Below are 288,358 nucleotides of genomic sequence, written 5' to 3'. Positions count from 1 at the left end.
TCCCAGCTCTAAACACCAGGGGAGGAAGGTTGCTGCAGTCAGGGCTTTTTCTCGAATTAGTCATGAAGTTTCTTATTATGAATGCATTCTGCAAAGATGTTTGGCTGAGTATCTTCCATCTCTAGTCTGCTCATTTAAACAGCCGAGAGGCAAATAAGGAGCTGTGATGTTCCTTTAATACACCAGGGTGATTCGACACAAAAATATGTAACCCTTCCCTGGTGCAGAGCTGAAGGGATTGGATACTGTAGCCTACAGGATAATTCTCTGCCTTAAAAGGCAAAGGTTGCAGGTTCAAGTCCCAGTGGGTATGGCTAGCTGATGAGGCCAAAATAAGGCCAAAATAGATCTATCCTAGTCTCCCTTAATTTTCAAATTCAGCAAAAAAACATGTGACACATACAGATAGAATTGTCGGCTATCAATAAAATTAACTGCCTTGGAAATGGCCCTGGGTTGGGCCGAGAGGAGCTGTGATGTTCCTTCAATACACCAGGGTGATTCAACACAAAAATATGTAATCCTTCCCTGGTGCAGAGCTGAAGGGATTGGATACTGTAGCCTAGAGGATAATTATCTGTCTTACAAGGCAAAGGTTGCAGGTTCAAGTCCCAGTGGGTATGGCTAGCTGATGAGGCCAAAATAAGGCCGAAATAGACCTACCCTACTCTCCCTTAATTTTCAAATTCAGCAAAAAAAAACATGTGATACACACACACACACACACACACACACAGTATTTTATTTTTTATACATCTCATGTCCTGAATGGTTTGTTTTCTGAGTTTCATATATATCACTACAAATAATCATAACAATATTATTATTCTTAAGAATTACAATTCATTTTCATTTCTAATTTTAACACATAATATCTGCTATCATCTTCCAATTCTAACTCTTCTCATAATTCTGCCACACTTCCTGTCATTTTTATATCTATTTTTCCTCTTTCCTACCTCATATTTCTGTCTTTATTTTATCCCCCCTTTTTTCCCCAACAGCCTACATCATATGGACATTTGAATGCATCAGATTTGGAAATTGGAACATTTCAGTACTCCAGCCGCCATTGATACAAGTGTTCTGCTAGAAAGATGGAATAGAATAATGATAAGGATGTTAAATCCTGAGCATGGAGCCTCATTCAGATGGATGACTTTAGGTCTCCCACAATCTCTCCTTTAGCTTGAGCAGTTTTATAGTGTTGTGAGAAAAGGGGAGACTTTTAAGTATATTTTCTTCTGCTCTTAGTTAAAAAGTAGACAAAACTGTTGCTTCAAAATGAGATTGGCAGCAAATAAATTTAATAAATTAAATAAATGGTTATTTGGCTGTTTCACCAAGAAAATATTGAATTCACTAAAAAAGAGAACCCTTTATAATTTGGCCACTTACAGGAGTGAAGCTGTTCCATCAGCTCTGCTACCAAAGTCTATAACCCAACATTTCTCCAATTGAGTAGGATTTAATAATCATTACCCAGTGATTTATATTCTAGGATAGTAGGTAGTATGAACCCAGCCTAAGTAATTAGTTTAGAATTATGCAAATCCAGTCAGTTGAATATGTCTTAAGTTAATCATTGATAAGTATGTCACACAAACCCTATTTTTACTATCTTCCTGCTTAAATAAGTAAAGTCATCAGTAATGATTATATCTCAAGCATAATGAAATGTATTTCTTAATAGTAACTTGTAGTTGGTGTTAAAATAATTTCATCCTGATCCTTCTATGACTTCTTTGTCCACTCTTGTCCTTGCCTGATACATGTAATGGAAAGCAAATGAACCATCCCTGAGGCAAATTTTGACCAAAGATCACATGGGCAATTCTTTTTGGCCTCGCTTAGTTCTTTGAAGTAATATGCATATGTCACTCAGTTGCTAGATTGCAGTACTAAATATTAACAAAGTGTTTATAGTTTGAAATAGAACCATTAAAATTGTTTTTTTTTCCAGCTCTCCTTCTCCCCACTAATATAGATGAAAAGGGCAAGTTATCATCCTCTTGGGAGGCTAACAACTATGGCCCCTAGCAGCAACTTCCTCAAAGACTAGTCTGTTCAGAAGAGAATTGCTGACCTGAGGTGAATTGTACTCATTTGCCATTAACCCCCAGGAAGTTCTCTATGTCTTGGCCATTAAAGTTTAATTGCTAGGTTAAGCTTAACTATATCAACATAATTGTGTGCTACTAGAGCTTTTTAAGTGAGAGGTTAATGGTCTTGCTCCAGTAATTTAAGGGATTTTATTTTTCACATAAGTTGTAGATTAGCTGGCTACAGTTTTTGTAGCAGGAACAATATTATACTAATGAGGTTACTTGTGCCCCCTGATGACATTACACCTCTCTCTGTTGAAAATACTCAAACTAAGGTCAGCTGAAATGATGAGCAAGTAGGGTTGATGGATTTATGTTCCTTTGCCATCTAGTCTGCCCTTATACTATTTCCTGTGTTTTATCTTAGGAAGGATATATGTTTATCCCAGGCATGTTTAAATTCAGTTACTGTGGATTTACCAACCACGTCTGCTGGAAAATTGTTCCAAGCATCTACTACTCTTTCAGTAAAATAATATTTTATCACTTGCTTCTGATCTTTCCCCCAACTAACCTCCAGACTATGAAGATTGAGTCCCAGGCATGTTTAAATTCAGTTACTGTATTCAGTTAATTGTATCTTTGGTAGCTTTTCTTTTCCCAGTATTTTCTAAGCCTTATTTTTGCATTAGCAGCACCTGTGTGTAGCTACCTCCAGTGGGTAGCTACTGTTATAAACAGACAACATCAGAAAGCTTATTCATGCAATTGCTGTAATAAAACACAACACTAGTTACTTTATATCAAATAGGATAGAAGTATGGTACTCGCCTGGGACAGCTTTTAGAAACATAGAAACATGGAAGATTTACGGCAAAAAAAGACCTCATGGTCCATCTAGTCTGCCCTTATACTATTTCCTGTATCTAATCTTACAATGGATATATGTTTATCCCAGGCACTGTGGATTTACCAACCATATCTGCTGGAAGATTGTTCCAAGGGTCTACTACTCTTTGAGTAAAATAATATTTCCTCACTTGCTTCTGATCTTTCCCCCAGAGCGATGCATAGGCAACAACAACTGAGAGATTATTATCAAAGAAAATGAGGCCACGTGTGGTTGGGTGGGGCTGTGGTAATTAGTGAGGCTGCTATAAATAGAAGCCTGTGGGTTTGGCCATTGTGGAGGATTATCTGATCATTGTGTTTCGTGATTGCTTTAATGACTTTGACTTTTTGTGTGCTGATTTTGCCCCCGCTTTGAAACTAAACTAGAGCAAAATGTGTTTCACTTTGTGAAAGAAGGACTGTGAATTGCCTCACAGCTGCAAGCTAAGTATCACAGAAGTGATAAGGGACTTGTATAAATTACCAGTTTGTTTGGAGACCAGTGCTCTTTGCTATAGCAAAAGAGGGCTTAGTTGAACTGAATTTTCATTATAAAGAACATTGTTTTGAATTTTCAAATGTGTGTGTGTCTGAAATTTGTACCTGTAAATTTTTGGGAGGATTCTACCAGAGACCCCGACAGAACACTAGGAATGTACCAATATATTTTAAAGATGTCAGGTTTTAAAGAAACACTTTAGACTTTTCACTTAAGTAACTCTCTGTATTTAATATCTTCTCTTAAACAAGCAATATCTTAATTCAAACATATAATAATATTTTCTTGTACAAGATTCTTGAAACCACCATTCAAAGAGTCAGCGATTGACTGATTATGTGCCATCAAGTTGTCAACTTTAAGCAACCACATAGATTTTCTCCATGATGATCTGTTCCTAATTTGATCTTCTTACCACATAGTCCTCATTATTCTAAGTATGTCCACTTTAATACTGTTTGTCTTGTAAAAAATCTGTAAAAGTTGAATTAGCACCAATTATTTGATGTATTAAAGATGTTTTTTTCCAGTGGATTATTGCACTTTTTATTATGGCAGTGGTTAAGACATTAGGCTAGAAATCAAGAAACTGTGAGTTCCATTCTGCCTTAGGCACAAAGCCAGCTGGTTGATCTTAGACTACAATAGTCCTTGTCTTACAATCATCATCATCATCATCATCATCATCATCATCATCATCATAATTTATTAGATTTGTATGCCGCCCCTCTCCGTAGACTCGGGGTGGCTCACAGCAATGATAAAAAGAATATACAATGACAAATCTAATACAGTGATCCCCCGATCATTGCGAGGGTTCCGTTCCAGGACCCCCCGCAATGATCGGTTTTTAGCGAAGTAGCGCTGCGGAAGTAAAAACACCATCTGCGCATGCGCAGATGGTGTTTTTATTTCCGCAGCGCTAGCGAGGAGCCGAAGATTGGGGTTCCTGGGAAGGGGACTCAGCTGGGAAGCGGCGCTGGGGTTTCCCCACCGCCCACGCAAACTCCTCGCTGCCGCTCGCCCGCCCTTCGCCCGCCCACGCCGCTCGCTCGCGCCGCTTCCCAGCTGAGTCCTGAAGCCAATTCGCTTCAGGACTCAGCTGGGAAGCGGCGAGAATGAATGGCGTGGGCGGGCAAAGGGCGGGCGAGCGGCAGCGAGGAGTTTGCGTGGGCGGTGGGGAAACTCCTCGCTGTTGCCCGCTGCTCGCCCTCCCGCCAGCAAGAGGGGGAAGACCCAGGGAAGCCGCCCAGCAGCTGATCTGCCCGGCGCCATCTACGCATGCGTGCCCATAGAAAAAAGGGCGCGCATGCGCAGATGGTGTTTTTACTTCCGGGTTGAAAAATCGCCATATAGCCGTTTCGCAATGATCGGGATTGCAATACCCGGGGGATCACTGTAGTTAGAATCTAAAATAACAATAATACATTTAAAAAAGTCTAAAAAACAAGAAACCCCAATATATAGAAAACATACATACAGTCATATCATACACACACAAAAATTACATAGGCAGGGGGAGATGTTTCAGTTCCCCCATGCTTGATGACAGAGGTGGGTTTTAAGGAGTTTACGAAAGGCAAGGAGGGTGGGGGCAGTTCTAATCTCTGGAGGGAGCTGACTCCAGAAGGTCGGAGCCGCCACAGAGAAGGCTCTTCCTCTGGGTCCCGCCAAATGACATTGTTTACTTGACGGGACCCGGAGGAGACCAACTCTGTGGGACCTAACCGGCCGCTGGGATTCGTGCGGCAGAAGGCGGTCTCAATGTCAAATTTACAAAGGCATTGAAGAAAGTAATCTCCAAAGCATATTATAAACCTCCTAATGCAATTAAAGTTTGCTTAGATTTATCCCATTGGTCTAATCTACCTGTTGGTTAAGCAGGACTGTGTTACTCTACTAATTGACCTATATGGCCAAGAAACTTAGTGGCCTGAAAGAAACATGAGGTATATGAGATAGACAACCATAGCCTCTCTGTTTTCACAATTTTACTCGCCCATAGCTTGTTTCAGATTAGGGCTCTCCGTTTTATGAGATTCAATGCAGCAGCATTTACTCTTCAATTGATTCTTTGGGCTTGTCTCTGTGTATTATCCCTGTTTAATTTATGATGCTTGTACACATTCCTCTGATCAATAAAAACTTTGCACAATGCAGCAGGATGCTATAAGTGCCTCAATGAGGTAAATAGTGCTGCTCTTCAAATGAAGTCTTGCCCTGGCCTAATATTTCTCAAAAGTGATTGAAATGAAGAGAGGGAGAAGGTATAAGTAAGAACAACACTGTGAGCAAGAGATGTTGAATATGAGTAAATAAACATAACATAAATGATTAAATACACATTTTATGCTTATAGTTTCCTGCTACTTCACAGTCTCCCTTAGAACAGAAAATATGATGACCTTTCAGCTCCCAGGATTCTGTTCCTCTGGGTACAAATGAAAATAATCAGGAAGGAGATGGGTATCCCTAATCCATACTAAGCATTGGGCCAATTTGCCCACAATTACACTGTTTGTATTTTTAAAATGAAATAGAAACACACGCTTCTTCTTTCCCTCTCCAGATCCTCAGAAATAGACATCAATGATTGTCTTCATATCTACTGGCACATCTTCAGCTGTGGCGAGGGGGGCGTTTTCCCAGGTTCGCCTGGTGCACCAGTTGCGGCCCTATTTGGACCGGGAGTCACTGCTCACAGTCACTCATGCCCTCATCACCTCGAGGCTCGACTACTGTAATGCTCTCTACATGGGGCTACCTTTGAAAAGTGTTCGGAAACTTCAGATCGTGCAGAATGCAGCTGCGAGAGCTATCATGGGCTTTCCTAAATATGCCCATGTCACACCAACACTCCGCAGTCTGCATTGGTTGCCGATCAGTTTCTGGTCACAATTCAAAGTGTTGGTTATGACCTATAAAGCCCTTCATGGCACTAGACCGGAATATCTCCGGGACCGCCTTCTGCAGCACGAATCCCAGCGACCAGTTAGGTCCCACAGAGTTGACCTTCTCCGGGTCCCGTCAACTAAACAATGTCGTTTGGCAGGACCCAGGGGAAGAGCCTTCTCTGTGGCGGCCCCGGCCCTTTAGAACCAACTCCCCCCAGATATCAGAGTTGCCCCCACCCTCCTAGCCTTTCGTAAGCTCCTTAAAACCCACCTCTGTCGTCAGGCATGGGGGAATTGACATGTTCCCTCCCCCTAGGCTTATAAAATTTATACATGGTACGCTAGTATGTATGATTGGTTTTAATTTGTGGTGTTTTTTAAATTAACTTAAATATTAGATTTGTTTTACATTGTATTGTTATTGCTGTGAGCCGCCCCGAGTCTGCGGAGAGGGGCGGCATACAAATCTGATTAAACTTAAACTTAAACTTGAAATGTTGAATGCAATGAATGGAAATAACTTCCTCATATTTTACTGTCATAAAGCCTACAATAACAAGAAGCCCTTTATCTCTACTCAATCTAAAGAGGCAAGAAGGAAAAAAGGGAAAAAAAGTAAAGTTCAAATAGCATAGTAATTTGAAAAATACATGTAGCTAATAGTTGAACTGTATAGAGTAGACCTTGGTGCTTTCTGAGTTGTTTGTTTGTTTGCAGATATTTTGTTACCAAATTAGATTCTAGATCCTGATGATGTTACTTAGTTAGGTAATAAAATGTCTACAAGAAAACAGCTAAACTCAGGGACCATCAAGGATTCCACTGATAGAACTGTTCTCAATTTGAACCCTACTTCTATTCTCTGGGCTATTTAAGGGGAGGAACAAGAGGCCACTCAGCTTTCCTTTACATATTTAAGTTTAGGAAATGGAAAGAGATTTGAAGCAACAGTCTCCTGCGATGTGAAATAGAACAAATGCAAAAGAAGACAAAATTTAGCTTTGTAGAGATTTCAATTTCATACCTAAGCTGGAAAAACTTATTTCAGCTCTCCAACACTACTTAAAATTGTAGAAACACAGAGATTGAGAATTGCTTTCAAATTGACTCAAAATTATTATTATTATTATTATTATTATTATTATTATTATTATTATTATTATTATTAATTAGATTTGTATGCCATCCATCTCCGTAGACTCAGGGCGGCTCACAACAGTGATAAAAACAATACATAATGACAAATCTAATAATTAGAGTCTAAAATAACAGTATTACATTTAGAAAGTCTAAAAGCAAGAAACCCCAATATATAAAAAGCATACATACAGTCATATCATGCACAAAACTACATAGGCCTGGGGAAGATGTCTCAGTTCCCCCACGCTTGACGACAGAGGTGGGTTTTAAGGAGTTTACAAAAGGCAAGGAGGGTGGGGGAAGTCCTAATCTCTGGAGGGAGCTGATTCCGGAGGGTCGGAGCCACCACAGAGAAGGCTCTTCCCCTGGGTCCTGCCAGACGACATTGTTTAGTTGACGGGACCCGGAGAAGACCAACTCTGTGGGAGCTAACCGGCCGCTGGGATTCGTGCAGCAGAAGGCGGTCTTGCAGATGTCCTGGTCCCCATATAGAAATTGCCAGGACAGAATGAAGAAGGCAGACTTCTGCAATCTTGTCATATAATATTTCAGATATACAAACTATGTTTCTGGTGACAATATGTGGTAACTTGATAGCCTGAGGACAGAAAATGAGCTTTGGCAAACAAACAAATGGATAAGATTTCACACCCACACATATGAGGGGGAAATGTTGAAATGGGATAAAAAGCTGGCAGCAACTTTGTGGGATTGGTCTTAAATCAGAGTGGGATGTACTTTATTCAGGGTAATTCAAAAACACCAGAGAGATCAGAAGCATATACATTTTTATGTAAGTAGGCAAACAACATGGTATGGGATGTGTCTACCCGGTGAAAATGTTAGTGAAAGAAGAAGATTCAAAAGCAACAATCAGTTTACGATAGCACTAGTTACAAATGATTGCCAGAAAAGTTTTAACTGAAAAATTGTATTAATTCTCCCAGGAATTTAATAAAGCTGCATACCTGGGTCCAGCTTAGAGTAGACAAATGTCAATAGAAGAAGCAATACTACTCCAAGCAGAGAGATAGTTAACCTCAAAATGATACAGCAGTTATGCCTACTTGATAAAATAATTAATTACATCCGATTTCTTTTCAAAGGCAATGCCAGAAAGGGATCAGGGAACTGAAACTCTTTATGTGCTAGCTGAATGCAAATTACATACTTATTTGACTGATAGAGTGATTTTCTGTCTTCAGAAAGTTGTATCTTTCCAATCTTCCCAACCCTCCCATCCTACCACCTCTTACAATACAAGACAACACAGTATCAACAGTAGAGACCTTCAAATTTCTAGGTTCTATCATATCTTTGTGTTAGCAAAAACTTCAGAAGAGAAGGATTTAGGGGTAGTGATTTCTGACAGTCTCAAAATGGGTGAGCAGTGTGGTCGGGCGGTAGGAAAAGCAAGTAGGATGCTTGGCTGCATAACTAGAGGTATAACAAGCAGGAAGAGGGAGATTGTGATTCCCTTATATAGAGCGCTGGTGAGACCACATTTGGAATACTGTGTTCAGTTCTGGAGACCTAACCTACAAAAAGATATTGACAAAATTGAACGGGTCCAAAGACGGGCTACAAGAATGGTGGAAGGTCTTAAGCATAAAACGTATCAGGAAAGACTTAATGAACTCAATCTGTATAGTTTGGAGGACAGAAGGAAAAGGGGGGACATGATCGAAACATTTAAATATGTTAAAGGGTTAAATAAGGTTCAGGAGGGAAGTGTTTTTAATAGGAAAGTGAACACAAGAACAAGGGGACACAATCTGAAGTTAGTTGGGGGAATGATCAAAGGCAACATGAGAAAATATTATTTTACTAAAAGAGTAGTAGATCCTTGGAACAAACTTCCAGCAGACGTGGTTGGTAAATCCACAGTAACTGAATTTAAACATGCTTGGGATAAACATATATCCATTGTAAGATAAAATACAGGAAATAGTATAAGGGCAGACTAGATGGACCATGAGGTCTTTTTCTGCCATCAGACTTCTATGTTTCTATCTCAAGATCTAAAATGGTCACCTAACATCAAAAACATCATCAAAAAAGTACAAGAAAGAATGTTCTTTCTGTGCCAATTCAGGAACCTCTAACTTCGCAAGGAGTTGATACAGTTGTACAGAGAAATCATTGAATCTGCCATCTGCACCTCTATAACTGTTTGGTTTGGTTCTGCAACCCAACAAGACAGACACAGCCTTCAAGGGATAATTAGAACTGCAAAAAACCCAAAACCAATTACTGCCAACTTGCCTTCCATTCAGGACCTGTATACTGCATGAATCAAAAAGAGGGCTGTGAAATTATTTATGGAATCCTCGCATCCTTGTTTGTTTGAAACATGAATTGTTTCAACTCCTACCCTCAAAACATCAATATAGAGCAGTGCACCCCAAGACAACTAGACACAACAGTTTTTTCCCTAATGCCATCATTCTGCTAAACAAATAATTCCCTCACTACTGTCAAACTATCCACTAAGGCTGCATTACTATTACTACTAGTTTTTCTCATCATTTCTCTCACCCATCTCCTCCCACTTATGACTGTATGACTGTAACTTGTTGGTTTACTAATATTGTTTCCTGGTTGCTTATTTGTATCCTATCACAATCATTGAGTGTTGTACCTCATGATTCTTGACAAATGTATCTTTTCTTTTATGTACACTGAGAGCATATGCACCAAAGGCAAATTCCTTGTGTGTCCAATCACACTTGGTCAATCAAAAATTCTCTTCTCCTCTCCTCTCCCCTCCCCTCCCCTCCCTTTCCATCTTGATATGCCAATAATAATAATAATAATAATAATAATAATAATAATAATAATAATAATAATAGAAGGTCTTATTCAGGAGAAGGCTTTTGCGGGCTGTACTTTATCTGTTGAATCCCAAGAACCCATAAGACTTACAATCAGGGAACTTTTTCAATTTTGAAATTTTCAATTATTTTCTCATCTGAAAATTCATAAAAAATTATGTGAGCCTTTAAGCATCACTGAACTAAAATACATTTCTCAATATTCACCCTGCTACCTGTTTCTTTTTAATAAGGAGTTTTTAGTGACTTTTAATTATTAGATTTGTTATGTATTGTACTATTACTGTTATGAGCTGCCCCAAGTCTACGGAGAGGGGCGGCATACAAATAGAAACATAGAAACATAGAAGACTGATGGCAGAAAAAGACCTCATGGTCCATCTAGTCTGCCCTTATACTATTTCCTGTATTTTATCTTACAATGGATATATGTTTATCCCAAGCATGTTTAAATTCAGTTACTGTGGATTTACCAACCACGTCTGCTGGAAGTTTGTTCCAAGGATCTACTACTCTTTCAGTAAAATAATATTTTCTCATGTTGCCTTTGATCATTCCCCCAACTAACTTCAGATTGTGTCCCCTTGTTCTTGTGTTCACTTTCCTATTAAAAACACTTCCCTCCTGAACCTTATTTAACCCTTTAACATATTTAAATGTTTCAATCATGTCCCCCCTTTTCCTTCTGTCCTCCAGACTATACAGATTGAGTTCATTAAGTCTTTCCTGATACGTTTTATGCTTAAGACCTTCCACCATTCTTGTAGCCCGTCTTTGGACCCGTTCAATTTTGTCAATATCTTTTTGTAGGTGAGGTCTCCAGAACTGAACACAGTACTCCAAATGTGGTCTCACCAGCGCTCTCTATAAGGGGATCACAATCTCCCTCTTCCTGCTTGTTATACCTCTAGCTATGCAGCCAAGCATCCTACTTGCTTTTCCTACCGCCCGACCACACTGCTCACCCATTTTGAGACTATCAGAAATCACTACCCCTAAATCCTTCTCTTCTGAAGTTTTTGCTAACACAGAACTGCCAATACAATACTCAGATTGAGGATTCCTTTTCCCCAAGTGCATTATTTTACATTTGGAAACATTAAACTGCAGTTTCCATTGCTTTGACCATTTATCTAATAAATAATAATAATAATAATAATAATAATAATAATAATAATAATAATAATACCTTGGGTTACTAAGTATGATGTTTCAACATCTAGAATGACACTAATTAAAAATGAGGGGGAAAAGAAGTAAACAACTATAAAAAAGCTGTATTATTTCTTCTCTCACCATCCACCCGATTTATAAATGAAAGAATTCTTCCCATTTGTCAGTAGATGTCCTCAGTTCCATATGTTATCTTAATGTTTGCTCCCAATATTTTTTATCTTTAAATTACATTTTGCCTGGTTTGTAACATGTTCAGATTCTTTAGCAAATTATTTGTAATTAGCTGAAGTACTTACAAATTATAGTTTCTAGAGGTTATTTTTAGGTGCCATAAAGATAAATGGATTTAACCAAGTATCTGCTATAGAATATCTATTGAATATCATAAGCCAATGTGTGAATTAGCCTGGCTGGCCCAGATGAACAAAAGAGTAAGGCAAAACAGGACAAAGTGATAGTGTGCATGAGGTCAAGCAGGACTAAAATATTAATAAGAACCCTGTATTTACTGCCTTAAACTGCTATAGATGAATTTTAGAAAGTTTGGAGAAAGATAATTTTAAAAAAGAACTACTGTAATTTGAAATGTTGGAGGTGGGGGTGAGAGATTGAAAGAGATTGAGAGAATATTCATATGAAGGACCTTATTATCCAAATTAAAGTCCTTATCAAATATGAATAATTTAACATTCTCCTATAATAGCATTTGGGCCTGATAATCTCTCTTTTTAAAAATCTTCTGTCTTTTAATCAAAGTCATTTAAATGAAGAATAACTTTATATAGTTCTTAACTCCTTCCCCTCCCTTTTTATCTTTAACCTCTGTAAGGTTTAAATCTGGCATTCCCCCCCCCCCAAAGATAAAACTGCAGATATAACCTGGCATACTTTTATTGCTTTGACACAATTACGCTAAGCATATGAATGGCAGCTATTTGTTACAGCCAACTACTGAAGTTTTATTTATTTTTATTTTTTATTTATTTATTTTGTCCAATACACAATGAGGATTTTAGTGTGTGTGTGTGTGTGTATGTATGTGTACACATACACACACACACAGTAAAATACATGATGAAGGTTATAGAGGAGATACTCATAGTAAAATATATCTAAGAAAGAATAGAAAAGAAGATATAGTAATAGAACATATCAATGAAAGAATAGAAGAAGAGATATAGGAATAGAAGAAAGGTATAGGAGATATAGGAGAGCAATAGGACAGGGGACGGAAGGCACTCTAGTGCACTTGTACTCGCCCCTTACTGACCTCTTAGGAATCTGAATAGGTCAACCATAGATAATCTAAGGGTAAATTGTTGGGGGTTTGGGGATGACACTATGGAGTCCGGTAATGAGTTCCATGCTTCGACAACTCGGTCACTGAAGTCATATTTTTTACAGTCAAATTTGGAGCGGTTAATATTAAGTTTAAATCTGTTGTGTGCTCTTGTGTTGTTGTGGTTGAAGCTGAAGTAGTCACAATAATTCCCCCGTCCTCAGCCAATTTACAAATTACAAATTCTTCCAGACTACATTTTCCGCAAGTGGACTACATGTTGAAGCAGAACATATGCACAATCAGATATATTTAGCCATTATTCTGACAGTTTTAACCATTGGAAGGTCACAGTGGAAATGGCAAACAGCTTTAGAAAAACAAAGAAGACTGATTAATTTTTTTAAAAATAATTTTGACTTCATGAATAAACTGAGCTTTTACATTAATCACACTTAGCTATAGTATTATGAATTGATATAATCTCTAAATGTGCAGCTCTCTCTGTGTGTCTGTTTGTATCTGCATTTGTGTGTGTGTTCTATCTTGATGTATGTAGTTTCCCTCTCGAGGTCCGTTGATCCCCAAAAATGTGTGTAATTTTGCTTGGAGAGTGCAGGGATTTTTGTTTTGTTTTGTTTTTTTCATCTAGGAAATGGTTTCCCTTTGGAAATAGAATTAGGAGTTTGTTGTCATGGCAACAAAGATTTCAGCACTTCTGCCTCCTACAATCTCTCTCTCATGCTGCATTTCTAGTGCTTATCAGTGTTTGATCCACCGAGTGAACTTGGTGATACAGCTATGTAGAATAAAGTTCAAAGCAGCGACCTAGAATTTATCTCTGTGGATCAGAGCAGCTGTTAGCATATTCCGGTTGTGTATTAACACAATGTCCATTTGTTGAGCATCTATTACTAATCTATTTTTAAGGGCAAGGTTTTATGGTATATATGAATTAAAATTGGGGGAATTAAACACTGAAAAAACGTGTAGTTGCAGGAATATATTTTTTTGAAGAAATATAGTCTACGGAGAGGGGCGGCTTACAAATTTAATAAATAAAATAATAAATAAATAAAATTAAAGAAGCAGTAGTTAATCCAAAAGTGTGGAAGCACAGCACTGAACAATAGAACTTTTGATCATTACCATAACTTGTTCCATAACTTTTTGTTGCAACCTGATTTGGTCGTGACCCGAACTTAATACAGTGGCCACATGGGGTCTCTGTTGTTTTTAAATAAACAATAGGAATTTTGGCACTTAAAACTGCAGAGAAGGGAAATTGGCCATGGCCATGTTTGATTGCCACTCGAATATGTGTTCGTGAACAGATTCAAAAATATTCTGGGATTCTTTTGGCCAGAACCTGATTTTATTATGGCTACTGTAGAGAGAAACCAGGTATGTTTTGTATTAATTATTTATGACTAGTGAAGCTTGCAGCAAATTCTGATGATACAAGCAGGATGACATGCATACAATTATGTAATTTTATCATTGTTTGACCAAAGCACTAGCGGTGGGTTGTTCCTGGTTCAACCTGGTTCTAAGAACCAGTAGTGCCAGTGGCAGGAGGCTCCGCCCACCACCAAAGATGCTCTGCCCACTTGCCTAGAATGGGTTGCACGTGCAAACTGGTAGCAAAGAGTTTTAGAACCCACTACTGAAAAGCATGTAAGTTGTAGCATTCACTTGATTATGCCTGGTTGTAATTTGCCTCAAATTGTCTTGTGAATTCTCATGTTTATGACCATTCTCTCTAACAGGAGTATAAAATCTGTAACTTTCCTGATATTGCCAAACTTTGACTCTCAACAATTTCTGTGAAGTCAGCCATGGTAAGATATGCTGGGAACGATCATTTAGCAGCATTTCTTTCTCTCTGTCTCTATCTAGTATCAGTTTTGATTCTGAAAGTTTAAAAAATTCTTCTTTGGCAGCTGACAATTTATCCACAAATTATGAAAAGGAGATTTGTGATATTCAGAAAAGGAGATAGGTAGACCTGTTTGATTTAGTTTCTGTACTTGGGGAATGTTTTTAAGGACTAGTTTCTGCGGTTCAAACTTGGCTCTCCTGAAATATCTAGCATATAATATTATTGGGATATAATAAATTTTGTAGCTGCATATGCTAAAGAAATTCTGAATCAGGTGCTTGAAACCCTAACCCAGCATGCCAGATCTGCAATAGGAAGCTCAAGTTCTTTATTGACTTTAGTCAGAATCATCCTTAGAGTATCAAAACTCAATTCTACAGTTCCCAAATTATGGTTTTCAGAGTCATTTGGTAATAAGCTTCACTATTTACTTTGGATTATAGATTGTTGCTTCTTTGCTTGAAGTGGTTCTCAGTTGATTCCTTCTTATCATCAGGCTGACAATGATCCAGGTTTCTTCCTGGTTGTCCAATATTGTTGTCTTCTGCATTGATTGTTTGTATTGGAAAACATCAATGCCAGAGGTGGGTTCCTCCTGGTTCGCACTGGTTCAATAGAACCAATAGCAAACCACTGCGATGTCATAGAGCTGGTCCTGTTGGTGCCAATCCATGGACACCACCATCTTTTTTGGGGGGTGGGGGGCTGTTGGACATTAAAAAACAAACAAACTGATTTTTTCTTCTGTGCATGCGCAGAAGCCGAGTTCCCAGAACTGTGCCACCATCTGTTTTTCTTGAATAAATAGTGGAAAGAGAAAGCTTGAGATTAATGTCTACCAAATATACCTTCTGTGATGAAGAAACTGAAGTGCTAGTTTATGATGTATGCTGTCAGAAATGGAGCTACAGATGTAAACAAAACAACTGCAGTGTTTTTCCATCATAAGGATACCCTTTCCTAGCATACAAATCTAATAAATTATTATTATTATTATTATTATTATTATTATTATTATCATCATCATCATCATCATCATCATCATCATCATCATCATCATCGAAACATAGAAACATAGAAGACTGATGGCAGAAAAAGACCTCATGGTCCATCTAGTCTGCCCTTATACTATTTCCTGTATTTTATCTTACAATGGATATACAGTATGTTTATCCCAGGCATGTTTAAATTCAGTTACTGTGGATTTACCAACCACGTCTGCTGAAGGATCTACTACACTTTCAGTGAAATAATATTTTCTCATGTTGCTTTTGATCTTTCCCCCAACTAACTTCAGATTGTGTCCCCTTGTTCTTGTGTTCACTTTCCTATTAAAAACACTTCCCTCCTAAACCTTATTTAACCCTTTAACATATTTAAATGTTTCGATCATGTCCCCCCTTTTCCTTCTGTACTCCAGACTATACAGATTGAGTTCATTAAGTCTTTCCTGATACGTTTTATGCTTAAGACCTTCCACCATTCTTGTAGCCCGTCTTTGGACCATCATCATCATCTTCCCTCTTTGGATATTTCTGTTGGCTATTGACTATTACGAAAATCAGTTTCTGTATTGTGATTAGAAGAAAGCGGGTATGGCAAACCATACTGAATTTGTGAATGTATGGAAGCCCTACTGTCACTGCCAGTTATCAAACAATTAAACTGCCAGCCAGGTGGTTGTTTGGGAAGGAAATGCCTTTTTCCCTCTTGCATCTCACCCTTTCTGCATGCTGTGATTTCTTTACATGAAAAGCTGTTAAACACTAATTATACATGTACTATATAAGGTAAATGAATAAGTGACAGTAATTAAGACTGCAAATGTTTATTTGGGTGCTGAACATTTTCCAACTGAAGGGATTTTAAACTCCCTTCATGTCTTTTTTGATTGCCTTGTGCCACCTGTATTTCTCTTAATTGCAAGATCTATGCCGTGTGTTTACTAAAATGTAAGCCTCAGTCTTAATTTATTTTTAGAATTTATCCTAGTAAAAGTTATATGTTTCATCCTAGACCATATGATTTCAAAGCATCTTGAAGTTTCATTCAAAAGTACAGGTTTTAGTGAGGTTGCATCAATACAGTAGCCTTGGATAATTTTTCATTAGTGTTGGATTCTCTTGTAGAAGTATATTCTCTTACTTTGGGGACCGTTAAATTTCTGCTCTAACATATGTTTCCATATAACATGTAATTGTCCTTCCATATTTATACAGGAACCAGTTTGATCCAGTGATTTAGGCACCAGTGGGAGATCTTGAGTTCAAGTTCCACTTTGGCCATGAAAGCCAGTCATGGGTCACTTTAGGCCAGTTACTCTCTCTCCACCCAATCCACCTCACAGGATTGTTATTGTGGAGAAAATAGCAGAAGGAAAGTATGATGGACATGCTTACTGCCTTCAAATATTTATAAAAATAGTAAAGGTAGGATACAAATAAATAAAATAAATATTGTACATAAGAAGGGATGCATCAGAAATTTACTTATCTACTGAAACTCTCAATAATAAATAGAAACATAGAAACATAGAAGACTGACGGCAGAAAAAGACCCCATGGTCCATCTAGTCTGCCCTTTTACTATTTCCTGTATTTTATCTTACAATGGATATATGTTTATCCCAGGCATGTTTAAATTCGGTTACTGTGGATTTACCAACCACGTCTGCTGGAAGTTTGTTCCAAGGATCTACTACTCTTTCAGTAAAATAATACTTTCTCATGTTGCCTTTGATCTTTCCCCCAACTAACTTCAGATTGTGTCCCCTTGTTCTTGTGTTCACTTTCCTGTTAAAAACACTTCCCTCCTGAACCCTATTTAACCCTTTAACATATTTAAATGTTTCGATCATGTCCCCCCTTTTCCTTCTGTCTTCCAGACTATACAGATTGAGTTCATTAAGTCTTTCCTGATACGTTTTATACTTCAGACCTTCCACCATTCTTGTAGCCCGTCTTTGGACCCGTTCAATTTTGTCAATATCTTTTTGTAGGTGAGGTCTCCAGAACTGAACACAGTACTCCAAATGTGGTCTCACCAGCGCTCTATATAAGGGGATCACAATCTCCCTCTTCCTGCTTGTTATACCTCTAGCTATGCAGCCAAGCATCCTACTTTCCTTTCCTACCGCCCGACCACACTGCTCACCCATTTTGAGACTGTCAGAAATCACTACCCCTAAATCCTTCTCTTCTGAAGTTTTTGCTAACACAGAACTGCCAATGCAATACTCAGATTTAGGATTCCTTTTCCCCAAGTGCATTATTTTACATTTGGAAACATTAAACTGCAGTTTCCATTGCTTTGACCATTTATCTAGTAACGCTAAATCATTTACCATATTACAGACCCCTCCAGGAATATCAACCCTATTGCACACTTTAGAGTCATCGGCAAATAGGCAAACCTTCCCTACCAAACCTTCCCCTATGTCACTCACATGTTGTGAAAGGGATGCCTACTATTAAAATTTTCCATTTTATTCAAAGTAAGTTGTATTATTTTGCTTAATTCTGAATTATTATTCATTGTCAGTCAATTTATCAACTTGAATGCGTGATAGACCTATATCTGCTTGCTTGTGAAATGAAATTGACTGGTCCATTCCTTTGTTTATAACCTATAGCTGTGCATATAATTAATCTTTAGTCCTAAGTTTGGAGCATCATTGCCTCATTAATTCTGCAGTGAGTACTTCTTGTTCTTCTAATGGAGCATGAAAAACATTTTTCTCTGTGATTGAGGACAGACCATCTTAGTCTTATTAGGGCATGAAGTGGCTTTTACTTACTGATGGTCTTTCAGTTATAATTGTTTTCAGAGCAAGCTGCCATTTCGTATTTTGCTTCCCGAAGTAAAATGATTTTTTTAAATGAGAAGATTGTTAGGAATAAATGAATTCTAAGATCTTACCATGGTTTTCCTTTTTGATGTCTATATTTTCATTTGGCCATGGGGAGGAAATATAATTGTTCACTGTTTTCCTGGTTTCCTTTCGTTCTATGTTCAAATCAGAATATTCAAATAAAAAAAAGATTTATACGGTAGTTCTGCACAAATAAATATAAAGAAAGGAAAAAGTCCTATGTTCTGCTAGATATATAGAACTTTTTAAATTGTATAATAGATTAACTATAATCAGTAGTAATTGTTCTAATTATTTCGTAGAAATATACTCTTATTTTCTGGGGGGGGGGGGGTTCAGGCTTTAACAGAGAACCCAAGTATCCTTTGAGAAGCAAATACATTAAAAAACCTGTGAAATTCTACAGTTTTCCTTTTGCAGTGGTGGAAAACATTCTCTGTTTTGAAAAACCATTCAAAGTGACCATATTTGGCTACAATCTAGCTCTAAATTCACAATAGCCCATTTTATTTTCATATCAAAGCAAATATGTACTTTTCATACATAGAAACATAGAAACATAAAAGATTGATGGCAGAAAAAGACCTCTAGTCTGCCCTTATACTATTTCTTGTATTTTATCTTAGGATGGATATATGTTTATCCCAGGCATGTTTGAATTTAGTTACTGTGGATTTACCAACCACGTCTGCTGGAAGTTTGTTCCAAGTATCTACTACTCTTTCAGTAAAATAATATTTTCTCACGTTACTTATTTAACCAAAATTAAATGAAGCAATATTACTCAGATATCAAAGTGTTTATTTAAAACGTGCACACCCACACATATATGCACACACACACACATGCACACACACTCACTTCTGAAAAATCTGGAAGGCATCTATTGGTGATTTCTTACTAATTTTCAAATTGCTTTGAAATGTGTCTTTAAAGATTTTCTCTGAGTATACAAATACAATCTTCCGAGTCCTCAGAGAGGGGCGGCATACAAATCTAATGAATTATTATTATTATTATTATTATTATTATTATTATTATTATTATTATTATTATCATCATCATCAATGATACCAAATAAATAGATACATGTAATACCTTCTATCTGTTCACAACACTATCATATCCATATTTTTTTTTTGCAAAACTTTGAGTTTTTTGCAAAGCTTTGTGGCACCAGGGAAGTTAAATTATGCTCTCTTTTGTTGTTGTTGTTGTTTAGCAAAACAAGAAAATAAAGCAGAAGGTGATCCTCTTACATGCAGTCACATTTTCTGTTCATCAGGACTGGTTGAAGTGCCCACAAGGATAAAGATAATGTAATGTAACAAGCTATAAAGCATCATGCTTGTCTCCCAACAGCTGTTCCAGTCAAAAGCCCAATCCAATCCGTTCATCAGTTAGTTTCACCTTTTTATAAAATTGTAACATTTGTGTCCTGAAAAGAAAAAGAATAAATGCCATCAGTACCAATAATGTTTATCCTAGATAAAAGTAGCTTGTAAGATTATCTCCAATACAGTGATCCCTCGAGTATCGCGAGGGTTACGTTCCAAGACCCCTCGCGATACTCGATTTTTCGCAATATAGTGGTGCGGAAGTAAAAACACCATCTGCGCATGCGCGCCCTTTTTTCCATGGCCGCGCATGCACAGATGGTGTTTTTACTTCTGCACCTGGCCCAGGGAAGGTTCCTTCCGCCTCCCAGCAGCTGATCTGCTCGGCAGCGCCGCAGCAGCGAGGAGCCGAAGATCCAGGTTTCCCCGCCGCCCACGCAAAGGGGAAACCCCGATCTTTGGCTCCTCGCTGCTGCCGTGCCCGCCGCTTGTCCGGCCGCCGCTTGTCCGGCCGCCGCTTGTCCGGCCACCGCTTGTCCGGCCGCCGCTTGTCCGCCGCCTGCCTGCCCGCCGCTCGGTGCACGAGAGAGGGAAAGTGAGAAAAAGAGGGAGAGCAAGAGGGGGAGAGATAGAGAAAGAGAGAGAAGGAAAGAAAGAGATGAGAAAGGAAGGAAGAGAGTGAGAGAGAGGAAGAAAGAGAGAGAGAGAAGAGTGGAGTATTTTTTAATTAATATTTTCTGAAAAATCGCGATATAGCGTTTCGCGAAGATCGAGATTGCGAAAATCGAGGGATCACTGTATATGAAAGAATGGAGTGGACAGTTAAAGTTTAGTGATATTTTATTGCTTAGAAGGCAGAGAGGTCTTTGTGGGAGTATCTGGCCTAAGTGACCATGGCTTGAAAATTATCTATCTTGACTTGTGCAGTCAAGGATATAATTTCTTGCTGCATCTTGGATGGCAAAATGCCTTGGACGTTGTTTTCACTGCAGCTAATTTTAATGCACTATATTTATATGCACTGCTCAAAAAAAAAATAAAAGGAACACTTAAACAACACAATAAAACTCAAAGTAAATCAAACTTCTGTGAAATCAAACTATCCACTTAGGAAGCAACACTGATTGACAATCAATTTCACATGCTGTTGTGCATATTCAACTTTGTACAGAACAATGTATTCAATGAGAATATTTAATGATTTATTTATTTATTTATTTATTTTGTCCAATACACAATACATATAGAAGAGAATAGACATGAGGTAATATATATAAAGAAAAATATAAAATTGAGAAGATATATGAAAGGAAGAAAATATATATGATATATGAGATAAAGGAAAGACAATTGGACAAGGGACGGAAGCCACACTGGTGCACTTATGTACGCCCCTTACTGACCTCTTAGGAACCTGGAGAGGTCAATTGTGGCTAGTCTAAGGGAGAAATGTTGGGAGTTAGGGGTTGACACTATTGAGTCTGGTAATGAGTTCCTTGTTTCGACAACTCAATTGTTAAAGTCATATTTTTTACAGTCAAGTTTGTAGCGGTTAATATTAAGTTTGAATCTGTTGCGTGCTCTTGTGTTGTTGCGGTTGAAGCTGAAGTAGTCATTGACAGGTAGGACGTTGCAGCATATGATCTTGTGGGCAATACTTAAATCGTGTTTTAGGTGTCGTAGTTCATTCACTCACATCTAGGATGTGTTATTTGAGTGTTCCCTTTATGTTTTTGAGCACTATACATTTGTACCTCTCAAACATTTTGAATTTAGAGTTTGCAAAGCTGCTTAGGGATGTTTTTGTTGACAAAGCTTCAACTGATCGTATTATCAAGCACCTGCATGTGATGCTTCTGTGCATGTGCAGAAGCATCCCGGGTGGCTGGGCAGAGCCTCCTGCCACCAGTGCTACTGGTTCACAGAACCGGGCTGAACCAGGAGCAACCCACTGCTGAAGCATGTCTGTCTGTCTGTCTGTCCGTATCTCTATTTTGAAAATACAGTGATACCTCGTCTTACAAACCCCTCGTCATACAAACTTTTTGAGATACAAACCTGGGGTTTAAGATTTTTTTGCCTCTTCTTCCAAACTATTTTCACCTTATAAACCCAATCCACCGCCACTGGGATACCCACCTCCGGACTTCTGTTGCCAGTGAAGAGTCCATTTTTGCGCTGCTGGGATTTCCCTGGGGCTCCCCTCCATGGAAAACACCACCTCCGGACTTCCGTGTTTTTGCGATGCTGCAGGGGAATCCCAGCAGCGCAAAAACGGATGCTTCACTGGCAACGGAAGTCCGGAGATGGGGTTTCCCAGCGAGGGGAGCCTCAGCAAAATCGCAGCATCACAAACACATAGAAGTCTGGAGGTGGGGTTTTGAGGACTTCCGTGTTTTTGCAATACTGCAATTTCGCTGAGGCTCCCCTCGCTGGGAAACCCCACCTCCGGACTTCTGTTGCCAGCTAAGCACCCATTTTTGCGCTGCTGGGGTTCCCCTGCTGGGATCCCCCTTCAGCATCACAAAAACACAGATGTCCGGAAGTGGGGTTTCCTATGGAGGGGAGCCTCAGGGGAATCCCAGCAGCGCAAAAACAGGCACTTCGGCTGGCAAAAGGGGTGAGTTTTGGGGTTGCACGCATTAATCGTTTTTCCATTGATTCCTATGGGAAACATTGTTTCTTCTTACAAACTTTTCACCTTACAAACCTCGTCCTGGAACCAATTCAGTTTGTAAGACGAGGTATCACTGTACCTTTGAAAAATATGTAATTCCTACTTTCAGCTACAGCTGCAATATTTATTAACATCTTCATTTGGAGCATTGGCATTTTCAGGTTCCGTAATGCCTGCATAATTAAAAGTGATTGCTAAATCCTCTAAAATGTAATTCCTCACAATTCTTTAAAATCCCTGTTATCATTTTTATATGCAAATTTTAATTTTTAATATAAATAGAATAAAGGACTAGAGCGCCATGTTTAGTCTGAACTATGGAACACTCTTAACGTCAATATTGCAAACATCCCAGAGAGTCAACAAAAATAGCATTTGGGACATTTTGGACCTCATTGCATTTGTAAAAAAGAAATAAATAATATCTTTTGAGTAAATCATTTTGTTGAAGAGTCCTAATTACAGTACTTTTAAAAAAACATAATGCTGTATACTAATTTGAAACAAGATACAGTGGAACCCCGACATAAGAGCTGCTCTACTTAAGAGCAACTCGAGATAAGAGCTGGGAGGGGAGAGATATTTTTGTTCTACTTACAAGCCCAAATTCGAGATACAAGCGCCAAGGAGCTGTCTCCTGAAGCCAAACGCTAACTTCCGCGTTCGGCTTCAGGAGACAGCTGCGAAGCGGCGCGCATGTTTTAAAAGGTTGCAGCCGGCCTGGGGGGCTTGGGGGGTGCTTGCAGCTTTCTTTCTTGCTCTTTTTCTTTCTCTCTTTTACCTTCCCTTCCTCTATTTCTTCTTTTCTTTCTCCTTCCCACCTTCTTCCCTCCCTCCCTCCCTCCCTTCACTCATTCCTCTCTTACTCTCCCCTTTCATAAGTTTCCTTGCTTCCTTCCTCTGTTCCTGTCCCTTCCCCCTTTCTTTCTTTCTTTCTTTCTTTCTTTCTTTCTTGCTCTTTTTCTTTCTCTCTTTTACCTTCCCTTCCTCTATTTCTTCTTTTCTTTCTCCTTCCCACCTTCTTCCCTCCCTCCCTCCCTCCCTTCACTCATTCCTCTCTTACTCTCCCCTTTCATAAGTTTCCTTCCTTCCTTCCTCTGTTCCTGTCCCTTCCCTCTTTCCTTCCTTCCTTCCCACCCTCGTCCATTCATTCACCCATTCCTCTCTTGATCGCTTAAAGCCGGTCCCTGGTGCAAAAAGGGTTGGGGACCTCTGTCCTACAGGATTGGGTGGCAGAGAAGTTGAACATATGTAAATTTAAAAGTTTAAGAAAGTTTACAAGTTAAGTGAAAGAAACTTCATTATTCATTTATATGTACATGTACTTCTCCGTACTGAAGGAGTGGGTCCAGCAGTTACACGGGTTGCTCCTGTCCAATCCGTTGGAACTGAGCCTAGTATTAAAAAAGACTGCTGGATCCGCCCCTTCCCCAGAATTCGCTCAGTTCGCATATCCTGCGGTTGTATTGTGATAGCTCGTTCAACATTCTAACACCTTCCCTTCGATCTTTTCCTTCAAAAAGTAGTAAGATTTATTGTCTTTAATTATTTACTTGCACTAATTGCGCCAGCCGTTTAAAAGAAAAAAAGAAAAAAAGCGGCTAGGCTTTTTTCCTTGGGAGAAGTTGCGGTTTCGTTTTCCCCCGGCTGTTTTGCCGGTTACGATTCCTGCGGCCGCTTGTGGATTCTTCTAATCCTTTGGCCTGGAGGTCCTGGTGCAAGTATTTACCTATTGAATTATTGATTATTTATTGTATACAAATATTTAAGGGCTTAAGAAATACCTCCTGCGGAGTGAGACGCCCTCTAGTCTCCTGGACTTAGTCGATCGCTTCCCCTTTAAGAAATTTTACGCAGCGATCTTTTTCGGCGTGAAGGCCTTCGCGCCCTTTTTAAATCTAGGCCTCTCGTGTTGGCCCCCTGCCAGCCGTGTAGGCCTCAGTCCACCGCGTGGATCCCGGAGCGGGCCTTGGGGGTCCCAGGCTAAATTCTCCACCGGCTAAGCCTCCAACCAGAGTGCCTTGGTTTACTTAATTATAAAGTTTAGGGAGGCTGGCCCCGCTGGGTTTGGGGGCACGAACTCTGGGTTTGCCCAGATTGTCCTCAAGTTTCAGCAGCTTCGAGGCCTCGAAGCAGGATCCATTCCTCTTGGGAAGTCCTTGAAATTCTTCTCCTTATTATTCAGTTATTGGCTCAGCCTTGTCTTCTGTTAATTGTCAGACTATGGCTTCTTTTCCCAAGAGAGGCACTACCAAAGGTCCCAAAGAGGTTAGGCCTACTGGTAATTCTACTGAAGTTCCCCAGGCCTCTTCCTCCTCTTCCTCAGGCACCCATTCCTTAGCCAAGCCCTCCAGGGCTGAGAAGAGAAGGGACCCAGCCCTACAAAAAATACATGATAAACCAGCCAAACTTTTAAGGTGCAGGCCCAAGTGCATATCTATCCAACCCCCCCGGAGGCCTCTAACCTGCCTCTTTCTGGGGTTCCTGTGCTATCCCTGGATGAGCCAAACCTAAATCCACCCCAACCTAACCTATGGGGTTTAGGTCCAGAGGAGCCAGATTTTACCGAGGATTCCTCCCAGCCAGAACCTGCTCAGGCCCTCAGGGATCCTCCGGCTTTTCCGGCTGATATTTATTCCTTGCCACCGGAGTTTCAGTCTATCTTGACTATTCTGACTAACACCATTGACGCTAAACTCTCATCTTTCAATGTGCCTTCTCTGTCTCATCCCTCTCCACGCTCCTCCCGTCCCGTGAGTTCTTCTCCTTCCTACAGAGCCCCAGCCATGGAGGTCTCTGACTCCTCTCAGGAAGAGGATGAGGACGTGGATGCAGAAGAGGATGATGACCCATTTCAGCGTCTGTCGGAAGATGAGGAATCTCAGATTAAGATTCCAGCCCCAGCTGCTATCTTTCCTTCGCAGCCTTTCAAATCTCTCCTGCTTAAAGCTAGAGTATCCACGGGGCTAGCCGGGCAAGAAAAACAGGCTACTTCTTCCTCAGATCCTCCGGAGGATAATCTTCCTTATTTCATGAAAGAACAGGAAGTCAATGAGGTAATTCCTATGCCCAAGTTGTTAAGGATGCCTTGCTTAAACAGTGGGACCACCCAACTGCTGGCTTTACTCCCACTCCCAAGGACAAGAAGCTCTACAAGCTCTCCTCCGTCTATGAGGAACTCCTAACATGTCCCAAGCCAGATGAACCAGTGAAGACTCTCCACTCGACTGCCGCCATGTCTGGCGAAGCAGAGGAGGTCCTCCGGCCAGAGGACAAACGACTTGAGCAGTGCTCAAAAGGAGTCTTCTTGCAGACTCATGGGCCTTTAAGAGTGCTGCAGCGGCATCCTTCTTTTCCAGAGCTATGCTCTTGTGGCTTCGTCAGCTCCAACCACACCTGCCTCCAGATGACTTACCGGGCCAACAGGATTTCAACAAAATCTTCGCAGCTGCCCAATATGTAGCAGATGCTACCCTCCAATCTTCCAGATTTGCAGCCAGGTCAGTAGCAGCCTCCACAACGGCCAGAAGACTTCTATGGCTCCGCCCTTGGCAGGCGGGAGTAAGACAGAAGTGGCAGTTAGCCATGGGTCCGCTGAAACGTGACCTCCTCTTCGGAGACCTTCTGGACCCTCTCCTTACAGAGACCACAAACAAGAAAAAGGTCTTGGGACCTACCACCAAGAAGGCCCCTAAACCGTAGCCCTTTCGGCGCACAGGGCGTCTACAGGATCAGGGCTTCGCATTTCAAAGGAGTCCAGGTCAGTATTCCCCTCGGTTTCGATCCCAATCTAGAACCACCAGGGGCAGAGGTTCCCGTTATCAGAGAGGATCCTCTTCTACCAGGGCTTCCAAAAGAGCCAGATGGTAAGTTTTCCTCCTTTCCCATAGGCGGTCGCCTAGCCTGGTTCTCTTCCGCCTGGCACCGTTCTTGTAAGGACCCCTGGGTCATTGACTCTGTGGAAAGGAGCCTAAAGTTAGAGTTCATTTCTCCTCCCCCTAACCGTTTTTATTTCTTGTCCTTCTCCCAGTTCCCCTCCATCTCGTATCCGAATGGAGGAGGCTATTTCTCATTTGTTGACTATTAGAGCTATTCAACCGGTCCCCTCTCTCCAGAGAGGTTTAGGCTTCTCCCATCCTCTTCATGGTCCCTAAGACCTCTGGAGGCTGGAGAGCCATCTTAAATCTAAAAAAATTGAACCGGTTCATAAAATATAGGATTTTCAAAATGCATTCCTTATCTTCCATTTTTAGCAGCTCTACATCGGGGAGACTTTATGGTGTCTCTGGATCTCACGGAGGCCTTCCTCCATATCCCCATTGTCAAGGTCCATAGGAAATTTCTGCGCTTTGCCTTTCAAGGCAGGCATTTTCAGTGTAGGGCCATGCCATTTGGGCTCTACTCAGCTCCCAGAGTCTTCTCTAAACTCTTGGGATCCTTGGCGGCTCATATCCGAGCTTCTCCCATTCATATTTTATGTTATTTAGATGACATTTTAATTCATGGAAATTCCAGAACTGGGTGGCGGCAGACCTCTCTTTTACCATGTCGGTTCTACAGAATCATGGTTTCTCCATAAATCTTAAAGGGAGCCACCTTGATCCATCCACTTCCATTCTGCATCTGGGAACTATCATTAATTCTGAGTTATCCCAGGTTTTCCTCTCCACTGAGAGAAAACGCAGCTTTTTGGATCTCATTGCTCGCATCCTGCCCCAGCAATCTACCTCCATTGCCACCCTATCTTCCCTTTGGGTAAAATGGTGTTATCTATTGGTATTGTCCCCTGGGCCTGTCTTCACGCCAGGGAACTACAGTGGCTTCTATTACCTCCCAGAGATCGGGCCACAGCTACTCGAATCGTCGCCATTCCACCGACGGTTCGCAGATCCCTCAAGTGGTGGACTTCTCCAGCCCTAGACAAGGGATCTCCCTTCCAGTGCCCCGACCAGTTGTAGTCACCACAGATGCCAGCCTCTCGGGCTGGGGAGCCCACGCCCAGGGTCTTTTAGCTCAGGGCACATGGTCACTGGAGGAGGCTTCCAGGCCCGTCAATTGATTGGAATTAAGAGCCGTGTCTCTAGCTCTAAAACAATTCCAATCTCACACCTTCAACCAGCATGTGCTGATTTTCACCGACAATATAGCCACCAAAAGCCATATTTGCAGACGGGGAGGCACAAGAGCCTAGGCCTCAGGAGGGAGGCCCTGAAGTTAGGCCTTTGGGCAGAGAAGAATCTCCAGTCGCTTCTAGCCGACCACATCTCGGGGAGCCTCAACGTCCAAGCGGACTGGCTCTCGCGAGCGACCATAGATCCAGGCGAGTGGAATCTCCATCAGTCACTGTTCCACCAAATCTGCCTCAGGTTCGGCCATCCAGTGTTGGATCTATTGGCGACCAAAGCCAATGCCCAGCTCCCTCACTTCATCTCCAGGTTCCCGTCTCCGGGAGCAGAGGCAATCACTGCTCTCAGGAGTCCTTGGCCTCCAGGTCTATTGTATGCCTTCCCTCCAATTCCAATTCTGCCAGACGTGATCAACAAAATTCTCCTGGAGAAGGCCCGAGTAATTCTGATTGCCCCTCACTGGCCTCGCAGGCCCTGGTTCGCGGACCTCCAACAATGTCCGTCCAGGACCCCTGGCGACTCCCCGTTTCGGAGGATATGTTGCGACAGGGGGCCTCCTTCCATCCAGACCCAGAGTGGTTCCACCTCACCGCCTGGTTATTATCCGGAGGGACTTAGACCTGCGAGGGTATGACCCGGACACAGTGGAAATCATCCTGAAGTCTAGAAGAGGGTCTACCAACCGGATCTACGACCATTCTTGGTCCAAATTCCATCAGTGGTGCTTGCAGGAGGGCTTATCTCCCCTGTGTCTTCCCATCCACAGGATAATCACCTTCCTCATGAAAGGCTCCCACCAAGGCCTCTCTACCAGCACCATCCGCCGACACCTGGCCGCCATCTCTTCCGTCTTGGCGGGGCCTCGCAGGCAGCCCCTCCGCTCCCTTCCAGAAATCCAAGAATTTCTAAGAGGAGTGGCCAACCTCAGGCCTTCTAAAATCCACAGATATCTCACCTGGGACTTGCCACGGGTTCTCCACTCTCTTACTCAGGCACCTTACGAACCCCTGAACTCTGCGTCCCTCAGGTACCTATCCTTCAAGGTAGCATTCCTGGTGGCGATTACATCCGCCCGACGCATATCTGAGTTGGCAGCCCTTTCTATCAGTCAGGACCTCTGGCAGTTTCACCAGGACAAGGTGGTTCTGCGACTGGACCCCACCTTTCTACCAAAGGTCAGTTCCATGTCCCACAGATCTCAGGATATCATATTACCTTCCTTCTGCCTCCAACGAGAGCATCCCCTGGCAACTAGATGGCACACTCTGGATCTCACTAGAGCGCTAAAGGTTTATATCCAACGCACAAGATCCATCCGGAGGTCTGAAGCACTCTTCATAGCCTACCATCCCAGATCCTTGGGATCCAGAGTGTCTTCTACAGTAATAGGTCGTTGGATCAGAGGGACCATCTCTAAGGCCTACGAGACAGCTTCCCTTTCCATTCCAAGGAATATTACAGCGCATTCCACCAGAAGTGCTGCCACATCTGCCGCTTGGGCGACTCAGGCTCCGTTGGAAGAAGTCTGCAAAGCAGCCACTTGGGCCTCGCCAAATTCCTTCATCAACGATTCGTACGCATCAGCGGACGCTGCCTTCGGCAGAAGAGTACTCCAATCCGTTATCTCTCACGATAGCAAGGTACTCCCACCCTAGGGACCTATCTCTTGGGTATGTCCCATGTAACTGCTGGACCCACTCCTTCAGTACGGAGAATAGGCGTTGATTGCTTACCTGAACGCCTCTTCTCGTACGGTGAGTGGGTACAGCAGTCACTTCCCTCCCTTTGTGTGGTCTTCTTTACCTTCTATTCTATTTTCTTATAACACATGAGAGTTGAACATTAAAGAGCTTCACTACTGAGCCTAGTCTATGGATTCGCGAATTCTGGGGAAGGGGCGGATCCAGCAGTCTTTTTTAATACTAGGCTCAGTTCCAACGGATTGGACAGGAGCAACCCGTGTAACTGCTGTACCCACTCACCGTACGAGAAGAGGCGTTCAGGTAAGCAATCAACGCCTAATTTCTTCATTAAAAACATATCTTTCTGCATAATTTAGACTAACTTTGTGAGTTTTTTGAGGGCTGGAACCAATTAAAATTATTTACATTAATTCCTATGGGGAAAAGTCGTTCGAGATAAGAGCTGCTCGACTTAAGAGCCCAGGTCCGGAACGAATTAAACTCGTATCTCGAGGTACCACTGTATAATATTTTGAGATGAACTTATTCTTTGAAACTACAAATATTTTATTTATTTATTTATTTGTTTGTTTTGTCAAATACATATTGGAGGTATGTAAAGATATAATAATATTCACATACATCAGTGGTCCCCAAACTACGGCCCGGGGGCCAGATGCGGCCCGCTGAAGCAAATTATCCGGCCCGCGGCAGCCCAATAAGCTCCCGAATCTCCTGTCAACTCACCGCGGTCTGCTGCTGAGCGAGGAGGCGGTACAGAGGCAAGGGGCGGGGATGATAGGAGGGAGAGAGAGAGGGAGAGATACAAAGAGGGAGAAAGAGAATGAGTGAGAGAAAGAGAGAGAGGGACAGAGAAAGAAAGAGAGAGAAAGAGGGAGATATAGAGAGGAAGAGAGAAAGGGGGATAGATGGAAAGAGAGAGAGAGAGAAAGAGAAAAATGAGAAAATGATGGACAGAAAACGAGGGAGAGGAAAATGAAACAAATGAGAGAGAAGAAAAGAGGGAAGAGAGAAATGGAGAGGAAGGAGGAAGGGAGGGAAGGAAGGAAGGATAAATTGAGGGAGTTTGTTGATTTAAGTTTAAATTACTTTATTACTTTATTATTTAATTACTTCTTTATTTTAAATATTGTATTTGTTCCTCTTTTGTTTTACTTTAAATAAGATTTGTGCAGTGTGCATAGGGATTTGTTGATAGGTTTTTTTTATAGTCCGGCCCGGCCCTCCAACAGTCTGAGGGACAGTGAACTGGCCCCCTGTGTAAAAAGTTTGGGGACCCCTGACATACATGATACTAGTAAGAAAAAAAGAAAAAGAAAAAATAAGAAGAAACATTAAAATAATATTCATATGCATGGTACTAGTAAAATTAAAAGAAACATTAGGACAGGGTACGGAAGGCACGCTGGTGCACTTATGCACTACCCTTAATGACCTCTTAGGAATCGGGAGAGGTCAACAGTGGATAGTCTAAGGGTAAAGTTTTTGGGGTTAGGAGATGATACTACAGAATCAGGTAGTAAGTTCTATGCATCAACTTGATTACTAAAATTGTATTTCCTAAAGTCAAGTTTGGAGCAGTTTACATTAAGTTTGAATCCGTTATGTGCTCGTGTGTTGTTGTGGTTGAAGCTGAAGTAGTCAATGATAGGAAGGACATTGTAGCATATGATTTTGTGGACTATGCTTAGATCGTGTTTAAGGCGACATAATTCTAAGCTTTCTAAACCTAGGATTGTAAATCTAGTTTTGTAAGGTATTCTGTTGTGAATAGAGGAGAGAAGGGCTCTTCTGGTTCGTATCACGAGGTACCACTGTATATTACATAGAAATTGATACTAGACAACTGGTTCTCTCTGACATTCTTAATGCTAAGATATGAGTCCTTGAATACTGAAAAGATCAATTAATTATCCCAATCACTCAGTGGATTGAAGATTTGATGCTGATTGTAACTTATGAACAAGTGGTTTACACACTTAGATTAATTTTGTATAATTGTAAATGAATTTTTAATCCTATATTACCTGCCCAGAGTTGCTGTTGCAAGATAGGCTGCCAAATAACATTTGTATGTGTGTGTGAAATATATTTGCTTTTGTTTGCTTCTTATTTTTGATATTTTTTTCTTAAAAGGCAAGAAATAATACAATACCTCAGAAATAGGTAGATACCTCTACTTATGAACTTAATCCATTCCGTGACCAGGTTCTTAAATAGAAAAGTTTGTAAGAAGAAGCAATTTTTCCCATAGGGATCAATGTAAAAGCAAATAATGCTTGCAATTGGGGAAACCACAGGGAGGCTGTTTCCTCCCAGGAGATTCCTAGAGAGGCCTCATGGAGGCTTCTCCCCACCTATTCCAGCCCTGTTTCCTCCCAGGAGATTCCTAGAGAGGCCCCACGGAGGCTTTCCCCTGCATTTTCCGGCTCTGTTTCCTCCCAGGAGATTCCTAGAGAGGCCCCATGGAGGCTTTCCCCTGCATTTTCCGGCCCTGTTTCCTCCCAGGAGATTCCTAGAAAGGCCTCATGGAGGCTTCTCCCCGCATTTTCCGGCCCTGTTTCCTCCCAGGAGATTCCTAGAGAGGCCCCATGGAGGCTTCTTTCTGCCTTTTCCGGTTACAGTTTCAGAGGCTCGGGTTTGTAAGTGGAAAATGGTTCTTGAGAAGAGGCAAAAAAAATTTGAACACCCGGTTCTTAGCTACAAACATTCGTACGTAGAGGCGTTCTTAGGTAGAGGTACCACTGTATAGACTTGTTCACCTGCCTATTTTTAGATCAGTAAAGGTGCTGTGCGAATCAAAGCATACGCCACTTTTATTATTTTTATAAATAATTAATGATGGTAAACGTGCCTAGATTCTCTTTCCTCCTCATATTTTTTCCACAACAACAATCCTATGAGGTGAGTGTGTTGATTGACTTAAATTCATCCAGCCAGTTTTCATGCCTAAGGGAGGGGCTCTAATTCACCTCACTGCCACTTTGCTTCCTCCCACACTGCATGGGTGCCCACGTGATTTGGGCACATGTATGCACAGTGCCAAAAAATAAAATAAAATTTAAAAAGCCAAAAGCAAGATGGCAACCACATGCACAGTGCCAGAAACTCAGCTTTTGGGCATACACAGAAGAAGGGGAAAAAAAGATGGTGGCACCCATCTACCAGCACTGATTGAACTGGGTCAGTTACATCATTGTGATGTCACCAAATGGGTCACTACTGGTTTGGGCAAACTGGCCCGAACCGGGAGGAACCCACCCCTGGTAGCACTAGAACTCACACCGTCAAAAGAAGTGAAACTATTACACAACCAAAAATAAAATAAAACCAAATTTGCTCCAGAGTCTTTTATAGGGATTCAAAAATTTCAGAGACTCAGTGCTTCTATTTAATATACAGTAGTCCCTCACCTATCGCTGGTGTTACGTTCCAGACCCGGCCGCGATAGGTGAAATCCGCGATGGGGAATTTATCGACTCCGGATGCCTGGAGGCGAGCAACAGCCGGCTAACCTTTCCCCCCCACTACTACTTACTCTGCGCCTGAGGAAAAGAAGGGGAGGGGGGCAAAAGAATCACCGTCCCCGAGCATTCCCGACCCACTGCTATTCTTTGCAGCAGTTCGGCCAAACGTTGTCTTTTTTGCTTTGCCCCGGCTGGAAAGTCCCTGGTGAGCTGCCCCAGCTGGTTCTTTTTCTCTCTCTCTCTCTCTCTTTTCTTTTCTTTTTTTCCCCCTCCACCCGCCCAGCACTTCCTCTCCCGCCCTCGAGCCCAGTCTGGAAATCCCCGCCACGTCGCGTTCCTTTCTTTGCTCGCGCTTGCTCGTTCGCGCGCTGCCGGGAGCTCTTTCTACAACCCCAAGCACACCGCCGCCGCCAACCACTAAGAGCGCCTCCAAAGACTGCCGTCTCAGCACTGGTGAGGCGGGTTGAACGAGGGGACTAGCCTCCGCCGGAGCTCAGTCCCCGCCCCGCTCATCATTCGTCCCGCCGCGGGCTGGTTGTCTTGTCCTGCCCTTCCAAACTTCTAAGCGCCGTATCTGTGCCAACGCTGACTTCAAAACCCACGATGAAGTGAAGCCGTGGTGGGTGAAGCGCGATATAGCGAGGGACTACTGTATTAACAAGGTCAAATTGTATTATGGAAGGTGGCCATTGAGATTTATCATTTCATCAGCCTATCCAATCTCTTATTGGCTAGCAAGACTAATGTTAATTGGCTTTCATTCAGTGTTTTAGTGTTCGGATTTTTAAATGTGACTCAGTACAAACTGAATCTTTGGTCGCAGAAGATTACATAGCTGTGTTCATCCTGTCAACAAAATCTGGAGCTTAGTTTAGCTCTAAGTCTTCATAGTGTAAACCAAAAGGGTTTGTCAAAAACCCTGAGACTTTTATAGGCGCACCTGTAAATTTGTTGATTAATTTTCATGAAAAAATAATAATTTGTATGCAGTTACAGTAATCTCCTGTCACAGAAAGGAATGAGACAGTTGTGTGGTTTCTCCTTATATTCATCATCTTCTGTTATGACTGCCGTTCTGCAATATGTCACACCAGATGTCTGCTGACTTCAGTTTCATTTGTGTGTGCGCGCGTTGTTAGGCGCAAGATTGCAGTGAACGGTAATGTTTGCTTTAGCTTTAAATGGACTTTATTCATGATGATCACTAGAGATCGTTAAATGCCTCATCATAGCACTCAACCCTATCAGTCCAGGCACTTGCTGTTGTTGCTACTGCCTAGAAACAAATTACTCTCCATTTTATGTTATCCTCATGGAGTGGCCAATAAAGATAAAAATATTTTTAAAGGGGAGCCATAAATTAGCTTTGCTCTCCTTGAATTAAACAAAGGAAGTACAAGAAAGCTCTCAGCCCTCCATACACACTCCAAATAGCAAGTGGGAGTGGAGTGTCTAGTATAAACTGCCAAAAACGTACAAAGGTTTTCTTGTTGATGAAATGAACATCTGTTGAAGTGTCAGAATGTTAGAGGGTTTTATTAGGCTAGCGTTAGCTTAAAGTGCATCCTTAGATTGCAACCTATCAAGAGCATATATATTGCTTATCTCTAACCCAGTAATGACTTCTGATTGTTTGCAAGGGAGAACCTATTCTCAGAGGGTCTGCCTGTGAACAACCCAAGGAAAAGCTTTAGGGATAAGATGTATTAGGATGAGGGGATAGAGCAGAACGGTTTTTGAATGCTTCAGGAAGGAGAGGAAAAATGTATTTAATATTCAAATCTAAATTTTGCCATTATTCTTTGTCATTTATTAAGCACACCTAATGGAAAGACTGATATATGCAGGGGTGGGCAGCAGGCAGGACAAGGTGGAATGCAGTTCCACTGGCGGAAATGAAGATTGGCGGCTGTCACTTCCTGGTCTCGGCTAGGGTCTCCTTTTTTCCCCTGCTGCTGCTGCGTCTGTACTCCTTGTTTTTTTCCTCTTTCCTCCTTCCTGGCCTCAGACAAGCTTCCATCTATCCTGCCCAGCTCCCCTCCAGCCTTACGCAGCCACCTCCTGCCTGAGGTGCAAGCAGAAGGCGTGGTTGGAAACGGTGCTGGCAGCATTTATGCTTCTGGCAGCACCCATTCACCTAGCTACCCAGGCTGCAGCAGGGGGTGTGTGACCCAGGAAGGAGAGCAGGGGAAACGCGAAGCAAATTGTTACCCCAGCGAGCGACACTGGTAAGGTTGTAAGACGAGGACTTAACAGTTCACTTGAATGATGATGATCGTTTAAGCCACTCCCATCTGGTCACATGGCTGGCAAGCCACTCCTACCCAGTCACATGACTATTAAGCCACACTCACAAAATGAGCCACACCCACAGTGTGGCAGTAAAAATGTTGGCTGCCCATTACTGTATATATGTGACATAAGGATACTAAATCTCAGATGTAAAAATGCAGACAATTTTTAGAGTGGCAAAGAGAATGTTTTGTAACTCTTTACTTTCATGTAATGGACATCCAGGGTTTGGAATTCCATGTGCGCGGAAGTAAAAAAAATGCCGAAATCTTGTGCACATGTGCATCCCCTCATGAGATTTTGCTTTCTATGCATGTGCAGAAGCAAACTCTCACAGGGATGCACCTACACACAAGCTAGACATCTAAAGCTGCACACGCAGCTCCCATTTTACTACTGATGCGCAGTGTGGCCCATACTGGGTAGGAACCCGATACTGGTCCTAATATATTAGAAACATAGAAACATAGAAGTCTGACGGCAGAAAAAGACCTCATGGTCCATCTAGTCTGCCCTTATACTATTTTCTGTATTTTATCTTAGGATGGATATATGTTTATCCCAGGCATGTTTAAATTCAGTTACTGTGGATTTATCTACCACGTCTGCTGGAAGTTTGTTCCAAGGATCTACTACTCTTTCAGTAAAATAATATTTTCTCATGTTGCTTTTGATCTTTCCCCCAACTAACTTCAGATTGTGTCCCCTTGTCCTTGTGTTCACTTTCCTATTAAAAACACTTCCCTCCTGGACCTTATTTAACCCTTTAATATATTTAAATGTTTCGATCATGTCCCCTCTTTTCCTTCTGTCCTCCAGACTATACAGATTGAGTTCATTAAGTCTTTCCTGATACATTTTATGCTTAAGACCTTCCACCATTCTTGTAGCCCGTCTTTGGACCCGTTCAATTTTGTCAATATCTTTTTGTAGGTGAGGTCTCCAGAACTGAACACAGTATTCCAAATGTGGTCTCACCAGCATTCTATATAGCGGGATCATAATCTCCCTCTTCCTGCTTGTTATACCTCTAGCTATGCAGCCAAGCATCCTACTTGCTTTCCCTACCGCCTGACTGCACTGTTCACCCATTTTGAGACTGTCAGAAATCACTACCCCTAAATCCTTTTCCTTTGAAGTATTTGCTAACACAGAACTGCCAATACAATACTCAGATTGAGGATTCCTTTTCCCCAAGTGCATTATTTTACATTTGGAAACATTAAACTGCAGTTTCCATTTCTTTGACCATTTATCTAGTAAAGCTAAATCATTTACCATATTACAGACGCCTCCAGGAATATCAACCCTATTGCACACTTTAGAGTCTTCGGCAAATAGGCAAACCTTCCCTACCAAACCTTCCCCTATATCAATCACAAACATATTAAAAAGAATAGGACCCAGAACAGACCCTTGTGGCACACCGCTTGTAACCTGACTCTGCTCAGAATACTCGCCATTAACAATAACTCTCTGATGTCTACGCTTCAGCCAGCTGCAAATCCATTGAACTATCCAGGGATTAAGTCCAATCTTCACTAATTTATCTATCAGCTCTTTATGTGGAACAGTATCAAAGGCTTTGCTGAAGTCCAGGTAGGCAATATCCACGGCACCACCTTCATCCAACACGTTTGTGACATAGTCAAAGAAATCAATGAGATTAGTCTGACATGATTTGCCTTCAGTAAAGCCATGCTGATTTGGGTCCAATAAGTTATTGTTTTTTAGGTGCTGATTTATCCTCTTTTTGAGTAGAGTCTCCATCATTTTAACTACAACTGATGTCAAGCTAACTGGCCTGTAGTTACCAGCTTCTTCTCTATTGCCCTTCTTGTGAATAGGCACAACACTGGCCATTCTCCAATCCTCAGGAACTTCTCCTGTTAACAAGGATTGGTTAAACAAATCAGTCAGGGGGGTAGTAATGACAGATCTGAGTTCTTTAAGAACTCTGGGGTGGATGCCATCTGGACCCATTGCCTTATTTATCTTTAATCGTTCAAGTTCTTCTAAGACATCGGCTTCTAAGATCACTGGAGCTTAATCCGTACAGCTGGAAGCAATGCTATATCCCTCTATAGTATTATTTTTGTAAGGTGTCTTTTGAGAAAACTGAACAGAAGTAGCTATTGAAATGGTCAGCGATCTCCTTATTCCCATTAATGCATGTATTATTCCCGGTACTAAGCTTCGTGATGCCGCAGATTTTCTTCTTCTTATCACTAATATATCTGAAGAAGGTTTTATCCCCCTTCTTTACAGATTTGGCAATTTCTTCCTCTTTTGAGGCTTTAGCAGCATATATTATCTGTTTCGCCTCCTTCTGTCTCATTTTATACACCTCCCTATCAGCTATACTTCCAGACTCTTTATACCTCCTATAGGCAGCCTTTTTTTCATTGACTATAGCCCTTACATCATTGCTAAACCATAGCGGTTTCTTCCTTTTACCTTTAGTTATTTGTCTTACATACAGTCCAGTGGCTTTTAAGATGGCCTTTTTTAATACAGTCCACTGGTTGCTCGCTCCTGCCATTTTATCCCTCCCCTTTAATTCATTATCTAAATATTCCCCCATTGCATTAAAATTTGTTTTTCTGAAATCCAATACTTTGGTTGCATTATAGGATTGCTCACAATGAGTTTTTACATCAAACCACAAACATAGATGGTCATATTCTAAATCAGTGTTTCCCAACCTTGGCAACTTGATGATATTTGGACTTCAACTCCCAGAATTCCCCAGCCAGCGAATGTATTGAAAATAAAGGAGATTCAGATTGAATATAAGGAGACATTTCCTGATTATCAAAAGCTGGCGAACACACACAAAATGGTGGATCTCAAGTTCTATCTTATTTTTACCTACATTGGCCTACTTTGCTGTCTCTCAAATCTTTGGAGAGGTGGGGAGAATCTATGTTTGGTATTCTCTGTAAGGCAGACCATAGAAGCAAGAGTAGGAACAAAAAAAAATAAAATGAATTAATCTTTGCCATTGGTCTGCCCAGGTTCTTCACAAGATCAGAGGAAAACCTTATCTTCAAGAAGAATAATATATAAGACAAAATCGGATGCTGTTACACTCAACAGAGAAAAACTTTAGGCTGGGATTATTTTAGTTGGAGAGAATCTGGGTGAAGTGGTGAAGGTAGAAATCAGTTACAATGAAATTATTTTATCCAGTGTGAGAGTTTGATTGTCATGATTTCTTTCTCATTCTTTCCCTGCTAAAAAGCTGTCAGTTGTTGCCAGGTGATTGCAGGGATCTTTTGTGATTTAGTGTAAGCTGGAACATTTTGAAGAAAAATACCAGCTCCTGTCATCTTAGTGTCAGGGGAAAACCCAGCCAACCAGTTTTCTTGGTGCCACATATCTCTGGAGATTAATAGGTATGAATCCAAGTCATTCCTAAACCAACACAGTATTATTAGCAGCATAGTTTTTTGCATTTGGGGGTGATCCCTAGAGGTGTGTGTGTGTGTGTATGGTTCAGGGCTATGTATCCTTCAAAAATGTTTTAAAAGAATTGCCTTGAGTCTTTCAAAAGCATCAGCACAGCAATGCTCAGCTATTTATTAAAAAATTATTCACACAAAGTTGACAAAACACATTAAAGACATGGTGTTTTAATGACAACTCTCAAGCAGGGGCAAAACTATGCTGTGCTCCTGTAAGGTCCGAAGCCCTTTTTCTGAATTATTTCCAGAAATATGTTAGTGAGTGTCTGAGGGCATAAAAATAAAAGTGTAAACACTAGATTCTCCCATCCCTGTAAGTATAAATAATGCTTGAGGAGACAAAGGAATCTTTGTCAGTTTTAGTGTGAGGAAGCCTAATGTGCATAATCCCCTAATACACAACTCTATATCCCTTTTTTCCTGTTGTTCCCAAGTTTAAGTAATAAGCAGAGTTTAAAATTATCAGGTAAATCTATTTATTACTTTTAAATGGGAATGTTTTAGAAAAACACGATTCAGTTCAATTTGTGCCCCGACCCATTCAATTCTCCTTTATCCCCACAATTATAAACCCCCCATCCCAATGATTCTCTTAAGTGCCAAAAGCTTTTCTTATGTTTGTTTGAATTTTGAGAAGGCTTACATCTGCTAGAGGGGGGGTATTAGCTTGACATTTACCCCCGTCTTTTTATTTAACAGCATAGGCTTGGACTCAAGATTTATCTTGCCTTACTGTAGCTTCTGAAATAGAGGACATTTGGGCAATTTAAGCCACAGTTGGGAGCTTATGAAATGGATTTACAAAGTGCTGACATTCACCTTTGATTGAATTATGGAGCAGGAGTTCTTGGTGCTGTTTAGAATGTTAAAAGATCAAAGTCTATCTAATGCACAAACCAAAAGGATAAATACCTCCTTGTCCAGCTCTCACTGTGGAGAAGGGAAACTTGTCAAAATTTAGCCATGTGCATTACTGCTAAAGAAAATAAATTTAGGGAGACTTAGGCCAGCAAACAGTGCTGCAAATTTGAGGATCTATTGCATAGACACCGTGTATCAATTACTTTTGGATTGTATATTATAAACTACGTCTTATCTGGCAGCTTTAATTAATGCTTTAACTCTGTCTCTTATTGACTTAAGAATGAACAAAGACTCCTGCAGTTTCCATCTTAACTTTTTAAAACTTTGTAATAAAACCTTTCCCCCACAGAAGAAGGGAAAAAATAATTAGTTGTGCAGTCCTTGGTACTCTCTGAGCTTGATTGTTTCTTGCTAAGAGAGCATCAAAGATTCCATAGTTCAACCTTGAGCTACAAATATTATCCTATTGGTAACTAATTAATTTGGAGATGTTCTTTGGGAAAAAAATAGCATAAAGCCAATTAGCTATGTTTTAAAATTAAAAAAGAAAAGATGGAAGGTGAACATAATAGTACAAGTATAATTTTATCCAGAAAATAAAGCTAATCTTGTTCTCCCTTTCTCATTTAATTGTGAAATCATTCCTTTACAACACCATCTTTCCCACAAGTGTTCTTAGAAATGGCACTGGCAGACTGTTTGCAACAGAACCGTCTCTGTGACTTTACCACCGGTTTACAACCACTTCTATAGAACCAGTGTGAATCAGGAAAAACCTACCTCTGTATAGCTTTATATATTTTTCTTGACTAGTCAATTGGACAAGTCAGTAAGCCGTCTTTTTATATCTTTTGCTGTTATTCTAGCTGTCAATAAAAAACATTGTCAGGTATTATGAAATAGATTCCTGTTCCATTCTCTTTTTTTTTACAGCTTCCAAGAATTATTGCTCTACTTAATGAGATTTTATACCAAATTATTTGTCTCATCATATTTAAAACATGTTTTCAATGTATTATTAGTTTTATACAATGCTGCCCTATGTGAAACACATTGACATTCAATTTGAATGCCTCATGTTTTAAAAATTAATAGACTTGTTGCAGCAAAAAACTGACATCTTGAATCAGAATGATCTGTAGAAAAAACAGGATGGATAGATAGATAGATGGACAGCCAGACAGAAAATTTTACTACCATTTTATATTTCATCAGTGTCATCTTGTTTGTTTTTCCTTTCATGAAATCACTTGGGTCTAACATTATTAAGTATAAGCTCATGAGTCATGCGGCTATATTCATAGAATTCACTCAGCAATCTATCTAAGCAGAATATAGATGGTGATCTGGTATTTTCTCATTTGACAATTGGTTAAAGCTGATAGTTATAGTGACATATTCTTCTAATGCCAATTTGACATGGGATTAGTATCCAGTGTATTAATATTGGAGTACTTCTATACATGAAATCAGTGCTATTTTTTTAAGATGGATTGCCCATTTTTTCAAAGTTAAGGACATCAGATAGGTAAATTTTATCATTCACATATTTGATTACAGGTGTACAGTAAATTGTACCTATAAGATTCCTGGGAAGAAATTGTAAATATCGTATTTATGTAAAAAATTCTGCTCTTTGTTGCCCACAAATTTTGCTTTACTATTGCTTAAAATCAGAATGAAACCAGCTACTATTTTTTCCACAGTGTAAGTACATGAGTTAATGTAGATTCCCATTTTCCGTTCAGCTGGCCCAGGAGGGGATATCATCAGTAGAAGTCTTGATATGCTATCTCCTCTATTTACCCTTTGAATTACTAATTTTTACAAGGACAGTACCAGTTCTAATTGAAGTATTTTTATAAACTGAAGTGGGAATTTCCTCATTAGTGTCCTATTTTCAATAAAGCAAATGTGAGAAGAAATCCTAAGGCCCTAAAAGTATTGAAAAATATTTATTAATCTTTGGGTGTAAAATCATGCCATCAATTATTTGTGCTATGTTTCTGTCCTTTTCAAATTTGTACATATGAATTTATAGCTAAGAGAAAAGCAATACTTAAACTAAAGGAAGGAATTCTCTGTCCCCCCTCTATTAATGGTAATGTACCAATACTTAAACCATGCTTGCTTCAATTTATCTTTGCTAAAGATTTAATTTGTATAATTTTCACTTAGTTATTAGCAAATAACAGTTGACAAATTGTTAGAGATTTAATTTATGTAATTCTCATTGATTTATTAACAAATAACTTACATAGTACAAATTAGTTAATGCTTGTGATAAAATAATAGTGGCTGTCAACAAAGTAAAGTATTGCAATTGTTACAAAGGATGAGAAAGAATATTTTTTTGGGGGAAAATGATATTCTTTTAGAAATATTTATATTTTAGCTTGTCTGTCAAGGAGAATAAGTTGCATTGCTTAATGTCATAGGTATTGGTCTAATAAGAAAAGCCAACATATACTCTTGCAGCCTGTATTTTAAAAATAGAAACATATAGAACACTAGCATTCATTTTGAAATTCTCTGAAAAACAATTTCAGAAAATACATTTTATAATTTCCAGTCATCATTGTCTATCTATTTTATTTTTGCCATTTTATTACCTATAAGCAAAGAAGTACAGTATATTATCAAGCAATCAAACAATAAAATAATTTAAACTACTGCAAGCTAATGCCATTGTACTTTGGAAAATATATAACATCTATTGTAATTGCCAGAGTTTCACTCATAAAATTATCTAGCAAAGGCAGCATCGTTAAGGTTTAAGCGGCCATTTGCCTTTAGCAAAATTCAAGTAAGTAAGCCTATGAATAAATATGAGAGAAACAAAGAGCACCTTCCATTCTTTCACTTACTCTTGGGCTCACCAGAGGCAGAAGTCTGCCTTGAGCTTGCTTCCAGTTGTGCTCGTTTGTTGAATAAATTAAGAATCAGGGAAGAAAAAATGGCTAACAGCTGCAGCTGCAATTTTGAGATGCATCTCAAGCAAGATATTAACTCCAGTGTCTCTTATTGGAGCATCTATGCTTATGTTGGACCCGAGGAAGTCCAATCTAGCCAGTGAAGTTTAACTTTCCAGTGACACATGGAAAAAACATAAATAGAACACAGTGAACCTGAACCAGAAAGATATTTCCAAAGTTAATATTGCAATATATAAAGCAATTTATCAACATCATAGATAAATTGCCAGGTAAATAGTAATGAACCACGAATCATAGTTCTCTATCCATTGCTTAATACAATACAAGAGATTAAGGCATCTTTGACAGACAGTTGCCAGCCTCTGTTTGGTAAAAATAATAAAGACAGAATACAAATAAATAAAAATAAAATATCCAATGAAGGCCAGCTCACCACTCAGAATGAGTGTCTATGGAGATTCACAGTAATCCAGGTCATAGTTGTCCCAAAAGTGCTTTTTGCAAGAAATAATGAAAAATGAAATGGCTTCAAAGAAAAAAAGAAAAGAAAAGTCAAGTTGCCTCTTGAAAAAAAGCAACTTTGGAGCACTCAGAAAGCGCTATGTTAAAGTATGGTGACAAAATAATGGAAGACATTTTCCAAGCAACAAATTTTATTACAAGGAAAAAGCATTTATAAGCTGCACTTCATTAGATCATGATCACTCTGTTAGCCGCCTCTGTAAGGATATACTAGTCCTTCTATCAATTTTCTTAGCATTCCTTTTCACCCCTTCCTAACATGCAGTGCATACTTCCTAACAAGTAGCGCAGTGTGCAATTGCATGTACCATCTATACTATTCAATATGATTGTGCAAACATGATTTTCCACTGCATTATGTTGTGTGGACATAATAGCTGAGTTCCAATGTTTGTTTTCAAACTCTCTGTTTTCAGAGACACAAATGCTAACCTTTGCTATATTTTAATGTTGAGTGGAAGAAGGCAATATGCAGAATAGAGTAGAACAATGTCAGTTTCCAGAAGGGAAAGCCTATGCACTGATTACTATAATTTCAGACAAATTAATATCTAAAGAGCAGAAAATGATGTATATAAATTCTTTTTCTACCACTGGGCAAACAACTAACTGAAATAGTTTAATGCAGCTTAAATTTTCATATGGGTAACCTCATGTTGTTCTACTTGCTGTGTATTCTGCGGCTCTGGAAGCAATTATGAGTTTAATTTTACAAAGAACAGCATGGTATATCTTTCTAAATAAATAAATCACACACATATAAATATATACCCACACATGCACAGACACGCAGCCATACACACCTACACACAATACATACTGTTCTGTCGGGCTCTCTGGTAGAATCCTCCCAAAAATTCACAGGTACAAATTTCAGACACACACACGTTTGAAAATTCAAAACAATGTTCTTTATAATGAAAATTCACTTAAACTAAGCCCTCTTTTGGTATAGCAAAGAGCACTCGTCTCCAAACAAACTGGTAATTTATACAAGTCCCTTATCAGTCCTGTGATACTTAGCTTGCAGCTGTGAGGCAATTCAAAGTCCTTCTTTCACAAAGTGAAACACACTTTGCTCTGGTTTAGTTTCAAAGCAGGGAAAAATCAGCACACAAAAAGTCAAAGTCAGTAAAGCAGTCATGAAACACAACAAATGATCAGATAATCCTCCACAATGGCCAAACCCACAGGCTGCTATTTATAGCAGCCTCACTAATTACCACAGCCCCACCCAACCACAGGTGGCCTCATTTTCTTTGATAATAATCTCTCAGTTGTTGTTGCCTATGCATCGCTCTGGCATGTCTGGCTGTATCATTAACTCTTGTTCTGAATCCAAGGAGGGGCTAGATAATTGATCTCCTTCTGAGCTGTCTGCCACACTCTCCTCCTCCCTGTCACTCATGTCTTCTTGGTCAGAGGAGCCTTCATCAGCAGATTCCACCGGGGGGGGGGGGGCAAAACAGGCCTGCAGCATGTGGATGTCTCCCCCACATCCACAGTCCTTGGGGCAGGAGCTGGGCCAGAGCTAACCACAACACATACACACTTTGGTTACAGTAATGTGACAATGATTACCGTCAAAGCTTTGCAAGGATGAATTCAAAGCTCCTAAAAGTCCAACACAAGTAAGATGACATCCTGGCAGAGGTTTAGAGAATGGAAGCTCTGCCTTCTTGAGCAAGTGAAGGTACCAAGGATCTCTACTAGTAAAGTGAATACCAGTTTACATATATATATATATATGGTAGCAGCACCACACAAATATGTATAAAACTATAAAAAGGAAGATAAAAATCAATACAAACTAACATTAAGTGAGAAAAAGGAAAGAAAAATAAATCAAGAGAAATTCAAGAAAGAAAAGGAAACAAAAGAAAAATAGTAAAATGAAAAAAGATGCAATTTCCTTTATAGTAATTATAAATACAAGTATAAATTTACTTCTTTTTTCTGTGGATGCAATATAACTCTCTTCTTTCTATAATTAATCCTGTCTAATCATTAAAAGCATAATACATATTTTATTTGGTTTATTTTGCCCCAAAACACCACAAGATTTTCAAGTCAGTAATAAGCACAACTATTGCTGAGGTCAGTTTGGTCATCTCACCACCTTCCATTATTTTTACCAACCATTCTTCCATTATGGCTACTGCAAAAAATTTCCATCCTTGTGCATAATCTCATTGCAGTTACGATAGACAAAATTGATGTTGTTCTATGACTTTCCCTTCCTAACTTTGTCCATAGTTGCTAAGCGAATCTGGCTTCTCCATTGACTTTGCTTCTCAGACGTTTGCAATATATGTTCACATAACCCCAGGACACTGCAACCATCATGAATACATGCCACCTGCCAAGAATATGAATTTTGACGTGACTCTGGAGATCCTGCAATTATCGTAAGTGTGAAAAATGGTCATAACTCACTTACAAACAAACTGTTGTAAGTCAAGGACTATATGTAATTTCACCCTACCGCACAAATTTAGATATAACCCTCTGCCACTGTTTGAATGGTGCACAGTTGTTAAATAGATGTTGTCTGAAACAGAGATGGGTTCCAAATCTTTTTCACTGCCTCCCAAAAATACTTTCCTTCCAAATGACCCAGGTGGAGGGGGGGACGGCTTCTGCTCCCGGCCCAGAAGTTTTTGTGCAATGCAACACCCCCCCCCCGCATTTTTTTAAAAGATGAAAATAAAATGGCAATGCATGCACAATTTTGGAAACTCAGCTTCTGTACATGCACAGAAGAATTTTTTAAAAAATTGGAAAAAATGTAAAAAAAATTAAAGGACCACCCATCTAGTTCAGTAATGTCATTGTGACATCATCATCAGGTCGCTACCAGTTAGGATGAACTGGTCCGAACCAGGAGGCACCCACTCCTGCTCTAAAATAAAAACACAATTTGGGACATTTTTATTACAGAAATTCTCTCCAAGATTCACAACTGTAGTTTCTCCCATCTTAATCTGCTTTTTTCAACTTTACTCCATGTCTTAGTATTTTGAAATAACATTTGGCCTCATACTTGTCTTAATGATATCCAGGTATTTTACCTTTTTTCTCAATTCATCAATTTTCCCAGCTTTATTTATCATCCCAGAGTTGGCATCCTCAAAGGGACAGATGCCTTAAACTGGTTTAAGATTAGGCAATTCAACACCTGTATCCCAGCAGAGTTGATTGCAAAGTTTGCACAAACAGCAAAATATATTAAATGCCGTCACCTCCACCAGTGTTAAAGTAGCTGGATTTCTCCAGGGACCGGTAAAATAAAGAAGAGAGGGCAGGTGCTAAAACTATAGTCTACTAGTTTCATCCCTTTAGTCAGGCTGTACTTGGGCCTCTGATGAGGCTTCGGAAATCAGAAAAGGTCATACAATAGCTGGATAATTATCAACAGTGGAAACATGTTATGCTTGTGTAGTTTTCTGACATTCCAGAGAGAAGAGGGTAGCATTTTAACCAATTTCTGGTTTGATTGTTGGTGTTTTTTAAGAATTAGAAGTCTGATTCCAAAATGCTTTTGATAGCTGAAAGAAAGGAAAACAATTGGAAAAAAGAAACATGCGGGGCAGATAAAATACATTGTTGTCCAATTACAGATTTAATTATATTTCATTGATGCTACTTTTTTTCTCTGCTTTGCACAACAGTGCATCCTCTCCAAAACCCTAAAATGATGCATTACTAATTTTTACAAGGACTGTACCAGTTCTAATTAAAATATTTGCATAAACTAAAGAAGAAATTTGGTCACTAATGTCCTATTTTCAATAAAGCAAATGTGAGAAGAAACCCTAAGGCCCTATACCTATTGGAAAATAATTATTAATATTTCGGTGTAAAATCATGCTATTAACTATTTGTGCTACATTTTCTTTCATTTTCAGATTTGCATATATGAATTTATTTTGCACAACAGTGCATCCTTCCAAACCCCCCTAAAATAATGGATTTCTATATACTATCAGACAAAATAATACAAAAAAGGAACATAAAGAAAGGAGGTGAGAAATCTGATAACATTGAAGAGCAGATACCCACACAAGAAGAATAACATGTTGCTTCACATATGTTAAAGGGTTAAATAGGGTTCAGGAGGGAAGTGTTTTTAACAGGAAAGTGAACACAAGAACAAGGGGACACAATCTGAAGTTAGTTGGGGGAAAGATCAAAGGCAACATGAGAAAGTATTATTTTACTGAAAGAGTAGTAGATCCTTGGAACAAACTTCCAGCAGACGTGGTTGGTAAATCCACAGTAACCGAATTTAAACATGCCTGGGATAAACATATATCCATTGTAAGATAAAATACAGAAAATAGTAAAAGGGCAGACTAGATGGACCATGGGGTCTTTTTCTGCCGTCAGTCTTCTATGTTTCTATGTTTCTATGTAACATCTAGGTTAAATTCCAATTAGGTAGAGTGGTTGAACTCTACTTGGGTTAAGGTATCAAGATAGAAATTGGAGAGATCATGAATTCTAGCCCTACTTTGGCCTCCAAGACAGATGGGTGGCCTTGGGCCAGTCACTTTTTTTCAGACTGAGGAAGGAGGCAATGGCAAACTACTTCTGAAAAACTTTGCCAAGAAACCTGCAAGGACTTGTCTCTGAGAATTGGATATGATTGAATGGAAGAAAATATAAAGGGTGAGGATTAGCAAAGCAGATTAACAGTTTTTAGATTTGGATGTCTTTAGCAAGTTTGCAAGGAATCTGGAAGAATTTAAGACTAATACTTGAAATTTGAAAGAGAAACTGCATTTAAAATTCCTTATGTAGAATCGAATCGAATCAAATAGAATAGAATAGAATTCTTTATTTGCCAAGTGTGATTGGACACAAGGAATTTGTCTTTGGTGTATATGTTCTCAGTGTACATAAAAGAAAAAATAGGTTTGCCAAGAATCATGAGGTACAACACTTAATAATTATCATGGAGTACAAATAAGCAATCAAGAAACAATCTTAATATAAATCATAATGATACAAACAACATGTTACAGTCCTACAAGTGAAAGGAGATGGTTAAAAGAAACAATGAAAAGACTAATAGTAATAGTAATGCAGTCTTATTGAATAGTTTGACAGTGGTGAGGGAATTATTTGTTTAGCAGAGTGATGGTATTCAGGAAAAAACTGTTCTTTGTCTAGTTGTCTTGGTGTACAGTGCACTATAGCATCATTTTTAGGGAAGGAATTGGAACAATTTATGTCCAGTTTGGGAGAGGCCAATAAATACTTTCACAGCCCTCTTTTTGATTCCTGCAATATACAAGCCATCCTTATAAAGGTTAGCTCTGTTTATGACCACATTGGGATCATAATTTTCATTGCTAAGCAAGGTAATTGTTAATAATTATAATTAAATCATGCCCAGTTTTATGATCTTTTTAAATGAATCACTGCAGCTGCGAAGTGAATGTTTTGGTTGTTAGGGAAATCCAGCTTTCTTTCTTGACTTTTCTTGTCAGCAGCTGATAGGAAAGATTGCAAATGTTGATCACATGACTCCAGGAGCCTGCAACTGTTATAAATAGATGCTGGTTGTCCAACATCCAAATTCTGATTATGTGTCCCTGGGGATGCTTTGACAGTTGTAACGCAAGGACCAGTTGTAAATCACTTGTTTTGGTGTTGTTATAATTTCAAATGGTGGTTACTTATAATGGTTGTAAATCAAGGACTACCTGTAGTTCTAAGCAAATAACTACCCCTTACTCTCCCCATGAAAAATACCAAAAACGTGCTAAAACCTGCCAATATTTACAATTTAATAATTCTGCAGTTGAACAAGTTTGGTGTGATAGTTAAGGCATCAGTTTTAAGGCATCTGAGAGATTATGAGTTGCTACCATGGGAATGAACCCAGCTGAGTGACCTTGAGACAGTCACTTTCTCTTAGGCCTAAGAAAGAGACAATGGCTGGAAGAATTTCCTTCCTGAAGACTTTTTTGGCTTCAAGACTTACGGTACTTTCCTTCAGCTGTGGTTGTAAAGAAGTTTAGTTTCACTCTTACTCTGGTTTCTCATGCCCAAGCATTTCTTAGCTCTCTGTTTTTCATAGAAACTAACTGACCAAACCTTTATGGTGGTCTTCAGTTGCCAATTTCTCAAAATATTCCTTTTGCTTTCTTCCAGGTGTTCTTTTACATCCATCCTTTTCCAGGTGATCTGCATTCTTTCACACATCCCTCTCTTCTGAGTCAAGGAATAGATTTTTCCCAGCAAAAGCCATGTTATGGGCAAACTTATTTATCCTGTCTTCCCCTGACTCTTAAATCTTACAATACTTATGAACTATCCTGTCTATCTGCTCAGGTATTTGGAAATAACTGTTAGGAACACCTATAAATCATTTGCAACACCAGTTTGGTTGAATGTGGGAGAGGGGAACATTTTCTGTGATGTGACTGAGCAAATGAGGATTTGCACCAATAAACACTTTATCAAATAAAATATTAACAAAAACATAATCTGAGGAAGAACAGCTAAAACATCCAGGGTAATTTTATTTACCTATATGTCTTTCATATACTCATATTTATGCTCCTGTACACCTATCTAATGTTCCTACTCTTCCTTTTAATTAATTGTTTCTTGCTTTCTAGATATAAAATATGTATATTTTAATGCACATATATATTTGTACCTTCTAGCTTTTTACTCTGATATTTCTTCTAAGCTTTTTAATTGAGTATACTCCATCTTCCTTATGCTGATCTATGACCGAAATAAATATTTGACTGTGATTTGAAGTTTCTGTCAAATGGTAAATGCACCTAAATCAATACCACAGAGTATACTTAGTTTGGCTTTCCTGATTGCAATTTTTTATTTCCACTGGTGTGGAAAGGTCTCTGTGAGCTTCATTGATCAGCACTGTCAGTTTTGTTAGGGTGATCATGTCAAGTCCTTTAGGCATTTTTGTGGTGTTTGATTATTTCTAGTAGCTTGGTTTTGCAGTTTTCCAATTGTAGCCTCTATTAACTGACATCTCTATTGAAAAAGGTATGAAAGTTCCACTATTCTGCACGACCTTCATCAAAATCTGAAGTTGGGTAGGGTTAAACATGTCAGGGGCTCTTTTGAAAAAATTCAAGCACCTGTTTTTACTTTTATTTTTTACTCACAATAAGTGCTTGAAAACATTATTTTCTCCTTCGGATTGGGCCAAGGTCTTATCTGAAAAATTCTACTCACTTTTTGTCACATTGAAAATAGCTCTAGGTATTGCTCTGGGATAATGTCAATCAACCACTGTCAACTGCAGCTGGGAACCAAGACAAAGGAAAAAATTTATCATGCTAATGAATACATATTATTAAATAAAAATTCCCTGTGTTCACACTTAATATTGAATATTAATGAATGAAAACTTTATGAAGCTTTCAGACAATACTGTGCTGTCTTTTTGTAGTGAACAGGTCATGGTTTGTTTTTCTTACTTTCAATTTTTATCTAACTTATTTAACTTTTTAAGAAGACACAACTTCAGCTCTAAAGCTGAGGATAGTCTGTGTGATTAATTAGGTTTTTGTGTGGCTGCCTTTTATATAAAGATTATTTGCCATTTCCCCCCTTGGTTTCAACTCTATCAGCCCCCACCTTCTACCAAAAATTACATTTATAGGTATGCATATTCTTACTTTTCTGCTTTACAAAATTCCATTGTTCTGGAATCATGATTTAAAAACAATAAGTAATTTCTTATACAGATGAATCGATATACAAAGAATATAAACTAATGCTGCTGAAAAGATGCGAGTGACAGGGAGTGAAGTGGATAGGACAGAAATTTCATACAAACTTCTCATATATCCTGTAGGATAGATATAATAATAAGAAGAAAATTGATAGAGCTTGGATCCAGTTCAAACATCTGGTTAATCCAGTTTAAACATCTGGCTGAGTATGTGACAAACATATTTCTGTGAATAGTTAAAGGTCATAGCTGTGAACAGTATTACTGCAGTTATTAAGTGGATACAAGCTGAACTGGACAGTTTGGATTGAAAAACAAGAAAGGTAATGGGTAATCAGTATGCATTATGGTCTAATAGTAATACAGTAGTATCTCATGATATGAACCCCTCGTCTTACGAACTTTTTGAGATACGAACCCGGGGTTCGGGATTTTTGTGCCTCTCCTTACGAACTTTTTTCGCCTTACGAACCCGCCGCTGCATACGCCAAACCCAGAAGTTCGGCAAAAGTTCGGGAGGCCGCTGAGAAGTGCCGCCGCCCAGCTGTCACCTTTGCAGAAGAGCCGCAGAGCTGTTGGCTGGTCGGGAGGCTCAAATGGAGGTGGGGAATCCCAATAGGGAATTCCATGGGCAAAGCTTTGACGTCACGGAGACATCCTTCCTGGCTGGCCGAAACGTGGACTTCAGGAAGGACGTCTTTGTGACCGGCTGACAACTCCGCGGCTCTTCTGCGAAGGTGACAACTGGGTGGCGGCCCTTCTTGGCGGCCTCCCGAACCCAAACGGCGAACCCGAACTTTTGCTGAACTTCTGGGTTCGGCGTTTAGGAGAACACCGAGAAGCGCCTGGCTGTTTCAAAAGGTGCATGCATTAATCTATTTTACATTGTTTCCTATGGGAAACATTGTTTCATCTTACTAACTTTTCACCTTATGAACCTCCTCTCGGAACCAAATAAGTTTGTAAGACGAGGTATCACTGTATTGATAAATTATACCTGCCTCACAGAAATGGAGGCAAGTTTTACTTGAAGTCAAAGAGGAAAATCATGCATTGACTGATTACATAAGACAACTAAGAACATGCAGTGACATAAATTAAAACTGGAACTTACTGAATATTCAGGTAATAAAACATGAATATCAAAACAATGCAATAAAAACAAGAACAGGAGGCAGGCAAGAAAAAGCATTACATAGTCAATTTTTAGAAGTGATCAACAGGGAAATAGATACAGTTTATAATTGGAACATTAAACAAAAAAATTGGAAAGGACGATTTTGGCTAGTAAAAAGTAAGCCATTTAACCTAATAAATGGATGCCAGAATTGAAAAATCATCAAATGATTCAAAGTGCAGACTGTGCAAAGAAGCAGAAGAAACAGTAGATGGTATATGCACAAACTGATTAAATATAATGTCATAACACAAATGCAAAAATGATTCACTGGAACATCTGTAAAATTTGTCGTGTGCCAGTAATGAAAAATTGGTGGGAAAATAAGTTGAAAAAGTAGTTGAAAATGAGCTGGTTAAAATATTGTGGCATATCCAAATGTAAACTGTTGAAGTCATAACAAATCAGATTTAACTGTGGTTGAAAAGATGAAAATAACTGATGTGGCAATACCAGGGGTCAGTAGAATAGAAAAAAAAAGGGTAGGAGAACATCACAAAGCATCAAGATATGAAAATCAAAGCTGAAAGATTATGACATAAGCCAGTTTGATGATCCCAGTAGTTCTAGGACACTGGATACCAACCCCCCCCCCAAAAAAAATACCTTGGACAACAATTAGAAAATCTGCACATTCACAAAATTTCTATCAATTCCAAAAGGCCACAAACCTTGGATCTACACATATACTATGCCAATACATTGCTACATCTTATTTATTTATTTATTTATTTATTTATTTATTTATTTATTTATTTACTTACTTACTTACTTACTTACTTACTTGATTTGATTTGATTTGATTTGATTTGATTTGATTTGTATGTAGCCCCTCTCTGCAGACTCAGGGCGGCTAACAACAATAATAAAACAGCACATGACAAATCTAATATTTAAAATAACTAAAGTTCTTGGGAATAGCTTGATGTGCATGAAGGATAACATCAGCTAAAGTACTGGCAGGTGTGAATATATATATATATAACATATTTTGCTGATATGAAAAGGAAGGGAGACTATTATAGATCTATTTCGGGTTTATTTGTCTTCATCAGGTAGCCACAACCTTACTGGGATTTGAAGCTGGGGCTCTGCCTTGTAAGGCAGTGGCCTTAGCCACTAGGCTACAGGCTCATCTCCTGTATCAGCTTGTACCAGGGAAGGGTTATGTGTGATTTTTTGCCGAGTCACATTGAAGGAGCAAATTCCGATAAGGGTGTGGCTACCATATATATATATCGAATCACCCTGGTATACCCAAATATCGGAGGAGCTCAATGCTTCCTTTTGCCTCTCGGCCCAACCCAGGGCCATATCCAAGGCAGTTAATTATTTTTTTCATAGCCAACAAACTATATTCTGTGTGTAACATATTTTTGCTGAATTGAAAATGAAGGGAGTCTGCTGAAACAAAAGGCACCGGTCACTTGTGGCTCATCCAACTGGCTTTGTGCCCAAGGCAGGAGTAGAACTCATGGTCTTCCATTTTTACACTGAGGCTTTAACTACTAAACTAAACTGGCTTTCTCATAGGGGTTTTCTTCAACCAAAATAATTTAACTAAACTTTGAAATGCTATTTGCATTACTACTATAAACTCAATTAAAATGTTTAGGTTATGTATGTATAACCTAAAAAATGTATTGAAATGTCTCATTTTAAAAAGCAGCTTTTAAAAGACAAGACACAAGAACAGTTTTTTCCCAAATGTCATCACTCTGCTAAACAAATAATTCTCTCATCACTGTCAAACTATTCTCTAAGGCTGCATGTTACTATTACTAGTAGTTTTTCTCATCATACCTATCACCCTTCTCCTCCCACTTATGACTGTATGACTGTAACTTGTTGCTTCCATCCTTACGATTTATATTAATATTGATCGTTTGCTGGTTGCTTATTTGAATCCTATGACAATAATTAAGTATTGTACCTCATGATTCTTGGCAAATGTATATTTTCTTTTATGTATGCACCAAAGACATATACCTTGTGTGTCCAATCTCACCTGGCCAATAAAGAATTCTATTCTATTCTGTAAATATGGTATAAAATAACTTCTGCATTGATTGAACTGAGATGAATATACATTTCCAGTATCTCTACTGCAGAAGATAAACATATGTGTAACTAGGAACTGTATGTTCAGATATGCTTTCTGCAGAATTGATTGTATTGACAAAAAGCTAATTACTTTTGAACTTGTTCAGTTTAAAAAGGAGACAATCATAAGGCAATTCTACAAGTAAGAAACAGCACAGTTTTGGGGCAGTAAAGATCAAGCTATCTGTCTGGATTATAAAGAGTCTATAAATTTAAATTACAATTCTTAATTTAGTTATTGCAAACTGAGTTGACCTCCATGATCCCAAAATGTTGTCTGAGGACTCTGGATTTATTTTACAAATAGCTGTTTATTTATTCTTAATTTCTTCTAAAAATAATTATGAACTTACTATACCAATTACAGATAAGGTAATTCAATTAGTGTTGTGGCAAAAATATATACAGTAATAGCTTCTTCTCTGAAGCAATTCCTTGACATACATACATACATACATACATACATACATACATACATACATACATACATACATTCTGCCGCATGAATCCCAGCGTCCAGCCAGGTCCCACAGAGTTGGTCTCCTCAGGGTCTCATCAGCCAGACAATGTCGGTTGGCAAGACCTAGGGGAAGAGCCTTCTCTGTGGGGGCACCGGCCCTCTGGAATCAGCTTCCCCCCAGAGATTCACACTTCCCCCACCCTCTTGCCTTCCGAAAAAGTTTAAAGACTCATCTATGTTGCCAGGCCTGGGGTCATTAGATATTTTCCCCCTGACAAACGAGTGTTTTAGTGTGTTTTACGTATGGAGTGAATGGTAATGAATGTTTTTAATTACATTAGAACTTTTAGGGTTTTTAATTATATTAATTGGGTCTAGATGTACTGTTATGTTTTCTTTGATATGTTGTGAGCCGCCCTGAGTCCCCAGAGAGGGGCGGCATACAAATCAAATCAAATCAGATCAGATCAGAGCAAATCAAATCAAATCAAATCAAATCAAATCAAATCAAATCAAATCAATAAATACATAAATAAATAAAATACATACATACAAACATACATACATACATAAATACACACACACACACCATTTCACACCACAATCAACCACATATAAATTTTAGATGATATATAGTTTATTTACAACTAAATACAATATGTCAAGCTATATTCTTCAAAAAACTATTTATTATACAATATTATTGATCAAAGAAATTTCTGAAGTGTTTCAGCTGCTTTTTATTAAAAAAAACATGATTAAGGAACTAACAGGGAAAAATAGATAACCAAGATTATCTTTCCCAAGGTTCCTCATTGAAACAGATTTTAATTTCTTCAGCTTTCTTGTTTAGAAAGAAAGGAAAAATAAAACCGTTTTTATAGAAGCTGTTCTACAGAAAGAAAATAATTTACATAGCTCATAAAAGAAATGCATCATTTTCATACTTAATTTGTCAATGTGTTAAAAAAAGGCATATGGAACATATTTGACTATAACTTTCTAAATGTTGTATTTACTGTCACCAGACATATTCAATGGAAAAAAGTTGTTCAAATCATAAATATAGAAGACTATGTACATAAAATTTCAAGAATTGTTTGCCTAATTATTTATTATTTTTATTATTTATTGGATTTGTATGCCGCCCCTCTCCGCAGACTCGGGCGGCTAACAACAATGATAAAAAACAGCATGTAACAATCCAATTAATAAAACAACTAAGAACCCTTATAGTAAAACCAAACATACACACAAACATAGCATGCATAACTTGTAATGGTCTAGGGGGAAAGAATATCTTAACTCCCCCATGCTTGGCAATAAAGGTGGGTCTTGAATAATTTGCGAAAGACAAAGAGGGTAGGGGCCATTCTAATCTCTGGGGGGAGTTGATTCCAGAGGGCCGGGGCCACTACAGAGAAGGCTCTTCCCCTGGGGCCCGCCAAACGACATTGTTTGGTCGACAGGACCCGAAAAAAGCCAACTCTGTGGGACCTTATCGGCTGCTGGGATTCGTGCAGTAGAACTGGCCCAATGCCTTGTAGGGCTTTAAAGGTCATTACCAATACTTTGAATTTTGACCGGAAACTGATCGGCAGCCAGTGCAGGCCACAAAGTGTTGCAGAAACTTGAGCATCTAATTTTATAAAACTGGAACTGCACAAATCTATGTATTACCAAACAAAATTTATCATTGGCAAGGAATATGTTGTTTTATATTGTCACAGAAACTTCCAGATCCTAGGTCCCTCTCAGGATTCTTAATCTCTTTGGATTTCGAGCAAAAATATATTTCATTAGTCTTTGGCAGTACTGTATTACAACCAGAGAATAGTGTATGCCAATCAAGAGACGAGAGGTCAATGTTTATGACACCATAGCTGGCTTTTTTAAAGTTGTAATTGGTTATCCCATCATTGAGGTGGTTTCTATATGGATATATATTGAGACAAAAGTCAATAATGATATGGTCACTGTTGGAAAAGAGTTCTTTTATTTGTAGTCCGTAAATTGACTGTAAACTGTTGCAGAATATGAAATCAAGTCAGATGCTGAGTCTAGTATTGTCTGTTACTAGTTGATCTAGCCTTAGACGGGTAATAGCATTGTAAAGGGTTTCCCAGTATAGTATGCTGTTCAAATTTAATTCAATTAGATGCATTTATTTAATGATAGCTAATAAACATGATATAAGGCATGTCCATATCAAGGTTCTCATTAAAAAAAGAATAATGAAGAAAATATTATATCTGCTGCTTGACATTCATTAAATTATTTGTGTTCTATAAATTGCAGGGGATAACTTATTCTGCAAAAGCAGACAGCAAAGAACCTTTCAATGCATTGTCAACTGCATAAACATTCTATTCTATTTATGGTAGGTCTTCCAACGCCTGGTGCCCTTCAAATATGTTTAGTTCCCAAATTATTTAACTGACAGGCAAAGGGCATATTGTCTTGAAATTAAAGGAGTTGTGGCCCAATACTTCTGAAAAGAATAAGACCAGGAAAAGCTAACTTTGATAACACTGAATAAGATTCTTTCTAGCCCTAATCATGTGCCAACATTGTTCCTAGCTCTTATCTGCTTGCAAGCTCTTTCATTGTTAATCTCTGCCAAGAATGTATTCCAAACCCTGCCTTTTTTTTCATTCTCTATTTGTTCCAAATGTTTATTTCCAGCCCTAACCAGGTGCTAACAATGTTCCCAGCTTTTACAGGCTTGCAAGCTCTTTCATTGTTACTCTCTGTCAAGAATGTATTCCAAACCCTGTCTTTTTTTTCCATTGCTTTACTTGCTCCAGATTCCCCCCCCCCCAACCCTAATAGGTGCTACTAATGTACCTAAGCTGTTTCATTGTTACTCTCTGTGAAGAATGTTTTCTAAGCCCTAAGTCTTTGCAGGGTTTTTTTCATTACTCTAACTTGCTCTGAGTAAGTTTCTTTTAGTCTTAACCAGGTGCTAACAATATTCCCAGCTTTTACCAGCTTGCAAGCTCTTTCATTGTTACACTCTGCCAAAAATGTATTCCAAACCTTGTCTTTTTAGGGTTTTTTTTTAATTGTTTTACATGTTCCTGTTATTTCTTTCCACTCCTAACCAGGTGCTATTAATGTACCCAAGCTCTTTCATTGTTACTCTCTGCAAAGAATATATTCCAAACCCTGTCTTTGTAGGTTTTTTTTTAATTGTTTTACTTGCTCCGAATGTTTCTTTCCAGCCCTAACCAGGTGCTAACAATTTTCCCAGCTCTTACTCGCTTGCAAGCTCTTTCACTTTTACTCTCTGCAAAGAAGAATGTTTTCCAAGCCCTAAGCCTTTGCAGGGTTTTTTCCATTGCTCTACACACACACACACACACACACACACACACACACATATATATATTTTAAAAATAGAACATCTTTTGTAAGATGAAATATATATTCTAAAGTCCTGCCCAGAAGGTACTTTGCAACAAGATGTAAATAAGACATCAAAATAGGGCATCCCAGGACTCCACGGGTTATTCTGTCTTTCTAGGATATTACTTATGCCTTCAAGTCCATTTGCCACCTGTCTTGTACCCCATTGCAACATAGGTTTGAAGCAATGGTGCCATCTAGTTCTCCTAGACTGCGCCAGCATCCATTTGAAAACATCACCAGAAAATAACATTAGCCAGAGATAATTTTAAAGAGAACACATAGATTTGGAGACTAAAATAAAACTCAAGATTTGTTGCTTAGGAAATGGATTTGTTTTACTTTTTTCTTCCTTCCACCTTTCTCCCACACATATGTGATAAACTAAATCATGGTTTCAAAGCTACTCCTTTGCCGTTGCCAAAAGCAATGCCACGACAGTGATTTCAACAGAGATCTCCAGGATGGTGGACCTAATGACCTAGCTGGACATAATGATCCTTTCTCTCTAGCATGCTATTAGACTGCTAAATTGCTGTTTGGCAATCTGGGGATGGATACAATTTCTCTTTATTGGTTTATTCCAGCTTTCAAAGGCTGTTCTCTCTCTGTTAAGTTTGAGTGATTAGTCTTTCTTCTTTCTGTCAGAGAGAGCTTTGTGAATGAGAGAGAATTATACATAAGCCCTGATTCACTAAATAGTATCATATATATGGCTAAAAATTGCCTCCTCTAATTGAAGTTAAATCATTAGTCTGGAAATAAAATAAGGCTATACATCTCCAACATATACTGAAAGTGCCACGTTTACAGCTTCTGGAAGTTGGCCCCAAATGTCATTTTTGCTGACTTAGCATTTTGCAACCCTTTACTTGAGGTTGCCTAAAACTCCCAATTTCTAGTCTTTTGAACTAAAATTTTGCACAGCATAGTTTTATATCATAAAGAAACAATGTGCCAAATTTCATCAAAATCTGAGATGGTAAGGTGGGGACCACTGGTCCACTTGACACGGAATGACTCTTTTCCCGAATGCCATCACTCTGCTAAACAAATAGTTCCCTCAACACTGTGAAACTATTTACTACTATTAATCTTCTCAGTGTTGCTATCACCCATCTCCTCTCACAAATGACTGTATGACTGTAACTATGTTGCTTGTATCCTTCCAATATATATTGATTGGTTCCTAATATGATTTGATTTCTATACCCAGACTATCATTAACTGTTGTACCTTAAGATTCTTGATGAACTTTTCTTTTATGTACACTGAGAGCATATGTACCAAGACAAATTCCTTGTGTGTCCAATCATAGTTGGCCAATAAAATTCTATTTTATTCTATTCTCACAGGGTGACAGTTTTGATATTATGAGAAGTTTAGGGGGGGGGGAATCTGTCTGCATCTTTTAGGATCTGGTGTGTCTCCTGTGTTTAGACCACTATTGATTGCAACATATGAGGAAACGCTTTTTAGAGAGACTCTTAGAGCTATCATTTGTTCCATTTCATTATTTACACAGTAGCTGTATAACACTTTGTAAGCTGTTTTAGTTAGCTGAGTGGTTTAACAAATATTTTCTTTTGTCTAGTGAGTTAATCTCTTATACTGTTTCTTACTCTCAGCTGCTGAGAATCAGTAGATTTTTAATAACAGACTTGGAAAAAGAGATATTGTTTGCCAACTGGGAAAGCACACTTGTTCTTCTTAATGATGATGTGCGAACAGTCACAGTTAGCATGGTTTCTGTATAAAACATGGTTCTACATTTTAAGTTTTGTTTGGATCAGCGAGGTAATTAAATCTCTCTGTTATTACTGCAACCTCTCATTTTCAGTATCAAGACTGAAACAGCTGGAGAATACAGTCTGCAGAGAATTGCCATTCCACTCTAAAGTCCAATAAAGGTTCTTGGAAATAGTTGAGCCCACTCAGGGCTGTATTAGATAAAATCTGTATGGATCATTGCCCAAATCCAAAATGTTTTTTTAAAAAGAAAAACAGTCCTTGTTCAGCCATAATGAAAGGATGAATGCTGCTGTTTTGTATTGGATTGCACTTGAGTGGTGTCTCTGTGAAAATGGTTCCTATAATCATGCTGCAACGTCCTACCGGTCAATGACTACTTCAGCTTCAACCGCAACAACACAAGAGCATGCAACAGATTCAAACTTAATACGAACCGCTCCAAACTTGACTGTAAAAAATATGATTTCAACAATCGAGTTATCGAAGCGTGGAACTCATTACCGGACTCAATTGTGTCAACCCCTAACCCCCAACATTTCTCCCTTAGGCTCTCCACGATTGACCTCTCCAGGTTCCTAAGAGGCCAGTAAGGGGCGTACATAAGTGCACTGGTGTGTCTTCCGTCCCCTGTCCAATTGTCTTTCCTTTCTCTCACTTATCATATATATTTTCTTTCTTTCATATATTCTCTCCTCTAAGTTCACTTTACCCTTATATATATTATTACATGTCTATTTTTCTTCCTAAATATTTATGTATTGGACAAATGAATAAATAAATAAATAAAAACACAAGAGCTAAGGGAACTAAAGAAGGTGAAGAGATGCCTAGAACACCTCTGGAGAAAGATAAGATGACATGAGCAGAAAGAAAACAAGAGCTGCCATTAAGAGCCTGCCTTCTGGTGGTGAGGGCAGCAAAACTTAATTATTTCTCTGCCCTTATTGCATCCACAGTTGCCCAACAGCCCTGTTCCAGGTGAATTCTCCCTCTCTGTTGTGGGTAATATTGAGATTAACCTACAGCAGGGCTGTCAAATTCCCGACCCATGGACCGGATGCATCACATGCTGGCTACACCCATGCCTGGTTTAGTGAAGGGGAAAAAGTCCCTTTATGTCAAACGATGCTGCTGTGATGGTGTGAATTTGACACACCTGACCTACAGGGTTTCTGTGATGAATATGCTGCAGTGGATAAAATCACTTATATTTGTTTTCTGGCCTTAGAGAAGAAACAGTTGCAGGGTTATCTGGTATGTTTCCATTGAAACTCAGAAACAGGACAGGGTCTTGCAGCTACTACTTCAGCCATTTCAGTATTAGAGCCATGTCGTCCTGGTTGGTTAAGGCTCATAGGAGGAAATGAAGAATTTTAAGCAGAGTTCAGACCAGGTTATGGAACTAGTTATCTTACCCTTTGATGACCTCTAATGAGAATGAATTGGGATAGTGGAGTGATGGCAAACCTTTTTTACCTCAGCTGCCAAAAGAGCGTGCATGGGTGCTATTGTGCATGTGTGAGTTCCCACACTCATAATTCAATGCCTAGCGGGGGGAAACAGCTTCCCCCACCCTCTGGGGGCCCTATGGAGGCCGGAAACAACTAGTTTCCCAACTTCTGGTGGGCCCAGTAGGCTCATGTTTCACCCTCACCAGGCTCCAAAGGCTTCCCTGGAGCTGGGGGAGGGTAGAAATGTCCTCCCCGATCCCCCTTGGAGGCTCTCTGGAAGCCAAGAACGCCCTCCCAGAGCCTCTATGTGAGCCAAAAATTAGCAGGCTAGCACAGACATGCACGGTGGAACTGAATGGTTCGTGTGCCAACAGATATGGCTTAGTGTGTCACCTGTGGCACCTGTGACATAGGTTCACCATCACTGGCAAAGTGCATTCATTTTTGCTCACCTTGACCTTTCAGTGGCCTTTAATGCAATCAATCATAGTAGCCTTCTGCTCTGGATTTGAGAGTTGGGGGTGGGCAGTACTGTATTGTGCTGGTTCTTCTCCTTACTCCAGGGTCAGTATTGATACCTGTTAGTACAGGGTACATGTTTGTTAGGGTTTGCCATTGTAAACTTGTACTATCACTTTAAACTTGTACTATCACTGTAAAAGTGTACTGTCACTTTAACTGTTAAATATTCTAGGCTGGTACGTCATTAGAGGGCGCCAGTACTCCTTCCTTCAAATGACGCTGTGACGCACATTTCTGCTCAGTCATTCTCATTATTACTTTGCTATGGAGGGGGAGTGTATTAGCTTTGTGTATATTGTATTGTATTTGCTTAGTGCTTATTATGAATTGTTTCTATCTGTTGTCTATATGTAAATAGTACTTATTAAGCATAACTAAGTCTGTGTCTTTGTTTCTTTGGCTTTGTCACACACCCACGCTCTGTTAAAATTCTCTGCTCGGTGTATGTCGAAGGTCTCTTAGCCCGGCTATACCGAGATATACCAACAATACCTTTGTGGGGTTCCTCATGACATGGTTCTCACTCCTTGCCTATTTAATATCTACAAGAGATCACTGGGTGATGTTTGATAGATGCATACTGGATAGTGGGATGAGCAGCATATAAATTTAATTATCTGTTTAATTAATTAATGGAATAAATGAATATGCTATGATACCCAGATTTATATCTTTACCCCACACTATTTAAGGAATGCCATGGATGTCCTGTCTCCTTGCCTGGAATTGTGGAGGCCTGGATTGCTTTGATTGAACCCAAGCATTGGCTGAGTGGCTCTGAGTGGTTTTTCCATCTTTGATCCTGGATGATATGCCATTGACCAAGGCAGACATAAAGCACAAACAGTGGGTTCTTCTAGATTCATGGGTCTTCCTAGAACAGTAGTGATGGCAGTAATGCTGGGAGATAGTTTGCATATTTTAAGTCATATATGAGTTTTGCCCATTTGTCAGGTTGTCAGTGGTGTTAGATATTTGATATATGTATATTATGGGAACTACATTGGTTGCCTGTGTTGATGCAGTTCAAGATGCTGATCATCACCTTTATAGTCCTGCAATGCTTGGAACTTGGAACAGACAGACAGACGGACAGACAGACCTGGGAGGCTGTGGCGCCAAATGGTGGGGGTGCCTGGCATCGGAGGGACCGTTGGAGCCGTCGGAGTGAAGGATTATACTAGAGCTGTCATTACCAAGGGGACTGTCATTATCAAGGGAAAGGAGGTTACTGCAGAGAGAGAAGGAAGGCCGAGGCTGAGGAGAGGGCGAGGAGCTGTTCTGAGGCTGTTCGACATTACTGAGAGACTGTGCGGGATCGCGGTGAGAGGAGAGTGTGGAGAACTGGAGTTGTTGCCCAGTAAGAACAGTAACTATCACAGGGTGACCGGAGTGAACACCAAGAGCCGGAGGAGCTGTAGAGACGCAGGAGTCCGAGTTAATAATAATTTGAGACACAATTTACGAACTGGGAGTGCCAGGCGGTGGCAACGGACAGCACTAAAGAGATCTTTCTTTCCCCCAAGGACTCATTATTTAAAGACTTGGACATTTATGCTGGACTTTTTCCAGAACTTAATTGACTCAGAGTCTGGCGCCACCTAGCTTTTGATGATCTAAGAACTGCTAACAAATTGATTTTTAACTGATCCCCCCCCCCGTATTTTGGTCTTTAAAAATATTTAATAATTTGACATCCAGTACTAGTTTTAGAGTAATTGATAATTAATTAGTACATTTAGGCTATTTTTATATTTCTGGTATATGTATTATGTATTTTTAATTTTTAAACTATTTTTTAGGGATTAATGTATTTATGGTATGAATGAAATGGGATTATGTTAGTAATTATTGGAATGAATGGAATATTATGAATGGAAATGAATGGGAAGGGGGTGATAGATGGAACAGGGTGGGTGGGTGGGATTATAATATGTATGAAATGAATGAATATGATATGAATGAAATTTCAGGCACACCTGACACTGGAAGGGCAGGAGGTGGGGGAACACTTATCTCTGGGGTGGCGGAGGGTCAAAATATCCCGGTCTTGCTGGGGAGAGGCAGATATGGCGGAAGCCATGGAGCTAGCCATTCCAGGGGAAGGAGGGATCGCTGCTTAATAACGATCCCTTGTTCCGGCTCCATGAGCTTAACTAAGGCACTGGTGATGAGTGTAAGTCTGGCCCTGGGCTCAAGCTGTTGCTACTCAATGCCAGGTCGGTAGTAAATAAAGCTCTCCTCATCTGGGATTTGATCCTGGATGAGGAGGCCGACCTGGCTTGTGTGACCGAAACCTGGCTGGGCCCGGAGGGAGGAGTTCCTCTCTCTGAAATCTGCCCAGCTGGGTTTCGGATATGGCATCAGCTTTGACCCCAGGGAAGGGGGGGGAGGAGTGGCTAGTATAGCCAGGGAGAGCCTGTGCCTGCGTAGACTCATTGCTCCAGAGATTGCGGGTTGCGAGTCCCTCCTGGTGAAGTTGGACCTAGGTGTTCAGGTGGGCTTGTTACTCACGTACCTGCCTCCCAGCTGCATGTAAACAGCCCTGCCTGTGCTGCTGGAGGAGGTGGCCGGGCTGGCGGTGAGGTTCCCTAGGCTTATGGTCTTGGGGGACCTCAACCTGCCGTCGCTCGGCGGATCCTCTGGGCTGGCACAGGAGTTCATGGCCACCATGGCAGCCATGGACCTGACTCAAGTAGTGCAGGGTCCGACTCATAAGGGGGGGCACGCACCCGACATGGTATTCCTCTCTGAGCAACTGAGTAATGGTCTGAGATTAAGGGGCTTAGAAGTATTGCCTTTGTCATGGTCAGACCATTTTCTACTGCGGCTTGACTTCCTGGCTCCAATCCTCCCTCGCAGGGAGGCGGAACCAATTAAGTTGTTCCGCCCCAGGCGCCTGATGGATCCAGAAGGCTTTCAGAAGGCGCTTGGGGCTCTTCCAAATGCACTCGTCCACAGTTCGGCAGAGTCTCTGGCTGAGGCCTGGAACAAGGCTGCAGCGGAGGCCCTTGACCGAATTGCACCGCTGCGACCTCTACGCGGCACTAGAGCCCGTAGAGCTCCATGGTTCAACGAGGAGCTCCGGGAGTTGAAATGCCAGAAGAGGCGTCTAGAGAAGCGATGGAGGAAGAGTAAGTCCGAATCCGATCGAACACTTGTAAGAGCTCATATTATGACTTACAAAGTGGCACTCAAGGCGGCAAGATGCGTGTATTATGCCACCTTGATTGCATCAGCGGAATCCCACCCGGCCACTCTGTTCAGGGTAACCCGCTCCCTTCTTAACCAGGGGGGAGTTGGGGAGCCCTTGCAGAGTAGTGCCGAGGATTTTAACACGTTTTTCGCTGATAAAATTGCTCGGATTCGAGCGGACCTCGACTCCAATTGTAAAACAGAGTCAACTGACAACGAGTCAGTTGAGGTGACTGGGGCTAAACGTCTTTTTCCATCTGTCTGGGAGAGGTTTGACTTGGTGACACCTAAGGAAGTGGACAAAGCCATTGGAGCTGTGTGTTCCGCCACCTGTCTACTGGATCCGTGTCCCTCTTGGTTGGTTTCGGCCAGTCGAGAGGTGACGCGGAGCTGGGTCCGGGAGATTGTCAACGCCTCCTTGGGGAGTGGGTCCTTTCCGGCTCCTTATAAGGAGGCACTTGTGCGCCCCCTCCTCAAGAAGCCTTCCCTGGACCCAGCCATACTCAATAACTACCGTCCAGTCTCCAACCTTCCCTTTATGGGGAAGGTTGTTGAGAAGGTGGTGGCACTTCAGCTCCAGCGGTCCTTGGAAGAAGCCGATTATCTAGGTCCTCAGCAGTCTGGATTCAGGCCCGGCTACAGCACGGAATCTGCTTTGGTCGCGTTGATGGATGATCTCTGGCGAGCCCAGGACAGGGGCTTGTCCTCTGTCCTGGTGCTTCTTGACCTCTCAGTGGCTTTCGATACCATTGACCATGGTATCCTTCTGCACCGACTAGAGGGGTTGGGAGTGGGAGGCACTGTTCTTCAGTGGTTCTCCTCATACCTCTCTGGTCGGTCGCAGTCGGTGTTAGTAGGGGATCAGAGGTCGACCTCTAGGTCTCTCCCTTGTGGGGAGCCTCAGGGGTCGGCCATCTCCCCCCTGCTATTTAATATCTACATGAAACCGCTAGGTGAGATCATCCAAGGGCATGGGGTGAGGTATCATCAAAACACCGATGATACCCAGTTATACATCTCCACCCCATGTCCAGCCAACGAAGCAGTGGAAGTGATGGGCCGGTGCCTGGAGGATGTTAGGGCCTGGATGAGTGTCAACAAGCTCAAACTCAACCAAACAAGATGGAGTGGCTGTGGATCTTACCTCCCAAGGACAACTCCATCTGTCCGCCCATTACCCTGGGGGGAGAATCACTAGCCCCCTCAGAGAAGGTTCGCAACTTGGGCATCCTCCTCGATCCACAGCTCACATTAGAGAAACACCTTTCAGCTGTGGCGAGGGGGACGTTTGCCCAGGTTCGCCTTGTGCAACAGTTGCGACCCTACTTGGACCGGGAGTCACTGCTCACGGTCACTCATGCCCTCATCACCTCGAGGCTTGACTACTGTAGCGCTCTCTACATGGGGCTACCTTTGAAAAATGTTCGGAAACTTCAGATCGTGCAGAATGCAGCTGCGAGAGCAATCATGGGCTTTCCCAAATATGCCCATGTTACACCAACACTCCGCAGTTTGCATTGGTTTGCATCAGTTTCCAGTCACAATTCAAAGTGTTGGTTATGACCTATAAAGCCCTTCATGGCACCGGACCAGATTACCTCAGGGACCGCCTTCTGCTGCACGAATCCCAGCGACCAGTTAGGTCCCACAGAGTGGATCTTCTACGGGTCCCATCAACTAAGGAATGTCGCCTGGCGGGACCCAGGGGAAGAGCCTTCTCTGTGGCGGCCCCGGCCCTCTGGAACCAACTCCCCCCAGAAATTAGAACTGCCCCCACCCTCCTTGCCTTTCGTAAACAACTTAAAACCCACCTCTGCCACCAGGCATGGGGGAATTGAGATCTTCTTTCCCCCTAGGCCTTTACAATTCTATGCATGGTATGTATGTATATATGTTTGGTTTTTATATTAATTGATTTTTAATCATCAATACCAAATTACTATTGTACACTGTTTTATTGTCGCTGTTAGCCGCCCCGAGTCTCTGGAGAGGGGCGGCATACAAATCCAATCAATCAATCAATCAATCAATCAATCAATCAATCAATAAAATAAATAAACTGTGTTACTTAAGGAACTGTCATTTCTCAGTAGTTTCTACCCATCCAATTCAGTCTGGCAGGTTGGGCATGCTATCAATCCTATCAGTCAAGAAATGGCAGCTAGGAGATGTGCCTTCTCTGATATACTCCTGCATTGTGGAACATTATCTTGATTGAGGTTGAGGATGACCCTACTCTTGTTGGCCTTCATAGGATTTTCAGGAACAAAGTGTGTGAAGGACCCTATTTCCTGGCTACGTTGACATCTATGATGACATAATTTCTTGGCTACCTTCTATATTTAATCTGCATTAAATTATAAATGTTCTTAATTGTTTTATGATTCTTTCTTGATTAATTCCTTGAGGTGGGTTGTTATAGAAATCAAAATGAATGAATGAATGAATGAATGAATATGCAAATGACACACTGCTGTTCTTTTTTGTTTTTTAAGAGCTGAATAAACCTAGATCACAACCAACAGATGAATGGTGCCAAACCACGTTGCTGTAGTTTTTAAAGAAGCACTATTAAAATCTCTTCTTAAAATGCTCACCATAATTTTGATGGTGTTTTTGTGATGTGATGAAATATGCAGCAACAATAACTCACATGTGGATAAACATTAAGGCCAAATTTCAGACAGATAACCTGAGGGATTTGGTTTTAAGGAAAGTAGTACTGATAAGAAATTGTGAATATGATAGAGTTGATTTTCAGGGCTTGAGATAAAAATGTAATTAATGTGGGGGGGGTTTGCCCCTAAAATATTTGAAGATGTACGCAACTGTTTTGGATGAAAGGAAAAAAATGAGATGAATAGAGTGGAAAAACTAAGGGGTGTTTTGTTTTGCTAAGATATATTAGTTTCCAAAAAGCTGCTGTGATTGGGATAACCAACAGTATGCTGATCACAGTTTTTGATTTGAAGACCCGTCTGTCACAGTTCTGTGAAACTTGTCCCTATGCGCTATATGTTTGCAATGTTAACTTTTTTCTGCATTACTTAATCAATGCTAGTTAATACATAGATATCAATTCCATTCTATGGAGTTATAAATTATAATAATTTATCTGTGAAGTCAGTAATCATAAGAAAACAATAGTCAAGCCAATTGTCTTTAATTTGCTTTAATTTGCCAATGCTATTTATGATTGAAATAAAATGTTAAAATGCTTTCAAATACCCATCTAGTTCAGAATTTGTACAGTCAATATGTTTCAGGATACTGAATTAGATATAGGAGGAGATATGCCATGTCTTACATTCTCCTGGGAATACTTTATTGTAACCAGTTACACATCAGATTGAGAAAGCCTTTGCCTTAAGGCAAATAAGGAAAACTGAATTTTTAAAATCCTTAAGTTTCACTTACTCTGCTTATGCCTGAACTAGAAAACACTATTTTAAAAAAATTGTTAATGAGTTGCAACACTATTTGAAGCTGTCTACAATTTCATTTATATTTTTTAGCATCCATGTCTCATTGCTGAATCATATTTGTTTTTTGAACAATTCCCATTCAAATATATTTTTCATCTGTACTGTTATTAGAATTCTATATTCACCATTGTATACATGTATTTTTTATTTCTTTTTCAATGGAGCTCGGCAGTCCTTCAATGCAGACATCAAGAGACCTGTCAAATGACCAACTGAAAAGGATTAGAATTCAAGAATTATTGTTGATTCATCTGGTTTGGCTACTTACCAAATTGTAAATGAAACACGTGATAAACAGGGAATAATTCTTTATTACAATCTTTACCTACTTCACCACTAAATCAGTTCAAAAATCAGTATTTGAAAGCATATTGTCTCCAAAATCTACATATAATGCCAACATTTAGATATAAACTAATAAGTTTCTCATAATCCATGCTGTTAAGAAAAGATCATCACATTGAGATTTTATTAATTTTATTTTTTCAGTTTAAGTAATTTCATTTTTTCAGTTTTAATAATTAAATGAGCCTCAATAGACCACAATCAACTTCCAGTTTTTCTGCTAATGGGGTTGGGGATGGGAGGACATCCTAATTCATACTTAGGTGAGGTCCCTTTTTTTGAGGAAACATTACTTTATGCCTTTTCTTTATTGATAAACTTGCAAAAAATAATAATCTATGTTACATGCACAAAACCACTCTTTCTTTCCTTGTGACCAGAGGTATTAAGTATTTGAAAATTGGAAAGGCTGGCAAGAATAAAAGACAAAATAGCCCAAAATAAATAAGACTAGAGGAGAAAAACAATTCTAAAAATTGCTGACTTTTCTGCCCTGTGCTCTGGTGGTGATTACATGAGTCCACAGGGCAGCTAGCTTATGAAAGCAAAAATCTGTCAGGTCCATTAGGTTTTCCTGGGTTAAAGATAAAGAAAATGTTCCAAAGAAGCACACAAACTTTTCCAAAAGGAGTTTATTTTTGGAATGCTAGGTAATTTATTCTGTACCAATTAGAAGTGAGCATTCAAGGTGATGGCACAACAAAGAATTAGTTTGTGAGGTAACTGCCAAATTGATGTACCTAACATGACTTCCCTCAAAATTTTCATGCAGGATTTAAGATTTCATGCTATTGTGTTGGTTTAATATTGTTAAAGAAAACAATTACTGTTACATGCTTCTAATATCTTTTGCAGCCTTGAAAATCACTATAGTTATTGCACACTCAAATTATCACCCTTGCTTTATTTCTTCAAAAGAGTCCCCACTGCCAGTAGAAACTTTTTTGCTATTAAGGCGTTCTCCCTCCTATTCCATTTTCAAGATTCCTTGTTTAGCTATTTAAAAGTTTCTATTTCTTCAATATGACAGAATGACCGTTGCCATTTGCTTCTTAGCAAAACTAATATATTGTGTACTGATTTGGAACATGATAGAATTAACTCCAAACTTTTTCAGAACTCAAATTTGTATCAATCAATGTTTATTACAATCACAGATTAGCATTACAAATAAAAGCATTAAGAACAATAATAAAAAGTAAAAAGCCACTCCCAGTCCTTGGAGAGGGGTGGCGTACAAATCTAATAAATAAATTTAATTTTTTTAAAAAAACAATATAAAATATTATCATGGGTTATCAGATATTATCATATGGGTTATCAATGGGTACAAATATGTATACACATATACTACATAATTGTATGTAGAATATCCACATATGCATTTCAGTTTTAAATTGCTTTTGTATTCTTTGGAAGGTAAATAATAATAATAATATGCTTCACTAAGTAATTGCATTCAAGTTCAATTATTCATAGCAATATGATTTTCTAGATTTCACTCTTATTATCCATTTAAGTACTCTTCCAGCTTCTTTTAAAGAAAGGATTCTACTAGTTGCCAAGTTAAACTATTCATCAACCTTCACAAAAACAACTTATAAAAAAATATTTAGCTTAAATACAACCCTCGTTAAATTATATAAATGAAATGAAATCTAAATTTCACCCTTAACTTTTAAAATTGCAAACTGATAATTTACCCACTGAGTGCAAGTGAAATGATTATATGATCTCTGTTTATATTGCAAAGAAGCTAACACATTTGATTTACAAGAAGAACTTCATGCTGTTAACAATTCAACCCTCTACTTACAAGGCCATAGGTTTTCTACAAGATGGCTAGAACTTCTCAGTAGTCAAATGAATTTGAAAGTACAGTAGTCCCTCGCTATACCGCGCTTCACCTACTGCGGCTTCACTTCATCGCGGGTTTCTGAGGAAGCCGATCGGCAGATTTAAACAGCCCGCCAAACTCGATCGGCAGGTTTTTTTTAAAAAAAAAATATCTAAAATTGTAAATACTGTATTTAAATACTGTATCTAAAATAAATACTGTGTGGGAAGGGTTTATAAACACTTAAAACAATGAAAACTTACCAAACAATTACAATATAAATACTTAAATAAGTACTATCAGTCGATAAATTCCCCATCGCGGATTTCCCCTGGAACGTAACACCAGCGATAGGTGAGTGACTACTGTACATTGAAATTACAGTTACTGTACCTGTTTATGGAACTGAGGCATGGACAGGTTATGTGTATTATTTAGGAGAGCACTTTATCCCTCCCTTGCTTCGCAGACCTTATGAAGGAAGGGAAGTTTCAACAGGCCCTTTCTTGATGGTCACATAGAATGAGCAGATTCAATTCTGACAACATGCTGCCTGATGTATCCTGGTGCTGCAACATGGATTGTCAGGCATCCAAGAACCAAGAACAACACATGGAGTTACTGCTGAGTAATTTCATTTATTGTTCTTCATCTATGGACAGAATATTGCTAGACTAAAACAACTATTCACATAAGTATAGTTATACTCTGGGAATTTCTAGGGAGGAACTGTTTTAATCCTCTTCCTGCCACCCAAACTTTCTAAGTTTTATTGTCTCTTTGCCGTCTGGAATTCAACTCCCTCTGCTTCCTCCTAGAAATCAGACTACATTTCACCACATATTTATGATCCAACCACATCTAGCTTTCCTCTAGAACAGTGATGGTGAACCTTTTTCCCCTCGGGTGCCAAAAGAGCATGCATACGCACTATTCTGCATGCACAAGTGCCCACACCCATAATTCAATGCCTGGGGTGTGTGAAAACAGCTTCCCCTGCCCCCCAGGGGCCCTCTTGGGGGCAGAAATGGCCACTTTCCCAATTTCTGGTGGGCCCAGTAGTTTCATGTTTCATTCTTCCCAGGCTCATGTTTCATTCTCCCCAGGCTCCAAATACTTCCCTGGAGCTGGGGAAGGGTAAAAATGCCCTCCTCCATCCCCCGGAGGCTCTCTGAAAGCCAAAAGTGCCCTCCCAGAGCCTCTTTGTAAGCCACCCGCGCCATAGGTTTGCCATCACTGCTCTAGAAGAAACCAAATAATTAAGGCTTTCTGTATTTGCTTGCTTCCATTTCAAAGTCCTAAGACTGATCATAGGAAATCATTTCAGCACACATTATTTATTTGAATTACCGTATATATTCGAGTATAAGTCAACCCGATTATAAGCCGAGGCACCTACTTTTGCCACAAAAACTGGGAAAACTTATTGACTCGAATATAAGTCCAGGGTGGAAAATACAGTAGCTACTGGAAACTTATAAAAATGGAATATTCTTCTATTGTAGCTTCTTAAAATTGTTTTTGTAGGAGAATAAAAAGAAACATATGAAGAACGGTTGCAGGAACTGGGTATATCTAGTTTAATGAAAAAAAGGACCAGGGGAGACATGATAGCATTCTTCCAATATCTCAGGGTTTGCCACAAAAAGAGTCAACCTATTCTCCAAAGCACCTGAGGGCAGAACAAGAAGCAATGGGTGGAAACTAAACAAAGAGAGAAGCAACTTAGAACAATGCCGTTTGGTGGAACCCAGGGGAAGAGCCTTCTCTGTGGCAGCCCCGGCCCTCTGGAATCAACTCCCCCCGGAGATTCAAATTGCCCCCACTCTTCCCGCCTTCCTGACAGTTGGAACAATGAATCTGTAGAACAGCCTGCCACCAGAAGTTGTGAATACTCCAACACTGGAAGTTTTAAAGAAGATGTTGGATACCCATTTGTCTGAAGTAGTGTAGGGTTTCCTGCCTAGGCATGGGGTTGAACTAGAAGACCTCCAAGGTCCCTTCCAACCCTGTTGTTATTATTATATTATGCAACTTTTTTCCTTCCAAAATGTTTTTTATTTCTTGCATTTATCTTTCTCCCCTTCCAAAATCTTTCTTTTTTTAAAATTCCAAAAACCTCTTAATATATCTTTAGGAATGTTATCTTAATCTTAAAACCTGTTATCTTAATCTTCATTACAATATCATTATAATTTTCTTAATAATTGGGATTTCATATATTCTTTCAAAACAATTGCTTAAATCAAACTTCCATATGATAAATATTCAGATTTTCCATTTAAAACGTATTTCATAAGTTAAAATCAATACTATCTCAATATATCAGAAAATAACAATTGGGGGTTACTCAATCACTAATTGTAAAATCTTTCTTCTACATGATATTTATCTTGCGTAAAGAGAAACCATACTCTTAAAAAAAGGTAAATCTATTCATATTAGTTATGTAGAACAAATGATTAATGACAAAATTCATACTATTATATTATCCTAACCTTTGTATTGTTTTAAACAAGTCAACATTAACAATCCTCTTGGGTATGATAAGTATAGTTGGAAGAAAAAGTTTAATTACACACAGTTATCCCCACTTGAAGCAACATTTTCTTACAAAATAACTTATCCTGTTAATCAAATTTAAATGGGTAACTTACATTTCACTTGTACATTTTATTTACTTGGAAAATATTGCTGCAGGCTTGATCAGAAGAGAAAGCCATGGTTCCTTGTCCTGAAAGTCTCTTCATCCCTCCCACCCCTTCCCCCAGTGCTTCCTATAGAGGAGGAGCTGTGATTGGTACAGCCTGCTGCCAATCAGATAGCTCTCTCAGTGCCTCCTTTCTGTGTAGAGGAGGAGCTGTGATTGGTTCAGCCTGCTGCCAATCAGGCAGCTGAGGGTTAGCAAGAGCAGAAAGAAAGAAAAAAAAGTCTCGTGTGGCCAGCCGTGAGGTTTCTTTCCGGCCTGCCTTTCACATGGAACTGTGGAGCTTTGGAAAATGCTGCCTGGCAGTTTTCAGGTCAGTGAAAGTCAGTGACTCTAATATAAGTCGAGGTTGGATTTTTCAGTACATTTTTAGTGCTGAAAATCTCGACTTATACTTGAATATATACGGTATATAGAGAGTTGGTCATCTTATTCTATGCTCCAGGGTGAAGCTATAGCAAGCTGTAGTGAGTCCTTGGAGAGGGGTGGCGTATAAATCTCATTATTTTATTATTATTATTATTATTATTATTATTATTATTATTATTATTATTATTATTATTATTAAAATCTAACCAGGATGCTTTAAAAAATGGAAGAACTATAAGAAAAAAGGACATAATCTGCCATTTTGGTCAATTTCATGTTTTTTAAAACCAATGGTCCATTTAAGACAGTGATCAAACATTAGCCAGGGAAGAATAATAATGCCCTCTCCATCCCCCGGAGGCCCTCCCAGAGCCTCTATTGAAGCCAAAAATCAGCTGACTGGCACACACATGTATGTTGGAGTTGAGCTAGCTTAACGGCTAACATGCCAGCAGATATGGCTCCACGTGCCATAATTTTGCCATCACTGCTCTAGAAGAAATCAAAGAATTAAGGCTTTCTGTATTTCTTGCTTCCATTTCATAGTCCCCAGACTGTTCATAGGAAAGAAACATTTTTAGTTTAAAAAATATTGCTGGTAGAGAATACATAGTCTCTACCAGCTTTTCCTAAAAGTTCTCGAAGACTAATGATAATAGTTTACATATATTGGTTATAAAAGCCCGTACAACCACAAGATGGCAGGAAAGAGACACACAATTCTGTTTGCACTTTGTCAAAATTTGGTTTTTTGCAGCTCAGACATATTAATGCTAGGCAAGTTAGCAGTTAACCCCCCCCCCAAAAAAAGTACCATACCTAAACCATAAAATTATTGTTTGACACCACATTCTTTCTATAGTCAGCTATTTTTTGAGACAGTCCCAGGGCTTTTCATTTCAGTGTGAAAAATCTAAGCAGAAACTCTTATAGCTACCTTGGAAATTAGAGCTGGCATTCAGGCCATTAGTATGTATATGGACAAGGTCTTCACCTATCTTTGATCAGTCTGTTCTTTGACAGTCATAATCCTATGCTCTTTTTTTTTTTGCTCCTTCAAGTTTGCCTGGAGAAATATACAGAGTTCTTTTAGAATAAAGAATTAAGAAGCTAGGTTCTCAATTCTTTATTCTAAATGTGATGTCTTGCTCTAAAAAAAAAGGGGTATCTCTGAAATATCTACCTGATTTTAGTTCATTGTCTTTTTTAAAAAAATCAGATCACTTAATTCTTAAGGTGCCAGATTTTAGGAATGCTTATTTATCAACTTAGGAACTTTGCAAATGCCAAAAATCATGCCTCTATTGGGTGGGGCAGGAGATGGGAGAATGAAAAAGGCAAGATGACATTTGTGATTTTGCAATCAAAGCATCACTAAACTTGACCTCCCCCCCCTCATACAAAGACACCCCTGCATCGAACTTGCACATTTTGCTATACGTATTTAGAAATATTTTCTACATTGCAGGATTTAGGTCACTCAACTCTATGCTCCTTGTTTCTCAAAAGACGTTTGTAGTTCACTTCCAGATCTTATATGCCAATACATTCCCAGAATGCAAGAGAAAGAGTTCTGTGTTTTTGTGATTCTGGAGTAGCAATGGATCTCTTTCCCCCTTCAACTGAATGTGGGAGATTTTGAGTCTGGGAAGCCCATGTGAACATCATCACCTCCCTAAGATCAGCATTTAATAAGTTTCCCTGAACAGCAGCCTATAATATTACAATCTGAAACATCTGTGCAGTAGACGAAATGAACCATAATTTGATGGTATGTGTTAGATTTGTGTATAAATGAAGAGGTGAGTCACAGGAACAGTTCAACAACAATATTGTCTATTAGCTGGAGCTAATATGGACTGCTGGCAGGCTGCAGGGAAGCCACTTTTAAGGGCTTCCCTGAAACCTGCTAGCCACTGACAGGAGTTTATTTCTCCCACCACTATATTAGCAAATCAGTGGCAGCTAAGCAAATAATCACTAGGTCCATTTGTATGTAACAGCATATTGACATTGTTTCATGGAAGTCAATAGAGTTGTGCTGAATAGCTCAGAAGATGTCCCCAAAATGGATCCCCTCTAGGCAAAGAAAATGCTTGTGGCTATTTTGCCCAAAGAGATTTCTTGTAGCATAAAAATCTGAAAAAAATAGACAATGTAAGTCACATCCCTTAACTTATTAAAACCCATGTTCGTGTAAATGTAAAGCAAACTAACTTGCAGAGTACAAATTGGATTCCTGTCTCCTGTCAGTTCCAATGGCTGCACTTGCTTTATATGTTACATCTTTTCTTTGCGAGTAATGCTGGCATCACATGGGTTCATCTTGCTGTCATACTGAGCCATGCCTAATGGACCTAAGTCCCTGAGCACCTTCTCAAAAATGACTGGAATAGGAAAGTTGGCTGGGCACGAATCTTGTTTCTCCAGGTAATCTGCCCTACTATTAATTTTTAAAGAACAAGTTTGGACCACTAGATGTCTAGTATCTTCCAGACTTGGAGGGGGAAAAACATTGCAGAGAGATCTTATCATGCATATGCTCTAGGTCATACTGTCAATGCAACAATTTCTCTGCATTTTTAATGGACGCATTTCTGAATTCAGTATATCGAAGCAGAAAGAGGACAGATTGTGCCTGGGGTGGGTATAATACCTCCCCTTAAGGTAGGTTTGTGCTTACCTTTCTTTAGAAGAGATATATTAATTTCAGCACACATTGTTTATTTATTTATTTGAATTATATATAGAGTTGGTCATCTTATCATTCTACGCCCCAGGGTAAAGCTGTAGCAAGATTAAAATCTAACAAGGGTGCTTTTAAAAAATAGTAGAACTATAAGAAAAAATGACATGATCTGCCATTTTGGTCAATTTCATGTTTTTTTAAAATCAATGGTCCATTTCTGAAAGTGATCAAACATCACTTAGTTGTGAATGGGAATATTTCTTTGTTTAGAATTATACATTCTCCAATGCACTGCTGCGGAGAGTCCAACGTGGGTGATACTTCAGCCTGATTGGTTAGGGACTGAGTTAAATTAGAATATTAATTAGCTCCACCCTGTAGACCCTCCCTTGTAGCTCAGTTTAAAAAACTCAGTCGTAGTGATAGGGACTAGAGTTTATTTCTGTTAAGGTTTTTTCTAATTAATAAATATTGTCTGAAATAAAATAACTTGTACCTTTGTCTCTTCTCCCCTTTCTACAGGAACCAGAAGAGGAACAGATGGAATCAGGATTCTACCCTCCGTGGGTAAATCCTGCAACGAGATACCTCCCAGAGGCTTTTTGCCCTCTGTGGGCATAGCCCTGAGGTATGGCTCTCCCTAGGCAGGGTTCCTGTCCTCCGTGGACAGATCCCTTGCTAATGCCTAGTGGTCGAGGAAAGAGCCAGAAATGGACTCGGGGTCCCTAGCCTCCGTGGCCAAACCTCTAAAGAGCCTGGAGGGGCGACGGTACAGTGCCCCAGCGGCACCCTCCCCTCCTCTACTCCCCTGCATCAGCTCCAAAGAGACAGCGAACGCTGAGGAGTCAAGCGGCAGGGAGAGAAGCAAGCGCCGAGAAACCACCGTTTTCGGCGGCAAGGCGCTATTTATAGCCCCGCCGCACAGCTGATGAGCGCAAAAGCCGGAAAACCGCCGATTCGGCGGCGGCGCGCACAGCAGGAGCCCGACGCCCAGCTGAGAGCTGCAGAGGCGTCGGAGGCTAGAGAGGGCTAGCAAGGGGAGTGAGAGCCGGTAAGCCCCACAGAAGAGTTGAGGTTGTAACCCGCTCTCAGGGGAGCCCGGGAGGAGCGCGACGGTTGCGCCCGCCATTTTTGGGCAGGAACCGGAAGTCAAGGGTGAACACGCCCACGACGAACAGGGCAGCGCCATCTTGGGTGAGACTGCATTTTATCTCACCCAGAAACGGCAGAGAGTCCTCTCTACATCGATCCAAGTAGCAGCTTCTTTCAAATAACCTGTGAGTACCGGGATGGCTGAACAAGCATCCATTAACCCTACTGAAGCCCTGACCGGGAGTGAGGCACAAAAATCAAGTGCCAAATCACACCCCTAACCCTCACGTGGTGGCTCTCATCCGCCCTCATCCGGGGTTCCCCCTTCCTGAAGCAGGAGGAGGTGGTCATTACCACAGACGCAAGCCTCACGGGTTGGGGAGCCCACTCCGAGACCCAGGTCGCACAGGGACTGTGGACCCCAGCGGACCTGACAGACGTCAACATAAACCTGCTGGAGTTGAGGGCAGTTTTTCTGGCCCTATTGGCCTTCCGGACAGAGTGTCAGGACAACCATATCCTGATACTCATGGACAATGTGGCCACCCGTTCCCATATAAATCACCAAGGGGGAACGAGGTCAGGAAGGCTTATGCAACAGGCAGACATCCTGATGGCATGGGCAGAGACCAACCTGCTATCGATCAGGGCAGAACACATCTCGGGAGTCAGCAACACGCAAGCAGACTGGCTCAGCAGGACCACTCAACCCATCTGAGTGGAGTCTGGGACAGGAGGCATTCCAAGTGGTGACGGACAGATTCGGCACACCACTGGTGGACCTATTCGCCACACCGGACAATACCCACCTGAGTCGCTTCTTCTCCCGCTTTCCTGCGCCAGGGGCCGAGAGGGTCAACGCCCTCAGGAGCCCATGGCCGGACGGCCTGCTATACGCCTTCCCACCGATATGCCTGATCCACAAGACAATTGCCAAATTAATCAGAGAGGGGGCCGAGGTCCTGCTTATAGCACCATACTGGCCGCGCCGCCCGTGGTTCGCGGACCTAATGGACCTATCGATATCACCACCATGGCGGATTCCGCTCAACCTGGTCTCCCTCAGCCAGGGGTCAGTATACCATCCAGACCCCCACTGGTGGCAACTTGCTGCGTGGCACTTGAGGGGGACAGAATGAAGGCGGCGTCACTATCACAGGATGTAATTTCCACCATCCAAGCGGCCCGCAGACCGTCCACCACCAGGATCTACCAGGCCACCTGGGCAGCATTCCATTAATTCTGCGCAAACCAAGAGGTGGAACCACAATCTGCATCGATACAACACATTTTGTCATTCTTACAATTTGGACTGGACAAGGGGCTTGCCCCTAACACCCTATGAAGGCAAGTAGCAGCCATCTCCACACTAATTAAGCTAGACAACTGGAGATCCATCTCGCACCACCCATGGGTGAGAGACTTCCTGAGGGGAGCATCAAATCTCCGCCCTCAAGCGGTGCACAGATTCCACTCATGGGATCTCCCACTAGTACTAAACGCGTTAACCGCTCCACCGTTTGAGCCACTATGCACCATTTCCTTTCGGTTGCTGTCACTTAAAACAGCCTTTTTAGTGGCTATCACATCAGCTAGAAGGGTGTCTGAACTTGCGGCCCTATCGGTCAGATCAGACTTATGCATCTTTCACCAGAATCGGGTGGTCCTGCGGCTTGACCCGACATTCTTACCAAAGGCGAATACACTATTCCATAGGTCTAACGACATCGTCATTCCGGATTTCTGCGCGCAGGAGAGTCATCCACTCGAACTGCGCTGGCATAAACTGGACATACGCAGGGCCGTCAAAATCTACATTCGGCGGACGGCGCCGTTCCGCAAGACGGAGGCCTTGTTTGTATCCTTTGGACTTCCCACACAGGGGACCAGAGTATCCCCGACAACGCTTAGTCGCTGGATAACATCATGCATCGCTACAGCATACACTTCCCAAGGAAGGACTGTACCAGGCAACATTATGGCACACTCCACGAGGAGCGCTGCAACTTCAGCGGCGTGGGCCACCCAGGCACCTCTGGAAGACATCTGCCGAGCAGCAACGTGGGCCACTCCTGACACGTTCATTAGACATTACAAACTGGACTCATTTGCATCTGCAGAAGCGGCCTTTGGCCGTAGGGTATTACAGAGGGGGGGGGGTGTCGCATACGCCCCTGGTCCAGTCGTCTCCCACCCTGTTGTCTTAGTCTTGGGCATATCCCACGTTGGACTCTCCGCAGCAGTGCATTGGAGAAGGACCGTTGAACTTACCTGAATGGTCTTCTTGATGCACTGCGAGGAGAGTCCAAACCCAACCCAACCTTGGGGCCCAGGGGCTCAGTTACAGTTCTAGTTAAGTTAATAAAGTTCTGTTGATTTCACTACTCCTTCATTTTTATTGACTGAGCTACAAGGGAGGGTCTACAGGGTGGAGCTAATTAATATTCTAATTTAACTCAGTCCCTAACCAATCAGGCTGAAGTATCACCCACGTTGGACTCTCCTCGCAGTGCATCGAGAAGACCGTTCAGGTAAGTTCAACGGTCCACCTACGTCATAATCTTTTCTTTTATGAACACTGAGAGCATCTGCACCAATGACAAATTCCTTGTGCGTCCAATCACACATGGCCAATAAAGAATTCTATTCTATTCTATTCTATTCTATTCTAAGGTCATAGAAGAGCAAGTGCAATGTTTGCACATAGCAAATTAAGCATATCATACCATATTCAGAACCACATATAGTTACCACATTTTTTTATGTATAAGACACACCTTTTTCCTTATACTCTGAATGTAGCTCCCCCCCCCCCGCCCTGCCCCAGCCCTAACTAGCTGCTAAGGATCTTCCCAGCTCTTACCTTACAGGCTCTTTCATTGTTTCCTTCTGTGAATAATGTTTTCCAAGCACTAAGTCTTGCAGGGTTTTTTCCATTACTCTAACTTGATCAGAAGAAGTTTCTTTCCTGCCCTAACCAAGTGCTAACAATGTTCCCAGCTTTTACAGGCTTGCAAGCTTTTTCATTGTTACTCTCTGAGAAGAAGAATGTTTTTCAAACCCTGTCTTTGTAGGGTTGTTTTTTCATTGCTTTACTTGCTCCAGATGTTTCTTTCCAGCCCTAACCAGGTGCTAATGATGTTCCCAGTTCTTACTGGCTTGCAAGCTCTTTCATTGTTACTCTCGGCAAAGAAGAATGTTTTCCAAGCCCTAAGTCTTTGCAGGATTTTTTTTCCATTGCTCTACTTGCTCCGACTGTTTCTTTCCAGGTGATAATGATGTTCCCAGTTCTTATTGGATTGGAAGCTCTTTCATTGTTACTGTCTCAGAATAAAGTTTTTTTAAAGCCCTTAACCAGGGGATAAAACAATGTGCTGAAGCTGACCAGACTAAGGACGCTAGCCAGATGAATACCTGGTAAGCAGATTCTTTTCCCTATTTTTCTCCCCAAAAACTAGGGTGCGTCTTATACTCTGGTGCGTCTTATACTCCGAAAAATATGGTTATATTCTGAAACTTATAACAATTCATTATAGTCTTCATTTCATATTTTACCTGGCTGTCTTCAAGAGTTTTAAGAGAAGCATATTGACTTTATATACTCATTCAAGAGCAAGAGTAATGCACATGGTGGATTTTTTCCCCTTCACATATCCGATTAGGAAAGGTAAATTACACACCAGATTATATAAAATATTTTGACGAGCTACAATAAAGAATGTGGAGTAAATACATTCAAATAACAGAATGCAAAAACAGATTTTCGCCTTGGTTTTAAACAGTAAATGGTTCTGCCTTTGAACAGTTCAGCTGTATTTTGTTTGTTATTCAGTGCTGATATTTTACTCTATCTTGCTGTGATGATAAACAAGCCAACTAATAGGCGAAAAACCCACAAATTAGAAGCTTGCTTATCAGCAAAGAAGAACTTATTCCAAGAGATGTGAATATAATGAATATCAGTAAAAACTGCATTCTCATCATGGAAAACAGTACAACCTCCACCAGTTTGATTTGTAATTTTATTTGTTCTCCTCCTAAAAATAGCTCCTTTAATTCCAGAATCCATTCAAAACCTGCTGTGTGCACAATCACATTAGTGTCTCTATTTTTCCAAGCGTATTGAAATTTCCATACATAGCTGACATAAGTATAGTAGATAATGATGAATTAGTAGTCCTGGTAGCCCAAAGGCAGAGTTGATCTCTACTTTCCATACCTTATTATTCTCCCTGGTAGCTAGTGCATTGCAAAAGCAAATGTCAAGGAAGGAGGATGGAGAAAATAAAACACACCTAACTGCAGATAAGGGGTAATAATTCTCCAATTCAAAGATCAAGGAAGTGACCCAGTTTATATTATTGCTTGCTTCTTTCAAGATGAACCAATATTCAGTAAAGGAGAATACTTGTAGCTCAGGGTTGAAATGAGGGGTTCTTGGTGCTCTGAGCTTTGGTTTTTTTTGGCTGATGTTTCATTATCAACCTAATTAACAACATCAATGCTAGTAAGGAGTGGGACTTGCTCTCAGTTTATATTTTAGTGGCTTGCCCTGTCACAGTTGCTGCGGATGGTCTCATAGGCTCTTTGATGGGAGTGGTTTTAGAGGTTCTTAGAGGTTCATCATTCATATTTGCCCTTCATATAATTTCATCTCCATTCTTGTAACGACTAAGTGTTATGTGTGTTATTTTCAAACATTTATATCTATGTTTGTGGTATTACAGTGGTACCTCTATCTACAAACGCCTCTACTTACAAACTTTTCTAGATAAGAACCGGGTGCTCAAGATTTTTTGGCCTCTTCTCAAGAACCATTTTCCACTTATAAACCAGAGCCTCCAAAACTGTAACCGGAAAAGGCAGGGAAAAGTCTCCGGGGGGGCTCTCTAGAAATCTCCTGGGAGGAAATAGGGCCGGAAAAGGCAGGAAGAAGCCTCTGTGGGGCCTCTCTAGGAATCTCCTGGAAGGAAACAAGGCTTCCACCCTCCTTTTCCCCAATCGCACACATTATTTGCTTTTACATTGATTCCTATGGCAAAAATTGCTTCTTCTTACAAACTTTTCTACTTAAGAACCTGGTCACGGAATGAATTAAGTTCGTAAGTAGAGGTACCACTGTATATTGGATTATTTCTTTTTGCTACGGTCCTTGCCCTTATTTATAGGTGAATCTTGCCAGTGTTCTTTAAAACGTTTCCCTTTCTGTTAAACGTTATTGCTCAAATTACTGTATTTTCTCACAAAATGGTTCTATTAAGCTGAGCACTTGATCTATGCTCTCCCTTCTGAGTGAAGAAGGCTTGAGAGTCACATTCATATAAAAAATGACACAATGGCATTATCTTCCCTTCATTATACCCATATGCCTGAATCTCTTTACTCGGTTACTTTATTTGAGAAAACTGACCACCTTCATAAAAACAGTGTTCAACATTAACAGCAGCAAGAACATCAAAAACAGAAAATAACATTACTGTCAAAGTTGTAGTTGGGGTCTTTGGCCTGCCACACTTGATGCTATTCTCAGCTGTGGGAATTTGGGAAGGGTAGTTGCACGAGGGATGTCTGCATGTAGCCATAACAAATTTCTTCTGGATTGTCAAGGTCATCCTTTGTCTTTGCACTTCTGCACTGGCATAGAAGGAGATGGGAGTTGCTGCCAAGTTGGCAGATGAAGATTGATCAACATGATGGATTTGGGGTGGGTGGGGACAAGGGCCTGAACTTTCAACTGGGTGGAGAAACCATTGGGATATCAGATTTGGGTTTCACCCAGATGAGCCAACATGTCTCTGTTACTAAATTTGAACTTTGAGGAAGCAATTGCCTCGAACTCTGATTTGATTATAGATGCTAATTGGAACCCTGACAATTGCAAGTCCCAGAAGAAAAACATCGAACTAACATATAAAGAATCTTGTAAGGGGCTTTCCATGGCCACCTTCTACCTTAGAGCTGTCAAGCTCCCAGCCTGCAGGCCAGATGGTCACTCAATGGCCACATTCATCCCTGGCTTAGAAAAGGGGGAAATGGCCCTGATACATCATGTGACATCACCATGATGACATGAGTTTCACACCTCTTCTCAGCAGTGAAATCTACTTACCTTTCCTACCAGTTTGGAAATGCATGCTTCGCCTACTCGCTTTACTCGCATGTGCTTTTTCATCCCTGCTCTGCCACAGGTGGATTCTGCTGATTTGCCTCCTCCAGGGCCATGTGGGCATATTTTATGGGCCCATGCATTTCCAATGCTAAAAAATCCATTTTTTTGGAAGCTGAAAACAAAACAGCGACTGCATGCACAATGCTGGAAACTCAGCTTCTGCACATGCTCAGAGGAAAAAAATTTCAAAAAAATCCCTCCCCCAAAAGAGATGGTGATGCATAGATTGGAACCAACCAAACCGGGTGCGTGACATCATTGTGATGTTACTAACGGGTTACTACCAGTTCAGGTGAACTGGTTTGAATTGGGAGAAAGCCACCTCTGCGCTCTCCTAACGTGTTTCCTTTTTCGCCCTCTGCGCATGCACAGAATGCTTTGCACATACGCAAAGGGTTAAAAAAAAGAGAATGGTGGTGTCTGTGTGGGTGGGCAGAGCCAAGCACTGCCACCACTACTGGTTCTCCAAACTACCTGTGGCCGTCGCTACCGGTACGCCCAAAGCGGGCAGAACAAGTAGCATTTAACCGTTGCCCCTGCTCTAACCCATCCTAACACGTAAGGAAAACATCATAGAGAAGTCCTTTACCCACCACCTTCCTGTATGACTGTAGTGGCACAATCCTACACAAGAATGTAAGTTTTAAATCTCAGGTTTCAGAAGCCTACTGACTCTACCATCCTTGCCCTTGCACCCTTGTCCTTCCTCTGGATAGGCACTTGGTAATTCTTGCTGATACCACCTGTCTTCTATAAGCTGCCTGCACTGGCTTCTTCCCTATAACCCCACTGTTTCCCAAAACTGCAACCTTTTTTGACTAAGAGAATAAATGGGACAGCATTGGGGAATAAGAAATGTTTATAATGAAGCCCCTAGCTTTGTAGCATAAAGATATGTTACAAATGGTCTTAGTTATTCATTCAATTTGGCAGATTAAACCAAACTTTATTATTTGAAATAGCCCTTCAAAATATATGGTATGGTTTTTCATAAACCATACCATATTCCAGAAATACATGCCATCCTCTCACCAGGCACTATCATTAATGATCTCAGCAAAAGATGTGGCTTTCAAATTATTTTTGAAGAAATTAATGGCAAGAAAAGTAAAACTTTAACAATCGAGGGGGATGTTTGCCCAGGTTCGCCTGGTGCACCAGTTGCGGCCCTATTTGGACCAGGACTCATTGCTCACAGTCACTCATGCCCTCATCACCTCGAGGCTCGACTACTGTAACGCTCCCTACATGCGGCTACCTTTGAAAAGTGTTCGGAAACTTCAGATCGTGCAGAATGCAGCTGCGAGAGCAGTCATGGGCTTTCCCCAAAATGCCCATGTTACACCAACACTCCGCAGTCTGTATTGGTTGCCGATCAATTTCCGGTCACAATTCAAAGTGTTGGTTATGACCTATAAAGCCCTTCATGGCATCTGACCAGAATATCTCCGAGACCACCTTCTGCTGCCCGAATCCCAGCGACCGATTAGGTCCCACAGAGTCGGCCTTCTCCGGGTCCCGTCAACTAAACAATGTCGGTTGGCGGGCCCCAGGGGAAGAGCCTTCTCTGTGGCGGCCCCGACTCTCTGGAACCAGCTCCCCCCAAAGATTAGAACTGCCCCCACCCTCCTTGCCTTTCGTAAACTCCTAAAAACCCACCTTTGTTGTCAGGCATGGGGGAATTGAGACTTCTCCCCCAGGCCTATATAGTTTCTGCATGGTATGTTTGTAGGTATGTCTGCTTAAAAATGGGGTTTTCTTAACTACTTTAAATTTTAAAATGTAAATTATTAGATTTGTTATAAATTGTTTTATTATGTTGTGAGCCGCCCCGAGTCTACGGAAAGGGGCGGCATACAAATCTAATAAATAAATAAATAAATAAATATAGAATGCCCTTCTTATACAGAGAAGTAGGAATAAAAATAAGATTTCTAACAGATACAGATGATGTAAAATCTTAAAGCAACATCAAAATAAAGCAGTTAGCTATTCCTTAAAGATAACTTGAATTCCATAGCAAAGTCATCTGCTTCTTTATACCTCCTTTATACCTTCTTTATACCGTTATACCTCCATAGGATTCTTGGGTTCATTCCAATCAAAAGCAAGGTGTAATCTACTTGCTTTCCTAATTCGGGCACAGAAATGTTTCGCTCTACCCTGTTTCCCCGATAGTAAGACACCCCCGATTGTAAGACGTTTCAGTTTTTTTAGCTGTCAGTGCCCCTTTAACAATATAAGACATACCCCGAAAGTAAGACATAGTGGGGCTTTTGGGGATAAAAAGAAAGTAAGACACTGTCTTACTTTCGGGGAAACACGGTATATTCTTCCTTTGCCTTTTAAAATATTTTTAAAAGTATGCACATTTTATCTATCAAGGATGGGAGAAATTGAGGAAATCTGAGTATACATATGCTTTAAAAATGATGTATATTCAACTCAGAATAGCTGGCATTTAGACAAACAGGAAAAGTTAAATACTGTGAATGCTGGGTTAGCTTTCTACCCACTTTTCCCCATTTTCTTGTTGGAGAGTAGGAGTGTATACCAGGATGGCTTCTATTTTGCCTCTGAATGATTTGGAACCTTATTTTAGCAAGATTCTACAAGCTTTGGAGCTGTAGATCATAATCTCTATGATTCATTATGCTAATTGCAGCAGTTGTTCTATAGCAGCACTTCTCAACCTTACTAATTATCAGATGGATAGACTTTAACCACAGAATTCTGAGAAACAAAGACCACAAATTTGAGAATTGCAAAATGTGGAGAAAGATTGATCTATAATAAAAATAGTAAAAGCAGCAGTAAAAATAAAATGATTATAATGCAGCAAACTGATTTAACACATGCTCTGTAAAGGTCCCTATGTTAATAATTAGGTTTTGACTCTTGGTCAAATTTTGGTGTACACGTCAATCAAGTATGGCTATTCCCTAGTTCTCTTTCCCAGAACCTTTTCCTACTTATAAAAATTATGGAGGATTCCAAATGAACTATATAGGATTTACTTACTTATTTATTTAAAAAATGAAAATAGATGCTTTCACTGCTATAACCTCTTATAATTGTCTGATGGGAATTTACTATTTCATTGTATTTCAACATAAAATGGCAAATTATTTCAATTTGACAGACTCCAAGAAGGTCTTGGAGGACTACTACCCAAGGGACCTGGAATAAACACTGCCCTACTTTAATAAACACTACCCTACCTTTTATGCAATTCCATTGAATCAGAGCATGATACCTATTGTACTTTTCCCCAAGTAACTCCCATCGATATAACTATACCTGGGTATAAAAATGTTAACGATATTTTAGTTTAATGTTTCAGATTCTTCATTCAGTGTTATTATTGCTCTGTGTCTTCCGCTATTTATGTTTTCCTAATTATTTGTTATTCTGCTATCACCAGATATTCTTCTGTAATCAGGTAATTGCTTCTCACGGGGCCTTTTCTAATTAAATCACAGCAAAAATGCACAATCAATATAATTTGTTATCTTTTTGGTTTCCCTCACCATCCCTCCTCCTCTCAGCCAGGTGTCTTTTTTGCTAGAGTAATGCATTTTGCGATTTCCAGCCACTAGTGGCTGAAAGCAATAAAAACAAAAGGCTCTCTCTCTCCCCCCCCCCTCTCTCTCTCTCTCTGTGTGTGTGTGTGTGTGTGTTGGGGGGAGTGGAGAGAATTGAAGGTTGTTGAAGTCTTGCAAGACAAGTTTTAGGGATCAGCTTTACAGGTCTGGGATGCCAAACAAGATGGTGGCATATCGACTTGACCTCAGTAACTTGATGTTTGTTAGAAGTAAGCTGGAAGAGAAGAAACAGTAAATGATCCTAATCTTCTGCTCCTTCTCTCTCACGTTTTTTTTAAATAAGAAAAAAAATTATGTCCCTCAACTATTTAAAATAATATTTCTTTTTTTAATCAGTGGATTTGTTGTCATTTGTTCTAAATAAAGCTAGAAAAGACACACACACACTCTAAACCAGGGGTGGGCAATTAATTTTGCCATGGGGCAGCATGAGAAATTGGGATGATTTTAGAGGGCCGGACTAATATAATTAACTCAGTTCTACCCAATACTGTATATACGGCAACACGGTGCACCACAGTCACTGCGCTGGAGTGTTTGCGTGGTTTCTGTGCTCGGCCACTCTCGGTAGGAGGTCGGGGTCTGCTCAAGTGCGAGGATGAAAGAGCTTGCCGCGTCTGCCGGAACTCCTTGGGTTCCTGCTTTCCTCATGATTCATCAGGAAAGCAGGAACCAGAGGAGTCCCGGCAGACGCAGTCAGCTCTTTCATCCTTGCACTGGAGTGGACCCTAACCTCAGCGGATTTGTCACAGATAGCGGGCGGGCCGGTCACAGACAGCAGGCGAGCCGGATGTGGCCCGTGGGCTGCCCCTTGCCCAGGTCTTCTCTAAACACTGGTTTTCAGCACTCCCTCTAAACACATTTTCAGCAATAGCTATACAGATAAGCTTTGACTTACAATCAGCAAGCCAGTTGTTAAATGAGCCTTGTCCCATTTTACAACCTTTCTTGCCACAGTTGCTAAGTGAATCACTGCAGCTTGTTAAGTTAGCAACATGGTAGTTAAATGAATCTGGCTTCCCCCATTGTTTTCTTTTTTGTTAGAAAGGCGCAAAAGGTGATCACGTAAACCGGGGACAGTGCAACTTTCATAAATACATGCCAGTGGCCAAGTGTCCAAATTTTGATCATGGGAACGTGGAGAAGATGAGATGGCGGTAAGTGTGAAAAATGATCATAAGTCACTGTTTTCAATGCCTTTGTAATTTTGCATGGACACTAAACAAATGGTACTGATTAGGAATTCTGAAAGATTAAGTTTTATTTTATCCATTTATTTAAGTTTATATATGTAAGGGAAGTGATATTAGGGACTTCACATTGAAATGGCAAATTCTGTACTGTATCATACTATATAACCCCCAGAGGGTCATTGGTTTATGGAATTCACTTCCAGAAGAGGTCATGACAGCTGTCAGCCTTGATAGTGTCAAGGCAGGATTAGACAGATTCATGGATGCCAAGTGTATCGGTTGTTATTGAAATGGATGTCCATGTGCTGCCTCTATGTTGGTTGAGGCAGGCAGGATTCCCTTGAGTACCAATGTTTTCCTTGTTGGGGGTCAGGGGAAAGGGAGGGTCTTGCCTTCTCTTTCTGATCAAGATCCCCATGGACAATTGGTGGGCTACTGTGTGACACAGAATGCTGGACTTGATGGGCTTTGGCCTGATTCAGCATGGCTCTTCTTATGTTCTTATATATTATATCCAAAATGTGAAATGCTTTACTATAAATGTAAAATGTGAAAAATCTTGTTTAGTAATTGTTTCAAAAGATGCCTGTCATTTTCATGCCCGTGCATCAAAGTGGATAAAAATAAAAACTCATAATTTTTCTGACTTAATTTATCATTTAATATCAATCAAACTACTATTGTTATTCATTATTTCAGTACCCAGATGCAAAGAAGGGTACCAACCTGTCTCCACATAAACAAAACTAATTACTGCATTCAAATCCCATGTATTCCAAGCTGCACCTGCATGAGGTTTGAACAATTGTTGATTAAGAAGATGTTAATTCAGTTTCAATGTAATTAGTACAGATTTGCACATTGCAGTAGGAAAACAATACCATAAAGTCTGGATTGGCAGTAATGGCACAGAGTTTAATGTTTTGAAATGAAGGATGGATACCCAACTTGTTGTTTTTTTTTTTAAATGTACGCAATTACTAAAAACCTACCTCGGGCCTGAAAAGATCTATGTAATTGTTAATCAGTGTATAGACCACTTTATCTGCAAAACCACAATTTACAAACCTCTGAAATTTTGTCACAAAATTGAAGCTCTGTCAACCACCTATTTATCTTCGTTATCAGAGAGAGTAGATATTAGCAGATTCTACATTAGCACAGAATGTTATTTTCCTTATACCCTACTTGTGCATTTCTAATAAATACCTTTTGGGCTATTCCAGAAGCAAAAAAATAAAGCCCAAGATGGCCTGATCCAGCAGGTTTTGCCCAATTCTTATGCAGCTATATTTGGTTTACATTCCCATTATACCACCAGCCTATTTCAGCTTCACCAAAAGTTTAATAACATGGCCCTTAATATTTCTGAAGTGAATAGTTTGACTTAGGCCTGAACATGAACTCAGTACCACTGCATTTGTTTTAAGAATAGATAGATTCATCATTATCTTTATCACCAATACCACTGCCAACGTCACTATCATTGCTGCATTTGTATCAAATCGTTTTCATATTGTTGTGTATCTGATATCTTTGCATACCTTCTACTGTGCATAAGGTTCTTAACAGCTTCAACATCTGATTTACCTGAGAAGAAGTTGGAAATGAGTTGCCCTCTAATAAGGTATAGTGTTGGTTATACCTATAAAGCCCTTCATGGCATCGGACCAGAATATCTTTGGGACCGTCTTCTGCCGCACGAATCCCAGTGACCAGTTAGGTCCCACAGAGTTGGCCTTCTCTTGGTCCCATCGACTAAACAATGTCATTTGGCGGGACCCAGGGGAAGAGCCTTCTCTGGCGGCCCCGACCCTCTGGAACCAACTCCCCCCAGATATCAGAGTTGCCCCCACCCTCCTCGCCTTTTGTCAGGCATGGGGGAACGGAGATATTCTCTTCCCCCTAGGCTTATAAAATTTATGCATGATATGTCTGTATGTATGATTGGTTTCTTAAATTGGGGTTTTTTACATTTTAATATTAGATTTGTTCATATTGTCTTTTTACTGTTGTTAGCTGCCCCGAGTCTACGGAGAGGGGCGGCATACAAATCAAATCAAATCAAATCCATAGATAGATAGATAGATAGATAGATAGATAGATAGATAGATAGATAAATAGTCATTTTGGCCAGGACAGAATATTCCAGGAGTAATGAAGTCTTTTGTTTACTATTAGTCTACTGGATATTTGTTGATTGAAAGATCGGTAGTTGAGCAGTTCCAATCCCTAGTGCCACAGGGTGAGTTCCCATTACTTGTCCCAGCTTCTGCTAACCTAGTAGTTTGAAAGCACATAAAAAATGCAAATAAAAAAAAAATAGGGACCATCCTTGGTAGGAAGGTAACAACGTTCCATGTGCCTTTGGTGTTTAGTCATGCCGACCATAATACCACAGAGACGTCTTTGGACAGTGCTGGCTCTTTGGCTTTGAAATGGAGATAAGCCCTGCCCCCGAGAGTAAGGAATGATTACATATATGTGCGAAGGGAACCTTTATCTTCACCCAATCTTTAATGAATTAAATTAACATTAATTTAATTTAATCAATTATATATAGCTAATGGTGTAAGGGTTAAAATGCTGGCCCAGAAACCAAGAGACTATGAGCTCTAAGCTTCCCTTAGCCATGAAAGTCACTTTCAATCTCTCTCAGTCCTACACATCTCATAGGGGTGTGTGTGTGTGTGTGTGTGTGAGAGAGAGAGAGAGAGAGAAGGGGATGGGGAGGGAAGGGGAGGGAGGTGTCAGGATCAGGCCTACCTTAGAGAATATTCCAAATTGCAGAGAGAAGAATTGTATAACTTTAAAAATGTAAAACTGTCTAGTCATGATATATAGTGATCCCTCGAGTATCGCGAGGGTTCCGTTCCAAGACCCCTCGCGATACTCAATTTTTCGCGATGTAGGGTTGCGGAAGTAAAAACACCATCTGCGCATGCGCGCCCCTTTTTTCATGGCCACGCACGCGCAGATGGTGGAGTTTGCGTGGGCGGGGGGGCGGCACCCAGGGAAGGTTCCTTCGGCCGCCGGGCAGCTGATCTGCTCCGCAGCGTGGCAGCAGCGTGGAGGCAAAGATGGGGTTTCCCCGTTGCCCACGCAAAGGAGAAACCCCATCTTCGCCTCCTTGCTGCTGCCGCGCTGTGGAGCAGATCAGCTGCCCAGCGGCCGAAGGAACCTTCCCTGGGTGCCGCCCGCCGCCCACGCAAAGGGGAAACCCCAAGATCGGGCGAGCGGCGGGCATCAGCGAGGAGCCGGGGTTTCCCCTTTGCGTGGGCGGCCGGGAAGACCCAGGTTGGGGGTTCGGGGGGGGTGCTGGGAAGCCCCCCATGCCGGCGGCGACCTTTTAAAACAGCCGTGCGGCTTCCCAACTGAGTCCTGAAGCCAAACGCCAAAGGCGAACTTCCGTGTTTGGCTTCGGGAGTCAGCTGGGGTTTGGGGGGCTGCTGGGAAGCCCCCCATGCCGGCGGCGACCTTTTAAAACAGCCGCGCCGCTTCCCAGCTGACTCCCGAAGCCAAACGCGGAAGTGGTTTTTTTTAATTAATATTTTTTTAAAAATCGCGATATAGCCGTTTCACGAAGATTGAGATCGCGAAACTCGAGGGATCACTGTATATGCAAATTGTAATGTAACCTGATTGGCTGACAAAAGTACATAATGTACCTTTACATAGGTGTGGCTTGTGGCCTGGCTTGAAGGTATTGTGACTTAGTATCAGCAGTGGGCTATGAGACGGAATGCTAAATTGTGCTCACCGCCGCAGCTTGTAACTTCTTGCGGGACCAGTGCGATTTTGCTGCTGCACCTGTGGAGGAAGCAAAATCGCGCACGGAACCACAGGTATGCCAGTGTTTCGGTGAGGGTTTTTTGCTTCCGCACATGCTGAAACACAGGCATACCTGCATCTCCGTGCGTGATTTTGCTTCCTCCACAGGTGCAGCAGCAAAATCGTGCAAGAAGTTACGAGCTGCGGCAGCGAGCGCAATTTAGCATTCTGGCTCGTAGCCCACCACTGCTTAGTATGTTTTAGAGTGGCTTGTAAATTAGGTGGGTTGTGGTGGATAAAGAATTGTAGCTAAATATTGTAATTGATAATAGTAGGTAGATAATTGTGAATAATTGCTTGAGAGCTATAGTGTAAATAGTTAGTGTAGGTTTGCTACTAAAGAAGCAAATATTTTCCTAACAAACTGCAGTAAGTGTCTTCAAGATAAAGGTTCCTGATATCCTGGTCTGAGGCAGGCTGGTTAGCTGCTGTGGCTATCTGGGTGGGCTAGCTTCTGCAAAACATTACTCCAACAAGAGAGACAGTCTAAAAAGAGAAGTACCCTAAGAGGAAAATAATTTAATGTCGAAAACATTTAAGATGTTGGGAGATTGATTTAGGCATTGTATTAGTTGTATATATCAGAATAAATAGACTTATCATAAATCTTGTATGTGACATAGCCATACATGTATAAACACACACACATCATACCACAGCCTAAAATATAGTGTATCACACCATTTCCTTAGTCATAGATAATCCTTGTAGATTGGAACACAGTTATATATATATATTGAGATAGGAAGGTGGTCATAAGCACCCATATTATTTTCTGTTATTGCAACATAATTTCCTCATAACTTCATGATATACCCAATAAGCAGAAACCTGTGAAACAAAAGTGAATAAAGGCGTAGATAATGTGGAACTGCAATCTCTCTGCCGCTGATTACTATCAGTTCTGAGCACAAACCGCAGAAAATTATGCCCTTTTAGTGGGCCATAATTTGGTTACTATAGAAAGAGACTGTGAAATAGCCTGAGCATTGGCTTGATACAACAGAGTGCTTCTGACAGTCTCTTAGGAAGAGCATCTGGCCTGAAAATAGTGTTTTCAGATTTCCAATTCTCCTACGGTTCTGCGGTTTTTCCTGCCATGTCAATACTGCAATATGTTATAGTAAGGCAGAGATATATTGCTTTTAAATCTCAGAGAACAGCCTAGTCGATAAACTGAAGCACTGACCTTGTCTACCTTGATAATTAGACTGCCCTATGAGAAACTAAAAGGTCATTAAATACTAAAACCTTTCAGTGCCCATTTCAGTTGCATTAGATTTCAATACAAAAAAAGCCTTTGGGGGTTATTCATAGACAGAGATGAACTATCTACCCAGTTTGTTGTTAAATCCTGGACCATATCAATTTTAAGGACAGATGGCAATCTAGACTCAGTATGATTTAATGCTTTGATTATGCCAACTGTAGCCAAACGTATGCTAAAAATTTCATGGTGAACTACACAATATTCTGAAAAAGCTTTCACAATTTTTGTTGACAAACTATAATTACATAATCTTGCTGTCAGGAGAAAGCAGATTACCAGGTTGATTTCTTAAAGGTCAAGTAGAAAACACATCCCTTTGCAATCCAAATGAATGAAGTCTTTGAATCATAATGAATTATCTCAGTAGGAAATTCAAATGTATAAGGAAATTGGAAGAGGACTCTTTGCACTCTGCCATAAGGAATAATCTAAATGTTATTTCAAGTTCATGGCAGAGTATGATTTATTTATACAACGTCTTTGATGCTGATATGGAATTTTCTTAACTCCAATTCTAATTTTTGGAAATTTGGGTCTAAATTTTGATCTATTGATTCTAATCTCAGATATATGAGTATCAGTTGGGAAATTCCTATGACTGAGATTATTAATTGTTTTTCATAACATTAAAGGAATATTTACAGCCTAGATTTGGTGAAGTCTGAATCCAAATTAATTGGATATTCAGTCTTTAATAGGCACTTTAAAAAAAATAATTAAAAATATATAAGATTGTTGGAAATACAGTCATACCTCGTCTTACGAACCTAATTGGTTCCAGGGGGAGGTTCGTAAGACGAAAGGTTCGTAAGACGAAACATTGTTTCCCATAGGAAACAATGTAAAGTCAATTAATCCGTGCAACCAAAAAAAACCCCCCGCAAAAAAACCGCTGCCGCCCGGCTGTCACCTTTTAAAACAGCCTGGGGGCTTCCCAGCACCCCCCCGAACCCGGAAGTTCGGCAAAAGTTCGGGGTTCGGGGTGGTGCTGGGAAGCGCCCCAGCCCGGCGGTCACCTTTTAAAACAGCCGCATGGCTTCCCAGCTGTCTCCGAACGCCGAACGCGGAAGTTCGGGTTTGGCGTTCGGCTTCGGGAGACAGCTGGGAAACTGCACGGCTGTTTTAAAAGGTCACAGCCGGGCTGGGGGGCTTCCCAGCACCCCCCCGAACCCTGAACTTTTGCCGAACTTCCGGGTTTGGGGTTCGGGGGGGTGCTGGGAAGCCCCCCAGCCCGGCGGTGACCTTTTAAAACAGCCACGCAGCTTCCCAGCTGTCTCCGAACGCCGAACACCAACCAAAGATTTACAGCAAATTAACACTTCAATACTTTCAGAAAGTAACAGAGTTTCACGCAGAGCTTTCTATCAGGCACAATCAATCATGAATGAATAAGCATTCCCAACCACATCACCCTCCAACGATGATCTCTAGGTCCCTCTTATGGCAAACTTAGAACAGCATAGCCAATCATAATACAGCAGTACATTTAAAGTTAAATTACTCAAATATATACAAACATAGATTGAGGGCTTGTTTATATTTTATTTACCGGTATTCGTTTGTTTGATTTATATGCTGCCCTTCTCCAAGGACTCAGGGCATCTTACAACATATAGAAGAAAACAATATAAATATCCTAAATCCAATTAATTTAAACTAATTAATCTAAAAACTCCAGTAACATTAAAAGTCAATCATTCCCCTTCAAACAACATACATACATTACATTAATGATTGGATTAACCCAATCATTTGGACTTAGTCCTAACAGTGTTGACCTTACAAAAGTATAGTGTGTTTCTCACTAAGAGCTGCTGGTTAAATGCAATTTTTTTAAAAATCATGTACATCGTACATTATTGATAAGGTGAAACAATAACAGAGAACTAAGTTTATATGAATCAATCAAACTTCACAGCCAGGTGGTTTGCATTCTGGTAAAATGAAGGATCTAGAAGAGGTTATTACAAAACCACTCCTGGTAATATTTGCAAACTTTTGAAGGTCTGTCAAGGTCTCCAATGTGTAAAGAAAGCAACTGTTGTTCACATCTTTAAAAACAAGGAGGACCCAGAAAACTAGAGACCGGTTAGTATCAATACTAGACAAAGTTCTCAAATTAGAAAGCATGTTTGTGAGTAGTTATATAAGTATTCTAAAATTAATAGAAGCAAACTATGCTAGACTAGTATTATCTCTTTCTTTGATAGAATTAATAATTTTCTACATTAGGAAAAGGTCACAGAATGCACTGGATCATAACTCTCAAAGGAGTTAAAATGTATGAATATGAATATTAGAAATTGTAGAAAATATATTCAAATTTTTCTTATTTTTCTATTTAGGTGTACTATTCTTATTTCCCCTTTTTCTTTTTAGTCGTTCTTTTTAAATTAGATATAATTTGGTTGTTGGATTTATAATTAGCTATACAATATATTTTTATGTATACACACCATTAGATATTAAGTATGAGTGTAACTACAGATATGATTGATTATGGTGATATATGTGTTTTTACTTATGTATGTTTTAAGGTGCAGAAAAATAAAAAAACTTACACTAAAAAAAAGAAAGCACTGGATCTCAGCAAAGCTTTTAAAAAGTCTCTCATTATATTCTTCTGAATAAAATGGTAAAATATAATCCAGATCAGGGTTATTAAATTTGATTTCATTAAGGGCCACATTGTGATTGTGTTTTACCTCAGGGGCTGGGGTGGGCATGGCCAGGGTGGGTGTGGCTAGCTAAACATCATCAATGTTGGGGGCACCTGTGGTGGCCTGAGCACTCTGCCAGTGAAAAAGGGTTCCCAAGCTCCGTTTTTGGCTGCAAAGGCCTCTTGCAACCCTCTGCCAGTAAAAACAGAGCTTGGAAGGGCTGTAGGCACCCAGTGGGCCAGATCTGGCTCCCAAGCCTTGAGTTTGACATCCCTGATCTAGATGATGCTATTCTTAGATGGACCCATAATTGATTGAATGACCATAGCTAAAGATCCATTTTGAATGGCCCCACTTCAGCTTGGAGAAAATTTATCAATTAGTGTGGTATTCTGTTTCTAGCCCTGTGCTATTCAATGTTTTTAAAAATGGCTCAGATGAAAAAGTTCAGGTGCTGTTCTCCAAGTCTGACATGTACCTGGGAAGGGTGACTAAAAGATTCAGCAAAGTTCAGCATTGAGCAGTGAGTTAAAAAGGAAGCAGTGAGTTAAAAAGGAAGTTTTTTCTTCTTTTCTTAATGCGTTCTTATGTTCTGCAATACGTGTATTTACTCTTTTGGACAAACTAATAGGAGAGTAAATGTATACATGTATACACACACACAAACACACACACACACACACACACACACACACACACACATTCAAGTCCCAATGAGGGTATGGCAAGCTGATGAGACCAGAACAAGGCCAAAATAGATCTATCTTAGTCTCCCTTAATTTTCAAATTCAGAAAAAACATGTGACACACACACACACATATATATACTGCTCAAAAAAATAAAGGGAATACTCGAATAACACACCCTAGATCTGAATGAATCAAATATTCTCATTGAATATTTCATTTGCACAACAGCATCTGTCACTCAGTGTTGCTTCTTAAGAGGATAGTTTGATTTCCCAGAAGTTTGATTTACTTGAAGTTATATTCCGTTTTTTTAAGTGTTCTCTTTATTTTTTTTAATCACATGTTTTTGCTGAAATTTTAAAATTAAGGGAGACTAGGATGGCACCATTTCAGCCTTGTTCTGGCCTCATCAGCTAGCCACGCCCTTACTGGGATTTGATCCGGCAGCTTCTGCATTGTAAGGCAGAGAATTAACCTCTAGGCCACCAGACCTGATCCCTTCAGCTCTGTACCAGGGAGGGGCTATATGTTTTTTATGTCGGATCATAAAAAACAAAACAAAACACACACACACACACGTATGTATGTATGTATGTATGTATGTATGTATGTATGTATGTATATGTATACATATACACATATGCATACACATATGTACATGTGCATGTGTATGTACATATACGTATGTATGTATCCTGCTTGACTATACATTAAATATGATCCAGCAATGTGATGCAACCAGTGAAAATACAGTGGAACCCCGACATAAGAGCTGCTCTACTTAAGAGCAACTCGAGATAAGAGCTGGGAGGGGAGAGATATTTTTGTTCTACTTACAAGCCCAAATTCGAGATACAAGCGCCAAGGAGCTGTCTCCTGAAGCCAAATGCTAACTTCCGCGTTCGGCTTCAGGAGACAGCTGCGAAGCGGCGTGCGTGTTTTAAAAGGTTGCAGCCGGCCTGGGGGGCTCGGGGGGGTGCTTGCAGCTTTCTTTCTTGCTCTTTTTCTTTCTCTCTTTTACCTTCCCTTCCTCTATTTCTTCTTTTCTTTCTCCTTCCCACCTTCTTCCCTCCCTCCCTCCCTTCACTCATTCCTCTCTTACTCTCCCCTTTCATAAGTTTCCTTGCTTCCTTCCTCTGTTCCTGTCCCTTCCCCCTTTCTTTCTTTCTTTCTTTCTTTCTTTCTTGCTTTCTTTCTTGCTCTTTTTCTTTCTCTCTTTTACCTTCCCTTCCTCTATTTCTTCTTTTCTTTCTCCTTCCCACCTTCTTCCCTCCCTCCCTCCCTTCACTCATTCCTCTCTTACTCTCCCCTTTCATAAGTTTCCTTGCTTCCTTCCTCTGTTCCTGTCCCTTCCCTCTTTCCTTCCTTCCTTCCCACCCTCCGTCCATTCATTCACCCATTCCTCTCTTGATCGCTTAAAGCCGGTCCCTGGTGCAAAAAGGGTTGGGGACCTCTGTCCTACAGGATTGGGTGGCAGAGAAGCTGAACATATGTAAATTTAAAAGTTTAAGAAAGTTTACAAGTTAAGTGAAAGAAACTTCATTATTCATTTATATGTATTTACATTTCTTCATTAAAAACATGTCTTTCTGCATAATTTAGACTAACTTTGTGAGTTTTTTGAGGGCTGGAACCAATTAAAATTATTTACATTAATTCCTATGGGGAAAAGTCGTTCGAGATAAGAGCTGCTCGACTTAAGAGCCCAGGTCCGGAACGAATTAAACTCGTATCTCGAGGTACCACTGTATCTGGGCATACATTAATGGGAATAGAGAGTCCAGACCACAAGAAATAATTGTTCTACCATACTGTGACTTACTCATACTGCACATAGAATATTCTGCTCAGTTCAAAAAGGATAGTAATAAATGAGAATGATTTGGCAGGAAGGAAAAACAGATGGAAGGTCTGGAAATCAAGCTGTATAAGGAAGAATTAAATAAACTAGATATGTTGGCCTGCAGAAGAGAGAAGTAGAGGCAGATGATAGAAATTTTCAAATATCAGAATTGTTGTCACACATAAAAGAAAATCAATAAGAATAAAGCTAGAAAAAGAATAAAAGTCTATTGGAACCAATGGATTTTGACTTTTTGCTACATAAATTAGAATGAGAACCCATAAATTAAAACCACAAAGAGGTTAGTTAGGCCTCTTTGCCCTCTTTCATTGCAGGTCTTCAAATAGAAGCTGGATGATCAGGTAAAAATAGTGTAGCAGAGCCTTGCACTGACAAAATTGAACTAAAGGATCTCTAAAATTCCTTCAATTCTATGATGACATAGTGTTATAGTGGTTAGAGTGTAGTACTACAGGCTTCTTCTGCTGACTCCCGGCTTCCTGCAATTTGGCAGTTCAAATTTCACCAGGCTCAAGGTTGACTGGGCCTTCCATCCTTCTGAGGTGGGTGCAAGGACCCAAATTGTTGGGGGCAACATGCTGGTTCTATAAACCACTTAGTGAATGGTTTAGTAAAGCACCGTAAAGTGGCATATAAGTCTAAGTGCTATTGCTATGATACTATGAGGATCAGTGTTTGCTCAATCACAGTGCAATAATTATGATCATATAACCATTATATCACCTTGGCTTGTGAGATGATATTTTTGAACAGAAGTGCCAGGGCTTAGTTGGATCCTCCCTGGATAATTTGTTATATGATGTCAGTGGCTGAAATATATGAACAACTAAGTCTGGGCCTAACCCCTGTAAATAATCCTACATAGACTAGATAAACAAATACAGTGCAACTGCAGCAGCAAAACAAATTCAGGTGACATATATGTTCATATTTTACAACTTGGTTATAAGTTATAAAGCATTACACATATATTATCTCTACACTCTTTATCCAAATTCTAGTTTGCTGATTAGTATTAATAGTCTCAGTCTACCATAGAAAAGGAGGCGGCAGAGGGATGAAGGGATGAAGAAAACAACAGAATATCTCTCCACATTTTGTAACAATAGAGAAGCAATCTCTTCAGTGGATCATCTGCAAGACCAAGGGTCATAAAAGTCAAGAGAATATCTACAACCATACAATTAATTTTTAACATGAATCAATTAAAGAAATGTAGCAGGGCTCCAATTGCATTATTACTCTCCATTTTTTAAACTTTTTAGATTCCTGTCCCTGCAGATATTTTGGACAAAATAAATCTTGACTTTTTAAAATTCGCCCACAAAGAAAGAACATCAAGAATAAAGTAGACATCTAGAAGTCCTTTTCCCTTCCCCAGGGACATAAAGAGTTTGCAGAAAGGACATAAATAGGAAGAACTACTACTTTGCTATCTTGCATCTCTGTAATTTCTGAGTAATGCTGCATCTATCCTTTTCACAGAGATTTCCCCCCCCAGATAATAGCCACCTTACAATGCTAAAGTTAATTTATACACTCCATTTGTAGAGCGTAATACATTTAATAGATTTGCAGTAGGTTGTCTTCCTTTCACCACAAAAAGCACAAGCTAATGAAGTCAGTGCCCCAAAGAAAATAAATCTGTGTATTTGTATTTATTATTTGTATTTATTAGATTTGTATGCCACCCCTCTCCGTAGACTCGGACGTGTAGCAAAAATAGACAATAGAAAGAATCTGACTTGATAAAGAATGTGATGAAATTGGTTCAGGTCTTGCCCTAGGCTTGTCTACATTGGCCAAAAAAATTAAGAATGGGCAGAACTTCAATTGTATTGTTACATCTGTCATACTGGCTTCTTCAGCCATTCCCGGCAGATACCTCTGCCTTGGACCATGTAAATCAAAATGTGTGTCCTTGCCTCAGAGGACAGATAAAGCATGTCATACCAAGGCTGAAAAAACATGAACAATCATCAAATGACAGCAACAAATCTAGGGTTTTGATATTTCTTTGCAGCTGTGTGTAAATATAGTGATATATAAATACAAGGATGTCAAACTCAAGGCCCAAGGGCCAGATCTGGAGAGTGGGATGTTTAGATCCGGCCCCTGGAAATAATGAAGGACCAGACCACGGTGCCTGTTTCCACCAAAAATGTGGCCCTCTCGGGTTGCATTTCTGTTGGCAGAGGGTTGCAGGAGGGCATCCCAGGTGAAAATGGAGCTCATGAGTCCATTTTCTCTGGCAAAGCACTAAGGCCACCACAGGTGCCCCCAACATGAGTGATGTCAAGCTGTCCTTGACCACACTGGTCACACCTATCCCAGTCCTCCAAAGTCAAATACAACCCTGATGCAGCCCTCAATGAAATTGAGTTTGACACCCCTCTATAAATAGATAGATGGATAGTAGATAGATAGATAGATAGATAGATAGATAGATAGATAGAATAGATATATAGATAGATATAATAGATAGATAGAAAGATAGATAGATAGATAGATAGATAGATAGATAGATAGATACAGTAGATGGATGGATGGATGGATAGATAGATAGATAGATACAGTAGATGGATGGATGGATGGATGGATGGATGGATGGATGGATAGATAGATAGATAGATAGATAGATAGATAGATAGATAGATAGAGTTGTTGTCTAAATTTTTGCAAATCAAGAATGGTAAGTTGATTCAATTCCAGGTATGGAAATGGTTCAGAGAGTGCTTTGGCACATTCACTGTATAACACTATAATATAATTTGCTTCATTTGTCTTAGTGAACTAAAAGTAGTCCTTGACTTAACAACTGGTCTCTTAACAAATGTTTGACGTTCTGAAAGGCCTCCTTATGACCCAAAGTTCTGTGTCATCAATGATAACACCAACATAAGCTTATTACAATTCAAAGTAGCAATTACTGACAGACAAGCCTGATGAAATGTTGCCATCAGGTCACAAAGAATCAGAAACAACTGAAAAACTAAACAAGTCAGAAAAGCTTTAATCCATTACTGTGCAATTTCCAGTCTGTTAACTAGTTTTCCACTGTTCATTAAACACACCAATTATGCATCCATCTGCCTATCCAACAAACCAAGAAAGACATTTCCTGATACTTTGTCCCTTGCTGGCCTAGAGATAAATAATTCAGGTGGGTTATGAAAAGATCAGTTCTTAATGGGATTAAGATAAGTGTACAAATCTTTATTCTCAGCTAAGAAAAAATGGCCAATACACAAGGACCCACTGACCCGGGTATAAGTGATCTGGATTTTCCTGGTAGAAATCTCACCTCAGGAACTATGTCTCTTAGTATTGAGATATTCTGAAAATACATTATATTCTTTTCCTGCTGCTTGTATGAAGCATCCTATACAAGCTCTGCATTGTTTCATCCCAGCCATACCTGTATAAAAGATGCAGTATAAAAATTGGAAAAATAAATAATAAGACAAGTATCACAATGTAAAGCTTATCCTTCTTGTACATATGACAATACTATTTGGACTTGCAAATGGATGGGAATGAACATCTATCCTCCTAAAGATTTTGTTCCAAACTCCTATTGGATTCTGCTGATTTATGAGTGTCAAATTTGCCAACTTTCAATTTTCAAACATTAGGGGCACTCAAAAGTTCTGACACACCTTGGAGAGTGTAAATATATTTTGGTTACTTTAATATAATTTTGACCTACTTGGAAAGTAACTGCATAAATATAATATTTTTTCACTTTTTGTTTGTTTCATAACTGCAATCAAATTGCAAGTATAGTATGTATGCAAGTATGTAATATATAGCAATAATACTTCAAACATGTTCCATTCTTTAACAGGATTAAAGTTATTGTTATTGTTGTTGTTATTGTTCCTTTTACAAGTATGGCCAATACAATTTAATTTAATATTTCTGGACTTTGTGTGACAGCAAGAAACTTAGTATAAAGACGATTAAATTAGCTGATGAATGGAACGTGAAAAGAAAACAACTTTATCATTATTTGACAATGGAGAATAGGATTTGGACCTGGGCAATGTTGAGGTCATTCACTGATGCATGGAACTGGGAAGCAATTTATCAAGATCTGATTAGACAAAGACCAGAGGACAACAGCCAGAGATAAGAAACTGTACAGTTACTGCTTGCAGTAAATCACATTTGACTTACCAACCTAAGAGGTCAACAAAGGCTGAGGTTAGGTGGAAAGGAATGTGTAGTAAACACTGCTGTCAAAGAATAAATGAACAAATTTCACAGGTCTCCTTTGGAAGACTCCATTGTCTGGATTTTGGAGCTGTGGTCTATTGTTGTGTTTCTCAATCCAGGCTAAGCACATCCAACTCAGTTCTGGGCAGATATGTAAGTGGTATAAGTGAATGGATTATGTTTGAAATTGTGAAAGGTTTATCATAGTTGATTCTCAAGATCTTGCATTGCCCATTGCATAAAATTAGGTTGCCTCTCCTCTCAGAAGACTGGCAGGTGCTTTTCTCCCCTATCAGCAGGGTGAAATCCATGGATCTTCCCAGAGTTATTGGAAATCAGATGGCATATACATTATAATAATAGCATAGTAGTAGAAAACACAGCAGGCAGCAAATCTGCAAAGCCTCTGCCAAAAAAGCTGAAGAAACATTGGACCACCTGGTTAGCAGTCTGAAAATATATCGCACAGACTGATTGCAAACAATGCTATGAATGTATTGGAATACATTCAAAAAATACCAGTCGCCTGCAAGCAAGAACTGGTGGTACCACAAAATAGAGAAAATGATCGAAAACAAAGAGGCTAAAGTGCTCTGAGACTTTAGAATTCAAACAGAAGAGCATCTGTCACACACAATTCTAATTTAACTGGGATTTAAAAAAAAGTCTGGATAGTGGATGTTGCAATACCAGGAGACAACAGAAAGAAAATCACAAAATAGAAAGATCAGCAAATAGAAGAAAGTAAAGAGGGTATCAATAGTAATGGGCAACTTGGGTGCAATTGAAAAACATCTGGAGCACCACTTGAACACCATTTGCATTGACAAAATCACCATCAGTCAATTGCAAAAGGCCCCTTGAAATAGCTTAGAACAGTGCTGGCAAAACTATTTTTGCTTGGGTGCCAAAAGGGTGCGTGCATGCATGATAGCATGTACACATGTGCCAACACCCATAATACAATGCCCTGCCCCCACACATGTGCACACAATTCCCCCTGCACTGCTCCCCCCGTGTATGCACATAGGCCTCACTGAAGCCTCTGGACTTCCAATATGCCAGTTGGGCCATTTTTCACCCTCCCCAGACTTCAGGAAAGCTTCCGGACCCTGTGGATGGTGAAAAACGGCCTACTGAAAGTTCGGAAACGAATTTCCGGTAGGCCTATTGGGCCTGTTTTTTGCCATCCAGAGGCTCCTGAAGCCTGAGGACGGAAAACAACCTCCCCCACACCCTCTGGAAGGCAGAACATCAGCTGGCCATCACTGACATAGGGCAATGCCTCATGTGCCCTCAGATATGGGTCCAGGTGCCACCTGTGGCACATGTGCGATAGGTTCACCACCACAGGCTTAGAACCTGAAATATACCTTCAAACAAACAACATCTGTCTTTGCTAGAAGGGACCTGATAGTTGGATAATACCTAGTCTAAACTTGGCTATGCAACCAACCATAATAATAGAGACAAATGACTATTTTTTGAAGCTAAAAACCTGTGTAATATATATTTTATATACTGTATATTGAGAAGTAAAACTATCTTCTGTTAGCGAATGGCTACAAAGTTAGGAAATCTGAATCTTTGCTGTAACAAATATAGCTACAGTAGCATTACTTACCTCATGTGAAAAAGCTATGTTGCTATCTCTCTAGTCATACTTTTTTTTTGCCTTTAAGACTAAAAACTGGAAGTAGAAGGTGAAGTGCCTGGGGCAAGTAAAGATATTCCTGTAGCACCTGATAAAACATCTGCATTTCACTTTATTGCTAGAAGAACCGTCCTATGAATTGGGCATTCCTTTGACATCAGAAGTGACATCAGGAATCATGGTTCTATTACATGTGAAAACCCCATTGAAGGTCTAGGACTTTTTAATTGGAGGTTATGGGCAAGATCTTGAGTGGAATCATTATAGAAAAGGGATGAGTTCACAAATGGGGAAAAGATCTAGATTTCCTGGAACTTGGGGTGCAGGTGGAGCTTAATGTAAAGCATTTTCTGAGGGATTCCTTCTCCAAAGCAGATAAAGCAGACAATAATTGGTCCTGAATGTGTCTGCTGATCTGTATTGTACTGTGGATGAGAAGTCAATGTTTTGGAAAATAGAATGGCTGTGGTGATTGCTAAACTCTATCCTTGTTCATAAGGAAAGAAAATTCCTTATAAAGTGTAGGTCAGAGATGAAATGTCCATTTAAACTGGGTTTTGCATGATTGAAGATTCTCTTGTGGTAAATTCTAACAGCTATGTCAGCATGGGGTAAATGAATATAGATGGGTTCCAGTTAACAAAGCTCCAAACAATTAATTTTCTTGGTCCTGGTTTTTTATTTTTAGCTCAGCCTATTTTTAACAACCTCTTTAAACTGAATATCAAAAGTAGTTGCATTTTTCTGCTTAGACTTTTCTGGATATTGTTTGAATGAATCCAATATTTGATGGGTGTCAAACTGACCATGTCACATTGCTATCACATCATGTTTTGCCAAGTTTTCCCCCTTTGTGGAGCTGGGGTGGACATGGTCTGTATACAGTGAAGGGCTGCAAAAAAATTTACTACCACATTGTGGGCGTGGCTTATTTGTGGATGTGGCTTGCCAGCCGTGTGACCATGTGGGAATGGCCTGATGACCATGTGATTGGGGGATGACTTAAAGTCATGTGGCTGGCTTAAAGATGGCCAACTTGAGCTCACTCACGTCAAAGGTTTCGTTAGGGTTAGGGTGCCTGGCCTCTCCTTGCATCAAAGAGATACAATTTCCCTATCTATTTATGTTGTGGTTGGCTCTGGCCCAGCTCCTGCCCCAAGGAACGTGGAGGTGGAGGTGGAGAAAACATCCACATGCCACAGGCCTGTTTTGCTCCCGATAGAATCTCCCGACGAAGGCTCCACTGACGAAGGAAGCATGAGTAGCAGGGAAGGGGGAAGTTTGGCAGACAGCCCAGGAAGAGATCAATCATCCTTATCATCCCTGGATTCTGAACAAGAACGTATGACAGATCCATGCATGCGTAGAGTGATGCATAGGAGAGAACAACTGAAGGAATATTACAGGAGATAAGTGAGGCCACCTGTGGTTGGGTGGGGCTGCTGTTATTACTGCTACAGATAAAAAGAACAGCGTGCTGGTTTAGCCTTGTGGAAGTTTATCTGATTCATAGTTTCGTCAAGATCGTGGTTTTTGCTGTTTCCCTGTTCAAGGCTGTGTGTGGACTTTCTGGACTTTGGAATTGGACTCAATTTGCCCAGTTATTGGGTGAGAAATTGGATTGCATTTAACCTGTGCCTTGTGTGTACCAGAAAATCCCTTTGACATTTAAAAAGGGAGTTTTTTCTGCTTTTCTGTTGATAAAGACTTTTGGTTTTCTTTCTATCATGTAGTGGGTGTCTTTCTGGACTAATTACCCTGTAATTACAGGTGGTTGGGACATGCCGGCAGAACAATTTACTATTACTGAACATCCAAAATATACTATTTAATTCTATGTACAGTATATACATACATATTACACAAGGCACACAAAAATATACATTATCTACTATATAAAGTGTATGTGTACGTTCACACACATGCACAGCTCTTCTAAAATTATACACATTCAACCTTGTTTACTGATATAGGAAAAACATACCCAGAGCCCAGAAGAGAAAAAAAGAAAAGAAATTCAAAAATTTTCTATCGGTTCTGCGTACCTGACCAATTTTTTTCTGTTGGTTCTGCGTACCTGACTGAACCCATAGGAGCCCAATACAGCTTGCACATGACAAATCTGGCCCATGCCTGCCAGTTTGATGCCCTTTTTTCCCTAATCCATAGGTTTGCTGAACTGGGTTTTCTCAGCTTCTCAATCTGAAAGCAGTTCCCTTCTGTTAGTAAGACCCTGAATGTTCTTACGTCTTAGCTAAACAGTTCCGTGCAAGTGCTTAATGCAATGGCCTGCATTGGCTGCCGATCAGTTTCCGGTCATAATTCAAAGTATTGGTTATGACCTTTAAAGCCCTGCATGGCATTGAACCAGAGTACCTCCTGAACCACCTGCTACCACACGAATCCCAGCGACTGATAAGGTCCCACAGAGTTGGCCTTCTCCGGGTCCCGTCGACCAAACAATGTCGTTTGGCGGGCCGGGGGAAGAGCCTTCTCTGTGGCAGCCCTGGCCTTCTGGAATCAACTTCCCCCCGGAGATTAGAACTGCCCCCACACTCCTTGTCTTTCGTAAATTACTCAAGACCCATCTATACCGCCAGGCATGGGGGAGTTGAGACAGCTTTCCCCCAGGCTTTTAAAAAAATATTTATGTTTGGGTATGTATATGTTGTTTGCTTTTTTAAATATGATAGGGTTTTATGTGCTTTTTAATATTAGATTTGTTTTCGCTGGAATATTGTTTTTATTATTGTTGTGAGCCGCCCCGAGTCTTCGGAGAGCGGCGGCATACAAATCTAATAAATTGAATTGAATTGAATTGAATTAATTGCAAGTGCTAGGAAACAGGGTTCACTCCTGCCCACATCTTTAGAGTTTTGAAAGTGTGGTTTGAACACTGTCACAAGACCTGGAATACATGGACAGTCCCAAAACATTTCAGCACCCTTGCTTCTCACTAGATCACTGTTTGCTGAACCTTCTTCAATAGGGAAAGGAATCATTTGTAAACAAACTGCATGGTTACTTTCCATGTTAACCCCCTACATATCCTTTCAAAAAATATTAGTACATATTGACACTAGTATAATTCTTTATGTTTCAAGTCATTTATTTTTTTAAAAATCCAAAAATACAATTAATATCTGAAAGGAATTCGCTTTTCTACAGCAATGATACGCCTTTCTGAAAATAGTTTTTGAAAGAGTCGCAGCTGTTTTGCAAATGACTTGCTTTTCAAAATTTAATGATGAACTTTTTGGTATCTTATTCACATTGTTTGCAATGATGCAACCAATTTATCTGAATATTGGAAAGAATAATAACCTGTCAGTTTGAAAGGATAATATGCTTGTTACTGACGGCGTAGCTTTGTGTATACTTTTACTTGTTGTTTTTGTGCTAGAAGAGCAATATTCCTTTAAAATGCAAATGAAATTGGCTTGTTAGGTAGTGAATTATTTATTTCTCTCAAATATACAAGAAAAATATTTTATCTTTGTAGTATGTTCCATGAGCCAAATCAATCCTCTGACGAAATATACTGTATGTTGGCATTACCCTTTTACTTTTAATACTTTTATGCAGACAAACAGGTTATTTTAAAGCAGGAAAAAAAGAGTAAATATTTTAATTCAGGGGAAAGATGTTTGTGAAGATTCTGCTGGGAATGAACTAGCAGGTATTTTACCTTTATTGTTCCATGAATATGTGCTGAAAATACACAACATATATATTAAAATGTATATGTATAGCAAGAGAGAAAAATACAAATTAGTGGAATAAGTAATGCACCATGCATAGCATATTGGATCAAAACAATTATTCTAACAGTGATTTTTCCACTGTTTTCTCCCTATGTAGCCACTTGAAAAGGTCATTCCTTAGGGACTGTCTGAGATAGAGCTGAGCTAATGCAGGAGTGAGGAGATTGGGAGAAATCAGGCTGGGGATGCAGGTGGGAGGATAGTTTATAATAAAGAGCTGTGCCTTCCAAACCAGTGTTTTTAAAAAATCTGCATTCACGTAGATACTTCCCACATCAATTCGATAGATCTTTTCTGAAAGGATTTTTCTATCCCAACCTTTGACAGCTCATAGTTAGCCAAAGTAACACATAGCAAAGATGTGGGCTGACAACAGATTGAGGCATTACTTTTTTTAAAAAAATCAGCCTGACTGAGTTTCTGTGCTAGGCACAAAATAAGTTTTCTGCAATTTATAGCAAGGGTTTCAAATAGGTGGCCTGTGGGCCAGATCTGTCACAGGCAGGCCACACCCACTCCAGCTGTGCGAAGGAGGAAAAACAGCATGAAACTTCACGTGATGACAATGTGACCCCATGAATTTGACACCTATGATTCACGGGAGGGTTCCAGTTGTATGTCACTACCGGTGCGCATCTGTCCATGTGCATGCATCCCACTGCATGATTTCACTTCCATGCATGCTCAAGATGATATTACAAGCCGAAACATAGTGGAGGAGCTTTTCAGTTGTGCTTCGGATGACGTATAGAGGCCAGCATTAACGCGAGGGCAGGTGGGAGGGCTTTTTCCCCACATCGAGATGCCATCTAGACCCGGGGGGAAAATCACCAAAAATTACATCATCACCGGGCTCTTACCAGTGTGCAGCTTCAGACCGCACTGGTAGGAACCCATTGTTGCTGTGATCTAAAGGTAACATAGAAATGCAGCTGACTGTTGTGGTAGGAGCCTTTGTGGGGTTTAGTTACAAAGATCAATCATATCAAAATAGAGCATAACAGACATTAATACAATTGAAGGAGTACAGAAATGCTTCACAAGAAGAGTCCTCCATTCACGCAACATTCACACAACAAATTACCTTACTCCTCCAGACTTCAGTTACTATGTTTGGAAAATTTACAGCTACGCCGCCTCTGAAATGATTTAACTGTTGTTCATAAAATCATACATCACAATGCCCTGTTAGCGACTTCTTCACCTTTAACAACAACACAAGAGCATGCAATAGATACAAACTAAATGTAAATCGCTCCAAACTAGACTGCAGAAAATACGATTTCAGCAATAGAGTGGTCAACGCCTGGAATTCACTACCGGACTCTGTTGTTTCTTCCCCCAATCCCAAAATCTTCAACCTTACATTATCTATAATAGACCTCTCCCCTTTTCTAAGAGGTCTGTAAGGGGCATGCATAAGTGCACCATTGTGCCTACCGTTCCTGTCCTAATGTCTTTTTTATCCTTTCTATCTCTACTTTATATTTATATTATGTTAAACATACAACAATGCAATATTTATTTATTTATTTGTATGTATGACAAATAAATAAATTAATAAATAATAAATAAAATAAAATAGAGTTGGAAGTCTTCTAATATAACCCCCTGCTCAAGTAAGAAACCCTACACAATTTTAGACAAGTGACTGCCCAGTCTCTTCTTAAAAACCTCCAGTGTTGAAGCACCAGTGGTGGACTACAAACCAGAACGCTGAATTGCGTTCGCCGCCGCAGCTGGTAAGTTCTTGCGGGACCAGCACGATTTTGCTGCTGCACCTGTGGAGATAGAAAAATCGCTCATGGAGCCGCAGGTAAAACCTCGCTGAAACACAGGCACAATTTTGCTACCTCCTAGGTGCAGCAGCAAAATTGTGCTGGTCCTGCAAGAACTTACGAGCCACGGCAGCGAGTGCAATTTAGTGTTCCGGCTCATAGCCCATCGCTGTGAAGCACCCACAACTTCTCCACTGGTTAATTGTCCTCATTGTTAGGAAGTTTCTCTTTAGTTCAAGGTTGTTTGTTTGTTTGTTTGTTTGCTTAATTGGACTTGTATGCCGCCCCTCTCCGTGGACTCGGGGTGACTCACAACATATACCAAAATACATAACAATAGTTTGTCAATTAATATGCTAAAAAAAGAATTCTTAAAATTCTAATTTTAAAACATTCATTGCTTCTACTTAAGAACTTTTCTACTTAAGAACCTAGTCACGGAATGAATTAAGTTCTTAAGTAGAGGTACCATTGTAGGGGATTTCACAAAGTATATAGCACAGAGCATTTAAAAAAATATTTTCATGATAGCTGCTAACAAACACAGATATTGGAACAAGGCTTACTAACCAAACTTCTTAAGCATGCTTAAAGCAGATAGTTCCATTTGCAATGCCCTCCAGGAAGGATATTTTCTTTCTGCTTTAATAAGATTCCTCACTTCATTATTACCTATATGAACAATACAAAGTCAAATCAATAGCAATTCTATAAAAATTCATCATGTAAAGAAATAATTTGTAAAGGCTTTCTGCAAACCTGGACATGGTGGCAAAACTATGTACAGGTAATGCTTGACTTATGACAACAATTGAGCACCACATTTCTGTTGTTAAGTAAGACATTTGTTAAGTGAGTTTTACCCCATTTTTATGACATTTCTTGCCATAGTTGTTAAGTGAATCATTGCAATTGATAATTCAGTAAACTGGTTGTCAAGTGAATCTGGCTTCTCTATTGATTTTGCTTGTCAGAAGGTTGCAAAAGGTGATCACACGAACTTGGGACACAGCAAAGGTCATAAGTATGAATCAATTGCTAAGCATCTAAATTTTGATCACACGATCATAGGGATGCTACAAAGGTGGTAAGTGTAAAAAAATGGCCATAAAAGTCACTTTTTTGCAGTACCGTTGTAATTTTTGAAAGGCCATTAAGTGAACTGTTTTAAGTTGACGATCACCTGCATTGTTCTTTGTTGGGAGTGCAAATTCATTTAGAAAAGGTAGGCTTCCAGTTCCCATATTTGGATATCACCCTCCTTCCAAACTTCTACCTTGTAAGGATTCACAGTTAATTTTTCTTGCCATTATATACCCCATCAAGACAGCCAATGGTTAAGTCATCAGGTTAGAAATCAGTACACCATGATGGTTGGAAGTTTTGAGGATGATGCCCCCCCCCCCCCCCCATACATATTGAAACATTAATTCAGATACTTGGTAGTTTCACATCTGATCTATTCTTTATATAACTGAAATTCAATAATGTAAATAATCGTTTGCTTTTCACTGAGTTTATTTCCTTCGGTATAGGCATAAGCTTTTTCTTTTTCAACTTCATGGCTGTTAATATTACTTGTTTTGTATCAAGCATTGAAAATATCCCTCTTGACCTTTTCCTCCATTTGCTAATTCTTTGTGTATCATACACTATTATCTTATCTTTTTTTCGTCTTTCCTCTCAGTCATTTTCCCCAAGGCTGTTAAAATTCAGTTCCTTTAACCTCTTGATGTAGGTCATACTTTATAAAATCATTTATATTCAAACTCTTTTTTGTTTTTGTTCTGATTTTTCTAGCTGCACAGAATGTTAAAAATTGGAGACAGAAGACTGTCTTTCATTTGTGAGATACTTAATGCTTAGATAAAGAAGCAATTCTTTATTTCATTTTATATTGACTTTACTTGCTAAGGAACCCAGTGTTTATTCTCCTAATAATAGGATCTGTTCTATTTATTTTATCTATTTATCTTCTATCAGCTTTCTTCAAAGACTGCATCAGTATGTACATCTATTCTATTCTGTTCTGTTCTATTCTAAATATGTAACATAAATGAACACACACATTCATATTTTTCAACAAATAAACAATGGGATGCAAAGTGGCCTCCATTTTCAAAATTGTATTCATCTGGGTTGAATACAAGCTACTTTAAGCCATCATCATAATAAATCACTGTAATATGTTAAAATTCCTTAGTAGACTTTGGAACACTGCCTTTCATTATTTTAACCTTTGAAAATTAAAATATATATTAATGCTTTCACTCATTCTATTCCACAGATATTATCACTGCCTTTCCCCCCTTAATGTATCGCTGGTTCACAGAACAAACATTCATATTCTGTGATGGCTCATCTCCCTTGAGAGAACAGCATGAATACATGGATGAAGTTTGCATCATAAATGTCAATTTTATTTAAGAAAGAATCTATTTTATATAAGAAAGAAAGATTAGTTGTTCATTCAGAGAGCAGGCCAAAACTTGTGGGATAAATTATACAGAAGCATACTTTGTCTAAACTTTAGGAGCATTTTATAATGATAATTGATGCTTAACTATGGACAAAATTGCCTTGGAAAGTGAAGTGTTCTTGTCTGCCAGAGAGAATTATGCAGAGGATGGACAGCTATCAATCAGTGATTCCACTAAGCTGTATCCTGATTACAAGCCTGGTTTGGTAATTTCAGTTTAATGACCTTTTGAAGTATAATTGATTCCCTTCAAAACCATTCCTCGGAGTAGAACTGGGGGTTCCATCGTCTTCCAAGTATTGCTGAAACCAATTGGCAGCATCTCTCACTATTAGCTATTCTAGATACAGCTGCTAAGAAGTGGGGTTAAATCATTCAGTATACTTCTATACCTTATCTACGTTTTTTAAGAATGTCTAAAACTGAATTTAAGACCTAAGATTAGCACTTATAAAGGTGCACCCCATATAAATATACCATCTCAATACAGTATTAAACAAAAGTGGATTAGTGCAACAATAAATTAGGCAGTAGTTTTTCATATACTGTACTAGTTCTTATGAGTGTCCATACTGCTATGGAGAAGAATATGTGGGAATAAATTAATTTATTGAAAACAAAGGAGATTACTCAGAATCTTCTTTTTTTTAAATTCTAAGCCTCCATGAAACTCTTGATTCTCATTTGTATATCTATACTTTTGATGTGCTGTAAAGGGAAAATCATTGTACCTATGCTAAAAACTGGGAGTAAAAATTGTCTTTTAGTAATTTACTTAGTTTAGGAGAGAAAGAGAATGTGGAATTTAATAATAAGGACTTCTGCAGACATTTCAATTAGATTACAATTGGTCACCCAAATCAAAGGATAAATCTAAGGGTTTAAGAGAACACTCAGAATCCATAACTTCTGGAGGCAACTTGTTCTACTGATTAATTGATTTAACTTTCAGGAAATTTCTCCTTAGTTCTAGGTTGAATCTTTGCTTGATTAGTTTTAATCCATGACTTCTTGCCCTGCCTTCATGTGCTTTGGAGAATAGGTTGACCCCCTCTTAAAAGGTAGCCCTTAGCTTTTGGAATATTGCTATAATATAACTCCAATTCTTCTTTTAATTAAACATTCGTTTTCTTAAATATTCCTTAGAGGATTTTTTTTAATTTGTTCCATTTCATGGTTGTCCAGTCTTTCATCTTGAGCAATAGGATGGTAATGTTTAGTGAGATGAAGTTAGGTATTTTACAATGCCTCATTGTTTAATTCATTTGATTCATTTTATGGAAAGGGCCAGAGAGATAACTCCATAGCTCTTCTTCTCAGATGTTGATGATCAGCTCCAGCAGAATAAGGAAAGAGTAAAAAAGAGAATCAACATTTTTTTTTCTTTTGTGAAAATTTCCTTCAATCTTTCAAAAATTTGGCCTGAATGTTTGTATTCTAGAGACTAATATAGAACTGGGGGTGGACACAACCAAACCTTTACAATTTTAAAACAAACACACTTGATGCAACTTTGTCACATTCTATCTTAGCTTTTTCTTTTAAAATCAATTTTAATATTTAAAATTGCCTATCCTATTTCCTGCTAAATGTACATGTCATCTTCTGCCAACCTTAAGCTTTCTGATAAATTTCAACTCATTTTGGTGAAGCAGTTCATATTAGAGAATAGTGTTCCATTTTCTTAAACTTACTCCTGAGTTAGAATTCAAATTGGATTGGACTGACTCAAAAGTGATCATTACTGGGGTTTTCAGAAAGTTCAAATTATCTCTAGACATGTCTAATATCTACAAATGATGCGCATGTCTTTTTATAGCTTTCAGAACAGCATCATAGCTGGTTTTAGTAATTTGTAATTTGAACTAAAATATAGGAATTCTTTTGGCCTCTTGATCATCTGTTGTCAGCAATATTTATTTGGATTGTGCTCCAAGACAGATCCATTTTCATCTGATGCCTGGTTTAAAATCTAAATTGTAAAATATCAGGAATGGAATATGAGGTCTTACTGAAGACTGCACATGAAATGTGCTAATGACATTAGTGATATGAAAACATAAATGCAAAACAAAGAAGAAAAACTAGGAAGAAGTGGAAGGCATTATACACTTGCCCTGTAGTGGCTGTCTCAAAACAACGTTGGATCCACAAATAAGCTATTTTATCTATTATCTACTGTATAGTTCTATTTGTCTTCACAAAGTATTCTGTGGAACTTAGTTTTGATAGAGAATGTTTTTCTTTTGTATTCCTATCTAGGATGTTTAAATTAAGTTCTGTCTACACTCCTCCCGTCCCCCAGAAAACACTTTATTTCCCACTGTTGTTCTGGCAGGCCATTGAGCTTGATATATCAAGCCCATTTGAAGTCTTTATTTTTCTGTAAACATAGCTGGAGGAGTTCTTTGGAGGCGGCAGAGTTGATTGATGCCTTGCCCAGTTGCATGTGGCTAGCCTTCAAGAACAGAGAGAGCTTTATGGTGCATGGGATTTATTTATTTATTTATTCGATTTCAAGCATGTGGTTTGTTTCTCACCTTCAAGTGTTGTCCTTCCTATCTATCCCACGTAAGATTATACTAAAAAGATTGCTGCCTTTTTTGGGTCACTAACTGAAAAGGAGCAAACTATGTCATAGGGTTTCCTGAAAGAATCACACAGCAGTACACCACTTGCCATTCATTTGATCATAATTGTTTTGTGATCCGTAAATCTTTCATCTCTCACTTGAAGCATGTGTCAGCATTTTCTTTCTCCAGTGAGAGGCAATCTGTTCTGATCATGTTGTGCAGTCATTCAGATATGATAAATACCATTCTGTTTTTCTTCTTTGCTTTGTACTGCTGCTCTCTCATTGTGCTATTCTTCTGTCAATATAATACCCATTTTTGGTCATCATAATTTTTCTTCTTCAGGTTTTTATTGACATTTTTCTACATAATATACATAAATATATATGTAACATATTTCTGCTGATGACAGAAAACAACAACAACCACATATACAGTGTTCCCTTGATTTTCGCGGGGGATGCGTTCCGAGACCGCCCGCGAAAGTCGAATTTCCGTGAAGTAGAGATGCAGAAGTAAATACACTATTTTTGGCTATGAACAGTATCACAAGCCATCCCTTAACACTTTAAACCCCCAAATTGCAATTTCCCATTCCCTTAGCAACCATTTAGATTCTTTACTCACCAGGGTTATTTATTAAAGTTTATTTAAAAAAATATTTATTAAAGGCAGACAAAAGTTTGGTGATGACATATGACGTCATTGGGCGGGAAAAACTGGTATAGGGAAAAAAACGTGAAGTATTTTTTAATTAATATTTTTGAAAAACCATGGTATAGACTTTTCGCGAAGTTTGAACCCGCGAAAATCGAGGGAACACTGTTCAAAAAAATAAAGGGAACACTTAAACAACACAATATAATTCCAAGTAAATCAAACTTCTGTGAAATCAAACTGTCCACTTAGGAAGCAACACTGATTGACAATCAATTTCACATGTTGTCAGCACATTCAACTTTGTACAGAACAAAGTATTCAATGAGAATATTTCATTCATTCAGATCTAGGATGTGTTCTTTGAGTGTTCCCTTAATTTTTTTGAGCAATATATATGCATACGTACGCGGGAAACACGAAGCAAATTGTCACCCCAGAGAGAGACACTGGTGAGGTTGTAAGTCGAAGACTTAACAGTTCACTTGAATGATGATGTACATACATACATACATACATACATACATACATACATACATACATACATATACTGGTTCAAACCAAAAGGTATTTCTTAAATTAAGATGTTTCATTCAAAGAGTTTGACTTGAATATCTTTGATTGAAACATTTTGTTGAGGAAACAAGTCTGAGGCTTGGCTTGGTATTCTTTCCCTGATGTTGCTGCTGGGACAATTAGCCTAGCTGTTCCTCTCACCCCAATCCTCTTTGAAGGATCGGTTTGTACTTTGACTGCTTAAGGTGGGAGATCGTGGATCCAGATAGTCATAACTGATTATGGAGACAGTTTTATACGCATAATTAAGATTCATAATTAAATATGACAAGCTCAACTGATTTTTTAATTGGCAGTGAAGGTATGATATCAGATACCATAAGTTATATATGTCCGTAACTAAAAACATATTATCTGCTCAAAGGAGAGGCATTCAGTAGTAAAGACATCAACCAACAAGTCCCAAGGTAAGACAAGGTTTGGACATTTTATTACTTGAGCTATGCTAAATGTGCGCATTGGGGATGACAACAAAAGTGGAGAACTATTCTGGATAACTTTTAATTATGGCATTTATTTCACCTTCTGCCAGACAGAGGTGGAGACATTTATTGCCATGTTCCTGTCTCTCAGCCTGTGTTTGGTGGAAGAGGCCATTCTATCTTCAATATTTAAATATGTTACAAGTACAATTCTCACCTTACATCGTCAGAAAGATCAAAGGCAGGTAACATAGTTCAAGGCAGTTAGACAGTTGCATTTCAGAAGCTGCTATATGTGAAAAAACACAATATTTATCGTAAAAGTCCTTTCCAGTGAAACTACTGCCTAAGCTAAATATTCTAAAAAAGTGGTTTTAAAAAATAAGTAAATCAACATTTTGTGTGCAGTTTCTAATTGACATGACACAAATAGACACACGTTGGAAATAGATTTTTGTCTACAAATCAATTGAGGCCAAGTGCAATTAATCCTAGTTATAGAATAATTGGTGTTAGATACCTATGCAATATTAAAGGAAATGAAATATGGACATGTTTCTTTCTCATTTGTTTTAACGATTTAAATTGCAGTTTTGGTTTTTAAAATTGTGAAGGAGCATGGATGAGACCTTGCTCATTGAAAGACCCATTGGTGAAGAAGTATTTATTATTAGTATTTTAAAAATCTGAGTAGCCTGCCAAGAGTTAATCATATGTCCATGAAGGATTTTATTAGTTCATAGTTGTCCAATTTGAATGTAAAATTAAGTTGTTTCTTTTGCAGGCTTAGTGATACCCTTAATTTATGTATTTAACTTGCATTATTAACTGTTAAAATATTTGTTTGTCTTGTTTCTGCATGCTAATACATTTTCTCTGATGAAGCTTGTTTTACATCCCAACATATTAACATTAATTTAGGATTAGTTCTTATTGTTTATTCTAATTAATTTTATGCCATTTCAGTACCATCCATAAATTCTAGAAAACATTTTTATCATCTCTTTTATCGTAGAAACGTGTAAATGTTGTAAATCCATACAAGGGAGTAAATGGCCCTTCCTGTTTCCTGTGACACTTCTAAAATAGAACTTTAGCTTGTTTGTTATGCACATTTACACCCTGAATTTACACTGATGTTAGAATATATTTGCAACTAAAAGTTTTCAATTTTTTTTAAAGCAGCACAAGTTAACATAAATAAATAGCTGAAGTTGATAGAATCAGCTATCATTGCATCAGGGGTAGGTTCTAATTTTTTTTTACTACCGGTTCTGTGAGCATGGTTTATTTTGTGGGTGTGGTTTGATGGGAATGTGACTGAGTGGACATGACCAACTTGATGTCACTCATACCCTCATGATGACCCTCACCAAGACACACCCACAGGAAAAGGTAGGAAAATTTCCCCTCCTTTAGCGGTCCTGCCCCACCTCAACCCTTGCTTCATTTGCCACCCCCAAATTGCACCCCACTGTGAAATGTGTGGACACCAGCAGCTGCATCACATTTCTCAGCCATTGCATGCTGGGAAATGCCTTGCAAAGTAAAGAAAAACTCCTGAGAATTTTTTCTTTACTTTGCAAAGTTGTTCCCTGCAAGTAACGGCTGAGAGGTGACCTGGAGCTGCCAGTCTTTGGTAGGATGCGCATCTTGCAGCCCTCTGTTGGATTTCTATGTTATTTATGTTTTTCAAGTGATGTTCTTCACTTCATACAGCAGAGTATCTTCATAGCAGATTCGTGCTACAATGTATATTTGAGTACACAATACAATGACTCCAACGTAAAACTTATGCTTTTATTTCTTTTTGCATTGAACTGGTTTCATATTTACACAAATAAACAACTTGACAGTACAACTATCTTTCTGTATACATCTGCTCTCTATGATGCAGATTCACCAACAGTGAACACAGAAATCCCAAGAATTCCATCTTCCGTCTGCCAAAAACTGATTTACATACCAATATGCAAATTAGCTCTCTCTTAAGATTCCATTCCCTTTTTCCATGCTAAATGCTAACACCCTCCTCTCTCATGTGCCACCCCAAAATTATACCCTAATGTGAGATTTATTTGTTTATTTGTTTGTTTGTTTGTTTATTTATTTATTTATTTGTATGCCGCCCCTCTCCGCAGACTCGAGGCGGCTAACAACAATGATAAAAAACAGCATGTAACAATTCAATACTAAAACAACTAAAAAAAATCCTCATTATAAAACCAAATATACATACAAACATACCATGCGTAAATTGTAAAGGCCTAGGGGGAAAGAATATCTCAGTTGCCCCATGCCTGATGGCAGAGGTGGGTTTTAAGAAGCTTACGAAAGGCGAGGAGTGTGGGGGCAGTTCTAATCTCTGGGGGGAGTTGGTTCCAGAGGGCCGGGGCCGCCACAGAGAAGGCTCTTCCCCTGGGTCCCGCCAAACGACATTGTTTAGTTGACGGGACCCGGAGAAGGCCCACTCTGTGGGACCTAACTGGTCGCTGGGATTCGTGCAGCAGAAGGCGGTCCCTGAGATAATCTGGTCCAGTGCTATGAAGGGCTTTATAGGTCATAACCAACACTTTGAATTGTAACCGGAAACTGATGCACATCTCTGCCATCCTACCCACCCTGCTTTCCTTTTACCTTTCTTTAATGAGCCCCACTTCCCTTCCCAAACCTTGGGAGGTAGCTGCTCCCATCCTTGTGGCCTGTGGAGAAAAAAAGGCTCTGAGCCACAAAGCCCTTATGGTGGTAGGAGGGGGGAAAGGGAAAAAAAAGGCTCGGCTTCTGAAGCATCTCAAGGAAGATGTGCTCAATAATAGAAGTCAGAGAAGAAAAGTCAATGGGCCCCTAATCTGCAGTTTACTCATGAGTATGTTTATTCATGAGCATGGAGCTCATGAGTAAACTGCAGATTAGAGGCAACCAGTGTGGGCACTACACCTGCCCCCATCCCTGCCACAATGCTTACTTGTGTGGAGTAAGGAGAAAGCAATTGAGAAGGCGAAGGCGAGGCAGGATGAGCATCTAAGCAGGCAGAACCTGCTCGGGAACATGGCCAGGCTGCCATTACTGCCAGTTCAGAGAACCAGTCCCTATTTTTACTACCGGTTCTATGGGACTAGTCCGAACCAGGAAGAACCCACATCCATATTCTATACTCTTTAATGTTTATTTTAGTGTTTATTTATACAAAAAGATATTGACAAAATTGAACAGGTCCAAAGATGGGCTACATGAATGGTTGAAGGTCTTAAGCATAAAACGTATCAGGAAAGACTTAATGAACTCAATCTGTGTAGTCTGGAGGACAAAAGGAAAAGGGGAGACATGATTGAAACATTTAAATATGTTAAAGGGTTAAATAAGGTTCAGGAGGGAAGTGTTTTTAATAGGAAAGTGAACACAAGAACAAGGGGACACAATCTGAAGTTAGTTGGGGGAAAGATCAAAAGCAACGTGAGAAAATATTATTTTACTGAAAGAGTAGTAGATCCTTGGAACAAACTTCCAGCAGACGTGGTTGGTAAATCCACAGTAACTGAATTTAAACATGCCTGGGATAAACATATATCCATTGTAAGATAAAATACAGGAAATAGTATAAGGGCAGACTAGATGGACCATGAGGTATTTTTTGTGCCTTCAGTCTTCTATGTTTCTATGTTTCTAACATGTAAGTGAACTAGTTTAATGTAGTAGTTAAGGTGCTGGTCTAAAAACCAGGGAACTGAGTTGTAATTCTGGTTTAGGCATGAAAGCTGACTTGGTGTCTTTGAGCCAGTCACTCTCAACTCAATCCCACCTCACAATGTTAATGTTGTTGTGAGGAAAATAGGAAGACAAAGAAGTATTAAGCATGTTTGCCTTCTTGAGTTATTTATTAAGTAATAAAGGTGGGATAAAAATCTGATAAGCAAAGAAACATCTCTTTAATAGTTGTTAACAATTCATATGCAAAAACAGCAAATTATGTCTGAACAAAACCTATACCAGAACAGCCATACTATTGTTTGTGGCAAATTAATTTTCTTAATGTATAGAAAAAATGGTAGAATAATAAGACTTCCTCAAATTAAAATGCAATAACAGAATAGGAATAAGAATAATGTATTACCACAATCAACTTTCCTTTTCTTTTAATGCATTCTTCATTTGCAATACATATTTTTTTCTTTCCAGATTTCCATACCACAGATTCTTTTGTATGCACATTTTCCAAATGTATCATGCCTCATAAAGAATTTTAAAGTTAAAATTACATATTGTAGTAGACTGTTGTTGCTATGTGCCACAAGGTAATTTAATAATGGGTTGTCACATAATACTTTTTCTTAAATAAATCCATATATGCATTTATGTAAAATCCCTGGCCATGTTGCACAATTGTGGGAAATGTGACAAGGCACACTTTAATACTGTGTGCTAACATTTGTTCACAATTTCAAAGTTTGATATATGGAAGTGTTTTCTTCTGAGTTACATTCAGCTGCACTCATAAATCATGCTTGATTCCAAATCATAACAGGGTTAGTTCACCCACTATCTACCATCCGTAACTCAGATTTATCTAAACAATTTTGATGGTGTACAAACCTCTTGGCTAGAGAAACAAGCTTATAATATAATTTATTTACTAGAGCAGCATGTAATGCATTCATAATGTGAAATTGTTATCTCCAAGCTTATCAAAAAAATTTCCATGCTGAGTTAACCTACACTTTTGACTAATTTAACCTTTCTGCTTCCCTTTCCTTTCTTGTGCATTCTTTTGAAAGACTATATATTGCTGATATGCTTATAATAAGACAACAAGGAGATGTTTCGATCTACTTCATTATTTTAATTATGAAGGATAAAGGCAGTAGATAATACATATAACCATGATCATCCATGATCAAAATGTTAGTGTTGTATTTATATATGAATACAAAGATGTTAAAACTTACTATGATTGGATTCCAGATACAAATAATTGAAATGGCTGACATTTGTGAAAAGTAATTGTATTGCAAAAGTATAATTTATGCCAGCACTGGACCTTTATTTAGGCAAAAAAAAAGTGTAATCCAGACAGCTCTCATGTTTTGTGCATGCTCTATTGTAAAGGACAAAGCAAGAATTAGGTAGAATTATGGCAAAGGTGTTAGGGTTCTACTTTTTATATATATTCCAGTAGGCAAGACGATGACAATTTACTGATGGAAAAAAGAGAAGATGTTTTGATGATTTTTTTTGAAATTTATAGTTTGTTATTTGTTGACATGGGTATCTATTCCTAATCATGCTTTCAAAATTATAAAATTTGGTTGTTGTACCAAAGAACAATTTTTGCTCTTTTGAACTTGATTGCCCTCCATGCTTCTTAAGAATACCTATATGTGTTAAGCCCATTTTATCACTTGTACAATATTGTCTAATATTCAAGGACAGTGAGAAATTGTCATTCTGTTTATTGGTGTTTTACTGCCAATTTCAATGACATTGAAGATTTAGGAACTGGCTGTACTGCCAAATCACTTCTTTTCCAAATACTGCCCAAATTATTTCACCCATCTCACATAAGTACGACTTTAAAACTGGCTAAAAAAGCAATACAATATAACCTTTAATTGGAGAAAGTCTGCTGCTGAAAAGATTTAACTTCATGACTATAAAAAACTTTCATGGGCTGTTTTTTTTGGCTGCAAGCATCCATTTTGTTTAACTGTTGCTTGTAACAGATGGAGACCATCATTTCCTTTAAAAGAACTTGTACGACAATGAAATAGCCACAACTTAATTGCTTTGTTGTTTTAGTAATCAAAGCATGTGTGCTAGAGTTCCTGGTGAAATTAGATTCTCAGTAAATTAATTAAAAAGACTCATAAAATCAGTATTTATTTCTCCAATTAACCATAAATGTCTAAAGCTATAACTTTGTAGACTGATATTAAGGACTCCCCGTATATACATGTGTGTTCTTTATTCAATTAGGTGGTCTGAAGTTCATTCTTATGCAATTATTGCCTGGAAAAGTAGTTGATTGTTGTATGCAATTTACGTAAAATTCTAACTTCATCACAAGTTGTTATAGGTAATTCCAATTGACTAGGGACATTTTTGGATTTAGTTTTCATTGATGAATATAGAATGACGCAACTATGGATACAAACTGAAGATTTAAATTAAATGTGCCATTGCATTGCGTTGTTTAAATATGGAATTTTGAATTTCAAGCCCAGAAAAATAATTCTACAAAACTGTTCAAAATACACTTTAATTTTGAACAGCTAACTTGCACAAGACTGTACTGCTTAAATAGCAGCTGTTTAATCTTATGTGTAACATATCTACCTCTCGGGGCTGTTATGCTCCTGGTTCACTTGTCAGAGAGCCAGTCTCATAGGGAGCACGAGGCTTCACCCACCTGCCCAGACACCACCATTTGGGTTCTTTTACCCTGTGTGCATGCACAGAATCCAAATGCTGGTGCCCGGGCAGTTGGGCAGAGCCTCGCATTCCCTTTGCAACCAGCTCTCCGAAGATTGAGAGACACAAGCAAACCAAGAGCATTTCACACCTGCTACCTCTACATTGCAACAGTCTTCATTATTTCTGCAGGTGCTTTTTGCAATTTTTTTAAAAAAGGACACCTACTGCAAATCTATTAAATTCAAGTACAATTTGGCTCAATGATAACACTTCTTCCTTAATGGAGCTGTTGTTTACTTATAAATGTTGGTGTCAGACATCCCAAACAGGATATTCCAAATGCAGCTGTCTTCAGCCAAACTGCCTGTCACTTTGAAAAATGTCTCAATTTCACTTTACTGCTGAGTATATCAATATGCCAGATCATTGCCATTCCTTTGGTGTGATCAGAATATCATAAATAAATATGTGCAATTGCGCTTTGGTAGGATTTAATTTACTTTTACTAAAATGGCAAAAAATACTGCCAGCTTCGTTAAAAGAGCAGGAAAAAAAGCCAGTTGTAGAAAATTAGAAAGAGGGAAAGACTCCCAACTGCAATCTTTCACACACCATATGCTAGCAAATACTGCAGCATAACAACTGAATGAAAAGCCAATTCAATGTGTGTGAAGTATTTCCTTTAGCACTGCCTCATTTATACAATAAAACATACTGACTTTCATGGAGTGTTGGGATGTGTCAAAGACAAATGTTGTTTCCAATTAATAGTCAGAGGAACATCTTGATTATATATATTTATTCCCTGGACAAACTGCTAACTTTGGAAATAAGTCCTATTATTGGCACCTCCTTCCCTTTCCTTTGCTTTCACTGCATGGATTTCTTTGATGGTGTAATATAAGAGGCTTTATAGTACTATAGCTACTGCTGAAGTATAGCAACCAACATCCATAAACAATGCAAGAAGTTGTCACTGGTGACAGATGGAAAGATGAAACGAAGGATTCTGTGAAAAGACCCAGTTTTGCGTTTTCTGAATGTCATATTGCATATTTTTGCTACTGAAAGTTGTCAGACATGCATGTAAGTCTGCTGCTCTTTGATTTGGTTATTTTCTTGCACACATTTTATTACCCAAACTAGGCAGAAACAGTTTCAGTAGTGAATGGAGTTTGCTCTCAATTTATATTCTAGCGCTTGCCCTGTCAGTTTTGGAGGCAGTGGTCTTGGTGGTTTTTGATTGGGCTGATTACTGTTAGCTTGCTTGGCAGTTTCTTGATTGGGGCATTGTTCATTTTATTTATTGGATTTGTATGCCGCCCCTCTCCGTAGACTTATTTCTTGATTGTTGGTCTAATGTTAATTAATTAATTAATTAATTTTTTCAACTTCTATGCCACCCAATCCCAAAGGACTCAGGGCATCTTACAACAATAATATAAATACAAATACAGTGGTACCTCTACTTAAGAATGCCTCTACTTAAGAACTTTTCTAGATAAGAACCGGGTGTTCAAGATTTGTTTGCCTCTTCTTAAGAACCATTTTCTACTTACTGTAAGAATCCAAGCCCAGAAAAATTTCCCAGGAAATTTGAGAACGGCACGAAGGCCCGGCCAGTTTCCTGCCATTCCCCCTTTAATCCCAGCCATCTCGGGCTTTTCTGAGCTGCCAGAGGAGCCTTTCAGTGGTGCTTAAGGAGGCTTTGGCAGTCCAGAGTGAACAAAGCATTTTCCTTTCTCTGGGCACTTGGAGAGGGAATAAACCTCTGCCAGCACCCAGAGAAAAGAAACACTCCCTTCGCTCTGGGCAGCAACTGTCCTCCTTCTCTTCTTCCTCCTCCTCCTCCCACCCAAATTCTGAGCTTTTATTTCTTTCCTAGTGGGTTTGCATGCATTACTTGCTTTTATATTGGGAAAAATTGGGAAAAATTGATTCTACTTACAAACTTTTCTACTTAAGAAACTGGTCACGGAACAAATTAAGTTCTTAAGTATAGGTACCACTGTACAAATAAATACAGAACAATAAGAAGAAGTTGAATATAGTATCTAAAAGTATAAAACCCCGTATTAAAAAACCCATTTATTATAAAACCATCATAATCACATGCAAAATTGATTAGACTACAAATCGATTGGAAGGGAATTATTAGCTGTAACTCTGTATTTCTGTCATAGAAGATATATATATTTAAAAGTTAGGGTTGTTCTGAATTTAGAAACTGTAATTTAGCATAAATATGGTCCTGAAAAAGAGGGGAATTACCTCAAAATGCATCTTAGCAAGGGCAGCCACATTTGATTAGCTTTCTAGATCAATTGCATGCTTTTTAAACATGTTGTTTAATTGCATGATCCTGCCTGCACGTATCCCATAATTACAATGGCATCAGATGGGAAAGTGGAACATTTCGATTTGTCATGCCGTATCCAACCTGAAGAAACAAAATCATCCGCTGAAATCAAAGAGAACCAAGCCCACAGGAGGAAAGCATAGCTCTAGACCATAAATGGATATATATCACAGTTTTGGTCATGTCAGCCTTGTGACTTGTTAGGAGCACATTGTACAATTTGAAATATTTTCCTTATAGATCTTGACTGTACCTTCTCCAAGTTGGTAAGGGAATTAAATAGTGCCAGTTTGGATCCATACAGTAGCCATATTGGTTAATACTATTTATTTTATGTAATATACTTCTACAATAATGATTGCAGTTCTGTTTCTGATTTCTGTGCATTTTGAACAATGGATTCCTTAGATGTCATTGAAAACTTTATAACGTTCAGTTGAGTGCCATTTAATTGCCATGTATGATTTTTAGGCATTAGCAAAAAATTAAAACCTCAAGTTCTGCATCATAAGCATTTCTTTGCTGCAAAATATGTTTAAAGTTTTCCATGCTCATATTAGGCCAGTTGGTGTCTGAAATGACACAATAGCATCTCTATATAGGATTGCAATATGGCTGATTATTTATTCGGGAGGATAAGCTTGATTATTGATCTTGGCTACTACAGAATTAATTATTAGTGGCATCAAGACACATCCTCCTAAATGTTCTGTCAATAAAAATTTCCAGTAGCAGTGGCTCTACGTATAGCATCTAAAATTTAAATTAGAATTACCATAGGGGTTTATATGTAAATTGGAGGGTGCCCAGGTATGGGCAGCAGGCAGGACGGAGTGGAACGCAGTTCCACTGGCGGAAATGAAGATCTGTGCGCAGCTCCAGCTGATCGGTAGCTGTCAGTTCCTGGATTACTGGTCTTGGCTCGGTTTTCCTTTTTTCCCCTTCTGCTACATCTGGGCTTCTTGCTTATTTCCTCTTTCCTCCTTCCAGGCCTTGGATGAGCTTCCCTCTTACTTGCCCAGCTCCCCTCCAGCCTCATGCGGCCACCTCCCACCTGAGGTGCAAGCAGAAGGCATGGGTGGAAATGGCACTGGCAGCCTAGCTACCCATCCTGAGGCAGGAGGGCAACCCAGAAAGGAAAGCACAGGAAATGCGAAGCAAATTGTCACCTCAGCGAGCGACACTGGTAAGGTTGTAAGTCAGGAACTTAACAGTTCACTTGAATGATGATGATCGTTCAAGCCACTCCCACTGGATCACATGGCTGGCAAGCCATTCCTACCCAGTCACATGACCATTAAGCCACACCCACAAAATAAGCCACGTCCACAGTGTGACAATAAAAATTTTGGCTGCCCATTACTGAGCATGTCCCTTTCTATTATAGAATTTTAAGGTTTATGCCATAACGTATATTTAGAAATAAGTTCAAAAATGAATATGAAATCAACAAAAGCCATATATATATCAGGTCATTTTTTTGGACAGCCTGATTATTGTTGAACTGAAGTCAATGATCATAAGATTGGGTGATCATGATATTGGGTGATCATAAGTGATCATAAGTGATCATAAGATTGGGTACGTGGGGTAATCCCTAGTTTCTGCATATTTTTTTTGTAAGGATAGTCCTTCAAGGAGAACCTAAATGAGTTATTGTAATTTGATACAATAGCATCTCAAGAATGTCTTCAAATATGGCAGATAAGTTTGGGGAAGCTGCCATAAATAGTCATTGTTTTTGTCATGCTTTTTGCCAGGTAGTTCAATTCTTAACCTGTATCTATGTTTTTCTTAAGTAAGATGTTAAATTGCAAATAAGAGTCAGCTTTTAGTAATAGTACATTAGGAAATTCCTGTTCTGTCTTGGGGCCATTGGCCGCCTTCAGGCTGGCAGCATTTGCGGTGGTAGGGGGAGCACTCAGGACACCGGCGGCAGGTCTGGGAGGGGGGTTACTGGGCGCATGCATGCTGGGCACACGCGTGCAGCACACAACTCTTCCCTTCCCAACATGCCCCTCGCTTGTCGCGGGGCATGACGTGTTTCTGGGCGGCGGGTGGCATCCCCGGGTATAAAAGGGGTGGAGCACTGCTCGCCTCCCTTTCCTTTGCAAATGCCATCAGCCTGGCTCGCAGGCACCCATCCGCCCTCCCTTTGCCGCAGTGTGACTAGTGGTTGCCTATAGGGGCCGAGTAGGAATTTTTGGCAACTGTTACACTATTAGATTCCATTTTTATGCCTACTCCACACTAGTAACTGGGGAGGAGTCGGTTAGGGTGTGTCTGGCATCTGGTTCTTTAGGTTTAGGTCAATTCAGCTGAATTTGGAACCTTTACTGTAACTCATATCCCTTTGGTCACAGGGAGGCAGTAAGGGACAGAAAATTGAAAGAAACAGCAACTGTGTTGGGCACCTTTTAAAAGGTGATGGCCGCTCCCCGCCATGGTTACAAGGCTCGACCGGCCTGGATATGAAGGCGAGATGCCCTTGGGGCTCACCCATCGCATGCCCAGAGATGACAACCTGGGTGGATGAGCCTTCCCACATGCATGGGCATGGCAGGGAGCAAGGGAGGGTCAAGTTCATGTTCAAGGCCAAGGTGAACCTCCTTTGCTCATAGAGTTGTTCAGAAATGTTTGAATAGCAGGTCCACTCTTTTTCGGTTTTACCTATAAAGGTCCTGATTTAAATTAATAAATGTGATCCATACATCCCATATATGTGTCCGTGTGCTTATTCCATGTCCACCGCAATACACTTCGGACTCTAGTACAGCTGGTGGGAAATCAGAATAGAACAATCTATTATTTGTTCCCAATCTGACACTTAAGCTCAGTTATAATTATATGCACAGGAGCTACAAAGACAAAATATTACTTCAAAAGTGACTCTACCTTAGCCCATATGCTGTTGACCTTAGTGTAGAAAAGCAACAAGGATACCCGAGCTCAAATTCGGGATACGAGCCGAGCTTCCACTAGGTGGCACAAGAATCCTTGCTTCTGGTTATCTTGGTGGGGAAAAACAAAGTCTAAAGCCATTTGTTCCAGATACTCGTTGATCGATATACGAGCTCCATTCTGGAACGAATTAAACTCATATCTAGAGGTACTACTGTATTGGTAACAACCCACACAATCTACCACATCCTTCTTTGGACACTGCAGCAAATAGAAAAGTTTGGAATCTATCTATGTGGAGATTATGAGTTTACCAAGTTTTCTAAAGAAATAAAATATCAAATATAAAAATATTAATCAATAAACGAAATATTTTTATTCTCCACTCAGCAATATTACCGGTACTTCAAAAATGTAGCATCAAGGACTTGTGAGTGAAAGTGTCTTTTGGAGAATCATATTTGGAAGGTCCAATATTTTGTAGTTTACAAAATAGGGCTCAGGAGGATCATTTGGGTAACTGCAAGTACACCAACAATTGAAATGACACATTGAGCAGCAAATTAAATTGAAGAGCATTGTGACACTCACTGCTATATTGTAAATCTAGATCTTTGAGGAATATATTTCTTGGCATTGATAACTCCTGAGATCTCACATCATGACCTTGCAGCTCAAGCTGAGAAGCACAGCTCAGTAAAATGATTTAAAACGAGGATTGTTAGTCAGGATCATTTCAGGGGCTATAAGGTCAACATCATTGTCAGTTCTATCCCTATGCATCAGAGAGCCAATTATATGGAGGGTCCCAAAAGTAGTATGAAAATTTTGGGTTTGTGTATGTTTTAATTTCATTACCAGCATAGCTGCTTTGATAAAAGATGTTCTGGCGTGTCTGGCCAGAAGAACACATTCTGTTCCTAAGTTTGACCATGAATAATTTTGCTACTGTCCCTACAGCAACATGTTCCCAGGATTTCTTTTCTTTGAAAGGTTATCCTGCAGCTCTTTTGTTAGACTGAAGAGTTTAGTTCAATGCCACTGATATTCTAGTGATGTATAATTCAATGTATAAACTTTTTGGTGAACTTCTTTGCAATTGGAATTACAATTTTGAGTATCCCGGTAGAAATCATAGCAGATGTGAATGTGCATTTAGCTACATTCAGTTTGTGCTAGAATTCCTTTTCCCAGGTGATCGAGAAGGTAGCATCCCTTCCCACATCTGTTCCACAAGGTTTAATTTAAATAAGCCTAACTTGCATGTGACTGTTTGCAATAATGTTACTTTAGCTAAATGTTAGTTTTAGCAATCTGTGTACTTTTCCAAACATCAATTACCATCTCAAGTGAGAGCAGCTGTCTGTTTTCCAACATAGGGAAGACACCATTGTCTTTGAAAACTCAGACAGGACCAATTTAACACATTTCTCATTTGGCGTTAATGGTAAGTTTTTCAAGGAAAGAAAAGGGAAAAAAATGTAATAAAGAAAAAGAAAAATATATAAAGAAATGACTTCTCCCCTCTTCACAATAAGCGTAAACAATTTTAGTAACTTATGAAAGGCCAGGCGAAATATCGCCTGGACGAAAATTGCCGATGGCGGGAACCAACTCGGCCCCCCCCATCAGCTGGGGGGCGTTCCCCGCGATAGCGCGGGAACGCCCCTGAGCAATCAGCGGCCGCTCGGGCATTCTGGGAAAGCCGAGGGGCGGGGCATGTGCCCTTTATCAGGGCTTGCTTGCCCCCCCCTTGGCTTCCCTTGCCGACGAGCTCGCCGCAAAACGGACCAGCGAGATTTTTCTCTCCTCGATGCAGCTTTTTCGGAGCCCCTGGGATCGCTGGCGGTCGCCAGGGGCAGCTCAGGTTTGCTTTGCTTGGGGAGAGGAGTGGTCGGATGGCTTAGGGGGGCGGCGGCTCCGGCTCCCCCCCCCCACCTTGTGTAGGTGGCAGCGGGGCGCGCAGGGGCTTCGCCGGCTTGGATCGTGATTTCTGATGGCCCGGCTGGCGACGGTCCCGGAGCTTTTCGGTGCCGGGCGGCCAGGGCCCACGTGGTTGGGGTTTTGAAGTGGCTCCGCTCTCTTCGATCCATATGCAGCGAGCCAGAGCGCACTGACGGCCCCGGGAGGGCGCCGCAAGCTCCGCCACCTTCGCGCACGCGGGGAGGTGGGGGGAGAAAAGAGCGGCTGCCGAACTTCAGGCGGGAGCGGGAGACCAAGAACTTCACTCCTCCTTCCTAAGGCCCCCCCCTCCCGCGCGGTAGCTTCGGGCTGGCTTGCAGGGCTGCCGGTGGGGACTGGAATCAAAGGCGTCTCGGTCCCTGAAACGTTCGTAACTTTCGCCCGGCCTCTCAGAACTGTACCAGTTCTGACAAATTGCTTTTTCAATCAAGGCATCCTGCTGGTCATCTAGCCCCCAAACAGGTATAAACTGGCATGAGATGTTTTGGGTCAAGGGAAAAGCAATTATGTTAGATAAAGAAAATATGTGGATGGATGAATTAAAACAATCTGAATACTGATATAGGATGTCAAAGGGGAAGAGACCCCCCCCCCCAATCAAATGGAAATAAAGATAAAAGCAGAGAAGACATTTAGAAAGAAGTCAGTAAAGAAGTAATACAGAATGCTTGTATATTAAGGAATCATAAAGTTTTGTTGTTGTTTTTTTTATTGTTTTTGTTATTGCAACACGAAAGTGTTCAGCATTGTACTATAATACAAGAAAGGGCACAAATCATCCTTATATTTTTCTTACTTATTTACCAAGCATTTGGGTATACTTTTCAATATTGCATTTGTGTTATTCTTGTCGCTACATGAGCCACTTTTTCTTTCCAATACTGTATCTTGGTCATCATCTAAAATAAACATTATTTGTTTATATTCATTACATTCTATATATTGCCCATTTCACTGGGGCAACTCTGGGCAAGTCATGATTTCTCTTCAGACTATTTACTTCATTAGGGAGATTATTTGATGAGGTATGGAATAAACTATCATTTGTTTGGTGATATTTTAAATGCCATAAAATTATTACTATTTAAACTGTATACTTGAAGGGGTTTAGCAAAAACTGATTGGTAAAATGATTTATTATTATGTCAGTATAGTGAAATTGATTGAGCTCGAATTGAATTATTAAAATGATTTAATGGATTTAAGTCAATAGACTTGAATTGATTGAACTTAAAATGAATGAATCAAAATGATCTAATTTAATTTAAGCTAGTATACTTGAATGAATTGATCCTAAGATGAATGAATTAAAACGAGCTAATTTATTGAAACGATTATATGGGAATTGGTTGAACATAAAGTGATTTGTAAAAATGATTTAGGTTATTAAGTCAGTATATGGGAATGGATTGTGCTTAATGAATTGTCAGAATGGGTTAATTTATTAAGTTAGTATATTTGAATTGAGTGAGCTTAAAATGAATTAATTTGAAATTAAACTGATTTACTGGGGGGGGGGGCACAACACATGGGTTGTGATATTACAGCGGGGGTGGTGAGGAAAACTCCCCCCCCTCTGCCCGCCCCACCAATTCCACAGGGCAATGTGAGCATCCCTTTAAGGCAATTTTTAGCGTACACAAATTTGGAGAAATAAGACTCCTGTACGCCAGTTAAATATTGGTAGGCCAAACAAGCCACTAGGTTATGAGCATTGGTTAGAACGAGATATATAATTGAACCATAATGTGGTGGACATAGAAATGGTATGGGGATTAAAAATTTCATATTGGGAAATGCTTTTCATCAGCCCGGTCTCACTACCATTTGATAACAGTTCTTTCATACCCAGTGGATAATGGTGCCCTCCTATGGCATTTTCTCACAAGAGGGACAATAACAATCAGGGATAGTAGCCATGAAACCAGGTTAGGTGGTGTTTGAGCAACTGGATCTATGGAAAGACTGCTTTGTCAGTGAGAATGACCTGTAGTGATCAAAAGACTGTAGCATTACTATAGACCTTGGCCCCTTTTGTTCATCATAGCTTCAGGGGACTTAGCTGGCTTCTGACAGCAACTTTGCAATTAAAACCTTGGCTTCTGCTCATAAGCCGGTTTAGAAGAAACATTACAACAAATGATGAGGGCTTTCTGCTACTGGGGAGGCTGTTAAGCTTTATTACACTTTTATCAAACATAAATCTCTGCACTTCATTTGGAGCAGCGCTGCTGAATATAAAGGATTTGTTTCTTCCTACGTAAGGATCTCCTACCAAGAGCACTGCGCAGAAATATATCTTGGCCTTTATTCGAAGCACTGGGGAATGGGGACCTAAGAAGCTGTTTGGCAGACAGGTCTGGTGTATGTTTCTTTACCACATTGAAAATAGCAATTAGTTGATTGGGCGGTAAGTAAATATAGGCTCATGCTGCTCCTTTACCCTCAATTTTAAATAAATAAATAAATAATTGCTCCCATGCTTTAATAAGGGTTGACAGTGTTAATATAAAGTGTTATGGCATGTGGAACACAGTGAGATATGTTCTACACCTTACATAGTAAATTTGGCTTATTAAAGCTTTTATTGAGAATATATACATGTTGTCAGGCCGGAGGTTTACTTTTGTATGTTTTCCTCCTGGAGCAGTTGCGCATGGAAGTCATTATGTCTCCCTGAATGGTGCTACTAATATTCTGAATTTTGCCACATTGTCAAAGGTAAAGTTATTGTACTGAAGGCTATAACAGTACGGGTGCAGTTGGTAGCAGGCCTTTTCTGTACAAGCAAAACTGAAAGATACTATTAATACCTGCAGATCCCCATGTCACTACCATGCTGAAGGTTGGGAAATCTCCCAAGTTCTGGCTAATCCTCTCATGCGTAAGACAATGAGGAACCGGATTGTGGGGGGCAATAGCCTAGCTCGGTTTGAGAAGTGCTATTGCTAACATGTTGTAAGCCGCCATGAGTCTAAGGAGAAGGGCGGCATAAAAATCGAATAAATAAATAAATAAATTAGTCGGCTTATCTCAGCCCCTTTAGTTTGTTCACAAGAAATGGTATAGTTACTTACAGGAATGGGGGGCTTGCAAGAACACTAAGCATTGAGGTCATCTGAATCAAATTCATGCTTGAGTTGATTTTAAGCTTAATATAAGTATTAAGCATTGTATTAATTGTTTTAATGAATAATTAAAAAAAAAATGTTATTATCATAAACAATATTGAAGTCGTGGTGTCAGGGTGGTACCATTAATATTATGGTTATATTGATTAAGTCATGTTGGTAAAGCTAATCCATGCGCTAACGGTAAAGAATGCATTTGCATGGGCCTTTGCTTATCTTCATAAATTTCTTGCAATTATTTTACTCCCTGGGTGAACAGGCAAGGCCACGGAGCATATTGGCTAATCTCCCTGGCATTTTAATGCTGGAGGAAGAGTATTATGATTTCCTGAGAAGAATACAGGAACATGGGACTGCGACTATGGTGTACAGCTGGCCCATCAGCGGAGTGAAGCGAGCCAGCAACAGGAGGCCCAGTCCATTAACAGGGAGTATGTGTGCATGGGCAGGCAGTTGGCAGCCACATGGCATAGGCTGGGGCGCAGGATACCCAGAATTGGTGGACGGCGGCATCGCTCAAGCAAAGGAGTGCAGGTTGGACCACATGGTTACATGCCATCACATATGGGCAACAGGTGGGCTTAGCTCTCCTAACAAAAGACCTCGGTGTCAAACTATTTGAGGATGGGGGAATGATCAAGAGATGGTCCAAGGAAAGGACTCAGATTGGGGAGACATTAGTAAGCCGCTATACAATACCCAGTTTCAGGGGCAGCGGGCATTGGATGAGACCCAGATCCTCACCCAACGAGGCGAGGCTGTTTCACACGACAGCCATAAAAATGGCCTTTGGGACATGGGAGGTCTGCAAGGTGCTGTCATGATTCATAGTAGTGGATCATGCAAGGTTCCCTGGGCCAGCAAACTGATGTTAAATAGGGGCTGCGGCAGGCGCGTTGGTTACGCACGGTGGCTGACCAGTAACGCAGATGGTGAATTGATCACTGGACGGGTATATCAAACAAGGATATAGGCCGAGGTATGATGGACTCAGCGCAAGTAAAGCGATGAAGCCAGGGAAGGGTCCCCCTTTTTATCATAAGACAGGCCTCCACTGAACAAATAACAGTTAGGGGCCGTTACAGGAGGATCGGCAAGATATCGGGTGGTATTCCCTCAACAATACTGAATGCAGGTTTCAACAAGTTCTCAGCAAAGTATTGAATCCGGTGGCAGATGGAAGTCAGTGGCTTTCATAAAGTAGATTCAGAGCACCTGAGTACAAGCACTCTTGGGATCGGGTGGCTAACACTGTCTTTGTATCCTTATCGTTTCTCTAGGTCCTGGCCCTGCTCCACTTGCTTACGTGCGAAGTGCGAAGGAGCTGCCCTTCCGTTGCCCACAGTAGTGAACTGCAGCCACAGCGTGGCTTGGTGGCTGAACATTGAGCTGCAACATTATCTTCAGGAATGTGGAGGTTGCTGAGTCGCTGGGGCTTCAGCGGAAAGGCTTGAGCTCGGAGGTCTTCGTTTGAGACGGGTCTCTTCCGTTGTGAAAAGTCGGGAGCAGTGATGGGCCGGACCCAGATTGTTGGTGTTGCACACGGGTGGCAACAACCTGGTGATGGTGAAGGACTTGGCTCAGTGGCGTCAAGTCATGGCAGTCCCCCGGGGTTGGCAGAGCATATGGAACAGATTGTTGGTGTTGCACGCGGGTGGCAACGACCTGGTGGTGGTGAAGGACTTGGCTCAGTGGCGTCAAGTCATGGCAGCCCCCCGGGGTTTGCAGAGCATATGGAACAGATTGCTGGTGTTGCACACGGGTGGCAACGACCTGGTGGTGGTGAAGGACTTGGCCCAGCGGCGTCAAGTCGTGGCAGTCCCCCGGGGCTTGCAGAGCATATGGAACAGATTGTTGGTCTTGCACACGGGTGGCAACGACCTGGTGTCGGTGAAGGACTTGGCACAGTGATGTCATGTCATGGTGAACCACCGGTCGTACGGGGCCTACGGCCGTGGTGTGTGGTTCTGGTGTATGGTTCTGATACCCCCACATGGAGGGGATGCGGAGTCGCCGTCACACCAACAGCTGTTGACGGGACCAGGTTATGGGTTAACATGGCAGGGGGAGGCAAAGTGATCTGACACACGGGCATGTGTTTTTAACCCCCCCCCCTAGCTTTCACTGGGTCAATTTAGGAAGATGTCAGGAGTGGCAATTTTTACACAGACCTGCAGTGGTGCCTGCGTGAGCTGGGGCAGGCTTAGGGGGGGAGCAGGGGGCCAAGATAGAGATCTGACCCCCTGCTGTGGCAGAAACGGGGCGGAAAGGGTATCAGTAGCAACTGTGTGTTCTCCTTTGGGCATCTTTTGTAAGATGATTGGCACCCCCATTGCACAACTCACGCTTCCTCCACGGACGGAGAGGTGTAAAGGGGGTGCCCTTGGGGCTCACCTACGTCATTTCCGGTTCCGGGTCATGCAAGGCGAGCCCTCCCACATGCTGGGCGTGGCTTTCGGGTCGGGAGTAGGCGGGACACGCCTCACCCTGACCAGGCTTGGAGTAACGCCCATTTAAGTTGCCCAAGTATGTTGTGTTCAGGAAACTCCGCCCCATTTAGTGACCCCTGCAGGTCTTTCTGTTAATATTTAATAAAGTGACCCATTTTACCCAGCTTGGTGTCCGAGTGTTCTTTTCCCGTCCAAGGCAAATGAAAGGCCAGGCGAAATATCGCCTGGACGAAAATTGCCGATGGCGGGAACCAACTCGGCCCCCCCCATCAGCTGGGGGGCGTTCCCCGCGATAGCGCGGGAACGCCCCTGAGCAATCAGCGGCCGCTCGGGCATTCTGGGAAAGCCGAGGGGCGGGGCATGTGCCCTTTATCAGGGCTTGCTTGCCCCCCCCTTGGCTTCCCTTGCCGACGAGCTCGCCGCAAAACGGACACCCACCCACCCTCCGCTCAATCCAGGATGTTTTTATAGGTCGCCTGGTTTGGGGCCGAGTAGGAATTTTTGCAGTCTTAGGGCATTTGTTACAGATTGTTTTTCGCCTACTCCATCCTGGACGAGGGTAAGGATTTGTGGTTACGGGGTGCATCTGTATGTAAATAGGTTCTGATTCAGCAATTGGATGTTTATATTCTTGGTCACTATATGGCAGAAACGGGGCGGAAAGGGTATCAGTAGCAACTGTGTGTTCTCCTTTGGGCATCTTTTGTAAGATGATTGGCACCCCCATTGCACAACTCACGCTTCCTCCACGGACGGAGAGGTGTAAAGGGGGTGCCCTTGGGGCTCACCTACGTCATTTCCGGTTCCGGGTCATGCAAGGCGAGCCCTCCCACATGCTGGGCGTGGCTTTCGGGTCGGGAGTAGGCGGGACACGCCTCACCCTGACCAGGCTTGGAGTAACGCCCATTTAAGTTGCCCAAGTATGTTGTGTTCAGGAAACTCCGCCCCATTTAGTGACCCCTGCAGGTCTTTCTGTTAATATTTAATAAAGTGACCCATTTTACCCAGCTTGGTGTCCGAGTGTTCTTTTCCCGTCCAAGGCAAATTACCTTCTCTTAAAATACAGGTGATCTCTTCTTCACATATTCCATAGCTTATCTATAAATAAATCCATAAAGCCTTGTCATTCTATATTAGTAAGTGAAATTTGTGTACTTTCCCCTTAATTGTAACCTTTTGTTCCTTCTAGTTCTCTCTATGCTCAATTTTAAAACTCTTATGTTATTTTTTAAAAGTGTGTTCTCCTTGGAAAGATTATTTTATAATTTAATTTTTTTAATTGAATTGAAAAAATCTTCTTTCAAATTTGTCTCAAATTTGTAATCTGTTTGTAAAATCAAAGTTTTAACTCCCCTTTGTTTTTTATTCCCAATTTTTTTAGCCCTTAAATTTATATTTAAAACTTCTTTTACTAAGGATTGAAAGAAACTCACCTAGTAACATAAAACATGTTAATCCGATGTGTCGGCCTCACATAGATACATTGGTTGCCAATTCGAGCCAGGGCCCAATTTTAACTGTTAATGATGGTATTTAAGGCGCTGCACTCAAACACACCAAATTACTTGGCAACTTATTTATCTTGTGGCGGACGGCATTTCTCTCGGGAGCAGAGCAGCCTCTAACTCGTGAGCTCAAGCAATCCATGCCAGTCTCAGCCTCCGCAGGTTGGATTACAGGCTTGTGCTACCAAGCCCGGCTTGGTATATACCATCAAGGGACCTACGTTCGGTAGGGAAGCGCCGGTTGACTGTTCCACAGACACATACAGCAACATCAAAATTGCGGGCCTTTCCAGATCTGGTGCCATGTCTGTGGAACAGTCTTCCCTTAGAGCTTAGGATAGAGGACAATTTTCTCTGCTTCCGCAAGGTGTTAAAGACATTCCTATTTGATTTGACAGATTGAATCATCCTTGTTCTGAGGATCAGCAAGAGGGGAGGATATTGGAGAGGTTGGGAATGTTTTTAACAAGTTTTGTGGTTTTATTAGTTGTGTTTTAGCAAAGTGTGTGTATTGCCTACTGTCTGTCTTTGTTAGTTGTATATGGCTTGTTGTTATACCCTTTGTTAAAAGGGCATTATAAATACATGTTTATTATTATTATTATTATTATTATTATTATTATTATTATTATTATTATTATTATTATTATTACAAAAGTGTCTAGTTGAAACAATATCTTAAAATGAGTAGAAAAGGATGTTTGCAGTTAGAGGCAAGTCATTGCCAGATGCTAGTAAGATATCTGACTGCCTTTGCAATGTTTATTGCATTTTTTTACAGTTTTGCAAGCAGCAAAAGGTAGAAAAGAACAACAGCATTTTCATTGGTGAATTCTCTGTACAAATCCTTAAGAACATGCTGTGGATACAACCTAGATCAGGGATGGCGAACCTTTTCTTCCAAAAGAGTATGGTCACGTGCTATCACGCATGCACAAGTGCCCACACCCATAATTCAATGCCTGGGTAGGGCAGGTGCCCCTGCCCCTGCCCCCCGGAGGCCCTCTGGAGGCCAGAAACAGCCTGTTTCCCAACTTCTGGTGGGCCCAGTAGGCTTGTGTTTCACCATCCCCCAGGCTCCAAAGGCTTCCCTAGAGCCGGGGAAGAGTAAAAAGGCCCTCCCCCATCCCCCTGGAGAACCTCTGGAAGACAAAAATGCCCTCCCAGAGCCTCTGTGTAAGCCAAAAATCACCTGGCCAGCACACACATGCATGTTGGGGCTGAGCTAGGGCAACAGCTCACATGCCAGCAGATATGGCTCCGCGTGCCACCTGTGGCATCCGTGCCATAGGTTCACCATCACTGACCTAGATGATATCATGTACCAGCCAGGGATAATGTCCTACCTCATTTTGGCTATGTGAACTGGGTGAGGTCATGTAGGCATGAGAGGCCCATTAGAGGAAGGTAGTTTACTGCACTTGACATGGCCTCTATCTCTATACAGACAGGAAGGAGCGGACTAGATTTCTGTAGAAAGGGAATTTCAAAAATGGGAGCATCAATAAAAATGCACCCTTTCAAAGGACATTTTTATATTTTTATTTATTTTATTTATTTGTTTTGTCAAGTACGTATCGGTGATATACTGTACAAAGGTATAATAATATTTATATACATGATACTAGTAAAAGAGAAACATTAGGCAGGGGATGGAAGGCACTCTGGTACACTTATGCACGCCCCTTACTGACCTTTTAGGAATTGAGAGTGGTCAAAAGTGGATAGTGTAAGGGTAAAGTTTTGGGGGTTAGGCTACTACAGTGTCTGGTAGTGAGTTCCATGCATCAACTACTCAGTTACTAAAGTTGTGTTTCCTGCAGTCGAGTTTAGAGTGGTTTACTTTAAATGTATATCTGTTGTGTGCTCGTGTGTTGTTGTGGTTGAAGCTGAAGTAGTCATTGACAGGAAGGACGTTGTAGCAGATGATTTTATGGGCTATGCTTAGGTCGTATTTAAGGTGACATAATTCTAAGCTTTCTAAACCTAGGATTGCAAGTCTAGTTTTGTAGGGTATTGTGTTGTGAGTGGAGGAGTGGAGGGCTCTTCTAGTAAAGTATTTCTGGACATTTTCTAGAGTGTTTATGTCTGAAATGCAGTGCGGGTTCCAGACAGATGAGCTGTATTTGGGGGAATCAGAAGTAAAGTGAGAAAATATTATTTTACTGAAAGAGTAGTAAATTCTTTGAACAAACTTCCAGCAGATGTGGTTGGTAAATCCACAATAACTGAATTTAAACATGCCTGGGATAAACATACATCCATCCTAAGATAAAATACAGGAAATGGTATAGGGGCAGACTAGATGGACCATGAGGTCTTTTTCTGCTGTCAATCTCCTATGTTTCTATATATTCAAGGATTGGTCTGGTGAAAGTTTTGCATGCTCTGGTTAGTAGTGTGAGATTACCGGAGCAGAAGCTACGTAGGATCCTATTGAACCTGATCAGACAGACAGATGAATACAGGAAAAGTGGTCCCGCAGATAAACCCGTCAAATAGCTTTAAAAGTAATAACTGTCAATTTGAATGTACCCACAGCTGTCTACCAGTGCAGCTCCTGTAGCATTAGGTCAGCCAAGTATATTAGGATATAGCCATCACTGCGTTTGTACCAGCTGTGGCTTCTAAATGCTTTGGAAGGGCAGTCCCCAATACATTACATTGCAGTAATCCAAGCAAGTGAGTAGGGCATAGATAAGGCATATTTAAATATTGTACAGCCATTGAGGATTACTGGTTGAAATGCCACATCAGGCAGAAAATGCTGAGAAACTACTATTCTTTGAAGATACCCTTTAAGGAAAAAAGATCTCTAGGGCCAATTTATACAAGCTAGTGGAAGTGCAATTAAATAGCTGTAAACTGTGTATGATTTAGCAGTTCAGTAACTAAATAAGCAAAATAAAACGCAACAAGCTGGAAAGGGGATTCTGCAGCAAGTGGTTAAAACAAAATGATTATTTTACTTTTATCTACCTTTCATATTCAATGGCATGAGAATGCGGGGTGGGTGGGACCTGCATTAAACTCAAAAGGGCTAATCTCAGAGGCTAACCTTGGGATCACTTCTCTCTTTTTTTAGGTAGTATTACTTGAATACCAAATCACTAGCATTTTCTCTTGAGAGCATGTTTGTTACAGAGGCACTTGGCCCATATCCATTGTTTAACAGTGGATTATTAGAAAAAAGAGGCTTAACAGAACGTGAAAACTATTGTACAACATCTTTAAGTTCTCATTCTAGGAAAATACAGTGGTACTTCTACTTAAGAATGCCTCTACTTAAGAACTTTTTTAGATAAGAACTGGGTGTTCAAGATTTTTTTTACCTCTTCTTAAGAACCATGCTCTACTTAAGAACCCGAGCCCGTAAAAATTTCCCAGGAAATTTGAGAGTGGCACAAAGGCCTGGTCAGTTTCCTGCCATTCCCCCTTTAATCTCGGACATCTTGGGCTTTTCTGGGCTGCCAGAGGAGTCTTTTGGTGGGAGGCTTTAGCAGTCCAGAGCGAACGAAGCATTTTCCTTTCTCTGGGTGCTTGGAGAGGGAACAAACCTCTGCCAGCGCTCAGAGAAAAGAAACGCTCCCTTCACTCTGGGCAGTGACTGTCCTCCTCCTCTTCTTCCTCCTCCTCCTCCTACCCAAATTCCAAGCTTTTATTTCTTTCCTAATGGGTTTGCAAGCATTATTTGCTTTTACATTGATTCCTATGTGAAAAATTGCTTCTACTTACAACCTTTTCTACTTAAAAACCTGGTCACGGAATGAATTAAGTTCTTAAGCAGAGGTACCGCTGTAATGCTTAGGATCAATCAATGCACGTTAGATTTCCACATGGGGAAAAAATTCCAGAAGTTCAATCAGGTTTTAGAAAAGGTTAAGAAAATTGTGTTCTTACCTAGCTCCCCAAACATGACCACCCCTCTGAAGACAACACAAATATTTCTTTATTAGGAACACCAGCAGCCTTGGCAAAATGTTTCTCTCTCACCACAGGCTAACAAGTCCGGACAGCCAGGAGATTAATAGTTGCCTGCCACATCTATTCATCTCCATCCCCTACCTTTTCTCCGCAGAGCTAAGGTGGGGTTTCACTAGCAGCAATGGCTTTTCCTTTCCAAAGACCAGCCCATGGATTTCCACTGCTTTCCTCTCCTCTGCCTTCTGCACATCTGCAGGTCAGACCTAGCTGTTCCTCCTTTTTTTCATCACCCACCTCCAGTCCTGCGGGCTGATGACTAGCGAAGGACTCCACTTACTTTTCCCTACCAATATGGGATACTAAGGCCAGCAGGGGATGCACGCCTGACATGTGTGCGCGTGACCCCATGTGAGATTTCAAAAAGAGGACAAAAATTGTTGAAATCTCACCCACGTGAGCAATCCTTGCATGAGATTTTATATCAGGCACATGTGCAGAAGCAAAATCTCACTCAGAGGCATTTTCACACATATTGGGTGCGCATGTGGCCGGCCCGGCCTCTGGAACCCATCAAAAAACAGCTACTAGATCTCTGATCCCATCTGAACTGGGTGGGGCCCACCACTGCTGTTGACTCTCTATATGAAGGTTGATGGATGGACCAGGCTCTGCCTCTGTCTCTCTTGTTATGTACTGACATGGTTTCACCCAGATCCAGTCTTTGAGCAGGAGAATGCTCAAACACTATTGTTTGTTGTGTCTGACAGCTCCCTATAAAAGGACTAGCTGTCAGACTGCAAGTTGTTGGTTTCTTGAGCAGTTGCTGAGTAAAGAGTTATTTTGAAGTGTGTCTCCTGTCATCATTCTCACAACTTAATCTCTCTCTGCCAGATCCATTTCCTCTTCCCTGTAGGATCTGCCAGGTTGCCTTGATGCTGAGCCTGATTCCCACACTTCCTCTGATTTGGCTGCTGGAAGAGCCAGTAGCCAACAGGCTACAACACATTGGTGATGCATGCTGCATAATTGAGAATGGCAAGGAATACCAAAAAGAAGCCATTATGTGCTTCATTGATTATAGAAAGGCCCTCAATTATGCCAATCACATTAAGCTACAGAATATGCTCAGAATCACAGAATATCTTATTGTCCTCATGAGAAACATGTTATACAATTTACGAAGCCACAGTAGGGACATAACATGATGAAATGGGTTGCTGTCAGGTTTGTAAGGGAGTGCAATGAGGTTATATACAGTATTTTATTTATTCAACCTTTATGATGTATATATGTTAAGCTGGATTGGAAAATGAATATGATTTTAAAATTGGAGGAAGAAACATTAATAATCTGATGGTACTACCTTGATAAGTGAAAATGCAAAGGCTCTGCCTTAGAAAAGATACTCAAATATGGTAGTCTACACTTACAAAAATCAGAATCATGTAAACCATGGTATTCCCTGTGATACTCTATGAAAGCAAAAGTTGCATTTTGAAGAAGCAAATTAGGAAGAGTATTGATGTTTTTGAACTTTTGTGCGAGAAACAAATTTTGAAAATACCGAGGACAGCCAACAAAAGAATCAGGATCATTAAACAAATCAAGCCAGGTTTCTCACTTGATGCACAAAAGACTAGACTGTATTTCAGACATGTGATGTAAAGACATAGCTTTCTGAAGAACATTCTATGTTGAGAAATGTGGAAGGAAAGAGAATAAGATGACTAGTAACAAGGTAGATAGACTCAATAATAGTGGCACTGGATTGCTATTGGAAGACCTGAAGAATTAGGTTAGGGATAGATCTTCACAGAGAAAAACTATTTATGTGGTCACTAAGAATAGAGAGTGTCTTTATGGCACATAATCAAGCATGCCTGACCTTTGTTCCAGCCAAGATATTTCATAATTTAAATAGAAACTACATGAGATGAAACTGACATGAAGCTCCTAGTAAATAACTGGATTTCTTTTGAAGCTTGGTGTGAGGCACATGATTTAATTAGGGTGTCGGTCAGAACCCTGACATAATGTATTTCCTTTTTTTAAAAAAAAGTATAGTACAGTGTTCCCTCGATTTTCATGGGGGATGCGTTCTGAGACCGCCTGCGAAAGTCAAATTTCAGGAAAGTAGAGATGCGGAAATTAAATACACCATTTTTGGCTATGGACAGTATCACAAGCCATCCCTTAGCACTTTAAACCCCTAAATTACCATTTCCCATTCCCTTAACAACAATTTACTCACCATTATTACTGGTATTCACCATTGAATAAGACACTTAGTAATCCTGATATTTATAAACATAATTATTTATTAACAATATATTTTTTTTGTTATTTATTTGCAAAAATTATTAGTTTGGCGATGATATATGACATAATCGGGCGTGAAAAACCATGGTATAGAAAAAAAACAGTGAAGTATTTTTTTAATAAATATTTTTGAAAAACCATGGTATAGGCTATTTGCGAAGTTCGAACCCGCGAAAATCGAGGGAGCACTGTATGTTAGTCTCTCTGTGTTGGTCTCTGTGAATTTAAATTATAAATACATTATAAATAATAATTATATTTAAGTTGGTTTTCCAGTTTGATTTTCAAATCCTCAGCTTAAGACTATAGTTACATATCAAAGGAATTTTGAGCCTTAAAAACATTTTAGTATTCTGAGATTGGTTCCAGCTCTGAGGTGCTTTTTTCTTACTTTTTCCTCTTTTTTTTTACTTTCTCTTGAGAATGAAATCATTTGGTTATCCTACTGCTGTCAACTCAGAAGCCATCTGGCATAATATATAGTACAAAAAGAAATAGCTTCAAAAGGAAGCAAGACTGGAATGGTCCCTTGGCATGAAATGAAACTAAAATTGACTTCATTTTAAAAATTGCTATTCACTAACAGAAAGTAGAGTGTGATATATGTATGCTACTTACTCTCATATGTACATATTATTCTGTAATCATTCTCTAACAGAATAAGACAAAACGGGATAAAAGGATCTCTAAGAATACTAAAATATAATTTGTGCCAAAGTTACTCTGCAGTAAGCCTCAATTCTCCTAAAAAAGCATTATTTTAAAAACAAACTCTCTCTCTCTCTCTCTCTGTTTGTGTGTGTGTGTTTGTGTATTATAGTGCATGTGACAGTGCCCACAGTTATTTATTTATTTTTATTTATTTATTTTGTCCAATACACAATGAGGGTTTTAGTGGGTATATATCTATATACACATAGTAAAATACATGATGAAGGTTATAGAGGAGATACTCATAGTAAAATATATCTAAAAATAATAGAAAAGAAGATATAGTAATAGAGCATATCAATGAAAGAATAGAAGAAGAGATATAGGAATAGAAGAAAGGTATAGGAGATATAGGAGAGCAATAGGACAGGGGACGGAAGGCACTCTAGTGCACTTGTACTTGCCCCTTACTGACCTCTTAGGAATCTGGATAGGTCAACCGTAGATAATCTAAGGGTAAGTTCCGGTTTCGCTGAGGATCGCAGCGGAGTCTCTTGGCAGGGCTCTGCCTCGAGACCCCTCCAACCCTCCCAGAGGTCGCCCCAGCGCGATCGGATCGAGTCCGGATGGCTCGATCCTAGAAAAGGGGATTCCCCTCTGCCCGGGGAGCCATCGCCGAGGCTCCAGGACAGAGGGTTCATCCTGCAGCTCTGGTGCAGGGAGCACCGGTCCTCTCCCAAGAGGACACGGCCATTGCGATCCCACCTAACCAGTGGGAAGCAAGAAACATCAAGAGAGTAAAAAGCAGAGAAACTGAACAACCCTAATCGAAAAAGGAATATTGCCAAAGAAGCTACAATTAAGGTAAAAGTTTTTTCTATGTTCCATGCTAAACAAGAAGTTTAAAAAACAAGAAAATTGAATCGGAGTCTAAACGAAGGCGAAAGAGAAAGTTGTTAAAACAACATTGTATCCAGGCGCGAATTAACAGCCGGAACTTATTCTAACCACTTTCACTTGTTTTGAACTGTTGAATTTTTGCAAACAAGGAGATCTAGAAGATTTTAGAATGAGACATTAAAGGATTTATTATTCACAAAATGACATTATTTGGTTGAAAAATTTTTTTTTCCTCTTTTGAAACATTTTTGAAACATTTGGTTACCGAAAGTTGAAAAATGAAGTCCGGGCTGGGATTTTTCTAGCGGAAGGACCAGACTGCTCACTATTTACCTACAAATTCTGAATAAACATTTATAAAGGGAAAAAAAACTCTTTTCCTACATTTGAGAACTTTAAAATTTGGATTATCTAATCGACGGTTTTTTTGGATTATTCTGTTGGACTATTTCCATTGGATTTCGTTTGGATTAATAGCGGTTTGTGGATTAACAGCATTTTCGTTGGATTTACTGCGGAGAGATTTCTTCCTGGGCTGTGAGAGACGGACCGACTTCATTTTAACTTCGTGAGATTAAACTGCATTTGCTTGGAAAAAGTTTTATAAATTTTCTAAAGACTATACCCTTCTTCAAAAAACGGAATACCTTTGCAGTACTCATTAAGGTGTTTCTGACAACAAATTAGATCTTCAATCAATTGTTTTTTTTCTTGCATTTTCCCTTTGATAATTTCAATTTTTGAATTTTAATTCTATATTACATTATATTACAATTGGTTCTGTTTATGCATTGCTAAATTTTCTTTTGGTCTTTGGTCCCCTGTTCCTCCTAATTGAATAATAGTCTTTAACTCCGATTGTCCCCTTTCTTCACATGCTTTTACCCTCCTTCTCACTTTGCTGACTTTTCCTCCTTATCTTTGCAGCTGTGCTAAACTAATCTTTTCCCCTTTTCCCCCTCTTCTTCTTCACATCTTCTTGATATAAACTTTGACTAGAGTAATAAGAATAAATAAGTTGAGCATTAATTAGATATATTTTAAATTTTAAGTGTATTTGAAATTTAGCCTTTTATTTGAATTAGAACTTTTATTGCTATTAATTAATTGCTATTGATTTAGTATAACTGTTACTGTGGGTTTGGAATTTATAGAATCTCTTTACATTCTGCTAACATAAAATAACACTAAATTTAAATTTGAAAATGTCAAGTTCTTCCACCCATACTAAAACAATCAAGAAGCAAACAACTGTTATTTCTTCCCCGCAAAGTTCACCACATCCATCTCCCGCACAGCAGACTTTATCTGCAACTATGTTCACCAAGGAGAAGGACAGGGAGAAACAACCATCTCTGGCTTCAATCCAAGAGACATTAACAACATTAAATGACTTTATGCTAAAATCTCAACAAGACGCAACACAACAGAGAGATGAAATTAAAGCAGAGATGGCGGAAATGAAAGTTGACACAGGTGAAATGAAAGACCAGATGAAGGAGATTAAGCAAGCCTTGCAAGATAATGAAGTACGAATGAAGGCAGTGGAAGAAAAGGCGGAAAAGGTGGAGAAAAGAATTGGTCACTTGGAGGACAAAGCTGCTTCACGTTACAGAGGGTATGATGAATCAATTACACATCTGGAAATGCAACGTGCGTCATATGGACTTCGATTTCAAAACGTAATAGAAGAAAAAGATGAAGATTTAAAGGCCATTATGGCTGACATTATTGGGAAAATCCTTCAGATGGACCCAGATGACATAAAAAGAGAAATCGATGAAGTCTTCAGAATTTCTAACAGCTATATTCGCCGTTTTAATCTTCCACGCGAGATTCACATCAAATTTGTAAGAAAAAGCATGAGAGATGATATATTGCATTGGTCAAGAGCGGGACAACTACAACACCAAGGCAAAGAAATAAAAATATTAAAACAAATCCCAAGACGTGTTCGAGAGACTAGAAGAGACTATCATTTCTTGACCAAACTTCTGATCAAAGAAAACATAACTTTTCGCTGGCTTATTCCACAAGGTCTATCATTGACATGGAAATCAACGAGATATAAATTGGAGAATCTAGACCAAGCAAGAGACTTTTATGAAAACAGTGGAATATGCGAAATGGAACAGATAACAAAAGAACTGGAAGCAATGCAGGCCGAAGCCATGGGGGCATTTGCACAAGTGGAGGACCAGGACCATGGGGCCAGAAGAAAGCAACCTCAACGCGAAACCAAGAAATACAACAAATGACTACATTGAGAGATTTAAAAATCTTTTCAGTAAATGTCAATGGACTTAATGAACCAAAAAAAAGAAAACAAATGTTTTCCAAAATTAAGAATCAAAAAGCTCAAATTGTGATACTCCAAGAAGTGCATATAAAAAAAAGTAATCGGAATTTATTGTTAAATAATAAAATTGGAAAGACGTATGCTGCGTTAGCAGACCAAAAGAAAAGAGGAGTGGCAATGTATGTTGAGAGTTCTATAAATTCCAAACAACTATATAGTGATGATGAAGGTAGAATTTTGATTGTCCAGATAGATATTGAACCCAAATCGCTTGCTATTGTTTCTATATATGCCCCAAATGATGACCAAATTGCATTTTATGAAAAATTACATCAAAAAATTTTAGAATTAAATTTGGAAAATATGTTAATTATTGGAGATTTTAATGCCATAACAAATAGACAATTAGACCATTCGGGGGTGAAGAAAAGTTGTAAAAAGAAAAAAAAGAATTTACTGCCCTCAACTTTCCAAAAAATGAAAGCAGAATTGCTATTGAATGATATATGGAGGGAAAGGCATCCTCATAGCAGGCAATATACTTTTTACTCAAACCCCCACAAAATTTGGACTAGAATAGATATGGTGTGGGCTCCCAAAACAACAGCAGAGTACATACAAGACGTAGAAATAGATGTTAATACTTGGGCAGATCATAATCCAGTTATAGTCTATATGAGAAATATTAAAAAACATCGCAATTGGCAAATGAATAGAAATATTTTGAAAGAGAAAGAATATAAAGAATGGATGGAAAAGGAATTAAAAATATTTTTCGAAATTAATAAAAATACAGACACCACCCCTCAGAACTTGTGGGATGCAACCAAAGCATACATAAGAGGATTAACAATATCCTATACTGCAAAATATAATAAAGAAAGAAAAAGAAAATATGAACAATTAATAAATGAATTAAAACAACTAGAGTTTCTATCACAACAAAATGTGAAAAATAAAGATTTGGGGAAAAAAATAAATTTAATTAAACACAAAATTAGATTACAAGAACAAAATCAGCTTTTGGAAAAAATAAAGAAAGCTAAGCAACAGTATTTTGAGCATGCCAATAAATCAGGTAGATGGTTAGCATACAAACTGAGAAAGCAGAGACAATCTAAATTAATTAGAAAATTAGAAGATAAAGATGGAATAATAAAATATGACCCAGAGGGAAAAGCAAATATAGTTCAAAACTTTTTTAAAGAATTGTATAAAGATGATAATATTGAAGAAGAAGCCGTATTTAAATACCTAGAGAGTGCAGAGTTACCACAAATAACAGAAGAGCAACAAGAAAAGATGGAGAGTCCAATAACGATGGAAGAACTCCTTATAGTTATTAAAAAGCAGAAAAACAACAAAGCCACGGGACCAGACGCTATCCCGGCAGAGTGGTATAAAATATAAAATGAAGTATTAAGAAATAATATGCTCCAAATTTTTAATGAATGTAGAGTAGATGGTAAAATTCCTAAATCATGGTCGGAATCTTTGATAACTTTAATTCATAAACCAGATACACCAAAAGAAAAAATTAAAAACTATAGACCAATATCTTTATTGAATGTAGATTATAAAATTTTTATAGCAATATACGCAGATAGATTGAAAAATGTGATAAACAGCAAAATTCACTCAGACCAAAATGGTTTCCTTCCAGGTAGACAAATTAAAAATAATCTTAGAACAATTATTAATGTATTAGAGTATTATGAGCAACATTCAGATAAAACATTATCTTTAATGTTCTTAGATGCGCAAAAAGCTTTTGATAACGTGAATTGGACATTTATAAAGATGCAATTAAATAAAATGAGATTCGGCCCCAAATTTGTTAATTTAATAGACGCTATTTATTCAGAACAAACGACAAAAATTATATTAAACAATGAACAATTAGAAGCGTTTAAAATAAATAAAGGAGTGCGGCAAGGATGTCCCATATCACCTCTTCTTTTCATTATGACTTTAGAAGCACTCTTAATAAAAATAAGATCAGATCCAAAGATAAAAGGTTTAACAGTTAGAAAAGAGATATACAAAGTCCAGGCCTTTGCAGATGATTTGACTTTTATAATGGAAGATCCGTTAGTCACAGCACCAAGATTAATCCAAACAATAGAACAATATGGCAAGGTGGCAGGTTTGAAAATAAATAAAAATAAAACAAAAATTATAACTAAAAACATGAGTAAAATACAAGAAAGCAATTTAGAATGTATTACTGGAATGCAAATAGTTAAAAAAGTAAAATATTTGGGAATATGGCTAACAGCCAAAACAATAACATTAAAAAATGATAATTATATAAAATTAATTAATGAAATTAAAAAGGATCTAGAAATATGGAACAATCTAAAAATATCATTTTTGGGAAGAATTGCTACGATTAAGATGAATATCTTACCTAAGGTATTATTTTTATTTCAAGTGATCCCAATCAATCCAGGGGCTAACTTTTTTAAAAACTTAACAAATGTGGTTAAAAAATTTCTATGGCAAGGGAAAAAGGCAAGAATTAAGATAAATATGTTAGAAGACATAAAAGAGAGGGGGGGTTTTGCGCTCCCAAATTGGAAACTATATTATCAGGCAGCCGCCTTAACATGGATTAAAAACTGGATAACTTTAGAGGACATGAGAACATCAATATTAGAAGGACATGACCTCATGCTTGGTTGGCATGCTTTTGTGTGGTACGATAAAGATAAAAACCATTCTTACTTTAAAAGACACACGCTGAGAAAATATTTATTTGATGTCTGGAAAGACATAAAGAAAAACCACTTTTTAACAATTCCAGATTGGGTTACCCCCTTGGACGCAATAATACATCCAAATTCCATTAATGACTCAAGAAATATAAGATATAAAGATTTGTTAGACAATCAAATGAAATTAAAATCTAGAATTAAACTACAAGATGAAGGGATACAAATTGATTGGTGGCATTACGCACAGATTAGATCCAGATACCAGAAAGATAGTACACTCTATATATTTAACAAAAGTAAAAACCTGTTAAGTGAGTTAATCACTAAAAACCACAACAGAGTAATTGGAAAAATATATAAATATTTGATTACCCACAAGAATATTGAATTAACATTAAAAGATAGTATGATACATTGGTGTAGAAACATAGGTAAAGAAATTGATTTAGATACGTGGGAGAAAGTTTGGATGTGCAATTGGAGAATGACTAAATCAGTTTCTTTGAAAGAGAACCAAATTAAAATGTTTTATAGATGGCATCTCCCACCAAGTAGATTAGCAAAAATGTTCCCAAAGACATCACCTTTGTGCTGGAAATGTAAGAAAGAAATAGGATCCTATTATCATCAATGGTGGACATGTAATAAAGCTAAAATGTATTGGAAAATGATAGAAAAAATGACAAAAGAAATTACAAAGCAGAAAATAGATTTCACCCCGGAGTTTTGTTTGCTAGGAATTACTAACCAAAATTATAAAAAAGAAATTTTGTACTTGATTATACATATTTTTACAGCGGCAAGGATTATATAGGCGCAAAATTGGAAAGGGGAAGATATCCCCAAAGAAGAGGGAGTTATTGCAAAAATATTAGACTGCGCGGAAATGGACATGATGACAAGACGCTTGAATGAACAGGAAGAAACCAAATTTTACGCAACATGGAACAATGTTTATGAATGGATAGATAAGAATAAAAAAATAAAGAAAGAAGAGTAGTAACAAGTATAGATATTTTAGATGATCTTTTCTTATTAAGATTTATCTTAGATTTAGTTTACATAGATAGAATAGAAATTTGTTTTTTCTAAAGATTTTTTGACTTGAAATTAATTAGAAACTTTTATATGACAGTTAATTTTTTTACCAGATATTTTTTGTATTAGTAGCATTGAATTAGATATTCAATTGTGTATTCCTTTTTCTGTATCTGCAATTATACTTTTGAGAAGAGCAGGGATGATACATCCCTACAATGTATGTTAAATGTTTGTAAGTTTGTTTGTCATTTTAAAGAAAATTAATAAAAAGATTTGAAAAAAAAAAGATAATCTAAGGGTAAAGTGTTGAGGGTTTGGGGATGACACTATGGAGTCCAGTAATGAGTTACATGCTTCGACAACTCGGTTACTGAAGTCATATTTTTTACAGTCAAGTTTGGAGCGGTTAATATTAAGTTTAAATCTGTTGTGTGCTCTTGTGTTGTTGTGGTTGAAGCTGAAGTAGTCGCCGACAGGCAGGACGTTGCAGCATATGATCTTGTGGGCAATACTTAGATCTTGTTTAAGGCGTCTTAGTTCTAAACTTTCTATGTGCATGTGATAGCACCCAAAATCAATATCAATTTGCACCTCTTAGCTCATGGTATAAGAAAATATGGATTAATTTTTTAAAAAAACATAAGAAATAGCTTTAGTGCTTGTGACTCAGATGAGTCCCCAGGATCTCAGTAAATTACAGAATCTGGTTTTATTTGCGTGTGTTGGAAGGTGGAGAAAGGAATTTGCTTAAGCTTTCTACTCGCCTAGCCTGAATCCATGAGAAATGGAATCAGGGTTCATCTGACTACTGGAAATCACTGAAGAAGTCTTTAAATGTATTGCTAACTATGCCCGCAGAATAGTCTCTTTCAGGCTATTTTCATAATCTTTATATATTGCTAGTTATTGCAAACCAATTTGGTGTATTGATTAAGAGCATTGGGCTATGAGTTCCAGACTTGCCTTAGGCATTAAGCCAGTTGGTTGATATATTTTTAACCTTAGGAAAATGGCATGACATGGTCCATGTAGTCTCCAGGATAAAATTCAACTTAAAGATACACACTCACAAACACACACACAACTAATTCCAGAACAGCTACCTAATGTTTAAAATCTTATATCACAATTTAAAATGACATAATTAAAAAAAATATCAGGTGATGCTGAATGTTATATGGAAATCATGAAGGATAGATAAATCCTGAAGGAACCAATTAGGTTCGTAAGATGAGGTATTACTGTGTATGTATGTATGTATGTATGTATGTATGTATGTATGTATGTATGTATATATATATATATATATATATATATATATATATATATATATATATACAGTATATGTTTTTTTTTAATGTCGGATCACCCTGGTATATAGAAGGAACGTCACAGCTCCTTTTTGCCTCTAGGCCCAACCCAGGACCATTTCAAGGCAGTTAATTTATTTATAGCCGACAACTATATTCTGTATGTGTCAAATGTTTTTTTAGCTGGAATTTTAAAATTAAGGGAGACTAGGATGGTCCCATTTCGGCCTTGTTCTGGCCTCATCAGCTAACCACACCCTTCCTTACTGGGATTTGATCCGATGGACTCTGCCTTGTAAGGCAGAGAATTAGCAGTTGAGCTATCAGATCAGATCCCTTCCAGCTCTGTACTTACTCTGGCTTAAAACTTCAGCCTGATGATGGTGAATGTGATTTCACCGAAATGTCGCATAGACACTCAAAATATTACACGGGGCAAAACCCGAACTCAGAACAATCTACATACATATACCCGTGAAAATCTACGAAAACAAATATATAAATATACAGTGATCCCTCGAGTTTCGCGATCTCGATCTTCGCGAAACGCTATATCGCGATTTTTCCACCGATGACGTCACTCTCTTCCTTCCTTTCTCATCTTTCTTTCTCTCTCTCTTTCTCTATCTTGCTTCTTCCTCTCTCACACTCTCTTCCTCCCTCTCTCATCTCTTTCTTTCCTTCTCTCTCTTTCTCTATCTCTCCCCCTCTTGCTGGTGGGCGGCGGGCGGGCGAGCGGGGGCATCAGTGAGGAGCCGGGGTTTCCCCTTTGCGTGGGTGGCTGGGAAACCCCGATCTTCGTCTGCTCGCTGCTGCTGCGCCGAGCAGATCAGCTGCTGGGTGGCCGAAGGAACCTTCCCTGGGTCTTCCCCCTCTTGCTGGCGGGCGGGCGAGCGGGGGCATCAGCGAGGAGCCAGGGTTTCCCCTTTGCATGGGCGGCTGGGAAACCCCGATTCTCCACTTGCACTGCTTCGGAGAGTCCAATCATCATGGGTTATACTTCAGCCTTGCTGGAAGGGACTGAGTTAAAAATTAGCATAAATAATGGTCCAACCCCCTTGCTGCCCACTTCGGGTCAGTCTAAAAAACTCAGTCATAGTGAAGGGACACATGAGTTTTTTCTCTTATGTTTTATTGTGGTATTCTAATTAAAATGGTTTGTTTTATTTCATCATTAATGCTGTCTTTTTCTCTCTTTTCTCCTATCCTTTCAGGTGCAGCGAATTTACAGTCACTTCGAGGATCGGGCACCCTACTCTGTGGAGTATTGCCTGCACCCTATTTCCCAGGTCGGAGCCTCTTCCCTGCGTGGGTACTGCTCCTAGGACCGGGAGTCGTTGAAGGAGGGGGTCCCCGGCCTGCGTGGCCATACCCCATAAAGGCGACCATCGAGGCTTACCGGAGCGATCAGGAGATTGCAGGAGAGCAGAAAAGCCGCGGTCCCTTTTAAAACTCCCGCCAAGACCCGAGCTCACGGAGCCGGGGAGCGGACGCATTCCCTCGCTTACCTAGCGGCTCAAGAGGAAAGCGGCGATCGCCAGAGAGAGAAGAAAAAGTCGCGTTTGTAGTTCCCGCCCAGATCCGAGCTCACGGAGCCGGAGAGCGGAGATTGTGGACCAGCCGGTCATCAGACGGCCCACGGGGTCGCGGATCACGCTGGGGAACAGGAGAGGCTAAGATCAGTTAGGGGAGCCTCAAACTGAGATGCGCAAGAGGGCTTCCTAAAGGGGGCCACCATTTTGGGGTGTCTTCATGGCCGATCGGACTGCCGGCCGCCATCTTGGATGGGTGATTGACAGCCCCAGACACCAATGAATGCCAGTGTTACCCCAGAATATCCTGTTCAACTCAGGAAGGGGCGGTATTCAAGCTGCGGTAGCCATTTTGGGTGAGTCAGCTTCTCGGAGTTTCATACAGTTGCTACTGTTTTTCCCGGGCGCAATTATTTCTCATTAACAATGGCTGACGTACCTCAACAGGGGCCTGCAGAACCCCCCATTAAAGCTAAAGAGAAGTCTCACACTTCTAAAAGTAAATCTAAGAGTACACAATCTTCCTCTGCCTTAAAGGAGGCGGAGAGGCGTATTAAAGCTCTAGAGGATCAGCTTGAAGCTCAGAAACAAGTCCCAGGGCCACATGCGCCTGCAACCCCAGGTCAGTTGGCAGGTACAAGTGGGGTCGCCTCTCCAAGACTTCCAGAAGGGAGGGGGACAGCCACCGACAATGACTGGTCACCAGATAGATTCGGTGGCTCCACACAGGTGGCAGAAGTACCAAGGCCTGAATTTGCCATGCCTTCAACCTCATGGCACATGGCACCGCCACTGCCACCCACAGCCACATTCACTCCGACGGCAGCTGGGCTCCGCTCCTCCCCGGATACTTGGCAACGCATGCCCCCAGCATTGCAAGACATGATTGCCTCCGCGTACTCACACGGCATAGTGGCCGGAGTTCAGCAATCATCTACAACTGTTGGCCCCCCGCCATCTCCTCAACCTACGCCTGCAAGGCATAGAGACATTTGGGCAGCCCCTGCTCCTGCCTCCCCAGCTCATGATTCATTCCAAGAGGAGGCGGCCTTCAGAGGGGGTTCAGACCCAGAGGATGGTCTATCGGAGGACGAATATGCACCTCCAGAACCACCAGCTTATGCGGGTCTTTTCAGGCCATCCATCTTCCGAGTACTGCTCAATAAAGCAAGGATGGCAGTAGCTCCAGGCGCAGCAGACAAGACCACAGACCCAGCAGTTGCCCCACAACCTGCCAGCAGGGTACTGTCCGAACCACAGAAGGAGGCAGATCTCATTCCTGCTCCTAAAATATTTCTGGACAATATCAAAAGGCCGTGGCAACACCCGGCTGGAGCCCTGGGCCCAACAGCATCTGAGCGAAAATTTTACTCATTTGACCCAGAACTTGAGAATTTACTGGACTTTCCATCCATTGATGCTCCAGTAGCAGCCCTGGTGTCTAATGCCCTAGTTCCTTCAGACATGTCAGAAGGCCTGAAGCCGGAGGACCGAAGAGCGGAGGGGCTTATTAAAAAATCACACCAGATGTCTGCATGGGCACTCAAAGCAGCCTCAGAGGCTTCGTTTTTTAATATAGCTTCAGTCATATGGCTCCAGGAGATGCTCGCGAAGCTAGGTCCTGAGGAGGGGCGCCTGAGGCAAGATCTCAACAAATTGCTGGCGGCAGCGGAATTCTCTGCGGACGCCACCCTCTCTGCATCACGGTTTGCCTCCCGAGCTCTGGCAACAAACCAGTCATCTCGCCGTCTACTCTGGCTCCGCACGTCGCAAGCAGACGCCAAGTCCAAGTGGCGCCTTGCCTCTGCTCCGTTCGATGGGAGCAAGCTGTTTGGAGAGGCCCTCGATAAGGTACTCATCGAGGATAAGGATAAGAAGAAGGTCTTGCCCAGAACCTATCGGCGGCAGGACAGACGTACGACTCCCTATTTCAGACGTCAACCCTTTCGAGCGGAGACTTCCGCGTCTACACCCCAAGCCGGAAGGTCGTATAACCAGGGGTCCTTCTCCCAATCCTCTTACAGAACAGACAGGAATACCTTCGGAGATAGAAACAGACAGTTTCAACAATCTAGGAGACCTTTCAGAGGCTCCAGCAGGGGAGGATATCGCAAGAACAAATGACTCCATAGCCATAGGAGGACGGCTGCAGCATTTCGCCGCCTCCTGGGAGTCTATATCTGCAGACACTTGGGCTATAAACACAATAGCCCAGGGACTCACCATAGAATTTCTGCAGACACCGCCAAACCGATTCTTGCAGTGCCCGACTATTTTCAACTCCCTCAAGCGAAACCTCCTTCACCAAGAGGTCTACCACCTAATGGACATAGGGGCCATAGAAGGAGTCCCTCTCCATCAGGAGGGACAAGGGTACTATTCCATCGTATTCATCGTGCCCAAGGCCTCGGGAGGCTGTCGCCTCATTCTAAATCTAAAACAGTTGAACCTGTACATCAGATACCGCAGGTTCAAAATGCATTCATTAAGGACAATTCTAGCAGCAATCCGTCGGCGGGACTGGCTGACGTCCATAGACCTCAAAGAGGCATACCTACATGTCCCGGTTCATCCAGCATACAGGAAATACCTTCACTTTTGCATCGAGGGCCAACACTTCCAGTACAAGGCCATGCCCTTTGGCCTTTCATCGGCCCCCAGAACGTTTACGAAACTACTGGACATTCTCACTGCAGATCTCAGGACTCGTCCTCTGCGCCTCATGGCGTATTTGGACGATATCATTATACTATCCAGCAGCCCCGACAAGGCACGGCACGACCTGACGGAAACCATAAGGACCTTAGAGACACTAGGTTTCTCTGTCAATTATCAGAAAAGTCATCTTACTCCAACCAGGTGTTTACCACACTTGGGCACCTATATAGACACCGTGCAGGGCAAAGTCTTCCTGTCAACAGACCGTCAGACCAAAGTACGAACTTTAGTTACGGAACTACAGCAGAACAGAGCAGCACCACTCTCTTTTCTGTCCCAGCTGCTGGGAGTATTCATTTCTTGCATAGACATTGTACCGTGGGCCAGGCTCCATGCCAGGCCCTTGCAGTGGTTCCTCATACCATTCCAAAGGAACCGAACCAGCCATTCCGCGAGACTGGTGACAATCTCCTCAGAGGTGCGCCGCTCACTCCCATGGTGGAAGTCAACAGCTCTTCAGCAGGGGTCTCCTTTCCTGTCCAATCAGGAAATCACCATTACAACAGACGCAAGCCTCCTGGGCTGGGGCGCCCACTCCAGTGCGGGAGTAGCCCAGGGACTGTGGAGTCCAGCGGAGCTCGCGACCCCAAACATAAATTTCCTGGAGCTCAGAGCGGTCCACTTGGCGCTACACCACTTCCAGACGCAAGTGAGAGGACAGCACGTATTGATCCTTACGGACAATGTGGCAACCAGAGCGCACATCAACCACCAAGGGGGCACGAGGTCGGGTTGCCTCATGCGAGAGTCACAGGCTCTGTTTCGGTGGGCAGAAGTTCATCTGGTATCCCTCAGGGCAGAACACATTTCGGGCGTCTCGAATACCCAGGCGGATTGGCTCAGCAGGACAACTATAGATCCAGCGGAGTGGAGCCTGGATATAGGTCTGTTCCAGGAGATTTCTCTCAGATACGGGACCCCAGAGGTGGATTTATTTGCCACCCATCTGAACAATCAATTACCAAGGTTTTTCTCCCGGTTTCCTACGCCGGGGGCAGAACAAATAAACGCGCTGAGCTGCCCGTGGCCGGAGGGACTGTTATACGCCTTCCCCCCGATATGCCTACTCCCGAGGGTGATAAACAAGCTGCTCCTAGAACAAGCGGAGATAATATTAGTGGCTCCATACTGGCCCAGACGTCCATGGTTTGCAGACCTGATGGACCTGTCCATCTCCCCCCCTTGGAGAATTCCACATCACAAAGTAGCCCTGACGCAAGGATCTGTGTTCCACCCGGAGCCCCAATGGTGGAAACTTGCCGTGTGGCACTTGAGGGGGAGAGACTGAGGAGAGAACTAGTGCCAGACAGGGTAATAAACACCATTCAGGCATCACGTCGTCCATCTACGACTCGAATTTACCAAGCGACCTGGAAGGCCTACTGCACCTTCTGCAGAGCCCAGAACCGAGATCCTCAATCCCCCTCGGTAATCCAGATCCTTGAGTTTCTGCAAAGCGGGCTCGATAAGGGTTTGGCACCCAATACCCTACGAAGGCAGGTGGCCGCCATAGCCACTATTCTCAAAATGGACTTCTCCCGGCCTATTTCACAACATCCTTGGATTCGGGACTTCATTAGAGGGGCAGCGAATATCCGACCTCCACCAGTACATCGCTTCCCTACATGGGACCTACCACTGGTGTTGCAGGCCCTCACGGAGCCACCCTTCGAACCACTGCGTGACATACCACTAAGACTCCTATCTCTTAAAACAGCATTCCTTACGGCTATTACGTCAGCAAGAAGGGTCTCTGAGCTGACAGCCTTATCGGTCAGACCGGACTTATGTATCTTCCATACGGACAGGGTGGTCTTACGACTCGACCCTTCATTCTTACCAAAGATAAACACGGTTTTTCACAGATCACAGGACATTATCCTGCCAGACTTTTGCACTCATGGATCACATCCATTGGAACTACGGTGGCACAAGTTGGATGTCAGGCGTGCCATCAAGATTTACATCCGACGAACTAGTACCTTTCGAAAGACAGAATCATTATTTGTATCCTATTTCCCGGCTTCCATGGGAAACAAGATATCACCAAAGACTATTAGTTGTTGGATCCGTTCATGCATTATCATTGCATACAAATCAAGGCACACACCTATACCAGGGGGCATCACGGCTCACTCCACGAGAAGTGCTGCCACTTCAGCAGCCTGGGCGACCCAGGCGCCGATCGAGGACATTTGTCGGGCAGCAACATGGGCAGCCCCCAACACCTTCATCAAACACTACCGGTTAGATAGATTTGCTTCCACGGAAGCAGCCTTTGGGCGCAGAGTTTTGCAGAGAGTATGCAAGGAGACTGCGTCCCTGGTCCAGCCATAGTTTTTCCCCCCCTAATTGGTCGAGCTTGGGTATATCCCATGATTGGACTCTCCGAAGCAGTGCAAGTGGAGAAGAACCGTTGCACTTACCTGAACGGTCTTCTCGCTGCACTGCAAGGAGAGTCCAAACCCACCCAGTATTTAAGCCCAGGGACACAGGGTTTATTGATAGTTTGTTTTAACGTTCAGTTGATCTGGTTAATAAATGTTATTGGTTTACTATCACTATGACTTCGTTTTATTATAAGACTGACCCGGAGTGGGCAGCAAGGGGGTTGGACCATTATTTATGCTAATTTTTAACTCAGTCCCTTCCAGCAAGGCTGAAGTATAACCCATGATAATTGGACTCTCCTTGCAGTGCAGCGAGAAGACCGTTCAGGTAAGTGCAACGGTTCTCTTCGTCTGCTCGCTGCTGCTGCGCCGAGCAGATCAGCTGCTGGGCGGCCGAAGGAACCTTCCCTGGGTCTTCCCCCTCTTGCTGGCGGGCGGGCGAGCGGTGGGCATCAGCGAGGAGCCGGGGTTTCCCCTTTGCGTGGGTGGCCGGGAAGACCCAGGGAAGGTTCCTTCGGCCGCCCAGCAGCTGATCTGCTCGGTAGCGCAGCAGCAGCGAGGAGCCGAATCGGGGTTTCCCCGCACGCAAAGGGGAAACCCCGATTCGGCTCCTCGCTGCTGCTGCACCGAGCAGATCAGCTGCTGGGCGGCCGAAGGAACCTTCCCTGGGTCTTCCCCCTCTTGCTGGCGGGCGGGCGAGCAGCGGGCATCAGCGAGGAGCCGGGGTTTCCCCTTTGCGTGGGTGGCCGGGAAGACCCAGGGAAGGTTCCTTCGGCCGCCCAGCAGCTGATATGCTCGGTAGCACAGCAGCAGCGAGGAGCCGAATCGGGGTTTCCCCGCATGCAAAGGGGAAACCCCGATTCGGCTCCTCGCTGCTGCTGTGCTACCGAGCAGATCAGCTGCTGGGCGGCCAAAGGAACCTTCCCTGGGTCTTCCCCCTCTTGCTGGCAGGCGGGCGAGCAGCGGGCATCAGCGAGGAGCCGGGGTTTCCCCTTTGCGTGGGTGGCCGGGAAGACCCAGGGAAGGTTCCTTCGGCCGCCCAGCAGCTGATCTGCTCGGTAGCGCAGCAGCAGCGAGGAGCCGAATCGGGGTTTCCCCGCACGCAAAGGGGAAACCCCGATTCGGCTCCTCGCTGCTGCTGCGCCGAGCAGATCAGCTGCTGGGCAGCCGAAGGAACCTTCCCTGGGTCTTCCCCCTCTTGCTGGCGGGCGGGCGAGCGGCGGGCATCAGCGAGGAGCCGGGGTTTCCCCTTTGCGTGGGTGGTCGGGAAGACCCAGGGAAGGTTCCTTCGGCCGCCCAGCAGCTGATATGCTCGGTAGCACAGCAGCAGCGAGGAGCCGAATCGGGGTTTCCCCGCACGCAAAGGGGAAACCCCGATTCGGCTCCTCGCTGCTGCTGTGCTACCGAGCAGATCAGCTGCTGGGCGGCCAAAGGAACCTTCCCTGGGTCTTCCCCCTCTTGCTGGCAGGCGGGCGAGCAGCGGGCATCAGCGAGGAGCCGGGGTTTCCCCTTTGCGTGGGTGGCCGGGAAGACCCAGGGAAGGTTCCTTCGGCCGCCCAGCAGCTGATCTGCTCGGTAGCGCAGCAGCAGCGAGGAGCCGAATCGGGTTTCCCCTTTGCATGGGCGGCGGGGAACGCAAACTCCACCACCTATGCATGCGCGGCCATAGGAAAAAAGGGCGCGCATGCGCAGATGGTGTTTTTACTTCCGCAACCCTACATTGTGAAAAATCGATTATCGCGAGGGGTCTTGGAACGGAACCCTCGCGATAATAGAGGGATCACTGTGTGTGTGTGTATATATATATATATATATGTCACATGTTTAAGCTGAATTTGAAAATTAAGGGAGACTAGGATAGATCTATTTCGACCTTATTTTGGCCTCATCAGCTAGCCATACCCACTGGGACTTGAACCTGCAACCTTTGCCTTGTACATACATACATACATACATACATACATACATACATACATATATATATATACAGTAATACCTCATGATACGAACTTAATTGGTGCAAGGAGGAGGTTCGTAAGACGAAAGGTTCGTAAGACAAAGCATTGTTTCCCATAGGAAACAATGTAAAGTCAATTAATCCGTGCAACCAAAAAAACCCCCGCAAAAAACGGCTTTCGGCGACTGCTGGGAAGCCGCGCGGCTGTTTTAAAAGGTGACAGCCGGCCTGGGGGGCTTCCCAGCACCCCCCGAACCCGGGTTCGGGGTTCGGGGGGTGCTGGCAAGCCCCCCAGGCCAGCTGCGACCTTTTAAAACAGCTGCGCCGCTTCCCAGCTGTCTCCTGAAGCCGAACGCTAAAGCCGAACTTCCGCGTTCGGCTTCGGGAGACAGCTGGGAAGCGGCGCGGCTGTTTTAAAAGGTGACAGCCGGGCTGGGGGGCTTCCCAGAAACCTTCCCAGAAACCTCCCGAACCGAACTTCTGGGAAGCCCCGCCGCCCAGCTGTCACCTTTTAAAACAGCCGCGCCGCTTCCCAGCAGTCTCCGAACGCCGGTTCGTAACTCGAAAAAAGTTCATAAGAAGAGGCAAAATTTTTCTGAACCCCGGGTTCGTATCACGAGTTGTTCGTAAGACAAGGGGTTCGTATCTTGAGGTACCACTGTATATATATGTGTGTGTTTTCGTAGATTTTCACGGGTACAGGTATGACGGTCTTGGTATATTCGGGTTTCTTCCCGTGTAGGATTTGGAAATTTCTGGCGACGTTTCGACGAGGTCCCACTCGTCATCTTCAGGCTGGTGTTTCTGTCCTTGTTCTCAGGCGAACACTGCGAGACCTGAGCTGCCTTCCTTCTATAAATACTGGTGGCTGGGTGTGATTTGATGGCTCAGCAATTGCCTGCTGTGTAGAAACTTCCTGGTGAGTCAGTGGGGTAACAATTGGGGTCATTGATATAGCTGAGGTATGCTGATTAGTTAATGGTTGTAGATTAGGTGTGATATCCTGAGTAGTTGGAACTTGTAGGCTACTTGATTGCTTTACAATTTTGTAGATTTTCACGGGTATATGTATGTAGATTGTTCTGAGTTCGGGTTTTGCCCCTTGTAATTTTTAATTCTTGTTCAGAATCCAGGGATGATACAAATGATTGATCTCCTCCTGGGCTGTCTGCCAAACTCCCCTCTTCCCTGTCACTCATGCTTCCTTGGTCAGAGGAGACTTCGTCGGCAGATTCCATCAGGAGCAAAACAGGCCTGCGGCATGTGGATATTTCCCCCACATCCACCTGCACATTCCTTGCGGAAGGAACTGGGCCAGAGCTAACCACAACAATATATACACATTCACACACACACACATATGATTTATTCAAATCAGTTGAAGAAATAATACTGCCTTTGTTGAGTAGCAGATGAAGATCTCTCTGAATCCCTGTCCAAAAGTTCATTAGGCTGATAGCTGAATTATGACAGACAGCTTTTTGTGGTATCTAAGCAACAGAGTAATTTCTTTTTCCTTGCTAATGCTAGTCTTAACTTGGCAAGTGTTAGGTTTCCTTGCATTAGCTTTGATAGTTAGGTTTGCTAATGTTAGCGAGAGGAAATAAAAAACTCTCAGTTTCCTTTTCCTTGCTAACGGTGGTGAAGCTAATCCTGGCAGGGTTAATGCTGACAGAGCTAAGGCGAGCAATAGAAAAAGAAAAAAAAGAATCCAAGAGGGTTTTTTTTTTTTCTCACTAACACTACTGAAGCTCACACTGGCTGAGCTAAGGCCAGTGTTGGTGAGGAAAAGAAAACCATTCGATTGCTTGGATCCCACAAATACTTATCATTTTCCAAGCCAGTGAGATATAAGATACCAGCAACAGAAGTATAATTTAAAGCACTAAAAGTTTATTTCAGTATGCCTGTATACAATAACCTGATCTACTAATGGTCACGCACTATTTGACGCTAGTTAGGAGTCATTGGAATTCATGCCCCCCCCCCAAAGATTTGGTAACTAACTCCAAAATGATAACATGTTTGACTCTGCCCTCAGGCTATGCCTGATCATCTCCTACGTCCAGTGCTTCTGCAAATCATGCTATGCAACTAAAACTGCTTCATTGATGGTTTGCATGCATCACTGGGTCAATGTTTTTAGCTTCACTCAGAAGAAAATGATTACTTGTGGGTATGGCCAATCAGTGGAGTCACTGTCTCCTTCCCTTTCCTGGCCTCCTAAATTAAAGTGATCAGATTATAGCCTAGGTAAAGCGGAACACCATTTCTGGGGTGAGGGGGGGGGAATGACAGGATGGGCAGAGCAGATTACTTTTGTGTGTGTGTGTGTGTGAAGAAGCATGCCGGCTATTTCCGGGGGGAAGAAATAGAAACATAGAAACATAGAAGATTGAAGGCAGAAAAAGACCTCCTGGTCCATCTAGTGTGCCCTTATACTATTTCCAGGATATAGGATGGATATATATTTATCCCAGGCATGTTTAAATTCAGTTACTGTGGATTATAAGAAAAGACCCTTACAGCAGAAGCCACCTTGGAAGCCCAAAAACGCAGCGTAAGGAAAGGTCCAAAACAATCTGAAGAGAAAACCAGAGAAACGGGTAAAGGGATGTTTTGAAATTCATAATTCTGCTTGTCCTTTTTTTAAAAAACAACAATCCCAAAGCTCAGCCACTCCCAACTGCCGGAGCAAATGTGGGAAGGTGACTTCAGGGGGAGAGGGGACAAAAAAGAGGGACGGGCAATGACAGGGGTCATGGTGGTAACCATAGAAACCCACCAATGAGTGTATTGACTTCGGCCACCATTTTTTTCTCCCTGCTGCAAGCCCCGAAGGGGAAGCGGGAGGGAGCGACATCTGGGTACTCTTCAAAGGATTCCAGCACTTGCCTCCTAAGGGGCTGGGCCTACAAGTCCCAGAATTCCTAGCTGAAAATGCTGAGGGGGCACATTGGAAAGCATAGATGTGGCGGGTTTGGGATGAAGGGACAGTTTATTATAAAGGTGCTGAGCTGGTAAGCTAAGGTGACCAGACATCCCATTTTTAAAAAATCAGGACTTTTAAAAAATGCCGCAGGACAAATTGCTCAAAAGCGGGACTGTCCTGCCAAAAGTGGGACATCTGGTCACCTTATCCTAAACTCTGGAGAGTTGCAACTTGAGGCTTATATATATTCTTAGGAAGAAAACATCAGGACCAAAGAACTTTCTCCAACATCTCACAGCACATGTTCTCCTCTCTATCTGCCATCTGAGAAGGCCTTACGTGAGCAGACATGTCATGTCCTTGGCTAACAGCAGGGGGAGACATTTGGCGGGATTGTGTTAGTCATCTCATTGGTTAATTAGGGGAGTTTAATATCCTGTCTATGATGCTAGTTACCTCAGTTCTGTAGTTAAATAAAGCTGTGTTGTATCTGCTGTGGCTGTCCGGTGTCTTCACTACACTGGCGACGAAGGAAAGCTGGATCAGAATCCACATTAGAATCTGCCGTCCTGGAAACAAAGGACTCGGTAAATAGTGATGTCGACTCAGATAGTTTTCCCCCCATTCAATCCTCAAGGGGAATCGTGGGAGGCATATATCGTCCGTTTTGAGTGTTTTCTTATATCAAATGACTACAAAGATCTCTCAGGAGACAGGAAACGAGCGTATTTCTTAAGTTTTTGTGGGACTGAGATGTTGGAGACCTCCCACTCCCTGTTTGCCCCAAAATCTATTCATGATGTGCCCTGGGATGAATTCCTCACCACACTCCAAAACCACTATGCCCCCCACCATCATGCAGCGCTAGGCGTTATTTGTTTTACCATAGAAATCAAGAGGAGGGGGAGACAATTAATCAGTATATGGCAGCCCTCCGTCGTGCAGCCAAGTCTTGCGAGTTTCACGACTTAGATTATTATCTACTTGATCGTTTGATCTATGGGGTGAGGGATGCAGGCTTCGGCGCCGGCTTTTAACCATGACAGACTTGACATTGGCGGCCGCTTTAAAAGAGGCAAGAGCTGTGGAGATGTCTACACAGTCTTTGGCCGAAATGGACCTGCCAGCCGAAACGGCCACTACTCATAGCACTGCAGCTGCAGCCGTGTTGCCACCAGAAATTGAAAACACTTTAAGGCAGGAGGAAGAAGAAGTAAACAAGTTAGCCACCTCGACAAGACAAAGACAGCCACCGCCGGGAGAACCCCGCCCTGTTGGAGGGTCGCGTTTATCGTGTGGGGGTTGTGGTGGGGACCACCCCCGATCGGTCTGTGGGTTCCGCGATGCTTATTGCCGCAGTTGTGGCAGACAGGGGCATATCGCACGAGTCTGTTGCTCGCGAAGGAATTCATCAAACACTCAGCCATTTTCTCCTCGAGAGTCATTTCCTCCATAACAGAGGGCGTGGCAGAGAGAGTCATTCGGACGACGGGATTTCTGTAATGCAATCCAGAATGCGTCACCGACTCCTCAAATCAACATTCACCAATCCACACCACAATCAGCACAGCAGGGGAAGCTGTCAACGTCATCAAAGATCTCAGTGTTTGTGCGAATTGGAGGATCATTGTGTTCCATGGAAGTCGACATGGGATCGTCTGTTTCCCTAATGTCTTGGAGCACTATTAAGCGACTTTTTCCCCGGATTTCTAAGAGTTGTCTGGGGCCATGTCCTCTTTTCTAAAAGGATTACTAAGGTCAAGTAATTCCAACTGTGGGACAGGGTTATTTCCCTGTGCAATACAAGGCTTTTAAGGGGCGGTTACCTCTTATTATTGTAGATGGCCCATTCATAAGTTTACTTGGATTGGACTGGTTTTCAGCATTGGGGTTCACCATAGAAGGTATTAATGTTGTAAATGATGTGCCCATGTCCCATCAGTTAGCTAAAGAGTTCCCTACAGTTTTTGATGGCACCCTGGGAAAATATTCGGGCACCCCGGTCTCATTGACCCTCGATCCTTTGGTTCCTCCGATTCGCCTGAAGCCATGGCGCGTGCCATTGGCTATTAAAGGCAAAGTTGATGCAGTTAGATCGCCTGATCAGCCTGGGAATATTAGAGCCAGTAGACCAGGCGAAATGGGAAACCCCCTTGGTGGTAGCCATAAAACAGGACAGATCAGTGCGTTTATGTGGGGACTACAAGTGCACGGTGAATAGAGCGCTGGCACACCATTCCTATCCTGTACCAATGGTAGCCCATCTTTTACATTCATTGGAAGGGGGAAATATTTTCGCGAAAATTGACCTGTCTCGCGCATACCAACAGTTAGCGGTGGACCCTGAGACAGCTGACTTACAAACCATCATTACCCACCGGGGGGCGTTCCGTTGTACTCGATTACAATTTGGGATAAGTTCTGCTCCTGGAATTTTTCAGGGGCTTATGGAGCGTTTACTGTATGGAATTCCAGGAACTTTGCCCTACTTTGATGATGTAATCATAGCCGCGTCATCTCGCCCAGAGTTACTAGAGCGAGTCCGGGCTGTACTGAACAAATTCCAAGAGGTTGGGTTGCGGGTCAAAACGGAAAAGTGTACATTTGCGTCTCACAGTGTTGAATTCTTGGGTTTCCTCATCGATAGTAGAGGAATTCACCCTACCCCTACCAAAATACGGGCCATTACTGAGGCTCTTGAACCAAGGTCCAAAACAGAATTACAATCATTTTTGGGGTTGTTAAATTTTTACGCAATGTTCCTACCCCACAAAGCGTCGATTGTAGAGCCACTGCACAAGTTACTAACTAAAGGAGTTCCGTGGCGTTGGGGAAAAGCGGAGGCAAGCGCATTTACGGCCATAAAAGAGGTGTTAGTATCTCATGAGGTTTTAGTGCAATATAGCCCAAAATTGCAATTGGTATTAACGTGTGATGCATCCCCCTATGGTGTGGGCGCTGTACTGGGACACCGTTTGCCTTCGGGGAAAGGGGCTCCTATAGCCTTCTATTCGAGGACCCTAGGCCGACCAGAACGAAATTATGGGCAATTGGACAAGGAAGCTTTGGCGTTGGTGGCAGGCGTCAAATGCTTCCATCATTATCTATATGGCCGCCAATTCCAATTGGTCACAGACCACCAACCCCTGTTGGGAATACTTGCTGGAAATCGACAAACGCCCGAAATTCTTTCCCCTCGTTTAAATCGTTGGGCTATGTTCTTAGCGAATTATTCATATAATCTAACCTACCGGCCGGGGCGTACTATTCCCCACGCGGATGCGTTGAGCCGATGTCCGTTACCTGTGCCTTTAACGGACCCAGCCCCAATTTCCATAGTGTTAGCCGTGGAATCGTATCCTATCAGAGTATCAGCCGCCATGATTGCGTCCGAATCAGCAAAAGACCCCATTCTTTCTGTAGTGATGTCATGGATTTTACGCGGGTGGCCCTCATCCTGCATTGAGCCTACCATTTTGCCATACTGGGTCCGAAGAAAGGAACTGTCTGTATATAGAGGATGCGTATTGTGGGGCTCAAGGGTGGTTATTCCCCCATTTTTACAGTCTAAAGTCTTGGAGTTGGTACATATCGGCCACCCCGGAATAGTCCGAATGAAAGCATTGGCTAGGGGCTACATTTGGTGGCCGGGGTTAGACAGGGCAGTGGAGCGGAAGGTTGAGAATTGTCAACCTTGTGAACAAAACCACGCGGCCCCTCCAGCAGCTACCCCTTTGCAGTGGGAAAACCCCAACATGCCATGGTACAGGTTGCACATCGACCTCGCGGGTCCAGTTGATGGAAAAATGCTATTAATAGTGGTAGATGCTTATTCGAAGTGGTTGGAGGTTAAAATAATGTCATCTACAACAACAAGAAACATAATCAGGGAGTTATCAGCTCTGTTCTCAACCCATGGATACCCAGACGTTATCGTATCAGATAATGGTCCACAATTCGTTTCTGGGGGTTTTGAGGCCTACCTAGCAGGGTTAGGTGTACGACACGCTAGAACTGCCCTTGGCACCCTGCCAGCAATGGTCTGGCTGAGAGAATGGTGCGCAGCACTAAAAATATGCTCTCTAAAATTAACCACGGCACTCTGCAGGAGAGAATAGATGAGCTGTTATTGGCACAGCATACCACCCCTTGCACCACCACCTCTAAGGCCCCATCAGAACTCATAATGGGACGGAAATTGAGGATCGTATTAGACAGACTACATCCATTGTACACCGAGCCGGAACGAGAAATTGAGGCTGCTCGAAATTTTAGAAGCGGGGACCTGGTTTTTGCCCAAAATTTTATGGGTTCACCTCGATGGGTGGCAGGTATTGTTAGTGGTTCCCGAGGGCCCCGGGCATATACAGTGGTGTTACCTGATGGAAGAGAGTGGCATCGTCATGTAGATCAACTAAGGGCCAGGTCGGCCGAATTACCAGACCCCAGGGGGGAAGAAGTAGACCCTGTACGTCCGGAAGACCTTCCCTGCCTTGAGCCAACTGGCCACAGAGATAATGAGTTACACTTGGTCCCTTCCCGGTTGCCTAAGGGCAGCATCTGCAGGGCCCCATACTCACCTGAAGTAGTTGTTCCAAATGATCCGCCAGTAGAAACCGATGTTTTGCCCAACGAGGAGGAGGATAGAGGCGGGGCTCAAGAGTCTCCACCCTCAACCGTCGGTTACAAGATGTCGCCCCGTTGTTCAGGGCGCATCAGACGAAGGCCGGCGTATCTGGAGGATTTCGTTTGCACCCCCTAGGGGAAAGGCGTGTCATGTCCTTGGCTAACAGCAGGGGGAGACATTTGGCAGGATTGTGTTAGTCATCTCGTTGGTTAATTAGGGGAGTTTAATATCCTGTCTATGATGCTAGTTACCTCAGTTCTGTAGTTAAATAAAGCTGTGTTGTATCTGCTGTGGCTGTCCGGTGTCTTCACTACAAGACATGCTTGTCCAAGTCAACAGTTTAAGCAACTAATCTACATAGATTCATGGATCATATGTTTTTAAATCTGAAGTTTTTGTTCCTAATTCATTTAATATTTCATTTTGCCTGCTTGCAATGTTTTGCCCAGTAGACTGCAATATCCAGACAGGCTGATTTCAGAGCATGCTCCCAAACAATCAATATAACAGCTATAAACTAAATATGTTGTAGTTCAACAGAATTAATTCACATGGAGTACTAGGGACTTTTGTAGTACGTTACATGAAGTTTATGGACTCACATTTAAGATTAATCTGTAAAGGAGTAGGAGGAAAAATATCTATGGATGGCAGGCGGGGAACGATTGTTGTTCTATACTTGTACAAGAATGTGTGATGATAGGTCAATTGAAATGGACTGGTCATATAGCAAGAAGAACTGATGGCAGGTAGACCAAGGCAGTCATAGAATGGAAGCCACTTGATAAAAGGCACCCATGAAATAAGATGGATCATTGACATCAGCAAGTATTGTGGGCCCAATGGGCAAAAGAAAGCTTGGTTGGAAACATGTGGAAGAGGCCTTCATCCTGCACTGGTAGACAATGGCTAAAATGCTGCTGCTGCTGATATATTTTTAAAAAATCAAAACTTTAATTTTAAGATTAAGGTTTCAAGTTTAAAATTAAAATTAAGTAGAGAAACTAGAAATCACAATGTGAAGATGTGATGGAAGTTTGCAATCTGGCTACTGCAAGAAAATCGAATCTGTAGAAGTCATTAATATCTCTGTGTGATCTTCATGATGAAAGAAAGCGGAAAGAAGATTTTTATTGAAAATAATATTCCTTGCCCAGAGAAATCTGTACAATTAGGAGAAAGTCTGAAAAGTTCTTGGCCAATGGGTCTGCAAAGCCGGAAAGGGAAGTGACAACATTCTCCCGTGTTCTGCCAAGATAGCATTCTCAAATAGGATAGAGTCAGTATGAAATTAAATGAACACTTTTTCTCCCAGATCTGAATGTACCTTATGAGCTATTGAGCTTGAGCATAGAACAGATCTATGTAGCATTAATATTTAAAATGTGGTTGGATTAAGGCCAAAGTATATTCTGATGCTAATGTGGTGGCAAAAGGATAAACTGATGCTACAAAAATGTATATTGTTGATATGTAAATATTAGAAACCTGAACCAAATAAAACCTGATGCTATCAGATTAAAAACATCAAAACTAAACACTAACATTCTGGGAAGCAGCAGTCTGACACACACCAAAATTAGTCACTCCACATTCGAGGAGTATAAGTTCTTTTACTCAAGACAAGAAAATCAGAGGGGGGGGGGAGAGGAACTATCATTAACAAATTGGTGTCAAAGTCAGTGTCCAGCTTACACTCCAAAATATTAAATAATATCAATTTGAGTCCAAATCTAACTAATCCATATTACTACAATTTCTATGTAGCAACCAGATGTATAAAGAAAGTGGAAATTGCAATGACTTATTAGCCCTTTCTTTTTCTTCCTGCAAATAAACCAGCATAGGATAGTGGAATGTTAAAGCTGAAAGTAAAATAGCATTTGAAATAAATCCATTTTTAGTTCACGAAACAAAACAACACAAGAGACAGATAAATAGAATTGTGTAAAGTGCCATGGGCCAAGTTTCAGACTCTGATTCTAATTCTGACAACATTGCTCCAGCTATGTCTGTGGATTGTCAGCCTCAAGGATCTTCAAGGTATGATTCATTGGAGGAGCCTGAGCAATCAGAAACCTCTCCTGATCAATTGAAGCAGTTGGATGATAGGATCCTCCATCCCCAAGTCTTGACATAGGCAGTGGCGAGCAGCGCAACGTCAGTCAATGAAGCTTCTTGCTGTTGTGGTTAACACTTGCTAGGCAAAATGTGTGGCCTGAATAATTGCAGACAGCTGCCTGAAGGCAAATTTATATAGCTGTTTTGCCTTCAGTCTTTGTTGAAAGCTATTGTCCAGAATCTTAATTTTGACTGGTTCCTCTGTTTACTTACTCTTGCCTAAACAATTTGGCACTCAGACTCCTGGATAAAATTTGGACCACTCAGTTGCTTTGAATGGACTTATTCAAGCAAACTCTCTTTGCATCGATTTATGATCATATCGAATGTTATCTGCTTAACTCCAGAGCAACTGAACATCAAGACAATTCAGTATCTACAGTGGATGCTTTATTCCCACAGCCTAAAAGATGACATTGCACATGAAAAGTTAATCAGATTACTAATGTATTTTGCAAACACAGATGGGCAAGCTTTATTTAGTCAGCAAGAATTTGTATATCGACCAGAAAACAACAGTTTGGGTTTAAACGAAGATGTTCACAATATTGTGAATAGTGAAGTCAGGGATGTCAAATTTATGGCATCACAGTGGCATCAAGTGATGTATTGAAACTCACTCCCCTTGCATGGGCATGGTCAGCACATGATGCATTCGGTCCATGGGCCATTTATGCATTCATTCATCTATGCTTGCATGTATGTATAGTTATCAACATTGTAATTTATCTTCTACATAATACAAATAGTGCACCGTATCAGAAACCTTTTTATTTTTATAGTTTATTAAACTCTAGATTGAATACTTCTTCCCAGATAGATATTAATTCATAATATCCAGCATTGATACACATCTTATAAGATTCCACTCTGGAAGGTTCCTTTTTCTGTCTATTAGGTAAGTCTTGTTCCACTGAGCAATGGGAAGCAAACTTTAATGTGTGGGTCTGGCTTTGTTCTTATTTCTAAAGTTTGTAACCAATATGCAATGCACAATTGACATTAAGTGATGTTGATTTGAGAGGACAGAAAGAGTGTTTAGTATTGACATTTTTAATTTATCTGTGTTCGTAGCTGTAACTTGCAATGAATAATAAGCATGAGCAATGGGTAGGGATGAACTGAAGCTAAAAATATTGAATGGAGAATACCTGCTGTAATTGTCTGTAACAAGTGTGCTCGAATGAGAATCAGATTATAAAAGAAAGTGGTATTTTCATTTTCTGCTTAAATGCAATTTTTACAGAAGAAGGTCACTTTGGCATCCTGTGTAGCACTAAGCTATTTTTTCCCTTCTGCACCTGATAATGAGAGGTTTATCAAACTGACATAGTAAATGGAAACATGAAAAGCTGCATGAAGCAGTAATGAAGTCTGTCTCTGTAATTGATAAAATATGTAACAATAAAACTGCAGGAAGGTGCATTCTGTTTTAATACTTGTTGCCCTCTATAATTCTCCTTTAGTTCTTGATGATAATCTTCCTTTTCTTATTCAATGTTTTAATTTACTAACAGTTTAACGCTGTCATAGTTTATGTACCAGTTCTACCAATCTACATTCCAATTAAAGCAAGTGTGTATATATTTACATTCAATCCCATGCTGAAACTTTAAATCTGGCAACACTTTTAAAGCGTAGCAACTTCAGAAAATAAGATTTCAGCATATGAATATATTCATAAATATTTCCCTGTGAATGAAAGACCAACTTCTGAAAATTGGACTCCACAAGGAATGCTTTAAATTACAACTATATTTTATGGCACACAGAGGGCTGGCAACCAAAATATTTGTCCTATGTTTTATCTTCCCATCTCTTCTATAAAACATATTTATACAGGGCACAGTTGAAGTGTAAAAATTCACTGTTGTCAGTTGATCAGATGGTCACCAATTTACTACAATAAAAAAAAATCCCTCTGGCAGAAAAACAAAAACGGCTATGTAGCCAATTTCAAAAACTACTACAAAAATATATGTCACCAAATAATGACAGAATGCTTCAACTATCACAGCAAACAAAAAGAAAACCTCCTGTGCACCAAATCCAACCATGGCTTCTACAATTTTGTAAAAAAACTAAAGGACTCAAGACCCATCCACCATTAAAATGACCCAACAACAAGGAATGCTACAATGAATCAATCAAAGCTAACCTCTTCAACACATTCTTTGGCTCAGACTTTGTAAATAGCAATGGCTTATCCCAAAAATTCCCTAATTGCACCGCAAACACGATGACTTAATGCAAATAGACTTTACAGAAGACAACATTAAAAAAGCACCACGCGACCTAAAACCTTCTCTATCAATTGGGCCTGCTGGTCTATGTGCCTACTTCTTAAAAAAGCTCTCCACAGCCATCGCTGAACCACTAAGCATAATCTTTAAAATCATTTGGGACCACTTCACTACCAAAGCTATGGTCACTAGCCACAGTCAGCCCCATCTTCAAAAAAGGAGATCCCAGTCTAGTTGAAAACTACAGACCAATCTCTCTATGCTGTGTCACATGCAAAGTCATGGAATCAATCATAAACCAATCAATTACCCTCCACCTAGAAACTAACAACCTACTCTCTAACAAACAATTTCGCTTCAGAAAAAAAATTATCTTGTAACCTGCAACTCCTACATTGAAAAAACATATGGACTACACATCATGACCAGGGCAAATCAATAGATGCAATTTACATAGACTGCTGTAAAGCCTTCAACTCAGTAGTTCACAATAAACTGCTTCTAAAACTGAAATACTACGGCATGTCAGGATCCCTACATGACTGGATAACTGTGTTCCTATCAAACAGACAACAAGTTGTGAAAATAGGGAGCGCCATATCTAATCCTGTTAATAACAGCATACCCCAAGCCAATGTACTAGGACCAACACTCTTCATACTCTATATAAATGACCTTTGTGAACACATTACAAACAACTCTGTTTTCTTCGCCGACGATGTAAAACTTTTCAACACCACCAATAACACAGCTACCTTCCAAAAAGACCTTGACTTTGTGTCAAAATGGTCAAACATCTGGCAACTCCAGATCTCAACCAAAAAATGCTCTTTTCTACATATTGGCAAATGTGAAGAATCAGAACACCAAATACAAGCTAAATAAAGAAGACCTTACAGACAACTGTCACTCCCTAAAAGACCTTGGAATACTCATATCAAATGACCTAAATGCCGAAGCCCACTGCAACAACATTGCCATGAAGGCTTCAAGATTTGTTAACCTAATCCTATGTAATTTCTGATCTGGTAATATCACACTACTAACCAGAGCATACAAAACTTTCACCAGACCAATCCTCAAATGCAGCTCATTTTTCTGGAACCCAAACTTCATTTTGGACATAAATACATTGGAAAATGTCCAGAGATGCTTTACGAAAAGGGCCCTCCACACCTCCACTTGAAACAGAATACTCTATGCAACCAGACTTGAAATCCTAGGCTTAGAAAGCTTTGAACTAACATTAATTCATGAAATTAACATACTGACTCTATTTAATTAAAGATAATTTTAAAATGCAATTACATTAGAGAAACATCTTTCAGCTGTGGCGAGGGGGGTGTTTGCCCAGGATCGCCTGGTGCACCAGTTGCAGCCCTATTTGGATCAGGAGTCACTGCTCACAGTCACTCAATTCCTCATCACCTCAAGGCTTGACTACTGTAATGCTGTCTACATGGGGCTACCTTTGAAAAGTGTTCAGAAACTTCAGATCGTGCAGAATGCAGCTGCCAGAGCAATCATGGGCTTCCCTAAATATGCTCATGTCACACCAACACTCCACAGTCTGCATTGGTTGCCGATCAGTTTCCGGTCACAATTCAAAGTGTTGGTTATGACCTATAAAGCTCTTCATGGCACTGTTCCAGGTTATCTCCGTGACCGCCTTCTGCCGCACGAATCCCAGCGACCAATTAGGTCCCACAGAGTGGGCCTTCTCCGGGTCCCGTCAACTAAACAATGTCGTTTGGCAGGACCCAGGGGAAGAGCTTTCTCTGTGGCGGCCCCGGTCCTCTGGAACCAACTCCCCCCAGAGATTAGAATAGCCCCCACCCTTCTTGCCTTTTGTAAGCTTCTTAAAACCCACCTCTGTCATCAGGCATGGGGGAACTGAGATATTCTTTCCCCCTAGACTTTTACAATTTATGTATGGTATGTTTGTATGTATGATTGGTTTTAAAATAAGGGTTTTTAGCTGTTTTAGTATTGGATTGTCGCACGTTGTTTCTGCCACTGTTGTTAGCCGCCCCGAGTCTACGGAGAGGGGCGGCATACAAAGCCAATAAATAAAAAATAAATAAATAAATAAATAAATAAATAAATAAATACCGACTTAAAAACTCAGTTAAAATAAAGGTATCATTAAAATTAGTATTTTTAAAATCAAAATCTGTTCAACTAGTAAAAATTTGATGAAAGAGATGGATTTTGTCATTAAATGTATCTCATGTAATTGTAGTTTAAATAATAGAAACAGGCTATTTCCCCTACTACCACCATTTCATGAAAGGAGAAAGACTATAGTGAGAGATGAAATACACACTTTATGCAAGGTTGCCAGTTTTATTTCCAGTTTCTTTCTTTCTTTCTTTCTTTCTTTCTTTCTTTCTTTCTTTCTTTCTTTCTTTCTTTCTTTCTTTCTTTCTTTCTTTCTTTCTTTCTTTCTTTCTTGTTGCTTCCTCTACTGAAAATCTGTAGAGCATCTTCATTTCTAAATAGACAAATCCCTGTCAGAGGCCGTATTCCTGTCTTGTCCCACTGAAGCTGACTGTAGATCTGCAGATTAGCAGTTCAAATCTCATCACCGGTTCAAGATTGACTCAGCCTTCTATCCTTCCGAGGTGGGTAAAATGAGGACCCGGATTGTGGGGGCAATAGCCTAGCTCTGTTAAAAAGTGCTATTGCTAACATGTTGTAAGCCGCCCTGAGTCTAAGGAGAAGGGTGGCATAAAAATTGAATAAATAAATAAATAAAATAAATAAATAAATATTAGACAACAGTATAGAATAACAGAGTTGGGATGGACCTTGTAGGTCAGTGATGGGCAACCTTTTGAGCTTGGTGTGTCAAAATTCGCCAAAAAACTGAGCATAACTCGGGTGGTGTGTCACCTTGAGAAAAAATCATAATTTTGTGATATTTATAGTTTAAATAACAAATATGCATAATTATCTTTCTCTCTCTTTCCTGTCATTCTCTGTCTCAATCATTTTCTCATTTCTCTTTTTTTCCTCCCCTTTATTCTATCATTTCTCTCCCTCTCTCTTCCTATCTTCTCTCTCACACTCTTTCTTTCTCTCTCTCTCCCTTCCTTTCTTTCCTTCTCTCTTCCTTCCACTTTTTTCTTTCTCTCTCTCTCCCTTCCTTTCTTTCTCTCCTTCCACTTTTTTCTCTTTCTCTCTCTCTTTTCCTTCCTTCCCCTCTTCCCCTCCCTCTCTTTCCCCCCTCTCCCTTTATATTTATCTCTTCCTTCCTTCCTCTCTTCCTCCCTTTCTCTCTCCCTCTCGTTCACTTTTCTCTCTTCCTCCCTTTCTCTCTCCCTCTCGTTCACTTTTCTCTCCCTTCCCTCCCTCCCTCCTTCTGTCCTCTCCTCTTTCCCTCCCTCTCTTTCCCTTCTTTCTCTCCACCTCTCCGGCGTGCAGCTGGCTTTGCTGACTGGAACAAGTCTCAAGTCAGCTGCCCCGGAAAGCCAGGAAGGTCCTCCTGCCCCCCCCCCCACCAAAAAAACCCCGGAGGTCTGCCGCCACCAGCCTGAGCCTCCCGTTGCTCCATTCGGCTTCGCTGTGGACCTCCGTTGTGTTTTCGGGGGGAGGGAGCGGCGGGAAAGCCCTGTGCCGGCCAGGAAAGCTGGCTTTCCGAGAAAGCAGCGCGCTTTTCAAATGCACTGCTTTCTTACAACTCTTTCCTGGGCAGGGGGGAGGGAGGAGGCCTGCAACCCCTCCCTTCACTCCCAGCGGCCCCTGCGAGCCAACCACCGTTCGTGTTGGACTCCGACGCTTGGCGCCACGCCAATCAGCTGGGAGGCGGCGCCCCACCCCCCAGCTGAAACTGACGTCTTCCCCGGACGGACAGGCATGCTTGTGCTGCCAAAGGCAGCGCGTGGGCGAGCCTGCACTCTGCGCAGGCGCGCCCAGCTGGGAGGCAGTGTTCTCGCCCCTCCCAGCCATCGCAAATATCGGCCGGGCCTCTTAATTAAGGGGAGAGGAAAAATAATAATAAAAATTGTGGTTGCAATTGCACTCCCTAAAGCTCCCTATTTGTCCGGCGGCGGCCGCGTGTCACCGAAAATGGCTACGTGTGTCAGTGCTGACATGCGTGTCATAGGTTCGCCATCACTGTTGTAGGTCATCTAGTCCAATCTCCTGCTCAAGCAGGAGACCTTGCTTACACTTTTTCTGACAAGTGGCTGTCCAGTTTCAAAAGCCTCCAGGGATGAAGTACCAGCAACTCCTTAATGCAAGTTGTTCCATTGATTTATTGTTCTCACTGTCAGACAATTTCTCCTTATTTCTAAGTTGAATCATTTCTTGACCAGTTTCCATCCATTGTTCCTTGCTTGGCCTTCAGGTGCTTTGGAAAATATGCTGTCCCCACGTCTCTGTGACAGGCCCTTAAATATTGGAATACTGCTATTATGTCACCGCTGGTCCTTCTTTTCAGTAGACTCGCCATGCCAGTTCTTGCAATCCTTGTTCATACCCTCAAAACGTCACTACAGAGCACTGCACACCAAGACAACTAGAGACAAGAACAGTTTTTTTCCGAACACCATCACTCTACTAAACAAATAATTCCCTCAACACTGTCAGACTTTCTACTAAATCTGCACTTCTATTCTACTAGTTTTTCTCATCATTCCTTTCACGCATTTCCTCCCATGTTGACTGTATGACTGTAATTTGTTGCTTATATCCTAAGATTTTTATTAATATTGCCTCTTCATTGCTTATTTGACCCCTATGACAATCATTAAGTGTTGTACCACATGATTCTTGATAAATGTATATTTTATTTTATGTACGCTGAGAGCATATGCACCAAGACAAATTCCTTGTGTGTCCAATCACACTTGGCCAATAAAAATTCTATTCTATTCTATTCTATATGTTTTAGCCTCCAAGCACCTAATCATTTCTTGTTGCTCTTCCCTACAATCTTTCTAGAATCTCAACATTCTTTTTATAATGTGATGACCAAAATTGGATGTAATATTCGGATGTGGCCTTACTAAGGTTTATAGAACTGTACTAGTACCACATGTGATTCAATCCCTCTCTTAAATTTAATTTAGGCTTGCATTGGCTTTTTTGGCTGGTTCATAAATATTGTGGCTCATATTTAGTTGATTGTTCCCCACGACTCCAAAATCCTTTTCACAGTTACTGCTATTAAGCCAGGTTTCACCTAATGTGGTTTCACGGGTATGTTTTGTTCTTCTTGCCTAAGTATAAGACTTTACTTTTATGTTAAATTGCATTTTGTTAGATAGGACCCAGTGTTCAAGTCTGTCAAGAGCCATCTGGATCATCTAGGGTGTTGGCTATTCCGGCCAGCTTAGTATCTGAACATTTGATAAGTGTTCTCTTACCATTTTCTTGCTTAATTTAATTTTAATTTGCAGTCTGTCTTTTATATTTATGTTTTTGGTAGGTTGGACTATAGTTTCTTTTTGCGTGAAGACCGATGACTGTTACTTCCTTGCCCTTCTCAGTGTAAATGTAACAGTGTAATGATCATGTCACTTCTGGAGAGGAACTAATGCAATTCTCCATTGTAGGTGGATCTAGCCTCCAAGGATGAGATGACACTGCCTTTGGCCAATCAGGACTAAATCTGTAAACAAAATTCTATCCCCTGCTTACCATATCCCACTTTATATTCAATCCTTGGCATCAAAGGACTAACTCCCATCCTTGGAAATACCTAGATCTATTTGATCTGTCTCTGTCTCTACACTCAATTTCACTCCACCACCTGACTTGCAAGACTGTATTCCTTGTGGTGATAACATTGGCCTGCAGAGTTTCCGAGCTGGTTGCCCTATCCATCAGGGGTGACCTTTGTACTTTCCACTCTGATAGGGTGGTAGTTAGATTAGGCCCGACCTTTGTCCCAATGGTTAATTCCTATTTTCATAGAGTTCAGGAGATTGTTTTACCCAACTTTTATGAGAACCCTTTCACCATCCTGGAGATGTAGTGGTGCATGTTAAATGTTAGGTGGATTCTGAATATTTATATTCAAAGGACCTCTTCCTTTTGTAAGACAAAGGCTCTCTTCATTTCATTACAGCCCACCTCCCTGGATTGTAAGGTATCTTCATTCACAGTAGGTCACTGGATTCATACTGTGATCACACTAGCTTATCACTAGTTGGACTTGCCATGGCCCTCAAGAGTAATGTTGCACTCAACTCACAGCGTGGCCACTACCGCTGTGTGGTCCATCCAAGTACCCACTGATGATAGAAGTACCCATTGATGATAGAATGGCCACCTGGACTTCACTGACCTCATTTGTCTGTCATTATAGAATGGATGCTTTCGCCTTGAATGAGGCGGTCCTTGGATGGAAGGTGTTGCAACAGCGGGGAGAGATGTTGAGGGTGCCATCCAGACTTAACAGCCCTCCAACTTGGTGGCTACTTTGGTATGTCCCATTCTTGGAGGCTAGCTCCACCCACCTTGGAAAATGGGTGTTGGAGTTACCTGATACAGCCTTTCTCATGGGGTAGAGCTAGCCTCCAAGTCTCTCCATTTTTCATACAATCTGGATGGTGTGTATAAATTCAGTGGTACGATACCTACCGTATCTAGAAGGGAGCTGCGTAAAGAAACTGTTTCTCGTCCTTCATCTAAAGACATGTAAGGTAAGCAGGGGGATGAAATTTTGTTTACAGATTCAGTCCTGATTGGCCAAAGGGCAGTGTCATCCCATCCTTGGAGGCTAGTTTCACCCCACAAGAAAGGCATATCAGGTAAGCCCAGTGCCTAACACGTGATGAAATTAGTCATGATGTTATGACACAAAAGTAACAATTTATTTTCTTTTTTATTTATTTTTATTTATTTATTTATTAATAGAGTTGAAAGGGACCGTTAGGTCATCGAGTCCAACCCCCTGCCTGAGCAGGAAACCCTACAGCACCCCAGCCAAATGGAAGTCCAATCTCCTCTTGAAGGTGTCCAGAGTTGGGGAGTTCACCACCTCCCCTGGCAGGCAGTTCCATTGGTTGATCGCTCTGACCGTCAGGAAGTTCTTCCTTATTTCCAGGTTGAATCTCTCCTTGGTCAGCTTCCAACCATTGTTCCTCGTCCGGCCCTCTGGTGCCCTGGGGAATAAAGAGACCCCCTCCTCACCGTGGCAACCCCTCAAGTATCTGTAAACTGCTATCATGTCCCCTCTAGACCTTCTTTTTTCTAGGCTGTCCATGCCCAGTTCTCTCAATCTCTCTTCGTAAGTCTTGGTTTCGAGTCCCCTAATCATTTTGGTTGCTCTTTTTTGCACCTTCTCCAGAGTTTCGATGTCTTTTTTGTAGTGAGGTGACCAAAATTGGATGCAGTACTCCAAGTGGGGTCTGACCAGGGCATAGTAGAGTGGTATTAGTACTTCCCTGGTCTTGGAGCGTATTCCTCTATTGATGCAGTTTAGGATTGAGTTGGCTTTTTTGGCGGCTGCTGCACATTGCTGACTCATGTTTAGTTGATTGTCCACCAAGACTCCAAGATCTCTTTCGCAGTCACTACTGCTGAGTGGGGTATCTCCCAGGCTGTATGTATGTCTAGGGTTCTTTTTGCCGAGGTGGAGGACTCTGCATTTTTCTTATACCATGAGGTATACCATATAAAGCTGGGCTTTGTGTCATGATGGCTTAAGATGGCATTTTGATGTATTCTCAATTTGTAATAGCTGCCTGTCTGGAAATTGTGGGATACTAAGTTAAGGCAGGTTGATATAAATGATTTGGTATACCCCCAAGAAAGGAGAGATGACCTTTTTAGACTGTTAATCAGCTAACATGCTTAGCAACATAATATACTTGAGGTAAAAGATAATATGTTTAATGATAGGAATTCATTCCTGTAGCCACTTTGTACTTTTCATGTCTCCAAGTCTAAATATACATAATATCAGTTCAATTGTATAGTGCAGTTATCTGAATTGGAATTGAAATTTAAAGCGAGAGCTCTTAATACACTTCTTAATGTCTCCTTCAGTACTCAAGAAAATTTATTTTGACATTCTGCTTTAATTTCACCTGATGTCAAATCAGAGATGATAGAATACTTTCACTGCAAGGTGTAATTTTTTTTCTTGTTTTATGATGAGTACCAAAAAAGTCAGCACAAATGCACTTAAATTGCTGTAACTGGAAATTCTATTTTGCTTCAATACTTAATTTGTGGAACATTGGCAATAAATGACTTCAAAATGATCTTTGTAATGCCATTCCTAGAATAGTGAAAAGAAGAATTTGGATTATGCAATGCAAGTTATGGGTTACAATCTTAACTAACTGGAATTGGATTTTCCATTGCTAAGCAAAGTTAAGGAAAACATCACATGACCATTCCCCTTGCAAAGGCAGTCCCAGCAGTCCCAGTTGTGAATGTGGCATGCATTTGATTATTTTTAGATTATTTTCAATATTAGATTTGTTTACATTGTCTTTTTATATTGTTGTTAGCCTCCCCGAGTCTTCGGAGAGAGGCGGCATACAAATCTAATAAATAAATAAATCTAATAAATAAATAAATCTAATAAATAAATAAATCTAATAAATAAATAAATAAATACTAAACTAGGATCTCCATTTTTTAAAAATAAGTATAACCGTGGCTAATGACCATAGGTTGGGCAAGGAGCTTGTTCTGAAGGACAGTGCATAAATTGTGCCTATAGGTTCAGCTATGGCAGTGGCAAGTTTTTGTTTTTTTTAAGAATTAGGCACATAATCAATCAGGGTCAATAGATAGAGATGGCTTTAAGTTTCATAGTGCCAATGCAATATTATCTACTGTAAAATCAATATGTATAATTGCAATTAGTTATGGTATGACTAGCAATGTAGCCATTGCTGTTGACAAAGACTGAACTGGAGAATATATTGAAGAGCAGCTTCATTGTTACAGTCTTTCCTGTTAAGGCCTTTTAGGGATGGGATAGTTTTCAAGACTTTAAGTTTGACATTTATGAAATTATAGAAGGCTCAGGTGAATTTTGAGTGTAGCAGCTCTTCCTCCTGTTTGCAATGGCGATTGGTACATTCTGCCTTTATCTGGTGACACAGGGCTTAAATGATTTTTTTAAGTTCGCTACATAGCCAGTTTTCTTGCCAAAGAGATTTTTTTCTTGGATTGTAGCTTTCTTATTGTTATGGGTAGGGTTTTGTTTTTTTTTGGGGGGGGGGGGTTGGCTTTTGGGCTTATTGGTACATATAGTTTGATGACTTTATTGACTTCAAGCAAAAAAGTGTTATAACGGTCTTCTTCAGTATTACAGCCTATAAACAGAAGGTGTCAATCAAGAGATGTGAGATTGGCAGCTATGAGATAATAATTGGCTTTTTTTTAAAGTTATAATTTAGACTCCCATCATTATTACCCTCTTTACAAGGACACAAATTGAGACAAAAACCAATCATGCTGTGGTCATTGCTGGAAAAAGGTTCTTTGACTTGTAGGCCCAAGACATCTATTATCTTATTTAGTCATGGCTTTGTTCCTTCAGCATGGAGAGCTGTTACCTTCCCACCAAAGTGGTCCCTATTTTTCTACTTGCATTTTTACCTGCTTTCAAACTGCTAGATTGGCAGAAGACGATGGATATACATAACCTCAAATATTTCAGCAAGCTGGCACTCAGTGCTAATTACTAGGGAGTATTGATAAATTATTATGCTTTACTAATGTCCTGCTACAATACACAGGATACAGGTTTTTGCTTGGAGTGTCCAAGTTAATCATAATAAAAGCTACTGCTTCTATATTCGTACAGTACCAAAGACTATTTGGTTTATTCTCTTTGCATAAAATTCTGTGGAAAGTATAATAACTGAGCATTCAGTCTTGATATTTTAGCTAGTGTGTGACTATGACCTTATGTGATAATAGCTTTGTTTCCCCAAAATTTTCTAAAGGCCTGCTTTACAGAGAAAAATTATAGCAACCAAAGTTTAATCAGGTCAACAGGTACTTTGTTCTCAAGGAAGTAAAACCTATCCTTTAAAATACAACCACTCCAACTCATTTTAATATTTTGGATTTCAGTTTAAAGTGTCATTAATTTCAGTGGACAATAGCACTAGAGGGGAGAAATATGCTGACCTTGGATTCAATGCACAGTAACGATTGGTGCAAACAAATATTGGCTCAGGAGCTTTCAGTGTCTTAAGCAAATCCAGCCTTTATTCTATATGCTGTATATTTTGCAATTTCTGTGCTCTCACTTTATAAACTAATTTGAATGAATAATGAGAGAATAATGGGTGGTGCTGCGTTTTGATGAGATCCTTTAGGTGCTTAAATGGAAATAATTTGGTGAAAGTATGACCTATTTTTATTATATGTTTAACATTTAACATTTGCATCATCTCTGTTATTTCCATTTTCTTATCTATGTCAAATATATTAAAAATAATGTTAATTGAATACCAAGAATTGATTATTTTCAAGGCTAGGACTTTTCCATTTTCCATTGACTTTCTATAAAGAGCACCCACCCTACATTCAAAGGGAAATTTTGAGAAGAAATAATATAAAGGAAGACAAAGAAGGATGGCTTTCAGAGAAACAACAGTTGTAAAAGTCATTGGGGATATCACAGGCAGGGATTTTTATTTACGTTAAAAAAACTACTCATCTACAGAGAGAATGTCAAGTGTACTTTGCTAGCACAGGGATTATTTTTTATAACCAAAGGGAAACAAAATGGTACACTATGTATTTTATATTTTTCAGCTTTTAAAATGACTATTCTACCCTTCTTACGCCGGTCAATGACCATAATAAGAATTTGACAGAGTATACAGGATTCACTGGGTTTTTTTGTCAACACCAAATTAGATAAGTATAATTAGTCTTGTCTCTTCCTGTCCTGTGACATTTGAGCTGCACCTACTTCCTGCTCTCTTTACAACTTTTTTTGGGGTGTTTGTACAATTCTAAAATTCTATCTGATTACAAAGTAGAAAACAATGTTGTAAAAATGAGAAGCATACAGATTACACAATAATGAGAAAAACCAATTGGTTGGAAGAGACAGCCTTTAGGATGTGTTTATCTGCTGGGGGTGCTACACCTCAATAGATAAGAGACTAGGAGAAGTCATCCTGTCTTAAGGTTAAGATTAGGTATTTATTCTGTAGTCAATTAACATCTGATTTATCCTTTCAGGTAAGTAAGAAAAGGATATAGCCCACCATATTAAATATTTTTTTGAACAGAATTAATTAAAATCTAAGTTTATAAGTAAGCAGTAAAGAGTTGCATTTTTGTAAAGTTAAAATTTTCTGAGACTAGCATCATAAAAATACAAACAAAACCCAGCTTCAGGCACTAGAAAAGTAGTCCCTGGAATGCAATTAAACTCAATTGCCTTCTAATGTATTCTATACCCTTTACAACCATTATGTTTCCTATATAATATATTACTTAAAGTAACAATTATCAAGTGATTTGAATTGCAAGATACAACAATGGGATGACTACTATTTACATACAAACTAACATGAAATGGTATTTTGAAATGCAAAGGTGGACGAAAAGATTTAATTTCTCATTTCAAAATGAGCTTTTATCTATATTTAACAACACCTGTGACATCTAGATTGCTCTAAAGAGACTTGAATAGCCTTCAAGCCAATATTAATACCATGAAGATGAAATCCCAAATATGTACTTGTACTTTCCAGGCATAAGTTTCTTTTTATATACAAATGGTAATGCTTTGTTTTGTTCAACTTTCAGGTGGTTTTCCTATTGATGGGTGGGCAGGCAACCCAAGCTCTGTATAAAATTTCCTCCCACCATTTTATTAAGCTGGAAAGAATGAAAATTATTGTAAACAAATATATTCAGATATGCCCTCACAAAAATGTTATTCTGTGGTTAGATTCTGAACTTGTTCAGATAGGATTGACAATTTTCACTGAGATCAATTCTACAAATTCCTAGCCCCAACCATGAATTAGTGCACATGTCCCATACAGGGGCAATGGAGCAGGGTGGGGAAGGGGAATTAAGATGATGGCTATGATTAGAGCCCTTGCCTATTTGCCTAAGAGCCCTTGCCCTTGCCTAAGATACACATGATGCATATAAAGGAGGTAGAGATTCATTTGCATGGTCACATCTGCCATCTTGACTTCATTTCCCCATCTTATGCATTTGGTGATGCAAATATTTAGCCAAATTTACTTTTGTTTGCAGGCACAAGGAAGCTATGCTTGGAAGCTTGGCATTCAGATAAATCAGCCATGAGTACACACACAAAGAAGGACCAGACTTAAACAGTAATCAAAATCAAGGAATCAACACATCCACTCCAGCAGCCCATATACAGACAGGACAACCAGATAGACAACAATGAACTGAAAAATAGGAAACTATGCCCTTCCCAAATCTGGCAGGGCAAGCTACTGCTTATAAATAGGCAGCAAATCCCACACTGATTTGAAATAAGATGTTAGTTGACGAATGAAAAATCTGCAAGCAAACCACTAAACTGAGAGCGTAGCAAAAACATCATATCTCAAACTTGAGCTACAGGTATTATAGCATTTAGCAATAGCATTTAGACTTATGTACCGCTTCATAGTGCTTTTATTGAGCCCTGTCTAGGTACTTTACAGAATCAGCATATTGCCCCCAACAATCTGGGTCCTCATTTACCCATCTTGGAAGGATGGAAGACTGAGTCAACCTTGAGCCAGTGATGAGATTTGAACTGCTGAACTACAGCTAACAATTAGTTGAAGTAGCCTGCAGTGCTGCACTCTAACCACTGCACCACCCTGGCTCTTATAACCCGGTATTCTCTTCTATTAGAATGTAGCATGCTTTGTAAAAGATAATTGGAATTCAGATATCCTTGGAGTTTCCAGTTCTAGTTCATGCTAATTCCAATCTTCTCTCAATTTTTTCCCCATATCTCCATGAATAACCGGACTTTAAATTTAGCTGCTGCTTTCTTCAATCTCCGGCTGTTTTAGCTCCATCCAGCAACCAATCACAAAACAAAAGTCCAAAATCCCTTTCAGGCACTCTCAACTTACCACCAGCAACAGGAAATCCCTTCCTTTCTCTGTAAGCAACTCATCCAGCTCTTTCCAGATGTAACCATTCATCTTCCATCCCGGCGTTGTGTTGTCTCTGCAGTTGTGTCGGCTCAGGCATGGCTGCCTGTCTGGCTTCACCAGAGCTGGTGCGAGACAGGCCAGTTCGCCTAGCGGGTATGCTGACCCCTGCCAGGCCCCTGGCAGTGCCCCATGCATCACTCCCCTGCAGGAGAGATCCGGGCTGGTCCAAAAGGACCAGAACCCCCGGGCAATGGGAATTTGGGTCTATTCCCAAGGGAGAGGAAATGGCACTGGTGCTGCGGTGCCACCCCTTCCTCCTGGTTAACTACAATTTATATCTATCTAAATACACCGAAACCACTATCTTGCTGTCATTCCACTGTGGTCACCGTCTCCGCTTCTAAGAGAGTTGTCTTCAAATTCTCTCTTTCTTTCCTGAAAGCCTTTCAGGAAAATAAAGGCCATCTATTGATAAATAAATACACTGACTTAAAGACTCCTGAACAAAAAAATCCCATCTGGAAATCCTATTTTTAAAAACCCATAAATGGTGTCTTTTAATATAGCTATACTGTATATCTTAATGCCAAATTGTGTATGCTGCCACGTTTCACCATATTATGGAACAGAAAGAATTTAAAAGAATTGGCCAAATAGAAATAATCAAAATTAACTTTCACATAAGGAGAATAATTCTTTTAAAATATGGCATTGATCGCTGAGAAATGGAAAGGTTTTTTAAAAAAGATTTTTGCTAAAATAACCCAGATTTCTTTGGCTGCTTCTGTTGAAAGCTTCCTGGTCTAGGGAATAGCACAGTTTACTGAATGTTTTCTGGGACATCTTCCAAAACAGGATCTTTTATTTCAGAAGATTGCCCTTTGTTCCACAACACCACAGCAACACTGCATACAATAGATGAATATTGTTTCCAAACTTTATAATACCATAGAAAAGGCATTGCGACTTCAGAACGCAGTAGGGCGTGAGGTGAACAGAGCATTTTGGAAATATATTTTTCTGGTCTCAGATACTGCTTTATCCCTGAGATGAGATAAGTTTTAGCAGTCTATGATAGGGAACCAAATGAATCTTCCTTTTAGTGCATTTTCTGCAAAACTTAGGTTAAAATTGTATGTTAATATTTTGTAGAAGTTGTACATGAAATATGTCAATAAATATTCATGCACACAAACATTTATGTATGCACTCAGGCACGTGTAAAGCTACATAAATATCATTTTTTAACTTTTTGTGGCTACTTAGGTATATTTCTACGTTTTAATTACAGGTAGTCCTCTAGTTATGACTAAAATTGAGCCCAAAATTTATGTTGCTAAGTGAAACATTTTATGACTTTTCTTGCCATAGTTGTTAAGTGAATCATTGCATTTGTTAAGTTAATAACATGGTGGTTAAGTGAATCTGGTTTCCCCATTGACTTTGCTTCTCAGAAGGTCGCAGAAAGAGATCACCTGATCTGGGGACACTGCAACCATCATAAATATGAACCAATTGCCAAGTATCTGAATTCTGACTTCATGACCCTGGAGATGCTGCAACGGTCGTAAGTGTGAAAAACAGTCATAAGTCCCTTTTTTCAGTGCCGTTGTAACTTTGAACAATCACTAAATGAACCATTGCAAGTCAAGGGCTATCTGTATCCTTATTTCATTGTTATTTCATAGAGCTAAAACAATCTCCTTGCACATGGCCTGGCACCATCTTGATATTATTATTATGTCAGTACAACACAGCAAATGAGATAACTATGCTGGATTTCGTATTTCATCACCAGTTGGGCACTTCCCAAGCACCTAGGACTGCGTGATGTAGCGGCGAATTATGTTTGCTGATCCCAGTAAAGCGGCATTTTGCAATTGACAGATGGAGATTTTGTCAATTCCAATGGTTTTCAAATGTCTGCTGAGATCCTTTGGCACTGCGCCCAGCGTGCCAAGTACCACTGGGACTACTTTCACTGGCTTATGCCAGAGTCGTTGCAGCTTGATTTTTAGATCTTCGTATTTCACTAATTTCTCTAGCTGCTTCTCGTCAATTCTGCTGTCTCCTGGGATTGCGATGTCGATGATCCATTCTTTCTTTTTCTCCACGATCACAATGTCTGGTGTGTTATGCTTCAGAATTCGGTCAGTCTGAAGTCGGAAGTCCCACAGTAGTTTTGCTTGCTCATTTTCGACCACTTTTTCGGACTTATGATCCCACCAGTTCTTTGCCACTGGTAAATGGTAGTTCCGGCACAAGTTCCAGTGGATTATCTGTGCCACAGCATCATGTCTATGCTTGTAGTCAGTCTGTGCGATCTTTTTGCAGCAGCTGAGTATGTGATCGATTGTTTCATCTGTTTCTTTACAGAGTCTGCACTTTGGATCGTCTGTTGATTTTTCAATTCTGGCTTTGACAGCATTTATTCTAATGGCCTGTTCTTGTGCCGCCAGTATTAGTCCTTCTGTCTCCTTTTTGAGTGTTCCACTTGTAAGCCATGACCAGGTCTTTTCTTTATCCACTTTGCCTTCAATCTTCTCCAAGAACTGTCCATGCATTGCTTTGTTCCGCCAACTGTCCATACGACATTGAGTTACATTTTTTCTGTACTGGTCCTTAGTTTGCTTCACCTTGAGAAGCTTCCTATTGTTGACCTCCATCAATGCTGACTCTTTGCTCCCCTTCACATAGTCAGCTAATGCATGCTTCCCTTCTTCTACTGTCTGCTTCACTTGCAAAATTATTATTATTATTATTATTATTATTATTATTATTATTATTATTATTTAATATTCAGCAACCCATCTCAAATAAAAATATGGTAAGATAAATGTTAATGTTAAAATTAAGTCAGTTTATTCAAGAGTAGTAAATATGTGTGTTCACTTTGAGGAAGATAGATGGCTGTGTTAAGAATGAAGTTACCTTTAGAATGATAACAAGGCTAGGTGATTTTTCTCAAGGTCAAGCTTAATATGATATTGATCTTCAATCATGAATTATTTGGACAAAGCTATATTTCCACTTCTATAACTAAAAATAATCTGAGGCTAAGGAGCTCCTTAACAGAGAAAATGATATGGTGAATGGCATCCCATCTTTCCCCAGTATCGCAACTAGGCAGCTCATTTTTTAAACCAACATTTTCAGGAGATTTAATCATGGATTTGTCTTACTAATCCTTGCACAGTCTTTCCTATGTTGGAAGGGAGAAATGCAATTGCTTATTTGTTGTTCTCAAAGCTTCTCCCCTCCTCAGCAGTGTGTGTGTGTTTGTTTGTGTGTGGGGGTGTGGGTGTTCAAAGGGGGCTGCTATTCTAGGCCCCATCATGAAGTGGGCAGAATCTCATTTAAATTAATTAAAATTGTGAGCTTTTCACTTAAGGCACAACAACCAATCCAATAAAATATAAAACCCAAAAATGATGCCTTATTTCAAATTTGTTTGCAGCTTTACTTACAATAGTAGGCAACAACAACACTAGCAAGAATTGGATGTAATTTAAAACAAATAATATCACTGAGACCACATTTGGAATACTGTGTTCAGTTCTGGAGACCTCACCTACAAAAAGATATTGACAAAATTGAACGGGTCCAAAGACGGGCTACAAGAATGGTGGAAGGTCTTAAGCATAAAACGTATCAGGAAAGACTTAATGAACTCAATCTGTATAGTCTGGAGGACAGAAGGAAAAGGGGGGGCATGATCGAAACATTTAAATATGTTAAAGGGTTAAATAAGGTTCAGGAGGGAAGTGTTTTTAATAGGAAAGTGAACACAAGAACAAGGGAACACAATCTGAAGTTAGTTGGGGGAAAGATCAAAAGCAACGTGAGAAAATATAATTTCACTGAAAGAGTAGTAGATCCTTGGAACAAACTTCCAGCAGACGTGGTTGGTAAATCCACAGTAACTGAATTTAAACATGCCTGGGATAAACATATATCCATCCTAAGATAAAACACAGGAAATAGTATAAGGGCAGACTAGATGGACCATGAGGTCTTTTTCTGCCGTCAGTCTTCTATGTTTCTATAGCGTGCCCCACATCACAGTATTAGTTGGAGTACATTTATTCGGAGTTCTACATTTTAAAGCCAATGTGTGGGAATATTTAGAAGACCCTGGGAAAGATCATGCAAGAGGAGAACAATTATAGAAAAGACACAGAAACTCAGAGTAATTCCACCTTAATTATCCTAGGTATATATTGTTTAGTGGAATTATTTTTGCCGGCTTTCAGGTTCCTGTTATAGTATACTTCTAGCAATAAAGAACCTTTCTAAATTCTCCAGAGTTTGACAGACCTGATGGGTTGGGTTTCCTTTGTGTGATCCTATCTACTGTCTTGAGGTTTTTGGATACCATAAGGCCCTGCTGACAGGTCTGGAGAAGAGCTGTCATTTATTTCCTTCTCCAATTCCCACTGCCTACTGATCAAGTACTCTTCATATCAATGCACATGCCACCATCTATACAGCTGGAGGCCACATGTTCAGTGTCACTGAGCTCGCATATGTGCATACCATATGGATTGCCTTCAACTGCTCAGTTGGAAGCTGTAAACTTGTTCCTCTCATATTTATGAAGTCAAGTTAGGTCTTATGTAAGCCACTGCAATATATAGTTCAGATCCAACCATTTTCTACTCACAAGAAATCATTCATTCTAACTTGCTTAATCCGTTAACATTCCCTCAATAAGAAACGTTTCCTGATTAGCGGGAATACAAAGAAGACTGTATGAAAATTTATTCTAAACTGCAAAATAAACAATTACAATAAATATAAGATAAGGAAATGCAAGTTACGTTGTTTGACTTCAGCGCCAATTTGTTAAATGATCTGTAAAGAAATGTAACCCCTTTCTCCCCTAAACCAAGGAATAATGGTATCAATTTTGCTTCATTGGTTCTGATAAATAATATTGCTAAGAAACAGTCGACCAGGCTCAGATATCCATGGGAATGCAGTCTCCTGCTTTTGCCAGGGACTTGAATGGTAGGATTTGATACAGACTTTTGGACTATCATGCTTGGCTAGTCAAACTTTTCTTTAGAAAATAACAGGGAGGGCTTATATTTTGTTCTACTCTTATAGATCTTATTACTTTGCCTGCTCCCCAAGAGTCATTTCTGGGAATTTTTCCAACAGACCATCTGTGTATCTTAGCACGTTATAAACAAAAACAATGATCTCAGAAAAAACTACTGTGAGATGACCCGAGAATATTTTTCTAAAGTAGCCTAGACTACGTAGAGACCGTGAATGGCAGAGTATTTAACTCATTCGATTTTTCTAATAGTAGGTTAGGAGAACGTTGCCACAACCATTTCACCCCCCCACCCAGTCATCACCACAAGCTCAAATCCCCTTCACATTTTACCTAACTTGAACTACCGAGGGCTCAAATCATCTTTTGATTATTTAATAGTTTTACATTTTAACCCAAATCTATTGCATCTTTACATGGCAAGAGAGCAACAAGAATAGAAAAAGCTGAAAATCTTGTTGAACATATCTTAGCAGTATTTTTATTGGACTATAGCAATGAAGCCTCAACAGAATAGAATAGAATTCTTTATTGGCCAAGTCTGATTGGACACACATAGAATTTGTCTTGGTGCACATGTACACTGAGAGCATATGCACCAAGACAAATTCCTTGTGTGTCCAATCACACTTGGCCAATAAAGAATTCTATTCTATTCTATTCTATTCAGGCTTCAGTGCTATAGTCCAATAGAAATGCTGCTAAGATATGCTCATCTCCTAGTGGCCACATGAACATATTCATTCAATTTTCTGTATAATATTGCAGTTTACTGCTTTCTCTTTCCAAAGTGTTTATTTCAACTACAATGGTACTTCTACTTAAGAATTTAATTCGTTCCGTGACCAGGTTCTTAAGTAGAAAACTTTGTAAGTAGAAGCATTTTTTTCTATAGGAATCAATGTAAAAGCAAATAATGCATGCAAACCCATTAGGAAAGAAATAAAACCTCGGAATTTGGGTGGGAGGAGGAGGACAGTCTCTGCCGAAGGAAGAAGGTGAGGTGAGGGGAATAAAAAAAAAATCCAAAACTTTAAGGCTTTTTTAAAAAGAGAGACTTTGAAGTGGCAAGGAGGAGCATGTGCCTCCCATACACCCGGTGCGAGGCTGCCTCTCATACACTGCACCAGAAAGAGAAACCCAGTGGGAAAGAGGGGGGAACCTCCCACTCCTTTGATTAAAAGGCGGCAGCTGGGGCTGCTACATGCTTCCTCTTCCTTCCCATGCTGAAGGGCTCCCTCTCCTCTCGCTTGCTCTCTTTGTAGCTGGTGCCTTTTCTTCACTGTGGAGACTCCTCAGTTTGGCTGAAGCTGAGTTGATCCGGCCGGGGCAAAGCACCCCTTTTGCCTTTCTGCACCCAGATGCTTTGGGAAGCAACCTTGTGCCAGTAGTATGGGAGGCAGTGTGAGGGAGTCACCACAGTGAAGTGGTTTATTCCCTCTCCAACTGCCCAGAGAAAGGAAAATGCTCCATTTGCTCTGGGCTGCCAAAGCCTCCTTAAGCACCACTGAAAGGCTCCTCTGGCAGCCCAGAAACCCCCGAGATGGCTGGGATTAAAGGGGGAATGGCAGGAAACTGGCAGGGCCTTCGTGCCACCCTCAAATTTCCTGGAAAAATTTTCCGGGCTCAGGTTCTTAAGTAGAAAATGGTTCTTAAGAAGAGGCAAAACAATCTTGAACACCCAGTTCTTATCTAGAAAAGTTCTTTTTTTTAAAAAAAATAAATTTTATTTAAATATATATATACACACACAACATATAGTACAAAACACAAATATTTTAAAAGAAAATTGGACGAATGTGAGGCAAAGAAAAGTTCTTAAGTAGAGGCGTTCTTAGGTAGAGGTACCAATCTCTACCAATAGGATTTCTCCTAATCTTCCATATCCTAAGCTTATTGCATTTTTGTACTAATGTGCTTTCAGACCTCATTACCAGGGGTAGGCAAAGTTGGCTCTTCTATGACTTGTGGACTTCAACTCCCAGAATTCCTGAGCCAATCATGCTAGCTCAGGAATTCTGAGAGTTGAAGTCCTCATGTCATAGAAGACCCAATTTTGCCTACACCTGTACTATACCAAGGAAGATAGAGAATGGACATACTGTGAAAGAAAGGTCTATTTTTGTTTAATAATTATATGTCATTCAGAGTCATTGAGACTTTGATGGCATGCAAATTTAATAAATCAATCTTCCTTCCTTCTTTCCTGCCTCCTTCCCTTCCTGCTCTTCTTTTTGTTAAAGAAGACTGAGGGATAGACGGAAACAACTGGCCCCTGAATCCCTGTCCCAGAAGGAGAAGATCTTCCATGGTGCAATGGGGGAAGAGGCCGAGCCTCTCTTTGCATCAAGAGTATGGCACCCAGATGGGGGCTGCATGGGCATCTAACTCTGAGTGGAGCCCTCAGGTGTGGTTGCAGCGCAAACCAAAGGTGAAAGTTTATTTTATTTATTTATTTATTTATTCAATTTTTATGCCGCCCCTTTCCTTAGACTCAGGGCGGCTTACAACATATTAGCAATAGCAATTTTTAACAGAGCCAGCATATTGCCCCCACAATCTGGGTCCTCATTTTATCTACCTCGGAAGGATGGAAGGCTGAGTCAACCTGGAGCCAGTGATGAGATTTGAACTGCTGACCTACAGATCTACAGTCAGCTTCAGTGGCCTGCAGTACAGCACTCTACCTCCTGCGCCACCCCTCTGTTGATGTCTTGCAGTCAATCGCTGGTGGATCTCCTCAACCAATTCAGGCAGGGCCGCCGATAGGGCGGTACTACTGTGAGTGGCGTACCGGGCCCGGCAAAATTGGAAAATGGGGGGGCCGGCGCCCGCCAAAAACTCCCCAACCCAGATTGCGATGGGGAAAAGTGCGCCAAGGAAAGCAAAAGGTCCAGAGACACCTCACCAAACTTCACCTCTGCGGAGCTTCTCTGACCGCGGCCCGCACCTTCTTCCCACCCCCGCGAGGAAAGAAGGCAGGGAGGCCGGCAGACAGGCAGGGAGCCCCGATCGCAGCCGCGGAAGAAAGCGCGGGGGTGACTTGGCCCTCTGGAAGCCAAGCCGCACTGCTGGGGAAGCCGGGAGAGGACTGAGCCTGGCCGGCTTCTCCACCGGCCTTGTGTGTCCCCCAAGGATTGCGAGGGCAAGAGAGCAGCGCCTTTCGGCCTCCGGAGGTGCTGGGCCGGGGATTGGGGGTGTGTGAACACCGCCCCGCCGTCCAGAGCCAATGGCTTCTTTTGGGTGGGCGCTAGCTTACTCGCTCGCCTTCCTGCTGCTGGCGCTGGGAGCAGGTAAGTGGGAAAGGCGAGGCGCGAGGGGGAGGCAAGGTCCCTCTTTTCATGCATCCGCTCAATGAGCCTCTCCTTCCTTCCCTCCTTCCATTTCTTTCATTCCCCCTCTCTATTTTTATTTCTCATTCATTCTCTTTCTTTCTTTTCTCTTTCTTTCTTTCCTTCTTTCCTTCTTTCTTTCTTTCTTTTCTTTCTTTTTCGTTCTTTCTCTCTTTCTCTCTTGCTCTTTCATTCTTTTTTCTTTCTCTTGCTTTCTTTCTTTCCCTTGCTTTCTCTCCTTCCTTTCCTCCTTCCATTTCTTTCATTTCTCCTCTTTCTCTCTTGCTCTCTTGCTCTTTCATTCTTTTTTCTTTCTCTTTCTTTCTTTCTTTCTTTCTCTTGCTTTCTCCCCTTCCTTCCCTCCATTTCTTTCATTCCCCCTCTCTATTTTTATTTCTCTTTCATTCTCTTTCTTTTCTCTTTCTTTCTTTCTTTCCTTCTTTCTTTCATTTCTTTTTCTTTCTCTTTCTCTCTTGCTCTTTCATTCCTTTTTTCTTTCTCTTGCTTTCTTTCTTTCTCTTTCTTTCTCTCCCTCCTTCCCTCCTTCCATTTCTTTCATTCCCCCTCTCTATTTTTATTTCTCATTCATTCTCTTTCTTTCTTTTCTCTTTCTTTCCTTCTTTCTTTCCTTCTTTCTTTCCTTCTTTCCTTCTTTCTTTCTTTTCTTTCTTTTTCTTTCTCTCTTTCTCTCTTGCTCTTTCATTCTTTTTTCTTTCTCTTTCTTTATTTCTTTCTCTTTCTTTCTCTCCTTCCTTCCCTCCTTCCATTTCTTTCATTCCCCCTCTCTCTTTTTATTTCTCTTTCATTCTCTTTCTTGCTTTCTTTCTTGCTCTTTTTCTTTCTCTCTTTTACCTTCCCTTCCTCTATTTCTTCTTTTCTTTCTCCTTCCTACCTTCTTCCCTCCCTCCCTTCCTTCAGTCCTTCCTCTCTTACTCTCCCCTTTCATAAGTTTCCTTGCTTCCTTCCTCTGTTCCTGTCCCTTCCCCCTTTCTTTCCTTCCTTCCTTCCCTCCCTCCATTTCTTGCTTTCCTTCTCCTTCCTCCCTTCTTTCCTCCCTCACTCCCTTCTTTCACTCCTTCCTCTCTTACTCTCCCCTTTCACCTTTCCTTGCTTCCTTTGCACCCTTCCTCTGTTCCTGTCCCTTCCCTCTTTCCTTCCTTCCTTCCCACCCTCCGTCCATTCATTCACCCATTCCTCTCTTGCTTGCCCCTTTTACCCTTCCTTCCTTCCTTCCTTCCTTCCTTCCTAGCTCGCCCTCGCCTTTCTTCCCTTCCTTCCAGATGGGAGTGCCCCCTCAAGACACCCGCCTGACTGCTAGTACCCTGCTTTTTCTCTTCCCTCGTCCTTTCCAGCTCCTCGCCGGTGGCTGCCGGGTGTGGGATCCCCCTCCCCTCTCCCCTCGCTAGAAAGCACATGGTTTTTTGTCAACAAGAAGGGAGAAGTGCCAAGGAGCCGTAAATAAGCCTCGTTCCGCCTGACCGATGCCAGGAGGATCTTTCTTTCCCTTGTCACTCCCGCTTCTTTCTTTCTCCTGGACGAGTCCACACAATCGGCTTAACCCAGTTCCTGAAATAGCCTATGGCAGTGCTTCCCAACCTTGACAACTTGAAGATATCTGGACTTCAACTCCCAGAATTCCCCAGCCAGCATTTGCTGGCTGGGGAATTCTGGGAGTTAAAGTCCAGATATCTTCAAATTGCCAAGGTTGGGAAACACTGGCCTATGGGACCGCCTCGCTTGGCGTGAAGCGGGAAATGATCCCCGGGGGATGGAGTGGCTTGGCGACTTAAAATAGTTTTAAAATGGCGGGGGGGGGGGGGGCGAGACACTTAGGCTGTATGGGCCCCCAAAATTCCTAATGGTGGCCCTGAATTCAGGCACCCAAGCATAAGTGGGATGACAACTATTCAAGGACCGATAAGGTCTGTTGTTGCAATTCACACTTGAAAGGTTTATTGCTTTTCTGTATGTGAATGCTAGGAATTCACATTAGCCAAACAAAAAAAGAGCCCCCCCCCCTCAAGACAGGGATTGTTTCATGATTTGGTTAAGCCTAGTTCAGAACAGGACTTGCCACAGTGCATGGGGGTGGGGGGGGAGGTGTTCCATAGTACATGGGCCATTATGAAAAAAAGTGTACTTCCTAGATCCTAAAAGATAGCAAAGTATGAAAGAATTGATCCAGAATGTGCCTACTCACTCTGAATCATTAGATGAGCATATCTCAAAGAGAGATGGTCCCACAGATAACCTGGATGCAATTCAAGATGTTGATATTTACTGATAAAAACCTTCATGACTTATGTCCTGTCATTTCTGCTTGAGGTATAATATCTGAAAGAGTTGATATACTGCAGGTGTCAGTTGCAAAACATTTCCAAATTGTATGATCAAGGGAGTGCTCTTTCTTTGAAGTAATGTCTGCCCTATGGAATAATCCATCTGAGCTTCACATGGCCATGAACCTGTTGGGTTTTCATAAAGCCATAAACAGTTATAGCAGATCCTGGAACAGGTTGTAGTGATTGCATTCTTGAATGTCTATTCTGATTCAACAGACATGTATCAAACAATATTAATATTCTGATTTAACACACAATTATTTTTATGTCATCCTAAAATAAATCATCCTTCACCTATATGTAATACATATGATTGTTTTGTCTTTGTTAGTTTTTATTACTTCTATTTTTTGTTTGTAATGCCTGAACATACTTAAATGAACGTAAATGAACAAATAAATAACAAAATCAAATATTATTGGCTCGGCATTAATATTACTGTAAGTCTAAGCATAATATAATGTCATGTTTAAAATAAATAAGATTAAGAAACAAAGCAGAACAAAAAGAAATAAGAAACACACCTGATCGTAGGCATGGAAAGAAAGAAAAAACTTGTGTTCAAATAAAATGTTTCCCTCCTCCCCAATAAAAAAAGGTAGAGAAAATTGAACCTAGAAAAATGCTTTAAAGGGGACTTTGGGGAATAATTTATAAATGAATGATATCTGAAGTCATTCCAACCCCATGTAAATTCATTTTTATGGAAGCAAGAAACAGCAGGCACAAATGTGCCGTTTAGACATTTAGCTATCTAAAACCTATTATTTCAAACCCTGTGATTTATAGTATTTCTGTGTCTTTTCTGTATGAAAAAGCAACCTTTCCTTGCCATGTTCTTGGAAACTAACCACTTCTGTCATTTTGAATCGCTAGCCACTGTCCTTTTCCCCCTTCTTCAAGCCCACCCATTGTGTGAAGCTAAAAACAAAGCAGTTAATTTGAGCATATGTCAAATAAGGTCCTTGCTAAAGCCTGTTCAGCTCAAATGTTTCATTCTCTATTATGTACACCTACGGGCTACAATTTTAATTGATAATCTTTTTCATTTTTTAACAATCTTAAATTGAGCACATTTGCAATATTCCGTAATTACATACCTTGAACCAAGTAGAACCAATTTTAGGTTTGGGGGAATTTTTAATTATGCTTTTTTTTAAAAAAAAAACAATTGGGTTTCACTGTTAGGTTTATTTTACAGCGGGGGTGAAATTCAGAAGGTTTGTACAGGTTCTATAGAACTGGGGGGGGGCGATTAGGAGCTCTTTGGAGAACTGGTAAATTGCACCACTTACTGGTCTTTCCCAGTCCTTCCCACTCACTCCTCGTTCTTGGGCTCGTACATATAGAGGAAACACGAGAAGAAGACAAGACACAGCCAGGTTGAACGCTAGAAGACTTGGCTGAACTTTTATGTCGGTTCTGTGGGCATGACTTGATGGCCTGAGTTTGAGCCTCACACTGGAGGAAAATCAAGTGGCTGTGTATAATTTGTCTTCTTAGTCAGTTATACTAAAGTTATAATATTAAGTGAGGATCACATGAGAAGAAACTCCCTGTAGATTTATGTAACTCTCAGCGGCTTTCAGTTCCATCAACCATGGTATCCTTCTGCACTGACTGGAAGGGTGCCTAGGGATCGGTTCTCTCCCCATTACTCTTTAATATCTACATGAAACTGTGAGATCATCCATAGGCATGGGCTGAGTTTGCATCAGTACGCTAACGATACTTGCTGTACATCTCCACCCCGTGCCAATTCAGTGAAGCAGTGGAACTGATGTGCCAGTGCCTGGAGACTGTGAAAGTCTGGATGTGTGTCATCAGGCTGTGTGACAAGACTGAGTGGCCATGGGTTCTGCCTCTCAAGAACAATCCCACTTGTCTGTCCATCACTCGGGGGTGATTTTGACCCCCTCAGAGAGGTCCACAACTTGGGAGTCCTCCTAGATACACACTGAGGTTAGAGCAACATCTCTCAGCTGTGGCTAGGGGGACGTTTGCACAGGTTCGCCTAGCGCACCAGTTGTACGTCTACTTGGACAGGGAGTCTCTTCTCACAGTCACTCACACCCTCATTAGCTCTAGGTTCGATTGCTGCAATGTGCTCTACTCGGGGCTACACTTGAAGAATGTTTGGAGACTTCAACTAGTCCAGCACGCAGCCACAAGAACCATATTGGGCATACCCAGGTATTCCCACATTAGTCCAGCACTCCGAACACAATTCAAGGTGTTGGTTATTACCTATAAAGCCCTACATGGCATTGAACCAGATTATTTACTGGACCCTCTTCTGCCTTACATGTCCCAGTGACCAGTTAAATTACACAGAGTCAGCCTCCTCCGGGACCTGCCAGCCAAATAATGCCAACTGGGGGGTCCACAGGGGAGTGCCTTCTTTGTTGTGGCCCTGGCCCTCTGGAAGAAATTCCCCCCAGATATCCACATTGCTCCCACTCTCCTTGCCTTTCAAAAGGCATTAAAGACACATCTGTGTTGGCAGGCCTGGGGACCATGAGCAACAGTTTCGCTTCGGCCATTAGGATAAAAGAGAGATGATTGATTGGTTTTTTTATAGTGGGTTTTGTTTATTTTCTAATATTTTAATTGTATTTATTGTCATTGTGTTTATTTTTACCCTTGTAAGCTGTCGGGATGGAGAGACCCCCTTACCTTAGACAAGGCGCTCAGCCCGTGAGGAGTGAGCCAGGAGCTTCCAAAGGCGATGGATATTGAAGTACAGACAAAGCATGTTCGAATGAACAAGTTACTTTATTTAAAAGCATAAAATAATAATGTCATGAGAGACAAAAGATAGTACATCTTGTAGCTAAGCAAAGATGGACCGGAAAGTTTGAAAGTACAAAGGACTCTGAATAGAGACCGCCCTTCTTCTTCAGAAAGAGGGAATGTGAGCAAACAGGTTACATCACACAGGAGGAGCTATCTTACTAGACAGAATTAACTCTCTAACTACTGGATGTTTCTCAATGTCGTTGAGGGCTGGCAATTCCCAGCGCGACATCCCTTCTTTGTCAGTCATCAGAGACAAGAGGGACATCAGGACATCAAGACATCAATTCACTTAAGGCACAATTTGTTGGTGAGGTATTCATGTTGATCAGCTGGCAATGGCTTATTCAGCAAGTCAGCGATCTGCTCAGTAGTAGCCACATACTGAAATTTCACGAAACCATCTTTCACCTTCTCTCGGATATTTTGATACCGGATGTGAATGTGCCGTGAATGAGCTCCAACAAATTCAGCTTCAGCAATGAATGCAACTGAAATATTATCCTCCATAATAACAATTGGTGTCATAGGACCTTTCCAAATACTATCAATGAGAGGAAAAAGAGACATTAATGCATTACAGCAATCAGAAACACATGCATATTCAGATTCAGTTGAAGAGCAAGAAATAAACTTCTGCTGCCTAACTTTCCAAAAGAAAGGACAACCATTTAAAAACATGATATAACCAGAAGTACTTTTTCGTGTTTCTGTGTCACTTGCCCAGTCAGCATCAGCATAACAAATCACTTCAGGGTACCCAACATGATCTGGCTCAAGGTACAGCTTCTTGCCTTTCGTGAGCTTCATGTATTTGAGCAGCTTCTTTATGCAAGACCAATGAAACGTGGTAGCTTTTCCAACGTATCTGGACAGTAGATTCACACTCAGTGAAATGTCAGGTCTCGTCCAGCTGCTGATGTACAATAGCGATCCAATCACTGACCGGTACAATGTTTTGTTCTCAAAATCAGGATACTCTTCTCGGGTTAACCTGTAAAAGTCAGTTTGCATAGGAGAACGACAAGTATGCGCATCAGACATGTTACAATTTTGTAAAAGCTGGTCAACCTTACTTTCTTGTGAAAGAGAGAACCCCTTCTCAGTTTTCTCAAACTGAACACCTAGATAATCATTGATATGCCCTAGGCTTTTCAAGGTGAAATGTTTCTCAAGGCCCTTAGCAAAAGTTTGACTAGTGCTTTTATTGAGACCTACATAAACAATATCATCAACATAAACAAGAACAATTTCATAAGTCTTACCTTGCCCTTTTGTGAACACGCATCCATCAGATTCGGACTTAATAAAGCCCATTGAATTTAGCTTTTGGGATAATAATTTGTACCAGCAGAGGGCGCTCTTCTTGAGGCCGTATAAAGACTTGCTCAGAGACCAAACCTCTCCTTCTCGGTTCTGGAATCCAGGAGCACCCTTGACGTAGATCTCTTCATTCAGATCAGCGTTCAAATAGGCAGTCTCTACATCGAACTGAAAAACCTCTAAACCCAAAGCAACAGCAGTGATTAGGCCAATCTTGACACTTTCATTTCTGACTGTGGGTGAGTATGTGTCTGTGTAGTCTTCCGGATAAACTTGAGAAAATCCTTGAGCTACGAGTCTAGCTTTGTACAGCTTTTCCTCATTAGGTTTTTGTTTGACTTTATACACCCAGCGTGTGCCAGTGACTTTCTTCTTGTTAGGAGGCTCCACCTTCTGGAACACATTAAGTTTCTTTAAACAGTCCAGTTCGTGTTCCATAGCCTCATGCCATTTTTCTTGTTCAGAGTCAGGCAAAAGTTTGATCTGGTGAAAATGATCAGGTGGAAGTGTAAGATTGTTACACATGAAAAGATAAGGAGAGTCAGATACTTGCTGTGCAAATCTCTTTGGAGGAGTTCCTTTGGTAGTTCTCTTGGAACGTCTTGGAACGCTGGTCCATCCTTCATCATCATCTCCGCCTTCAAGTTCATCACCAGAGGTTTCCTCGGCAACTGTCGAAGGCTGTTCATCATCTGGAACATCAGGAATATCTGGCACAGATCCCTGGGCATCAGGACTCTGCACACTTTCCTTAGGAAAATAAACTGAAGTATCATTACTATGTATACTGGACCAATTTGTGTCTTCCTCAAATTTGGCTGAATTAGAAATGTAAACTCTGTGATGAGAGTCAGCAAATTTGTGGTACTTGGAGACTTCATCAAAGCCGATGAATCTCATTCTTTCTGACACAGGACCTCCTTTTCTTCTCTGTTCAACTGGAATGTTAACAGTGGCATAACAACCAAAAATGTAAATATTTTGAATGTCAGGTTTCTTGCCATGGAGCAAGTAATAAGGAGTGTCTTGAATGACGCTACTCCATGTTCTGTTAACAATGTAATTAGCATACCTTAATGCTTCGCCCCAGTATGAAAAGTCCACGTTTGCATCCTCAATGAGACAACGAAACATTGTCTGCAGAATCCCGTTCCTGCGTTCGCACACACCATTCTGCTGTGGCGTCCCGGGTGATGAGGTCTGCTGGCGGATTCCATTCCTGGCCATCCATCCTTGGAACTGTTGCGACATAAATTCGCCTCCACGATCACTTTGAATCCGCTTGATCCAGACGTCGTGTTGGGTGAGTATCTCTGCAGCAAAGCCTTTAAAAGCCTCAAACGCCTCTGATTTTTGTTTTAAAAGAAAAACATAGCCAAATCGTGAGTAACTGTCAACTACAGTTAAGAAATACTTACGTTTACCAACAGTAGGCCGAAATGGACCGACAACGTCGGTATGGACCAATTCAAAGATGAGTGTACACAGCCGGACAGCAATTTTTGGGACTGGGGAGTGCCGGGATTTTGCAGAATTACAAATTTTACAATCTAGGTAAACCTTGCAAGCCCCATCAATTGTGAAACCATCAACATATTCAGACATCTTTGCTAAGACGGGGTAAGAAGCATGCCCCAAGCGACGATGCCATCTGTGAATGCACCTGGAATGAAAAGATTTATTTGTTAACATATGTTTAACATTTTTAACAGCATTAGGAACCTCAGGGGTTTCATTGGTTTTAGGAACCTTTGAACTAGCGGTGGCACCAGGGTTTCTCTCTGGACCTGTGCTTACGCCCTTTGGAACGCTTATACTTACACTACCTTTGCTGGCAGGTTTGGGTTGCAAATAAAAGACACCTTTGATGGGGATGGCAGTAGCAAGAAGTTTGCCATCCTTGATAATGTTGGTGTCAACAAGTTCATAGTTTATTACAACCTTCAATTCTTCTCTCAGGCAATATCCACTAAGGATGTTGTTCTTGGCAGTTGGAACGTAGAAAACATTTGAGATAAGGGAGTCCAGTTCTTTGACGAAGACTTTTCCTTTTCCTTCCACCTTGTAACGTAGATCACCAACTCCAAACACTTCCTTGACATCTGTCGGGTGTAGCTCACTGAAGGATTCCTTCCGGTACGCGATGTGTGCCGCTGCTCCGCTGTCTAGGGTCCATAACTCACGAATGTCGTAGAGTGGACTCTTGTCAGGAACAATGCTGAGGTGGATGGTACCAACATAAGTAGGTTTGTCATCTTTTGAGTCTTTGGGAGTTGACTTTGCAGCTCCAGAACTCTTTCCTCTGGATCCTTTCTTGTGTGCGCCTTTAGGCTGGGTTGGATAAGGTGGATGATCAGTCTCGCCAGACTTCACACTTTGCACATCAGGAGATTTGCGAGTGTCATCCTTCTTAAAAGGTTTCTGGCGTGAGTACTTTGGAGTACTTGTTTTCTGCTGACCGCCCTTGGCCAAGTTAGATTTAAATGCTGCTGACATAGGTCTAAGGCCAGTGTTCAGCAACTCTGCTTCTTCAGTTAGCATGTTACAGAGTCTCTGAGTAGATTTCTGGGCCATTGGGAGTATACTGAACTTGTAAATAACTTCCTTCCATTCAGGACTAAGGGAAGTTATAATAGCCGCATTTACTTGATTATCATCATAACGGTATCCTCTTTCTTCTAAATCTTTGTGCATTGTAAGGATTTTAGAAAGGTGAGGTGCAAGTTCGCCCCCTGTTGGAAGTTTAGTGTTATTAAACTTGGCTATCAGTATGTAATTACCTTCATCTGATATTGGCCTAAACATGCCATCTATTGACTGCAATATCTGAGCAGAAGTAATGTCATGTGTGTCATATCTCTGTGACAACTGTGAGTCCATGCTCATAAGAATGAGTAGCTTGGCTTTTATGTCAGCTTCCCTTTCTTCTGCAGTCCAGCGCCTTACTGGGGGATTATGAGCAATCCCATCTATGTCATGAGCCAGTAGGTGCAAATTTATTCTGTGAAGCCACTTCCGATAATTGTGTCCATTAGGTAACAGCACAAACTCACCTTTCAGAACAGAAGAGGTGATGGTCTGCCTTGTTGATGCAGTCAGCTGGACCGCTTGGAGTTGTTGGGGTTGAGCCCCAACCCCTCCTGACAAACCTTGTGGCTGTACCACCTGGGGAAGTTGTGCAGGCATCTGCGGAATAAAAACTGGAGGTCTCTGCGATGAAACAGAAGTACCTGAAACAAATGGAACTTTTCTTTGCATTTCAGCAGCCATATCTGCCTGGGAAAGTCCCTGTCTGGCTTCTGGCAATGGTTTTTCCTTTCGGACGTTCCATCCACTAGTGGCCGCTGTTGCGTAACTTGTAGCAGTGGGGGAAAGCCTCCCCCCTCCTCTGTAATCAACAGTTTCAAATTGCAAAGGGACCATTTTTTTATCTTCGGGCTGGGTAGCCCTCCCTTCTTGGAAAGGAATGTGTTCTATGTTAGAGCTTGGCGGGAAGAAGTGTGTGACCACGGGAGGATTTACGATGTGCACATGCGTATCTTGGGGTGAGTGGGAGGAATGGATTCCTTCTGTCTCTCCCTTTGGAGAATGAGCACGTGAACTACCTCTCAGGGACATAACCTCCATCTTTTCTGTAATAAGTTTAAGCTGAAGTTTCTTCAGAGATCGTAATTCAGTCCTGGCATTATCAGCCTTTTTTAAATAACTGAAATAGATTTCTTGCTGCTCTATATTTTTCATTGTAGGAAGGTTATCAAAGTGGAGACAGACTGATTCCAAAGCGTGAATCTCCTTCTCATCCTTCTCAATGAGCTGCTCAATTGTCTGCAAGTTTAGGGACGTTCCCTTTATGTTAGCAGAAGCGAGAGAGCTGAAATCATCTAGGTGCCTTGTCTTGGCTTGTGCCTTAACATGCGTGCCAGATGATTGTGAGGGGAAGAGAGTTAACGTTTCCTCCTCCTCATCTTCGCTAGGATTAATGGAAAGACTGCCGGAGGGCTCACCCTGGGTAGTTTTACAATCCTGTTCCCTGGTTTCTACATCATCAATCAAGTAAGATAAACTTACAGTTTGTTGAATGCAGGCGTCAGCTGGAAGAGCTTCCTTCTCACCGTGCAAAGACATTGTAGGATTCCTTTTACAATCGGTTACACGAATTGTCTCCTTGAGTTGGGCCAACTGGTCACTCGTGAGGGAATCCACGTAGGATTGCGTGAGAGGATTTTGTTTCTTTTTCACTGGCATTAGGGAAAATTCCTAGGAAGCTTACGGGGTGTAAGCGGGGTCTATTACTTCAATAATAACCGTTACTGCTACCATGTCGGGATGGAGAGACCCCCTTACCTTAGACAAGGCGCTCAGCCCGTGAGGAGTGAGCCAGGAGCTTCCAAAGGCGATGGATATTGAAGTACAGACAAAGCATGTTCGAATGAACAAGTTACTTTATTTAAAAGCATAAAATAATAATGTCATGAGAGACAAAAGATAGTACATCTTGTAGCTAAGCAAAGATGGACCGGAAAGTTTGAAAGTACAAAGGACTCTGAATAGAGACCGCCCTTCTTCTTCAGAAAGAGGGAATGTGAGCAAACAGGTTACATCACACAGGAGGAGCTATCTTACTAGACAGAATTAACTCTCTAACTACTGGATGTTTCTCAATGTCGTTGAGGGCTGGCAATTCCCAGCGCGACATAAGCTGCCCTGAGTCCACGAGGATAGGGGCGACCTATAAATCTCATAAATCAAATCAAATCAAATCAAATAAATAATAAAATAATTCCTTCAGCATCTGAGTTAGATTGGGTTTCCTACACTATAGCATTTCATGCTGAGACCCACTGTCTATGGAGAGGGGCGGCATACAAATCTAATAAATAATAATAATAATGGTTGTAGTTATGGTTATGATTATGGTTATGGTTTGTTTACTTGCTTGCTTGCTTGCTTGCTTGCTTGCTTGCTTATTTATTTGACTTTTAAGCTGTCCTTGTGGACTTTACCTTCATACATGGTCAATAGTTAATAGGGTGTACTGCTATGAGATCATATACCATCAGAGCATATGTGTGCTTTTGTTTCTTCTGGGGTAGGTGAACTTCATGTGGGGGTATGTAATATGAAAAAGAGAACCTGGAGATAATATCAAAAGTATTATAAACTTTAGAAGTACTTATACATATGGGATGGTTTCTCTGTTGTTTAGACGTGCAGTGCTCAGTGCATAGTCTTGATTGCTACTGATGCTTAGATTCAGGATATCGTTATATATGCTGGGAATATTTTAATCTTCAAAGGCACTCCACAATCAATAAGAATAAAAAAAATATGCATATGGTGCATATGCACAGTTAAACTCAGCAAGCCATAATCAGCATAGTCGTTTAGTCATTATTTCCCCCCATAAATTATGTGCTGATGCCTTGTTTTTAGTGCGGCTGATTCTTTTAGAGTTTTTGATTCAGTGCTTTTGAAAAGCAAAAGTAACCTCAGTTGGTTTGTTGTCGGAGTTTTTGACTGATTTTATTGTTTATTCCTTCTTGTGCACTCTGTACACTGCACTGCATTCTTCAATGCCATTTTGTTTACGGAGCTTTCTGAATATGTTTACTATTTTATAAAGATTCTTTACCATTTAGCCCACTAAGCTTAGATTTGTGTGCCCTGTGCAAATGCTATTGATTCTTGTTGTGGTTTAGATTTAGAGTGCCTTTGCAGCAAATTTGTTATCTCAAAATGTACAGTGAAAGCTTCACAATTAACAGGGCATTGTATTCTCCTGTGCTCCTTTGTGAATGGAGACTTTATGCAAATGACTTTCTGCTGATTGGCTTGCTAAGCTTATGTCCCACATGCCTGCACTCTGTTTGTGCTTTTGTACAGTGTGCATGGTTCATTTTTCTTAAAAGCCTGTGTGACTTTGTTGGCTCTAACCCATTTTTAAAGATTATTTTTTTGAGCACTTCATATAAAAAAGAACAAGGGTGCCTACAAAATAATATTTTCTCTTTGCTTCTAAGTACTAAGATATTCATGAACAGTGCCCATTGGGAAAGTTGGCCTGCTGTTTTTAAGTATTCCACAATGATACACAATACAGTAGTACCTCTAGATACGAGTTTAATTCATTCCAGAACAGAGCTCGTATGTTGATCAACTCGTATCTGGAACAAATGGCTTTAGACTTTGTTTTTCCCCACGGAGATAACCAGAAGCAAGGATTCTTGCGCCACCTAGTGGAAGCTCGGCTCGTATCCCGAATTTGAGCTCGGGTCTGGAACAGAAATTTCCCTCCCGTCGTGATTCGCAACTTGGAATATTTGCATGTGGAGCAGCTTGTATCTAGAGGTACTACTGTACTATACTTTATCAGGAATGATGCATGAATCATAGATACTCTTCCCAGCCATCTCCAAATATTATAATGTAGATTTTTCTTAATGCTGCCTTGTAAATATTGTGAAATATTAAATTGGTGGCCCATACCAGGGGTGGGTTCCATTTACCTTCGTCATCGTGATGTTTCACCCATGCGCGCTTGCTCCGCTTGTGCATGCGCGTCCTTATGCAATTCCATTTCTGCACATGCTCAGAAGGTGGAGCTGAGGAGCTGATTAGCTGTGCTTCGGGCAAAATATTAACCCAGGGGCAGACGGGAGGGCTTTTTTGAAAGCACAGAATGAAGAAAAGCCATCAAAACAAAGGAAAATCGACTAAAAATTCAGAAAAAAGATGGCAGTGTGTACGGACCTGCACAGACAGAACCGGATCTGTGATGCCAAAATTGGGTTGTTTACAGTTGGGTTGCTAACACAGTGGGTTGCTAATGGTTTGGGCGATCTGCTCCGAACTGGGAGGAACCCACTCTTAGCCCATACTACTATACATTTCAAAATGGGCATGTCCCATTTCCAGCCTGGGGGGGGGGCACATGCAATCCTGGACCGCTAGTAATACAGATGCACCAGATCATCAACTTTCAACATTATTATATGATATATGTACTTTAAGTACATTATATATTTTATATGTTGCCCAAGACAATTCTTCACTCAGTGAAGTCCAGGCAAGCTAAACAATTGTACAAGAATATATACAGTTCTATTAATACTGATAGAGAGGTCCCCCCAATGGGAAATATTCTTGTGATATCCTAATTTCTGTCATAACCTCTGACCTATAATGCAATAGATATATTAAAAAAAACCGTATTGAAAATGCTATCATTCCTTATTTTTAACTCACCTGACCACCACATCGTGCAATACCAGCCTTGTTTCCTGTTTCTATATTAGAAATCCCTGGAAGCAAATTTATGTCTGTGCTCCACAATACATTTTGAAAGCCTTACAATAAAAATCACACTGAAGCAAGATAAATCAAGAGTAGTATATATTTATCAAAGAACTGCATTTAAAAGACTGCTCTGTGGTTACGATGTATATAGCTGAACTGGTTCAATTCATTTTCAGATAATGTACAGCTATGTCTTTTAAGGATTTTGCACACTTGTGTTATAAAAAGTCATCTTAGAAGATAGGATTATTTTTGATAGGAAATTGTTAAGATTTTAAACAGGAATACAGAAACATAAATTAAAACAAGAAAGGAATGGGCTACATACCAATCTGCAGATGAAGAATTATCAAAAATAAATGTCAAGATAAATACCTTCTAGTATAACTTTTATCGGCACCAGTTGCACAGGAAAGAAGCAGAATGATGCATGTATTAATGGTGGACAAATAATTGTTCAACTGTTTTCTGCACAATAAGCAAAGTGATTTTTGCTAAATGATACCCTAGATTACAATTACAATGTGTGTGTATGTAATGTAAAGGTAGGATTATGATACTGGGTACATAAGGGAAATTTGCATTTTTCATTGGAATTTGGATGTCTGCTTCACGAATTATAATTGTAAAATAATAGCAATAGCTCTTAGATATACCATATTTTGGAGTATAAGATGCACCCCCCCCCCAAAAAAAGAGGGTGAAAAACTGGGGGCATCTTATACTCTGAATGTAGCCCTACCCAGCCTCTTAAATTGAGGCTTCAGAGGCTGAAAAAATCCTCTGAAATGGATCATCAGAAAAAAATCATCTGAGATGAAGGTTTCAGAAGCAGAAAACAAAGCAAGGCATAGAGCTCACAACCAATAAACCTGTTGCTAAACTTCACCTCTAGGAACTGCTGTTTGGGGGTATTCCAGGAGGATGATTCACCCGTCAATCAGCTTTTTCTTATTTTCCTCTTCAAAAATTACTTATACTCCGGTGCATCTTATAGTCCAAAAAATATGGTGCATACTGCTCAACAATGCTTTACAATCCTGGGTGGTTTACAGAGGTGTCAGCATATTGCCCCAACAATCTGGGTCTTTATTTTACTTTACATCCTTTCAGAAGGATGGATGGCTGAGTTAACCTTAAGCTGGTCAGGATCAAGCATTTGGCAGTGAGTTGAGTTAGAATGCAAAACTGCATTCGAGCCATGGCACCATCAAGGCTCCTACAATATTATACAGTAAATGATTATACACCACAGACACTTCTTTAATAACAAACTCATTTAGAACAGGACTCACTAATTCTAAAGTTTCATTTATTTCAGTCTTATATGTATTTTTTTTTAGATTAAAAAAAAATCAGAATATCTACATACCCCTAAATGTAGTTAGCTCTTACTATGTTAATTAACAATTAATAACTGGAATAACTTTCCTCCAGAAGTTGTGAATGCTCCAACATTCAAGTTTTTAAGAAGATGGTGGATAACCACTTATCTGAAGAGGTGTAGGGTTTCATGCCTAAGCAGGGGATTGGACAAGAAGACTTCCAAGGTCCCTTCCAACTCTGTTAATCTATATTCTATGTCAGATTGCAACAAAAATTAAGAGGGTCAGAGGACAAGTGCAGGGAAACAGAAGCTAGAATTGTTACCTTGATTTTCACTTTTCAGAAAGATTCACATGCTTGTTGTCTTGTGGAACATACCCAGTTTCCAACCTCACCAAGCATGAGAAAAACAGAGAAAAAAGTCCAATCAAAATCTACAGATAGGATATTAATTAAGTGCTGAAAGAGTTATATGAAACACTCCGTGACCTCTAATGGCTTTCAATCGGTCTACGAACGCAATTTAAGTCGTTGGTTATCACATATATAGCCCTACGTGGTTTAGGAACATATTATTTACAGGACCATCTTCTGCTTCACACTTCCCATGACCACACAGTTGGCCTCTTCTAGGTCCCATTGGCCAAATGGTGCTGACTGATGGGACCATCGGAGAGGACTTTCTCTGTGAATAGAATATCATTGAAAAATTAACTGTAATTCTATATTACAGCCAAATCTTGAATACCGTGTACAGTTCTGATTGCCATTTTTGCAAAAAGGATATAACAGAGCTGGGAAAAGTGCTGAAAAGAAGGCCCAAATGATTAGGAGTCTTAAACATTTTCAATAAAATGCTAGAATATTTGGGATTGTTTTTCTTAGGAAAAAACAACTGAGAGAGAACATGATCAAAGTGCATAAAATCATGCCTGGCACGATGAAAGTGGATAGAGCTAAGTTTTCCTCCATCTCTCAAAACACTAGGACCCAAGAGGGTCCTCCGATGAAGGTGATTGGAAGGAGATTCAGAACAGAGAATATGAAATCCTTCACAGAGCACATAATTACTTTATGGAATTAATTTGTAGCCGACAAAATAAAATCTTCATGGAGCATGCAATTAACACGGAAATGTTTACTAAAAGCTGAAGTTGTGACTACTAACTGAGATGGTGTCAAAAGAAATCTATCATCAACAGATCTGTTCAGGACTATTAACCTTGGACTCAGTGTTGTCTTTGGATTAGACTCAATTAGATGTTTCTTTGTATCAGTACAAAGGCAAGAAAGATAGAACAGTTATATGAGAAGGATGGCAGGCCAAGTAGAAATCGTATAGAATGGTGGTTAGGTAAGGAAAGATGGCTACAAATAAATGCAATATGTAAATATCTTAATGAAAGGGAGAATAAAGAAGCAGTATTGAGGGAGGAAATAGGGTTAGAGAAAATAATAAGAGAAAAAAGTGAGGATATAAAGGCGCAAGCAACCGATATATATAAGCTGTTAGTGCAATCAGACGGGGATATTTTTTTTAAAAAAAGAAATCTATCATCAACAGATCTGTTCAGGACTACTAACCCTGGACTCAGTGTTGTCTCTGGATTAGACTCAATTAGATGTTTCCTTATATCAGTACAAAGGCAAGAAAGAGATGTGTCTCTATCATCTACTTGCAACCACCCCAAATCAATCACACTGACCTCCAATAATGTTTTAAGACAGGCTTAGGTTGCTCCTGTTAAGGCTAATATTATATTATTAAAATAGGTTGTCAGATCATCTTATGCCAGGTACTACCTCTTGGGGAATTAATGCCACCATAAAAGCTCTTTATTTTCAAATGTGTGGTTAAAAGAATACGTCAAATAGCAATATCAACAAGACCTGTATACCTCTCCGAAATGCTTTACAGCACTCTCTGCGTGTTTCACTGGGTCATCATATTTCCCCAAACAATATGAATCCTTATTTTATCAACCTCAGAAAGACAGAAGACTGAGTCAACCTTGAGCTCATCAGGATCGAACTCCAGGCTCTGGGCAGAGTTTGCCTGCAATACTGCTTTCTAAAAACTGCGCCACCAGGGCTCCTTTCTAAATCATAGGATTTAGAAATGCTCCTGTAAAATGAGTTGATAAAATTTTCTCAGGAATCCAGGTGCTTGATATACTGAATACACTTAATCAAAGTTCCATTTCTATTTTAAAAAGAGCTACTTCTGGACCTGTCTCTGCATTATTTTCTCTATACTTTAATGTGCTTAACTTGAAACATGTTGTGTTCTGTTGTGTTTTTTTGTCAGATTGAGAAATGATCTTACTCAACTAACAAAGAGGTGTCTGAATGGCAAAGGTGTTAAAAAATTAATCAAAGACATAATCTGGGCATCATCCATCATTAACTGAGCTTGGTTGACACTTCTGAAATATAGGTCAAAAGGTATTTGCCTGGGTTTCTATTCCCATAATCATGTTGGGGACAGCTACAACATTTAACTGAATTTACTTATTCACTTTTCATATAGGTTTGAGAGCACTTAAAAGGACACTAGGAAGGACTTGCTGGAATTCCAAAAATCATTTGCTATAAGCTTTGTATAGAGACTTTGTTGATAGGCTAACAAACTCAATAAACTGGAATTTATATTTAGATGCACCCACATTCTATTATTATCAAAGATAAACTGAACATTTTAGAACTGCTTCTTATTGTCTCTGGGAAATAATTATTGTTTTACATTGTAACTCAAAATTAAGGACCCCCCAGCAATAAATGGAAATATCTTAAAAGGTGTGAATGTGTGCTGGGGTGGGGAGTGGGGAAGAGGTGACAGTTTACGCCAAAAGATGTCACATAAGGGTAATGAAAAGTATTCCTGCATTTTGGCAGTGCTAAAAGCTGCAGGAAAAAAAAGAATATTCTTTAACCCTTACTATTTTATAAGACTAATTAAGCAATGGCTATCTAGCATCTATTTTTATTTCTTGACTGCGAGAGATAAGAATATGGTAAAGGAAATTTGAGATCTTTTTCATAACTTTGATTTGCAAAGTATTAAATGATGCATATTATGTTAACAGAATGTAACATGTTTTTATTTAATTTCTGTTTCCTTTCAGAAATATAGGATTAAAAAAAAACTTATCACAATTTCATATACTCTTAGTCCAGTAAAAATAACAATATCTTTGTCAGAACAGTCAGTGAAGGTTGTTTGCAAATCCCTATATTCTGGAGAATATTAATTAGGACAATGTGTTTACCCAGCCACAAGGACATCCTGGTGAGAATCTGGACAATTCACCCTAAAATAGCTCAGTATTAGCCCTAACGGCTACTCTCTTCTGTCAACTCTTTTCCAGACATACCCAACATTGCATTTTAATTGAGACCAAAGGAATGAACTTTGTTGAACACGTTCTTTCTCGTTGGCTGCAAACTTATTTTTAAAGCCTACAATTAGATCAAAACCAAAGATCATCAAATAGAAACATGCAACAAGCAGGCATGAAACAGAAACAGCAATCAGGAAGGAAAGTCAAAGGACACAAGACTAGTTGCCAAAATACTTTGTTATGTAATAGACCGGGTTTTCAATTAATGCAGCTGCAATTTTTAATCAGCCACGAAAGACAGATTTCTAGAAAGTCAGAAACAATTATCTGCCAAAATAATTCATCACAGCCAATGAAGCTAAAACATGCACAGCAGCTTGCCTTGCATTAAGTTAAGAACATTGGGATTAGTTCTACGACTTTTCTACTGAGCATAATTCAGCAGGCTTCAGTGTAACAAGTGACCTTAGTTCTTTGCAAGGACTATAAATCTTGGCTTTATTTTGTTTTCATTCTAGTCTTAAGTGGCACCAATTTCAAACGGGGAAAGCGATTTGTGTGCCTTATGCATTTTAATACGGCAATGCCAAAATAGAATGGTGCCTGATTTTTTTCATTGCATAATAATTTACCTTGCAGGCAGAGACTAAGTGGTTTCCATATAAACACTCGGTATTGTAGTAAGCGTATTGAAAGCTGTAATGGCCATAATGATAGAACAAACATATGCACACAATAGAAAGAAAATAATGTTGGAGGTTTGTGAACTGGATCAGTTTCTATAAAATTGTTCTAAAAGTCTTCATACCCTAAATGCCTTCTATTTTATTCCGTCACATCTTTTGATTCTGCAGTGTGAGTAAAGAGAAGCATGAACAAAGAAATATAAAATTATCCATAGATGAAGGAAACATTTTCCCCCTTTTCATACCAAATACTAAATTCCTCAAATGAATTCAACAGGAATATGCAACATTTTTAACTATGAAATTTTCTGATATTCAAATACTTTATAACAAAAGTTGGTTTATTTGGGGTATTCTGATTATTGTGATGGAAGTGTTGTTTTGTGCCTGGGGTTTTCCTAGATTAGCCAGTACAATAGTAGGATCACACCTCTCTGCTGCTAATGGTACATGTTGGGTATGATGAGGCAGAGTGAGGGATTGATAGAAGATTCTCTTAGTCATTTACAGGACGAGTTACTGCTGTTTTTGTTCTAATTTGTTTAACAATATGGGAAAATTTTCTCACAGTGTTTAATCTCAAATTCACTGAATGAAAGACACATTGGAGTTTATTTACCTGTATGATAAGTATAAACTGGCTGCCCCACATATGTATTTCAACAAATTATTATGTCAGTACAACACAGCAAACGAGATCACTGTGCTAGATTTCGTATTTCATCACCAATCGGGCGCTTCCCAAGCACCTAGGACTGCGTGATGTAACGGCGAATTATGTTTGCCGATCCCAGTAAAGTGGCCTTTTGCAATTGACAGATGGAGATTTTGTCAATTCCGATGGTTTTCAAATGTCCGCTGAAAAACCATCAGAATTGACAAAATCTCCATCTGTCAACTGCAAAAGGCCGCTAATAATAATAATTATTATTATTACTATTACTATTAAACCGCCGGCGACCTTACCTGCCGGTGCGGAGTTGCGTCGTGGTTCGGGGGAAGGAGGCCGCCATGTTGGAGGCGGAGCCGGCGGCCCCACGTCATCCCCGGGGGCCGCTGTGACGTCATTGGGCCGGGCGAGAGGAGGCAGCCCTATAAAAGGGGCTGCCTCGTGGCGTCGTTCTCTCGCCCGGCATTGTGAGACACCCGCCCACCCTCCCTCTGTTACAGGGTGCATATGATGGGTCGCCCAAGGTGGGGCTGAGTAGGAATTTTTTGCAGCCACAGTAAATTGGCCGAGCTGTGGTTGTTTTTTCGCCTACTCCACTCTGTGCGTGGGAGTTATGGTTAGGGGGTGGTCTCACTGACTAGTGCCCCCCCCTTAAGGTCACTGGGGGGGGACGGCCGATAGGGGGCGGAAATGGGCGTAAGCAACTGTGTGATCTCCTTTAGGGGCACCTCTACTGAGGTGTGGGGGGATCTCCTTCTCGGATTACAGGGCTCGACCGGCCTGGGTTCGGTGAGGGAGGTCCCTCCTGTGGCTCGCTGCATGGAGATTATCAGAGACCAGTGGCGAGCCATCCCACACGCCGTGGGGGCGTGGCAAGGGGCAGGGGGCAGGTGTAATTTTACCATGACCCTGCACCCAGGTTTGGAGCTTTCGCCCTAGAAGTTGCTCAGTTGAGTTTGGTTGGAAAGTTAACTCCGCCCCCATTTGATTTATGCACCACTGCAGGTCACGTGGGCTTATTTGGTTAAATAGTTAATTCAAGTTGGTTTTAATAAAAGTGACCCTATTTATACCCATTCCTTGTGTCCGACTGTTACTCCGACTGCGCCGCAACTATTACTATTATTATTATTATTATTATTATTATTATTATTATTATTATTATTATTGCACAGCCAAATGTTTAGACTGCTTTGGATTTTTATCAAGTGTCAATGTCTATGGAAATTCTTACTCATCCACGTCATGGTTGTCCCAAAGGTACTTTTTGAACAGGCAACTGAACTTTGTTTTTTGAAGACATTTTGCTCCTCCTTGAAGAAGTTTCCTCAGTTCTGAAGTCCCAGCAAGGCCTTCACAAGGATCTAGGAGGCAGATATTCCTGTCTGAATGTATTAAAGTGTGGTGGAATCTCCAACTAGACTGGAGGGCAGTGTTTAGACAGTTTTAAAATGTTCAATAAATCACATTTAACTGCATTTTTTGTTAGGCCCTCAGCACTAACGTATTGCAGTTAAAGAGAAAAACAGCACTCTAGATGGTTGAGAAATCAAACTGTGGTTTAATTTTTTTAATTAAACTACGTTAGGTTTGTGCTAATGCTACTTCATGAAATACTGTTACTGTACCTTCTTTTCTATAGATTTTTAAAATTTCCTTAATGTGTGATTTCATGGCAATTATTTATCCTACAATCTTAAATACCAAACTACTTTTACACCTTATTATAAATACCTCACATCGTTAAACAGACAAGGCTGTTTAAAATCCAGACAGACAGATAAAGATTGATGCATCACATAAATCACTGCTAATGTAGACAATTCATTTATTAACCAAACGGTTCTGCTAAGAAATATTGCCTTCTTTTTTTACTTTCTTGCAACAAACAGCTTCATTTACTGATACTGTACTGTTACAGTGAAGAAACCTATGAAGAATATGCTATAATCAAGTGGAAATGGATCATAAATGTTGCCTCCTAGTGATCATAGATGAACAGAACTAATTCAGTATTGGAAATTATTAGAAAGTCTCCAACTCTGTCTTCAAGCCTTACAGATATGAGATTCACAATAAATTTCAAGTCTGCAACACCGACATTTATTTTATTTTGTTTTCTCTATAATTATTTTAAAGAATAGATTAGCAGTTACTTGACTGTCTGGGAAGATGATGATGATAATAATAATAATAATAATAATAATAATAATAATAATAATAATAATAATAATAATAATAATTTATTAGATTTGTATGTCCCCCGTCTCCGAAGACTCGGGGCAGCTCACAACAACGATAAAAACAATATTATATTGGCACAAATCTAATATTAAAAAAACCCTAAAAACTCTATCATAATTAAAAACCAAACAGCACATACATACAAAACATAAATTATAATAAGCCTGGGGGAAAGGTGTCTCAAATCCCCCATGCCTGGCGGTATAGGTGGGTCTTATGTAGTTTACGGAAGACAAGGAGGGTGGGACTCCAACTCTTCAGTTTGATAAGTAAGAAGTGTCCTGCAATAGAGCCTGAAGCTGATTGTCTTCTATATATAAACCAGCTGGAAATAGAGACACAGTGGTTCAGTGGCTTAATGATACTGAAGATGTCTCTACTCCAGCAGTTTGAGCCCCAGCAAAGTGTGGTAAGGTGAGTTCACCACGTCACTCACCTCAACTTTTGTCTACTTAACATTTCAAAAGCATGTTCTATGGTAGTAGATAAAGAGGGACCACTTTGTTGCTTATGGAGAGTCTCATCCATTCATGTGATGGTTCCCCAAAAGGTCCTTTTTCAAAAGGCAACTGGATTTTCTTTGCTTTTTCTTGAAGATGTTTTACTTCTCATCCAGTCCTAAAGAAATTTCTTGGATGAGAAGTGAAAAGTCTTCAAGGATAAACAAAGTTCAGTTGTCTTTTGAAAAACTTTTGTATATATCTGTGAGAGACAAGTTGGTGCTCTAAGCAATCAGATTCCTGCCAGCTCCGAATCTTCCCCATTGCAGTGCCCATTTATGAGGGGACTCTGGGGAAGGGAGAAAACCTAGGAGGCTGCTGCATCTTTATTTCTGCCAATGCTGCCAATCATCTTTATTTCTGGTGTGAAGTGAGCTTGCCTTCCTGTGGTGTGCAGTGGTACCTCTACCTAAGAAAGCCTCTACTTACGAACTTTTCTAGATAAGAACCGGGTGTTCAAGATATTTTGCTTCTTCTCAAGAACCATTTTCCACTTACAAACCTGAGCCTCTGAAACTGTAACCAGAAAAGACAAGGAGAAGCCTCCATGGGGCTCTCTAATAATCTCCTGGGAGGAAACAGGGTCGGAAAAGGCATGGAGAAGCCTCCGTGGGGCCTCTCTAGGAATCTCCTGGGAGGAAACAGGGCCTCCACCCTCCCTGTGGTTTAGGTTTAGGTTTAGGTTTATTGGATTTATATGCCGCCCCTCTCCGCAAACTCGGGGCGGCTCACAACAATAATAAAAAAACAGTACAGTACACAATACCAAATCCAATACCCACCCATCCAGTTCCAATTGAAATTAATAATCTCATAAAAAACAGTATATATAAAAAACAGGCACACAGTCAATCAATCAACAAAACAACATGGGCAAGGGGGAGGTGTTTTAGTTCCCCCATGCCTGACGGCAAAGGTGGGTCTTAAGGAGTTTACGAAAGGCAGGGAGGGTGGGGGCAATCCTAATCTCAGGGGGGAGCTGGTTTCCCCAATCACACACATTATTTGTTTTTACATTGATTCCTATGGGAAAAATAGTTTCTTCTTACAAACTTTTCTACTTAAGAACTTGGTCACGGAATGAATTAAGTTCGTAAGTAGAAGTACCACTGTACTTTAGGAAATGCACAAACATGTCTGCAACAGAATTGATAAATTGGCAGCCAAACTACTGCTCTGCAATATCATTATGGTCTCCTGGCTCAAATAACAATGCCATATGATAATAACAATAACAACCACCACTACCACCACCACCACCACAATAATGATAATAATAATCATATTACCCGAGTGAGGCATTACCTTGATATGGTTGTAGTGCTCATGAGCTCTAAGGAAGATGGTACCTATGCCAGAGGTTCAACCATACTGGACAGGACAGAGGAGTCAACCAAAGAATGTCTCTCTTGTTAAAAATATAGTGAGACATAAATTTCAGAAAGCCATACTGACTTGAAGGTCCATGCTGGATGTTGGAGTTCCTAGATATCTGATGAAAAATAGGCTACAGGATTCAGGATTGTTGGCTGAACAACCAGGTCCAGGAGCTGGAGAACTACTGGAAGGAAAGGTGTTTTCCCATTGCAAATAAATAAATGAATGAATGAATGAATGAATGAATGAATGAATGAATGATATTACAGGTCAAAAATATCTGAAGGATGAAGATGCACTGAAGTTAGTTTATTGGAAGGCTTACTGACTATTGGAGAGACTAAGCTGGCCTGCAAGAAATACCAAATAAAGAACAGAATGGAGGCATGAGAATGCAAAGCACCACATGGCCAGTACAACAACAACAACAACAATAATAATAACAATAATAATAATAATAATAATAATAATAATAGTAATAATAATAATAATAATAATAAAATACCAGAGAAAACAGATCATACCAAGACCTTAAAGAAATTAAAGAAAGAGACCGAGGTAGTAATTCTGACAGCACAAGACCAAGCCTTAAGGATAAATGCATACAAAGCCAGAATTAAGAAGACAGGAACATTCAGGAAGTGCCATCTATGCAAAGAAGCTGGTAAGCTTCTGAATGAAGGCTGGCCAGACTGACTACAATTGGCGGCATGACAAGTCACAGCAATAGTGCATTGGAATATCTGTAAAAATATATCATTAGTCTGCAAGAAAAAACTGGTGGTATCATAAAGTAGAGAAAGTCATATAATGAAAGAAGTTAAATTAATCTGAGACTTTAGAATTCAAACAGACAAACACCTGCCCGAATCCCCTGAACGCTCTGAATCCCCTGAAGAAAGACAAAAAGTCTAGATAGTGGACGTGGCAGTACCCAGAGACAGTAGAAGAGGAGAGAAGGAATTGGAGAAGATAACAACAGACAAAGACCTTCAAATAGAAATAGAACAACTATGACAAAAGCAAGCAAGAGTAGTACTAATAGCAATAGGCACCTAGGGGCGTTCCAAAACTACTGGAGCACCACTTGAACACCATTGGCATTGTCAAATTCGCCACCAGTTAATTGCAAAAGGTGGCTTTACTGAGGACAACTTCCATCCTGTGATGATATCTGTAACACAATCAAACATCAAGATCTGCCTATCCCAGGTCCTTGGTAAGGACTCGACAGGTAGATGAAAGCCCACTGTGAACATCTATCTGACTATGCAATGATTAACAATGACAGCAACAACAACAACCTGGAAATGAAGCTGGCTCAAGAGATTCCTTTCAGGGCTTCAACTCCTTTCTCTGCTTCAGTTATGATGCATCTTAAATGACCATAGTGTTAATCAGTGATGGGTTGCTCCCAGTTTGGCCCAGTAGTGCCAATGGTGGGAGGCTCCACCCACTTGCCCAGGATACTCCACCCACCTACCTGGGATGCTTCTGTGCATCCATGTGCACATGAGCACACATGCAAATCAATAGTAAAGGTTTTTAGAACCCACTACTGGTGATCATGGCACGTGGCCTCTAACTGCTAGAAAGGGCTAAAAGGACGAAGTAGCAAATTTTTTTTCAGTTTCACCTAGATTTTTAAAAAAACTTTTACTATTAGTGAACTTCTTAAAAAGAACCCTAGCTCCTCACTGATATACTGCTAAAGTAATAGAAAAAAGGTCAGGGGCTGATGAGGAGGGCATTTGTATCGTAATGTGAATCGTGTGGGCAAACAATTCTGCCAAATTTCTTCAGAATCTATCTTGCAGAAGAGACGGAGTAACGACACGGACACAAGAGCTGGATTTAAACTGGGTCATTTTTATTAATAATAAATTAGCATAATTTATTCAACTAAATTAGCATAAATTAACATACCCAACTATGACCCAAACAATGGACCTGCAGGGTCAAACAATTGCTTCCGGGGCGGAAAATGACGTCAGATAAACTTCCTGGGAAACTTATGGGCGTAGCTCCATGCTAGTCCAGGTGAGGGACCCCTCCCTCACCTGAGACCCTGCCATGCACTTGCATGAGGGGGGTCCCGCCGGCTAACCCCTAACAGGGGACTTAAAGGTGCGGGACCCAAAGACAGGTTCCCCCCAACTGCTCAGGTTGCTTCCACCACAAGCTTGGAGAGAACCTGTCAATCATCCCCAAAGATGCCCAAAGGAGAACACGCAGTTGCTAAACCACCACCCAGTTTTCCGCCCCTAACCTGCCACAGAGCGGGGGTCAGATCTCTATCTTGCCCCCCCCCCGACTTCCCCCTCTAGCTGCGCCAGCTCACGCAGAGACCGCTGCAGGTCCTGTAAGAAAATGGCGTTCCCCTCTTCTGACAGGTGAACGCCGTCGGCCCAGTAAAGCCACGGCCGATCTACAGTGATGAGGGGATGGGCCACTACAACCCCACCTAGTTCCCTGACTATCCTGCCCAGGGCCTTATTTACTCTACACCTGACCCGGTGAATGGCCCTAAGGGAAATGGCGTCCCTCCACGTGATCCTCGGGAGGATCTCTGACCACACCACTTGCGTGGTTGGCCACACCGTGCGAAGCCGCCACAGGTCTTCGCTCGCCTGGATGATCAATGGTAGACCCCCAAGCAGGCACAGGTCATTGCCACCGAGGTGCAAGACCAGCCATCTGGGCGCAGCAATGGGATGCCGCCCTCCCAGCAACGTCGGCAGGAGTCCCTCCCACCGCATACCTCTTCGGCCCATCCAAACGACCTTGACCCACCGTCCCAATGACAACTGGGTCCCGATGGCGCTTCTGGCTGCTGAGCGGCCGGCCCAAAATATCATGCTGTGGCCGCACAGCAGCGCCGTCGGTTTCGTATTGGCATGGGGACCTGGAAGAGGACACACAGAGAGGTGACCTAGCCTAAGCCCTGCCCAGAATCCTCAGCGGGCCTAACATAACCCAAATATGCCGCTGACCGCCAGCGGCCGATCTCCCGAATTCGCTGGGCCGGGAAACCAGAAAGTGCCGCGCTAGTGGCGGCGCCGATACGGAACGAATGCGTTCCATAGCCGGCGGGATCCATGCCTACTTGAGCCATTGCCCTGGACACTAACACCCAGAATTGATAACGGGTCAGAGGGGTACCGTCCAGATGTTTAAAAAGGTACCCTTGCCCCGACCCCCGCAAGCTACAATAATGCTGTAATGCGGCCACCGGACACACAGACTGGTCGGCGGCCACCCTGAGGTCAATACAAACCCCTCTGTGCAGCTGATCTGTCTTAGAATGCCTTACTACAAGGGATACCCCCCCCCCTGCCTAAAGGCTAGATCAGCGTATTGGAAGGCACGGAGCGACGTGTCAGCTTGAGAGGAGGCCATGGCCTCACTGACCCTGAGGGCCCCAAGAAACATGACACAAGTCGCTGCCCTAAAAAGACGGGCCTCGTACAAGGAGGCACACAGACTGTCTAAAGCCTGATTAATCAGGGACAGCTGCTGAACTGTCAGGGCCTGACGAGTGTCACAAGGGGCCCCCTCATCCAGCCTTCCAGCATCTTCCGAATGCAGAAGTCACCAGAAAAATCTGCAACCCCCCCGCCTTGGACAGAAAGGCGAGGCCGGCTAACCTGGACCTAATTGTCCTAACTGAAAGGCCACGCTGCCTAAGCTGGACACAAAATTCTGCCAGGTGCTCCACTGGGGCAGACCAACTATGGGGGTAACCCCTATCCTGCCTGAAATCCCCAAACTCCTTACCTGCATGCTGGTAAGCCCTCAGGGTGCCCGGTGCTACCGAGAGGGCGATAGCCCTGGAGGCCTCGTCTCTCCACCGCTCGGGAGCCCGCCCAGGCTCCAAAGGTGGTCGGGGAATGCCTCTGGCGACTCTCGGGCCCATGAGGCCAGGGTCCGAAACCTGGACAATTGACCACGGGACAAGGCATCAGCAACCCCATTATCTAACCTGGGGACATGCCTAGCCAAAAACAATGTGTTTAGGGACAAGGACCTGTGCACAAAATGGCGGACAAGCCGCATGACCCTGTCGCTCTTAGAGGACAGGGCGTTCACAACATGGACAACCACTAGGTTGTCACACCAAAAATGCACAGTCTTGTCCCTAAACTGCTCCCCCCAAAGCTCTAGGGCCACTATCAAGGGGAAGAGCTCCAAAAAGGTCAAATCCTTAACCAATGAAGAGGCACTCCATTCAGGAGGCCAAGCTGACCAGCACCACTGGTCACCTAACACTACCCCAAAACCACAAGTCCCCGCGGCATCGGAGCAGAGCTGCAACTCAGGTCGTGCCTCCAAAAAGACAGCCCATTAAATCGGTCTAAAAACTCCCGCCACACGCAGAGGTCAGCCCTGACCCCTGCACATAAGCGAGTACGATGATGGGGCAAACGGAGCCCCTTCATCGCAGTATATAACCTCCTAGAAAAGGCCCTACCCGGCACCACGACCCGGCAGGCAAAATTAAGTCTCCCAGCTAGTTCCTGGAGCTGCCGAAGAGTGACCTTCCTGCAGCCCAGAACCGTATCGAGCTTACCCCTGATTTTAGTCAACTTATCCAGGGGCAATCTAGAAGATTGCTCCTCTGAGTCCAATTCAATACCGAGGAAGGTAATCTTGGTGGCGGGGCCTTCGGTCTTCTCAGAGGCTAAAGGCACCCCCAACTGAGCACAAAGGGCTTCGAAGTCCCGCATTAGAGCAAAGCATTGCTCCGAACGCGCAGGCCCCGCCATCAAGAAATCATCAAGGTAGTGAACGACCGAGCCCAAGCCACTGCGCCTCCTGAGCGCCCACTCCAAGAAGGTGCTAAAGCTCTCAAAAAGCGAGCATGAGACAGAGCAACCCATGGGTAAAGCCCTGTCCACATAAAAACCACCTTCGAAATGGAAGCCCAACAGCTCGAAGTCGTCTGGGTGTATGGGGAGGAGCCGGAATGCCGACTTAATGTCGCATTTACCCATAAGGGCTCCAACCCCACACTTCCTAACTATGGCCACGGCCGCATCAAAGGATGCGTACAGGACTGAACAAAGTTCGTCAGGAATGAAATCATTCACTGACTCCCCTTTTGGAAAAGACAAATGGTGAATCAACCTAAATTCACCACTCGCCTTTTTGGGGACCACACCCAATGGGGACAGCCTAAGATTCAGGAAGGGCGGCTCCGGGAAAGGCCCGATGACCCTGCCCTCGGCCACCTCCTTCCGAATCTTTTCCCTAACGATGTCTTCATGTCCCACAACCGACATGAGGTTGTCGGACATGAAGGCCTTCCTAACCCCCATGTAAGGGATCCTAAATCCCTTGGAGAAACCTAGCAAGAGAGCAGCCGCTCTCGTGCGAGGGTGGTAGTCCACCAACCAACCCTCGAGTGCCCTTAAATTAATTGGGCTGGGCCCCTTTTCCCCCAGAAGGTGGGGGCGGTTTTGCTGGACCCCCTCCCTTCTTGTCCACCCCCTTCTTGGGGCGGGGGCACACAGAAGCGGCATCGGTCCCCCCCACAATTCCCGCATGCATGTTTATACCTGCAAAAGGGATGAAAACACGCCCCTTTTGCAGCAAACTCATGACACGCAGGGGAAGCACCCTTCCCCACTCCCCCTGAAGCCGCCTTGGCCGGCGTGGAAGCTGTGGGCTCCTCCTCCATGTAATGACCGCTATAGGTCTGGTCACACCCTTCCTTGCCTGACATATATGTGGCCTGGAACCACAGGTCCGGCACAACGATGTCCCATGGTAGCGAGGGGTCAAAGGCCACCCGCATCCTAAAACCTTTGTCGTAATGGCGCCAGATGGTACCCTTATACTCGAAATGGGCCCTAGCAATTAGGTCGATGTATTTAAACATGGCAGCGGCCCTCGCAGGCTGCCTCTGAAGCACGGCCGTGGCATAAGTCAGGAAAGCATATAGCCATGAACTCAAGCATTTGCTGACTTTAGTCTTTTTGGGTTTCTCCCGGGCACTACTTCTTTGTCCTGCTTAGGGACCTCTCTGTTCAACAAGGAGAAGAGGTCCACATATTCCCCCCTCCAAATCGCCTCCTTCACGGACGGGTGGAGGTGGAACCCCAAGGGAGTGTCCGGCAACCCACATGGAATGGCCCCCGCCTTGATGCTGGCAAATGGGTCCCACACAGTGGTGGCCCCCATCCCCAACACCCCCGTCCCCGGTGGGTACGCCAAAGGGGACGGGGGCATAATAACGGGTGCTGGAGGGGTCCAACCCCCCACCCCAGTCACCCCAGGCCCCAGTGGCAAAGCTACCCCCGGAGCTGGCGCCACCGCCGACGGAGCCGGCGGGGCCCAAACCTGGCTACATGTGCCTGAAGGGGACCCCATAAAACTAGCCCCACTCCCCAAAACCGGCGGGTTAAATCCCGGACCGGGCAAGGGAAGGAGCGAAGTGGAGGACATGTGTGGTGCAGCCTCATCTGTCCCATATGGGGTTGAAGACATCCACGGGGGGGCCATCCTTGCAGGGCCCTGCCACGCCGCCATCTGCCCCAACTGGGCCATCCGCCCGGCTTGGGCTGCCTCCTCCTCTGGCGCACGACCCAGGGCTGCCAGCGCATGCGGGAGGGGTCCGCCCGATCCGGACCGCCAATGCTCCAGTTCGTCGAGCCTCTCCAGGACCCTGGCTCAAGGAAGGGAAGGAGAAAAATCATGTTGAGGGGCCGGGGGCATAAACCCCACCACCCCCTCTGGTGGGACCGCTCCAGGGGTCCCTTCCAGATGAGCCCGAGCCCGGGCTGAAGGCCACAAAGCCCTCCTAGGCCGCACCACCGGTTGGGCCAGGGGGGTCCGAGCTTGCCTCTTCTTTGGAGCCATCCCAAATGACAAATATAAGTTTAATAATTAGAATTAATCAATCTATCACCCAAGCACTATGGCCACCGGCCTAACCAGGGAGAGGCCTGAGTGACTAAGAGACTGAGGAACACCCCCCCCCCCCCCAGGGGAAGAAGAACGCCACCTGCTACTGCCCCACTGCGGGCCACACCAGCAGACGCTGTTCACCAGGGGCTGAACGACCCCTGAGCAGAGTCCCCCCTTGGCCCACAAAGCCCCCCCGCACTTGGGAGGGAAGCGCCAAGCAACTCCGCCCCAACGGCCATCCAACCCCCGCCCTGAGGGAAAGCACCCCCCCGTGAGTACTACCAATCCCCCTCGGGCCTGAGGGGGACAAAGCGACCACCAGCGGCACGCCGCCGCGCTGCCGAAGCTCACCGCCGACCGCCAACAGCACGAAAAAACCTTCTCGCCGGACTAGTCAAGGCCACAAAATGGCGTCCGCAACACGAGGCCGCCCAAAATGGCCGATGCAAGCAGCACCCAGCCGAGTGTCTGCTTTCTGCTGACTGTCCGGGCGAAAAGGCCGAGCCCGGGCCCACGCGCCCTTAAATAGGGCCGGTAAGCCCCGCCCGGACACGTCAGCATATAGGCCATGCTTGGCCAAATTCTCGGCCGAAGTCTCGCCTCACGAGACTTCGGCCGAGACCCAAAATGGCGGCCGCCAGGAGTCTGGTGTCGGCCCGACCCTCCTGCAAACTGCGCCAGCGGGGTAAGTCCGCCGGCGCCATTTTTATACCTTTATTATATCATACAAAGAGAGAAAGAGTACATTTTATGTTTAGTATGTAACATGTGAACACCAAATGCTTCAGTTCTAAATCGAATAGATTTAAGAAAAAGTCTCTTCACTGGTATTAAAGTAAATAGTTTTAAAAATATCTGAATTTTTTAAAGGAATGGTTTCTCCGGGTTGAACATTCAATCTTTTTTTTCTAAGTATGGTTAAAAAAAAAACTTCAAAAAGTGATGCCTGATAATTAGAAGCTGAAATTTTTACTTTGTCTCGCTGTCATGGTCTTTGTTAATTGCATCCGTAATTTATCAGCTCACTAGATGGAAACTAGAGTGGAAAAAGCCAGCTAATTGTAGAAGAGAAAGAACACGAAGATTGACAGAGAAATTTCCAAGCCTGCCACCTTATTTATTACATTTCCTGAAAAGCAATGGAATGTGACAAATGCGGTCAAAGCTGGAGCTACCAGTAACTGTCTTTCTTAGATTGTGGCACTACATCATTCTCATATATTACCTTAAAATGTGAATGCTTCCATGCTTTAGCTGTTTGTAAATATTTAATTATACATTTTGCAACCACTCTAGAATAGAAACATACAAACATAGAAGACTGACGGCAGAAAAAGACCTCATGGTCCATCTAGTCTGCCCTTATACTATTTCCTGTATTTTATCTTACAATGGATATATGTTTATCCCAGGCATGTTTAAATTCAGTTACTGTGGATTTACCAACCACGTCTGCTGGAAGTTTGTTCCAAGGATCTACTACTCTTTCAGTGAAATAATATTTTCTCACGTTGCTTTTGATCTTTCCCCCAACTAACTTCAGATTATGTCCCCTTGTTCTTGTGTTCATTTTCGTATTAAAAACACTTCCCTCCTGAACCTTATTTAACCCTTTAACATATTTAAATGTTTCGATCATGTCCCCCCTTTTCCTTCTGTCCTCCAGACTATACAGATTGAGTTCATTAAGTCTTTCCTGATACGTTTTATGCTTAAGACCTTCCACCATTCTTGTAGCCCATCTTTGGACCCGTTCAATTTTGTCAATATCTTTTTGTAGGTGAGGTCTCCAGAACTGAACACAGTATTCCAAATGTGGTCTCACCAGCACTCTATATAAGGGGATCACAATCTCCCTCTTCCTGCTTGTTATACCTCTAGAATAATGTAAGAGATTTTAAAAAAACCTGTTGTTGCATGTGCCATCACATTTTGGACCAAGCATAGTTTCTGAGTGGTCTTTATTTGCAGCTCTATTAGTCTGCAATAATTTATTTATAAGGTTTTAGTGAGAATTAGTGACTGCCTGAAGAGCTTCCGAACATAGGAATATGTACAATTGATCCCTTAGTTGGATATAGACTTATTGGGGAGATAGATGGCATATAAATTTAATAAATAAAATAAAAATGGAATTTCAAAGTCCTCTTGGTCATAGCTCTCACCTGCTCTTTGAATAGAGGTGTGAATCCAAGATGGCCCTTGGACTGCATAACGATCTCAAATGGAAAATTGCTGCCCTTTCCAAGATGAAAGACGAAGCTAAATTTAAAGAGTATTTGAATTTCATTTTAAAAGGATTTGATCAACTTTATGCTCTTACCAAAAGTTATCCATTTTCCTGTCTTCTAGCATAGTTTGCAGGCATATGATACAACAAATGTTGGAGTCATCAAATGTTTGGACTGGGGTGGTGCAGTGGTTAGAGTGCAGCACTGTAGGCTAGTAGTTCAGCAGTTCAAATCTCACCACCGGCTCAAGGTTCACTCAGCCTTCCATCCTTCCAAGGTGGGTAAAATGAGGACCCAGATATCATTTAGAGATGGCTGTAAAGGTACTAGGAAGCAGTATATAACTCTAAATGCTATTGCTAATGCTATTGGACTGAAGATTACACAAATATTTTCTACATATTGTTCTGAGTTCTTTGAAGGAAAGATAAGATCTAAATTGAACAAATAGACAAATGTGCAGGAATTCTCAATTACTTAATAAATATGTACTGCTGAAAAAAGAATTGCTTGTTACATATTAGATGCAAGTGATTTTTGAAAAGCAGTTTTGGCAGGCAGCTTTGCAGAAGATGTTTAAAGATATTTAAAGATGTAAACCAAAATGAGAAATGATACTTAAAGTAAACCAAGAATAACATTAGACCAACAAGCAGTAAACAATATCCCAATCAAGGAATTATTAATTCAGACAAACAATAAGTTAACTATAGCCTAATTAAGGACAGCACTGGCTCAGTGGCTAAGATGCTGAACTTGTCGATCAGATAGGTTGGCAGTTCGGCAGTTTGAATCCCCAGTGCCATGAGTGAGCTCCCGTTACTTGCCCCAATTTCTGCCAAACTAGCAGTTTGAAAGCATGTAGAAATGCAAATGGAAAAATAGGGACCACCTTGGTGGGAAGGTAACAGCATTCCATACACCTTTGCTGTTTAGTCATGCCAGCCACATGAACACGGAATTGTCATCCGACAGTGCTGGCTCTTCGGCTTAGAAACAGAGATGTGCATTGCCCTCTAGAGTCAGGAACGACTAGCATGTCTTCTGCCGCACGAATCCCAGTGACCGATTAGGTCCCACAGAGTTAGTCTTCTCAGGTCCCGTCAACTAAACAATGTCATTTGGCTGGTCCCAGGGGAAGAGCCTTCTCTGTGGCGTCCCCGACTCTCTGGAACCAGCTCCCCCTGCCCCCACCCTCCTTGCCCTTCGTAAACTCCTTAAAACCCACTTGTGCCATCAGGCATGGGGGAATTGAGACATCTCCCCCGGGACTATACAATTTATGTATGGTATGTTTGTGTGTATGTATGTCTGCTTTAATAATGGGGTTCTTTAATGTTTTTTAAATTATTAGATTTGTCATGAATTGTTTTATTGTTGTTGTGAGCTGCCCCGAGTCTACGGAGAGGGGCGGCATACAAATCTAATAAATAAATAAATAAATAAATGTATATGTGAGGGGAAGCTAAACCTTTACCTATTAATCAAGGACAACCACAAATGTTTGCACCAACACTGACCAAGTGCGTTGCTTGTATATAAAGTGACTGTGTTACTTAGCTGGGTAATGAAATGACTTTCATGAAGAACAACTAAGTTGAAAAAGCACCCAGGACTCCACATATCAAATAACTTAGAATAGAGTTGTACCATACTATAGGAGAATAACTGGGTTTCATAATCTTCAAATTTAAAACCCACTTTTTCTTTGAAGTTTTGGCATATTGAAAAAGGCAAGGGCAATTGCCATTTCAAAAAGGAGAATTAAATTACTTCCTTTTTAAAACGAAACACCTGTGGTTAGAAGAGGAGGAAGGAAAGACATTGGATTCAATGAACGAAATATCTGCTTTCATATCAGAATGCCTTTCACATTCAGACTTTTTCATTTTCTAATCATAAACTGGGAGATAATTTTTACAAGGTTAATTATTTTCTCACTTCATTTGATCCCTCTCAGTTGTAAGAAAAATGATCTGTCTGAGGATTTATATATAGTATGAGTTCATCTGTTACATGCCTCTCTATCCTCAAGCGTCACTCAGCACAAATAAATTTGGAAAGGGACACCTGACATTTCTGAGCCCCGTCTTAAAGGGGGTGGGTTGCCCTTTCTGAAATTTTCTTGATTTTTGAATGGGCATCACCGGAGATTGAAAAGACAGAGATAGAGGTGAGCTAATTACCATTTCTTACAGTATTCAGAGACCTTATATTACTCATTAAATTTTGTTCTAGAGACCAATTAGGATTGTTGTATAAACTTCCTTGCCCCATAGCAACCTTTCTCGCTGAGCTCATTGACTCTATTTGGGGGTTGATAGTGGGATTTCCCAGACTTATAGCTTTGGGGGCCTTTAATATGTCTGAGGCAATTTGGGAGTTAATGGCTTCTAAAACACCCAGAATCCCACTCAGGATAGTGGACACACCCCGATTTGCTGTTCCTATGGGATTAGTATCAATATAATCTGAGATTGGGAGCTTTCAGTGTTCTCTGTCATGGTCACATCATGCCTTGATTTCTATGGGATTGTCTAGCACCACTGTCCATTGCAAAGAGGCTGGCCATTTATTTATTTATTTATTCATTGATTAGATTAGACTAGACTAGACTAGACTAGACTAGACTAGACTAGACTAGACTAGATTAGATTAGATTAAATTTGTATGCCGCCCCTCTCCGTAGATTCGGGGCGGCTCACAACAACAATAAAATAATTCATGACAAATCTAATAATTTAAAAACATTAAAAAAAAGCCCGTTATTAAAGCAGACATACACACAAACATACCATACATAAATTGTATAGGCCCGGGGGAGATGTCTCAATTCCCCAATGCCTGACGGCAGAGGTGGGTTTTAAGGAGTTTACGAAAGGCAAGGAGGATGGGGGCAGTTCTAATCTCTGGGGGGAGCTGGTTCCAGAGAGTTGGGGCCACCACAGAGAAGGCTCTTCCCCTGGGACCCGCCAGACAACATTGTTTAGTCGATGGGACCCGGAGAAGGCCAACTCTGTGGGACCTAATCGGTCACTGGGATTCGTGCGGTCCCACAGATATTCTGGTCTGATGCCATGAAGGGCTTTATAGGACATGGGTGACCAATAGATAGTTGGGATAATTAATCATTCACCTTTGGGCTAAACCAAATATTTTCTCTTCTCTTTGAAATGTATATTTAAGACAGAGATACTATAGATAGCAAATTTCACATTTTCTAGCAAAGAGCTGGGTAGAGAAATTGTGCTGAATTACTGAAGAAAAACTCCTTTTCCAACATAAAAATAAATTCTGACAATACCAAAAAAATAAAGTAAGAATGAAAACATGTATTGTGATTCTCTGCCACAAAATCCAAGAGATATATTTGATATTAAGAGAGATGAATGATTTGTTATAAAATGTCACAGCACAAGCGTCATGCACTAGAGGGAACAATTATATCAATGGCTGCTTTTGATACTAATTGCCATAATATTTAAAATGTATTAACTTCTGCTTGGAGCTTAAATGAGAAAAAAAAAGATTTGTCCAGATATCTTGAATGTTTTATCCTCCTCCAGGTCAGCATTTATCTTTTTCTATTATGTTCAGATCAACTGTCATAACCTTGGATAATCAAAATTTCAGTTTTAGCTCAAAGAACAGACAAAGCATAGTACATAGTACTCCATTGTGTAAATAATGTTTGCTTCTTGGTTTGGGGATTTTAAAACGTTCACCACTACTCTGACAATTTTATCAATTGCTAATACAGGTATTAATATTAAACAGTATCTGCTTGAAAGAATTTTGAGCAAATTGTTTGAAGTTATAGCAGCTCTATGCCCTACTATACTTGGAAATGTTTCCATTTTGCTTAAATATATCCTCTAGTACAAGTTATTTAGGTAAAGAGATTGAAAAATAACTAGAAATTGCACTTATTTTCGCTGCGTATGTGCTGAAAATGTTATTGCCTAATAGAGGTTTCAAATTGATTTATATATCTGTTCCTCTTTATTGGAATCACAATAAATCGAAAGATGACACTTTTGGTATTCAAATTGGGCCAAAATAGAGTTAGGAACGATTGCTTGCCTCTAGCTTTTTCTCTGCAGGGGATCAGATTATGTGTCTGGCAGTTTGTCTGATAACAGACTCTGACATATAGGGCTCTGCTCATAGCCATCTGATAAAAGCTAAGGTGACATGATAGATATCATTGAGACATGGTGGCACAGTACAGTAGTTAGAATGTAATACTACAGGATACAGCTGCCAGCAATTTGGAAGTTTGGCAGTTCAATCTTCACCAGTTTAAGATTGACTAAACCTTTCATCCTTTCCAGGTCAGTAAAATGAGGACCCAGAATGTTGGGGACAATATGTTGATTCTGTAAACCACTTGGAGAGGGCTGTAAAGCATCGTGAAGCAGTATATAAGTCTACGTGCTATTGCTGTCATGCCATCTTTATCCAAATTATCATTTTATTAAGGTGTCTTGACATTTGGGGTATTCATTATCTACTTTGCACCTTGCAAATACTGATGTCTCTGCCAAACTGTTGTAAATATCAGACAAAAGTGCACATTTTTACAACCCTGTAGTCCCTATTTGGGAACTAAATAGTTCTGGATGGAGCTGAGCATTTGCTGGCTGGAAGCCATTCCTGATGCCTACATAGAATTTGCAGCATATTTTTTTTCTCTGCATCTTAAGAGAGAGATATATCTGCTGCTACCTAAGATAGTCTTCTTAGAAGACTACCTTAGTCTTCTGAATGTGAGATGAGAATCTTCACCACTAGGCTACTCAGGCACAAGTAGACATTAATAATGATAATGATGATGATGATGATGATGATGATGATGATGATGATGATGATAATAATAATAATAATAATAATAATAATAATAATAATTTATTAGATTTGTATGCCGCTCCTCTCTGAAGACTCGGGGTGGCTCACAACAATAATAAAACAATATTACAATGAAACAAATCTAATATTAAAAACATTTAAAACCCCATCATTTAAAACCATGCAGCACACGCATACCAAACATAAAATATAAAAGCCTTGGGAAGGTGTTAGCAATAATTTTATTTTCAGAGGATTGAGATGAAATGTGAGCTTAGGTTCATGCATTTGTACTGAACCATTGTTTACAAAACCATGCTTTATCGAATAGGCCGCACTATTTGTGTTTGCAGATCACGACAAATGGCAGTACTGAGTTCAATCCAAAATGGGACAAATGACATTATGACCTAGCGATATGTATGAACTGTACATGTTTGTTATCTCAGTTCCCTCAGGATGGTATACAGAATGCGTTCCAAAAGTAATGCAATTTTTTAAAAAATAATTTATTGAACAAATTTGCACAAACACTTAAAATTATTCAAAGTACTGTCCTGGGGCCTCTACACATTTTTTCCAGTGACTCTGCCATGACCAGTATGTGCCCTGGAAGGCGTCTTCAGGGACCTTTTCCAAGGTCTTTGTCACGGCTGATTGGATCTCTTCTATGGACAAAAAACATGCCTCGCCACAATGCGCTACGAGTCCGTGAGTTCCTGGCCAAACACCAGGTGCCAATGCTGCCCCAACCCTCCTATAATCCAGACGTCGCCCCAGCAGACTTTTTTGTTCCCAGCCCTGAAAGGAATCCATTTTTCGTCCATAGAAGAGATCCAATCAGCCATGAGGAAGACCTTGCGAGAGGTCCCCGAAGACGCCTTCCAGGGCGCATACCGGTCATGGCAGAGTCGCTGGAAAAAATGTGTAGAGGCCCAAGGAAAGTACAGTGATACCTTGTCTTACAAACTTAATTGGTTCCGGGACGAGGTTCTTAAGTTGAAAAGCTTGTAAGACGAAACAGTGTTTCCCATAGGAATCAATGGAAAAGCGATTAATGCGTGCAAGGCCAAAATTCACCCCTTTTGCCAGCCGAAGTGCCCATTTTTGCGCTGCTGGGATTCCCATGAGCCTCCCCTCCATGGGAAACCCCACCTCTGGACTTCTGTGTTTTTGCTATGCTGCAAGGGAATCCCAGCAGGGGAATTCCAGCATCGCAAAAATGAGCGCTTCACTGGCAACAGAAGTCCAGAGATGGGGTTTCCCATGGAGGGGAGACTCAGGGGAATCCCAGCAGTACAAAAACGGGCGCTTCGCTGGCAACGGAAGTCCGGAGGTGGGGTTTCCCATGGAGGGGAGCCTCAGGGGAATCCCAGCAGTACAAAAACAGGTGCTTCGCTGGCAACGGAAGTCCGGAGATGGGCCATCCCAGCAGCGGCGGTGGGTTTGTAAGGTGAAAATAGTTTGTAAGAAGACGCAAAAAAATCTTAAACCCCGGGTTTGTATCTCGAAAAGTTTGTATGACGAGGCATTTGTAAGACGAGGTATCACTGTACTTTGAAGAATTTTAAGTGTTTGTGCAAATCTGTTCAATAAATTACTTCAAAAAAATAATTGCATTACTTTTGGAATGCACCCTGTAATTAGTGTGACATTTTGGGTAGAATAGCAGCATTATCCCCATTTCTCCTTCCAACATATGCACCTAAAACATGAAGGGCCTCCCTGTGAATGGGAAATTAGAGATAGTTACTTTATAGTTACAATGATAAACGTACTAGATATTAATGGATTCTGACTATTCCTAATTCATAGAAAAGATAAAGTCAATATGAGTTATGGCCAAATACTCTTTACCCCTGGTTTAATTTATCCAAATAGGCACAGAATGAGAAGAATGCTTCTTGCTTGAGTTTAGTTTTCAGAGGCTTTGGGCATGAAGCCTATTTTCTACTGAGGTCTATTAGTCAAGCCAGTAGCATTTGATTACCAACACATGGTGAATGCAGATGTTAATACACAATGGGAATAAATTCTTAGTTTGAATCAATAGTTCAAAGGAAAGCTCTCCTGGGGGTACGGGTGTTTGTGAAGGTAATACTGTCAACAGAAACATACCATAGGTATAATTACATGGAAATCTCTGCTGAATTGCTTGGTATCTCATCCTGTGTAGGATATTTTCACCTGGATTCCGAAATTAATTGCAGACTGAATCTTAGCTGTTTTGTGTTAAATTGCACAGAAACAGGGCAAGCTGCATCTTGCTAGGTTTTTCTTAGTCAACCAAGAAGAATTTTCACACCTCATTAATAAATATAAATGAGAGGTAAAATGAAGCCTTTAGAATGTAATGGCAATACTTCAGGGTTTTTGATCACTCATTATACATGGGGGCTTTTATGAGATCACATTAGCTTTACTGTCTTATCACACAGAATAAGTGAAAATTGCTCAAAGCTGCTGCAAATGATGCAGAGATTATCTGAAGCATAGCAACTCCACTCGTCTTATGTTATTCAAACCTAATCCAATTTCCTTTTCTCTTTTTAAAAAGCCTTTTTATGAACATAATACTATCCTTTCAAGTAGGGACGGAAGATGCAAATGATTTACTGTGTGATGGGAGGTTGAGTTTAGAATAAAGAAATTCTCCCCCCCCCCCCTATTATTATATAATGAAATGTACAAGTTTCATGGCACCTCTGAGGTTAGAAGAATAAAGGGCTGGCAGCATTTTTGTTAGCAACAGCATCCGTCTTACCTTTCTTGCATTATCTTACAGGTTCGAAAAGGAAAGAAATCAAGAAAGAAAATATGTCTGATTTACAGACAGACAATGAAGACAGGCAAGTGTGCTGAGAAAGTGAATAGCAACAGGATTCTGAGCTAGGATTTTGGAGCCGGCAGATGAAAGATGCATTGGGAAGGAAAGAGCAACGAGTTTCCATTCTTCCTGCATTACACATTAACAGTTTGCTAGCACATTTGGAAAAAGCACGTATGAAGCTTTGAGGACATATAATTTTTGTTCTGGTTTCTAGTAGAACTTTAGCTATTACAAATAACTCTTATTAAATGCAGTATTTCATAAAAAAAGAAACTCCATCTTTATTCCCTTCCGTATTCAAAATACAGTTCATAATAGCACATTCCTCTTCCTCCCATTATCTTTCTTAATTGCATTCCTCATACATTCCTCCCAGCCTCATCCGTTTAACAATATTTATGTACTCACAGCATGATTCAAAAACAGCAGAAATGACTGTAAAATAACACAGAATGCATTTGCTTGCTTGGGAGCTGAATGGAAACACCTTTCATTTTAGCCCTACAACATTGAAACTCCACCCTTCTTCCCCACTGACCCCCTGATGTACCAAATACATCACTCCAGTATTTAACCCATTCCTCCCCTTAATATCTTCTTCCAAACACCTGTTCCTTACGTTTTTGGACCCTTCTGAATTTAGGATTGACCCAGCGAATGTCTGATTCTTCCTCGCTAGATTCTGGACTCATAGCAACATCCTGTGGCTAGCCTCCCACCTGTTCTACTACCTGTAACCCCAGGCCCACCATTAATTCATAAACACTATCTGTATCCTCAAGTTCTTCATCATCCTCCAACTGACCAGGAGTATGTACAACAATTTTTGAGACTCAGCATTTTCACCCAAGCACTACTATTTTGTAAGGTTTGGGAATTCATCAAGGTTGCCAAATTTCTGATGTAATCAGCATCGCACAAAGGCAATTCTTAGAATAGCATGAGAGTGAGATCTCAGAGAACTACTCCAATGCACATAATGTTATTTATTTTACAAGAAGTTTCCATCAACATAGCCACAGAGGAAATTTAAATATTTGATATCCGTGTTCTATATTCTCATTTGCTGCCTCCGTTAGCCATTCAATACTAAGTGTGTTTCCTTCTCTCTATCTAATTCTATAATGAATTGCTGTGCTCATGACTTGAGACAACTATTGCAATTCAATCTTCCTGGTGTGCTATTAAAGTCAGATTGTCACTTGGAAGCTACCGCTGATTTAGCCTGCAGTAGTTGGATACTGGTTCTTTGCAAGATGCACTGGCTTTTAGGATCCTTTAGGTCCAATTCAAACTCTGGTTGTTATTTATGAAGCTCTTCATGCCAGAAGGCTAGGCTGAACTGCCCATCTTCATTTATATCTGCCAATCTCACAAGGCCCAACAGGATGAACATGCTTTCAGTGCCAACTACGAGATAATTCTTCTCTGTTGCAACACCTGGCTGAGGAAAATTCTAACCCCAACTTTACTATATTACTATATATATATATAGTCTCTGCCTTACAAGGCAGAGTCCACAGGATCAAATCCCAGTAAGGAAGGGTGTGGCTAGCTGATGAGGCCAGAACAAGGCCGAAATGGGACCATCCTAGTCTCCCTTAATTTTAAAATTCCAGCTAAAAAAACATTTGACATATATATATATATATATATACAGTGGAACCCCGACATAAGAGCTGCTCTACTTAAGAGCAACTCGAGATAAGAGCTGGGAGGGGAGAGATATTTTTGTTCTACTTACAAGCCCAAATTCGAGATACAAGCGCCAAGGAGCTGTCTCCTGAAGCCAAACGCTAACTTCCGCGTTCGGCTTCAGGAGACAGCTGCGAAGCGGCGCGCGTGTTTTAAAAGGTTGCAGCCGGCCTGGGGGGCTCGGGGGGGTGCTTGCAGCTTTCTTTCTTGCTCTTTTTCTTTCTCTCTTTTACCTTCCCTTCCTCTATTTCTTCTTTTCTTTCTCCTTCCCACCTTCTTCCCTCCCTCCCTCCCTTCACTCATTCCTCTCTTACTCTCCCCTTTCATAAGTTTCCTTGCTTCCTTCCTCTGTTCCTGTCCCTTCCCCCTTTCTTTCTTTCTTTCTTTCTTTCTTTCTTTCTTTCTTTCTTTCTTTCTTTCTTTCTTGCTTTCTTGCTCTTTTTCTTTCTCTCTTTTACCTTCCCTTCCTCTATTTCTTCTTTTCTTTCTCCTTCCCACCTTCTTCCCTCCCTCCCTCCCTTCACTCATTCCTCTCTTACTCTCCCCTTTCATAACTTTCCTTGCTTCCTTCCTCTGTTCCTGTCCCTTCCCTCTTTCCTTCCTTCCTTCCCACCCTCCGTCCATTCATTCACCCATTCCTCTCTTGATCGCTTAAAGCCGGTCCCTGGTGCAAAAAGGGTTGGGGACCTCTGTCCTACAGGATTGGGTGGCAGAGAAGTTGAACATATGTAAATTTAAAAGTTTAAGAAAGTTTACAAGTTAAGTGAAAGAAACTTCATTATTCATTTATATGTACATGTACATTTCTTCATTAAAAACATGTCTTTCTGCATAATTTAGACTAACTTTGTGAGTTTTTTGAGGGCTGGAACCAATTAAAATTATTTACATTAATTCCTATGGGGAAAAGTCGTTCGAGATAAGAGCTGCTCGACTTAAGAGCCCAGGTCCGGAACGAATTAAACTCGTATCTCGAGGTACCACTGTATGTATATATATATATATATATATATATATATATATATATATATATATATATATATATATATTTGTTTTCGTAAATTTTCACGGGTATATGTATGTAGATTGTTCTGAGTTCGGGTTTTGCCCTGTGTAATATTTTGCATGTTTATGCGACGTTTCGGTGGAATCACATCCACTATCATCAGGCTGAAGTTTCCAAGCTTCGTGCTGTTGTGTCTTGGAAACTGGCATTAGGCCAGGGTACCAGATGAACTCATCATTAGTAGACACTGGATTGAGAATGATTTTAGATGTTTGTTTGTTAAAATCTATATGCCACACATCTTGCCCTATGTTTTTATTTCTATTTTGAGCAGGTTTTAATGTTAATTTTAACCTGAAATTACTTGGCCAGGGTTGTATTTGTGAGTGGGTAAGTCATATGAATGGATGGAGGAAGGATCCATCTATCCTAAGGTGACCAGACGCCCTGCTTTCTACAGGAAAGTCACACCTTTTCATAATCTGTCCCGCATCCCAGGCGATTTCCAAAATGTCTCAATTTTCTTTCTTCCTTCCCCCCCCCTGTCTCTCTCTCTCTCTCCTCTATGGTGACGGTGGAAGGAAACAGCAAAGCATCTTGGGGTCATCCTGGGTGGGTTGTACTTCCTGTGTCTCCCACCTCAGGGTAGGCCTCACGCTCGCAATGAGCTTCCTGAAAAATGAGTTTCCGGAACCGAGTGAGGGGATCTGGCTGCGGCAGCCCGTTACTGAGGCCATGCTTGCCGGGCACAGGCAGCCTGTACACCGCCAAGAGGTGAGGCCGTGAGAGAGAGAAAAAACCAAAACTTTTTAGCACCCCTCCCCCATCAATGATGTCCCGCTTTAGCAATGCTGAAATCTGGTCACTTTAATCCATCCATCCATCCATCCATTGTGCAGTTTACTTTGATTATAACAATGTTTCAGTTCACATATTTCAGCTACTGGGGTGCCATTTTATTTGCATATTTCTATTCACACTAATGTGCATTTCTTTATTTACATATTTAAATAGGTATAATTTTACAAATAGTATCATGCACTTGCAGTGATTTTAAAGGCTTATAAAAATTAGTTGTTTAGATACAAGGATTTATGTTACTCCCTTTTCTGCTTTTCTACTTCTGCACTAAGGAACAGACTCGGTTTGTTAAAATAGCAATTATAGACTTGGCACCCCTCCTATATCAAAGTTGTTAAGTTACATTTCAAAAAAAATGTGCCTCTAGTGCCTTCACACCTTGAATGATATCTGTTTTTTCCTTTTCGTTATCTTGAATCCTTGAATCATCCATAAAGCATTTCTCTCTGAATTCTGGGGTTTCTGAAAGTATATGCAGAATGCACTCACGTTACATTTCATGAATATTCTATGAAAGTTCCATGTAACCTTTTTTTGAGCCAAAACTAGATTAATGTTACCTAGTTAGACATGGATGTCTATATAAAGAAGGAGCCCTTATTCCAAATGTTGGCAAATTCTGCAGTTGTGAGTAAGTGTGCAAATTTTGTGTACTCTGCATTTTAGTTTAGGGGTAATGTTCATAAGGTACCTGCCTTCCATTGAGGACCTGTATACTGCACAAGTCAAAAAGAGGGCGGGGAAAATATTTACTGACCCCTCACATCCTGGACACAAACTGTTTCAACGCCTACCCTCAAAACGTCGCTACAGAGCACTGCACACCAAGGCAACTAGACACAAGAACAATTTTTTTTCCGAATGCCATCACTTTACTAAACAAATAATTCCCTCAACACTGTCAGACTTTCTACTAAATCTGCACTTCTATTTTACTAGTTTTTCTCATCATTCCTATCACCCATTTCCTCCCATGTTGACTGTGTGACTGTAACTTGTTGCTTATATCCTAAGATTTTTATTAATATTGCTTCTTCATTGCTTATTTGACCCCTATGGCAATCATTAAGTGTCGTACCACATGATTCTTGACAAATGTATATTTTATTTTATGTACGCTGAGAGCATATGCACCAAGACAAATTCCTTGTGTGTCCAATCACACTTGGCCAATAAAATTCTATTCTATTCTATCAAAGTCATTATTTGAAACTGAACTATTTATTTATTTATTTATTTTATTTATTACTTAGATTTGTATGCCGCCCCTCTCCGAAGACTCGGGGCGGCTCACAACATGTAGAAACAAATCATAAGCAATCAGACAAATTTAAAATATTTAAATATTTAAAAACCCCATATGCTAACAGACACACACACAGACATACCATGCATAAATTAAACATGCCCAGGGGGGAGATGTTTCAGTTCCCCCATGCCTGACGGCAAAGGTGGGTTTTAAGGAGTTTACGGAAGGCAGGAAGAGTAGGGGCAGTTCTAATCTCCGGGGGGAGTTGGTTCCAGAGGGCCGGTGCGGCCACAGAGAAGGCTCTTCCCCTGGGGCCCGCCAACCGACATTGTTTAGTTGACGGGACCCGGAGAAGGCCAACTCTGTGGGACCTAATCGGTCGCTGGGATTCGTGCGGCAGGAGGCGGTCTCGGAGATATGCACAAAGACTTTCATTGTCCACTGAAAAGGGAAGTGCTGCAGAACATTGAGACTAGAAGGGAGGTGTTGGAAGATGAACTCTTGCTTGGTATTCTGTATCCACTTGAATGTGTGCACACTTTGCTTGGTTTCATCCCTGTCAATGATCAAACCGTCTGTCAATAAGCATCAGCTGCCCTGGTTACACCACTGAAATGTTTCTGGAAAGCAAGGCTAGTGTGTAGCTGTGTGTGCCTTGGCACGCTGTGATTGTTGGGTGCTTGTTGAACGATTTAACAACAGCTTATTAAAACTGTCAGTCAAGATTGCCTGCAGAAAGTAAACAAGCAGTTCAGCATTTTCCCCCAACAGTTTAGTATCATAGTTGATTTTACTGAAGGGAAGTGGTACTTCGCTTTTCCATGCTAGACAGAGCTCTATCATTTAAAACAGCGAAAAGACATTTCTGGTAGCCTGACCTCACTATAAAATTGGACCTCTTGAGACTTAGTAAGTCTCATCCCTAACATTTCAGTGGTTTCAAAAATCCCATTTGAGATAGCTTTAAAGGATTACAGTTTTAAATATAAGCCATTTAAGTGCAAACCGCTGGAACTAGGAATCTAGTGAATGAATTATATGTACTGTTCAGCAAAATGTATAAGATGTGCATAGAATTAAACCTTGAACATATATTTTTAAATAGTTTTCTAAAATGCAAAAGTACCAAAAATGCACATTATCAATTATTAGTTGATGCATTAAATTATTGTATTTTTACTTTGCTGTATGGAACTTTATTCTTAATGCATTCTTTGCATGGTTTTTGTTGAAAATTATTTACAAAAACGTTTATTCAAATAATTTATTCAAATTTATTCAAATAATTTAATTCATGGAATATTGAAGCTCTTAACCACAGCTTACAAATCCCTAAAGACAAGCATGTTTTCTAGGCATTTGACAATTCAAATATGTAAACAATGAGTTTCTCAATAAAAGTTAAAAGAATTGTGTATTAGTTCTCTGGATCATCTGTGCTGCTCCAAAATAATTATCTCTTCTATTGAGAAACAAAATGAAATTTTGCCTGGTTGACAAGCAATGTCAGATATAATCAGGGAGCAGCAAAATGTTACTTAGGCATATATGATTCCCTTCTCCTTATTATGTATTAGATTAAGTCAAGAATATAGTTTGATGATCCTAGACAGTATCAGTTTGCACAGTGTGGCAGAGAAGTTTTTACTTAAAGCAATTCTTTTAAAACAAATTACCAGTAGAATTCTAATTCTAAATATTGTAGAAAAGGTTTAATTGTTCTGGAATATTCTCAGACGACAAACTGATTTAAGACAAGCTGGGTATCATAGTTTTATTCCAGAGTTTAGTGGAATGAATGAAGGATTGAAAATGAAGACACAGCTCTTCCTAATTTTATCTACTTCTCCATAACGTTTTCCTCCCAAGAATGATCATAGAGCCTCTTTCAGATTATTGTGGAGCTCTCCTCATACAGGCAAGCGTCCATTGCACAACCCAGTTAGTTTCTTATGATTATCTCTAAGAAGCCATGATGAACAAAAGTCTAGAAAAGAGGATGAGGGGAAAGTTACACTGTCTTGGCTTGTAAACTTTTCAATAGTACTACAGTAGTCCCTCGCTATATCACGCTTCACCTACTGTGGCTTCACTTCATTGTGGGTTTTGAAGAAATATTAATGAGAAAAATCATTCGCGGATCTTCGCTGGTTCGCGGGTTTCTGAGGAAGTCGACCGGTAGATTTAAACAGCCCGCGGAACTGTCGATCGGCAGGTTTTTCAAAAAAAAAAATCTAAAATTGTAAATACTGTATTTAAATACTGTATCTAAAATAAATACTGTGTGGGAAGGGTTTATAAGCACTTAAAACAATGAAAACGTACCAAACAATTACAATATAAATACTTAAATAAGTACTATCAGTCGATAAATTCCCCATCGCGGATTTCACCTATCGCGGCCAGGTCTGGAACGTAACAACAGCGATAGGTGAGGTCTTACTGTATAAGATGATACCTTGGATACTTCATATGTAACTGAAATACTGGCAGCATGTAAAAAATAGAATCATAGCATGTAAAGTTGAAAGTATCCTTGGAGATCTTATGAACCATCCCCTGCCCAGTGAAGAACCCCCTATTACATTAGTGTCAAGCTTCTATTTAAATACCTCATAGGTATGGTATGGTCAATGAGGAATAATAGTTTCTCTTGACCTTGATACGATAGTTCTGTTGAAGCAGATGCAGCCTGCATTTTGTTTACAGTTACATCAAATTGTTGGCCGAAGAAGTTCAGTTTGTGATCCACTAAAGACACTTATCTTTTGGACATCTATTTCTGCCTAGTATAGTTCCATTCATATATGAGCTGGGTGGCACAATGGTTAGAGTGCAGCACTGTAGGCTACTTCAGCTAACTGCTAACTGTAGTTCAGCAGTTCAGATCTCACCACCAGCTCAAGGTTGACTCAGCCTTCCATCTTTCCGAGGTGGGTAAAATGGGGACCCAGATTGTTGGGGGCAATATGCTGATTCTGCATACCACCTAGAGAGAGCTGTAAAAGCACTATGAAGCGGTATATAAATCTGAATGCTATTGCTATATTCATGGCTTTGACATTTTCTATCCAAATGTTTTTAACGTTCAAGTTTAAAAACAACTTGGTTTTGTTCCAAGTTATTAGGCTTGTCTTAAAACATAGTATTTATGGAATGCATTATCTCCCCTACCTTTAAATAAACTGCAAATTTAGTAATTGTTTTCTAGACCCTCAGGTTATAAACATGTAGACCAGCACAGGGCCTATTATGGAGCTTTATAGTATGCTTAATGTTTCCCCCCCAGCTCAATGTGGAGCTAGTGACATGCAAACTGTTCAATTAGCTTTTTGTCATCTAACAGCAGTATACGCATACCTCCACCCATATTTAGTCTACATCATTTTTTAGAGTACCATGAGATGTTTCATCAAATGGTATATTATATCCATTGTGTTACTGGCTAGAGAGCTAGTGAATGAGACTATCCTACAGAAGGATTGGCTTCATTAATTTCTAACCAGAAACTAACTAACTAACTTACTTACTTACTTACTTACTTACTTACTTACTTACTTACTTACACACCCATTAAGTAGTGAAACTGACTAGCCTTCAGAAAGAGAAAGTTACCAAACGTGACTAGCTTGCAGAAGGAGAAAGCTATTAAATGTGCCTAGCCTTGAGAAGCATAAAATTATCAAATGAGACTATTCTTCAGAAATGAAAAGCTAGTCAAAACGTTAATCCAGAATGATTGTGTTTGCTAGCCTTATTAGCAGTAGTGGGTTGCAACTGGTACGGGTGGGATCCATTAGCGAAAATGGAGATGTGCATGCATTTCTGTACCCGCGACACATGTAGTGTGCACCCGTGCAAGATTTGGCTTCTGCGCATGTGCTGGAAGTGAAATCACATGCGAGGGTGTTCTCACACATGAGATTTTGCCCATTTTCAGCATTTGTTTTGCTCCCGTGCATGCGCTGAAGCAAAAATATCAGCAAAAATCACCCAAATCCCGCACTTGCAGGCATCCTCACATGAGATTTGACTTCTGGCACATGTGCAGAAGCTGAATCTCACATGAGGATATGCCAATCCACTGGACAAATGTGTGCCTGCACCAGTCTCCAGGAATATTCTGGTAGTGGCGAAGGGCAGGAATCCCCCTCACCGCCTGCTTATTAGCCTAGGAAGACTAGAAAGCTAGATAACATGATTGCTCTCATGATTCTTGAGAATGCCCTTCGTTCAAATGGCAGGATTTGAAGAAAACTTGTGAACTTTTATGAGAATAGGGCCTACTTTCAGGAAGGCATTGGACATCAATGGGGCGACTACAAGTGCACTAGAGTGCCTTGCGTCCCCTGTCCTATTGCTCTCCTATATCTCCTATACCTTTCTTCTATTCTTATATCTCTTCTTCTATTCTTTCATTGATATGTTCTATTACTATACCTTCTTTTCTATTCTTTCATAGATATATTTTACTATGAGTATCTCCTCTATAACCTTCATCATGTATTTTACTATAGGTATATATCTATATATACATAGTAAAATATATGATGAAGGTTATAGAGGAGATACTCATAGTAAAACCTTCATTGTGTATTGGACAAAATAAATAAATAAATAAATAAAAATAAATAAATGAATCATCTTTACATCAGTTGGGCATGATGAGTCTCAGGAGAAGGGCAGCATAGAAATCTAATAAATAAACAAACTGTGCAACAGTGCAAAACTAAATGAATATGAATGTGGAAGAGCAGGGTGATGGTTTATGGAAGGTTTCTTTGCATTGGTGAACACTGGGCCTCACACCTACACGATTGTAGCAAAGGCACAATATGAACAACACCTTGCAGCGGAAGTCAAAGACAACAAAAAAAGATTCTTCCAACACATCAACAATAAGAAGAAAATCAAACAAACAATCGTCACACTAAAAAACGAAGAGGGTAGAGAAATCACAGACAGCAATGACCAAGCACAGCTACTCAACGCCTACTTTGCATCAGTCTTCACACAAAAGGGAACCTCCCTCCAACCAATCTGCAATTTAACTGCAACAAACTGCCCCAGAACCGAACTCAACATAGACAAAAGCACAGTGAGGGACTACCTGAGGGAACTCAACGAATACAAATCACCAGGGCCAGACGGACTTCACCCCAAAGTCCTAAAAGAATTGGCAGACACCATAGCGGAACCACTTCTCCTCATCTACCAAATATCCTGGATCACTGGAGACCTACCGGAAGACTGGAAGCGAGCTGACGTAGTCCCCATCCACAAAAAAGGCAAAAAGACCGACCCAGGTAACTACAGACCAATCAGTCTGACCTCTATACCTGGAAAAATACTGGAGAAAATAATCAAAAAACAACTTACCCACTTCCTAGAAACAAACAAGATCATATCCAATAGCCAGCACGGATTCATCAGAAACAAATCATGCCAAACCAATCTCATATCATTTTTCAACACCATAACCAAGTCAGTTGACCAACGCAACTCAGTGGACCTCATATACTTGGACTTCAGTAAGGCTTTCGATAAAGTCGACCACAATCTCCTAATCCACAAACTAGAAAAAAATGGAGTAGATTAATACACATGTAGATGGATAAACAGTTGGCTGACCAACCGCACCCAACGAGTTGTCCTCAACGGCACCAAATCCACATGGAAAAAAGTAGACAGTGGAGTACCACAGGGCTCTGTCCTGGGTCCTGTACTCTTTAACATCTTCATCAACGACCTGGACGAGGGAATAAAAGGGGAACTAATAAAATTTGCAGATGACACCAAGCTGGCGGGGGTAGCCAACACCCTTGAGGACAGGCTCAGAGTACAAGAAGACCTAGACAGACTATCACAGTGGGCCCATACCAACAAAATGAGGTTCAACACCGACAAATGCAGAGTCCTCCACCTCGGCAAAAAGAACCCTAGACATACATACAGCCTGGGAGATACCACACTCAGCAGTAGTGACTGCGAAAGAGATCTTGGAGTCTTGGTGGACAATCAACTAAACATGAGTCAGCAATGTGCAGCAGCAGCCAAAAAAGCCAACTCAATCCTAAGCTGCATCAACAGAGGAATACGCTCCAAGACCAGGGAAGTACTAATACCACTCTACTACGCCCTGGTCAGACCCCACCTGGAGTACTGCATCCAATTTTGGTCACCTCACTACAAAAAAGACATCGAAACTCTGGAGAAGGTGCAAAAAAGAGCAACCAAAATGATTAGGGGACTCGAAACCATGACTTACGAAGAGAGATTGAGAGAACTGGGCATGGACAGCCTAGAAAAAAGAAGGTCTAGAGGGGACATGATAACAGTTTACAGATACTTGAGGGGTTGCCACGGTGAGGAGGGGGTCTCTTTATTCCCCAGGGCACCAGAGGGCCGGACGAGGAACAATGGTTGGAAGCTGACCAAGGAGAGATTCAACCTGGAAATAAGGAAGAACTTCCTGACGGTCAGAGCGATCAACCAATGGAACTGCCTGCCAGGGGAGGTGGTGAACTCCCCAACTCTGGACACCTTCAAGAGGAGATTGGACTTCCATTTGGCTGGGGTGCTGTAGGGTTTCCTGCTCAGGCAGGGGGTTGGACTCGATGACCTAACGGTCCCTTTCAACTCTATTAATAAAATAAAATAAATTGCTTAACAATGAGAACTCGGAGTATTGAAATTGTTCATTGAATGTTGTGGTCATACCGGCACTTAATGCACACTTCACTTAACAGTTGAGATCTGGTCCCAATCGTGGTTGTGAGTTGAAGAATATTTGTATTAGAATTAAGCCAGAGATCAACTTTTTAAAAGAAACCAACAGCAGCTGAAATAATAAGAGTTTAACAACCAAAATAGTAAGAATGAAGAAGAATTTCTAAGTGATCTTAAAATAGTTAATCCTTAACTTTATGGCCAATGAGACAGAATCAAATGAAGACTCCAAAATTTAATATTTCAATCTCCTAATGATGAAATTAAGTGCAACTTCCTATGAGAAGCATAATGAAACATAATACTTCACAGAAAACAACTGGTAGGAAAGGAAAATTAATATGTAAAACTTAGTTCGTCCTGTGATGCATTGTCTTTCAAATTCCTAGTGCTAGGACCTTGCCATGAGATATGGAACAACAGTTCAACCTGATTCTGTTCAACCATCACCAGCAGACTATGTAATCCATTTTGGCAATCAGCCTTGGAGTAATATATCAACTTTTGCCTTGTTCGCTTTCTAAATCATATTCCAGTAGCAACTCATATGAAAGATATTCTGATTGTTCTGTTATAAACACTATAAATTCAGTCAACACTCTAAATATGCCACTTTGTTTTTGTAGTTAATTTTGTACTATGCTGTTTATTCGAAGATACTGGAAACCACAGCATGTCTGACCATTCCAATGACAGAACTTTGAAAGAAAATTTTATTTTGTTAAAGGTTACAGCTGATGGTTTCTTTTGTTTCTTTCTTTCCTGCCAAGATCCAAAGCTTAGGATAGAAGAATAGGTCAGTGTATATGTATGTAAAAAATATGACTTTAACAATCGAGTTGTCGAAGCGTGGAACTCATTACCGGACTCAATAGTGTCAACTCCCAATCCCCAACATTTCTCCCTAAGACTCTCCACGATTGACCTCTCCAGGTTCCTAAGAGGCCAGTAAGGGGCGTATATAAGTGCACTGATGTGCCTATCGTCCCCTGTCCAATTGCCTTTCCTTATATCATATATCATATATATTCTCTCCTTCTCTCTCTCTCTCTCTCTCTCTCTCTCTCTCTATATATATATATATATATATATATATATATATATATATATATATATATATGTGATTTTGTGATTCGACACAAAATGTAACCCTTCCCTGGTACAGAGCTGAAGGGATTGGATACTGTAGCCTAGAGGATAATTCTCTGCCTTACAAGGCAAAGGTTGCAGGTTCAAGTCCCAGTGGGTATGGCTAGCTGATGAGGCCAAAATAAGGCCGAAATAGATCTATCCTAGTCTTCCTTAATTTTCAAATTCAGCTTAAACATGTGACACATACAAATAGAATTGTCGGCTATCAATAAAATTAACTGCCTTGGATATGGCCCTGGGTTGGACCGAGAGGCAAAACAGGAGCTGTGATGTTCCTTCAATATACCAGGGTGATTCGACACAAAATGTAACCCTTCCCTGGTACAGAGCTGAAGGGATTGGATACTGTAGCCTAGAGGATAATTCTCTGCCTTACAAGGCAAAGGTTGCAGGTTCAAGTCCCAGTGGGTATGGCTAGCTGATGAGGCCAAAATAAGGCCGAAATAGATCTATCCTAGTCTCCCTTAATTTTCAAATTCAGCTTAAACATGTGACACACACACACACACACACACACACACACACACACACACACACACATATATATATATATATATATATATATATATATATATATATATTTTATGTCGGATCACCCTGGTATATTTTAAGGAACGTCACAGCTCCTTTTTTGCCTCTAGGCCCAACCCAGGACCACTACAAGGCAGTTAATATATTTTATAGCCGACAACTATATTCTGTATGTGTTGTCTGTATCCAGCTAAAAACATTTTACATATATATATATATATATATATATATATATATATATATATATATATATATATATATATAATATATTATATATATATATCATATATATTCTCTCCCTATCTCTTATATCATATATATTCTCTCCTTCCCATCTCCTTCTCTTCTTTTTTACTTTCTATCTTTATATATATTCCTTAATGTCTATTCTCTTCCATATGTATTGTATATTGGACAAAGAATAAATAAATAAATAAAAATAAATAAATTTGATGCATGAGTATAGCAACATATATCAAATTTATTCCAAGAACTCGGCTATGAACATTGTTACTTAGGTGGAAAAACAATGCCTGTTGATATTGTTAATTAATTAAATTGCCCCTGGTTATTGGTTCATCTAAGCCACTTGATCACGTCATGTGATATGACATTTTTTGTTTTTGCAGAGCCAGAATGGAAGTGGCCTACATGCAGTGAAGGGCTACCAAAATTTTTACTACCACAGTGTGGCCGTGGGTTATGCAGGATGCCCTGCATTTTCTTTTAACATCTTTCAGTGCAAATTGGGTGCTCTGGGGTGGAGCTCCATTTTTGCTACCCCACTGCCAGGCAGCAGCCCACCCCTGCCTACATGTGATACATCTAGCCCATGGACCATCAGTTTGGCACCCCTAATCTAAGCCAAGAAGTTTTACAAACCCATATTTTCATACGGACTACAGTATACTAGAAAACTGAATTATGTTCTGTCAGGTGCTCCAGGTGGCTGCCACATTGTTTCTTTTGAAGTAATATTCACAAGAAAGTTTTATTACATGTAAGAGTAATAAATACCTCTGCTTTGCCCTCTCTCCATGTTAAAAAATTAGAGCAGAGAAGAATAAATCAGATTGGATATTACCCACATCCTAGCCAGAATAATAGCCAGTCATTGATCACTGCTGAATTGGGGCAGCATAAAAGCCCCAGTAAATATATAAAATAAATAACATGATGGGTTATTAGCTCAGAAAAGCTTTTACAAGTAAATGGAAAGGCACGATGCAGATAAATTGCTACTGTGCAATCTTTATGATATTAAAGTCCATTTATCTCCATTGAATGCAACATCCTCTGTACCATTAGGATAGACTTTCATTAAATATATATTTAAGAATGTACTATGCAGGAGAAAGATTAAGGTCCTAGGTTTGTGTCTATTATTAATATCAGAAGAGGAGAATTTCCCTTAAGAGTATTCTATAGATATTGGATTTTTCTTCTGTTAAACTGTCACTCAAATGTGTTGTTTAAGCCACTAATCTAACATAGCAGCTCTTGGATATATATATAAAAGATATAATTCTATTGATCTAGCTTCAAATCCATAGTGTAACAACAAAGTAGCAGAATAACTGTTTTACCAGGTAGCTTTGTGGTGAATCACTGTAAAATGATTCGGCTCCATTTTAAGCTGTGAGCATTGTAAGTCATCAATAGTTTCAATTTTCAGAGTGGAAACATTTCACATGATTATGTCCCCTGTTCTCCCAGGAGCTGATGCTTTGTACGATCATATTATGAAACTGGAATCATGTAAAATAAGTAACATAAAACTACACATATGAGGGTATGATAAACATAATGTTAATGTTCATTTGCATATTTGCGCAATTTGTAAAGCTGCCCATTTTTCAACAAGTGACTTTGAATCAATTTGAGAATCAGATTTATTGGAAAAATACACAGGACTCAGTGTAACATGAGTGATTCCAGGTAATGAGAGAAATGTAAGAATCTAATAACAATACAATGATAGAAATCAATATTTAAGCTTTCCTTATAAAATGTTAGCTATGGTAGATGATGAATTTCTGATTATTGTATTGAAAGGTACCCAATAAAAGAAACTATGTCTCATATCTGGATAACACGTTCCAATCATTACAAGTTTTAGTTTTTATAATTCATAAAAATTTCTGCCAATAGCAATTAGTAATATATGTAAGTTTAATTATGATTAATATAATATATAAAATGCAATGTATTTACTATTATATAATGCAATTAAAATGAACAAAATTGTTGTTGTTTCAGTCTCTACCTACATTTTTGTACTAGTCCTATCGTTTTGTATTTTTGTACTAGTCCTATGGATTCCTCCATAGTTGGATGACTTTGTTCCTATCAAACAGACAACAAGCTGTCAAAATAGGGAGAGCCAGATCTAATCCTGTTCCAGTTAAGAATATCGTACCCCAAGGCAGCGTACTTGGACAAACACTCTTCATATTCTATATAAATGACCTATGCAATCACATTACAAGCAACTGCGTTCTCTTCGCCGACTGTGCTGTCCCCAGAGACAGAGATAGTTGGACTGTATTTAGGCATGTCTCTTTAAGATATTGCATTAGGGGAAATGTAGTGAAATTGCACTCTGGGTAATGTAGTTCTACATGTGACCACATTTGTGTATTCCCATTGGCTCTGACTCGGGATGAGGGGTAATTGGAGAGAACATTCCAGAGGGTCTTTGTCTTCACTCTTTCACTAAGCCAGCCAGCATGTAGATGCTCCACCTAGAGCCTGGGTCAATTCAACCTCTTTTTACCTGCACAATGGGAAAGATTATACTGCAGAAGAATTGCATCATAACTGTGAGTTATTGTGAGAATTCCTGTAATAAAATGATCTGGGATATCTCATTGTGCTGAGTTATCTGACTGGGACAAGTTGATTTTTACCAGAACACCGACAATGTAAAACATTTCCACACCACCGATAACACAGCTACTCTTCAGAAAGACCTTGACTTTGTGTCGGAATGGTCAAACATCTGGCAACTTTAAATCTCAACCAAAAAATGTTCTGTCCTACACATTGGCAAAAAGAATCAGAACTCCAAATACAAGCTGAATAAACAAGACCTTGCAGACAACCCTCATTCCGTAAAAGACCTTGGAATACTCGTATCAAATGACCTAAGTGCCAAAGCCCACTGCAACAACATCACCCAAAAGGCTTCAAGAGTTGTTAACCTAATCCTACATAGCTTCTGCTATTTCACACTATTAACCAGAGCATACAAAACTTTCCACAGACCAATATGCATTTTGGACATAAACACTCTAGAAAATGTTCAGAGATACTATGTCACCTTAAACACAACCTAAGCATAGCTCATAAAATCATCTGCAACAACGTCCTTCCTGTCAGCGACTACTTCAGCTTCAACTACAACAACACAAAGCACACAACAGATACAAACTTAAAGAAAACATCTCTAAACTCGACTCCAGGAAATACGACTTTAGTACCCAAGTAGTTGATGCGTGGAACTCACTACCAGACTCTGTAGTATTTTTACCTAACCCCCCAAACTTTATCTTTAGAGTATCCATTGTTGACCTTTCTCAATTCCTAAGAGGTCAGTAAGGGGGCGTGCACCAGAGTGCCTTCCGTCCCCTGTCCTAATGTTCTCTTTTACTCGTATCATGTATATAAATGTTATTAGATCTTTGTATACTACCAATACGTACTTGACAAAACAAACAAATAAATATAAATAAATAAATAAAAATATTTGTGTAATCAAAGTGTTGTCAAAAAGGCAGGTTGGATCTTAAAAATAATATTCATTTCCTTCCCACATGAATAAAGGTATAGGATCTTAATTTAAGTACTGTATTGTGACAATATTTTCAGCTTTGTGTGTTATAATACAATTTTAGAACTTTGTAGTATGTGTTGGGATGTGCAGTGTTTCAGATTCAAAATATTGGAATGGGATTTTGAAGGCTGGATATTAAGGGATAGAGGAATAAAATAATTAAATATTACAGCTAAAGAACAAGATCACTTAAGTTTGATTTATTAATACATAATATTTTCGCATTTTGTGTATTGAACGACATTTGTGAACAATGTACTCAGACGTTAATTTTAAAAATGTCTGCTGTTATAGGCAGAATGTGTTTCAAAGATAATATGAACAAGCTTTATTGGATAGCAGTATATCTGATTTGAAAGTGGGTCTAAAAATAGGGGCTGTGGGAATGATATGGAAGGAGATGCTCCATGATTTTCTTATAATGGATTTATAAAAGAAACTGGTTAAATTTGTAAATAACTTGCTGATAAAAGACAAAGAAAAAAATGAGAAAAAATCATGGCCAGGAATTTGAGGGGATTAAGGATCAAGATTGACAAAAGTCAATGAATGGAATATTAAAAAAAACAAGATTTAAAAAGTGAAAGAAAAGAATATGAGATTTGTTTATTTGATCAATAAAATATAGTAAATATATTTCATGTGACCTTATATAGATTTTGCTATCTAAGACTGACCAATGAAGCTGTAAAGATTTGTTTTTCAACATAAGGTTATAAGTTATTAAAATTGGTTTTACTTGTGTAGGAGTGTTCTTTCTTTCTTTCTTTCTTTCTTTCTTTCTTTCTTTCTTTCTTTCTTTCTTTCCTATCTTATTTATTTATTTATTTATTAGATTTGTATGCCGCCCCTCTCCGTAGAATCGGGGCAGCTCACAACATACAATAGAACAATTCACAACAAATCTAATAAATTTAAAAAACATTTAAAAAACCCCATTATTAAACCAGATATACACACAGACATACCATACATAAATTGTATAGGCCCGGGGGAGGGCGGGAATGCCTCAATTCCCCCATGCCTGACGGCAGAGGTGAGGTTTAATGAGTTTACGGAAGGCAAGGAGGGTGGGGGCAGTTCTAATCTCCGGGGAGAGCTGGTTACAGAGAGTCGGGGCCACCACAGAGAAGGCTCTTCCCCTGGGACCCGCCAGATGACATTGTTTAGTCGACGGGAACCGGAGAAGGCCAACTCTGTGGGACCTAATCGGTCGCTTTCTTCCTTTCTTCCTTTATTTTTTCTTTCTCTTTCTTTCTTTCTTTCTTTCTCTCTCTCTTCCTCTTTTCCTTCCTTCCTTCCTTCCTTCCTTTCTTTCTTTCCATTTTCCTTTCTTTTGTGCACTTTCCATTTTTTCTTCATAATTGTTTTAATTTATAGTAGTTATATTATTTTCAATTGTAATGCTCAATAAAATTACTTTAATTGATGATTTACATATATTTCTGACTTTCAGATTAACATTTTGGAAACACTACAATGTTTGCCTTGTCTCAGGATGGATAATAAGGTATTTGTTGATCTGTGAAATGCAGCAATCTTGATGTTTCTTAGTATAACTATTTTTAGATTGTGCACTGAGTAGTTCTCAGGTGTATGTCATGTATAAATGAGTTATGTTATGCTGCAAAGATAGATTGGGTCCTCTGTGTGAAAATAGATGAAAAGTACTGTTGGTGGTTCACTTGCTGGCCTAATTACTATGGTTGCAGTTTTCTGAATCTTTGAGTTAAAATAATGAGTTGTTTGTTGCACACAAAGGCAATCACCTTACTTTGAGCCAGTGTTTAATCGACTAATCAATCAATGTTGATTGACTAGGAAGGTGTGTTATTTTGAATACAAGCAATTTTACTCAGTCTGCAGTTGACAAGAATTGTCATAAAACATGGATTTCTTTTCTCCTATAAGAAGGACCATCTGTTGTAAATGCATTGTATGAATGTGCATGCAAGTGTATGAGAATTCTTAACCAAGCGTACATTTCATGTTTTTAAAACTATAAATTAAGAGAAAATGACAATTTTGTGATATTTCTTGTTACTTAACACATAGTTTAAAAACTATCTTAGCAAATTAAAGCTTAGCAAGAAGCTTCTCAAAATTACTGGAACTAGATATGTCTAATTTAATGAAAAGGACTAGGGGTAACATTTATTTTTATTTTTATTTGTTTGTTTGTTTTGTCCAATACACAATAATACACAATAATAATAGAGGATATATACAAGTAGAATGTATCAAAGAGAGTATAGAAGAGAATTATAGGAGTAAAATATAACTAGAGAGAATAGCAGAAACTATAAGAGATAAAAGAGATACAAGAGATAGAAGAGATATAATGGATAGAAGAGATAGAAGAGAAGATATATAAGATATAGGCGAGACTATAGGACAGGGGATGGTAGGCACTCTGGTGCACTTATGTACGCCGATTACTGACCTCTTAGGAACCTGGTGTGGTCAACCGTAGATAGTCTAAGGGTAAAGTGTTGGGGGTTAGGGGAGGATACTACGGAGTCCAGTAGTGAGTTTCACGCTTCTACAACTTGATTGCTAAAGTCATATTTTTTATAGTCCAGTTTGGTGCAGTTAATATTAAGCTTGATCTGTTGTGTGCTCTTGTGTTCTTGCAGGCAGGGATTTGCAGCATATAATATTATGGGCAATACTTAGATCGTGTTTGAGGCATCGTAGTTCTAAGGTTTCAAGATCCAGGATTGTAAGTCTTGATTCATATGGTATTCTGTTTCGAGTGGAGGAGTTTAGGGGTCTTCTGGTGAAGTATTTTTGGACATTTTCAGTGGTATTAATGTCCGAGATGTGGTATGGGTTCCAAACAGATGAGCTATATTCAAGGATGGGTCTAGCAAAAGTTTTGTAGAGTATGGTAATTAGTGTGAGATTGCCAGAGCAAAAGCTGCATAGGATTAGGTTGACTACACTTAAAGCCTTTTTGGCGATGTTGTTGCAGTAGGCTTTGGCACTTAGATCATTTGATATTAGTATTCTGAGCTTTTTTACTGAGTGGGGGTTATCTGCAAGATCTTGTTTGTTCAGTTTATATTTGAAGTTCTGATTTTTTTTACCGATGTGGAGGACAGAGATTTGGAGCTGCCAGGTGTTAGACCAATCAGAGACAGAGTCTAGGTCTTTTCGGAGAATAGCTGTGTTATCGGTGGTGTTGAAGAGTTTTACTTCGTCGGTGAACAGAATGCAGTTGCTAGATAGCAGTGTTCCAATATCTCAAAGTTTGCCAAAAAGAAGAGGAAAGCACCCCATTCTCCAAAGCACCAATAGAATAAAAAGCAATAGGTGGAAACTAATCAAGGAGACAAGCAACTTAGAACTAAGGAGGAATTTCCTGACAGTTAAAACGGAGAGGGGCGGCATACAAATCCAAGTAATAAATAATAATAAATAATAAATAATCAGTGGAACAGCTTGCCACCAATATAAAAATTAATGAGTGGAATCACTTGCCTCCAGAAGTTGTGAATACTCCAACATGGAAGTTCTAAAGAATAGATTGGACAACCATTTATCTTAAATGGTATAGGGTTTCCTGCCTGAGCAGGGGGTTTGACTAGAAGAGCTGCAAACTCCCTTCCAAGTCTGTAATTATGTTATTATTAAGAATAATGCGAATGTTGTAATACAACCAGTGAATAATGTCCTGCTCTATTTTAGTGGTGCTAATTTTATGAAGACATAAAAAATCAATAGGGATATGAGACAGAATTGTGAGTAAATCTGAGAAAAGGCATCAACATACATGGAAATGAAATACTATTCATGCTAATAGTATATGTATTTTGCTCCATTGTTCTTTGTCACCTATTTTGAAGAATGTAGTTAGTATATTTATGAAGATATATTTATGCCTGGTTTTGATTATGGTTTGTCTAAGAATTCATCTAATTTCCATGATTTTGAGATGGATATTCTGGTCAGTAAAACAACCAAACCTTGAGATTCAGACTGTTATTTCAGGCATTAAGATTTTTTGAAAGGTCAAGATTATAGATTGAAAATATTGCCTTCACCAGAGGTTCCACGTCTATGATAAAGTTTTGCAATACTATATCAGAGGTGGGTTCCTGCCAGTTCAGACCAGTTTGCTAGAAGAGGTAATGGGAATTTGCACAAACATAGCAACTGCAAGCGCACACACAAAATGCATACTTTGGTTGTGACCCCGAACTGGTAGGGAAGGTAAGTAGAACCTACCCCTGTGCTATATCCCTTAAAATGATAACTAAATTTGTATGTTCCTCATTCATAAAACAAATAATTTAATTGGAGTTAAGGATAGATAATGAAAATGCACTGCTTAATGTTAGTGTGTCTAGGTTATAAAAACTTGCAGATAGGTAAAAAGAAAACCTTTTCATTGGAAACAAACATAAAATAATAACATTTAAAACCATGTTTTTAACCAAAAGAATGACTTTGCTTAGTTTGCATAATCATAGAAATCTGATTTTATTTTTTGAGATCGTCAATTTATTTTTTCCCCTCTTTGCATTTTTTTAAACATTTTCTGAATTGTAGTGTTGTTTTATATGTCAATAAAAATTTGAAAGAGAGAGCGAGAGAGAGAGATCGTTAATTTCATTTCTCTTACCTATTTCAAAAATTTGCTATTTACAGTACTGGTAGCAGCTACAGAAAATCCCAGACCTCACAAATAATATGCAGCAAATGGAATCAAAACGCTTATTATTTTTTCACTTAATTCTTGGTACTCATTTCACAAATTGATCCATTCAGGGAGAGATACTATCAGGAATTATTTTCTCAAAGAAGTGGCAGAAGAGATGTCAGTGAATTGCTTCTACTTGGCAGTAATGAATATGTCAGTTTTCAGTTTAGCATTAGGATGGGTTCCTTATTTAATCAAATTTTCCCATTTCCCCATCCACTGTGATTCTAGAGATGTAAAATGCAATCTTCACATCTTCATTAGTCTCTTTGCTACTGCTTTGAATAAATTGTTTTAACATAGGGAATATGTTTAAAATCTCATTTTCAACTTTACTATTCTGCAATTGCAAAAAGAGGATTTGTGGAAAAATCAGTTTATCAAAAATAATATTGAAGTCATAGTGACTAAATATAAGTACAGTATCATATATTTCCATAGTTAAATACTGATAAGAACACAAGTTGAAATATTTCTTGAGACAACAATCTTGGCTCCCAGTAAAATTACAAAGAAGTATGTATTCATCCCCCATATGTTAACAAAATCTTGCAGACATTGTTTCTTTTACAAGACTGATTTCCATGCACATCTTATCATCAATAATTGTTCATACAACCTTCTGAAAAGTGGAACACAAAGGTTTTTTGAATCAAAAGCTTGCCTGTGGATCATACAGTGCGCCTGAAGAGCAGCAGTAGATTTTTGGCTTATTAAAACCTTTTTGGTCAGCCTGAATACACAAAGTGCTCCATTACCTAAGCACACGGAATTTAACCATGTTAAGAAAACTCCATTCACAAGTTATCAGTAATTTTAAAAGCTATATTTAACTTTATCTGTCTCTATAATCTATTTACTGAAAAGAAAATATTTATTTATGTTTCTTTGATAACATATCTAACATGTTTTTAAATGTGTATCTTTTGTGCCTCATCTATCTGAATAGCAAATGGATGGCTTTCTAACTTCAATAATTTGATCATTTAGATTCTCTGCTAGATTTGTGATTTGGCAGGAAAAAAGCATCACGAGACAAAGCCGTTGTTTAGGCCAAGACTCCTATGATGCAGTTTTACATACTATATTTTTCAGAGTATAAGACATATTTATCTGGCTGGCATCCTTAGTCTGGTCAGCTTCAGCACATTATTTTATCCCCTGGTTAGGGCTTAAAAAAAACCCTTATTCAGAGAGAGTAACAATGAAAGAGCTGGGAAAATCATTAGCACCTGGAAAGAAACAGTCTGAGCAAGTAGAGCAATGGAAAAAACCCTGAAAAGACTTAGGACTTGGAAAACATTCTTCTTTGCAGAGAGTAACAATGAAAGAGCTTGCAAGCCGGTAATAGCTGGGAACATTGTTAGCACCTGGTTATGGCTGGAAAAAATATTTGGAGCAACTAAAGCAATGGGAAAAAACCCCCTACAAAGATAGGGTTTGGAAAACATTCTTGTCAGAGAGTAATAATGAAAGAGCTTGCAAGCCGGTAAAAGCTGGGAACATCGTTAGCACTTGGTTACGGCTGGAAAGAAACATTTTGAGCAAATAGAAAATGAAAACAAAATCAAAGACAGGGTTTGGAAAACATTCTTCCCAGAGAGTAACAATGAAAGAGCTTGCAAGCGGTAAGAGCTGGTAACATTGTTAGCACCTGGTTAGGGCTGGAAAGAAACTTATTTGGAGCACGTTAGAGCAATGGAAAAAAACCCTGCAAAGACATAGGGTTTGGAAAACATTCTTCACAAAGAGAAACAATGAAAGTGCCTGCAAGGTAAGAGCTGGGAAGATCGTTAGCAGCTACTTAGGGCTGGGGAAAAACAACAACAACCCTACATTCAGAGTATAAGACACATCCAAATTATCAGCCTCTTTTAGGGAGGAAAAAGGTGTCCCTTATGCACCCAAAAATACAGTAACTATATCAATAAGTAAGTCTTAATATTCTCAGCTGCATGAAATTTATTGCATTTAGCAATTCTGTATGATAAAAAAGGTGATTTTGTAGGAGTGGTCATGTATTTGACTAGATTCAGAATTAGTTTCTTTATTTCACCTTTTCCTCAAATGAAAATAAAAAAGTGCATAATTGTTTCCAAATAATATTTCATTTGCTTGGCTTCATATTTTTAGCTGAATTACTTGATTAAGGCTTACTTTTATATACAGCATTAGTAGAACGTGGATCTTTAGCTATTGTTTTATCCATATTAAAGATGTCATAGTTTATCTTGTTAGTATATGTGCAGAGCCAAGCAATGTGATCTTCTGTAATGAAAATGTGACAATTTGGAAAAAGTGCCACACAAGATTTGTGATATGGTATCCAATGTGCCAATAGCTAAGACTATCTTGGCTCGTTTCTGCCAAAATCTTTCAACTTTAATTTTAGGAGTTTGATACTTTGTGATCTTTTCTAAGCCTTTGACTTCCATCCCCTGGTATGTATGTATGTATGTATGTATGTATGTATGTATGTATGTATGTATGTATGTATGTATTCATTCATTCATTCATTCATTCATTGATTTGTTTGTTTGTTCATTTATTTATTTATTTATTTATTTATTTATTTATTTATTTATTTATTTATTTATTTATTTATTTATTTATTTATTTATTTATTTATTTATTTATTAGATTTCTATGCTGCCCTTCTTGAGGCAACTCAGTATTGCCACATCAATTATCCACATTTTCTTATTTTAAACCACATTTAAATTTGTTTTGCTGTAAGCCAATATTTTATCGATCTGTTTTTGGAAAACCTACAATTTTTTAACCTTCTCATTTTCAACTTTTTTTAAAATTCTAGTTTCCCACAAATTTTTCACTATAGCTCAGTGATGGCAAACCTTTTTTTTTCCTCGAATGCTGAAAGAGCGTGTACATGCAGTAACGCGCAAGTGCGAGTGGCCACACCCATAATTCAATGCCTGGGGTTGGGAAAAATAGATTCCCCCAATCCCCAGAGGCCCTCTGGAGGCAGGAAATGGCCTGTTTCCCAGTAGGCTCATGCTTCGCCCTCCTCAGGCTCCAAAGGCTTCCCTGAAACTGGGGTAGGGTAAAAAGGCCATCCCCAATCACCTCAGAGGCTCTCTGGAAGCCAGAAATGCCTCCCAGGGCTTCTGCGTGAGCCCAAAATCAGCTGGCTGGCACACACATTTATTTATTTATTTATTCATTCATTCATTCATTCATTCATTCATTTAATAAATTTGTATGCCGCCCCTCTCCGTAGACTCCAACATGCACGTTGGAGCTGAGCTAGGGCAGCAGCTAGGGCAACAGCTCGCGTGCCCGCAGATATGGCTCCACGTGCCACCTGTGCCATATTTATTCATTCATTCATTCATTCATTCATTCATTCATTCATTCATTCTATTTTTATGCCGCCCTTCTCCTTAGACTCAGGGCGGCTTACAACATGTTAGCAATAGCACTTTTTAACAGAGCCTGCATATTGCCCCCACAATCCGGGTCCTCATTTTACCCACCTCGGAAGGATGGAAGGCTGAGTCAACCTTGAGCCGGTGATGAGATTTGAACCGCTGACCTTCAGATCTAGTCAGCTTCACTGCCCTGCAGTACAGCACTCTACCTGCTGCGCCACCCCGGCTCATAGGTTAGCCATCACTGCTATAGATGTTCCATTGAATCATTTTGACAGTTGTTTTATGTTGTTTAAATCAGTTTATGCAGTTTACTGCATGAGCTGAGTATATGACCTACTGTTTCTTCTGCTTTTTGCACAATTTGCAGTTTGAATCATTTGATGATTTTTCGGTTCTGGCCACGAATGTATTCGCTCTGTTAGTTTCAATTGAGCCATCAAAAAAAGCCTTAGGTATCTTTTTTAAATGTCCCAACCGTACAACATCGGCAGGTTTATCATTATTCACTTTCCCCCCAATCTTCATAGAAATTGACCACGTAATGTTTTTTTGCCAGCATTCTGTTAGCATTTTTCTTACATTATAGAAACATAGAAACATAGAAGTCTGATGGCAGAAAAAGACCTCCTGGTCCATCTAGTCTGCCCTTATACTATTTTCTGTATTTTATCTTAGGATGGATATATGTTTATCCCAGGCATGTTTAAATTCAGTTACTGTGGATTTATCTACCACGTCTGCTGGAAGTTTGTTCCAAGGATCTACTACTCTTTCAGTAAAATAATATTTTCTCATGTTGCTTTTGATCTTTCCCCCAACTAACTTCATATTGTGTCCCCTTGTTATTGTGTTCACTTTCCTTTTAAAAACACTTCCCTCCTGAACCTTATTTAACCCTTTAATATATTTAAATGTTTCGATCATGTCCCCCCTTTTCCTTCTGTCCTCCAGACTATACAGATTGAGTTCATTAAGTCTTTCCTGATACATTTTATGCTTAAGACCTTATTTTGATATGTATGTTTCATTTCCAGATTTTAACTTGCATCAATGCTTTTTCTTGGCTGTCTTTTATGTAATCAGCCCATGCATGCTTTTCTTCTTAACCTGTCTTCATTTCTGCAATATCAACCTTACTATTATTTATTTATTTATTTGTTTGTTTGTTTGTTTGTTTGTTTTTGTTTTTTTTGTTTGTATGCCGCCCCTCTCCGCAAACTCGGGGTGGCTAACAACAGCAGTAAAACAGTATATAAGAAAATCCAATACTAAAAACAGTTAAAAACCCATTATATAAAAACCAATCATACATACAAACATACCATGCATAAAATTGTAAAGGTCTAGGGGGAAAGTGTATCTCAGTTTCCCCATGCCTGGCGGCAGAGGTGGGTTTTAATCAGTTTACGAAAGGCAAGGAGGGTGGGGGCAATTCTAATCTCTGGTGGGAGTTGGTTCCAGAGGATCGGGGCCGCCACAGAGAAGGCTCTTCCTCTAGGTCCCACCAAGCGACATTGTTTGGTTGACGGGACCCGGAGAAGACCCACTCTGTGGAACCTAACTGGTCACTGGGATTCATGCAGCATTATTATTTGGCTGTAGAGTAACATTATTGTCAGGGACAGTTTATTTTCCTATTCTTATTTATAATTTCCACAGTTTCAATTTTCTTAGGATTCTGAAACTGTTAAAGAAAAATATTCATAAACAAAGCAGAATAACCACCCACTGGGACATTAACTTGCTTCTAGCAAGTTATAATACCAGATGTAGACAGGAATGAGAATTCTAATTTTTGAGTTTGTTCTTTAAAAATAGAGTTAATATAGAATATTTATCTTTTAGTCTTAATCTGAATTATATCCAGTAGGATGTCCATAGCTTTGTGTAAAGCAGATTAAAACAGGCAGTTGTAGTAAATATATTTAAGTTTAAATTGGCTACTTTGATGATATGTGAATCCTAAAGACCTGTCAGCATGTCAGTCCCTCTAAGAGGTATGTCACCAACTGTCTAGATTCCAAAGTGCTTCAAACTTTGGCAACACTGCAGTTACACTGATAGGAAGACGTCAGTAGTCAAAGTTCATTAGCTGAATGACATGTCCTGACAAGATTTTCATTTTACAAAAGCAGGTTGCTATAAAATAAGAGAACCCATCACAATCTCCCTATGATTATAAAAGCCCAGAGACTTCAAAAAAAATAAATTATGATGGATAGTGGGTTGTTAAGAGATTCTAAGCTATAGGTGAAGAATGGCAATAAAGGGGGGGAAAAGTCTCACATACAAGGCTGCTGGAGAATATAAGACTGACTAGTTAATGGGAGATTAAATCCCCATCGATCCAGGAAGGAAAAAATAAATAAATTAAATTATGTCAAGCAATATTAGAAAATATATGTCTGGTAAATGAAGCTCAGCTATTTTATATCCTGTCCACTACAGTAGCATTCTTTGTCTGAGATTACATTAATTAATGTGTTTATACTACATCTTTTAATCCAATAGGCAGCACAGATAATTGTCTGTCTGTCTTTCTGTCTGTCTGTCTGTCTGTCTGTCTGTCTGTCTGTCTGTCTGTCTGTCTGTCTCTCTCTCTCTCTCTCTCTCTCTATCTATCTATCTATCTATCTATCTATCTATCTATCTGAAAGCAAAAACCATTCACAGATTAATCACAAAATCTCCAGAACCATAAAGCCTACAAACTTGAAATTTGTCGCATATGTTACTCTAGCCTTCTTGGTGCTCACTAAGAAATGATTTTTTAAAAAATCACCATTGGAGCATGCATATTTCTTATATTATTATGAACAAGCTCTGAAGCTAAGGAGTTCTACTCGCCCTCCCCACCTGAAGAAGAATCTGATCCAAATGCAAAACACAAGCAGAGGAGTTTAAGTTTTGCTTTTGCTTTCACAGCAGCAAGCAGCTTCACTACCGAACAGTTGAGCTAAGCCACACACATATTCCTTACTGTCTCGTTCTTGCTCACAGCCACATCTTGTCCAATTTAAATTTAAGGACCCTAACCTGAAAATACCCCCACCCTCCTTGTTGCTAATGTACTTCTCCATCTAGGGCTTGGGTGCATTTATGCTGTTATCAGCTTGAGTTTTTGCAGCTTCAAATGTTGGCTTAAACAAAGCTGTGGGGGTGAATCTTTAGTCCAATTGGTATTGACAGATGAATATCAGTCTCCATAGAAGAAACCAATAACAGCCAACCTTGGCTTACTGTGATGCACTCAGTCTCCAAACAAAGGAAATATTTCATGCAACAGAAAATTCTTTGTGTTCACTTTAGGGGTCTGAAAAAAAAATATCTAATGATGCAATAAGGAAAAGCAAGAGAGAGGGGGAAGGGGGAATGAGAAAACATTTGAATGAGAAAAAAAGATGTTGAAAAGATAATGTAAAAAGTTTTTAACCAAGACTTTTACAAGTACAGCGATCCCTCGATTTTCGCGGCTTCAAACTTCGCGAAACGCTATACCACGGTTTTCAAAAAAATATTAATTAAAAAATACTCCACGGTATTTATCTATCATTTCTCTCTCTCTTCCTTCCACTCTTCTCTCTCTCTCTTTCTTCCTCTCTCTCACTCCTTTCTCTCTCTCTTCCTTCCTTTCTCATCTCTTTCTTTCTTTCCTTCTCTCTCTTTCTCTATCTCTCCCCCTCTCCCCAGGCGAGCGGCACGCGGGCGAGTGGCGAGCGAGGGGGACTCTTGCGAGCACAGGGGACTCTTGCGACTCACAGAAAGGCCTGATTTCAAATCGAAGGCAAAGTAATTGAGCGTAGCCTGGCGCAAGTCGTTCTTGAGGGACAAGCACGTAATGGAGCCGTCGGGGGCTGGAGTCGGAAAAGCGATTTTACCTGCCGGAAGAAGCGGCGGGCGGGCGAGCAGCAGGCGGGCTGGGAACGGTGGCCGCCAGCGCTGCTGCAGGAGGACCCGTGTCTGAAAGCCGGTGAGAGGGGTGGATCGGGCGGGCGAGTGGTGAGCGGGCGGTAGCGGCGAGGGCGCCGGAGGCGCTGGGGGGGCAGGGGAAGCCGGCATTCAAAGCAATCTGTCGGCTTCCGCACTTTCGTCGCTCCCCGCCTCCACCATCTGGGCATGCGTGGCCATGGGAAAAAAGGGCACGCATGCGCAGATGGTGTTTTTACTTCCGCACCACTATACTGCGGAAAATCGATTATCGCAGGAGGTCTTGGAACGTAACCCCCGCGATAATCGAGGGATCACTGTATAGGTGTTTTCTTAGTTCCCAGGAACTCAGACAAATCAACAAACCAATACAGACACACACACGCACACACATACTAAATGATATCACATGAAAGAAATATAAGTGCCTTTTAAGTTTTTTTTATTCCTACACACGTGAAGACCCTTCATGAATGTCTTCCACCCAATTATGGATATTTTTAGAGAAAATAGGGGAAAAAATGAGCATGGTTTATGGTTTTGATGAACAGGATAGATTGTAGAAAGAGAAGTGATTGTTAGTTAGAGAAGAGGCAAATTTATATTTGTCAGTATGTCTGCTATAAAAAGATTGGAAACTACTGTTTTGTATGTTTTTTTCTCTTTTTCTTTTCTTGCACTTTTCACTTTCACTTTTATTTCTTTTGTTTTCTCTTCTAACTTAATATTAGCTTGTATTAGTTATTTTGTTTGTTTTTACAAAAATATTGTAATAAAATGATATTATAAATGAGCACTACACAATCTAAACTGTTTTGCAAATCTTTCGTATAATGCAAGACATAAAAAAAACCCAAGTCCTTTGGCTTCAAAAACCATTCCAAAGATAATTTAATCATTCTTCTCCCTTAGTCATGATTTAAACCTATAGACTTGCACTAGGATAATGGTCAAGGGGTAGAAAAAACCCTGGACACATTAACATATGATGAGTTTTATATTTCATCAACTTTTGCACCCTTGCTTGATGTAACTGGCAAGATTACCAGTTATGCATTTGATTCATAATAATCACTTAGAAAAATCAATGTGAATTGGAACAACCTGTGACTTTAATGATAGTATGTCTGTATGAAGTTCAGATAAATGGTAGGTCTTTAAATCTGACCCCTTTTATTCACCATGGGATTCAGAGAGACTCCCTGAAAAAGGAAGTATTTTAGATCAGTATAATGTGTTATTGGATATATCCCCCTAATTTTACTACATTCCATCTTTGCACAGAATGGTCTCCATTCTTCAAACAATTCATTGGTCATTCATAAACAAGAAGGAAAACTGATTGCTTACTGATGTGAGATGTATAGCCAGAAGACATGATTCCATTTTTTCATTTCACATTAATGGAAAATTGCACATGAATGAAAAGTGAATAAGGCACTTTTTTTAACCATAATATGTTATGAAATATGAATGTAGTTAGTTTTCAACCCTGAACCAAAACTGGCTTTAGCCATCTTTTGCTGCTTCATGTTTGCCACAAAGCAGAAGCGGGAAAGGGAGGAGGGAAAGGTTGCCTGGCTTGGCCATCAAAATAAAAAGTTTTCCTGTGGGAACCAAGGTCATTTCAACAGATGGCTAAGAGAGGAGGAGTAACCAAACAACTGGCTAGCACCTCCATTGGACAATGTGATTGATGACCTGGGGAAGGGTTGAACTTTGATTTTTTTTAATTATGTGGGAATTTTCGGTTGGTTTTCACCAGCTATGCCGATATGATGTATCCAACAAACCAATTCTTTCAGGAATTTACCTGTCTCAGAGTTCTACTTTCAGGGAGGTGCATTACTTGAAATGCTGACATTAGTAATAAAGCAAATTCCCACCATTTTAAACCTATGTATGACATCCTTTAGTCTTCTAAACTATTTCAATAAGAAGAGGGAATACTGTTGCATTAAAATGGATTAAATTTGAAGATGGTACTTGAAGTGATCCCAAGTACTGTATCTTATGTCCTATGGTAAAATTACACAAAATGTGAATTAAGCATTATTAGAGCAAATTACTGCAGCATAGTAATTTATGGAAACTTTTCTTCTCAGATATGTTAATTGTTTTATGTGACAGTCCATTTTTATGATCCTTTCATTTACACTTTTTGTTTTTGTTTTTTTCTATATAATTGAGTCATGACTAGAAGACAGCAATATAGCAGGAATAATCTAATTAAATGATATATTACCTGAAGATTTCTGAGGCTGCTACGTTCTCAGGTATGCTTTGTAGTTACTAATAGCGTAAAATGTAAGCTGCTGTCTCACTAGGCTACAAAGCTGGACAATATTTTTAACATCAGGACTTTTTAATCAATATTTTATATTTCTGAGGAATCTAGGCATTCAACCTGCTCACAGTCATTCATGCCCTCATCACCTCGAGGCTCGACTACTGTAACACTCTCTACATGGGGCTACCTTTGAAAAGTGTTCGGAAACTTCAGATCGTGCAGAATGCAGCTGCGAGAGCAGTCATGGGCTTTCCCAAATATGCCCATGTTACACCAACACTCCGCAGTCTGCAATGGTTGCCGATCAGTTTCCGGTCACAATTCAAAGTGTTGGTTATGACCTATAAAGCTCTTCATGGCACCGGACCAGATTATCTCAGGGACCGCCTTCTGCCGCACGAATCCCAGCGACTGGTTAGGTCCCACAGACAGTGTTCCCTCTAATTTTTTGGGGGGGTGGGCGGAAAAGTATAGTGTCTGAGTGGCAGTCCCTTCAGGACTGGGTGGCACAGAAATATTAAATAAACAAACAAACAAACAAACAAACAAACAAACAAATAAAAAACCCACCCTGTTTTGCCTCAGAGAATTTTAAAATAAAATACTGCACTGTGTGTCTATAACAGTGAGCTCATAATAGGGCAACTCTATCAATATCAAAATGCCACTTAAATAGTTGAGCTAGTTTCAAACTAGATTTTGATTTTCTTGCTCTCTTCCTTACTCCCATTCTTTTTCTTTCCCTTTTCCTTCCTCTCTTTTTTCTATCTGTTTCTCTCTCTTCCTCTCTCTCTCCTTCCCTCTCACTCTTTCCCTCTCGGCTTCTGGGCAGGTTTGGAAAACTCTGAGTTGATGATGATTTTTAAGTGAGCGATTGCTCACTGCTCAGCTTAGAGGGAACACTGCCCACAGAGTTTGCGTTCTCCGGGTCCTGTCAACTAAACAATGCTGCTTGGCGGGACCCAGGGGAAGAGCCTTCTCTGTGGCGGCCCCGGCCCTCTGGAACAAACTCCCCCCAGAGATTAGAATTGCCCCCATCCTCCTTGCCTTTCGCAAGCTACTTAAAACCCACCTTTGCCGCCAGGCATGGGGGAATTAAGATTCCTTCTCCCCCTAGGCCTTTACAATTGTGTGTATGGTATGTTTGTATGTATGTTTGGTTTTTTATATTAAGGGGTTTTTAATTCGCTTTTAGTATTGGATTATTATTGTATACTGTTTATAATTGCTGTTAGCCGTCCCGAGTTTTCGGAGAGGGGCGGCATATAAATCCAATAAAACTAAACTAAACTAAAACTAGAAGTCATGTTGCCACTTTGTTTTTCATAGCTTTCTCAATGCTGACTATTCAGGTCCTCTGGCATGCAATGCGAAGTGTTTCAATTTGGCATTTCTATTTTTTTCCTCAAGTTTATTTATTAATTTTCAGAAAAGAAAAACATTAAAAAGAAAACCAAATGAATTTTGTACATTTTCACAAATCATCTCCTGTGTCATTACATTTGACATTTCTAATTAAAATGGCAAAGGTAAACCTTTGGATCTTCCCAGCTTCCTCACATCATAGAAATGTGTTCTGTAGCTATGGAACCGTAAAGGTCCTATAAAGCCTTTTGTTTTTTATTGATGTCACATAAATTAACAACAAGCAGGTAACTTTAGCAAAATAAATCCAGATTTAGATAAGCCATATTAGGACCCTAGAAAGCTCCAAGTGAATTCTAATTGGTACTAATTCACCTGATACTGTTATTTGTTTATTGCCTTTTTGTTTAAAACTTCCTGTGAGTTCAAGGAATATGCAATCGGGGCCTCACCTCATCTGGTCTTTACAATATCGATCCTGAAGGCTAAATTTGACTGAGAGAAAGAAACTCTTTTGGTCATTCAGTGAGTTCTACTGTATAATCAAATGGGAAATTGAAATTCATAGCACCACAATCATTATAACCCATGGAGAGAGGTTAACTCAGTTAACTTAACTGTTAAAGGTTGCTCCACAGTTATGGAGAACTTAGAGAAGTTTTGTTCTTAAAAAGCTTCTGTCTGATTTTGCCATTCAAAGTTCAATAACTTTTCAGGAGTCATGGACTTCACTTTTTTTAAGGCAGCCAACAGCCACAGGGGGAGAAAAGTACAATCATGTTACCAGAAGAGCAGGAAAATAGGAATTTTCAGTTTGGTGGATATAATTTTTTTTATAAAGAAATCTTTTTTATAAAGAAAACTGAAATTATTCCATTCTCTCTCTCTCTCTCTGTCTTTTTCATTTCTGGCAAAATAACTGGGAAATATGATTTATCTATTTCCCATTAAAATTTCAGTGGTGTAATTATGGGCAAATTAGCACAAAAAAGAGGTCTGGAGATTGCATGCAGAATACTCACCATAAATTGCTTACATTGTGCTGGTACAATGATTAGAAAGCAGAATTGCTGTTGAATTTAGTTGACTACCAGCAGTTTAAATTTCACCGACTCAATGTTGACTCAGTCTTCCATTGTTGGTAAAATTAGAAGCCAGATTGTTAGGCCAATATGCTGACTCTGTAAAACACTTAGATAGGGCTATAAAGCACCATAAAGCGATATATGTCTAAGTACTATTACTATTCGTCCTGTGCTGACTCATTTCTACAAAGTTAAAATGAGAAGGATATGATTGCAGAGGTATTTTCTCAGCTGGAAAACTAGTTCCCCAGGTTGGAAATGCAAGTAGTGTCATAGACATTTTATATTCAATCTTATCTAAAACTTTATTAGGAAATACTGGACTTCAGTACAGGGCTGATGGTAACTTGACTTAATATTTAATTATAATTAGTGATGGGCGAACCCAATGGTGTTTGGGTTCGGCAAGTTCGGACGAACTTTATGCAAAATTCGGCCAAATCCGAACGCGAACCTGAATGGGGAATCCCTCCCACAAAGAGATTCCGGGGGAAGAGCTTTGACGTCACCGGCAGGTTGCTAAGGACGCCAAGGTGATCACTTCCTGGTGATGTCAAAGCTCTGAACGCTGAACACGACCCCGGACTTTGCCCGAAGTTTGAAAAAATTTCAGGTTCGTGTTCGGCATGCCAAACACAGCAAAATCCGGTATGGACCCGAATTGTGCGGGTTCGGTTCGTCCATCACTAATTATAATCTTTTCTATTACATTATAAATAATATTCTAGTTGTGCTTTTTATTTTATTTTACTTTATTTATTTATTTTGTCCAATACACAATATTACACAATGAAGGTAATAGAGGACACCTTCAAGGAAATAAAATTAGAGAAAGAATATAAGAGAGAATATAGGATAAAATAAATCAATGGGAGAATAGAAGAAAGATATAGGGATAAAAGAGAGGATATATGGAATATAGGAGAGACAATAGGACAGGGGTCGGAAGGCACTCTATTTTGCACGAACGCTATCTGTCAGTGAGGTATAGAGCCATTAATACTTTCCTATCCTTTTCTCCCAATCAAACTGAATGAAATAGTCAGTGCAGAAATCATAATATGCAACATGAAGTTAGAAAGTATGCAAACATGCAGCTAGATGAAAATAGAATGTTTTTACTTGAATCACTTTAGGTAAATGACCTTGAAATAAGTCTTGCGGTGTGCCATTGGACCCGATCCACCAGCCTCTCAGGTAGCTTTCCTTTACTGGTAACAAGTTGGACACTGGACCATAAAAATAGTAAACTTCTAAGCATAATTAGAAGAAAACAAGTCTTTGTGGCCTGGAAGAGAGGGCTAATTTAATTTTATTGATTTAAGTGAAAGTGACTTTAAACCAAGGGAGACTAATATGAATAGTAAGCTTAATTGCAGATGCCTCAGTACATTATGTAGATAATAACAGCTCCCCTGTGGATAATACAGGACTTGCAGACAGAACAGAAAATTATGTTCTCTCTTGCTATAATGAAAATGAGCCAATATTGCATCTTATCCCTTAGTCCACAGATTGAGTTGAAAATGTTCCGTGCCCTTTGTTTTTACTAATCCCACCTTAATAATCAGATAAAAATGAGCCTCTTTGCACATTAATACATTCCAACAAAATGAAAATGCTCGGGGTCAATCTAAAAACAATATTCAGAAAATGATGGAGAGAGTGAGAGAGAGTGAGAGAGAGAGAGAGAGAGAGAGAAATACTGCTAGGGGGGAAAAAGCCCATTATTAGTAGTACTAGAGTTTGATGGTAAAATATGGAATTATCATTTAAAGGATCCTTTCATATCCTATCAACTTCTGATATATATTTTAAAGGAAGTCAAGCTAAGGTATCTTTAATGAAATGTTGCAGCTTTGAAACATTGATTATTTAGCATGATACCTGTCATTTCATTCTAGATTCTTCATTTTCGTCTCAGCTATTATACTGGAGATACTGAATATGCTCAGTTCTCTGAGAGATTTTTGAAAAAGTATTCCCCTTTCTTCTCTTTTGCTATACTTATAGGCATATTGCTGCCCAGACCTGCTCCTTTCTACAGTCATCAAAGAAAAAAAATTACATTGGACGCATGGGCCCTACATTAAGCAAATTGCTTACCTTATGCTGCACCACATGAAAGTTTTCTATATATTTGAAAGAAAGAAAATATATTTAAAATCTTAGTATGGGGTAATATGGGTTTTTAGTTTAGAAGGAGGTAAATAGCACAAACATACTTATTATGGCCTCTTCCAGAAGTTTGTATTGTCATAGCATGAAGATACCTTATTAAGCATTTCCTGAAAACATGTCTTTGCAATGAAGCCTCCCTCTCATTGCTTGTCCACTTCTGAAGTGGCTGAAGCTGGACAAAGGCATTTCTGCATGAAACTCATGTTTTTCCATTGAGTGCCAGAAAGCAACATTCCATCTGGACATTCTTGATCACTTTGGAGGTTAAGAAACTTCTGATCACCAATTGGCCTGCTTCAGGACTTCCCTATCTGGCCAATAGGTTCTGTATCTCCAGGTGGCTGCTGGAAGAATAGTAAACTTCGCTGGCATAGCCAGTTGAACATTTTTGTTGTTCAAATATGGAAATATCTCTCCTATGGACAGAGGAAAATACTGCACTGTGGACAACCTCCTGCCTGTATTGCGCTTCAGTGCTTTCTTTTATCATAAAACTTTTTTTCTTATAAGAACTGGAAAATCCCATGCCATTTTTTTAGATCTTGCCATATAAATATTGTCAATATTCTTATTGGTAGAAAGTTTTTAAAATATCATGGTATGCTTTCCCAGAAGAAAGGTGGTTATTCTAGAAACTTTAAGTACCTTTTGGGATTGGTCAATTTGATGTTGTGTGTATATGGTGGATTCTGCACATAGAATGGTGCTTTTTCTTAGCCAGCCTTCAAGTGGGGAATAGATTGTGCCAGAAAATTAATTCACACGATTTTCTGAAAGACTACCACCCTTAGTGCTAAGATGTGGTAAAATGCAGATTGGGAAGCAACACTCTTTTTCCTATAAGCATGGGGTTTTTTTTCTATTCATGGTGGCCCAATGGTTAGAATGCAGTATTTGATGCTAACTCTGCTCACTGTCAGGAGTTTGATGCAGACTGGCTCAAGGTTGACTCAGCCTTTCCTCTTTCCGAGGTCAGAAAAACGAGGACTTAGACTATTGGGGGCAATATGATGACTTTACTGCTTAGAGAGTATTGTAAAGCACTATGAAGCAGAGGTAGGTCCCTACCAGTTTGCACTGGTTCTATAGAACTGTTAGTAACTTGGTGGCCTGGGTCACTGGAACTGTCAGTGATCCAAGCCTACTATGCTCCTGAGCCGGTTCTATCAATGGTGCCATAGGCCCCACCATCTTCTTTTTTTGTTGCTGCACATGTGCAGAAGCTTTTTTTTTTAGAATGACACTGAGCAAACCAACAGTAGCAGAATTGGTAACCAACCTCTGCTTCGAAGTGGGATATAAGGCTAAGTGCTATTGCTATCGCTAACAACAGGTGGAAAGGAAGTCACTATGGCTAAGATGGTGACCCTTAAAAATAATCTTATGGATCTGGTAAGAAAAAAACAAAAATCTCCCAACATCTCAGTTTCTTGCTCATAAAATAAACAGGCTTGGGTGATATCATGAATGTTCCTGGACTTTAAAAACTTTATCTAGAAAGTAGAATCAAGACTTTTGATTGTTTTGTTTTATGTCTGTGTGGGGAATGCAGAGAAAGAAATGGCAAGAGGCTTAAATGATACTTGCTAGAGATTTTGAAATATTTGTACTATGATAAAGGGGCAGAGATGTACAAATATGAGCTGTCCAAAATCAGTACCAGCAATAAAATCTGATGGTATAACAGATTAATGTTGATTTGTTACTGAATAGAATACTATCCTTGAGTAGCACATCCAGATAAGACACCAAGTGGAAGACAGAAATGATTAAAAGAGAAACCTGAGGTCTCAAGACTTTATCCAGATCCTAAAACTGAAGCATGTTGCACCACCACCACCAGGGACCTCCCAAGAATTGCCATTGAATCAAAATTTTCAATGCATCCAAAAGCAGAAAATTAAGGAGACGAAGTATAGAAGTAACTATGTATATTCAGTTTATGCAATTAACATAGTTTGTTAAACCCTAAGTCAGTGATGGCGAACGTTTTTTCCGTTCGGTGCCAAAAGAGTGTGTGTGTGTGCTATCGCACATGCGCAAGTGCCCACATGCATAATTCAATGCCTGCAGAGGGTGAAAACAATTTCCCCCACTCCCTGGAGACCCTCTGGAAGCCAGAAATGGCCTGTTTTCCAACTTCTGGTGGGCCCAGTAGGCTCGTGTTTCACCCTCCTTAGCCTCCAATGGCTTCCCTGGATCCAAGGGAGGGTAAAAACGCCCTCCCCCATACCCCCAGAGACTCTCTGGAAAGCTGGACAGCACACCCATGTATGTTGGAGCTGAACTAAGGCAATGGCTCGCGTGCCAGCAGATATGACTCCGGGTGCCACCAGTGGCACCTATGCCATAGGTTTGCCATCAGTGCCCTAAGTTAGTTTATGTCCTGGCCCTTCATGCTCTTTTGACATTTTGGAATGCAACCATCTGGCAGGCTATTCAAAAACCATATGCTGTCTCTGACTTTCCCAAAAAATGGATTCCCGAAAAGAGGATCCCCTAAAAGTGGACAAGAAAGAAAAGTTTAAAAGTTTAAAGTAAGTGTGCTCTTCTAACCTAATTCAGGGATATGTTCTAAACTTATCTCACTACCGGTTCGCTTTCTCTTGCGCCCCATGTACACGCATGTGCAGTGTCGGAAAAAACAGCTTCAGCACATGCACAGAAGCAAAAAACAGCTTCAGTACATGCACAGAAGCAAAAAACAGCTTCAGCGCATGCACAGAAGCAAAAAACAAGATGGCAGTGCTTACCAGAGAGCTGGTTTGGAAGCATGGCCAGTCAACCATTGCTGCTGATTTGGCGAATGGGGGAAAATTCCCACTACTGGTTCTATAGAAGTTAGTATTCAGTTCTGTTTTTTCATGAAAAGAAAAAAGTACAAGTCCCCTGGGTGTATTTTTAAAAGAATAAATTTAATAAGTAACTAGTGAATCTTCTTTCAGCTTTAGATTTGTTTTAAGGTCAGCTTCACATCAGTGCTCCCAAGCCTTACAATCTGGTTTAGTCTCCTTCTTCTCAATTTCATCTCTAAAATGTGATAAGAAAGAAATATAGAGCAGTTTATACTAACTCACAGCTACTGAAAATGCCCTCTAGATATCAGCACTGCTCTATTGTTAATGATAAGCCCCTATAAAGAACAATATCTATTTTCAGAAATCTGTTGGGAGCATGGGTTTTTTTTCTAAAAATGCTGAGCAGTTTCTTTTGCAGTCTAAATTAATACCATGTAGCTGGTTGCCAACCATACAATTCAGACAGCTATTTAACAGTCTGTAAGGGACTGCTTATTGATTAAAATAACCGCATTACATGAAAACAGTAAAAGGTAGCATTATACACATTTATTTATTTATCAAATTTCTATTCTGCTGATCTCTCCTAAGTCACTCTGAGCAGAGTGACTTAGGAGACACACTTAGACTTCCATGCTAATTGGAAGAACTAGGTTTTATGTATTTATACAATTTTAGGAAGTGGACTAATTGTCTTCATTCTTCTCCTTAAGTTAATATTGCAGAAAAATGTACATTCCTCTGGTGTGAAGAGAGTTTACAAATAGTGTACATTCTTTTACCAATGTTTGGTTTTACTGAATTAACCAAGCTGGCTTAATTTTGAAAATATACCAAGCAAAAAACATGGTATGATCCCATATTAGTTGAATTCAAGTGCCAGAACTAAACTACATCATGGCTCAGTGTGCCACATCAACCCAGCTACAATTTGTAATTAAACACTTTTACAAAAGAACGATGCAGTTAATTTTCCAACATTAATGATTTAATAGCAACAGCACTTAGACTTAAATGCCACTATGTAGAGCTTTACAGCTTTCTCTACAGAGTCAGCATATTGCCCTCAACAATCTGGGTCTCATTTAACTAACTTTGGAAGTTTAGAAGGCTGAGTCAACCTTGAACCAGTCAGGATTGAACTCTTGGCTATGGGCCATATGCCTTCTAATCACTGCGCTACCACTGCCTTTTCAATGTGTGTGTTAAACCACACTAGTCATCTTTCAAGCTTGTTGCCAGGTCTCCTTTCTTTTTCCATCAATCATTTCAAACATTGTGCTTGTATTATAATGTATAAACAGTTTTGCTTTCTTCACATAACAAGTTATTTCACTGCAAATGAAGAATAGTGACTTAATTTTAACATGTATTTAGCTTTGAACACCCACCCAATCAATAGACTATTCTTTTTGGAAATATGACCTACCACGTATATCAGCTTTGCATAATCAACTAATCAAGTTACTACTGGATATATTTAGTTTAATGTATTTAGAGAAACACAGCATGCTCTTCTATTTACTTACCTTCACACCTGGTCAATAGTTAATTGCATGATAATGTAGTGGTTAGAATGCAGTTTGCCAGCAGTTCCATCCTGATTAGAGCTCAATGTTGACTCAGGTCATAAAATGTGGACCCAGATTAATGGGACACTATGCTGGCATTGTAAACTGTTCAGATTGCTGTCAAACACTATGGAGTGATATATTTAATGCTATTGCTATACAAATCCTATTAAATTCTGTATAATTTACTTCTATGTAAGTTGCAGAAACATTTTATCTCATCCTAACATTCATTTCAATTCAGTATTCAGTATGAAATTAAGAGTTCCTATTAAAAAATCAAAAATACAAATAAAACACACACTTACCAATTCCCATCAGTATGTTATTCCACAATCCAAGTGAGAAAAAAAAACTAATTTATATTTATTTATTATTTTAAATATAAATTTCCTAAAAGAAAATCTGAATGAATACATTCAGTGCTACCCAGTTTTATCGGTGGTTAATGTCAGCATCCCTAGCTACAATGCTGCACGTGACTTCCTAACATCATGGGAAGTAAAACTTTCAGAAAATGAAAAAACTTGGATTAGGGCAGAACATTCTTGAAGTCAAGAAAAGCTATCGATATATTTGATAAACAGAATAGATAATAACTCAGCAAGTATTTTTTCTTTAAAAAAATGTCAAAGGACAAGAAGGTATAGAAGATAAAAGAACAGACCTGGCATGGTGTGACGTATTTGTAAGCTAGACTGACCTTACATTCAGGAAGAACAGCACTGTTGTCATTTCTGAAAAGTATAACCTCATATGAAAGACATTTTTATGAACATATGGAGGAAGAGACAGTTGCCTCTGCCCTCTCGTGCCTGTTGCTCACTTGGTTGCCTACTGACTTCCTATTGTAATGATCTAGCCTGAAAAATGTGTGAGCCTTTCCCTGTCCCTTGTCCTTCATTGCTCACCTGTAACGTCTCAGTTCTTTTTATCACTTTGCTTTCATTGAGCCGTTTGACTGACTGTCTTCAAAGCCATTGAAGTTCACTAGGAGCTTCAATTTAAACATAAACTTAAAGTAAACTGCTCCAAACTTGATTGCAGAAAATAAGACTTCAGTAACAGAAGGGTCAATGCCTGGAATGCACTACCTGACTCTATATTTACTTCCCCAAACCACCATAACTTTAACCTTAGACTGTCTACTCTGGACCTCACCAGTGCTGTGTTTCACTCACCTTTGCTACTGGTTCAGAGATGTACATACGCAGAGCATCGGTGAGAATATCCGGGCAGGTGGGCAGAGCTTCCCGCTGCTACAGATATGCTTGAAATGGGATGAATCAGTAGTAACCCTCACTGGACCTCACCCAATTCCTAAAAGTTCTGCAATGGACATGCATAAGCACACCAATGTGCCTACCTTCTTTGTCCTACTATGCCCATTTATTCATAGTCTCATCTTGTATTCATAATCATATTTTTCCTATATCTGTTATTTTATATGTGTTTGACAAATAAACAAATAGGTAAATGGGAAGTAAGTAAGTAAGTAAATAGTTCCCATATCTACATCAGAAGTTTTATTTCAAGATATTTTTAACGGAAAAAGAATAATGCAATCATAGTACATGTGACATCCTTCTTGGATCCTTTATTGCATAATGATCATGCTCATATTTTGGATTGAAAGCAGCCATTTATGTTCTCTTGCATTAAGGAAGAACCAAACCCCATTTCTATCGATCTCAGTATGAAGTTGGGCATTGTAATTCTGGAGACATACTGTACAGTACTAGGGCATTATCAAACTCAGAATGGAAAGTCTCTCACCAATATAGGCAAATACAGTATATGTGTCCCAGGATAATGTTGCAGGATCCAGCTGGATCTTGGAAAGCCTCTGTGTTCCTGTAGTATAAATCTAAATTGTGAGATATGAAGCAGATTTCCGGATATGCTTTTAATTCTACCATACACTTGCCCGTATCTCAATGTTGTAGTTTTGTCACCTTGGCTCTAGCTACCAATCCTGCTTGACATTCCTAATAAAATTTGGCAGCAGATCAAATCATAGTCATGCTGGAATATAAAATATATAAACTATATGAATTTCCACTGTGTTTAGAAAGCACAGTAGTCAAAGGATATTTCTGCCAATTCATGTTTGGAACTTTAGGATAAAATAAAATTCAATTCTAACAGTTGTTGGGACAAAGAAATTGGAAGTTACTAGGAATTAATTATAAAAACAAAAAAATAGGGAGGTTAGGACTATAAAATCCAGTAAAATATTGGATAAAATCCAGTAAAAAAGTGCGGCATTTTGTTTTTCATGCTGTTGGAAAGATAATAACTTTCTGGAAGAATGAAAATATTTATTGGATTGGGTTTATTTAAATATATTTATATTTGTTCTGTAACAAATGCATGGAAATGAATTCCTATTTGAGATTCCTTTCATTATATCTTTTGGAGTTAGTTGGTAGAGGCAGAATCATCTGAATAAAGCATTTCATGTCTTCCAAAAAATCATGGAATGATGTAAAGTGTTCTGAAAGAAAAGGAAGCTGCCGACATATCTTATAGTGGATTTTTTTTAAAAGCAATATGTGATGACAGAACAAGCAATTACTGATCCAGTGAAATTTATGGAGGCATTAACATAATTTCAGACGCTGATCCTATGTGTGTACAAATCTTTTAGACATAATCCTAAACATATAACATGTACATATGGCTAGAATGAGAACTTGTTACAGATACTAAATACTAAATTTGGTGGTAGTTATTAATTTGGTGAGAATTGATGTCTCAGAACAGATTTCTGCACATCAGTAATGACTATTAAAAATGTAATAAGAAAAAAAATCTTACTTCTAGAAATGTCAATAGATTGACCTTCTCAAATAAATGGATTGTTAAACATAAGTATACAAAGATATATAAATATTTCACTATTTTACTTAGCCTTGCATAGATAAATTTTTGCATATGACCTGCAACTGAAGTCTTGGTGAAATTTATTTTTTTTTTTTACTTTCAACATAAAACATCACTTTTGTGTGTCTGCCAAAGTGGAGAAATGAGTCACTGATGCCAGTCAAAATAATACTCAATTTGACAATATAATCATGCATGCTTATATAATGAGACTAACAAGCTTCTCTTCTCAATGATGGGCTAATTCTTTGTGTGATTATTCAAATAAGCTCACAGCTGTTTCGCTATTTATTTTTTTTACAAGAAAAAGAGAAACATATCTAAATCAAGATGTATCTTATTGATACATTGACATGAGCTACAATTATAAACAATTATAGCCATAAAATTAAATGCTATAATTTTCTACCTTTATGTCCTGTAATATTTAGCTGGCAGGAGGATCAGGTTTATAGATTTAGCAGTTTTCAGCTATACAAGTGTTCTTTTTACTGTGAACATGACACAGTATTTATTGACAGTATTGGTTCTGTGTACTATTAACTATTGTTAGCTTTTAATTCTTAATTGGCTTGTGCCCTCATGGTTTTAACTTGTTTTAATTTATTTATCTATAGCAGTGTTTTTCAACCAGTGTGCCGTGAGACATGGTCAGGTGTGCCGCGAAGCTCAGAGAGAGAGAGAAAGAAAGAGAGAGAGAAAGAGCAAGAGAGAGAGAAAGAAAATAGAGAGAGAAAGAAAGAGAGAGAGACAGAGAAAGCAAGAGAGGGAAAAAGAAAGAGAACGAGAGAGAGAGAAAGAAAGAAAGGAAGAGAGAGAGAGAGAACAAGAGAGAAAGAGAAAGAAAGAGAGAGAGAGAGAGAACAAGAGAGAAAGAGAAAGAAAGAAAGAGAGAGAGAGAGGGTGGGAAGGTGGGAGAGAGAAATACATAGAGGTAGATAGGGAGGGAGAGAGAAAGAGCAAAAAAGAGGAAGAAAGGAAGAGAGAAAGAAAGAGGGAAGGAGAGAGAGAAAAAAAGAGAAAGAGAGAGAAAGAGGGAGGGTGGGAGAGAGAGAGAATTTTTTTGTCCAAACTTTTTTTAGCCGCCCACCCCCACCCCCACTCAATGGTTTTGTAAATGTAAAAAATGTGCCGCGGCTCAGTGCCCCATGGTTTTGTAAATGTAAAAAATGTGCCGCGGCTCAAAAAAGGTTGAAAATCACTGATCTATAGGATATTCCAGCAACACAGTAAACCATATTAACAGGTAGTGTAATATACTCAAAGAGTTTTCATGAAGAATCTGGCTGTTTAATTAATGGCAACTATATAGTTTTAGAAGGTCTATGTCAGTAATGGTGAACCTATGGCATGGGTGTCACAGATGGCAGGTAGAGTTATATCTGCTGGCATGTGAGCCATTGCTCTACTCAACTCCAATGTGCATGTGTGTGCTGGCCAGCTGATTTTTGGCTGGCACAGAGGCTCTGGGAGGACACTTTTGGCTTCCAGAGAGCCTCCGGGGCATGGGGGAAGGCGTTTTTACTCTCCCCTGGGTCCAGGATAGCCTTTGGACCTGGGGAGGATGAAACACGAGCCTATTGGACCCACCAGAAGTTGGGAAACAGTCCATTTTCGACCTCCAGAGGGTCTCTGGGGAATGGGGGAAACTGTTTTTGTCCTCCCCAGGCATTGAATTGTGGGTGTGGGCACTCGCTAATGCAAAATAGCACATGCCCATGCTCTTTTGGCACCCGAGCCAAAAAAGATTCACCATCACAGGTCTATGTAGAATTTAGAAGAGCCATTGGGTTTCCTTAAAGCTTCAAAGCAACACTCTGGATTTATATAGCATTCCAACAGAGAGAACATGTTTCCTAAACCTTCTTATAAGAGATATGTCAGAGTGTGGAAACATCTGAGAGATGTAGCCAGTCAAAGTTATTTGAGATGTAGAGGCATAGCAAATCAATTTTCTGAATTAAAATATTGCCTTGAATTGCATAGCCCAATCTAAGATCAAAACCTGAGATGGAATAATGGAATTATTCCATTCCATTAACAATCACAATAGTGATGCAGGGTCAACCCACTTTTTCCCTCTTATTTAAAATTTCTCTCATACACACTCTCAATCCCTGCCTTCCTCCCCTCCTCCTCCTCCTCCTACCTTGATGCTTGAAAGTCTTAAAATCTGCATGAGGAAAAACAGACTTGGACTCAATCCCAGCAAGAGTGGCTGTAGGTTCTGAAGCTGACAGATTCTCATATAATTCCACTTTTGAACTAAGATGCAGCATTTTACAGAATGAGTCTGCAATTTGGGAAACCATTTAGATTCGTATTTCCTACTGGAAAATCAGGTAGAGGTTGTGGCCAGAAGGCTTGTTAACAGTTTCATCTTATAAATATTTTTAAAATTTATTCTTGGATTAGAAAGCTTTGTTGATGATCTTTCACACTCTGTCACTTCCTGGTTAGGTTACTAGGATTTGCTCTACATTTGCCTTTCAAAACAATATGAGAGTTACACCTAATCTTAAAGATAGCAGCTTTAGCAGTGAAAAGATTGGCCTGGTTTATTCATGCTACACTGTTACTACAATAGCTGAAGAGCTGAATAGCCAATAGATTTCTGGGTTAAATACAAAACCCTGGTTGTTTTTTCAAAACAATTTTATGGCTCGGATTATGTGCATTTTTGAGTCAACATTTTTGAGACACAATCTGCTTTTCTAGTAAGAAAAGTTTGTGATCCTTAAAATGGGTTATTACCAGCAATCCTCTGAAGCAGAGAACTCCAGTTTTATTATTTCTTTGCTTTCTTTGCTGTAGGGTTTAAGTCAATTACAGTATTGTAAGGATATCTATAAGCTGCTCAGAGGTGAAGTTCTGATCTTAAAATTCTAAAACGGAGCCTTTTAAAAGTGTCATTAATGTAATAGAAAGAATGATGCGGACTGGATCACCTGAACTGGTAAGCGGCCCACTGGTGATGTCACGATGGCATCATAGATCCAGTTTGGTCGGTGCCGATCCATCTTTTTTGGGGGGTGATTCCCCCCCCCCAATTTTTTACTTTGGAAGTTTTTTCCTCTACTGCTGCTTGAAAAAGGGCCCTCCTATCCACCCCTGGGTTTATACTTACCTTTATTCCTTCACCTGAAGCACAGCTGACCAGCTCCTCAGCTGTGTTTTGGGCTGTTTTTTAGCTACTGAGCATGCACAAAACCAGAATTGCATGAGGGGTGGTATCAGAAGGGTGGTATTCTGAGCAGAGACAGGTTACAAGGGGTGTGCCACAAGGGTCTGTTCTGGGTCCTATTCTTTTTAATATGTTTGTGAGTGACATAGGGGAAGGTTTGGTAGGGAAGGTTTGCCTATTTGCAGATGACTCTAAAGTGTGCAATAGGGTTGATATTCCTGGAGGCGTCTGTAATATGGTAAATGATTTAGCTTTACTAGATAAATGGTCAAAGCAATGGAAACTGCAGTTTAATGTTTCCAAATGTAAAATAATGCACTTGGGGAAAAGAAATCCTCAATCTGAGTATTGTATTGGCAGTTCTGTGTTAGCAAAAACTTCAGAAAAGAAGGATTTAGGGGTAGTGATTTCTGACAGTCTCAAAATGGGTGAACAGTGTGGTCAGGCAGTAGGGAAAGCAAGTAGGATGCTTGGCTACATAGCTAGAGGTATAACAAGCAGGAAGAGGAATATTATGATCCCGCTATATAGAGTGCTGGTGAGAGTAGTAGATCCTTGGAACAAACTTCCAGCATACGTGGTTGGTAAATCCACAGTAACTGAATTTAAACTTGCCTGGGATAAACATATATCCATCCTAAGATAAAATACAAAAATAGTATAAGGGCAGATTAGATGGATCATGAGGTCTTTTTCTGCCGTCAGTCTTCTGTTTTTTATGTTTCTATGTTTCTATCAGGTTCTTACCAGTACGGGCCACTCTATAGTGTGCTAGGGAAAATGGAGCTGCACACGCATAGCATGCCTGGGTGAGATTTGGCTTTTGTGCATGCACAGGAAATGAAATCTTACACAAGAACAAACTCGTGAAATTTTGCTGATTTTTGGCAATTCCTTTGCTTCTATGCATGTGCAGAAGGAAAAAAACACCCAGAAAAAAATGGTAAAACCTCATGCACATGAGCGTCCTCGTGCGAGATTTCACTTCCTGCCTATGCACAGAAGCCAAATCTCTCATGGGCACATAGGCATGTCCACTAGTTACGCAGAGCTGTGCATGTAACCACACTGATACATGCAGGACGGGGAACCCCTGCCTGATGAGGGGGCACGCATGTTGCGAACGGGTGGCGAAAGTAAGTGGAACCCACCCCCGATGATGGCTCATGACACGATGGGGATCATGAATAACTTGGATGGAGGCTCAATCCACCACCACCACCAGCAGCTTTCTGATTAAAACAAAACTCTCAATGATAAAACGTTATCCTCTTTTGGCTTGGTAAGCCTGCTTCAAACTTGCCTAAGCAAAACAAGAGCTGAAGCCTGGAGCAAGTTTTCTGATGGTTACAGCTGTAGGCCAGGCCATCTGTCAAAATCATTGACAATTATAGTCATGCTGTGAGTGACAGATAGTTTCCTACCAGCTGCTAACATCTGGTGCGTGGTAGTTCTGTATGTTTTTTGGTGTATCTATAGAAAGATGTTAGTAAAGTTCACAATTTATAATTTACATCCATTGTATGTAGCAATTTTAAAATGAAAAAATACGGGATCTGCACAGCTTGGAAAGGAATGTGTTGCAGTTAACTTTAAATGGCCTTAAGAGCCTATGCTGATGGCTCTGGGAAAGATAAAAGGGGGAGACTTTATAGCCAGCAGGGAGACATGAGAGAGGTGTGGAGAAATATTGTCCTATGGATTAGAACTGGTTGAAAAGGAGCTGAATTGTTTAGCTGAGGACAATCTGAGAACAACACCATCACTTTAAACTACACAGGTGGAATCTGAATGGCAGAATAGTCAGGGGAAGCCACAGCCGCCGCAGAAGGCCGAGATAAGGCTGTTCTGAAGAAAACAAATGGTGCCTCAGCAACCCCATGATGGACCAGCAGCGGTAGACTTCAAAAAGGCTGATTTAAAGGGAGGTAAACAGCAGCCAAGAACAGGTGGATAACAGCCCAGCAGCAGAGGCCTAGAAGGAAATCTAATAGCAACAAGCGGTTTACCAGCTGGGACCTATTGAAACACCCCTATTGACCAGCGGTGTGGGTGTTACCTGGTCTATTAATGAAAAATTCTACTACATAGGCTACTGAAGATGTTACAGCAGCAGTGACCTACCAAAGAGTTCTTGACACAATAAATTACTTCCAGCTGCGAGATTGGCTGGGAAGCTTCCTGGTTAAGTAGGAGGGAATTCCCCACTCAGTCTATCCCCTCTAGGCTCAAATTATAGGCTCAGTTACCTTCCACATTTATACAGCATACAGTCTGTGGAAGGACCATATGCAGAAACAGTGTACTTCAGGTATTATGAAGACACATCAATTAAAATACTTATAGCTACAATATTTATGGAGAAACTCAGGAACTTGCAGATATAAAGTTAAACTAGATTAGCTTGCAAGTTAGTATCACTCAAAAAAAATTTTCAACATGCAGTCATTTTTTAGGATTAACTCTAACTAAACACAGGAGGCTATGACATATATTTCTTTTATTATTATAATAATAATTAATAATAATTTATTAGATTTGTATGCCACCCCTCTCCGAAGACTTGGAGTGGCTCACAGCAATCACAACAATATACAAATCCAATATTTAAAAAGAAACAAAACATTTAAAAAACCCATCATTAAAAACCATACAACACAGTCATACCATACATAAACTATATGTGCTCAGGGGTATCTCAGTTACCCCATGCCTGATGACAAAGGTGGGTCTTGAGTAACTTATAAAATGCAAGGAGGGTGGGGGCCGTTCTAATCTCCGGGGGGAATTGATTCCAGAGGGCCAGGGCCACCACAGAGAAGGCTCTTCCCTTGGGGCCCACCAGACAACATTGTTTAGTCGATGGGACCTGGAGAAGGCCAAGTATGTGGTACCTTATCGGTCGCTGGAATTCGTGCGCCAGAAGGTGGTTCCAAAAGTATTCAGATCTGAAGGTATTCTGGTCCGATATTTCAATGTTCCATGCAAATTGCAAAATAAATGCAGCTGTGCTAAAGATTCACATTAAATAAGTTGTTTTAATGAACTGACATTACACTTGGATGCAACTCTTCTGACTCACATTCTAGGCAGGTTCTGCCCTAAAGCAGGGACTTCCAACCTTGGCAACTTTAAGACTTTTGGACTTCAACTCCCAGAACTCTGGGAGTTGAAGTCCACAACTCTTAAATTTCCCAAGGTTGGAGACCATTGACATAAAGGACAACAAAAAGTAGGAGAAATTAACACATGATTCAAAAATATCAATTTTAATCAGAATAAAATAATTTTAAGTATCTTTACTTCCATGGTTTGTTTAACTGTTATCAACTAAAATGCTAAGGATTGCCCATCAAGAATTCAGTATTGGTATTTTTCTGAATAGTTACATTTTCATAATGTCATCTTAAGTACAATTTATGTGTCACTCAATTGTTTCTCACGGGCTAATGTGAGTCTTGCCTGATACAATGGCACAAGATTTATTTCTGATTATTTGCACATATATTTAACTTTCCTGATTATATTATTTATACAGATATTTAATTTTCATTCATTCCTAAACTATAATCTACTTTGTCTTAGGGACTTTCCCTACTGCTGGGCCCATCTGCCATCCACCTACTTTAATTTGATATAAAACTATATTGGCATGACATTTTATATTCCCATTGTTGATTCAAATGGTGATAAGTATATGTGTAATATGTGGCTTCAATTTGGTAATAAAAGGGTTTGGTTTTTATTTATAATTTAGAACAGCGGCTCCCTTTTTCTGTGTTTTTTTGGCACCAGGGACCAGTTCTGTGGAAAGAGGCTTTTTTGTTGATTAGAGGCATGTAGTTAAGGGTGCTGCTGCATCCCATAGATGGGGCTTTGCTTTTTTATACAAACCCCATCCTGGTGCCGGTTCACTCCCCGGGGGGTTGGGGACCCCCTACTTTAGAAGTTGGGATAATAATCATACAACTGATGGCATACAGCTCATCTGTTTGGAACCCATATCACATCTCAGACATTAACACCCTTGAAAATGTCCAAAGATTCTTCACCAGAAGAGCCCTTCACTCCTCCACTCAAAATAGAATACCCTACGAGACTAGACTTTCAATCCTGGGCCTAGAAAGCTTAGAACTAAGACACCTTAAACAAGATCAAAGTATTGCCCACAAGATCATATGTTGCAACGTCCTGCCTGTCGGCGACTACTTCTGCTTCAACCACAACAACACAAGAGCACACAACAGATTTAAACTTAATATTAACCGCTCCAAACTTGACTGTAAAAAATATTACTTCAGTAACCGAGTTGTCGAAGCATAGAACTCATTACCGGATTCCATAGTGTCACCCCCAAACCCCCAACAATTTACCTTAGATTATCTACAGTTGACCTATCCAGATTCCTAAGAGTCAGTAAGGGGCAAGTACAAGTGCACTAGAATGCCTTCCGTCCCCTGTCCTATTGCTCTCCTATATCTCCTATACCTTTCTTCTATTCCTATATCTCTTCTATTCTTTCATTGATATGTCCTATTACTATATCTTCTTTTCTATTCTTTCTTAGATATATTTTACTATGAGTATCTCCTCTATAACCTTCATCATGTATTTTACTATGTGTATATAGATATATACCCACTAAAACCCTCATTATGTATTGGAATAAATAAATGAATGAATGAATGAATGAATGAACGAACGAACAAGCAAACAAAAAAAACAAACAAATAAATATGAGCCAGGGTGGCGCAGCAGGTAGAGTGCTGTACTGCAGGTCACTGAAGCTGACTGTAGATCTGTAGGTCAGCAGTTCAAATCTCATCTCCGGCTCAAGGTTGACTCAGCCTTCCATTCTTCTGAGGTGGGTAAAATGAGGGCCCGGATTGTGGGGGTAATATGCTGACTCTTTTAGAAAGTGCTGTTGCTAACATGTTGTAAGCCACCCTGAGTCTAAGGAGAAGGACAGCATAAAAATCAAATAAATAAATAAATTGAGACATCTTCTCCAGGCTTTTATAGTTTTATGTGTTACATGGTTTTTAAATGATGGGTTTTTTAGATATTTTTTAATATTAGATTTGTTTACATTGTAACACTGTTATTATTGTTGTGAGCCGCTCCAAGTCTTTGGAGAGGGGTGGCATACAAATCTAATAAATTATTATTATTATTATTATTATTATTATTATTATAAATAAATAAATAAATAAATAAATATAATTTCAATAGAATACAGTGGGACCTGTAGATATAGAGATGTTTTAAAAAAACTAAATTAAATACATTTCCCAAAGTTGCTACTTTGAAAGACCACCGGACTTTATTTTGCTTGAAGATGTTCACTTCTCATCTAATGCTTCTTGGATAAGTAGTGAAGTGTCTTGAAGCAAAGCAAAATCCAGTTGCCTTTTGAAAAAGGTTGTATATCTTTGGCACAACCGTGACCCGGATGGCTCAGAATCTCCAGATGAATATAATAAAATATATTTCCAATAACTCGATTATAACATTAGGATAGGATTGTACAACTTCCCATATATTTATTTTTTCTTTGTTGTTTCCAAATTAAAAAGAAATGGACTTACACTATAGTATAAACAACTGATTGTGAGCATGTACAAAACAAAACAAAATCCAGTTGCCTTTTGAAAAAGGTTGTCTACCTTTGGCACAACCATGACCCGGGTTACTGAGAATCTCCAGTTAAAGATATTAAAATATATTTCCAATAACTGGATTATAACCCTAGGGTAGGATTGTACAGTCAACTTCCCACATATTTATTTTTCCTTTGTTGTTTTTAAATTAAAAAGGAAAGGACTTCCCCAACAGTATACACAACTGATTGTGATCATGTGCAAAGATAAGTATGTATATGAGTCAAACCATTATGCTTTATTTGTAGAACGAGAACTGCTGTTCTGTAGAAAGCAAAACTGGGTAATCATTATTATATCAAGTATGAAGTTTAAAAATATTAATTAAAACAAGTAGACAATGGTGTCAACAACTTGAGAATGATCACTATGCTTTAAGGATTAGGAAAATGCTAATATAGTGCATCATCCCTAAACTGCTATAGAAATACATAACTGTAACAATTTAGTTGGGCTCATACAACATGCTAATAATACAAGATGATTTAACAGTTAACACAATAGAGTTTAGTTTTGGCACAGTGTATTAGCCAATGTTGGTTAATCAACAAACCCAGGATAAAGAAACCATGGGTTAGAAAAGAGTGTAAATGCAACATTCTAGACTCTTATATTGTGAATAAATATTAATTAATATTAATATATCAATGTTAATAAATATTAATTGAAAGATGGTATGGTCAATAGAGATGATGGAATCGATATCCAGAAGATGATACAAAGACAAAAGCTTGTACAGCAGGGATTTCAAGCTGGATCACTCCTCACTTGTCAACATCAACTGAAACCATTCATACAGAAATGAGCAGGATTATCACACTATGCTTCACACTTCCAGACACAAAGGGCATTCCAGAAGAATATCATGAATTATGGAAAACCAAAACAGTTGCATCACCCCTGTGCAGGCTCTTGATAAACATGATTGATACTGCTTTTGTTGTATGCCTTGGCCTGAAATCCAGCCGCAAAACAATTAGTAGATAATCCATTTCCTCCAGATCTTCTGAAACTATAGTCTACTTTCCACAGAACCTT

At 40.3% G+C, this 288,358-nt stretch overlaps 1 long non-coding RNA gene across 1 annotated transcript; it reads left to right on the top strand.

The window, feature by feature from the left end:
- The first annotated feature begins 73,256 nt into the window (after positions 1 to 73,256).
- Positions 73,257 to 235,447, top strand: LOC139158987 (uncharacterized). Its single transcript, XR_011557786.1, has 3 exons — positions 73,257 to 73,383; positions 88,039 to 88,151; positions 235,171 to 235,447. It is a non-coding gene; the product is annotated as an uncharacterized lncRNA (long non-coding RNA).
- Positions 235,448 to 288,358: the final 52,911 nt, after the last annotated feature.

Source organism: Erythrolamprus reginae, chromosome 2 (assembly GCF_031021105.1).
Source record: "Erythrolamprus reginae isolate rEryReg1 chromosome 2, rEryReg1.hap1, whole genome shotgun sequence".
Taxonomy (NCBI): domain Eukaryota; kingdom Metazoa; phylum Chordata; class Lepidosauria; order Squamata; family Dipsadidae; genus Erythrolamprus; species Erythrolamprus reginae.
The sequence above is the reverse complement of the archived record's forward strand: the minus strand, read 5'-3'. Positions and strand labels throughout refer to the sequence as shown.